The sequence below is a fragment of the Opisthocomus hoazin genome, chromosome 26, assembly GCF_030867145.1.
Source record: "Opisthocomus hoazin isolate bOpiHoa1 chromosome 26, bOpiHoa1.hap1, whole genome shotgun sequence".
In the NCBI taxonomy this organism is placed as follows: Eukaryota; Metazoa; Chordata; class Aves; order Opisthocomiformes; family Opisthocomidae; genus Opisthocomus; species Opisthocomus hoazin.
The window spans coordinates 4,896,977-5,171,855 of NC_134439.1; the positions used below are offsets into that span (position 1 = coordinate 4,896,977).

The window sequence follows — 274,879 nt, forward strand, 5'->3', positions numbered from 1 at the left end:
ACGGCCCCTGTGTGCGTGGTGTCTGCAGCTCTGCCCCCCCCAGCACCCAGCCCAGCTCCTGCCCCCTCAGCTCCATCAACTCAATGACTCTGTTTGGGGTTTATTTTTTTTTTTTTAAATGAACTGTTTCCCAGTGGGTTACAGCAGGTTTGGTGGCTCTTTTGCTGGGGAGTCGGCTGCCCGTACAGAGCCAAGGAAGAAAATCTTACGTTGCAAACGTCTGGTGCTCTGGAAATCAGGTGAGAGCTTTATAAAGGTCAGATAAATGAAGATCAATTGGAGAAGGGTAATCTGATTGGGATGAGCAGCGCTGTCTCCGCGGGGAAGCAGGCCTTTCAGACCTGCTGGAATTCTCTAAGTAAGTAAACAATGCCAAGGACAAGGAGGAAATTGGTAAAGGCAATTTTATTCTGGCTTCTAGAAGGGTTTTAATGAGGTCCACAACATGACAGGGATACAGAAATGCAGCTGGTGTTTGCAACAGCGGGCCGGGCAAGGGGGGGGGGGGGGGGGCAGAAAATCCACCTGGGAGAAGCAATACGTGTTTTGGGGTGAGCATCTCCTGGGCTTGCTTGGTGGATGTGGTGAGGCCAAGGCAAGCAGCCCTGGGACGCTTCACAAGGGGCCACAGCTCGGGATGCCCTTGGAGGTGGATCCTTCCCACCCCTCAAGCTCTGCACCCAGGTTTGGTGACCTGGAGAGGTCCCGGGCTGCGAGGGGACCTAATAAATGCTTATAAATATCTGAAGGGTGGGGGTCAGGAGGATGGGGCCAGACTCTTTTCAGTGGTGCCCAGTGACAGGACAAGGGGCAATGGGCACAAACTGAAGCAGAGGAAGTTCCAGCTGAACATGAGGAAGAACTTCTTCCCTCTGAGGGTGACGGAGCCCTGGCCCAGGCTGCCCAGGGAGGCTGTGGAGTCTCCTTCTCTGGAGATATTCCAGACCCTCCTGGACGTGGTGCTGTGCAGCCTGCTCTGGGTGACCCTGCTTGGGCAGGGGGTTGGGCTGGGTGATCCCCAGAGGTCCCTTCCAACCCCCAACATGCTTTGATTCGGGGATTCTGTCTTTACAAACCGCAGCTGGTTTGCTCCAAGGTCTCTAAGAGCTGCACAGCCCCATCTTCGCTGCTTCAGAAGAGCAGGAGCGGGATGCCCAGGCTGCGAGGCCGAGCCTTCAGACTCCCCGGGGACGCGCGAGACGTGCTGAAAGCAAACAAACCATTATCCACCGCTCCTGTCGCCAGAAGCCTTCCCCTGCGTCCGTTCAGCCGCGCGCAAACAGCACAACAAACAAGGACGCGTGTGCGGGACAGGAGCGGAGGGCCAGGGCGGCTGCCAGCCCCGCGACTGCCTTGGGTTGGGATTTGGGCTGAATTTCTGCTGGAATGGGCAGAGGCGAGTGCGGGAAAGCTGGGAGGTTTGGAGAAACGCTCTTGGAGCCGGCAGGATGGAGAGGAGGAGGAGGAGGGTGGGATGCTCAGCATGTAGAGCAGGGGGTAAGCTTGGCGGCTGGGTTTTTGGCTGAGGTGTAGGTCGGAGCCGGGGATGAGCATCCCGGTGTGTAAATGTGAAGAATTAAACCAAGCCCCCGTTTCCCTTCTCGCGCTGATCAGAGGGTGGGAAGAGCTGCTCAGGGCGGCTTTTCCTTCACCCACCTCCCTCCTCATCCCCAGAGATGGGAAGGGGCAAGGGACCCATCTGCCACCGCTCTGGGGGTGCTGGTGGCTGGCTGAGCCCTCAGGCCACCTCCTGCCCACCCGCAGCAGGGCTGGGGACCACAAACCCCCTTATTTTGTCCTCTGGGTCCTGCTGGCAGCCCCGGCTGGGGAAGGGATGGACACGGCAGCCCGGGCTGCAACCTGAGCTGCGGCCCCTGGCAGTGACGGATGGGCCGGGGGCTGGCGGCTGCTGCTGCTTTTGAAATTCTCCTTGTTTTAAAAGCATTACGGCTCCCTGGCTAATAAAGCGAGGGATTTGCTGAAGCCGCTTGAGGTCCCATTTTCTCTGGAACCCATTTCCATGGCATGAATCACCGAGTGGAATGAACTCAATTAGTTCAGACAGAGGCAGGAGATAAATCAGGGTCCCATTAGGAAACCCTGAGGTGAATTTACAGCCTCTAGCAGCGCTGGCTGTCTCCCTTCTCTCCCCATATGCAACCTGCTCCAGAGACAGCAGCGAAGCGGGGTGGGATCGCTGTTATCTGCCTCCGTGGTGGAAGATGCACCGGAGTTATTCAACCAGCTCGCAGACCTCCCCTTGACCAGATGACCCAGATCCAGAGATGCGGAGCAGCGTTCCTCGCCGGGAGCCTCATTCACCAGTTTGCTTACTCATCCGTCGTGGGTTTCCTGCAAAGAGATGCTTGGAAGAACGCTGTAGCCTTCCAGGAAATCTGGGCTGGGGCTTCGCTCACAGCAACCTGTGGTCTTGATGCTGGAGGCTTTGACCTCTTAACTCCATGCACAGATGATGAGCTCCTTGGGCCGCATCCTGCTTCCCCTGCTTGCAACCTCAGGGGTGACTGGAGCCCTGTTAGCAGCAGAGGTGCTGCTGGGTGCTCTCCCTGAGCACCCATGGATGGAGACAGAGCTCCGGGAGCAGAGAGATTAATCTGGATTTGGTCTCTCTGACCGATCTTTCAAGGCTTGAAGCTGCGGCGAGGTTGCTGAGTGCTTGGTGTGTGCTCTGGAAGCTGCATCTCTACCCTGGGCATCAGACTGAGACGCTCCTATGAATAATGCAGCTGCTCTGGTCTCCTTCCAGTCAATGGAGAGGGACAGGAATCTTCCGGGGACAATTTATACCTTAGATGGGCTGAATCATTGCCCAGGAAGAAAGAGTCTTGTCCATTCCTTGCAGAGGGATCTTGAGGCAGACAACTGCTCAGGGCAGCTCAGGAGGAGGACTTGTCTTTGTGCACTCACCCAACTTCACTTACATCCCTGAGCCAGGATTTTTCTGGGGCACATAGGATGCCAAAAGCCTGCCCTTTGCTGAAAGGAAAGCCCTTGGAGAAGCCACTGGCAGGCTTGGAGCCCTGGATCCAAACTTCTCCACTAGTGGTTTCTCTGGGGCAAAGGGCTGCCTGGGAGGCTCCTGGGGAAGAGCTGCTCCTTCCACGCTTGTTTTCACTGGGAAGGTGCTTGTGTGTCCTGCTGCAGTATCCCTGGTGATGACGCAGGGCTTTCCTGGCCCTCGGAGGCTGAAGGCTGTGATGGTCCCAGGGGGAACTGCTCTCCAGCTCGGGCCCCAGAGGTGGGAGTTTTGATCTGGAGGTCCCTGGTTGCTCTCACTGAGGTTGAAAAGAAACCACAGAGCACTAATAGTCTACTTCAGACGAGTCCTCCTGGGAGCAGGGTGAGCAGGGTGCCCGCCTGCTTCGTTCACAATGGGCAGAATGAAAAATAAATAGATGGTTCATTTGAAACACCAGCATCCCAGGGATCTAATTGCAGAGTGTCCTGCTCCCTTCTTCCTATCCGCTCTGGTGTGGCCTCGTGTTGCAGCCCTGAAGGTTCTCGGGGAGTGGGAGACCCTGAGCGATGCGGTGTGGGGTGCAGGCTGCTGCTGGTGCCCCGTGGGAAGGAGCAGACCCCATCCTCACATGGGGATGGGTTCCTTCAGGCTCACGGCATCCCTCATCCAAGCCAGGTCCCTGAGGCTGCATGGGTGGAATTGGGAGGAATCCCACTGGAAAACAGCTTTTCCCCATGGCATCCTTTCTCTTTCTAAAAGATTTATTTAAAAACAAAAACCCTTTGCCCTCTACCCAAACCCACAAATTCAGACCTTTCCGTCGGCTTTGGCTGGAGGTCTCTGCTGAGGCTGGGAATGTGATCCACTGTGTCAGGTCCTGCCTCTGCACCTGGAGCACTTGGCTGGGTGACTCCACATAAGCAACTCGCCCAAAACACGGCGGCGGTTCCCTGCTCTGGTTTTCTGCTATCGCCCTCGGTCACTTTTCTGTCTGCTGATGCTCTTTAGCCAGGCAGCTCTTGGAAAGCTTGGAACGATGCTTTCTGCAGGTTACCCTGGGTCAAAGGCAGGTGCTGGGCTGTGGGTTGCTTTCCTGTGTCTTCTGCTCGCAGAAGGTTTCCATGGGACATCCAGGGTGGGGAAAAGGTGCTGAGGCCGAAGGGCGCAGGTGGGGGAGCTGGCAGCATGGCTGTTCGGCTGGCTGCTCCCGGGCTGCTTCGTCTTTGGGGCTCTGCAGCACAGGTCATCGTCCCCCACGGTGCCTGTGCCTGGGCAGCCTCTGCTGCCGCTTCGCCCAGCTCTGCTCGTCCTGGTGGCTGCTGCAAAGGAGCCCCAGCCCCTTGGGAACAAGGACCTGCTCCTGGTTCGGATGGGGAGGCTGCGGCGAGCGGGGTGAGGTGCTGGGGGCGAGAGCCATGCCGTCTGGCTCAGCACCCAGCCTTGCTACACCCTCCTGGAAAGCCTGTTTCCACCACCTCCAAAGGACAGGAAAGTTAAAATGAACCATCCTGCATGCTTTTCACCCCCACAATTGTATTTAATTAAAAAAAAAAAAAAATCCATGCACCACTCCCATCTGTACAGAGCTTTGGTGAAAGCTTTGCTCGCTCTGCATGGAAACCCTCGGCCCCAGAGCACTCTGAGCGGTGAATTGCTCCCGCTCTAACCCAGTCTGTCGGGCAGAAAGCATTGCAGGCACCCTCCCCTCGAGGAAATCCTTCCCCAGGCGGCTCCTCCAGCTGCTGGCCTTGCTGGGGCTCCTCCGAGGACGCAATCGCCCCTTCCCTCCTGCGATGCCATGGGGTGAGCCACCTTCACCCCCTCCCAGATTGGCCAGGTCCCGCTTTCTCCGCAGCCATCAGGGCCTGGGGGGAGAGGCTGGGGGTTTGGAAAACGTTGGGAAAAACCTTATAAAAAGAAACCTTGGGAAAAACTCCCATGAACGTGTGCTGGGGCTGAAAGCGGAGGAACCCAAGAGGGCTCGGCCGTCAGAGCTGGGGTTTGGGCAATCTGCTGCGAGTTCCTGAAGAGCTTAAAGCCTGGGAGGTGGATTTGGGGAAAAGCAGCAGCTTTGCTCCCAGCTCCTCTGGAAAGAGCATCTCTGCCCGTGGCGGGGATGCCTTCCCCGGGAAGAGGGTGTGGGGTCCCCTCTGGGACCAGGCAGGCGTGACAGGTTGGATGAAGCGTGTCCCCCCCAGCATTGGGGTGGGGGGCTGAGCTCGGGGAGCTCTGGTTCATCCTGAGCATCCCCATCCCCTCCGGCTGGTGGCAAGGTGGGTGGGAAAGGAGCTGCTGCCGGCTGTATTCACGTCTCCAAGGTCTGGGGTCACTGTCACAGCAGCAGGAGGGTGGTGGGGAAGGACTGGGGGCTGGGTGAGAGGGAGGAAGGTGACCCCACCCCGACACCCGGGTGAAGGCAGAGCTGGCAGCAGCGAGGAGGGGTTGCATGTATCTACCAAGGCATAAACCTCTGCGACGCTCCGTGGCCAAGTCAGACCCGCAACAAGGCTGGGCGAGACGCTGCCAGCCCCTCGCTGTGAGCAGCCCCAAATCCCCCCCTCCAGCCCCGCTCCCCCCGCGGGGCGCTGGCAAGTGGCGTTTGGAACAGCTACGCTCTCGATATTTATTAGCCCTCGTAAAACCTCCATTCAAAGGCCCCGGGGAGCAAATCTGGTGCAGCGCAGACTTCCGAGACGTCGCCCGGGGAAACAACCCCCCCGGCGGGGAGGTTTGGGCAAAGCCAGGGGGGAAGGGGGAGCCGTTCCTATCAGGGTAAAAATTCCCTCCAGTCTTTTTTGACTTTTATTGTTTATTTAGCAGCTTTTGTTTAAACCTTTTTACTGTCTGTATAAAGAGGCTGGGAGCATCACTCTGCTTTGACGCTGTCGGCGTTCCTGGGCGGATCAGCTCCCGGAGCGGCTGCTCCTGGAGGCGTGAAGGTGGTTTGAGCAGGGAGGGCTCAGCCTTGGTCTGTCGTCACCCAGAACCCCACGCACGGAGGGTGGAGGTCCCGGACCTTTAGCGTTCACAGGACCCCGCTGCTTCCGAGCCGCATCCCTGCGAGCGATGGGCTGGGGAAGGGCAAGGGGGGGTCGAGAAGGGGGGGAGGTTCCCCCTCGGGGGCTGCTTGTGCCTGGGTCAAGTCCATCCGGCTGCAGATCCCAGGTGATGCTGGGACAGTGATAACCCCCTCATGCTGCCCAGCACCTGACCCTCCCGGCAGGATCCAGTCCCTCGGCCCCAGCTTTTTGGGCGTGCAACATCCCCCCAGCCCCTCTCCTGCAGCCCCAGCCTCCTGCCGGACCCGGGAAAACGCTGTAAATGAAGGATCAGCTTTGGGAGAGGGGACAGCAGAGGTCCTCGCGATCCGTCTGTTTAACTGGCAGTGACCATACGGCTTAATTGAATTAAACGATTTAAGGATTTCCCCTTCGCTGCAGGGGAGGTGGGGAAGAGCTGGGGGCTTCATGTGAGCTGCTGGGGAGGGGGGATTTCTGCTCCCCCCACGCTGCAACACCTTCGTGGACCGTTCATCCTTCATCCCAGCAGGAAAAAGAGACTTTCTCTTTTGCTTCCTCCCTGCAAAGCAGCGGCCGGCACCGGGAGCAGCTGCCTGGACCCACGGATTTGGCTGTGCAAGCTGAGGGCTCCGTGCCCCCCGAGCCGCCCCCAGCCCCTCTCGGCAGCTCTGCCACCAGCCAAGAGCTTGGTTGGCAGCAGTTTGAAAATTAAGCTCCGTTCCTAACGCAGAGCCGGAGCAGAGCCCCACAATAACCCCCAGCCAGGACCAGCACCCCCCCCAGCAGGGATCTGGGGAGCTGCCCCTCAAAACGTCTCGGCTGGAGGTTGCACAGCTGGGTCCCAAGCTGGGGTCCCCTCCCTGCCTGGAGCACCCACCCGGTCCCGGTGCTGCGGGGACCCCTCCTTGGCAGTGACGGGGCGGGGGGAGCCCTGTGTCACCTCTCTGGTGGGGAAGGTCTCCTCCAGGACACGGCTGGGTCCCCAGCGTGACCCCACTGTCACGACCTCCCCGTGCCGCGGTGGCAAGGGCTGATCCCGGCAGGGATGTGACGTCCAGCCGGTGTCTGCAGAGGAGCGGGTGAATCCAGGCTTTCCCTGGGACTGAGCCCCCCCCGCTCCCTCCCTGGGACCCGCACAGTCCCCGAAGGTCTGGCTCCAATAAACTTCAAAGCCTCCTCCGTGGGCAGCCATTACCTGAAGTGTTTTTTCATCTCCGTTTCGTGGTCGGATTCATTATTTCTCCTTGCTGCTGCCGAGGCTTCCCCAGCTCGCATGGGGCAGGGATGCCGGCGGGGGGGGGTCTGGGGGCACCCCCCACCTCGCCTGGGGCAGCTTCACAGCTCTGCTCATCGCAAAGCAAAGCTGGGGACTTGCACGGCCAGATTTGGGGACAGCAAGGAGTTATTCCATGGACGAGAGCATCCCGGGGCAGGATCAGGCCATGTCTTTGCCCTCCCAGGATCTGGGGACAGCAAGGAGTTATTCCATGGACGAGAGCATCCCGGGGCAGGATCAGGCCATGTCTTTGCCCTCCCAGGATCTGGGGACAGCAAGGAGTTATCCCATGGACGAGAGCATCCCGGGGCAGGATCAGGCCATGCCTTGGCCCTCCCGGCTTTGGGGATGTTTCCGTAGCCGCTGTGGGTCGAGATGAACTTTGCTGCTGGGTCTGGGAGCCCAGCTGCAGGGCTGAGCCCCGGGGGTTACCCCAGCAGACCCCCCCCTCCGCCCCAGCCAGCCTCCAGCACCCAGCCCACAAAGAAACGTCTTTCTCAGCATCTTTTCCCCGCCGATGCTCTGAGATTTGTCTGAGCGCAGCTGAGTTAAGGACGGATTCGTACAACCCCCCCGGGGCTGCCTCCTTCCCAGTATCCGCGAATTAAACATTATGTGTGTCAGCGGGGAATTTAGGGAATCAATTGGCAGACAATTAAAGTGCATTGAAATTTGGGTGTATGGAGAAATAGGCAGCGAAAAGGTTTAATCTCGAAGAGCTCCTTGTTGTTAACGGTGCCAGGGAATGAAAACGCTGGGAGGGAGCCATGGGGGAAGTAATACCTGGGGAGCGATGGAGATGCATTTGGCAGAGAAAGCCCCCGGCTTTTTAGAAGCCAGAGGAGTTAAGGGCTGGAGGCGACGGGGCACTCGGATTGGGGGGGGCAGCTGCCAGACCCCCCACCCCTGGGCTGACAAAGCCAGCAGCGGGGCAGGTTGTGCCGGAGGGCACAGAGCAGGGGCTGGGTAAACCCCCCCCCCCCCGCTCCGATGCCTACGAACCCCCCCAGCGCCTACGAGCCCCCCGCCTGCCCCTCGCTGCCAGCGCTGGGGATTCCTGCCCTGACTCACAGCGAAGGGGCTCTGCGGTTTGTGTGTCCCCCCCCCCAGGGCTCTGCCTGCGGGACAAAAGACAGCCCAGGGCTGCTTGACCTCGCCGGCGTTTCGGGGTGGTTTCTTTTCGCAGCAGCTTCCACAAAGCGCCGGATTGTTTCCCCCCCGGCAGCCGCCAGCTCCGGCAGCGTTCCTGCCCCTCGGAGACGGGGGGAGCGGGGGGAGGCTTTTTTTTGTTCCAGGGAGCTGCTCCAGAGATGGCTCCTGCACCCAGCATCGCCCGTCCGGCTGCTGGCTGACCACGTCGACACGGCACGGCACAGCTCCGGGTGCTCAGCACAGTTTTGGCTGCAGTGAGGATGCTCAGGCTGGTACCGCTTCTCTGGGGGGGGGCTGCACTCACTGGGTTCACACCCTTGGGGGCTGCAGCGCAGTATCCCCCCATCCCATCCCTCCTGCACAGGTGCAGGGGGATGCCAGGGGTGAGCTGACCTTGGCAGGGACGGGGGGACCGTGCCAAGGACAAGGTCATGGGCGAGGGGCGCGCACACGCATCACCACAGCCTGGCTCAGCGGTGAGAGAGGATTCGGCAACCTTCACCGGGGGCCGATCGATCCGGCAGCTCGGAATAGCCAGGCCAGGCTGGAGAGGCATCCGCCGGGGTCACACAGACAAGATCAAGCACCTGGGACTAATTGCACTAAATAAATGAGTGATTGAGGACATTACAGTAAGACTAAAACATCCCAGACCTCCCTCTGACCCCCTCGTAGTTCCCCTGGAAACAGCTGCTCGGCAGGTCTGGGATGCTCGGCCGGTGTTCCCGGTGGGATGGGGGGCATCGCAGCCCCCTGGGGCTGGAAGGGCGGCAGGGCCCATTCCCGGCGGGATGGGGGGCATCGCAGCCCGGCCGTGCGGGCAGCTGCTGGCGGTGAGGCCAGACTGAAGTGTCATTGTCCCAGGGCTGGGAGAGAGCAGGATTTGTCCCGGCGCGGGATGCAGCGTGCACCGAGCCCAGCCTGTCCCTCAGGACAGTTTCGGCTCAGGGGTGGGGAGCCCCGAGTCGGGGACTTCAGTGGGGCTGGTGGGGTGGTCTCGGTCTGGGACCACTGGGAATCACCAGCCGCCTCTCCCGAGACTTGAGCCCCTCCTTGCTCTGAGCGTTTTCCTCCCTGTGGGCACCCTGGCAGCAGAGACCTCCACAAAATCCCGGCCGCATCACCTCCAAACTGTCCATTTTACTCTTTTATTTCCTGCAAATGAGCCGGGGACAGTTCCTGCCTCTCCAGCAGACCGGGCAGCGGCACAGAAACACCGTGTCCCCCCCCCAGCAAAGCAGCTCCCACGGCCCTCACGGGGATCCCAGGGCTCCCCAGGTCCCCCATCTCTGCCAGCCTGGGGTGAATGCCAGACGACCATGCCAGAAAGGGGAGGGGGAAAACAGGAGACAGAGCCTCGGGTGGTTTGGTGTTATTCTGGTGTCTGCGGGACCCCCTGCCCCCCGCAAAAGATCGTGAGAGGAGGCTCCTGTGGCTTGGGATACGAGCAGCCATGCGCTTCGCTGGATAGGCACAGCTGGATGTGGGGAGGGGAAAGTCCATCCTGGAGCTGCTCCCCATCACATGAGTGTGGTTACTAATTAGTCATTAACAAGTGGTTAATGAGGAGGAGAGTCCAGTCCCCCTCCCCATTACCCTTCCTGGCTGCTCTGAGGGGCTGTGAGGTGGGTGGAGGGTGTTGGGGATGCTGCAGCAGCATGCAAACCTCCTTCGGGTGTTTGTACAGCTCCTAGGACCCCCTAAGATCTTAATTTAATTTAAGTCTTAATTTAATTTAAGTCTTAATTTTCTGCAGCACTGCAAATCCTCGTCATCAGGGGAAAGGAGCATGGTCCGACTGCGTGGCTTCTTGGTGTGCTGGGGCTCGGGCTTCAGGTCAGTGCTGGTGTGGGATGGGGGGCAGGGGGGCTCACCCCCTCCAGGCTGGGCTTTACCTGCCCCCCGCCCTCCTGAGCCCCACTCGCTCCCTGTCCAACACGCTTAACAAGCCGCCAGTTTGCTGGGAAGGAAATAAAAATGTATGCAATTAAAAAGCTGGTAGCCACAACCAGAGAGGGTCAGTGGTTCACGCGCTAATGCAAGCAGATTTTGCTATGATTCATTAAGTCATTAACCCTCTTTTAATTTCAGCTCCTTTATGGAGGATGCCATTTTACCTCTGCAGAGAAAATGGGAGTTGGGAGTGAAGGGAGGACGGGTGAGACCCCCTCGCAGCATGCAAGGTACCCCCACATGCCAGGGGAGCCCCCAGATCCCCCTGGGGTCGTGGTTTGGGGCAGGAGACCAGAGCACCCCATTTACTTTGCAGATGTATTGGAAGCCAGGGGAAGGGGATGGGGACCAGTTGAAGGATGCAGAGAAGATAAAAGAGCTGTGGATTTTGGGAGGCCAAGGTCTCCCTGGCCCAGCCCCAGCCTCCTCGGAGCTGCTGGTCGGCAATTACCGGCCATTACAGCCTTCCCGGCCGCGGCGCAGGGCTTAATGCAGCCGGTTTCAGCTGGCTGCTCGCTTCCACTGAGAAGGAAACTTTGTTAAGTGGTGATAGCCATCGAGGAGAGCCAAGAAACCCTGGTCCCGGCGCCCGTGGCACTGCTCGGACCCCGGGCGGCAGAGAGCTGGGATGCTCTGGCTCCGGCTCACCGGGCGTTGCGGAGCGCAGCGCGGGTGGCTGCAGCTCGCTGCTGCACCAAACTCAACCCCAGATTATTCCTTGATGGAGTTAGGGATAATAGCAGTTCTCTCTAAATCATCCAGGATTTTCCATTCTTAAAGCCATGGCTGAGCCCCACGCCTGCCCAGGGGCCCCAGCCCAGCCCGGCCGCCCACCCGGGGGGAGGTTTCTTCCCCAGGGTGAGTCAGGTGAAGTTGCCCGAATGAAAGACAGGCTCAATTTTAAAATAGATTAATTAAACTGCATTATGGGCCTGTGTGGACAGAGTTCAGAATGAAAACAGCCTTAATTCGATTTCTCTGACTTGCAAATCGCGGCAGGGAAGTCTGCTGAAATCACATTAAGGCCGTTTCCACTCTGAACCGTGTCCTCGCAGGGGTTTAATGCAGTTTAACTAATTTGATTTAAATGTTTATTGAGACTAACTGGGTTACGAGCTAGGCGCGGGGCTGGAACCGCCAGGGCTCAGGCTGGGACCCCCAGGCGGGTGGGAACAGGGCGGCAGCATCGGCCCCGTCCCACCATGGATGAACCAAACCAATGGTTTGGGTTGGAAAAACCTCATTTCTGCCAAAACCCTTTCTCCTCTCGGGTGGCTCTGCCACCACACCCCTGCAGATCAACGCCTGCCTTCATGGCCCTGTGTCCCCGGGGTCACCAAGCGCTCGGATTCTCCACAGTTTGCAAACTCATGCCATAAATTTTTTGGGGGCACCGCCAGCCAGGGACGCCCGGTTGCGGAGGGCTGGAGAAGAGGAGGCTTTTTGTTCCCGTGCCACGGTGGCCGGAGCTGGGCCAGGCCGCCAGGCCCCGGCTGCGCTGCCCGAGGACAATGAGCCGCTTCTTGAAGCCGCCGCCGTTCCTTTGCCCTGTGGAGGAATGTCCCCCTGAAACGTGGCAGATGGCAGCAGCCTCATTAAAAGACTCAAGCGAGGGGGGCAGCTTATTGCCATCGCCCAACAGCGGGGTCTCAGCCCGGCGCTGCTTCGGGGTGCACCTCCACGGCTGCCTTCACCTCCTTCCCCAGGGCACGAGGTGCTCCTGGCTGCTTTGGGGCTGCTCAGCGCCTCGCCTGCACCCTGAACCCTGTGAGCCACCGGCCGCTGAGGGTTTGTGCCACATCCCCCAGCCCACGAAGCTGGGGATGGTGTTGGCAGGTGACTGGGGGACACGTTAGGTCCCCACGTGCCACCGAGCAGCATGTCAGCCTGTCCTGCTGGCGTCAGCCCCGGCTGAATCACCCACCAGATATTCCCCACACAAAGGACCCATTTTCCTCTGGTTTCGCCGTGCGGTTGTCACCGGCTCCGAGCCGGCGGCTCCTGGGGCTCCCACCCTAAAACCTGGGCCCTGGACCAAGAATCCCCGTTGCCACAAGCCTTCTTCCCAGGAATGGGGAACGTTCATTTTGCACGGTGAGGAAAAGGGAAGGGGGCTGCAGAAACCCAGCAGCGAACGCACCCACGACGGCTGCTGCGAAACGCAAAGCGCAGGGCGATGCCGGGCAGGGGGGGTTCAACGCCCCGGCCCCTGGCTCCATAAATCCCGAGTTTAACGATTGAAAGATGCCCTGTGTGAATCTCACGTCTAAAGGGAATAAATCTCTCGGTGTTTATAGCGGTGGCTTTGTCACCAATTAGGATGTTGTTATTGGATTAGATGCAAGTAGATAGAAGCCTCCCGGGGCAAAGTCATCCTCGGGGGGAAAGCCCAGCGGGCGGTGGGGGCTGGTGCTGCTGGCTGGGCTGGAGGCGCGGGCGGATGATCCCGGAGTTTACCTCTGGAGGGATGGACATCGCTGAGGGCGGGCGCAGGAGCACCCAAAATTCAGCTTTACGCTTCCCCGCTTGCTGCATGGGGGGGGTTGCCAGGATCTGGCCCCCAAATCAGTTCATGGTGCTTTGGGGTGTTGGGAACAGGCACAGCAAAGAGGGCCAGGTCCCGCTCAGGGAATCTTTTAGGGCTCGGCAGTGGCTCCCTGGGGCACCCCCATTTCAGCTGGACTTCTCAGGGGGTCCCCGGCAGGTCCAGCTGCCGCTGAACACCTTCACCTCATCCTGCTCCTCTTCGGTGTCTGCTCCCCACGGCTGCCGAGGCACAAAAGAGCTTTTGTGGCCTCAGAAGGAGCACAGGATGGGGCTTCTACAGCACATCCGCCTGCACAGCTGTGCCGGGGAGCCGGGGGACCCCGGGGATGTCACAGGGGACCTGGGAGGGGGTGACCTTCCCGGCCTGGAGCTGCACGCAGGAGAGCTGGGGATGGGGGACATCGGCTGGGAGCTGCCCTCGCTTTTCGGGCCCTCACCCGTCCCCCCACTCCAAGGGCAGGGCAGGCAGTCTGGGTGCTGAGCAGCTCCGTGCCTCAGTTTCCCCAGCTGGAGCAGGGCGGTGGGCGGTGGGGAAGGGGACCCTCCTCCGACCGTGGAGGGGATGCAGTGCTCCCTGCTGGCTCCTGGGATCTGCCGGGCCCCAGAGCAGGAGGCTCAGCACCGGTTTCATCCCGAGATGCTGCCGGGAAGGACGAGGCCTTGGGCGGGGAGGGGGGGGGGGGGTGCGGGTGGCGAAGTCCCCTCTGCCCAGCGGTGCCACACCAGAGGGAAAACCCAGCGGGGAGGCTGCGCGGAGGGGACCGGACGGGGCTGGCCTGGGCCAGGCGGCTCCTCCGGGGTCTCCCGGGACGGAGGGGCTTGGGGGGTTTTCCCTCCCCTCTCTTTTTTCCCTTTCAGTCGGGATTCCCGGGGCGGACAGGAGAGCGCTGCTTCCCTCTAGCGGCACCGGCCCCGGCCCTCCGGCCCGCGGGGCTGCTGGGCCGAGGGGACCCTCACGGCCAGGGGACGAGGGGCCTTGGCCCGCCGCGGGCCGGGGGCTGCGCCGGGGGGCTGGCCGCTTTCCCCCGGCCCCGCTGCCCCTCTACCCTGGCGGTGCTGGGAAAGGCCCGGTCCAGGCCCGCTTTCTCCCGTGGCGGGGGAGGAGCGGGTACACGCTGACCCAACCCTCCCCGGGTGTCCGGGCCCCGCAACCCCCTGCACCGGCCCAGGGACCCCTCCCCGTGCAGCCCACGCGTGTCTTCCCCCCGCCAGGACTACAGCTCCCAAGAGGCCCTGCGGGCAGCGGGAAGCCGCAGCCAATGGAGAGTGGCCTTGCTCAGCGACGGGGGCCGCCCGCCGCGGAGCTCGCCGGGAGTTGTATGCCACCCGGCAGCGGGAGGTGACAAATAGAACTACAAGTCCCAGAATGCCGCGGAGAGGCGCGGGGCCAATGAGAAGCGGGCGTCTTGGCGCGGCGCGCAGGCGCGCTGGGGGCGGTGGCCCGGGATTCATGTGGAGGTCAGGGGCGCTGCGGGAACGGAGGGGAGCGGGGCGGGAGGGCGCGGTACGTGCCGGGGCCGGGGCCGGGGCCGGGGCCGGGGCCGGGGCCGGGGCCGGGGCCGGGGCCGGGGCCGGGGCCTTGCGGGCGGGAGCGGGGCCTTGGCCCACGGGGCGCCCGTCCCTGGGGCGAGAGGCCTGGGAGGGAGCGGGGAGAGGGAGGCCTGGCTGGGGGGGGGGATCCGGGCTGCGGGAGGCGGCTGGGGCGGGCTCGGGGTGCGGAGGGGCCTGGAGCGGGGAGCTGGAGCTGGCGTGAGCTGGGGTGGGTGTCCGCACAGGCGGGGTGCTGTGGGGCCTCAGGCTCCGCGCCCAGGGCGGACACGCGTGAGGTGTGCGGGTGGAGGGGGCCCGCGGGGGGGGGCACGCCGCCGCTGCAGGCCGGGCTCCCCGCAGGGGGGTCAGTCGGCGGCTGCCCGGGCGCCTGCCCACGGGACCCCTGCCCTTCCTGCTGTTAGCAGGTTTTAACAGGCTCACAGGTTTTTGCAGGAGGGATTTTTGTAACGGGGCTGGAACTGGACGTGCGAAATGGCGGCGAAGGTGTTTGAAAGCCTTGGGAAGCTTGGCCTGGGCTTGGCTGTCGCAGGTGGAGTTGTCAATTCTGCTCTTTACAACGGTGAGTGCGAGAAACTGAGCGATTCCACTTCACTTTACCTCTTTTTTTTTTTTTTTGTGTCCATATCTTGCCTGTTCTGTGCTTTTATTGCTGGTGGCGTCGGGGGTCGGGGGGGATGGGAAATAGACGTGAAGCCTCGCGGGGCTGTTTTATACCTTGTGCATTGTGCAAGCAAGAGAATTGCACCGTTGATTAGCTGCTGCTCTTGTGAGCAGCCCGGGGGACCAGGAGTCACAGCTGCATCTTCGTTTTGCCTTGTTGCTCCAAACGATCGAATTAATTTCACCAGTCTGTAGGAAAAGGTCTTAGCTCCCCGCCAGCAGACTGTTTCAGGGAGGAGGTGGTGGTGGTGCGCAGGTACGAGGGATGGCAGCAGCGAAACCGCGCTTGACGTGCTGTGTTCTTCTCTAGTTGATGCGGGCCACCGAGCTGTCATCTTTGACCGATTCCGCGGGGTCCAGGACACGGTGGTAGGAGAAGGTACCCACTTCCTCATCCCCTGGGTGCAGAAACCCATCATTTTTGACTGCCGCTCTCGCCCTCGTAACATTCCTGTGATCACTGGCAGCAAAGGTGAGTGTTTGGACCCGGCAGCTGTAAGGCAGCCAGATGCTCTGATCATTTTTATTTTTTATTTTTTCCTTCTGGACGTGGAGATCCCCTGTGTCCCGAGTCCAGCTTGGCACAGAGTCAGGAATGGTTTGATCTGTCTTTTTAGTTACAGAACAGATTAAGGGGGACGCTTCCTTCAGTCCTGTAAGTCGTCCCTTGAACCATAAAATCCCTGTCTTTACAGTAGGGCAAGTAATTCCCTGCGCTGCAAACAAGCTGAAGCTTAAATCTTATCTGTGAGGAGGATTTGGATCCCAAGGTGAAATAACCCTTCTGTGCGGGCAAAAAGAAGTCCGAATGTGTATTCTTTCTCGTTTAGTTGCCCTGGAGAGGACAGCTTCAGGATGTCGCCTGTCCCTGTTTTTTGCCACTAAACTGGTGACTCTCTTCCTACAGATCTACAGAACGTGAACATCACGTTGCGTATCCTGTTTAGACCAGTAACTGCCCAGTTACCACGGATTTTCACCAGTATTGGAGAGGACTACGATGAGCGTGTCCTGCCCTCTATCACAACCGAAATCCTCAAGTCTGTTGTGGTAAGGACAGCATGAGAGCTGCTGGGCTCTGCTGCTCATCTTTCTTTCCTCTTCTCAGCAGTGAGAGACCCACTGGAGTGTGGTATATGTTGTGCTCCAGAATAAGGCTTCTTTTTCCAGGCCCAGGGTCTCACAGGCCATCCAGAAAAGCTAATTGTAGCTATGCTAATTGTTTGTGTCTCAGTCATTCTGACTGCTTGGCCTGACCTGATGCACGGTGGATGGTCTCTGGGTGGACAGAGGTTTCTTCGTTACCTGCTCTCAGCTGTTAGCTCTGCTCTTCAGGCTGGGAGTCACGGTCAGGAGACTGGGAGTTTGACTTCTCACGTCATCTTAGATTTCAGCTTGCTGAAGACCTCTGGGTTTGGAAGCGTCCCCAAGCGACTGCCAGATAACCACTAACCAACTTTAGTCCAGCTTTTACGCTAAATGCTCAGCTGGACAACCTCTCCTCCAGCTTACACCTAAATTCTCGGTCACTCAGTCTTTCTCTTACTTCGCATGTCTGGGCAGCTCAGTGTTCGTTAGCTTTGGGAGAAGAACTGGATTAACTCTGGGGCTCGTGGGTGCAAAGACAGGCAGGGCATGGAGAATCTATCACTTCTGGGAGCTCTTTTTTCACTGTTGTCCATCCCGATTTCAGGCTCGCTTTGATGCTGGGGAATTGATCACTCAGAGAGAGCTGGTCTCAAGGCAAGTGAGTGAAGACCTGACAGAGAGAGCAGCAACCTTTGGGCTCATTCTGGATGATGTGTCCTTGGTAAGAGTCCTCCCTTTTTGGTTTTTCTCTTTGGAGCGTGCTCAGATAAGAGCAGTGGAGAAGAGACTCGGTGTGAGAAGGCCAGACAAGGGTGGGCTGGAAGTCTGGACGCGTAGACTACATTTGTCTGTCTGCAGTTGCGTGTTGTGTAGTGGTTACAGCTCAAGTCGGTACCTCTGGTTTTGTCGCTGGCCTGTGACCTTGAGCAAGGCCTTGCAGGCTCCGCTGCACTTGGCTTATCGACAGACTTCACTGTCGCAGGGCTTCTGTAGTTAAACGAAGAGCAAAAGCTTCTGTGGCTGATGGGTCAGGCTGCACGTTGCTGTAGAGAAGGTAGCAGTTCCACAAGCACCCTGAGACGCAGGGAGGGTGTGCAAATACCCACTTTTGATAGCATCCTGTTTTCTACAAAGCATTAGGTGTTCTCCTGGCTGTGTCTTCTAAAACTGTTCAGGGAGGGAGCTCTCCCTCCTATCTCCCTGTAAGCTTTGTAAATTAAATCTGTTGTAATCGGGCTTGTACACGCACCTCTCCGTCTCTCTTCTGGGACTTCCCTCAAAAGGCTGCTTAGAGGAAAGGGAAACGAGCTCTTCCATTTGGCTTTGAACATATAGGAAGTCTTTGCAGGAAGGTGACTTTGTTTCTGTAGAACATGAGGTTTTGACTCTTTGTTTCTGGTGCTTTCCACTGAGCACACTACCAAAGGAAATCCACCTTTCCCCTGTCGCAGCCCAGGAGCCTGCAGCTGTCCAAACAGCCCGGGCTGAGCACACCAGGGCATAACGGAGCATGGAAGGTGTAGGATGGCTTGGCAGGCGGCGGGCATGCCCGCCTTGAGAGGGGAGCGCTGGGCGAGCGGGCTGCCTCTGCCGGGTGCTCGAGCAAGCGGTGGTGGCAGGAGAGTGTGGTGTGTCTCTCAGGGTACTGTTGTTCCTGGTCTGCTGGACTGGACCCGCGCTTGTGGCATCTGCTGTGAGACTTCACAACTGGACAGGCCCGCTTGTCCCAGTTTCTGTTCTTTTAGGGGATACTGGCTTTCCATCTCCATTCCAGTTTGACTGATAGAGGCAGGCTGCCTCCCCCTGGGAGCTGCGTGGGTCGCAGCAGTGCTGCTGTAAACTGTCAGCGGTGTGGACTTTGTTTGATTTCTGCCCTGCAGACCCATCTGACCTTCGGCAAGGAGTTCACGGAGGCGGTCGAAATGAAGCAAGTGGCCCAGCAAGAAGCAGAGAGAGCCAGATTCATTGTGGAAAAGGTACCTTGTCCTTCTGAGAAACTTGGAAAATGGTTCCTGACATCTCCTTCCCACTCTAGCTTGTAGCGAACATCTCACTTGCCTGTCCGGGAGACCGGGCACGTTGAGTGATGAAGTCACCTAGGGTCATCACGTTGACATGGTTCTCAGCTCTGGCATATGATTGTTGGATAGATAAAGCCCAAGGTTGGTTTCTTGGGTCTTTTTGTGCTTTTAATACTGTGTCACAGTCCTACTGGAGTGCTGAACAGAAATGTGTGCATGGCGGAGGAGGGAAAAAGCGACACTCGGAAGGAAGTATCAGTGAGAATGGGGTTCGAGGTTGAGATTTGCAACCCAAGTGATCCTGCTGCTTGTGGAATTTAAGAGGGCGGCCGAAGCTGTGCATGGTGTTTGATATGGGCACGGGGGCCTGCGTCCTAGGAACGCTACTGACTGCGTGCAAGACCACATAATCTCGGATCAACCGAGGGTCTCCGTGAGAATCCACAGAAACAATTTGGTGTTAAAGCACCCCGGCACAGCTGAGAACACGTGCCTGTTGAGGTTGCAAGAACCTGCAACTACACCCAAAAGTAATCCAGAGGATGCAGTAAGATGCATGTAGTCAGCCAGGATGATTAAACAGTGCAAGTGTTTATCTGACCTGGTTTTAGCTCCACTGAAGTTCTCAAATCTTTCATAGACAATTTTCCACCAGGAGTGCCCTTAGGTGGGTTAATGTTTCATGAGGTTAAGACTGATAAGGCAATTTCAAGATGATTTTTCAACCTTTTTTTCACAGCTGGCAGAAAAACAGTCTAACAGAATGCTGCTTTAAAGCAGAATCAGCTTCTACCTTTGCTCGCTACTGGAGAAAAGAGCAGTAGGGTGGTCAAGTGGGAATTTGTTTTAGATGTGACAACTTCCTTCTCTTTTGCTCTTGTTTTCCCTGTTGGTTATTCTCCTTCTCATCTGATTACTTTCAGGCTGAACAGCAGAAGAAAGCAGCTGTCATATCTGCTGAAGGAGACTCGAAAGCAGCTGAGCTGATTGCCAACTCACTGGCCACTGCAGGCGATGGCTTGATTGAGCTGCGCAAGCTGGAGGCAGCTGAAGACATCGCTTACCAGCTCTCACGGTCCCGCAACATCACCTATCTGCCCTCTGGACAGTCTGTGCTCCTCCAGCTGCCGCAGTGAACCTGGCTCTGCAGCCATAGCTAACCTGGTCACCTCTACCTACCAGATCAGCCCTTTCCAAAAGAATCTTTGCAATTTTCTCACTGGTAAAAGCAGAGGAAATTAAAATTCAACCCATTTTGAATTCTTAATCAAATAAAACTGAACGCTCTTGACAACAAACCTGCATTCCTCCCATATACGGTCAGAGGTTTGAGGATTGCCCCTTTCCAGGCAGTTTGAGCAACAGGAGCAGTTTTCATCTGTTCACTCCTGGGATGACCAAGTAGCCCAGGTGACTCCCTGACCACAAGAGTGCTGTATCAATCCGGTTTCGCAGCGATGCTTCAGTGCCTTTAAGCTGGCTGAGCCAGGGTCGTTACAGACTTGCAGGTCCTGGACTGTGGAACAGGGATGCTCAGGGCTTGCTCATCAGTCAAGCCAGTCTTTTTTCAGGTGCCAGCTGAGAGAAAGAGGACATCTCAGCTGTTAGGACAGTGGCTCTGCTGTGCCCGTGTGAGCCGTAGCACTGATAGCTGGAGGCACAGATCGAGTGGATTGCGGCTGGGGGTGAGAATAGCAGAGATTCGCTTTATGCAGTAGATGGATTTCAGGCACAGCGGAGAAGATACTTCCTCTGCAGGAAATACTTCTCATGTACATGCTGGAAATGGGAGATCTCTGCTTCTCCCCCTGCCGCCACACACTGATCTGTTTGCTGGTGCTTGCCCTGTGTGCAGTGTTGGTTCTTTCACCAAGGTCAGTAAAGGTGGCAGCTGGCCTATTGCAAACGGCCCCTGGGACAAAGGGGATGACTCGGTGCTCTGTGGCTCAGGCAGTCGGAGGTGGGCAGAATTCTCTGTTACATCAATGCTCTTTTTATTTAGGGAACCTGAATTGTGAGGAGGATGTGATGGGTGAGATTGTATAACCGGCCTTCAATAAATGTCGCAGTCCCAAGTGTAGTAGTGTGGGGTTGGTTTTTTTTCTTGGTATCTTAGAAGAATGAAGGTTGGGTCAGTGGGGCCCAACACCTCACGCTTGTGCTACATTGTCTGGATAACAGTCACTTAGGCAAATGGGTCTTGCTTGTGACAACTTAAAGCTTGAAACATGGTTCTTAGGCTGAATTCCTGCAACAAGGTAAGACTGAGACTATCTTGAGGTTATTCTGAGGGCTTTTAATTGCTTTCCTTGCACAGTTCAGGTTGTCGTTTACTGCATATGCGTACCTTTTCCAGGGTGCTCTTTTGATGCAACACTATGCTGTTGGAAAGAAAACGGGGGTGTATTGTACCAGGTGCAGCCTACAGCAAACTTCAGACCTGTCAGCAGCTGTCAGAAGGCACGGTGCTAGCCTGGCACGCCACTACCCCCATCCTGCAAACAGGGTGCTCATGCCATGTCTGTTACCCTTGAGCAACACAGTCTTAGGTGCATCATCACTCCCCTGAGGATGCTGAGCCCTCGGGAAGGCTGCTGTGAAGGGTGGGCTCACTTTGTTATTGTACAGCCCCTTTGGGTTGTTGCCCTCGCCTCTGATGAAATGGAAAGACTTGCCTGCTTTTTCTGCTGGGCAGGGTACACTCTTGCGGTGATGAGGTGCCTGAGCTTGCAAAATATTTTAAGCAGCTGAGCAGTCGGGTCTATAACTCCCAAATAACTTCCAGACCTCTTCCCCCTCCAGTGCTCTTGTTCTTTATTCTTCTGGTTTACCATTTCAGACACTTCTAAGGAAGCTTCCACTTTTCTCCTGAGGCTCTTTCTTTAAAGCCCTCTTAGCATTTCCTGCATTTCTCTCCGTTGGTTTCATGCACCAGGTGTTGGGCTCAAAACAGTGGGTCTGAAATCCCCTCTCTTCTGTGAGAGAGCTTCTGTGGCTCTGCATTACATCTCCCTCCAGTTCTGGATTTCCAGTGGAGTGTGGAGCGTTTCCTGCTGCTTTTGCTGTTAGCCTCGCTGGAGGAGGTGTCTGAGGCTCTAACGGTGGGCCCTGGGTCTGATTAATCACCATTTCCTTTGCTTTTGGGTGTAATTCTTTTTGCAAATGTTCCCTGGCTGTTAACTGCTCCTTCACCCTCGCTCTGCCTGACTTAATGCCTAAAGCTGCCATGAACTCATCAGACTTCAAAGCTGCTCTTGAACCTGTAGCTGCCTCGGTGTGTGCTAGCTGAACCCCTTGTTTTTATTGTGTTTATAGCTGCTCGTCAGCCTTGCAGACCACGTGGAGCGTTGAGGTGTCTGGCTCCAGATGGGAGAGGTGACCCTAAAATCAGGAGGTGGTGGTGTGTGGGCTGCACAGGGATGCTCGGTGAGGGATAGGTCTTCTGCTTGCTGGGTGGGTGCTGCTCCGAGAGCTGCGCAGCAGTGAGCGAGCGCTGCCTGGCATCCTCTGCCGAACTTCTCGGGTGCTGGCAGACTTCTTGGTACAAAACCAAACCAAAAAGTTGAGATAGCGTAGTCGAGGACTGGCATTCCTGGCCAAGGCTGGACTCTGCTTCCCAGGATGCCGGCCCTTTCCTCGCAGCGTTTGGGAGGTGTTAGCAGGGTGTGAGCACTCGCTCTCAGTGCTCTACTTGTCCGGGCAATAGAAAGAACTTCGGGCTTGGGTAACATGAAGGCAGGCCGCCCTCGCTGCTCGAACAAACAAGGTGTCCCCACCCTCTCTGTTTGGCATTTCTAACCTTGTTGCTCTTAATGACCAGTAACAAAAACTTGCTCATGAAAGTGGAGCGCAACCCGGGTGGAGAAGCGAGAGGGTCAAGGCATGTGGCTTTGTACTGAGAGCAGAGAGGAGTTTTGTTGTGCAGGTCCTGGTCTGCCCTCCCAGAGACCCTGTGTAAAGCAGTTGATGGGCCTGGTGTCCTGCGACTGTCACCTGGAGGGCTGGCTCTCGATGCAGGGCTATTGCAAAGGCTGCCTGCTCTCAGCAATCCCCATGCGCACGAAGGTGCTGGAGATGCTCCAGAAACAGCCAATCTTCCCCTTTCACCTCATCCTTAGAGAGTGCAAGGAGAAGGGCTGTCTTGTGGCCGTGCCTGGAGCAGCAGCCACTGGCTGTGACATAGTCCTCCATGACCACCATGTGCCAAGTCTTTTGGGTAGGACACTTCAGCCCACGCTAAGCCGTGGTCATGGGTGGGAGGCAGCTACATGGTGCTAAACCAGTTCTCTGTTGTGTGGGCTTTCTGCTGCTGCTGAGCGATTGCAGCCATGCTAAGACTTTTGCACTGGGGAGGGGAATGCTTTCTGTGCTCAGTGTTTCTTCATTTTTGCCACCCATTTGCACAAAACACTTTGAATTCAGTATATTCAACAACTTTTAATCACGCCATTGAAACTGGTTTTTTTTTCGGAGAAAGGACAGCATGATTGCATGAAGCCAGTGCTTCCCCAGAAAGGTTGGATGTGTTTCAGGGCTGGAGAAAGCAAAACTTCTTTAAGCAACCCAGCTAAAATGACCCAAAAATTTACTCGGGGAAAGGCTTTTCCCCAGACCTCTGCCTGGGTATTTGCTAGTCAGAAATAAATGCCCTCCCCAGAGCTGACTCACACCAGGTACTCCTAGATTTTTCCATTTTCCAACAAATTGTTACATTTAGCACTGGGGCAGAGGTGTTTTGTGGGTGGGTCATGGAGGCTGTGGCTTTGCTGCTAACTGTGACAGGAAGGATGCGTGCGAAGAGGTCCCCTTTTTCAGAGGGCCAGCTGAGGAGCAGCAGCAGGCCAGCAGCCAGGCTGCTGTCCCACCAGATGGCAGCAGCAATTCTGCTCCCCGCAGGGGGAAGGGTAGCAGGGCCCAACGGGTGTCCCTCGGCCTCCCTCGGGAACAGGGCAGCAGAGAGGTCACCCTGCCCCGGGCACAGGACGGAGGGATTGGATGTGGACAAGGGCAAACACAATAGCACAGTCTCCAGGCGAGGAAGACAAGGCACAAGCTGAGACAGAGCTGTCTGACGGGCAGCACAACTTGGGCAGGCAGGTACAGTGGTTTTCGTCCCTGTGCCCGGCTGTCCTGGTAAACCTCCAATGCCCATTTGGCGCTGCTGAGCAGCTCCAGCTTTTAACCCCGCTCGCCTAAGGTCACACACTGGAAGGTGCAAATGCCTGTCTCTCTTCCTAACCCTGCTCCCAGGGCGGCTTGGCTTTGCAGCCTGTCTCCTTGCAGCCCTTTGAGCTTTCCTCCTACCCCTTTCCCACCTGCCAAAGGCCGTCCCTGGTTTATTACTAATTCAGGGTGGACAGGAACAACAGAAATGTCTGGGCCTGACTTCAGAGGTGCAACCTGTTTTAGCTTGACATTAGAAAACAGCACTGAGTCTTCAGGTCCAGAATGTCAGTGATGAATGCATACTGGAGGGACCGGTGTTGGTAAAAGCTTGGCAGTTTTTAATCTGAAGCCCCACAGATTTGTGGCCCCAGAGCAATTAGAGTAATGGCAGCACAGACTCATAACTTGTATTTCTCTGAATACAGCTCAAAAACTAAGCTACAGGGACCAGGTTTTGGGCAAAGTCTGCTGGTAGTGGGCAACATCAGACCTGCTGGGGTGACTAAAGGGCCCTGTATGAGGGAGACTGCAGCCCTCTGCTGCCAGAACGTGTCTCCCACTTGAGACCAAAGAGCAGCAGTTGGTTGGCACCATCAGAGCCCTACAAGCCAAGGTGAAATCTCCCTGCCCACTACTCTGGTTTGGTTTTGTTGGTTTTGTTTTTTTTCCTGCAAGACTGCCTTATTCCTTCTTTTCATATTAGTGGAAGAGCTCAGCTCTGCACCACCCGGAGCAGCTCGGCCAGCCTGCTAGCAACACTCAGACCAGCCAAACAAGCTTTTGTTCATGATAAACAAACAGGAAACAGCCTGATTTCCTCTGTGTGTTCACCCTCTCTCTCACGCGCTTGCTCTCTCGCTATTTAATAGATAACCAGCCTACCTGACTTGCGAAGAGGAGACCGAAAGCAACCACATGGACAGGCACTCTGGAGCAGCTGTAATTTGCAGCGTGGCTGTTGGATTGAAATGGGCATCTGCTCCCTGACAGTCACCAATGCACCAGAGCCGAAGCCTCTCCAGGTAAGGGAGCTCCCTGAGGTTGAGATAATTTGTACCCTGCAGCAAGCTGGCAGCATGTCTGAAGTGGTTAGAGCAAGGGATAGGGAGGAGTTTCCTTATTGCTTCCTTTGTGCTGTTTATATCCAAGTGGATCTAGCAGAAAATGCCTCCGTCCTGAAACACAGAGGATGTGGTGGGGGATGTGGGGGCAGAAAGCACTTGTGGAAGTGGGTAGGAAATAATGTTCTAAGCCAGGCTGGAGCACAGCTCAGCTGGGAGATGGGGAGCAATTCTTAGGGCCAAATTTGGTTTAATTATTCCTTGCCTGGCACTAGTCAACACTGGAGGCTGAGATGTTCCTCATAGGCCTGTTTTCCATCAGCAGAACTGAGCTGACTTCAGTCCAGCAAGTCCTGACTTACACTAGCGTGACTCTCAGAGGTAGGTCAGGTTTACTTAGGGATGACTCGACTTTTTGTGCTTTGGTTTTCTACTCGGTGAAGCAGCAGACGACTGTCACAGGTAGAGAGGTATCAGGGTAAGTGATGGGGGACATAAAGTGTGCTCTAGCTAGTGGGTGCAGAACAAACTTCTAGAGAAAGTGAAGCATCTGATGTCTTTAGAAAAATATGGTGGATACTTATTTTAGCCACATGCTTACCCACAGCCTTGCTGGATTCACTTTCCGCACCCACAGAAAGCAATAAAAAACGAGATCTATGGGGAAAGGATCTGATGGAGCAGGGATCCCGTTCTTGCTGAGCACATCCCCAGAAAGGAAAGGAACTAGAGAGGCTGGGAAGCTCCCATGGGAGGCTGAGCTCAACTGCTCCTATAAAAACATCACTTTGGGTTCCCCAAGCTGGATCTGCCCATGATGCGGATGTGGACTGAGTCAGAAACCTGCAGTGAGTTATGCTTGATCTCTGACAAGCCAAAGCTGTGCATGAGTATGGGAAATTGTGTCCCAAACTGAGCTGCAGCAGGACAATGCAGAAGGTGGAGTCAGTGGAAGATGCCAGTTGCAAGACATGTTTGCGTCCCCCATGCTGGTAGGGGCAGGAAGAGCAGGAGGAGGCTAGGAAAGAGTGCATGCAGGATGCCTCTGAAGTGGTAGGTTAAAAATATTCAAGAGGGGCAAGAACAGGAAGGAAGCAGGGGTTAAGCCTGAACAAGGTAAGTCTATCCCAGAGACATTAATTCAAACATGACTTTCATGGGTGTAAGTCTTGCAGTGCCCCTTCTGCACAGCTGGTACACAGCTCTGTTGAGGCTTTGTTTCTGTCACTTACAGCATCTTCCTCCCAAGCACAGCTTTTCACAGGTGCTTTTCAAATCCAGAGGGAAGCTTCTACACAAAAAACTAGGCTGGAAGATTTGGTGTGAACTGACAGGACTCTAGTTAAATCAGTTTGCTCCTCACCAGCCAAGGTACACGGACCCTATTTGCACTGCTTTGGTAGGGGCTGATCTGAGCAGGGATGCTCTTAACACAGGAACAGAAATGTCTCCCACAGCCTGCTACGGTGACATTTCCATTTAAGAATTACTTCAGCACAGAACTTCCCTTATGCAGGCAGCCTGCTAGGGAGATCACCATGTTATGTTACAGCATAACACCAAAGCTGATTAAACAGGCAACAACAAAGAGTAAAAGCCCAGTTCTGTGAGTTTCCCCTCACTCCCATCCTTCTCTTGTCCAACTACCATATCCCAGAATCTGTATTTTACTTTATTAAGAAAAGGCACAAAACCAAGGCTCGTCAGAGAACTTTTTAATTTTATTTTTTTTTGTGGCATGATTTTTATGCAGAGGCTGATGGCCCTGATAATAGTCATGTTGCAACCCTGCACCCAGTACCCCAAAGAAAGTTTATAACCCGCACATGGATCTGCCAGGCTTTTCTGTATTACACAAGGCTGTTGCTGCTGGCCTGCCCAGGCTGAGTACAAGCCCTTAATGCACAAGGCCCTGTAAAACCATGCTGAAACCAGCTGTCTGTGCTGGGTCCCTGAAGAGCTGCCTCTCTGCACCCAGGTGCTTGCAGCATTAAACTACTTCTTCTCAGGAAGGGCTGAGTGTGTCTTCTCAGCAGGGCAGAGTTAGAGCTACTGGTACCACCAGTGGGTACCTCAGTCTGCAGTTGTGCTTCTCAGGTGTTTATTGCATGTCAGCTCTGCCTGTACCCTGCTGCTCCGAAGGTCTAATCTTGGGCACAGGGAGATGCCGGTGGGTGTTAGCTCTGTGATACTGTTTGGAGGCAGTTAATCTTCAGTTGTGGCCCTACACTGAACTAGTATAGGAGAAGGGAGAATGGGAACAGGAATTTCCTCTACTGAACTTCTACTTTGCTCTGTATAGTCTCAAAGCCTAGTGCCTCTGCACACAGTGGTGGTGGTTCCCTCAGACAGTGCAGGGCTTCCTGTGACAAGAGCTAGCAGGAAAACCCCTTTGTTTTCCTTTTGCTTCCTTTCCCATTGCTTGAGAGGATCCTGGATCCTGCAGGACGTAGCAGGATACCTAAAAGATAAAGTATTAATCTGGGAATCAACCAGTTGGGTTGCAGACCAGGTCAGCAAGATGTCAGCACCCTATCCGTGTCCTGGTTTCTCACCCTTGGCTTGTTTTCTTAGTGGCACAGGGCCTGTTCTTTGCAGGGTCCTTGAGCAGCACCTAGCTCCAAGGGCCCTTCTCCCTTGGGGAAGAAGAAAGTCCCAATTGCAACTGCACTCTCACAGGGTCTTCAGTGTCAAGCCATGCTCAGTTCAGGCTGTTCCCAAAACAGAACTGTTATGCAAAGGCCTCAGCAAAACACGAAGCATGAAGAGAAGGGCTAGTGCTGTTCCACCTGGCCCTGCTTAGTGCCAGCCCTGCCACCAGCATCAACAAGCCAACAGTCACCATGGGAGGAGGCAGGTAGGACAGCAGGAAAGGAGCCCATCTCCCTGCTCGCTGGGGGAAGAAAGAGGGCTAGAAGGGCTGGTTCGCTGGCTGCTGAGTTTCCAAGAAATCATCACAGCAAGAGTCTGGATGAAGCAGAGGGCCATCGCTGCCTGGGTAAAGCCAAGAACTGTTGTAAACTGGGCCCTGTCTCACAGCAGCACAGCTCATGTGGGTCTGCAGGCCCCACACTGGGCAGATATCTCCCTTACCAGAGGATTCCAGCCCTGGTTTGCTGCCTGAAAGCCATACGAAGTAACCAGAGCAGATGGCTCAGGGATTGCGCAGGAACACCCAGCTCTGCAAACCCAAGAAGCCTGCCCACACCACAGGAAAAGTAATCACTGATAAAAGTAGGAGTTCACCTCTGTGTGGTTTTCCCCCCACATGCTATTCTGCAGCTGCTGCTGGTGGTTATCCCCACCACAGCTAGCTGCATCTCAACAATGCTCTTATTCGTTAAGTTTGCTTTCTCAGCAAGTCTAGAACATCTAGTCCTCTAGAAAAAACAGAGGTGGCTAACGCTGTGTTCTGCTGTGTCTGCGGCCCCTGGTCCAGCAAATTCTCGTATTTTTATTGTACTTTTTACCCTGAAAGGTCCTAAGCTGTGTAACAGAAAAAAAGATTTGGTCTCCAAGGAGGGACAGTATCACCTACTGCTGTACTGCTCCTACTTCTGGAGAGGGCTGCAAACAGCTGCTTGCTGAAACACTACAGCAGTTTAGGGAGGAAATGAAGATCTGTTATCACCTGTCCCTGGCACCACATGCAATGAGGAGGACACGTGGGGGCATTTCCCACACTGGTTATACTCGAGAGACAGGAAGTGCCAAAGAGAGGGGGCAAGGGAGCCACAGCATCTTAGTGAGCAGAAAGTTGCCTCTAGAAGTTGTACACCAGTGTGAAGGGAAAGCAGAGATGACAGCAAGGAAATCAGAGGACTGATACGGATCTGTGGCTGTGAGGCAGGTGTGCGCTAGGGAGCGGATCGTGTGCAAGCAGAGATGCAGGGCTGTTGCTGCATTTTCTGTTTCCCTTTACCTGGCTGACATGTCTTTTCATGTCACAAGCTAGATCAAAGAGAGGGATGTAAATAGCTGAAGCAGGCTTCCTTGTGGGAACAGGGCTGAGTGCCACAGCCAGCCTCTCAGCTGGATCCTCCCTGGGAGCAGCAAGAGGAGCTGTCACCCTCCATTAGCCAAACAGCCAGGGAAGAAAGTGTGTGACTGCAGGGTGCCCTGGGCATTCAGGAGCCAAACCACGCAGCAAGACTAGGAAGTGTCACTCTCGTCTGCAACCATCTCTTCCCTAGACCACTGCTGATGGGACACAGCAGGGCCATGAGGACAAGTGCTTCGGTTTCATCACGTCAAAAGCCCCTCATAGTCCAAGGATATTCGCACTTGGTCCTCGATTTATTTCTTTTTTTAAAACTCCCCTTCTGCAGAGTCATGGTGTCCACTGAGAAAGAGGGACTTACCACTTCCTTTTAATCTCTACACAGCTCTTGTTTGGGGGCAGTGAAATCACTCTTACTGACATCATGTGAAGCTGACGATGCAGAGCACCTTTGTCAGCAAAGGCCCCTGCAGTCCTCCAGTAGCCATTTCAACACAAGGGGACCTCATGCTGCAAGCTCAGGGTACGGAAGCCAGGTTAGAAAACCATAGACTGCATCACAGAAGAGGGAACAGCAAAACAGCCTGGGAGACCAAATGCTCTCCTCGCACAGTGGAGAGAGATAGATCATCAAGGACACGGCCTACTCTTGTCCCATGGATGGACACCAGCAGGGGCTTTGCCTTTGTAGGTGTTGAAATAATTGATGGCTTTACTTGTCATCTGTGTCCCTCTGGACAAGAGCGCCCACTGTTTTCCAACGTCCCTCTGCTGAAACCCCATATTTGGAAAAGGGGCTCTGTCACTGCTGCCTGTTCATCCACCTTCCAAGAAAAAGGTTCCCAGCATTTTTCCTCCTGTCCTTTTCAAGGCAGGAAATTCTAATACATGGCATCCTTCACATGCACACAGTTAACCAAGAGCAGCACCACATCCCCTGACATCCTCTCTATTTCTCTCAATAAGCTGCATTGCATGAGGATGTCGAGCTAGGATGGAGCAGTGCCCATGCCCTCAAAGGCCTGAGTTTCCCCTGCCTATTCTCCCTCACCCTCCAGTCCCAGCAGAGATTAGAACAGCCTGCTCTGAATCAGGCCAGCTAGTAATAGCTCCCGTGGGGCTGGGTCAGAGCAAAGCACCACGTGCTCTGCTCCTTTCCCATGCCCCCACAGCAGGGGTTGCTGAGGCAAGGAAGAAAACTGGCAACCTTGTCCTGACCCCACCATGGGGCTTCTGAAAGTCCCAAACCCTGCTCTGCAGGGGGAACTCAAATCTGGGCTGTACATTCAAGAATCAAGAGCAGGTCAAATACACTGACACATCACACTACAATTCAGGGGGGTGAAGGTGTATAGATGTTTTGCAGAACCTCAAATCAGGTGCCCTGTGCTGTTGGGGGGGAGGAGGGCATTTGCAGCAAACAAAGCAGATGAGGAAACAAACCACTGGTAGAGAAGGGACTGCAGACTAAAGGATTTTTAAAAAGGGGACTACAGCAGGAACATGAGTCTGAGAAGGGGCAAGAGGAAGCCAAAGCCACATGGCACAAGAGATTCCTGAAATCCCTGGGAAGCAGCTCACACTACTAAAAGGGCTGGTGCCCTTCCCCCTTTTCCTGTTTCTGCTACTCTCGCCAATTCTTTTACTGCCGCCAACCCCAAACCACAGCAGTGCTCTCCCCTCCTACACAGTGCTCAGCAGTGGTTTTCAGGGCTATGGAGCAGGCTTCGCAGCTTCCCAAGAGAGGTGGTACCACTGCGAAACACTGTGCCAGCCTAGAAAGCAGCAGCCCCGACCCTCCCCACGTCCTTCTGTGAGCTCCACACCTGCCACCAGCAGGGAGCTCAACCAGCAAAAAATATTTTTACTTGTTGGTCACATCTCCCTCATACATCAGGCCTGGGCCCTGCAGGTGGGTGTCATCCAGAAACCACAGGCCAGAGTTAAGTAGTTATTAGTGTTTTAAGGGGAGAGGAAGGTTTGAACAAGCGGGACCTGGGGTTTGGCACAGCAACAGAAGCGACCGACTCCTCTTGCTACCGTAAATCAGACAGGGCCTCACTGACGAGACCTCTTTTAAGGCCTTACCTGGCTCCTGAGGGGCAGCTCTGCCACCCTACACGACACAGGGCCCTTTCAAGGCGCCTCCCATCCCGCAGCCGCTGTGTGAAGGAAGCATTACTCCATTTATCCGTGAGGAGCGGGGACTCGAGGCCTGACGCCGACCCGGCTCCCATTACGGCCCTCATTCTGCCGGCGGCAGGGCTGCGAGCAGGGGACTTCACCGGAGCGACGGAGGTGCCCGCGGAGGCAGGGCGTGGGCCGGGGGTTAGCCGCAGCGCGGCGGAGCGCTCGCCGCAGCTTGCCCGGCTCAGCTGACTGCAATTAGGGCGGCCTCTCTAATTACCTCAGCGGAGTAACGGTCGGCCCCACTGAGGGGGAGCCGGCGCCCTCTCTCGCCTTCCCGCCCCGCGCGCGCGCCACCTCACCTGAGCGCCCCCTCCCCCCGCGCATGCGCGGCCCCCGCCCCGCGCCTCACCTGCGCGCCGCGCTCCCCTCCGGCCCCGCCGCAGCCCGAGGTGAACAGCGAAGGGAGGGGAGCGAGGGGGGAAAGGGAGGCAACCACCGACGGCGCATGCGCCCCCGGGCGCCGCTCCCCTCAGCCTATGGGTGTCCCGTCCCCCCCCCCACTCCCGCCCCGCGCGCGCTCCCCCGCTCGCGCGCGCACACGCACCCCCCCCCCTACCGCGCGTGGCAACCACCTCCTCGGCGCGCGCGTCCGCGCGCGTGCGCGCGGCGGAGTCGCGAGACTGGCTGCGGCGGCCACGTAGCGCTGCGGCGGCTGAGGCGAGCGGGAGCCGCGTCCGCCGGCGGGGCCTGGGCCTCAGCCCCAGCCCCGGCCCCAGGCAGCGGCTACTCGAGCGCCGCGGCGGCGGCGGCTGAGGGGGCCGAGCGGAGGGAGAGAGGGAGGGCCCCGGCCGCCCTGCCCTCCGCCCTCCCGCCTCGCCTCCTCCACCCGCCCTCCGCCGCCTCGCCTGTGCCCCCCTCCCCTCGCCGCCCGGCATGGAAGGCGGCGGGGGCGGCCCTGAGGGGATCGGCCTGGGTGAGTGCGGGCCGCCCGCTCGGCTGGGGATCCCCTTCCCCCTTCTCCTCGGGCCTGGCGGCAGCCGCCGAGCAGCGCTAGGCCCAGCCCGGGGGTGGGTGACGGAGGGAGCGGGGTAGAGCCGCCTCCCGGCCTGGGAGGGAGCGGGGCTGGGGAGGGGAGCGCCGTACCCGGCCCGCAGCCCCCCTCGGGGGGAGCAGGGTGCGGGCAGGGCACCCCCGGGGCGGAGGGGGGGAGCGGGCGGGGGAGGAACGCGGCCGAAGGGCCGGGGGCTCGGGCCCGGGTGCTGCACCGCGCTGGGAGGGGGCTGTGCCACCTGCCTGGGGGGAGGGAAGGTGGGCTGCGGGCGGGGGGGGAATCTTGCGGTGCTGGGCTGCCTTTCCACACGTCTCTTCGCTTTCTGCCTTTGCCTTCCAGCCCCCTCCCACGGAGCGGTGGCGTGGAGGTGTGGGGGCCATTGGCAGCCCCCCCCACACACACATCCTCCTTGTCACTTGGTAATTGTGCAGCCGCGACGGTGCACGGGTCCGCGGTTGTTGGGAGGGAACGCGGTCCTTAAACGCACCCGCTTCTGGGACTGGGGTTGTCACTGGGAAGGTGAGACCTGCTCCGATCGCTGGGTCTGGGTCTAGGTGTGTGAGGGGAAAAAAATCCCGTATTTTCTCTTTTCCTCAGCCTTTTCCTTATAAAACGTCCCCTTCTCTGTGCTCGCGGGACAGATGTTGTGGTATGTGCGCCCTAGGGTTTTGTTTTGGTTTTTAACTGCCTTCTGTGCAACTTTCGGTGCTGTGAATGTCTCGGTACAGGTATTGTTAGAATGAAAAGATACGCTTTGAGATAGTCTATCTCTTTGGTCTTAATAGCGTTATGTAAGTAGCTTTAATCACAACTGAGTTTTGGCATCTTGTACAGTAGAAGTGATTTAAGTCAAAGCGAGGGAAGTGCTGTAGACATAAAGGATGCGAGGAATGTGCTTTTTTATCTTTTCAGGGGATGACCTGAGCTGTATTGTTCTGGGAATGGCAACTGGCACATGCTTTGTTGACAGTGGTGTATGCGCGGTGAATCAAGAGAATGATGGTGGGGTATCCGTGCGCGCGCTGGAGAGAGGAGATGTAATGTGTGAGCATTGATTTGTGAAGGATGGGCTGGTGCACCTTGATTTGCCACCGTGCCGACTGACTGCAGCTTGATTGTTCGCATGTGGAAGTTGGGTGCTCTTTTCTCTGGAGGTGTCTGGTGTGTGTTAACAAAATTCATTTTACAGATACAGGACTGTGGACACTGGTGTTGTTAAAAGGGCTGTGGAGTTGCAAAATATAATTTTAAAAGGATCTAGTCTTTTGTGGTAACAGATCATTTACATCCTTTACATGGGTGTAGTGTTCTCATCCGTACCTGTTTGAAACCCCTTTATCTGTCTATACCTGCACGTAAGATGCGGGGTTTTTTCTGCTTTATAGAGATTATTCAAGCATTTGAAATATTGTTGTTGTGCTGAAAGGATGAAGAATCCCATCCCTGCCTCAGGCAGCCAACACTTAAATTTAGATGTTGATAATAAAGTTGAGATACAGAGTAAGCTCACAGTGTAAATGTGTATTTGAGGGATAGGTATTTTGAAAGCTTGTTCAGACAGTATTTGTTTTAAAGAGAAGTGCGAAATGATGAAGGCTTTTTATTTTTCTAACCTAAGTGATTGCATGTAATAAGATGTCAAGAGACCTAAGATTTTATTTATAATTTTATCTAGTACTCAGCGACTAGTATTTCTAGCTGCTTCAGCATTTATTTGCAGTAATTGCGATCAGTTGTATTTGGAAAGATCAGTTCAGTAAATGTTTGGTGGCTTAGAATTTGTAATATTTGTAAAAAAAACCTTTCAAATGTTTACATGATCCAGAGAGACTTGGCATTGTAGACTACTGTTCATTTGTTTTAAAGGACTTAATTGATTATATTATTATTTCACGTCATCTAATACTGATACAGGAAGCCTTTGACTGACGTTTTCTGGAGAGTAAATTTTTCAGCATTTTTGTACAAATGGTTAGGTATCTATAAGAGCTAAATCATAAAAGCAGTTTGTCAGGTTCTGTTGCAAGTGCAAGATGTTGGGATGTTCTGGTTTTATTCTCATTGCCAGAATGTGGAAATTTCAGACTGGGAGGTGCAATTTCATCTAAAGATGAAAAGTCTTTGTATGTACAAGAAATTGCTTATAGAGTGAGCATAGTTTGTCTGGTGTCATACCACCTAGAGTGTGAGATGTCCATGTAAGAGCAACTTGGGGAGCATCCTTTGAGTTCATACAACTGCATTAACTAGATGTTTTCAGTAAACAAGATCATATCTCCCAGTCTGGATATCACGTGCTGTATCAGTGCCTGATGGAAGTGGTGTACCAACAGCATATTTGAGATAGGCATAGGTATATTTAAGGTGATTGCGAAACTACATGTCGTCAGTGACCTATTTCTCTGTGGCACACTGTAATATGCCTTATCAAAGAATAAATTTCTTGCTAACCTCACAAAAAAGAGAGACATAATTGGAAGGAAGCATCAACCAATTGAGAAGACTGATATATTTGTTAACAACCTGATTCTGTGGATTATTAGTTTATTAGAATAGTTTATAAGCATTCTCTTGGTTAAATTCCTACAGCACAGAACAGCAGATCTCTGAATGTGTTCTGCTGTGAAACAGCTCTCTCCCTACAAGGTCGAGATCTTGGCTTCTAAATGGAAGAGGAAGTAAATTTTAAAGAACATAGATTTATTCTTTTAAAACAATATTAGTTTACATTTTACTAAATGTGTGCTGTTTGTCTTTTCAGAATCTTATTATATCAAAGTTTGGGGGTTTTCCCCCACAATAGTTAGAAAAATGTGGATTTTATGTGGAGGTCATTTGATTATCATGAAGTTACACACTTTAAATATTAATGCAGTCAATGAGCAGATACTGTCTACAGTTGACATCACCCTATAATGTCTGGAGCTTCCTCAAGCTGAGGAAGCATGGTTGAATTATTTCAGGCAGTGTTTTCCAATAAGAATGTGTAGCTTTTAACCTGTTTTTTCTGTGGATCTAAATGCTTAACTTCCAGCTGTTTCCACTGTAAATAATAGGCTTACATAATTTAAAAACTTTGCAAAACTCCTTTCTTGTATTAAAAGTCTAAATAACTGATCTCTGTTAGCATGAAGGATGTTATTATGCCTTAAAAGGCATACATATTGTGCCTATAAGAACATTTTAATAAAAATATGATTTGTCCTTGAAGTTGCAAACTCTGTTTAAACACATACCCTTGTAAGTGAGTAAGTGTGAGTAAAATTATATACCATCTTGGGTCTTTGCAGGATCTTCATTTTCAATATTTGGAAAGGGGTGGGTGGGGTTTGCTTATAGCTTTTTAGTAGAATTCACGTAGCGCTCATAGTTAGGGAAAGTGTAACAGACAGACTTTTCTGCTTCAGTTGAAACATTCATTATAACCTAAACCTCTAGTATCTAATTTTCAAATTACCTTCGCAAATGCTTAATTTTCCAAGTGATCATAAATTGGTGATTTTTAGGTTGCTCCTCCCTTCTGGAAAACAATTGCATAGGGAGTGGAACTCCCGCGGTAGCTCTGATGCCAGCAGCTTAAACTCATTAACACAAGCAGCTTGCATTAGTTTCCTTGACACTTTCAGACACCCTTCCCTGAGGAGGTTTCAGACTAGTAGTTTTCACTCAAGAGAAACATTTAGCTATGCTAAGCAACTACCAGCACGTTATGCCATATTGCTCTCTTTTTTGTGTATTTTTTGAAACTCGATTCTTTCAGTGGAAAAGTGATTTTAGGAATGTAATATGAAAGGCGAGTGGGCCTGCTTGAAAATAGGTTACTGGAATTAGGATTGATATTCATATTTGAGACAAAAAATATTAAGCCAATTTCATTCTGTCCCAGGTACTAAATACAAGTGAACAGAAAGTTTTTCACCTGGGATTTTGGAGGAATATTTGTGGTACTGCTGTGAAGACAGATGGCCTGGTAGGATAAGGTAGTAGAGCTTTTCATTTTTTTATACAGCAGAAAGTTTGATAGTTGAAAATTTACAGACAGTAATCTGTTGATCCACATACCTTCTTTTATGGGAATGTTCTACACAAAAAGTTGCAAATATTTGAGTTGGAGCATAGCTGAATCTTGCAGGTGCAGAAAGCTTGCTAGAATTTTGCTTTTCCTGTGGCTGACTAGTCTCATGGAAGATTGTAAAAATCTGTTCTGAACTCCACGGTTGCTTGCAGGTCATGCTTATTTATGCCGTTTTAGTGCTTATGTGATGAAAAGGGAATTATGGAATGTGTCTTAATAGTGCTGTCTGAAGACAAATTACATATGGTGACAACTGTGAATTTTAATGATAGGAGGCAGATATTTCTGACAAAAAGCCTGATTGCTGTTAGTGTCCAGTATCCTAACATGTAGCAAGTACTGTCAACCAGCTGTGTCACTAATATTTTTGGACATTTGCTGAACAGGAGTACGTATGTTTTCTGATTGATGCAGAAATTTTTGGTACATATGTTTTAAAGAAGAAACTCTCCTTCCTGGTCATACTTCTGTAGGTTTTCTGGTTCTGTCCTGTCTAACAAATTGCGCTGTTTCATACAGGGATGGGAGCTCTGTCCGTAATTCCAGTAACTTTCCCTGGTTTTCTTTTCAGGCTAGCAAATTTGAGGTGTTTGTCACATAAGCCATGGGGTCAGATGCATTGCTGTTTCTCAGTATATTTTGTATACTTTCTCACTGTAGTAAGCTCTCCAAGTTACCTGCTAAGTGACATGGACTGTGCTTAGATTTCCCATGTTTTAACTGCATGCCATTTTATGAGGGATTTATATTGGGATAGGTGTTTAAAGCACTGTGACACCAGTAGGCTTGACATTATGAAAATATGAGTTGTGGTATAGAGCTGTGACTTCGGAAGTCTTTAGCAGGGACAGAAACATGCCCTAATAAATCTCCATTGTCTATGTCATGTAATAGTAAAAATGGCTGCTGAGAATCTCTAGTTTGCTTTATTGTAATGTGCATGTCTTGAATCATTCATTTCACACTTATTAGCTGCAGGACAAAATCTGTTAGTCAAAGTGAAATGCCATGCTGACTGCAGCTTAAAGGTCTGAGAAAAATTATGTCCTGAATTTAATTGTAACTTTTTGCCAGGCAGGTTTGTTTTAGCACATACCTTGTTGGACTTTTCTTCTTCCAGTTGTACCTTTCTAAACTCATTCCAATTCTTGTGTTTTCCTGTTTGAGTTCCCCTCACTTTACTTTTTCTTTATTACACTGTTTTCTACTGCCTTTTTTTAAACTTGTTTCCTAAACAAGTCTTTTTTATTTTCCCTTTTTTAGAGTCTGATAGCTTTTCCTCTAACCTGCAGATTTCTTGATGAAGAATCCCACCTTCTACTTGTCTGTGATAAATTACCTAGCCCACTTATGGTGCTATAAAATCATTTAACATAATCTCTCCTGTGCACAACCGACTTCTATTATCCCACACTCCAAGCACTTTAAATTCAGACAATAAGATGAAGTTAATTATCCCTGCTGTCAGTGGACACTCTTCTTCCCTTCTCACCCTTCCTTCACACAAATAACCCCAATCTTACTGAGATTCTTACTGAGATGCTATTCCCTGTTTTGCTTAGGAAGCGAAGTAGCTGTTGTTCCTTTTTGCCAAGAGGGAAAAGAAGTTTTGAGTTTTTTCAAGTGTTCTCTCTCTCACCCTGAAGCTTGCTGGCTGCTGTAGACAGTATCTTGTTGCTGAGATTTGGAATTTGTGCGCAACTGAGTAGGTCCTGAGGTGGTTTCTGTAATGGTTCGTTCAGACTTTTGACAAGATGTGGGTTTGACTTGAAGCCTATAACTGATGCTACTGTTCTTAGAGATATATCTGTGGGTTTAGATTATAATATGTCAGTAAGGAGACAGAACTCATATCTAAGAATATTTTCATAATCATCGGGAACTTACTTTTAAATGAAAGCGTGAGCTATGCAAAGGCTGAAATCATTTGAGAAAAGTTCCTGTTTGCTACAGGTTCTTGAAAATACATTATTTTTTCAGCCTCAGTTCTTGAGCATAATCCTCAGATGCTTTCCACAAGTTCGTTACTGTGTTTTTGCTTCCCTTACCTTGCTATTGTATGGAAGGTGAAAGCCAGATTGCACCTGTAGAACAAATTGATTATTTAAGGAAGGAAGACCTTGTAGTGGATGGTAGTATTCAGGAAGTTGCACAGTGAGTTGGTTCGGAGAACTGATCCAGCTGAATATTTATCCCAAGGAATGGTTATTTTCCAGACAGACTGATTTCCCCAAGGCATCTTGTCTTGCAACCATAAGAATGCCAGCATTGGCATATAAATAGGGAAAGAGTGTACTGCGTCCTTTGGCGGCCACACAGACTTAGATCAGATTAAAATGAACAAGTAACTTTGGCCTTAGCTGATAATCGTCCTCACTTTGCTCAGAAGAAAATGTAAATACAAAGCAGAGATAAGATGTCCATAGCTGCATAATAAATTAGAGGAAAATCTGGGAATAAAATTCTGGGAAGAGCACTTATGCTTGAGAACTGCACCTGTAAAGCATGTGAAGGTTGAGCTGCTGTGGTACACTGTCTGTTTTGATCATTTGGAGATTTGCTGAGCAGCTTTTTATCTCCATGTCTAACTCTGGTAACTGCAAGGAGGGCGCTGAATGTAGCTTCCACTTGCCAAGGCAGGATATGTGCAAATAGGAGTTCTGCTGAAGTATTGTTAGTTGGTTAGCATTTCTTGGAAGCTGATAAATCTGTGTGTTGTTAAATGTGCTTTGTTAAATTCTGTAAATGTTATAAAAGCAAGATGGTCTGTTTTTCCAGAAGTTTACATTTTGCATCTAAAACAAACTCAGTGTGTAATGTCTCAGAGGATTCAGTAGCTCAAAACAAGACAGTAAGTGGTAGTGGGAGATAACCATACCGAATGGTTATTCAGGGTTTACAGGAGCATTGTGACATTGTGCAAGGAGAAACACTTACAATAGTATAGTTTTGGTGTTGGCACATTTAGACTTCGTCAACACCAGATTACTTAAACTTCACAACAGTCATTCCAGGACAGCAGTTCTGCTGGTGATTTGTGCTTGCGTGAACACACATACCACCTTGTCTTAACCACAAGGCTAGCTGGGCTTGATCCGAGTAGTTTGGCAATTCAGTAGTTAAAATGGTGCTAGGAGTTATAAAAGCAAAACTCTGCAGGCAAACACAGGTGTGTTTTTGTGGGCAGTTTGAAAGGAGGAGATGTTAAGAGAAGCCCAGGCAAGGAGAAGGGAAAGCTGCTTGTGCTGATTCTCCATCAGCACAGCATTTACCAGCATGAGCGAGTGGCCAGTCGTGCCCCTGTCCAGTGCAGCTGCTGCAAGCTTTTTTGTTGCTGTGGAGGTTTTTACAAACTTGTTGCTGGTTTCAAAGTCAAAATTACCCACTGTGTAAAGAGCTCTAAATGAAAAATGGAGAGGATTTTAAACCTATCCCTAAGCACATGCCAATGATTTGAGAAGAGCAAACTTCATTCTAGAGAGATCAAATTCACACTTCCACGAAGACAAAGATTTTGCTAGTTGAACTTCTTTTTTCTATCACATACCACTCTCAGCAAAGTTCCAAAATTTTAATCTGTTTTTGTTAAGGTAAACTGGTAGACTGGAAATGAATAAAAATGTTTTATAAAACTATTTTACATTGTGAGTGAGAGACCCTGTAAAGTGTGTGTGTGTATGTAACATCACACTCTCACCTCAGATGAGGTTGTTTTAAATGTTTCATTGTTACAGTGTAAAAGATAAATGATACAGGAGCACGCTGGGTGCTGTGATGTGTGGTACAGGCTGGTCAACCAAAACCTGTAAGCAAATAACTGAACCTGTCTGTGAGTTTTCTTAAACTGAACCTTTCTGTAAAATATATAAAACTTTTACCTCCATTCTACGTATTGCAAAGGTCTCCTTTAGGGTATGCTAGGAGGAGAGGTCAGTCCATCCTAGATATGAAAGTTTATTATTTCTTACCAAGTTCGTGCTGCTAGCTTAAACCAAGGAAAAACACTTTTCCTCCAGAGTAAGTGTCCGGGTGGAAGTTATACCTGTCAGCTTTACTTTGTGGACAGACCATTTGCATTTTTTTTGAGCTCTCTCAACTGATCTGCATCTACATATTCAAAGACACAGATACACATCTAGTGCCTCTTTCTCCACTTCTCCTCTCTGGGTGGCAGAATGCTAACTTTGGGAAACGGAAGTACAGATAGTGGTGATAGATTTCCTTTTTGTTTTCATATGGCTTTGTGTGTAGCCTGTATTGTTAGTGCAACCATTTGCAATCTTAGAATAAGTTAGTGATGTTTTGTAAGTGTCATCACTAGCATCTATGAAAATAAACGGACAGTTTAAAATCTTAGTGCAGTTTTTACTAGTCTTCAAGATATGTGAGCAGATAATGATGAAAGCAGGAGTTTTTAAAGCAAAAAGGAATCTTGCCACTGAATGAGACAAAGACTAGGCAATAAAAAGTGATTTGGAACAAGGAGTAGGCTAATGGCTGAAACAATTGCGTTTCAGTATGATAGGAGTGGGTAGTTTTGAACTTCTGGCATGTATTTTGATGAGTGTACAAATTTGAAGGGACAGATAATTTGTTGATGTGGTCATATAAAGCTTTTTGCTTCATATATGTGTCTTCGAGTTATCAAACAATTACAGAAAAGTAATAAATGTGAAAGGTAGGTGTATGCATGTGAATGACTGCTGTTAAGTGGCAACTACCTGGTTTTAATCTTGCTTTCTGTTTTTTTGCATTGAAAGATATAGATGAGACACAACAATAGATTTGAATACAAGGAAGTTCCTAATTCAGTTACCGATGCTTTTTTTTTTAATATATTTAAGGTAGTAGGAAGGGCTTTGGCTTTTAATTTGAGTGTATGTCACGGTGTACCAGAACTTCTTTCAACATGGCTTTGCCTAATAAAATAAAAATGTTGAGGTTTGTGGCTGTCATATCTACAGCTAGTACATAGCCAGTAGGAACCCTTCAGCTTATTGCAAAAGCTGAGGGATTATAATGCTGCTGAATTCTGAAATGGCAACCTCTTAAACTATTTTCTGCGGAGATAATGCTTGAAAAAATTCCAGATTCACAGTTCTGGAAATCTCTGGTTTGAAAGCCTTTGTCCCTCAAACCGGATTTCTAGATACAGCCAAATAATTCATCTGAAGAAATAGAAAAAGCCTGAAGGTTTTTTATCATAGTTTTTATGGTTTAGCTGCAGGATATTATATAAGGCATTTTTCTGGAATTGGAAATACGGTCTGCTTCATTTTCCATTAGACTGTTAAATACTTACAGGCAAATAGCCAGCCCCATACAGTGAAAATATGTTGCCTGCTGAGTTAGCAAGATACCTATCATAGATTATTTTAGAAATGGTCGAAAAAAATAACTGGAAGATGGGACAGTCTAGATGCTGTACTGCGTCTACAGGCTTGCATATACCACCCCATACAACATATTTCTGCCCAGACCTTTCCTTCAAGAATTGGACAGTATTTATTCGCTCTCCAGTCCTTTGTTTCCTTGCCAAGACTCCCTGCAATACTTTCAGTTGCTGCCAGCGTTGTTGGTTTTTTATGATGTGCATGTCTGTTTGCTTAGTTGTACCAAGACTAATCCATTTGAGACAGAGATGCCCAAATATGTGGCATAGCTTTAATTTCACCAAAATACAAGCCACAGTGCCACACACCATTTTATGTCTGATCTTTTATGTGAGTTGATGGGAAAATCAGTTTCAAGTGAATTTTGAGTTTGCAGTGAAAAACAGATAGTTATGATTTTTCTGTTTTTCTCAGAACCGTCCCAGGAATTGTCCTGAGTGCTGTTTCCGAATATGCTGTTGCCATGTTACACCATATTCTCGAAGTCTGTGTCAGCTGCATAGGATTGTCCTTCTGGTACAGTAGATAGGATTACTCTTCCCTCCTTTCCTTTGTAGCTCTACCAAGTGTGAACCTATTACAGATACAATCTCTTGGGTGGGTGTTACAAGCTGTCCTTTAACGGCTAGCAGATGACAGAATAGATCGTTAGCAGCAGTCAGTCTTTTTATTTTGCATTTGCATGGGCAAAGGCAGGCTTGAGTACTTACCCATAGAAATGCAAAAACTGTGAGGATGTGCTGACTGTGGCTCTGTCTTGAGATAAAACTTACCACTTAAGAACATATTTTCAGAATTTTGCATATAAAGCAGCTGAGATGCACAAGAAAGGAGTGATTGTACGATGATATAAATAATTCCCTCTTGTGTTATAGTGCTGATTGCTATCCGCTGACATGATGTAACTTGTACCAGATGTGTTTTCCCACTAACTGGGAATTGCCGTGCCTGTGCACTATTCTGTTTCATGCACCTGTTCTTCAAACTGTGCAAGTATATTGAAACTTTTTATTTTCATGTGCTCTGATATATTGTTAATGTATTGAGCTGTAGGTGACTGGACCATTTAAATCAAACACTTTGTATTTTCTCGTTGCAGTCTCTAGTCATTTCTTGCTAATATGCTATTCAGAATTCCCATCATCTAAGGATTTCATAGAGCAGAGTTGAAGTGAGAAGGCATTAATGTTTTGTTATTTTTAGGAAATACACTGCATAACATTGTGCTGGGCACTATACTTCAAGCTAAATTATATCTGGGCAATGAATATTGTATTTTTCTGATGCATTTTCTTGTGTTTCTGTCCTGTCTGCTGACTTGAAATTGATTAATGGAGAACACTGATTGATTTTAACAGAAGCCAAGTGAAAAATCACACTCTTATTTACCTCTACATTTATACTTGCCAGAATGATGCATTCGCTTACCAGCCTTTCAAAATAAATACATGTGCCAGTTGATCTTAGTTCTAGTACTTCTCTCTCCAAATAACGTGACCCATAATTGTGAAAGTGTTTCACTTGTAACGATGCTGCTCTTTTGAAAGGGTTGAGCTACACTGTTGCGTTCTGAATTCACATAGGGTTTAGCTGTACTAGAAATTTCTACCTCATGAGTTAACTTTGACCCAGCTTCAGGAAGCAGGGAAGCTGGCGCTCCAGTTTTGCTTAGAAATTTGAGTGTGGTGTCCAGACTGTAACATGTCCCAGATTTCCCATACTGTTAGAGCTGTATTTGATCAATCCCCCCACCCTGCAGCCACTGCCTTACTCCTGTCCTGAGTGTAGTTTATTCAGCAACTGCTTGACTGGTTTGAAGTCGGTGCATTATCTTAAATAATGCAATGCATATGGTTGTTTCACTGCTTATAAACTGTGCAAATCTGGTTGCCCCAGGACTTAATGGAGCTGCTGGATTGTAGCTTCCAACCAAAAGGCGTTCAGGATCCTTCACAAATTCGGATTGTTAATGACATGCAAAATGACATTGCCTTTAATTATAACACAGTTGTTTTTTGTTGTGTTTTTTTTTCTCAACTTTTAGTTTCTGTGACTGTAGTTTGAGAGAAGTCTTCTTTTACAGAAAAGAAAATTTCAAATTTCAAGATACTCAAACTTTCTTATTGAACTTGATTTTATATATAGTGGTCTATACACATATATGGCAGAGTGGAAAACCTATTCGTGCCCCACAATGCCTCTTGATGGTATCCCATCAAAAAGCTGCTGTTGAACTGAGATCTGTCTGCTCTTAAACTAAAGAGAGGAAGAAAAAGAAGTTTTGGGGGTTGTCTCGTGTGAAGTTGTAAGTCTTGTGTTGTAAAGGAAGCGTGCAAATTAGTTATGATGCTTGTATAAGGTGTGTGGTATTTTGGTGCTGCAGTGTTAGCTGTGACTCAGATTCCCCCACGTGTTAGGTGCTGTATACTTTTGGAGAAATAATTTTGTCTTGGTGTCTTGTGAGCTATATTAAGGTTGTGAGCACTGCTTACTCTACCAAGCGGCTTGTAAACAGAAAAAAAAAAATATCTTGTGTGCCTGTCTTGAAAAGCTGTGTTATAACAAAAGAAAGAAAATAATGGGTGGCTAATAAATTAATGCGGTTTTTAATGTTGGATGTTGACTATTGCAATGTCTTTTTTCATAGTATTCACTTCTTGTGCAAGAAGGAGGTGAGCTGCAGGAAAGCCCCAAGCTCTTACCCTTCCTCTTCTTTTTCCTTATGGTATGTGTAAAACTTACACAAACAAATGCTACTGATTTGTGAAATGAGGCATGTTCTGGTCCTCATGGCTATCTGGGACAAGTGGGGGGAACCTCCAGATGTTAACTAAGTAATAAATTGATACAGTGCTGTCTTTGTGTCTGTAGACAAATCACCCTTGTGCCTGCAGTGCTTCTAGACTCGCCAACCTACAGCAAAGTGAATTAGACCAGCATCTGTAAATTTTCAGAGCTGATATTGATAACTTTTCCATGGGCAGCAACTAAACTGGTTAATAAATAAATAAATAAATAAATAAATCGGCCACTGTCATGTTGACCAGGAGGGGCAGGGTCATCGCTGGTTGTGGAGTGCCCCAAAGTGCCGCTTCTGTCCTTTTCTGGGAGCCACCAGAAACATCCAGGCAGAAAGAATGAGCAGTGGAGCTGGCAGCCTGGCTGCGATAGCAGGCAAACAGCTGTAGGCCGTGCAGGGGTCAGGAGCTCGCAGGGAGCCTTCATCTGCAGAAATGACTGTGCAACCACTTCACTCGCTACGAAAGCTGGAAGAAGCAGTGTTTTTCTTTACATCGGTGGCTGCTTCTGGTGGATGCTTGCCGAAAGTCAAATCGTACGTCCTTGGCACAGGTTAGATGAAAATATGAGATAGCCAGACTGTCAAGCTGGTCCCTCTTTGAGGGCAAACTAAGGACACATAATTTAAAGTCATTAACCTCCGAGTATATTGCATTTGGTCTGTGCTGATTTCAAGGCATCTATTGAGCCAAAGTTGGGACAAGTAATTGTGCTAGCGCGCTCTGCTAGAAATCGTTCTATTTTTAGTACAAATAATGTGAAGAAATGCGGTTTTTCTTTAGAAGTAGCGAAAGCATTGCATGAAGAGTTGCTCCCACATACACATGCTTCCTCCACCTACACAAGTCTGCAAGTTGTTTGTACTTTTTTCTGGGTTTGAGCCTTTCGTATTCGTAGGTTTGCAAACCCTTCTTGTATGATATTTGATTACTAAGTGTTGCATGTACCTTGTGTGTTTATTCTGTGCTTGTAATACAGTTATTCCTCAGGTTTTTGCCTCGATCAGCTTCTTCAAAAATTGCTTTGAAACTGTGTATCTTTTTTACATTTTAATCAGAAGCTGTATTGCTCCCTTTTGTGGTACGGCTGAAATTCATTTTGTGAACCCCAGCTGTTAAGCAGCTTTGGAAAAAAATGTATTCACTTTTTAAAAAAAGGGGCAAAAATAAAAACACCCAAATGCAGCTTTCTTATGTTTGGGATTAGAAACTTAAGGAAACAAATCTTCTATTAAAAATATTTTGGGCAGTATTTAAACTGTTGCCTCTCAGACCTGTCAGTAGTCTAGCAGTGCGTTGTTTGTATTAAATGTAGAAGTAGGGCTTTGCTTTATACCAGCTGTTTGACTGTTAAATAATGTTGTTCGAAAGTTGTGGGTCCCTTGAGGGTAGCAGGCGGTGTATTCAAAGTGAAAGTAGGTTACTGATTCTGCAGAGTGAAGTGGTTTTAAGACCAAATAGCTTTGATAACTCGGAATAAGCCCCTTTGTTGTTTTTTATTTGAAGTGGTACTGCTTTCATACAAAGTGGTTTATTATACAAAATATTCCTTAAATGAGCAGAGGTGAAATGATGGCAGGATATAGGTAAAGAGAATATTTTGACATTCGGTAAATGGAGGGTGGAGGTAAAGCTTCCTTTTCATGACAAGTTTTTTTGCTTTTTCTGGCTATCTAGCAGCAGCATTCTGATAGCCTTCCTGATTTACTCATGCAACTTGCGAGAGATGGTTAATATGCTGAGGGAATAATCGGGTATCATTTTCTACATGACACAGTGATTTTTCTGAGCTTCTGAATAATTCATTAAATGTTGTCAAAGAAAAAGCTAAACTGGATTTCATCATGCCCACTGCTTTCTAAGGGCCCTCCTGGATATAGGGTTGTTAATTTTGGCTTGCAATCCTGACCAGTTTCTTTTATTATTTACTCGTTTTTCCATCTGAATATTACTTGTGATCACAAGCCAATGTCAACAGCCCATTTCCACGTATTTCCTGGACCAGCTGGGTCTTGCCACTCATCTTCCTGCCTCACCTCTGGAGCTGGGAAGCTGGGACCCGAGGCCCTGCTGAGGATGGAGCGAGTGTGCAGCGGCGGGAATAGACCCCACTGTTGCGGTGCTGTGAGTCTGTCTGCAGGTCACTCTGTCAGGCACCTTCAGGGTGCTTTTTTGAGTGCATTTGGAAATGTTGGAGAACTGTTCAAGAACCTGTTCAATTAACTTTAAGCTGGTAATCAGACAACTGGTTATTGGTCCGTCACTTTCCCGAGCGTATCGCTTCACAATGATTGCAGGGCACAGTTCAGTCTTCTCTATTATTCAAACCACCGAGAGCTTTGGTAGATTCATCTCGTGTTCAATTAAATTCACTTCAAAGGGGGAAATTTCTGGTGGAGGAGTAAAATAGTAACTATAATATATAAATTGTATCAAACCGTGTTTGGGTGGAGGTTACTGCATTTGTAGTGTGGAGAGTATTTTAACTCAGTAAAATGTGGAAGGAAATTTGTCGTAAAAATCCATGTCTGTAATACTGCTTTAGGTTGGTTGCTTCTTATTGTTGCTCCAAGAATACTACTAATAAAAATATCCATATGATTCTGCAAAATCCAAGCGTTTTATACCTGTCTGCTGGACTTAGCCCAAGCTTATAGCCTCAAGGAAGTTTTCAGACTCCAGTAGTGGGGATCCGTTTTCTGCGCACTGAGCTGCTCAGTCCATCCATTTTCTGCTAGGGCCCTTCTCTGTCCTCTACTCAGGGAACATCTCTTAGGCTCTATCCTTATTTCTCTTCTTCTGCACCCTCTAGTTGCAGGTTTAGTTCCGAGTATACTGTTTGGTCAGGAGTTCTAATGTGTTTCTGACTTGATCTGCCTAGCCAAAAAGCTTGGCTTGATGTTGCAATACTGCACCACCAAAATGCAGTTGTCCTGGTGAAAAACAGATGCGAGAGCTTGATTACTTTTATTCATTAGGGATCACGTGGCATTTTTTGCAAGAGGAAGTAACAGTGTCCTGGTCAAATTCCAACTAGGATAACTGCAAGTGAAATTTAGATGGGCAAATGTAATAGTTGTTTGGATACTGCATTGAGGAACAAGTAGATGGGGGAAGGGAGAATGAGACAAAAGAGTAAGTGCCTTAAATCAAGAGGCTGTATGAGGGATCTCTGAGGTGGAAACAAGCAGGGGACACGGTGTTCTTAATCTGATTTAGTGCTGCAAGTTAAAAATGCCTCCATTGAAATTCTTCATGCATGTCTACATTAATGAAATGTTGTTTGGTATAATATGTCCTCTTTCTGGGTAAGCATGAACTCCCTTTGGGAGACAGAAGGAGAAGAGGTATTTCTGTGTAGATATGCACCTTGTTTGATGGAGAAATGTATATGGAGAGTCTTGGGGCCATCAGTGCTCCTGAGAGTCCAGCAGAAACACAGGTCAGCATCTCGGCCTAGCGTTGAGGCAGGTGGCAGTGATCTTTGGCGGGTGGAGAACATACATTTTGAAATGGATAGCATGCCTCGATTTTCATATCTCAGGAGTCTAGTACCAGTTGTGGTCCCCACAAAAGGTTGCACGTATTTGTACCTAACTGCCAGTTTTGCTTGAGACAGTGCTGTAGGACAGTCCACCCCCAGCAGATATGGCTCATAGATAATATACCCTGTGCTTTACCCAGTTGTACAAACTCAAAACAAAATAATTTGCTGAAAAAATAGTAATTTTTTTTTAATTGACTTTGTTTTCTCTGTTGTCTTTTATAGATGAAATGTTCAACAGTTCGTTGGCAGCATTCTTCAGAAGAATGATTACTACTGCTCTGCTCTTGCCATAATACCAGAAATCTGTGACCTGCACATCAGTGCTAAGCACCAGCAGAGAATCATATTTTGTTCATTCTGTGTAGATGGAACAGGCATCGGTCTTGAGAGTCCATCCTGCTTTAAAGCTGCTTACTTGGTTTTCTGGGATTAAAGGTGCTCAATGAATCAGGGCCCCCCAAATGAGTCAAACAGCCAATTCTTGCCAACAGTTGGTTGAAAACTGTGCCGCGCATGTAGCAGGGATGGCGCAAGAGGACAGTCGCCGTGGTCAAGTGCCACCCACCTTTTATCATGGTGCCAGCCAGGAACTTGATCTGTCCACCAAAGTATACAAGAGAGAGTCAGGAAGTCCTTACTCTGTGTTGGTGGACAGCAAAATGAGTAAACCACATCTCCATGAAAGAGAGGAGCAGCCATATTTCAGGGAGAACAGATCGGTAGGAGAGGTCCGGGCTGTGAAAGAAGATAGAGAAAACACTGACGACTCTGAGGAGGAAGAAGAGGAGGAAGATGAAGTGACTTACAAAAGGGAGCAGATTATAGTAGAGGTAAACCTTAACAACCAAACATTAAATGTATCAAAAGGGGAGAAGGGTGTCCCCTCCCAGTCCAAAGAGACTGCTGTTCTTAAGACCAGCAGTGAGGAAGAGGAGGGTGACAGTGGGGAAGAGGCCACTGAAGACAGTAATGATTATGAGGAAAATGAGAGGCAGAAGAAAAAAGAGAAAAGAGTGGAAAAAGTTAGTGTTGCACAAAGGAGAACAAGGAGAGCTGCATCTGCTGCAGCAGCCACAACTTCTCCATCACCCAGAACTACAAGGGGTCGTAGAAAGAGTGTGGAGCCCCCCAAGCGTAAGAAGAAAGCTGCAAAGGAGCCCAAGGCACCTGTGCAGAAATCAAAGTGTGAAGAGAAGGAGACTTTAACCTGTGAGAAGTGCCCCAGGGTGTTTAACACACGCTGGTACCTGGAGAAGCACATGAACGTCACTCACAGGCGCATGCAGATCTGCGACAAATGTGGGAAGAAATTTGTTCTAGAAAGTGAGCTGTCCCTTCACCAGCAAACAGACTGTGAAAAAAATATCCAGGTAGGTTTGCTCACCTGCTTGCCAGATTTCCATACCTTCTGTCGTGCCCTGGATACAGCTAGCGGACACTTCAGAGGGGGAAATCTTTTGCGCAGACCAGGTTCTGACCGAGACCTTGTCTCTACGTATCAACGCTTTGGTGTCTTCCAAAAGAAGTAAATTGCAGGGAACAGAGTGTACAACTGACATCTGCTTTAGCAGAGTTGCTCTAGTATTTAACTACGAGTTGGGGAAAACACAAAGCTACTTTAACAAATATCAGACTCAAGAGTAACTGGCCTGAAAACAAGTGCATTTGCAGTGAAGTACTTTGACAGGATAAACCCTCCTTCGTCAGGTGCTGAGCGCCTGCAGCTGTCGCTAGCTTTAAGGTTCAAAGTGTTTCAGTGTCCTGAAACTCAGTCACAGAGTATGTCCAGGTAAGGTTTCGGGGAGAACGGAATTATGGCACTTTGCTGGTATTAGAATCAGATGTAAAATACTGGAGAGGCAAGCAGGTGAGAAAGAAACTAGTGAAGTCAGGATTTGAAGTTGTGTTAAAATGTAACTTTTTAAAATCCTACTGAGATAATTGTGTACAAGTAATGGACAGTAGTGTTCATGTATGCATATGGGAGCAGATTAATTCAGCAAGTAGATCTGTTCATGAGCATGTTCTTTTCCCAGTGCAAAAAGCTCAGTAAATCTCACTGATAATATAATGATCTCTGGTCTTTCTCACCAGAAGATTTCCAGCTTTTAATTTTATACAACAATGGAAGCCTGTGTTGTAATAGAACCATTTTAAAGTTGAAGTTGTGGAAAGAGTTTCAGAGTTTCTGATTCATCTGTGGTTTGTACTTTGTTCATAGGCATCTATGTTCTCATGTAACTGGGGGCACTGTTGTTTTATCTGTCGACTTGAACGTGCTTTTCTGCCTTATTAAACTAGGCACAGTGTTGCCACCTACTTCTGAAATAATCCCACTGCCAGCATGAAGTATCTTGAGTTCAGTTTCTGCGGAGCTGAAATGTTGAGAGTTTGCAGGGCGACAAGTTTTTTGTCTGTCCAGTGAGTTTTACCAGAAAGATTTAAGACTTTTTTGTTTGTTTGTTTGCTTAAATGCTAAACTGAATTGGTATTCAATTCCCACTGTGTGGGAGACAGTTGAAATATTTATTGCAATTTCTCTTTGCTGTAAAACTCAAATGCAGCTCTATATAACGCTATGCTATTTTTCCTTATGTTTCAGCTCATAGGAGGAAGACTGAAGGAAGGAGTATAATATAAGATAATGAGCCTTGAGCATAGTTAGTAAAATGCATAAACGTTTCAGTATGTCCTTGCAGTTTTTGAAATAAATACTCCAGAAAATTTAGTGTAGCAGAGGACATTTAAATGTAAATTTAAGGAATGCCCTGTCATCCAGGTGGCTTATTCACAGCATAAAATGTTTTGACTTTAAACAGGAATTCATTAATAGTTTGTGTGTGGTGTAGAATGGAGAAGCACCTTGGAATCCATACACCCATATGCTTCCCAGAGGTTACATTCCTTTGTCCAAAAGTGATAGGAAGAGAAGAAATTGTAGAAATTTTATATCCAGTGACAGAAGAATGATGTCCCAAATATTTCTAGTGCCAGAAGCACTGCTAGGCATCTTCCACTTCTCAGTATAAGTATATATTCAGCAATTATTTTTGTCTGTCCTGACATTTGGAATGTGTTTCGCAGCTGCCTGCTAATTTGTTTTTATTACCCTTGGCAAAAGGAGTAAGGGGATATGAAAGTTTTACATTAATGTAGGGTTTAGGATGTCAAGAGGGATATGGAGCTTTGTCTAGGAAAAAAAATGGTTTCATTATGCAAGTGGCAATAAGTGGTAATTGAACTAATAAACAAGGCTGGCTCCTCTCTATATTTTTCAACTAAGTGATGGAATATATCTGGTTTTCCAGGTAATGTCTGGTTTTCATCCTTTCAAAGTTAGCACTTTCACAGAACTTCTGTTGTCATCCTAGAGTCTCTGTGTAGTAGCTCTCAGTGATCTAAATTACTGCTGATTGTCAATTAAATTGTAGACTGCTTCAAGAGCTTGCTTAACCTTAAATCAAAGGATTTTTGATAGTTTCTTAGATTGCTTTATTCTTTAAGGTGTCCCCCCCAAAGACTACAGTTTGTTCCTGACATGCCTCCAAATAGATACATCTGGAGGCAGAGGCTCTCCTCGGAGTCAGCATGGTGAGCGGCGTACCAGAGTTTCCAGGCCTGTAGAGATGTGAGCACTGTGGAAGCAACATAACTTGTCTATGCAGAGAAGAAACAGCTCAAGTTGACAGAAGGCATAGTATTTGCTAGTTCTGCAGGGAACAGCATACAGCCCTTCTTACTTTGAGGCAAGGAGGTTAAATGATGGGCAGAAAAGTGGAGATGTGCCAAAAACTCCAAACACCCCAACAACTAACAAAAAATAACAAGCCACAATTCCTTCCTCTTCACTTCAAAGATGAAAATTATTTGATATCCTCACATATGTGTCTGCTATCAAGTTTCACAACTAAGATTATTTTGGAATTTTCAAAATTGTACAAAGTTTTTTTTTTTTATCAAGTCTTTAGCAAGAACTAACTCTATTGGGGAAAAAGAGATGTATGAAAGCCTTTGGATCCTGCTCACCACTGACACTCTGGACATTTCACAGTAGTTGTGGGAAGAGATTAAAACATTGTTTGCATGTGGTCATTTTAGACCTAAAATGCTACTGATTCGTGTAAATGAAGAGTGAGAACACGAAAGATGGAGGTGGCAATTTGCTTTGCTATATGAACTGTGTACCAGACTCTCCGCGTGGTCAAGAGCTGCAAGATTGAAGCTGTCTTCTGTGTAGAGCTAAAATATGAGAGAGCTTTGACTGGTTCACAGGCTGTTAGACCTGGAGTTTGAGAGGTCCTGTGAAGGACAGGGCTGGACGTGCAGATGGCCTTAAGGCAACTTGGTGGTGGTGGCCTCCTCCACCTCTGTTGGCTTCTTCCCACAGCAGCAGCATCAGTGCCCGTGAAGTTGTCTTCTCTGTGTTAGCTGGATGCAGCTCAAGGAGCTATCTATGCTGTTGTGTTTTGGAAAGAAGTTACTGCGGTGGCTGTGGTGCTCTTCAGGTGGCACCAAAATGCAGTGTGTTAACATCCTCTCTAGTCCTGCTTGATCTGGCTTTTCTTAGTGTAATTGTTTCAAGCGTGAAACAGTAAATGTAAGCTGAGGTAAAGTCTGAGACAGTATACAGCATTTTGACTTGTTTTGGGCTGCTTTTTGTTATGCAAGAGGAAGATACGTGGCTTAGCTCCACAACGAATCCCTGAATCTGTCTAATTTAAAATACCTTTTATTTATCCCATTCATTCAGTGCGTTTCCTGTAATAAATCATTCAAGAAGCTCTGGTCCCTTCATGAACATATCAAGATTGTCCATGGATATGCAGAAAAGAAATTCTCTTGTGAGATTTGCGAAAAAAAGTTTTACACCATGGCCCACGTGCGGAAGCATATGGTTGGTGAGTTATTGATCAGCGCTTATGTTGGTTCTGCCTCATAATGTGGCTTTATGGTTCTTCACTCGTAACTGCTGTTTTGAGGAGAAGAATAGTAAGGCAAAGTCAGTTGTCTGAGCTTTATCCTGAGCAAAATGTTCAAGACTGGGCAGCAAGCAAAATATGTATGTGTGTACATATGTGTGTATACTTCTAAGCTGTTCAGCTGTAATCATTGGAGGAAAAAATCGGTTAAGGAACTGTTTGTATTAGAATGACCCTCTCTAACGTACTGTTGTGTTGCAGCACACACAAAGGACATGCCATTTACATGTGAAACCTGTGGAAAATCATTCAAACGCAGTATGTCTCTCAAAGTACATTCCCTACAGCATTCTGGAGAGAAGCCTTTCAGATGTGAGGTGAGGCAACTGTTAATATGTTTAGATACCATAGCATCGGGTATGAAATTAGTAACACTGTCAATAGGGAATGTAGGTGGAAACTGAAATGACTGACTGGTAAATGAGGTGCAGTTTCATAAAATTTGGGGAAAATTCTTCTTCTTGTGGAGAGCCCAGCAGGAGTGCAACTAGCAGCAGTTCAAACTGAGATGTATTTGGTTTGCTGTCACTGCTGGCTGTCACGTTCTTCTCAGTGAATACGCATTACAGCAGGATTTGAATCCTAGTTTTGCCCCAGTGTTCATGGCAAAGCTTAATGCAAATTGTGTCCATCCTCCCTGTCTTGCCCGGTAACTTGAAACACATACAAGTGGCGACAGTGGAAATAAACAAATTACTGGTTGATTTTCACGTGTGGGAACAACTGTTGTCCTCGCTGCAAACTATGACCTCCTCGAGATTGAAGGCAGTGCTCTGAATTTGCATTTCTTAAACCGAGTGTGTGTGTGTGTGAGAGTATCGCACTGATGCATTCCTTTGGGTTTGTGATTGTGATTTTAAGCGTGCCGTACGGGACAGACTTACCCGGTCATATGTCTGGGGCAGATAATGCCGCGGTCATCTGATGGGGATGCTTGTGGGTATCACATGGTGGGTGCAGGGCCCTTCCTGTTCCCAGGGCAGGTCTGGTGGCTCACCCTGTCCACACAGTGTGGGGCACAGCTCTGGCCAGACGAGTACTGGTAATGGCGGTAGTGCAGCCAGACTAGTCTTGGGGATAAGACTCATAGGGAAAGAAATTACCTCATACCAATAAATAATAGCTGGAAAACAGACTGGCTTGCTGAAAAACAAGCCTGCCATAGGGCTGCTGTTGGTTTTGCTGTGTGAGCAGAGTCCTCTAGTGGAGGCATGCCGTAGTCCAGCAGAGAGCGCTGGCAAAGCTGCAAAGCCTCCAAATGATACCTTAAGCCAACAGAAGCACTTTTCTGTTGGCAGAACCGTGTTTCTGCCAGGCTTTTGCCAACAGCTGTGTCAACTAAAGGTTGTGACTGTTCCACGCTCCTTGCCAAGGCTCTTGTGCCAGCAGATCTTTTAGACCAAATTCTACTTGCGAAACAATTTAAATTTTGCATTTGTGTGAGGGTCTCTGTGTGTACTAGTTCAGGTATTTTTTACTTCCTCACATAGTACATTTGAGTGCTGTCCCATGACTGCCTTGCTTCCTGATGTGTGATGCCTGAATATCACAAGCTGCTGTTTTTCTGTTGCAGAACTGTGATGAGAGGTTTCAGTACAAGTACCAGCTGCGTTCCCACATGAGCATCCACATTGGGCACAAACAGTTCATGTGCCAGTGGTGTGGCAAAGACTTCAACATGAAACAGTACTTTGATGAGCACATGAAAACACACACTGGTAAGAACTTACCAAAGAAAAGCACAAGTACCTCCAGGACAAAAACCTTCCTATACTTCCAGCTGTATTCCCTTCCTTGGAATTTGGGATCAAAACTGTTATCCTGCCTAGAAATTCAGATAGGAAAGGTTAATACATTAGCTTACTGTTAAATCTGACTGTCTGTAGTCCTGTGATTCACTGTGGGGGAAAAGGAGATGTTAGGCTTGCTTCCTTGTTATTTTGGTCTGAAGGAACCCCTTGCCAAAGCCTTGGAAATGATTGCCTCGTCCACCAAAATCCAAAGGTGAGAGAGGATTTCATAATGACCCAGGACTTCTGCGAAACAGCTGTCTCTTTATTTGCTGAAGGTAGCAGTCGCAGTAGCTTTTGTAGGATGCAGTTTGTTTGCGTGAGTATGCTAAAGTATTAGCAGATACTGTGCCTCGCTGATTGCCGTATCTGTGTTTGGCAGGAGAGAAGCCCTTTATCTGTGAAATCTGTGGGAAGAGCTTCACCAGCCGCCCAAACATGAAGAGACATCGCAGAACTCACACAGGGGAGAAGCCCTACCCATGTGATGTGTGTGGCCAGCGATTTCGCTTCTCCAACATGCTCAAGGCACACAAGGAGAAGTGCTTCCGTGTTACCAGCCCCGTCAATGTGTCAACTGCTGTCCAGATCCCGCTGTCCACGACTTCTCCTGCCACCACAGTCCCTGCTGTAGTGAATGCACCCACTGCCCCAACTCCACCGATCAACCTGAACCCAATGAACACACTTCCTCCACGCCCCTTTCCCCACCCATATTCACACCTTCACCTACATCCTCATCCTCACCATCCACATCATCTCCCGGTCCCCCCGGTTCCTCATTTACCCCCTCCTCCAGCTCTTTTTAAGAGTGAGCCTTTAAATCACAGAGGCCAGAGTGAGGACAACTTTATGCGACACCTGGCAGAAAAAAACAGTTCAGCACAGCACCACTAACATCTTTGCTTCCTACCAGCTGTTTTCCTATTTTATGCACATGGAAACATGCCCTCATGGAAGTACAGAGGGTTAGTTGGTGAAGATCTTTGTCTTTCTCTTAGCCCCAGCAGGTGGTCCTAATTTTGCCCTTGAATCAGTTAACAAACAAGGAAATCCTGTTTCGGATCAGCAGTGCTCATTTGAAGCTGGGAACCAACAGGACTTAAACCCAATTTGCTTGCGTTTTACTGATGACTTTTATAAATTTCAGATACTGAGACTTGTGGAATTTTATAATTTCGTATCAGCTGATGAGGTATGCTTGCTTTTATATCCTGGACTTCTCCTCAAAGAGGAGATAGGCCTGGTTTTCTTTGTACTAATCGGAAAGGCTGTGAGATTAATACAGAGCATTAATTGTATCACTGTGTATTGTAATGGATTCTTTGCAGCTTTTGGAGCCGGCTATGGAGTGAGCCAGCCACGTATCACAGTATATTTGAGCATTATAAAGAAAGACAAAAAAATTTCTTGTTTGTGTAGCTCTCCTAACACACTCTTTATTTTACTACAGAAATTATTTTAGAGTTTTTTTGTATAGACCTATTTAGTAGTCTGTTTCTAAAATGAAATGTATTTCAATAAGCGGTGTAATTTTTTCAGTGTAGCTGGACCTATGTTGTATAATAGATAAATTTTTATAATCATCAAAATGTGATTCTTAAAAGATGCATATAGCTTCTATAGTTAAAGTTATTCTTACAACCATACAACTTAAAAGGTGCTTCAGAGAAGAAAGGAACCCAAGAGGTCTCTGGAAAGGTTGCCTCAAAAGCAATGTTGATTTCAGAACTTTACGTAATTTATTTTAGTAGGGCTTTTTTTTTTTAACCTTATGTTTCCCTTTTCACAGTTTCTCTTAAGCTTTTTGGACAAGGACGGTGGGATACCGTATTCCTGCTCCACAGGTTTTCTTTAGTTCAGTTGGAGTGAGGTATGAGATGGGTTAGAAAGGGAGCCCCTTACACGTAGGGACCCGCGAGTTTGGGAGCAGAGAGTCACAAGAGCATGAGAGATCTGACAGCAGAGAGGAAATCAAGTATCTTGAGTCAGCCAAGCATCTTTTCTCTTTATGTAGGAGAAACGGTTTTAATGGCTTTTCATGGTATGATTTTAAGTTGGGGATCGTATCAAATGCTGCTCTTCAGATTGCTTTTTGGAATTCATGGAGTTGTTAGGAGAGGGGAATGAAGTGAGATCATCGGTGGTGTTTCTGACTGGTTGATTGCAAGAGTGAGAAGAGAAGTTTGAATGAGACAAAGGTGTTTCAGTTGCATTGTTAAGAAAATGCTGATAGCACTGTATGTACCATGTGAAGCTCTGTCCCATAAATGTAATGTGCATAAAATTATGGGATGATTTCTAGGGGTCGTAGTCATACTTTTGGCAAACCTAAGTTTTACAGTTGTAGGATAGGAGACTTTGAATTGTAGGCATGTCACTGTTTCATAATCCTGCGAGGCAATGAGGGGGAAATGACAAGTTAGTGCAGGGATGGTGGGCTGGAATGCCAAATGTATCTGTTTTAACCAGTGAGTAGCTGTTATTTTTTCAGGTTTGTATTTCTGTTCAACTAAAACTAAATATAGCAGCATTATGCAATCTAGGAACTTGTTGCCACCTTCAATGAAGACAGATGTCCAAGGCAATGTACTGTAAGTCCTCTTTTCCTTAAAATTCCTACTCTTCTGTGCTGCTTTTTAAGTTAAATCCCACCAGACTATACCTCCAGAGATCCTCATAGGCAGATAGCAAACTTGCCATTCTGTTTGGTAATGAACTGGGGTTTTGTGGCTAATGGGATTAACTTTTTTTCGAGATGGCAGAAATCATGGAAATTCTTCCTAGCATTACTTCCTCAAGGTTGATGCTGTCAAGCACTGTGTTTTGAAACACCATGTCCTCTGTCTGTTGAGAATTAGCTCCTTAGTTGATGTTTTTCGCCATGTTTTACCACCTAATCATTAATGTTGTTTTTTTTCATAACAAGCATAGGAAACTTTAGAAACCAGAAAGGGCAGTTTTGGCCCAACAAACCTACTCATTTTTAACTGAGCTGAAACCCCTTCCAGCATTTCTGAAAAATTAAACAATGTTTTTTTAAATGTTTTTCTCTATAATATTTATATACACCCTCTTACCTTCTAGAAGAAAAAAACAATTATGAAAGTGAATTTACACTCATGATTATGACTGTTGTATTTACTGTGGCTGGTCCGCCCCGGAGGTTCTATGCATTCCACGTCACATTTGCAACCTACATTTCTGTTGTGCCACTATTTTATGGTCAGGCCTGTTATTAAATGATTTTTAAATGCTAAAAAATTATTGGTAAATCAATTGTATTCCAGTTTTGCAAAATGATTTTCTTCTCAATAAATTTACAGTATTAGGCTGCTATTCAGAATTCTAAAATCTGGGACAGTTTTTTTCTATTATTTAGTTCGTAGCAATGATACATCTTGTATTTTTTCCTTCCAAGACTTGTGAACTTCCTTTCTGTGGAAGAATATTAAACTATCTAACCCGCTTAACAGTCTGTCATAATGTGACATGATGTCAACAGATTCTCCTCATTATTTGCGACAAACATCTCTAAAGCTGACATACTGGTCTAAAAGTGTTGCAGTGTGATATCTTACAAAGTATTTCAGCAAGGAAAGGAAAATGGATGGTACAAAAGGCAGGAAATTCAAGGTTGAGATTTGCTGTAGCTTCTCACTTCTGCTTAAATTTGCATTGGCGTGCACACCTACAGAGTTTGCGCAACACAAAGGGATGTATTCATGGGTGTTTACTGCTTTCTGCTTATGTTGACAAACTAAGCGTAATGTTTTGTATCAACTTTACTGTATTTAGTAAGTAAGGGGTTGGTTTGTGTTGCTGAAGTGTCTCCTTCAAGAACAGCAAAGACCAGTTCTACCAACTTTGGGTTTGGTTTGAATGTTTCTGGAAAGTCGGACTAAATTCTCCTTTCTCCCCTCCTCCCATCCTACAGCCTAAGGCAAAGTTTTACTGAATTTGTAAGGGGGGAAATCCAGCAGAATTAACACACAGTTGGGAGGTCGGCATTCTAAGGCGAGCAGTTTAAAGGACAGCATCTTTTCTGGAGAAGTTTAAACTGCCAGTCCACCGGACAGTGCCTTATCCTTACGAAAGGCATGAGCTGTGTGAGCTTGTTTGTTCAGTGTATTATCTCAGACTCACTTATCTTTCTGGATAAAGGGGTGGTGATTAATCTTTCTGGATAAAGGGGTGGTGATTATTTGTTCTGTATTGTCATGCCTGCCTGAATTATTGACTCCTCTATTTACACAGCTCAGATACTTCTTAGACGGCCTAATTCGTATTGCTGCACACATCGAAAGTTAGTGTTACCCACCTTGTATTCCCAACCAAATCTTAAATTTTGGACTTTTGAAAGAGTGGTTTAAGCTGAATTTAGGCTTTTAGCACTGGGAAATCAGTTCATATCTCAACAGTACGGTCCGTCTGGATGTTTTTGTCTTTGCCCTGTTGTGTCTCTTGAGCATGGAATAGCTGTTTTCAGTTTATTGAAGAGAGGAGGAGGTAGAGCTCAGGGCATATAAAAAATAGTGCTTCCCTTTGACAGTTTTCGTCTGGTTTAGCCAAGTAAATGACAGACCAAGTTTACCTCTGAGCTGAAAAGATTAGTATTTTTGTAATATATTTAATTTGTTGGTTATTTCTTTGCGTTATAATGACCAATGGTGTGACTGTCAGTGGGGTCAGCTACCATTTTTTTAGGAGTTTGAGCGATCCACTGTTGTAAAGGGCTGTTTCTGTTTGTGCAAAGATAGTGTTGTCGACACTTTTTGGTTTGATTACTACTTGCAGAGTATATAGGTAATGTGCCTTTGAGACTATGATAAAACAATATGCAAATTGGAGTGAGGCACTCACAAACACTAATAACATCAGACTTTTTCACTAGTGGGACTTGAGCTCAGGGTCATAAAATGGTTAAATGGTTATTTTATGGTTTCATATTTCTATTGACTATTTAAAAAAACAAACATAATCTATAGCTCAACAAGACTTTTTTTTAACCACTGGTAAGGTACATTTCACTTGTAAATAGAAGATGGATCAAGTTTCTGGTTTTAGTGTTGGTTTTGGTCTTTAAGCCTGGGAGACATGGCTACCTGAGAGATGATGGAGGTGAATTAAATAAATGCTTTCCCATTTGCATGACAAAATGAACTGACAGTTTTTCCAGCCTGTTATGTACTACACTACGATTAATATATGAGTGATTCTTAATGGCAAACGTGACTTTATTCTTATATCTTACCTGCTTCTGAACTTTGAGCTCTACTGTTTTTCAGGAGTGACTATAAAAGTTCTTCAGATCTCTGTCCTTACAGTCTGATTATGTTATTTTTTTAATGGGCATTATTATTATTATTATTATTATTATTATTATTATTATTATTATATGGGGGCATAGTATGCACTGCTGAGCAGAAAACTCATGTAGATTCAGGCGTGGACGCGATCTTCTGCATCCTGGTTAGAAAAGCATAGAGTGGAGGTATGTGTGCTTGTTAGAACCAATAGCCACGTGTCTTTGAAGGATATTATTTTTATATTAAAGACAGTGAGTCTGACACTATGTGTTCTCCTGAATAATTATAGATAACTTCATCATGCACTGCTTTTAACAATTTGGAATTGTACATTTGACTTTTCAGAAATCAACATCATTATAAACTCTGCAGTTCGGAACTGATAAGCACCATACCTCTCTAGACTGTATCATAAATCTTCAAGTACTTGAAAAGTAGAAGAAAGGTACATTGAAAATGAATGACTATAAAATGTTTTCACTCTTTTACAGTTTACATTTGAAAGCAGAAATGTCACTCTGCAAGTTTTGACATGGGCATTAAGCTTTAAACAGCCTATGATAGCACATCATTTGCCAGCTTCCATCAAATGAATTTGCCTTGTACCAGAACGATTATTTTACTCGTATCTTGAAAACATGTCTGTGCAGTATCACTATTTGATTTCTTTTGTAGAATGCTCTTAACCTATCAATTCATAGCGAGTGTTCTCTTCAAAGGGTGCAGGTGGGGAAGAATGAATGAAACTTGGTGGTTTTGTGTGGAAGTTTAAGGGTGTTCAAAACTGGAATTAAATTCAAATTAGTAACTTTTACTCTTTTAGCAGAGAGAAGGCAGTTTTTGAAGTAATCTGGCACTAGTAAGTAGTATTGTCTTACTGGCCTTGGGAGGTATAAATTAATTAATTCTTATATTTTGATTTTAGCACATTGATTATGCTAAAAATAAATAATATTTTATAAATATATTGGAGACATGGCAGAAGAATTAAAATCCTCCCTTAAGGAGAGAGAAGTTAAAAAGAAAGGTACATATTTGCATTTCCTATAGGCACTAGGAAGAAAGCCTACCTTCGGATTCACAGATGTCCTTAATAAAGATTTTTACCCTGGCAGCAACGAAATAATTTTTGTTGTTTAATTAACAAATAAACAGTTTTTAAGCTTCTAATATGATTATGAATAAGAAATGAGAATTACATTAATTTCATTACTGATTTTTGACCCACCAAGAAAATTTCTGCCTGAGCTGACCTGTTTGAATTTATGCTGGAGCCTAAGTAAAAGTTTATTGTGGATCGCAGGGGGCACCCTCTGCTCTCAGAAATAATCAGTGCTTTTTTGGGACGATGCCACATTCTTCTGTCTCGTTAGCTGTGCCTTTTCAAATGAGGATAAAGATTTGAGAGGGGTTTAGGGGTTTGTGTTTTGTTGTTTGGGTTTGTTGTGGGGTTTTGTTTCTCTTCATTTTTAAAACTGTCCTGTCCCTGTGTTTTTCGGATATAAATCCTCTAGCTTTCTTCATCTGTTGCTGCTTTTACAGGTTGGAATTAGTAAATATCTTCTGATGAAATTTCTTTGGGTATTGGGACTAGCCGCCTTTGGACTGAGTCATGGCCTACATACACCTACAGAGTGGATACATTGTGCAATGTGGGCCACCTCTGTGTGTGCTGAGAACTGACGTACACAAGCGTGGCAGTCAAATGAGGCTGCCCCAGTACAGCAGTTGGTCAGATGTTTTTAGTCTGACCTTTTATTTCATCGTATTGCTAAATATTTCTTTCACCCATGTCTTACCGATCCCTCTAATTTAACATGCAAATGGGCGTATGTGATAGGTGCTTGCATTTCTAATTCTTATGCTGTTTTCCATGGTCTTTACCGTGTACTGAAGCGTAAGAGCCTTGTAATGCACAGTTTAAACACATTTAAAAGTGAGAAATTATATAAAATTTTCCACCAAAAGGAAACACAGCTTTTGTTTTAATTCCTGTTCCTGAAAAATCTGCCAAACGCCTGGGCAGAATGTGGAAGCAGACCGAAAGTCCCCTGTTGAAGTGATCTATTAATTATTATCCTTCACTTGAAGAACTCTGAACAGGGTCATTACTGTTTACTTTAATCAACCTGTACAGCATTAGCATAGTACCCTTAGATATTTTTAATCTTGTTTCTGCACAAAGGTGAAATTTGTAATAACACTGGTGCTGATCAGTTGAGGATGTCTTTTCAAGAGTACATCTGATTTTTCCTGAACTGGGTGTCTGGTTTCCCAAAGGGTCATTGAAGCCTTTTAAGCTGAATTGACCAGTTACAGAGTCTTGGCTCAAAGGTTAGTAGGGAAATGCCCCTGCCCTTTCAGGGACAGTAGGACTGATGGATTTTTCTGATATGCTGCTGAATTAACGTGCTTTCTTGGGATAAGAAGAGGCATTGAGGGCAAGAATGAATATCTAATCAGCAGGTTAAATATATGCCTGCACGTAGTCTGTTCAGAGTTAATGCTGTTAAAAATGATTACCCCTAGAGAAAGCCAGTTATTGATGCTGGACAGGTATACCAAGTTCGTTAGAAGTACAGGAAGAAATCATGGTATGTCATGGAGTAATACAGAAGGTTGCTACTTTGGGGGGATTTTTCTTGCTGCTAATGTTGAGGTTACAGCCCTCATGCAGAGAGGGATTTGGTGATGTTGCACCTTTCATTCTTCAGCCTGTCATTCCAAAATCAGTTGTGGAAAGATTTTGGAGATTTGTTGTGTGTTTTTTGTTTGGTCTTTTTTGTTTGGGGTTTTTTTTTAATGCAGCAATAACTAATTAGTAAAATTTCTTGAGTAGCGTGGGAAGGTTACGAAAGCGAATTGTTGCTCCATTCGAAAGTCATAACTTAGCATGCTTCTCAGAAATGCATTGTAATGATTTTTCCCTATATGAAAAGTTGCATAACATTAAAAGAAGGGGAAGGACGGGCATGTAGGGAGCTAAAATTTTCAGACTTTCCCCTTTCTCCTGAACCCCCGCTGCAGTTAATGCATTTAGATTTCTAATGAGAGCTGGTACTAGAAAGATGTAAAAGGAGTCAACAAAGTGAATTGAGGAGCAAGCTGCAGCACAGACCTCAAGCAGCCAAACTGCTGACAGCCCCCCACCACCACCAGCACCGACCTGAAAAAAATAGTGTGGCTCTCTGATTGTAGCTTGTATCGGACTCCGTGCTTATTTGACGTGAACGAAACCGAGTGTGTTATGGCTAAGTGCTGTTTCTGTTTACAGTCTTAATTTTGCAATTTCATCTTCAGATTGCCTCAACTCTGTTTTGCCTATAGTCTGAGAATAATAATCAAGGGGCAACTGATAGTGGAATGTAACTTTGTCCTCCCCAGTCTTTCATGTGTGCTGCTACCATGTGCTGCACGTTCAAGGGGGATAGGCGAGTTAAAACTGTGGGATGTTAGGTTTGTGTCTGTGAATTGTGAGCTGCAAAATAATGCTGCAACCGTGCATTGGCACGTCTGTTAGCTTGCAAAATGAAAGACTGAGAGTATTACAAAATAGTTTCCAGTTTTGCTTTTGAAACAGGAATTCAGCCTTCTTCCCTGAGTAACTCGATGCAGGGCAATGAATTGAAGTGTTGTTTGTGTACCTTCCCTATAAATTATTGGTGTGCTCTCATCTACATGCTTATAAGTCTCAGCCTCCCTCCTGCACCCTGTGAGAATTACTTAATACCTTTACCAGGAAGACAACTTTCTCAGTAAGCTGTGATAAAACTAGGAGGTTTATTAGAAAAGAACTGTTGTAAAAGAGAACTTGCTTATTTAAAGGATTCCAGTTGTGGTTATTTATCTGTCTACGTGAGCAGTCCATGTGATTAAATTTAGTGTATTCCTGTCAGATGAGCAAATATCCCTGTTCTGCAGATGTGGAACTGAGAGACCTGCCTGACATTACGTGAGCGAGTGACAGCTGGGGTCAGAGCTCTGTGTTATTTCTGATCCAGACTGCTGCCCTAACCACAGGATCACCATTTCCCTTTTCAGTTCGTTTTAGATTTTCTACATAATTTCCTCTCTAAGGTTTTTCAGACAGTGGATAGCCTATGTTATAATAAAGGAGATAAGAATCTGTCGCCTCTTACTTTGTGGTTATATTGAAGCTACTACAATACAGGCGAAAAGCCGTGAACGTGAAAAATAGCAATTGGGAAATCTTGCTTATCTCATGATGTGTTTCTGAGGAAGCGACAGGGAGCAAAACGTAGCCAGTGTTTCAGCTGGAGATGTCTCAGAATAATGATACATAAAATTAGTTCAGACTGAAAAGTGATTCCTTCCAAGACAGGCCAAGCATGAAGGTATCGGCTTTCTGTTAAGCCTTAAATATCGTTAATAGTCCAAAGGTCTCACGACACTTCAAGTTAATGCCCGCGTCCTGTTCAGACTCTGGTTTGGTAACTGTGCTCCGATTCTTACGTAACCCCTGTGATTTCAGCAGTTTAAGGTATCCTCCCGTTTGCAGAACAGTGTCTGGAGGGTGCTAAAAGAAAATGCATCGCATGTCAACGGGGGGGTCGAATTTGATATTGGCTGCACAACGACCTAGTTCCCAGGGGCCAAAAGGAAAATCAGCGCTTTGAGAAGCGAGAGCGGCAAGGAAGCATGTTATCTAACTGCCCGTTCTCGTTGCAGGTTTGTAATGGAAAATGATTCATCAGGCATCACCAAGGAAACCAGGGAGTGTGTCAGAATATACTACTTCATCTAGAGTTAGTGTCCCTTTCTTTTAGAAATCATATATTTAGTAATTTAGGGTTGTTAATTCATAGGAAAATTCCTACTTGGCCTGAAATGTTGTCTCATGTTCTGTGAAAATTTAAGTTTTTCATTATTACCAGAAGACAACTGGATTTTATTATGCAGTGTCTCATGGATTTTAATTTACTCAGGCATATATTTTCATTGATTACAGTAATCCAGCCACTTTGCCTACTGTTTAAAAAAAATACAGAAATAATGTTAGATTGTCACAGAAGATAACATTAGTGGTTTAAATTAATTTAAGCTAATGTAGCTTGTGCTGCGTGATGTTGCGGTCATAGCTCTTGGCTTTTCCCGTCCCACAGAGAAATGGTTCCCCAGGGGGCTGCAATTTAATCTGTGTCCTTGCTGATGAGGAGGAGTGAGATCCGCAGGAGGAGCGGCCGGTGGCGGCTTAGCCAGGAGATGGCAGTGGAGCGGATTGCTGCCTGCTTCTCGAAAAAGCAAGTGCAGTGGATGAAGGAAGGCAGCTTGCTCCTCAGGCGGTGGCGATGTTGGAGTCTGTGTGTGAAGTAACTTACTGAATTAGAAAACGTTTCCAATTTGCAGCTTGTTTCTAATTAATTGCTAATGTTCCTGATCCCTTGCTTAAGTTGTATTTCCTCCACTAGAGCTTGTAAGTCAGTGTGGAGTTGCAGTGACTCTTCGTTGTGGCTCTTGACAGCAGAATTGTCTGAGCTCGTTTGTGAATTGCACTGAGACAGAGCCTGGAGAGTTTTGTTCTCGAGTATTTTCTAAATACGCTCAGCAACTTGAGGCTGCAGTGAGCGATTTGTCGCCTCTGTCAATCTCTTCAGAAACCGTTGTGATGCTTGGTGTCCCGTGTTATATTGGATGACTGGCAAGGAGTAGGAGGATTTTTAGGCTTCATTTATGATGAAGCAGATAGAGGTTAAAATTACTTCCATGTGAAAGAGTAGGAATGAGTGCAGTGTGTTTCACAAAGTGGGCTGCAGTTGCCGAGAGCATCACGTTGCTCTGCTCGCCAGCACAGTGGTGTGAGCAGCCGACACCGCTGACCTGCAGCGTGTGGAGATCGTCGTCATTATCTGTGCATCCCTTGTGCCACTTCAGCAGAAGCTTATCCCACCTGATAAAAAGCCCTGTCTTGTTGCCGGTGTTTCCTGATTTCTTCATGTTATATAGAACAGAACATATAAAATACTTGGCCTCACAAAGAGTGGTGACCTAACCACACTCCTCTAGCGCGTCCTCCTTTCTTCCTGACTGACTTTCAGCTTTAAATACATAACTGAACCCATGCTGACAGAAGAAACTTCGGAAGGCCTCAGCTCAGACGACTGTAGCCCGCACTGAGCAAAGTTGGCCGCTTTCTTTCTGAAGTGTCCCGACTGCTGCCCAGGGGGGAATCGCCGAAAGAGATGTGTGGGAAGGTCACCCCACATGGTGAGGTGGAATGAAGGGAGTTTGCTGTCTTGTTGCTTGTTAGTTCTTGAGGTTTTTTGTGCTATTGACCATATAAATATTATTCAGCCACCAAAAATTTATTGCTGTAAAAGAAAATCCTGTGTTGAGGAGGTGGCACGAGGTGACGAGCTGTAATTGAAGCTTGCTCATCCATGTGCCCTGAAGACAGAGCTGTAGGGATTCGCTCCCCTTGTGAGTAAAGCAAAGCTTCAGTTTTACTCTGAGCTTCCCCAAAATACGCATCGGAGACCACGGGCGCCGGTGCAAGGAGGTCTGACAGAGGCGGCAGGATTGATTTCATGGGGGCTACTGAAACTAGGCTTGACCTGACTTCTTTTGTGTGCTGCAGGGTGGAAAATGAAGCAAGGCGGGGACGGGACAGACAGACAGACAGCCGCGTGGTCATTGTTGGCTTAGGGTTGCTTATGTGCTGATGTAACCCACTTAAAAAAACAAAGAGGACGGAGGGAAGCGTGCGTCCGTGTGTTTCTTGTAGCGCAGGGATGTTACACCCATTGTGGGGAACCCGTGTGTTCATAAGAGGGTTGCCAGGAGCCAGGTCAGCCCGACGCAGAAAGCGCTGTCCTCACTTGCTCTCCGGGGTTCCGAACAGTGGAAAATCACTGGGATACAGGAGCGCCCTTGCCAAACTCCTCCGTCTGTGATGTTTCTGGAATGATCTTTGCCCCGCTGCCTTTCAGTGGGAAGGAGACAGAAGGCAGCGGAGAATTTGCCCTTTTGAGTTTCCCACTTGCCTTACGCCCGGTGACAAATCGCTTGAACGCGCTCTCCTGCGCTAATGGGAGCTGGTGCGAGGAGAACAGCGAAACCCACGCTGTGCAGGGGAAACGGGGTGTGCTCTGCATCGAAAAGCCAGAATGGCTCAGACCAAATAGACGATAAAACATTTCCTTGATAACCAGGGGTGTTCCTGAGGAGAGGCCGGTGACTGCAGGCAGCGATCGGTATGTGAAGGTCGGTGTCCTTTAACAACGGGGAGCGAGGGCTGTGAGGAAAGGTCTGGGAATAGCAACAGCGCGGCTGCAGAAACGCTCTCAGCTCTGCCCTCGCCTGCAGCTGGAACGGAGTTTGCCAAAATGGGGAAATTTTAGAGCCCTGGGGGCTATGGCAGGAGTGCTCCGGCGACGTGGTGTCCCCAGAGCCGCGGGTTTTCCAGACCTTTTTTGAATTTTGTTTGCGCCCTTCCATTCTTAGACATTTTTAATTAAAAAGCAAGACAAACCCCAGCCTCTGGTGGTCTCCCAACTACATGTTTGTAAGGCCACGCTGCTGCGTCCCCTCCCTGCCCCACCCTCTGCCTCCCGCCTTTGAACAAGCTGGCCTTATATGTATTTTTTTTCTTTTTTTGTTTAATCACAGGCAACTCCAGCACAAATTAGACGTCCTGCAAAACCAAAGATACCGCTTGAGCACCGCCCCGGAGCCGAGGAGAGTATTTTGGGGTGTGGGCATGCTTGCGGGGGGAGCCCTGCCTGTGGGCCTGGCGGGGGACCCTGCAATTCCTGGCCTCGGTCCCCCGCTTCCCCCGACCAGGGCCCCGTGCCCGGGATAGCGGGGGGTACCGACCCCCCCCGGGCTGTGTTTTGGGGAGCATTTGTGCGTTTTCCTTGGCCGGAGCCTCCGTGTGCCCCCCACCCTCGCTCCTTGTGTGGGGGGCGAAACTCCCCTCGGAATGGCTAACTGACAGCACTGCTCCATGGGCCGTTTCTGGGGTGCGAGGGAAGGACAGCGAGGTTTGTTCCTTCGTGCCCGTTTCCCAGCTTTGGGGAGCGCCGCCTGCGCTGGCGCGGTGTCAGCGCGGCGGGCGGGGGGACCGGCGCGCTCCCCGGCGCCCCCTCCCCGCGGGGTGAGGGCGTGGCTCGGGCGGGCACCGCCCCCTTTGTTGCGTGCCGGCGGCGCTGCCATTGGCCGGGCGGGCGGTGACGCGCGGGGACTGCGGTTGTTCCGCGGAGCGGCGCCGCGGCTGCCTTCGCGACGCCTTAAAGGGGCCGCGCTCGCTGCAGCCCCGGCAGCGGCGCCGGCCCCACCGGACTGCACTGCCGAGCCGCCGGTGCCCGGCCCCGCTCACGGCCGAGCCGCCGGGCTCCCTGCGCACCCACCGGCACCGGGGCCGCTCCCGGGAGGCTCCCACCCGGTAAGGAGGCTCCGGCGGCTGATGAGCGTGAGTCTGCACCGGGGCGGCCGGTACCGGGAGGTGCCGACACGGCGGGACCCGCGGAGGACCGGGGCACCGGGAGATGCCGATCCGATGCGGCTGGCGGCAGTACCGGGAGGTGCCCACCCGGTGGGGGTCTCTGCTGGCCTGGGCGGCCGGTACCGGGAGGTGCTGATCCGGTAGGACCCTGCGGGGACCGGGGTGGCTGGTGCCGCTACCGGGGCGTCCCCACTCGGTTGGGCTCTCGGAGAACCGGCGCGGCTGGTGCCGCTACCGGGAGGTGCTGACCAGGCATGAGTCAGCCCCGCTGCGGCTGTCACCCGTACCGGGAGCACCTGGGGAGCAGCCGGGCGTGAGTCGGTACCGGAGCCACAGCCACTGTGGGTCCCGGCAGCACCGGGAGCCGACACCGGGCTGGCACCGGCCCTGGAGGGCGAGAGGCCGCGGGGTGCCGGTGCCCCACGGCAGGTCCAACACCGGCACCGCCATGGGAATCCGGGATCTGATTCTGGACTCCCACAAACCAGCCTCCGATCCGGCACCCACCGCCTGCCAGCCACAGCCTTTTGGGGCCAAAACCACCTGTTTCGGGGTTTGGGGTGTTTTTGCTATTGCAGAGCCGAGAGCTCCAGCGGCCGCAGCGGGAGCCCTTTGGCTGCGGTAACGCTGCAGCTTCCTGGCGGGCAGCAGGAAAAATAAACACCAGTAAAAAAATGGAACATCCCCATGACCCGAGATGACCGGCCACGGCGTCGTGGGTGTGGAGGGTGTTCCCGCTCACCCCTTCCTGGGGCATTTGGGGTGAAGCGGGAGCCGTGGGGCGGAAGAATCAGAGAGTTATGAAGGTTGGGAAAGAGCTCAAAGATCATCGAGTCCAACCGTCAGGGGCTGAGGGGGTTTGAAGAAGGGGCGAGGGGACACGTCGATGCGTGGAGGGGCCTGGGGCTGGCTGAGCCACCCCTCCGAGCTCTGCTGCCCGGTGGTTTGTTAGTAACTGGCTCGTTAGCTTCTGCTTTGGGAGCTGTGCAGGCAGCCGGGGTGGGAGCGGGCCGGGTTTGATTCCAGGAGCGGTGAAATTGTCTCATGATCCCGATGGTGCCGGGGAGGGAGGTTTTCGCCTCCTTTGCTTCTGGGGCAGCGGGACTCTGTCCTCTTGTTTTGCCCTCAGTGCTGTCGTAAGCAGTGGGCAAACACGTTTGCCGAAGGTCAGTGACTGGGGTTTGAGTTAAAATTAAAAAAAAAAACCCCGAACGTGTTATACACACCAGAAACACGAAGTGGTTTGTTAGGGTTAAAAATGTCAAAAGCAGGCAAGAGCAGAGTACGCCGGGGGATGAACAGCAGCCTGGGGATGGTGCCTGCAGCTGGGAAATACCCCGTGCCCCTCGCTTTCGAGGCTCAGCGGTTCCCGGCTCCGAAATCAGGCGCTGATCCCCCTCCACGCTTGCTTGGGTGCGATGGGGGCTCGTGGAGGGCCTGATCCTGCAGCGTGGGGTGGGTGCCCAGCCTGCTCTGCTCCTCCCCGCGCAGCTCGCCCTGCGCTGAACCCGCGCGGGATTAATCCCGAAGTCGCACGGGGCTGCAGAGGTCACGCAGCCGGAGCTGAGCTGTGGAGAGCAGGAGGGCAGCGGATATTGCTGAGCTCCAGCCTTTGCTCGCTCGGCCTCCTTAGGGCAGAAGGATCCCCAGGATGGCTGGAGGCACTGCCGGGGGGGCAGAAAACACCGATGTTTGGGGGATAAATCACCCCGGGAAATCATTCTCGCAGTGAGCCCGCTTTTACCGGGCACGTTTCCCATCCCAAATCCATTTCCCCTCATCCCAAATCCAGTTTGTTGAAGCCTTTATGTTTGATGCAACTAATGAGCAAATACCTCTTCTATTTTCTGTTTCGACATTCAGGCTTTGCATAATGTTAGGAAGCGCGGCCGCTTTTCTTTGTTTCGGAGGGAGTCCCTTTTTTGGCGGAAGGTGGACGGACGCGCTCCCGGGAAGCAGCCGCCGGGTGAGTCATCTCCGCGCAGAAATAGCTCTGCGGGGAGCGGTGACACCGTCCCGCGGGGATTTCGTTTCTCCCGACCCTGCACGGAGCCGGCTGCTCCATCCCACACCGCCAGCGGTGTGCCCACGGGCACCGCCGGCTCCCGGCTGGATCTGACGGGGTGATTTAGGGCTGGGAGATTCGCTAAGCCTGATTTCCTCCTCCCTGCTCCCCTCCTGCGCGGGGCAGAGCCGGGGTTTGAGGTGGCTGCAGCTCGTCTCTAGCTCAGCCTGCTTGTCTCTAGCTGGAGAGGGTGAGCGCTGGGTGATGGAGTCGCTCCCAACGCTGGTATCTCCCTTTTCTGTATCGTAAGGGGCAAACAGGACATGGGGGAAGGATGTAATTTGCCCAACAGCCCCCGGCAGTGAGAAGTCCCATCCCAGACCTTTATTCACTAAATAACGCTGACACAGATTTTCATTTCTCCTTTGCATAAAAGCGATGCACGTTTTGGTACAATTAACAGCCGTGTCGGCGACGGCTGAGCGCAGAAGCAGGGCAGGGATGCTCCGATCTCCCGCCGGTAGATGGGGCAGCAATTGTCCGAGCGGACGTCATGGATTAGGATTTTCCTGAGAAGTCCTTCTGGAAAATGGTCTGGTGGCCTCTCTGCTCCCCCGTGACCCGCCAAGGAGAAGCTGCTGTCTCGGGGGGCTCTGTGCAGCCGCGGTGGCAGTGCCGGGGACACCACGGCCAGGAGCCTGGCAGAGCAACTGGTTTTGTTTTCCAGCTCTTGGGAGCGCTGATTTATCCCTGCTGGGGCCGTTGGTGCTTCAGGCAGAGCAAAGTGATGCCAGGGAGGTGAGGAGGGGAGGCAGGAGCTCACAGGGAGCTCTGCTGAGGACGAGTTAAGGTGAGATCAAGGTGGCTGAGGCTGCTTCCAACCTCCTGCTGGCCAGCTCACAAAGGAAGCAGAGCTAAATTAAGCCCAAAGAGACCAAACTGGCTTTTCCCCAGCTCCTTGGTCAGTTTTTTACATACGTAACAGAACATTAATTCAGGAGAGGTGGTTAGACGGGCGGTGTTGGGGGAACCTCAGCTCTGAAGGGACTGGAGGTTGCATGGCGGTGGTTCTTCAAGGTCTGTGTTTGACCTGAGCTGCCCCAAACCCAAGATGAGTGCTGTTAGCCTTTCCTGGCTTGCAAGATGCAAAAATCTTGGGCCCAGAAGAGCTTTTTCGGGGCGGGTTAGCTCCCCGTGCCCACACCGTCCCTTACAGCTGCCCATAATGGTGTCCACGGGGACAACCAGCCCTTCCAGGGCTCTTGCCCTGTGCCGCTATGTCAGTACCGCAGCGTCTCCTCAAGGCCTAGACCCAAATTATTTTCTCACTGTTGGCATCTCTTCAGGATATAATGACAAAAATTATAATTCCTCTTTCACGTTTTGTCTCTTTAACTCTTTCTGTTGGTTTGGACTTGAAAATCATGCCAGCTAATCCCGCTCCCAGGCTGGCTGCAGCATCATTTGGCTTCAGATGATGTCTGTAAATACACATCAGCTTCTGATGGATGCTTCTGCGCAGAAATAACCAGTGTTTGGTTTGAAGGTTTCGCAAAAAGTCGCTTTTAGAGGATTTTTCAACCCTGGGTTCTATTTGGAGTGCCCGCTGCCTGGTGCGGCGTGCCCCACCTTGGAGCTGCCGTTGTGGTCTGTTATTTTCACAGAGTCATGAATCGCGTTTGTGCCCAAAATAGTTTGATGCTGGGCTTCAGACTGGACAAATCCCCTGCAAATCACCCTCAGCTGGAAAACTCTTCCTGCTGTCGCGCTGATGACAAAAAAAATTCATTGAAATCCTCCCAGCCCCAGCTAAGCCGAGCTACTGGTGCCCAGTTAGAATTTCCGGTGTCCCAGTGCGTTATTCCTCCTGCTGACCATCTGCCCGAGTTTCCAGCCAGGTTTGGCGGCGAGGTTGGTTTCTGGAGGTTTCCCATCGCTCTGCTTTGATCACTGCGGACCACGAGAGGTCGGCAAAAATCAGGAGATGGAAGCGGGGCTCTGCCTGCGCTGCGGGGCAGCAGGCTGGCACGTCCTCGCCGGAGCTGCCCGGGCACCCGGTTTCATTCCAGGATAATTACTCCATTAAAAGAAACACCCCACACTAATTACACTGGAAGAAAATCAGGGCAATTTTGGAACAGGGCATGTGTTGCCGGGGTTTATTGCCGAGCTGTTCTGCTGGCTGCTTTCACGTGCGGCAAAGCCCGGGCGCTCGGGGGGAGTTAAGAGGGATCAGAAGCATTAAACGGACTCTGTCCGCTCACCCCGCTCTCCAGAGGCTCCTTTAATTCCTCCGTTCTTGGTACAAAAGGTCCCGAGGTTAGGAGTTCGCTGCGGGACGTAAAGCCCGGCCGTGCCGTGCCGGCTGGCGGCAGCCAGGGAGGACCCCGGCCATTAACCAAACTCCCCCTGCTTTGTGGTTTGCAGGTGGGAGAGCAGCGGGGCGAGCCCTGAGCGCTGCCTTCAGCGACGCGCTGCCCGCCGAGTGATGCCCTTAAAATGAAAAGGTGCTGTGAGGGCGTTGGGCTGCCATGCCTGTTTAAGGTCAGTGCCATTCTCGCCCGTCTTCTCCTCCCTGGACGGGGCTGTCCCCTCTCTTCTCCGGGTCAGGGAGCAGGAATCGGGTCCCCATCCTGCAAATCTCTGTCTGCAGCCGGGAGGTGAGCGGGTGCTGCTGGGGCCATCGTGGCTTTAGCTGAGGGGAGCGGGTGGGCACCAGGAGGCTGGGCTGGGGCTCACCGGCTCAGCACCACGTCGGCAAAGTGGGTTTGCTTTGGGTTTAGAGCAGCGCAGGAGGCAGCTCCGAGTTATCCCGGGCTTCTTGGGAGCCGGCGGTGCCTGCAGAGCCCAGCCCGGGGGGAAACGCACCCAGGTGATGGAGCGTAAATCACCCCGCAAAATGTTTTGCTCTGTCGGGAAGAGCCAGACTTGTCCTGGCAGCAAGAGGGGTCTGCAGGGACACAGACCCCTTTTCTGAGGTGGGACGGGAGCCGGTTGGGGAGCAAACCCCCCCTGCTCAAAGCACCCCGAGGCGCAGCCTGTCCCCGCGTCCCTCGGGAGGACGCCTGCGGCGGTCGCTCGGCACAGTGACCGCTCTGACTGCAGGAACGGGATTAGCGGTGACAAAGTGATCTCTTTATCGGCAGGATAAACGCCTTAGGGCTGGGGCTGGGGTATGTCAGCAGGCGATTAGCCCCCACCCAAGCCCAGCTGGGCTAATAAGCTGCCGGGGTAAGGTAGCCAAGGAGCATCGCTCTGTGGGGCTGGCAACCTCTTGCTGCTGAGGTTGCCACCATCGTTGTGCCAGAGCCGAAGCAAAATGCCTTGAACTAACGGCTGGGCGTTATCCTTCCGCCTCGCAGGGTGTTGGTATGGCCAGCCCCCGGCCTCCCAAATACCTCCTGGTCTTCGATTTCGACGAGACCATCATCAATGAGAACAGCGACGACTCCATCGTCCGGGCGGCGCCGGGGCAGGTGCTCCCGGAGCACATCCGGCAGACCTTCCGCGAGGGCTCCTACAACGAGTACATGCAGCGCGTCCTGGCCTACATGGGGGACCAGGGGGTCAAGATGGGGGACTTCAAGACTGTCTATGAGAACATCCCCCTGTCCCCCGGCATGCCGGACCTCTTCCAGTTCCTCTCCAAGAACCATGAGCTCTTCGAGATCATCCTCATCTCCGATGCCAACATGTTTGGCATCGAATGCAAGCTGAGGGCGGCTGGTTTCTACTCCCTGTTCCGCAAGATCTTCAGCAACCCATCCAGCTTTGACAAGAGGGGGTACTTCACCTTGGGGCCCTACCACAGCCACAAGTGCCTTGACTGCCCGGGCAACATGTGCAAACGCAAAATCCTCACGGAGTACCTGGCGGAGAGAGCCCAGGAGGAGGTGGAGTTCGAGAGGGTCTTCTACGTGGGAGATGGTGCCAATGACTTCTGCCCTTCCGTGACTTTGACTTCAGCTGATGTGGCTTTCCCGCGGAAGGGCTACCCCATGCACCGGATGACCCAAGAGATGGAGAAGCAGCAGCCTGGAGCCTTCCAGGCCACTGTCGTCCCATGGGAGTCAGCTGCAGAAGTCGCCCGCTATCTCCAGGAGCACCTCAAGAAGAAGTGTTGAGGATGGCTCAGAAGAGACTTGCTGACCATAAGCGGCTGGGAAAGGAGAAGCCTGGGGGGGGGGTCACCTCCCGTACCCCACACTCATCGGCACTGCTCGCTCAGCCTCCGCTCCTGCGTTGCTTTCCTGCCTTTCCTCCCCGAGCTCCTTTCTCCCCGGTGATTAAAGCACTTTCTCACGGCCCCCTCTCCTTCCCCTGCCGTGTCGCAACGCAGCCTTCTCTATGCACCTCGGACATCTACTCCAGCGTGGGTGTTTGCCAACACTAATGGCGATTGGTTTTTTTTCTTCGCTGGGGTTTTTTTTTGTTCCCCTTCTTTCCCTTTTGATTTCACAGGAGCAATTCCTAAAAGACCAGAAGCCGGCTGCCGGCGGGCTGGGCCCTGCACACGCTTCCTCCTGCCTTCATCTTCCTCACCTGCCCGAGCTCCGCCGGCCACGCCAGGAGCTGCGAGCTGTTGCCTTGAACCTGATGCTCGTGGGCTCCTCGCCTCTGTGGGAGGCCACTGGACATTTCATCTGGGCATTGCGTGCTGCCCGGGCTCCCCGGCTTGCCCTCCACCCGGCGCCTGGGCAGGGCAGCCCCTGCCTCAGCTGCTGAGTTACTGTCCCGTGAGACGTTGTTCTCTGAAAAAACATCATGTGAGAGACAGGAAAACTTTTGGAAAGGTGGCACCTTGGAGGGGGGAAAAAAAAACAACACCTCCTTTAGTGCCCATCCCTACCCACTTGCCCAGGGTCTGGCGACCGCATCCCTGTGCGGGGAGGAGGACCTGCCCTTGCCTTCCACCTCCTTCCTCTGCTTCTGCTTCCAGGGCAAAGTGTCCTCCTCGCCCCAAGCCTTTACCGGTTGTCTCCTCGCTGGATCGTATCGACTCCCTCTTACCCTGGGGGTCGATTTCCCTCCCACCCTGGCCGAGAGGTGCGGAACCTCCCCGCGGGAGGTCTGGTGCTGTAGCACTTCTCCTGGCATCGGGTCCTCGGAGGCCAACTCCCCCCACCCCACCCCACGTCCCCTTGCCCCGCTGCAGTATTAATCACCCCTTCTAATTGCACTCTGCAGGGGGGACCTACAGTATTCGCTGCTCTCTGGTGTTGGCTTCTCCTGGATTTATCCATAGCCTTACCGGCCCCTGAGGGTGGCTCGTAACTCCTCCAAAGCCTCAAAACCCTGACAGCAAACCTGAGCAGTACGGAAATAACCAAAGCAGCCCCGAGTTGTTCCTCCTCTATTTCATTTCCCCTCCTCTTTGTTCTTCCTTCTCTGGAGCCTGTTCAACTGTGTGGAACTTAAAGCCATGGAATTTAAAAAATACATATATATGTATATAGATAGATATCTATATATTGCAGATACAGAGGTGGTTTGTATCCAGGACATAAACCTGGGTGTGAAACGGCTTTCGGTTGCACGGATGTGTTGTTTCTCTTCCTTGGGCTGGTGGAAGGAGCGGGGGACAGCCTTGGAGGGGGAGCAGCAGAGCAGGGCCAGGCTACAGGCGATGCCCTGCAGGGGACCCTTTGGTGCAGGATCAGGCCCTGGCTCATCCCTCTCTCCCTCTCAAGCTGGTGGGGAGGGTGGGCAGGTTCCCCAGGGCTGGGTGCTGCTCCTCTCCTTGTCCCTGCGGGTGTTCGGCCCCGTCACCCAGATCCGCACTTCGGTCCTGCGCTGCCCGGGCTGCTGCCGTGGGGCTGGGAGCATCACTGGGGCAGACGTCTGCCTTGCCATCGGCTGCAGTGCCCCGGGGTACCAGCAGCAGCCAGTGCTGGCAAAATTAATAAAAAATAAAGAAAAGGATGGGAGAGGGGCCGGGCAGGGGGATGCTTTGGGTCCTGGAGGCTGCAGCAGCCAGTCTGACCACCCGTGCAAGGGCTGAGCTGTGCGAAACCCCAGCGGTGCGAAGCCAGAATTGAAGGGCGAAGCGCAGCCGAGCCCGAGCGGGAGCAGGATGCGGCCGATGCGGGGCAGGGGGTGCGGGGGGCTGCCTGCCCTCGGCGCTCAGAAGGGCTCCACGTAATTCCCGGGGAAGAAACCCGCTTCCTCGCCCACGACGCCCTCGCACCAGCCGTCCGAGTACCGCCGCGTGACGAAGAGGAGGGTGCCGGGCTGGAAGGAGAGCTCGTTGTCCTTCTGCTGGGTGTAGGGGTAGAGGGCCACCACTGCGAGAGGAGGGAGAGAGGGGCCGTGGAGCCCACCGCAGGGGACAGGCCACCGCCGGGAAGGGGGACGGGGGCATCCCACGGCATCGCTCACCGCGCTGCTCGATGCCGGGGCAGAGCTGGGCCCCCAGTGCCATGGTTGTGGGCAGGGGCTCAGCCGAAAGCGCCACGGCAAAGCGATGGGGGGGGAGCTGGGGATGCGCCGTACCTTTCTCCAGGTAGCTCTCCGGGGCCCAGGGGGGGTCCTCTGCGGCGGGCGGCGGTGGCGGGGCCAAATCCTCGAAGTCGAGCAAAGCTGGTGGTGGCGGCGGCGGCTCGAGGTCATCGGAGGCTGCAAAACCCCCGCGAAAAACCAGTGGGGGCTGAAAAGGGCTCCATGGGGAGCAGAGGCCACATGCAGCCCCCACATCCCTGCTAACCCCCCCCCGTGCTGAGCATCCCTGGACCACCAAGCACTCACCCGGGGGCACGGGGTCCGGGGGGGGCATGGCCAGGTCCCCCGGCGGTGGCAGGGCCGGGTCCCCGGGGAGAGGAGGGGGTGGTGGGATGGCAGCCGCAGGTGGTGGCGATGGCCCCGACAGGGACGGCAGCGGCGGTGGCGGTGGCACGGGGATGGCTTCACTGGGGGCTCCGCTCGAGCTGGGGGTGGAGGAGCAGTGGTGTCAGGGTTGGGGGCCAGGCTGGGGGGTGGCTCTGCCCCCCCACTCTCTGAATACAGACACTTGCCCCATGCCAGGACGGGGTGCCACTCGCTGCGGTCACCGGGTGGGCAGGATACCCCAGCATCTGTGTGTATAGCCCACCCAAGCCCTTTCCCCGCTCTGTGCCTCAGTTTCCCCATCGGAGACCATCTCTGTAATGGGATTTTGCCCAGAGCAGCGAACCTCCCACTCCCACAACCCACATTTTTCACCAAACCCCCTTTGCAGCGGAACCTCCCCGGAGCAGCGGGGTGACAGTGGCTGCCCGGGGCTCTCCGGAACCCCCTGGCCCTCCCAGCCCCCCTGAGCAGCGCCGGTACCTGACGGCCATCAGCGAGGAGGTGGAGGAGGCTGTGGAGAGCTTGCCCTCGGGAACCACGGGCGGCTGGATGGGCTCGGGGACGCGGGTGCTTCTCCTGCGGGCAGAGCGGCGCTGAGCCCCCGGCACGGGGATGGGACCCTGACGGCAGCAGCATCGGGGCAGCCCACGGCGCGCCTCAGGGCTCTGTCCCTGCCCTCGTCACCCGCTCGGTGACACAGGAAGGCAAAAGCCCCCGACCTCGCACCCATGCCCACTGCAGCCTCACCCCAGGGTGCCCGCAGCCTGCGCCGCCGCCTTGATCCCCTTCCGAGCCAGGGTGCCCGTGCGGGACAGCTGGGTGCTGTGGTCCTGCGGGCACAGGGAGACACGGAGACGCGATGGGTGAAGGCAGAGACCCCCACAAACTCACTGCACCCCAGAGGGCTGTGACCTTCCCACCCCCCCACCCCCCCCCCCAGGCCGCAGCACCCCACGTTCTCTGCTGGGCCCCCCGTGATGGGACCGCGGAGGCGGCCGAGAGGCGCCCGCCAGCGTGGGAACCGCGGCCCCAGCGCAGACACTTCCCCCCCTACCCCAGCTGCCGAACCCCCCCCCACCGTGGGCGCCTTCCTGCACGGGCGGTTTCAATGCTGGGGAAAGCACCGCGGCGGTGACAGCGTTGCTGAGCGTTGCGTGCCTCAGTTTCCCTTTGATGTATCAGACTGTTTCCAGCCCCCCCGCAAGCTGGGACCATCAACCCCAGTGGGGTGGGCTGCAAGGCGTGGACAGACCCCGCTTCTCCATCAAGGAGGGGTTTGAGCCCACCGGTGCAGCCATCAGTGCAACCCTGGGGACATCAGGGACTGAGACAGCCCCCACCACCCCCATGGGACACCCTCCTAGCCCTGGGCTGACCTTTATGCCGTGGCCGATGTCATCCAGGACGCTGAAGTTGAGGGGCTTCCTGTAGTAGGGCTCCAGGCAGGGCAGGCTGGGGGGGGCCATGATCTTCTGGTAGGACAGGAATCTCTTGCTGACGGTCAATGAGCCGATCTCCCGGCGAGACACCTTCTCCTTGTGCATGTCAACCCTCTGCGGAGAGGACGCTGTCCCCACCATCCCATCCCGGGGTTCTCCTCACCTCCTGCTGCCACCTCCCAGTCCCACCACCCTTCCCAGCCCCATCTCCCTGCCTACAAGGGAAGGGGTCGCAGAGCAGGGTCAGGATCAGGCCTGAACCCCCCCTGAGTGGCCAAGGTCACAGGGGCCGGTCCTGCTCTGCTCCATCGCAGCGGGGCAAGTGATGCCCTTGATGCCACCACAGTGGATCTGGCCCTTCCTAAAGCAAAGGACATGGGGACAGGGCCGTGGCGGGGGGATTCGTGAGCTTCAACCACCCGTAAATTGTTTTCCTGCTGCTCTCAGTGTGACCACAGGGTCCCATCTCCTCCCGTGGCTGGAAAGGCTCCAGGTGGCTTCCGAGTGCCAGGAAGAGGTGGGTGGCCATGGAACTCCGCAGCAGTGTCCCTAAGCTCCCCAGTAAGGGGAGAGCGTTGCAGCCATGCCAACACTCCGAGCCCCATCACTCCACTTTGGCTCCTCTGAGGTTTCTGGACCAGTTCCCATGGTCCCCTCCACTGGGATTTACAAGTGTCCAAACTGGGAGAACCCCCCAGAGACCAGCTTCCCAGCCCCAGGTGGACCCATCCCTCCATGACACGTTGGGTGACCCTGCCGCCACCACCCAAGGCGATGGTCTTGCATTTCTACTGCAAGGTGATGCTATGGGGGGGGGCACTGAGAGGCTCTTGAAGCTGCAGGGAAGGGGGGTCTTCAGCCCCTGGAGCTGCCCAAGGCCCCTTTCCCAGAGCCCACCCCCTTCCCAGGACCTGAACCCCAACAGGCGCCGGCAGCGGTCCGAGGACGGTCCCACCTGGGCCACGCAGCTGACGTCAGCCTCCACCTTCCGCAGCTCGGCCGCCTGCAGGTCCAGCAGCCGGAGGAAGGCGGTGGCCAGGCTGCTGACCTGGTACGTCACGCTGGCCAGGGACTGCGTGCTCATCGCCATCGTCTCCTCCAGCGCCTTCCGCTTGTCGCTCGCCTGGAGGGGGAAACGCAGCCGGTGGGACGAGCCCACCCCGCGCCCTCCGTCTTCACGCTGGGGTCACACGGTAGCGAAGATGCTTCCTTCTGCTTTCCGAATGCATCAAACTTCCTCCGGCTCCGCCGGCGGGACGCGCGGACACCCGTCAGGCGCCCGGCTGTGCCGGCGCTGGGGATTCACCCTGAGTCCTCCTCGGGATGCTGCCGATTCGGCAGGTGCCGGAGCTGAGTGCCCAGCTCAGCCTCCCGCCAGCCTTGGGGACAGCCAGATGTGCCACCAGCTGCGCTGGGGACAGCGTCTCAGCTCCGCTGCGGCGCGTCCAAGCCCTTGGGAGCAGCCGTGGGGTCTGGCTCGAGCCAGCGAGGCCACAGACACAAAGCACCCAGGGACCCCTCCGGCCAAGACACACACGGGGCCAGAAAAAGCCTTTTCCCTCCTATTTCACCCCAAAAGCTCCCACTCCCCCCTTCCCTCAGGGGGTCCAGGCAGCGAGGAGGAGAAGGAGGAGGGGAGCTGACAGCAGCAGAGCTTCACGCTCGCTCTGCGTGTGCAGGCACCCAGCTCGCTTCTGCCCTGCCGGGAGGCACCTCCAGAGCCTGGGGACAGCCTGGGGACAGCCCAGGCGGGGCTGGTGTCCCTGGTCCCCTCCCAGGTCTTCTCTGGAGGCACCGAACCCCCGGAGGGCTCTTCCTTCATCCCAAACCCCACACTGAGAGCTGAGACGGAAAAGGGAAACTGAGGCACGAGGGGAGAAGAAAAGCCCAGCAGCGTGCAACGCTGGGTAGGAAGCGAAGAGGGATGCTGAGGCTCCCGTCTCCACGGGCAGAGCCTTCGCCGTCACCCACCAGCCACCTCCCTGGACCAGCATCCCACCGGGGCTCCTGGCTGTCCCCCAGCATCACGCCCACCCCGCGCTGTCCCCAGCCGTACCCATCCCCCGCACCTGCAGGTAGTTGCTCTCGCAGTAGTCGGCGACCCGGTGGAGGTTGCAGTGGTGGTCGCGCAGGACCTGCCGGCCCGCCGGGATGTCGCGCCGCTGCAGCTGCTCCAGCTCCGACATGGTGCCGGGCTCGGCTCCCACTTCCTCCCTGGCCGCCTCGGCGCCGGGTTTTGAAGCTGGCGGCGGTGCTGACGCAGGGCCTGCGGGCGCCGCGGTGTCCTCGTCCCCCCGAGGGACACCCTGCCGGCATGGAGCCCACCCCGGCCACCTTCACATCGTGACCCTCGACGGCGAGGAACGGGGAGGAAGCCAGCGTGGCCACAGCCCCATGGGGGGACGCGTTGGGGGGCAGCCCCTGGCCGCGGCCGGTGGTCACCCCACACCGGGGCTGGGGGTGAGAGCGATGAAGGATGTGAGTCACGGAGGAAGCAGCAGTGAAGGGTGGGGGTGAGCGACCGGAAAGGATCCCGACCCCCATCTCTGCCTCCCTGGGCCTCCCGGGGGGTCTGGGGCCGGCATCCAGGGAGAGCCGTTCCCTTCCCTTCGCCTTTATCAGCCAGGGAAGAGGCACAGCCAAGGCTGCCAGGTCCTTCCCCCGCGAAAAGCCCCGCGCGCCCCGCACGGCATCGCTGCGGTCACCCGGACCTCGCTCAGCTCGGGGCACAGAGCGGTGTGACAAGTGACCCCACCACGGCGCCCAGCCTCCCCTCGCCTTCTCCGTGCTTTGCTGACCACGTTGCACATCCCACGGGTGAGGCTGTGTCGAGGGCAGGAAATTCCCACTTCCCCAATGTTTAGAAATCCCCCACCACCCTCTCCTCCTCCTCCTCCTCCTCCAGGCGCTTCCTCAGGGCCTCCCGGGCTCCATCCTCAGCCCCAGCACCGCCCAGACAGGAGCAAAACCCACGTTAGGGCTTGGTCCTTCCTGAGCCCGCGGCCCCACCAGCGCAAAGACGAGGGAAATGATGAATTTCCTCGAGCACCGGCCCAGCTCCTCACACCCTGAAGGACCAGGAGCTGCCCGAGCTGCTCCCGGCCCCCGACGTGGCTGCGCCAGCCCCCGCGGCCCCCTCGCCCCGGCTCCCCTCCTCTCCATCCCCCCTCAGCTCCATGGAAGCTGCTCTCATTCTCACAAGGGACAGTCCCTCCATCCCAGCCAGGGCAAGACCCATACCAGAGGCTTCCCAGTTGCCCCAGTCACCCACCCTGCCCTTCCTCCCCATCCTCACCCTCCCCACAGCCCCACCACCGATTACCCCGGGGCTTTGAGGCTAATGCCCAACACCTGACCAGCTTATTCGCTTGAGTCTCTTATCAGCTTAAGGACCAAAGACATCTGCTCCCCGCTGCCCTCCCGGAGAGCCGAAGGAGTCTTCAAGCCCGGAGCCAGAGAGCGAGGGCTCAGTCGACGGCGTCTCCTCTCGGATGGGTCTCTGACCGTCTCTGCCGCTGAGAGGGGCAGCCCCTCGTCCCCGCAGGTAAGTGGCTTGGCTCCCTCAGGGTACAAATGGCATCGTGGGGTCCACATGGTTTGGGAGCCAACGTCTCAGCTGCGCCACGGCTTTCGGCTCCTCACACTCTGCCACGAGCGTCTCCCGGGGCCGGCTGTGCCCCAACGGCATCGATGGGGGGACGAGCACTGGGCAGTCACACCACGAGAGCCGCTGCAGAAAACCAGAGGGGTCTGGGATGCGCAAGCCTGAGACCTTCCAAACCAGGGCCAAGGCATGTTTCAGTTTAATCACAGTTACTTCTTTATTTTAAAAAGCTGTGGCCAGGGTTTCAAACCCAAACACAGGAACAGATCTCAGCAGCGCAGGCCAACTGTGTGGGAATCTCACATAACCGTTGGAGGGGTTTTTGTGAAAAAAAAAGAGCTGGGCTTTTCCAACGCACACGGCCCCAAAATCCTCCTGTCGCCGCAACGCCTCTGCATGCAAACAGGCGAATTCACAGCAATGAAGGGGCCTCGGTCCACGTTAGCGCTTACCTGGGGGGTGGGCATAAGGAGGGGAGAGGAGGGAAAAAAAAAAAGGCAATAAAAGGGTCTTTAGTTCCTTAGAAAACCTGCAAAGATGCTCCGGCCCAGGCACAGGACACAGAGCAGGAAGGTGTAGTTTGCAGACCTGGGCATCCAGGTTCTGCTGCGAGGCTTCTGCTCCGAGGCAGCGGCTTTTCTCCGGCCGTACTGGCCACCTCACGTCTTGGGGAAACAGCCTCTGCGGCAGCAAAAACCCCTTCAAAAACCAGGCTTGCTCCTCCTCCACTGCCCTCACACTGCATCGGCCGCTCGATGTGCCTGCTGAGAACACGCAAACGAAAATCTGGTTACAGCAGATGTCACACAAAGAGTTTTGAAAGGTGCCTCCCGCCTCAGGTTTCTTTTTTGTTTCCCACATCTCACTAAGGGGGTAGCTGAGAACTTAGCAGCATTTGCAACACTGTTGAGCCGAAGCGATAGTCCTAACGTGCCTTAGGAGAAGCCCATCTATACACTAATGATGTGGTTACAGGGCAAAATGGCTCAGGACATGACAGAGAAGGAGCTGCTGAAGATGGAGCTGGATCAGCTGAAGAAGGAGGTGAAGAACGAGCGGCAAATGGTGAGTTTTTCACCCAAAACGCGAAGGGGCTGTTCTCCGGGGTAACTTCCTGACCTGATCATGCTGCAGAGGAGGAAAACAACCCCACAGCCCCTGAAATTAAACCTCAAATACAGGCACAAGCACGTGCATTCACCCCTCTCCCCTTGAGGCTAATGTGCCCCTTGGGCGTAGCCCCACGTCCCAGAGCCCGGGAGCTGCCCCAGCGAGGTGCCCGTAGCACCCCGGGATGCTCTCGGGGACACCCCACGCTGAGTGGGCTGCTCATGGCCACGGTTCCCCTCTCACAAATGGGTTTGTAGGGAGCCGACGAGCGGGAGCGCAGCTCTGCAGCAAGGATTCGATCCCATAACCCACAAGGAGCGTCTCCTTCCTCGGCAGGTCTCCAAGACCGGCAAAGAGATCAAGGAGTATATCGAGTCCATGGCGGGCGAGGACCCGCTGCTGAAAGGAGTCCCCGAGGACAAGAACCCCTTCAAGGAGAAGGGCGGCTGCACAATCAGCTGACCCCCGCTGCTGTCACCGCCGGGCACAGGGATGTTCCCGTGCGCAAGCCAAGACTGTCAGAAACCTGCTTTCCCTGTAGTCTGACCTCCGCACTGGGGAGTCCAGAACCAAAGCATAGCGCAACTAAAGGACAGCAAAAGGAAAAAGAAAAAAAAAAGAGAAAAAAAAAACAGAAGAAAAAAAAAAAAAGAGAAAAAAGAAGGAAAAAAAAAAAAGAAGACAAAACCAAATTACCCCACGGTCAGCGGAGATGAGGTTCAGCAGCCAGCGCTTTTGTGCTCTCACGCCTGATTTACATTTGGTTTCCTGCAAGCAAAACTTCTGCATTTTTTTTAGCAGCCAGCAGCAAACTGGGCTTTAATGAAACCACAGAGCTGTGTCTGGTCTCAGGCATCTCCAAGCAGTCCAGCCCCGGAGCCGAGCCCCCACTTGCTGCAGAAGAGCCTCCCAGCAGGACCTTGCTCAAGTCAACAGCTCTCAGTGCCTCAGTTTCCCCATCTGGCACGGGAGGGCAATACCCACCCTGCTGCTTCAAGGCTTCCAGGGGTCTGAAGCTTTATTTTCTTTATTCCTACACATCCTCCCAGCCGGTGACACAGCTCGCAGCCTCCAGGCACCTTGCCTCAAGAGCCAGGGGATGGCAAGAGCAGGGCTGGTGGCCTTCATGCAGGGCACGGGAAGGAGCGAGGCCCCAGGCAGCTTGTTCAAACCCTCACCCCGCCTCTCGGTCTCGCTTCCTCCCCTGGAAACCCCCTGGCAGCCGTGGGAAAGCCAGCCCAGGGTTTCACCGTCAGCTCTGCTGCCGCAATCCGGCCCTGCACAGGCAGAGCGGCCATAAAGTCTTGTCCCACCGTGTCCCATCAGTGGGAGGGATGACTTGGAGCAGGCAATTTGGGGGGGCAGCAGCTCCTTGGAGGAAGATAGGACTCGCCAAGCCCTAAGCTAGCAGTGCCAGGGCATGATCCTCCTGCTCCCAAGGGCAGCGATTTTCTAGGACAAATTTCATCCTGTTTGATAGAAAAAAGCACAGCTGGAGAACAGTTCATTAGGAGGATACTTTGGGGAAGATTTGTAGGATTTGTTGTTTGGGATTTCTTTTTTTTTGGGTGGGGGGGGATGATTGGTTTAGTCCATTCCATCTACATACTATTTTTCAGCAAACTCCCCGAAACATCCCCAGATGATCATCCCCAACCAGGAGCAGCAGCTCTTTTCACTTCTCACAGTCCCCCAGGTCCCGTCCCTGCCACCAGCCGTCCCCACCCCGCTCCTGCTTCGTGCCAGCCCACCTCCAACACCCTCGCGCCCATGGCGAAATGCTCCCTCTTCTCCTCTGAGGTCACCCACGTCCCACAGCGGACTTGGACGCGGCGAAGACAACAACTGCAAGCTCAGGGCAGGAACGATGCTCTTCCACGCCGTGGGACGGGGCTCTTGGGAAGAGGCGATGGCGCAGCAGGTCCCTGCTGCCCGCTGGGAAGGGTCTTCTGGGTCTGCTGGTGGCTGCTGGGGCTCCAGAAGCACGCGGAGACAGGCCTGGGAGGAGTTTAAATGCTGTGCTTGCAGTGAAATTTGCTTTCAGCCCCTTGTGGAGCTACGTTTTCCTGCGATCTGAGCCATCGCTTGGTCTGATCAACGCACTGGCCCAATCGGCACTGTGTCTGCGGGGTGCAGGGGGTTCCCCCAAATCCCAGCCCCACGGACACCCTGCACGGGGGGTCCCTGGCCGAGGGCAGAGGCCTCTCCTGGGGCTGGGGGGTCCCTGCAGCCAGCACGGCCGCCCCGCGCACCTCCCTCGCCAGAAAAAGGCACAAATAAAGGTGGTTTTGCCGTTTCTCGCAGACTCCTGATAAACCCCTCAGCTCGACCCGCCACAGGGGCCCGGCGGCCCTGAGGGGAGCGGCCCAGCCCTGGCTGCCCCTAATCCGGGGCCAGAACATGGCTTCCCGCGCTCGGGGGATTGACCCGTTAATCGCCGTTAAACGGCTGCAACCGGCGTCAGAGCCGGCTGAGCGGATTCGGGACGCTTCTGGCCCAACGGCGGCTTAAGGCAGGGCCGGGCCCTAGAGGCCGCTTCCCCCCCAGCACGTGCCCCCTCACACCCCGCGTTCGCGAACCCGCCACTACCAGGCCGCGGAGCGCGGGGGTGTCGCTAAGGCGATGGGAGGCGGGGCGGAGCGCGCTCCCAGCCAATAGCAGCGCGGGGAGGGGAGAGCGTCAGCCCGCGCGCCCAATCAACGCCGGCAGTTGGGAGCGCGCCCGCCGTCCTCTGCTCTGCCCCTGCTCCCGCGCATGCGCAGTGAAATGTCGGCGCCCACGCACAAAATGGAGCCCGGCGGGGGCCGGGAGGGGCGGAGGGAATACCGGCTGCTACCCCCCCCTCAGGGATTCCAGTTTGCCGCCGCCTCCCGCCGCGTTACCGGAGGGGGGAGGGGGAAGGATGTCAAAAAAACGTGACACGAGGTCCCACCGAGATTTGAACTCGGATCGCTGGATTCAAAGTCCAGAGTGCTAACCATTACACCATGGGACCGCTGCTTTGGCTGTCCGATGCTGGATCCTCAGTCTGCCCCGTCGTCGCCCACGCGTGAAACCCCCGCGCCCGGTCCGTTCTCCCCCCGAACCCCCACCCAGTGGCTGCGGGGTTCGGCTTCCCACCTCCCTCTCCGGTACCGCCCATGTCCTCCGTGTACCCCCGGGGATGGCCCCCGTTCAGCTCCGTGCGCGGCCGTGGGGACCGGTCCGTGGACCCCCCACCGTGGGCAGCCCCCGGAGCGTCCCGGAGCCGGGGGGGAGGGGCTCAAGGGCACCGAGAGCGACCGGGTCAGTCGCTCTCGGTGCCCTTGAGCCCCCCCCCCGCCCTGGGAAGGTCCGGGGGCTGCAGCGCTGTTGGGGTGCAGCAGGGCCAGCCCACAGCTGCATCCCCGGGGGGGGTTTGCAGAGGATCCATCCCCCTCTGCCAGCATCCCCGGGCGAGAAAACTGTACTAATTAGTCCTACAAAGCTCATTAAACCACGGCACCGGCCCCGTTTGGGTGCTACCGGCACCGAGGACGGGCCGGAGCATCCTCCGGGATGTCCCCGAGCTGCTCCGCTGCCACCCTCACCCGTCGTCCCCAACCCCCAGCACACGTTTCTCCCCTTTATTTCTCTCTTTTTCCTCTATTTCCACCTTTATTTCCTCTCTTTTTCATCTATTTGCCCGTTTTATTTCTGTTTTTTGCGCCATTCCCCCCTTTATTTCTCCGGTTTCCTCTATTTCCCCTTTTTATTTCTGTTTTCCCTCTATTCCCCTCTTTATTTGTCTCTTTTCCCTCTCTTTCCCCTTTTTATTTCTGTTTTTTCCTCTATCCCCCGCTTTATTTCTCTGGTTTCCTCTGTTTCCCCCTTTATTTCTCTCTTTCCCCTCTACTTTCTCTTATTATTTGTCTGCTTTTTCCTCCATTCCTCCCTTTATTTCTCTGGTTTCTTCTATTCCCCCTGTTTATTTCAGTTTTTCCTCTATTCTCCATCTTTATTTCCGATTTTCTCTATTCCCCATCTTTATTTCTATTTTTCCTCTATTCCCCTCTTTATTTGTTTTTCCTCTATTCTCCCTTTTAGTTGTTTTTTTTCTCTATTCCTCTCTTTATTTCTGTTTTCCTCTATTCCGCCCTTGATTTCTCCTTTTTCATTTCGCCCTTTATTTGTTTTCCACCTCTAGTTCCCCCCTTTCTTTTTCCTCCATTTCCCCCCTTTCTTTTTCCTCCTCTGTTTGCCCTTTCTCTTTTTTCTCCTTTATTCCCTTTCTCTCTTTTTCCTCCTCCATTTCCCCACTCTATTTCCTCCCTTTATTTCTCCATTTCCCCATTTTATTTCTCTATTTTTTCCCCTATTTCCCCCCCTTATTTCTCTATTCCCCCCCCAACTCCATAAAACCACACAAAACCAGATGGGTTTTTTTGCTTGTTTGTTTTATTTTTCTCTTTATTTTTAAAAATGAAACAGTGGAGTAAAGCGGTTTGTGGCAAAAAAAAAAAAAAAAAGAAAAGAAAAACAAAAACAAAAACCCGACCTCGCTGGAAGAGAAATGGAGCCCACGTCCATCCGTAATCCCAACTCCACATCCAAGCCAACAAACTGCCTCACGTGAGGGGACAAGGGAAGAACACGGATTAGAAGAGGCGAGGAGAGGGGGGGGGGGAAAAGGTGAAAAGAAACAAATCAGCTGAAAAAACGAACAACAATATAATCACAGGAAAGTACATTTTATTTTTTTTCTGAGTAGCCTGAAATTGTATTGAGGCGGCTGCTGGAAGAAGCAGCACCCTTGGGTGCACCCATCCTGTGGACAAGGAGGTGCTGGGTGTTCCTGGCGTCGGGGTGCAGTGGTGCGGCACCCCAAATCCAGCTCAGCCACCCCCCTCGTGATGCCCGCTGCCGCCGTCCTACCCCAACAAAGCTGCTGGAAGAAAAAAAAAAAAAAAAAACACAAAAGCCCCATCGACTGCGATTCCCCCAGCAAAAAACAGGGTGCAGCCCCGCCGGGCTGGGGAAGCGAGGAGGATGGAGGTGTACTGCTAATGGAAGAAGAAAAATCAAGGTTCAATAGGCCAAAAAAAAAAAACCAACAAATGGAAGTATAAGCATTAAAAAAAAAATCAGTCATAACCAAACATTTCGGACTGCTGAGGTCTGGAGCTTTTACAACTAATGACCACTTTAAAGTGAAAAGAAAGCCCATAAATTCTATTTTTAAAGAACATTTTTCTTTGGAAAAAGAGAGTATTTTTTATTTTTCCCCTAAACTACAGCATGTGGAGTTGCCACTACCTAGTTTTTAATCTATTGTCGCTAAGAGGTAGATAAACAAAAATGAATTGGTTATACATAAGGTGGTGCCCCCGGGTCTGGCGCGCAGTGAAGCTGGGCAACTCCACGGGCACCAGCCCCTTGCGGCTCTCGGGGAAATCCTGGGCTTCACGGGGGGGTTTTGCCGCCTCTGGAGCCACCCAGAAATCTGCCGGGTTTCAATCTGGGCACCGGAGCCAACGGAGGTGGCAGTGGCACAGGGTGGGGTCGCGATTTAGGGCCAGATTTCCTCCTGAAGTCAAGGAATTTGATCCCGAGACGAATCCGGCTGCGCTTCCACTGAACCGACGCCATTAACTGCTGGGTAACGAACGCTCGCACCAATTACGGCCATTTTGAGGATTACTTTCTGCCCTGATTCTGGTCAATCCCATCCATTTCCCAGGATGATCCGCCAACAGCGATGGGAGCGCCCGGCGAGCCCAGCGCCGTTCCCTGCCTCCCGTCCCTGCCGGGGCCGTGCTCCGGACCAGCCCTTCCCCACCCCGAATCATCGGCAAACTCCTTCCCACTGGACTTAGTGTTGCTTCGCAGAGACCATTTCCCAAACTGGTCCAAAAGAAAAAAAAAAAAAAAAAAAAAATTTTACTTCAGTTCTGTCGTACTTCCCAACTCCTGGGGCTTAAATTATTCATTTTTAAATTTTTTTTTAGGCAAAAAATCCCTTTTGCTGTTAGGTCGTGCTGATCCGCAGCACCCAAATGCTTTCCACAGTTCATAACCCACCGCTGTGCCGTGCCGGTGGGGAAGGGCTGCTGCCAGGGTTCGGCAGAGCATCCCACCACGATCCGGCAGAGCATCCCACCGCCACGATCCGGCAGAGCATCCCACTGCTGTGCTCTGGCAGAGCATCCCGCCAGGATCCAGCAGAGCATCCCACCATGATCCAGCAGAGCATCCCGCCAGGATCCAGCAGAGCATCCCGCCAGGATCCAGCAGAGCATCCCACCGCCATGCTCTGGCACAGCATCCCACCGCCATGATCCGGCACAGCATCCCGCCACGATCCGGCACAGCATCCCGCCACGATCCGGCACAGCATCCTGCCGCCGCCGCGCCCCGCTGCCGCTCAGAGAGGTATTCATCTTCAATAAAAAAAACCTAAATAATTCTGGAACGTACAGTAAAGCAGCAGGGATTGAACGCGCACCCGAGTCAGCCCGGGGCTGACTCCTCAAGGGGTCAGATCGGAGCGCGGGGTGCCGGAGGCCGGGCCCCGTGGCGGGGGTGGCAGGGACCCCCCCCCCCCCAGCCGTCCCTCGGGGGTCCCTGTCAGCGCTGAGGTAGTTTGCACGTGTACGTTTCCAGCTCGCAGGACCTCCACGGTCTTCAGTAAAAAAAAAAATTCATGATTTAAGAGCCTCTGGCTGGTTTCGCTCTGCTCTGGATCTCATCCACAATCACAAATGAATTTAAAAAAAAAAAAAAAGACATAAAATTAAAAGTAAGAAGAAAGGCTGATTCAACCAAACGGGGACACGTCTGTCCCCTGCTGATGCGGAGCCGCTGTCGGGCATCCCAAAATTATTCCAGCCTTGAACAATTCTTGCCAAGCATCCGCTCCGACGCCGCTTCCCCAGCCCAAGGCCGCCCACCTCCAAGCAGCAGACCGAAGCCTCCTGAGCCCCATCACCGCTCCCAGCTCCCAAAGCAAATCCGAAGCCAAATCCTGCACACTCCGGCCGGGAGAGCCCTCGGCCGGACTGGGCATGGCCCAGCCCGAGCAGTCGCCGGGAGCCAGAGCGTCGTGAGGATGCGTAAATATTTCCGTGCCCTCTCGGGAGAATACGTGTTTCACAGGATCGCACCGATTTCATCCAAACAAAACAAAAAGCTACAACGGCAAAAAGAAATTAGAAATGACTGGGGAAGAAAAAAAAAAAAAAAATCAGAACCCCCCCCCAAAAAACCCCCTCGGTTACTAAATTCTCCGAAAATAAGAAAGTTCCGAAAATACCAGAAGCCTACGTTGTGTGGACCAGCAGGGGACAGGGAGGGAAGACCTACACCAATAAAAAGAAATTAAATTAAAGAAATGTCTTCAACTGTCTTATAGCAAGTCTGCGTTCCTGATCTTTTTTTTTCCAGAGTCTAGAAAACACTCAAAAGAGTATGAGCTAGAAATTAAAAAAGATTTTTTTTTTGACACTGATTAACTATCTAACTTTTACTGCTTTTTTCTTTTTCTTTTTATGCGCTAAAAAAATAAAAACAAACCCAAAACCTAATGCCCAGGAAACATAAAATGTAGCTCAGAGGCAGTTTCGTTTCAATATTTACAATGGATTTTCCTCTCGTTTGACTCCGTAAAGCCCTTCCCCGCTCGCCAGCCGGCTCGGGCTGCAGGGCGGGAGCACGGCCCCGGCGTCGCTGCGAGCCCACGGACGCGCTCAGTGGCTGAGCAAGCGTTCAGAGCTCGGAAGAAAGATTAGCTGGGATTTGGGGATTTTTTTTTTTCCTTTTTCTCTCTTTTCTCCAGCTGAACGGCAAAAGAAGATTCCGATAGAATTAAAGCGAGGCGAACCCCCAAGTCCAAGCCTCCCCGTAGCGCGGCGGCTCATTCCGGTGACGCATTGCACAGAACACAGCACCGAGAAGCGCCGAGTGCTTCCGAGACGTGAGCTCGTTCATCCTCACGCCAGCCCTGTGAGGTAGGAGAGCAGCATCACCCCGCTGGGGGGGAAACTGAGGCACGGAGCAGCGCTTCGCTCGCTCACCTTCCCGCTTGCCCCATGGCAGGAGAGGCAGCCAGCGGCACAAGCTCTGCCTGCAACTCCTTTCCGGCACAACCCAGCGACCAGAAAACCATTTTGCCCCGTTCCTCAACCCTGTCCAGAGGCTGCCTACATCCCCCCCGTCCCAACTTAAAAACTCCGCATCCCTCCTCACCCCACAGATATTTTTTTGACAGCAGCCAAGCCCCTGCGCACCCCAGGACAGAGCAGGGCTGGGGCTGCTCCTTGCTCAGGGGGAGAAAAAAACAAATTCAAATTTTAAAAAAATCCCAAATTATTTCTTCTAGGATAAAAACAAGGCCGAGAGGAGCCAACGGCGTCGCTCACCCCTCCATGCCGGGGTTTCCCCTAAATTACCTTTTATTCTGGTGCAAACAGAGCGGCTACAGGAGCTACCACGGGGCCGGGGATCCTTCTTGCTTGCTTTCGGGGTTCGTTAGAGCTTTTTTTTTTTTCTCCTGCTTGCTCATTCCAGGCCTGATCCGGGGCTCGCTCCTGTCTCCTGCCACCCATCTCCCCGGCCAGCCATGCCGGGGATCCCACTTTATCCCGCTTTCACTCTTCCCAGCTCAGCTTGGCTCCAGAGAAAGACGGGAGATGCTCAGAGGCGTCTTCCTTACTGCAAATCACTTTATAGAAATCATTTCCCTCAGGAAAATGAAGAGATTCCCCCCCAAAAAAGCACTGCTCGCTCCTACGGCAGTGGGACCGACTGGGGAGGAGGGGAAAAAGCATCAAAAGGTTTCCCTGAATCATCAGATTTGAAGTCAAGATCTTCTCACTGCAACAACCAGATCAACAGGACCGGGGGTGCTCAGGGTGGGATTTGGGGTTGGTTTGTTTTTTTCTTTATCCCTCATTGATACAGTTTGAACCAGTTATCAAAAATGCTTGCTGCTGGAAAAGACAATTCTGATCACCGATGTCTGAATACACTGTTCTGTGCAAGGCTGGGGGGGGGGGGGGGGGGGGGGGGGGGGGGAAGTAGAGAGCCAGAGATTTCAAGTAATAAGAAACCATTTTTCCCAGGGACAAATACCAGTCTGCCTTTAAAAAAAAAAAAAAAATTAAAAAACAATGAGGAAAACCCATCAGAAGCCCCTCTCCCACCGCCCCGAGGGCAGGAGATGCCGGGCGCTGCCAGCCCGAATTTTGCTCCTTTGACCCCAAATTTATGGGGGGAAAAAAAAAAGGGTCAGTGCTTCCCTACCACCAGCGAGGGGTGGGATCCCGCGCTCCTCACCCACCCCAAATCTTTCGGGCAGAGGGAGGGGGACGGCAGCGCCCGCCGCTCCCAAACTCACTTCACCGCCACTGCTGGTGATGGGTTGAGGGTCGGACTTGGTGAGCTTAGAGGTCTTTCCCAACCTTCATGATTCTGCGATTCTATGCATTTTTCACATTTTTTTAACGAACTTTCAAAAAAGGGTCTTTTTCCTGCAGGTACAGCGAAAAATAGCAAGATGGGAATTAAACACCCCCCCCCCCCCCCTCCAACCTTTTAGAGCGAGCAGAGAGGTTCAGGCCCATCGGTCCTCAGGGATGGATTCATCCTCTCTCTCTCCTCGGTGTGCGTTTGTATAAAAAAAAATTGGCTCCCATTAATTTCTCTCTCTCTCCTTCTCACCTTTTTTTTTTTTTTTTAAAAATCGCTTAACCTCGGTAAAACGGAGGCAAATCTCTGTAAAATATTTAACAGCATCATAGTGGAGAAGATGGTTCGACGCTGCCTCCGTGGCAACACAGGAGGCCGGTTCGTTTGGGTTCTGGGATATATATAAATATATTTATCTATATATATATATATATATGGCTTCCAAGTGTTTGAAAAAAAATCGCCTGAGCTGGTGCGGTTTAAATACCAGCAAACCCCGTGCACCCCACTTTGCATAGTCAACGCTGCCTAGGAGTCCGTCCTCGCATCCCCGGGAGCGAAAGATTTCTGATCCCAAAGCTCTTTAATAATTTGATTTCTCGATGGAGTTGGGTTGAGAAAGGCCTTTCAGCCAGTGGCAGGTTTTGGTTGGGTTTTTTGGAAATTTAATTAAAAAAAAAAAAGAAAGAAAAAAAGAAAGAAATTAAGTTTTTCCCAATTGAAAAAGTTAGTGGGCTCCAATTTGTCCAAGGTCTCGAAGAGTCGCGACATCTGACAGCTCTTGTGTTGTGGTGAAATTCATTAACTGGCTTGAAAAGGCCAAAAAATATGAAGCTGCTGCCATCTTTTCCACTATGTCTGAAATTCCTGTCGTTCTCCATAGAGAGCTCATAACACTTGGTTACCTGCACATAACTCCTGGCTCATAAGAAATTATGAAACTTAACTTCTCTTTTCATTAAAAAAATAAAATATTCAAGACTATCAGCTTTTATATAAAATATCAGCAAGCCCAAAAAAAAAAAAAAAAAAATCAATTGCTGAGGTAACTTCATACCTTGAGGTAGCTTTTTTTTTTCCTTTTCTCTTCTTTTTTTTTTTCTTTTTTTTTTTTTTTCTTTCCTTTTTTTTGTCTCTTGTTGCTCAAACACACAGCAATACCTGGCCTTCCCCCACATCTCCCTGTTGTTGCGATGGCTTCAAGGACAGTAACTGCTGCCGCGTCCCCTCGCCAACGAACCGCCCGCCATCCTGCCGCTGCGCCAGCTGGAGTTCGGAGCCGGGCTGGGCTTTGGAGGATGCACCCAGGAAAACGCCTGCTCGAGCGGGAGGGCTGGTCTCCACTTCGGAAAATCAACGGGTAAAAGCATCAGTGCGAGGTTTGTCCCAAATTCCCTCCTTTTAGCCCCAAATTGGCTCACCCGGGGGGTTGCTCCCGGGTCTCCTCCCGCCTCGTGGGTGCAGGATCCGGCATCATCTCTCTCCCCCAAAATGAAATCCCAATTTTGCTTTTCCACCCTCCAGCTCCTATTTGCAGGAAAATCAGCATAAATTCATATTTTTGGCTGGATTTGTAACAAAAAAAACCGGGGGGTGGGGACTTGGCCGGGGGCTGCCCCAGCCCTGCTGTGGAGGCAAGCCCTTGCCCTGCCTGGAAGAGGCGATGGCAGCAGTTACTGTCCCTCCAAATATTCAATCTTAAAAACAGATCATTAAAATATATCTAAAATATAAAATCCACATAAGAGTGACGGGAATCAGTAACCATATTACATTCGTTTGACACATATATTTGGTATCGTCTCATGAGAACAATTCTTCTTACCGCAGAAAGGAGGGTGGTGGTTGGTTGCTTTTTTGTTTTTAAATAATGAAAAAAATATCTTCACAAGCTAATAAAAATGTGCCAAATCTCTAGAATATTTTTTCCCCCACCTAGAGAGATTTGGAGGGTGGGGGTAATAAGACACAAACAGCCCCAGGGGAGTTCATGTGAGCTGCCACCTCCCCCGTCTGCGAATAAAAATATTCCATAGCCCCCCACGTCTGAGTTCCCGGAGGCTCCGACGGGATTTTGGGGCACAAACCTCCCGCTCCAGGGGGGGAAGCTGAGGCTGGGGGCAGCTGGCAGAAGACGTGGTGAAGGAATTGGGAACAAAACCGGCCCCGGCTGAGCGGCAAAGCCGAGTCCCCTGCGGCTGCGCGTCTCTCCACGGCACCCCTCAATCCCTCCTGCTCCTTCCCGACCCCCCAATCCATTCTGCACGTGTTTAGTTCCCATAATCTGATTGCTAAAGAGATGAAGATTAATTCAGTATTTCCTACCAAGCAGGGGTTTCTTTTCTTTTTGTTTTTTTTTTTTTTTGTTTTGGTGGTGGTTTATTGCTGTTGCTTGAAGGGAGGAGGGAAAAGCAAAAGCCCTTCCCTCACCCCTTCCCTTCCCCGGACAGTTTGCCGCGTCTCTAGGACGGGTCGTCACCTCCGCAGCGGAGATCACTGAGAAAAAATGGTTGCGCATCCCACTTCTGCCGTTATCTCATAGGCTTCAAAAAAAAAAAAAAAAAAAAATCATCCTTTCTTTAACCTAAAATGAAAAGAAATATTCAAACAACTGAAATAGGAGAAAAAAAAAATCATTGTGGAAAACAGAGGTGCTCTCCTGGCTTCTAAGGCTTTACAAGGCACTGCGCTGCAGGCAGCACGGGCAGGAGGAACCCTGCCGGCTCTGAGAGTGGAGCGGTGCAGAGCTCCCAAGGGACCCAAACCCATTTAGCGCTAAGGTGGGGGGTTTATCTCTTTCTTTTTTTTTTTCCGCCCACAATGGATCTCGTTACCCACAGGGGTTGGTAAAAATCCACTGGCATTGCTCTTGGGAAAAAAAAAAACTCGGGGAAGAAAAAAATAATAAAAAAAAAAAAATCAAAATTAACTGCTCCAAAAGTCTTCACTTCGCTCTGGGCACATCCACCAGCCGCAGGGAGGGAGGGAGCGAGGGGTCGGGGAGACCCGGGCTGGGATGGGACCTCCAGAGGCTACTTAAATGAGAGGGCAAATGCTGCACCGGCGAGGGGCACCCAGCGCCGCGGCGGCCACAGCTTCGCTGCACCCGGCTGGCCCGGCGCGTTGCAGCACCTCTCGCTTCATTTAAGTAGCTGTCCCGGCACGTCGAGCTGAAAACTGATCCAACTTTTCTTTTTTTTCTTTTTTCTTTTTACCCTAGCCATCTACCTCGGAAGCCAATCAAACTGCCTTTTTATCTCGATCGGTTAATGAAAAAATTCGCATCTGTCTACGGTAACTGATTCCCAGCCACTCTTAAGCCCGGCATTGGCTTGTTCTGCTTTTCACGTTGGTGTCGGTGCTGCTCTTATTTCCTCCGTGCTTGCGTCTGGCCGCTCTGTCCCTTCTGGTGCTGCTGCTTCACCTGGGCCAGGATGTCCCGGATCTTGCGCTGAGCCATCTGCGGGTGAGAAGAGCAAAGGGGGGAGCTGGGGAGGACCCCGGGGCTGGCGAGACCCCAGGGGTGAGAGAAACGGCTTTGCATGTTGTGAAAGATGCGACAGCGTCCAGCAGGGCTGGGTGAAGTGGCTCCTGGGAATCCCTTCCTGCCCTATTTTGAGCATGGGTTGGGTTTGGAGGTCACACTCTACGTGACCCACACCTCTCTCTGCTTCTCCTACCACCACTCATGGCAAAGAGTGCTCACCGTCTCCCACTTCTGCAAACACCACCAGCCAGGCGTGGAAAAAACTTCCCCAGGAGGATACACACATGGACACAACCCCATACGAGCCATCAGAGAACCCACCACTGCAAGCGCAGAAGCTGCTGGGGATGTACCTGGCTGGCGTAGAAGTGCCCGATGATCTTCACGATGACCTGCTCGTTCTCGTCGGGGGTCTGGTCCCGCGGCACCACCACCTCCGCCGCCGTCAGGTTCTGCAGCTCGTTGACCTGCGGGGCAGGGGCAGAGACCACCCCGTCGCGCCTTGCGGGAAGGCTGAGCCCCTCCGGGAAACCCAAGCCAGCCCACCAGGAAACCGGTCCCTGGGATGTCCCCAGGCACCAGCGTGAAGCAGCCACCCTCCCAGCGACGTCGTCACCCCCAGGGTGCTCCCAGCCCCATCCAAGCATCGCTTCTCCTTACGGTTTTGCCCCCTTTGCCGATGACCCTGCCCGCAGCCGAGGCGGGGACCCGGATGTGCGTCTCCAGCTTCACTTCTTCCTTCGGTCCAAAGAAGTTCTCCTCCTTCAGCTTCCCGTAAATCCTGCCTTGCGCCTGCGGAGGGGATAGAGCAGGGAGTCAGGCATCACTCAAGATGTCCTGCCCCCTGTGTCCCTACCGGCTCCGTAGGTCTCCATCCCCAGGACCCGGGATGGGCCAGCATCCCATGAAATCCCAGTTACTTGGGGTTCCAAACCAGCTCAGCCCCTGGGAGAGCTGACGCTGGGTTTACCCAGCTGCAGACTGGGCTCAAAATGGGGGTCACCACCCCGCTCCATCTCTCCCAGCTCCATAGGGTGGTGGAGAGGGGCACCCCGAATCCCCCACGGTGATGGCAGCGCAGGGGGAACCTTGAACTGAGCTTCTGGAGGGCCCGTGATGACGACCATGCGCACTTTGGAGTCCGGCGTCTCTGGAGGGGCAATCTGGAGGGGGCAGAGAGATGGTGGCTGCGGCGGGGAGCACCTCGGGCAGGGAGGCAGCCGTGCCCTCCCACCCTGCGCCACAGGATTGGGCCCCTAGCCCAACCACCTGGGCTTTTCGGGTGGTGTTCCCAGCCAGAAAGGACCCTGCTCGAGGACTTGCTGGCAAAGGGGGGGTCCCCACCAGAGCAACCCTACCTTGATGGAGGCACTTGCGAACCGGGAGAGCTGCTTGATGTGCTGGCCCTTCTTGCCGATGATGGCACCCACCGCCTGCGCGGGGATGAAGACGTGCACCGTCTCCTGCTCCGGAGGCTGCAGGCACAGCGTCACCAGCTCAGGGCTCAGTGCCACCATGGGGATCAAGGCTCCAACCCCCCTCCCAAGTGATGTCCACCCCTCTCCCAAGGGTGCAGGGCTGAGCCACCACCAGACCCTGCACCTTCTGAGGTGGGCAGGGGGTCTGAGCACCTTCTCCACCACGTCTGCAATAGTTTTGAAGGCCAGATCCTGCACCCACGCTGGAACTGACCTGTCTGCTGACCGCAGGGGATACTGAAGGCATAACCCTGACCACCGCAAGGGTCTTCTCCATGCAGGGGAGATCCCCGAGCTGGAAGCAGGAGCAGTTTGAGCTGCCTGGTGTTCACCTACCATGAAGGAGCTGTACGGCGCGGCCCCAGAGACGCTGCTCGGTGGAGGAGGTACTGCGTTGGAGGAGGCAGGGAAGAGGCCAACCGCAGCCAGGTTAAGGCCAGGGATGAGGTGAGATTGCAACTGAGGACAAGAGGAGAGAAATGCTCGTTGCTTTTATCAAGGCAACCTCCTAGAGAGCTCCCGTCAGCTGAGATGCAGGGCAGGACTGAACCCCACTCACGCTCATGGCAGCCACGTCATTCTCATAGGCTTCCCTCACTTTCTTCATGATCTCCTGCTCTGCTTTGCAGCAGTTCTCGATGGAACCCTTCACCGTGATGGTCCTTTCAGGGTTGTACAGAGTCAGGTCCTGCAAGCTGATGGGAAAGCCAGCGTCAGTGCTGAGACCCTGCCCTGCCCGACCAGCGCTACACCACGTCCTCTGGTCCTTCCCATGGGTGCTGTTGGGGTGCTGGGGACATGGGATGCCACTGCCACCATGTGCTGGGACTGCCTGCTCCCAGTCAGAGCAGGAACCAGCATCACAGTTTGTACTGGGAGATCCACCCTGCCTTCACCCCAAAAACACAGCTTAAAACTCCAGTTCTGGCCATCAAACCAGATGGTCCTGAGCTCTGCAGCCCTGAAAGGACAGCGAGGAGACACCAAAGGGATGAGGAGGGGAATACAGAAAATATAAACCAAGATTTTTCAAGAGAGCTTTGGGCAGTAAAGCACCCACGCCACAGGCTGCCTTCCCAGCTGACACACAGGTATCTCTGCCTGCTCTCAACATGTCACTCGTCTCCTCCTCATCCTCCCAGGTATCTCTGCCTGCTCTCAACACGTCACGCTTCTCCTCCTCATCCTCCCCATCCACCCCAGGCCAAGGAAGGTCTGCCCTGGTTTCCCCAAAGGGAGTGAGGAGTCTTACGATGAGATGGTGATCTTTGTCTCCGTGTCCTGCTCCACTTTCTTCAAGTTTCGCCCTTCTTTGCCGATCAGGCGCCCCACAAAGTTGTTATGGGCCAAGATTTTCAGAGGCACTTCATCAGCTCTTGAGAGAAGAATGGAGAAAGAAAACAACGTGAAGGATTACTGCAGCCAGAAGAGGAGGTATTTGGTACAGAGAGATGGGGGAACCTCAAGTCCCCTCACTCAAGAGTCCCCTGGTCTCCCAAGCCAAAGCTCCTGCACACGTGGGGGCATCACCCAGCTCCTTGGGACGGTGCCAGAGCCCGGCAAAGAGCCACAGATGGGACACCTGCGCACAGCAAGGCAGAAGGAAACCTTACGTCTTGGTATCCTTCGCCTCCTTCTGCATGATCTCCAAAATCATCTTGCAGGCGGCGGAGCAGCCCTCGGGGGTGGAGTGGATGCTGATGGCTTTTTCTGCAGCTCCCGCGTTTTCTTTCCGGTGCACGTCGATCCTGCAAGCACGGGATGGGCGCTGGGGCCGGGGAGCGGCTCTGCAGCTTCCCCACTGCCCCGTTCCCCCCACGTCCCCACGGACCGCCTGGAGCTCACGCTCGAGCGTAAGGTTATATGCACCCAGGGAGAGGGACGGGAGTTAATTCTGGGCTCAATACTCCACGTGGACACGGCGGCTAGCGGCTCAAATCACAGAAATCCAAATAAGGCATCAGCATCTATTTATTTTAAGCCACAGGAATGATGAAGTGATGGAACAAGCACGTGCCTGGGGGATGGGCTGGGCTGTCCATCACTTCACGTCTTCGATAAAGCCTTCCTTGGGGGACAAGAGCTGTAGCCAACACAAGCTCAGGGGCCAAATGCAAGAGCAGGCGGGTGAAGCTCCACAGGCTCGGGCTAAACGAGACCGGCTGAAGCAGCCAGGGCAGCCCCGGCCAAGGGAGACACGTGGGGAAGTGCAGCCAGGAAAGCCTGGCTGGGGCAGGTCATGGGAAGGTTGCTCTTGGACACATGACCCTGCACAGCAGGAGAGCTGGAGGGGCCTCAAAAATCCCCTTCTCCAAAAAATAAATCCAGCCTCGTGTGTCACTGCAGATCCCTTGATTCACAGAATCACAGAATCACAGAATAGTAGGGGTTGGAAGGGACCTCTGTGGGTCATCCAGTCCAACCCTCCTGCTGAAGCAGGGTCACCCAGAGCAGGCTGCACAGGACCTTGTCCAGGCGGGTCTTGAATATCTCTAGAGAAGGAGACTCCTCAACCTCCCTGGGCAGCCTGTTCCAGTGCTCCGTCACCCTCAGAGGGAAGAAGTTCTTCCTCATGTTCAGACGGAACTTCCTGTGCCTCAGTTTGTGCCCATTGCCTCTTGTCCTGTCGCTGGGCACCACTGAAAAGAGCTTGGCCCCATCCTCCTGACACCCACCCTGCAGATATTTAGAGGCATTTCTAAGGTCCCCTCTCAGCCTTCTCTTCTCCAGGCTGAACAAGCCCAGCTCCCTCAGCCTCTCCTCGTAGGGGAGATGTTCCAGTCCCCTCATCATCCTTGTAGCCCTGCGCTGGACTCTCTCCAGTAGCTCTTCATCTTTCTTGAACTGGGGAGCCCAGAACTGGACACGGTACTCCAGCAAGGTGCAAACCAGCGCGTGGGAGCACGGACTCACTTGGACTGCGTCTGCTTGGTGATGTTCCTGATGGTGGCCCCTTCCTTGCCGATGATGGCACCCACGTACTGGGTGGGCACCAGGAGGCGGAGGGGGATGTCCACTGGCTGCTGCTTGACCGGTGCCCCCGCCGCGACAGGGGAGCCCTGCCTGGGGGCACCGCGTGCCCCGAAGCCACCCCGCCGCCCATTCTCCGGCCCTTGCACGGACTGCTCATCGGGGATGTAGGAGACCTTCAGCGCATGGTTCTCCAGCTGGTGCCCGTTCAGCTTCATGATGGCTCTGGAAGGGGAGAAGGGATGGGGTGGGGGTCCCTCCTGGCACAGTCCCACACCCAGTGGAAGTGCATCAGCTCGAGCCAAAAGGGGCCAAGCCCTCCCTGGCGTAACGCCCAGCAAGTAAGCACCAGGAGCGGGGAAAGGAGACGTCACAGATGCCGTGGGGACCTGACAGGACTTTCCGCCCAGCCTGGATGAGCCAAAGTACTTCAAGGGGAACCCCTCCGAGCACCCAGGGGAGGGGATGGGAGCGATGGGTGCAGGACAGGATTGTGCAGGGAGCGATTCCCACGTCTCCCTCCACCTTATGATTTTTGGCTGGTAACTCCAAACCCCTTTCCCGGCGGGACGTCAGGGACTGCAAGAGCTGAAAGCTGTCGATAGATGGGGCTGGCAGCAAGGGCAAAGCCACCGCTTTGGCCACCGCTCTCCGCCGCTCTTTCCAACCTCCCCAGCTTTATACAGAGAAAACCAAAACTGCAGCTCTCCAGAAAGTGGTCAGTGACTCAACTTTTGCAAAAAAACCCCAAATAAAAAACCCCTAAAACTGGCTGAACAGAGACTTTTCCTGCTAGCAGCCTCGTCCCTGCAGGACGCAAAGCAACCAAGGGAAAGATGCTCAACAAAGCACAACGCTTCCCCGGAGGAGGAAAAAGCACGGGAGAAGGGCTCTAGATCCAAGAGCAAAACTACTTGCATCAAACTCTTTCGCTGGGTGCTTCCCAGTGAAAGAAACCCAAAATATTTCGCCTTATGGAGTGCAAGGAGCAGGGCTGGTAGGGTTGGACAAGTGATAGGAGAACAAACCAGGAGCGTTCCCCTTGCTGGGCTCCACAGCCGGACCCTGCCCCATGTTATCATGGAAAGTAAAACAAGACCGCGGTTCCCCCGTGAAGGTTTGCTGCGGCGACGTGTGCAACCACAGCAAACCTGGGTTTGACAGCTGAAGTATCGGCCAGGCAGGAATGTGGAAGCTGGTGCTTTGGCCGGTGACCACAAGCAGTGTCCCTGGGGACAGCAGCCTGGCCACCGTGGCCACATTTGAGACGTTCCCGCCTCGGTGACAGAAACCTTCCCGGGTGAAAATCAATCCCCGCACTCCTCCAGGCTGCCCTCCAAGGAAAGTGCTGATCCCATCCCTTTTCCAGCATTCCAGAGCCTTTCACCAGGGCAAAAGGAAAGCGAAAAAACAGCAGTGAAAACCCAATTAATATTCCCTTTGCATTTAATGCAAAGCCTGATCTTCCCTGGGTAGGGTGGGGAAAGGAGCTGCAAGTCTGCCAGTGACACGGCCATCAGCCAGAGAGGACATGTGTTGCCTGACGCCTACCAGCTCCTACGATATTTGGTCTCCTTATTACTTTTTCTGGAAACATAACTCCTGAAATCATGTCAGGATAAGAAAATCTCTACTTTTCCTTGGGCAAAAAGTTATGGTTTTGTTCTCCGAACTGCAGAGAAAATCCCAAAACCATGGATGTCCTCTAAAGGGCTTTCACCTGAAAGCAAAGAAATCAGAGTTCTGGGTGGTTTCCTCAAAGATTTGCTGCATTCTTAGCCAAAATTTAGGAATTCAGGGATAATCGGACTCCCAGCACTGGAAATGCTGTTTTCTGGAAGCGGGGAAGGGCAGGGAGGGCAGCCGGAGCTCCCGGGGGACGCAGAGCACTCACTGCCTGGTCTGTTCCCGGTTGGCGTAGGTGACGTTGACAACGGCAGTCTCGCTGTCCGTGTTCACTGTGAGCAAAAGAGGCAGAAATTAGAGAGGCAACGCAAACGCCAAAGCCCCCCAAAAAGCGGAGAATCCCCTTTCGGATGAGTCCCCCCTTGGACGGGGCCCTGCTGGGGCTCCCTAGGGATTTGCCAACATTTTTCTCCTGCAAGGGAGAAGAGGGTCCCCACGCTGGGACTCATCCTGGGCAGCTCAGACCCTCCCACCTTATTTAAAGGGTCCCGATATGCCACTGAGCTCTGCAGCAAAGCCACCAAAGCCCATTCCATCCTGCCATCCCTCGCCAGAGCCCAGGGATGATCCCAGGAGCTCCTCCGAGCCTTCCTTCCCATTTCTAGGAGGGTTATGGTAACTCTACTCTCATTAAACATCCCGGGGGCAATATTAAACCTCAACTGATGGCCATTAGAGGCTGAGATAAAATCTGCCGAGTGGAGACAGATAGTCCCCGGCCGGCCTCGGGAGAGCATCCCGCACCTTCCCCCGAGGCAGCTGCTGGTGGGTACCCACGGGTGCGGGGGGAACGATGCTGACCCGGCACCCGACGCAGGGACAGCCACATGCGCTGCCCAAAGCCACTGCACGGGACTCGTCTTTCAGCAACAGGGAACAAAAACAAAGCCCCAGCAACCAGGCTGAGACCTCTTGACATCTTTAGCTGTGGCTTCTGCTGACAAAGGAAAACCGCATGTCCCTCCTCACCCTCCTTCCCCCCCAAAATAGCTGGGGCAGAAAATATCTTAAATACAGCTTCTTTTTTCAGTCCTACCTTGCTCGCAGTTTTCTACGGTGCCGTATTGGGCTAGCAAACCATCCAGAACCTGGAAAAGGGAGGAAAAAAAAAAAAACAAACACTTTACACTGGGACTGTCGGGACAGACCAGGGAAATACAATCAATCAAGGCAGCTTTCCAGTCATTAAGATTTCACAAGCAATTAGACGGATGAAGCTCCTGCCTGCCCCAGGACGCTGGACCAAGGGGCCTCGGAGCCAGCTGAGACAGGGGCAAAAAGAAAAAAGGAATCGGGGAGAAGTCCCAGCAGCCAGCGGGAGGAGAGGATCCATTTTGTTCCTTATACAACAAATAAATCCTATAACCCCGTTATTAATGGGGACTTTTGTTGGTTTAGCTTACGTTGCTTCTACCAGTTGAATTTACTCTTGTAATGGAAGAGGAATACGCTACGTAGACACAAGGAGCTTGTATAATTAGATCCAATTAATTACAAAGAAAAGGATAAATCAACTTTAATCCCAAATACAGAAACCTGGGGGGGGGGAATTAATCCTTAATCTGATCTCCACCTCTCCACTTGCTCCTCTTACCTCCCATCGCAGCTGGGGTGGGATGTTTCGGATTTGAATTTTCCGGCTCCTGAAATAAATGAAAAGCAATTAAAACATACATTTGGTGTCCGAAACACGGCCATCTCACTTTGAACTGGGGCACACTGGTGTATCTAATCAAGCTTTGCACTTCCACATGCTACTAGGGTTTCTGATGGCTTTTGGCTAATTACACCCAGCCCAGTTCGTGCTGGATTTACATCGGGAGCTTCACCGAGAACAAGACGCCAAAACTCCCCGACCCTTCAGCACGGGTTGGAGCCCAAACGTGGGCACAGCTGGAAAGGTAGAGACTTTTGCCAGATTGAACAGAAGGATTAGCAAGCAAAAGGGAGCCATGCGTTCACGTAACGTGCCCTCCTGCACTGGAGGCACGAAGGGACGACCCTCGGGATGCCACCAGCCACTGGAGCATCACCACCACATCGAAAAAACCCGGCTGAATTTTAACCGGAGAGATCAAGGCACGGGCATCCCAGCTCCACCCCCCCGAGATGGTCTCAGGCTGCTTCTCCACTCACGCTTTTGGCTCTTCATAACCTCACTTTTCCCAAAATAGAAACTCCTTTTTTAATTCTGATGCCAAATTTACCCCGGGGGTGCTGTGCCCCCCCGGCCCAGCAGCTGCCGCAGACAGCTGAGAGCAGCCGAGGGCTCGTCCGGCGGCTCCGGCACCGGCACGCAGCCACGCCGCCGCGGCTGCCAGCACCCCGACGTGCTGCTAGATACCCCAGGAGCCCCCACCCAAAGGCAACGACATCTTTAGGTGCCCAAGGCTTCGAAGGACGCAGCTTGGTGGGTGCGACCCATATGCAAACAGTACCAAGCCCCCACAGATGGCTGGTACCCTCCCCCCCGTTGGCCTCTGTTTCTCAGGAATAGCCAAAAACACTGAATTTTAAGATGCCTAAATGAAGATAAATGCCACGACTGGCAGGCAGCTCGGCGCTCACAGTGCTATATTGAGCAAATACCTTCAGACCTGCTCATCACAGACCCAGGCTTCAATTCCAAAGTCTTTACAAATGCGTGAAATAATTTAAAAAAAAAAAAAAAAAAAATCGACAAAATGAGATTCCAGATCCTTATCTTCTAATTACACAACTTCAGAAGGTGGCTCAGCTCATTTGTCAATGAGAAGAAATCATCTCAGCATGAAATGGCCCAAAGCCATCAGTATTCTTTAGCCACACAGGTAAGGATTCCTCCTCAGCCCCTTCATCCTGCGAGGTAAAAGTGTCCCCTCCAGCATCCCCTCTGATCCAAGCTCCCGATGCAAACCCACACACATCCAAATCCCCGGAAGGGCTGGCTGGATGACTTGGCTTCAAACAAAACCAGGACTGATCTTTCCCAAAGTTACCAAAGATGTCCCAAAGATTCAGACCAGAGCGATGGGATGGACAGATTTGGGGCTGCCCTCCCCTCTAAAAGTCAAAATGAAGCATAAAAAAACCCAACATTTTCAGTGCTCCCATCAGCTCAGCACCAGGAAGGCTTTGAAACACCAAATTTTGTCTCTACCACAGATGCAAACCAGGTGGGTAAGGAAAAAGGAACCAATCCAACCCTTAAAATTGCAGTTTTGGGGGGCGGTTGCAGGAAGCCAAGGGGGGAGCATGCTCTGAACCCAGACCTCTCCTTTACTAATCCGCATCCCCAAACAAATTGGAGAGAGATTAAGAAATTCAGAATACAAAGAATGTCACAGTCCAGGGAGGGTCAAAAGGATTTGAAGCGATAGAGAAAACCCTGCAGGTCTCCCACCACCCACCCCTGCCACGGAAACTTCTCCAGATAGCTCCAAGCATCCGCACGGGCAGAGCATGTGTTCTGCACATACGTGACCAGAATCCAATGTGCTACGGAGAGAAAAGAGCCATTTATGTCCTCACACCCTAATTCTGCTGGTGGCATCTAATTTTCTCTCCCTAAAAAAAATAAAATAAAAAAGAATCGGCTCTCCTTTGCTGAGCTCGCTGGAACGCCTGCCCGGGCAGAGCATCGCCCGCATCCACGCTGGCCGGGCAAGGCGAAGGGGCTGCTCTGCGCCTCACCAGGGCCGCTGTGCTTTTATTAATATGTTAATTAACCGGTAATTCCTCCCATCGCGGCCACGCCACTGGGATTATTTGCCGCTCCTCGCGGCCTCCATCGCTGACGGATATTAAATCCCCATGAGGCTACACTGGGAGGGAGACACGGATCTTTTATCAGCCCAGGCGGGTTAGCTGCACAAAGCAGAGCGGGATCCCACAAAATCTTGGGATGAACCCCCCAGAAACTGGTGGCCCGTCTCCATCGGTGCCCATCCCGCCCGTGGGGGAGGATGGAATCGGGGCCGCATCCATCACCCCTTCGGCGAGGTCTGGCTCAACACGGAGTTGCCCCACGGCGGATGGAAACCTCCCCCTCCGAAAAGCAGCCCCTGCTCAAATCCGGCTCCATCCGAGTGCTCCTCGGCAGCGGCTGTGGTTAGAATTACAGAGGAACTCATGAATAAATAAACCCCGCTATTTGCTTTGCTAGAAGCAGGTCCCGCCGTATCTAAATCCTCGTCGCAAAGTGCCACTCTTCATACCACCGAACGCAACAGCCCAGTTCTGCTCCCACCTCCGCGCCGAGCAGAGCTTTACTCCAAATAAATAACTCCGCCAGACAGCGATTCCCCGGCTTTTTATTCATGGTGTGCCAAAGGCGGGAGCTCCTCCCTCCCACGTCGCTCAAGGGCTCTCACAACCTCCGCTCGCCCGACCTCGGCTGCCAGCCGCCACTGGTGCTCGTGCCCCTCGGGCGGGCAGGAGCCACGGACCAGCCCCAGCATCTCCAGCCCACGCGAGAAGCCAACAGCTCTCACGGATGCTGCTCGTCTTGTGCCGAAGGCAGGAGCCTTACAGACCCTTGGGGTGAGCTGGAGCAGACTGATGGACCTGGTAAAAAAACTGTCTATTTGCAAATCTGGATGGTTTCTGCCCACTTGCTGGTGGCTTTTTTGATTTAAAAAGAAAAAAAAAAAGAATTAGAGGTGGAGAGCGAAGGTTGAACAGCTGCAGGGCTGTAAGGGGAGAGGAACTGCGGGTCCCGGGGATGGAGCCCGGCGTTGCCCTCCTCCTGCTCCACACCAGTGATGCTATTTTTGATAATGGGATTTTAGCATCCCACTACGTCCGGCCTTCAGCCCTCAAAAACCTGCCAAGGTGCCCGGCAGCCCCCTGCAGATCTGCAGGCTCTCCTGCAGAACCGGGAGGCAAAGCGAGACCTTTGCGATCTCTTGATGCTCTCAGCAAATCCTCCCCAGCCGTGGGCTGGGCTCATCGAATAAACCCCACACACACCCTGAAGCACCCGGGCTGTAACAGGAGGCTGCGGTGGGACCTACATCACGGAGCCACGGCACAGACGAGCATCTTGGATCATGCCTCATTAGCGGTGGAAACACCAAGATCTGCTCCATCAAAGGCTTTCCTGGGGTTTTCCTTCAGCCAAGCTCCTCACAGAGCTCAACACAGGTTAAACCTCACGGGAGGGAAAAGCAGAGAGACAGAGCAAAGCACCACGGAGGATCCCGCAATATCCAGGTACCGGGGAGATTTCCCACCCTCTCGCGCTGTGCTGATCAACACCACATGGGTCAAACCCAAAGGGCAGCAGGAGGAACCCCTTCTCCAGAAGGGAGAAACACTAAGGTGAAGCGGGAAAGAGCGGCAGCAAAGGAAAGCGCCGTTCATTCAGAAATCACCTGGCTGCCGGTCTCCGACAGCCCTGGAGCCAGCTGGAAACCCCGCTGTGTCCCCAAGGCACCCGGAGCCCTCCCACCCACACGGCATCGCCGGCTCTCGGTGCCACGCTGGTGGCTGCGTCCTCAGAACCGTGCAACCTCAGGTGCCCACGGCACATCGGCACGAACGGGTTGGTACCCGCAGCAACCTCCGCAGAAAACCCCGATCCCCCAGGCAGGCAGAATCATCAAGAATCTAAAATTAGGTTTTGGGGCTGGGTTTGGTTTTTTTTTTTTTGGTTTTTAATTTTTAAATCTCCCTGGGCAACACCCCAGTGCAGATTCAGCCATCAGGATCCCTCTTCTCTTACCCCTGGATGCATCCCCAGAGATCTCCTTCGACAGAGCGGCCAGAGCCTCCCACTTAATTAAGAATCTGCTGGTAATTCCCTGGAGTGGACTGGCACGGCAGCGGCGGTGGCAGGGACCCAAGAAAGGGGCACTAGCTAGTTAGGAGCAGGCAGCCTGGCCGGGGGCCAGCGGGAGGCTGGGGCTGGCCACTGCGAGCCGGAGCCGATGGCAAAGCAGCACCAGCACAGCCTGGCCTCGCTCGAGGGTCCCTCTCCCTTTCGCACGAGCCCCGCGGGGTGCTTTCGAGGGGATGCTTTGGGGGGGCAGAGCAGATCCTCGCTGCATCACCAGCATGGCGCATCCCTGCCTCCAGCAAGGAGCCTCCAAGGGACTTGGCTGCCACCTCCTCCCAGTAAAGTTATTTCAGCCACCAGCCAAGAGCTGCTCTTGTCAGAAAAATCGGGAGAGGTGTCCGGAGAGGAGCATCACTGCACCCACAGCCACCGAGCAGAGCTTGGGATAAAACCCACGTCTCCCCATCGCACCCCACGGACGCGTCTCCTTCCCCTACCCCGCGGAGCCTCGCAGCGCAGGCAGGGGCTCACCGAAGGACTGGGGCTGTTTCGCCAAGGGGGTTTTGACCCCCAGCATCACCAGCACCGGCAGCACAGAGGCAGCTGGAGGGATGGGCGCAGCGGGTGCAGGGAGGAGAGGAGGACGGAGGGTGCAAGGTGCTCAGGTCACCCTGACTATTGCCTTCTCAGGAACAACGTTCCCTGTGACCCGCAGGGAGCGGACACTCACAACCGCCTGCGTTACCGGAGCACGATGCTCTATACCAGGCTCATCTTTAGGGAGCAACGACAACCCCCCGCGCAGGGGTTACCCCCACGAGCGAAACGGCCCCACAGCGTGGCCACCTCCAGCACAGCCAGCCCCGCGCACTTCCTTCTTCCCTCCTGGTCCAGGTTTTGTCCTGACTACTTGATTTTTTCTTTAGCCCCAAAGCAAGGGGTCCGTTTAGCCAACGCCTGCTAGAGAAAGGACGGACCCCGAGCACCGTGGCAGGAGCTGCTGGTCCTCCGCCCCGCAACGCCCTGCGTTAGGGTGTCAGCAACAGCTCTGCAGTCATCCCGGAGCCGCACACCCACCGGACACGCTTTCTGTGGGACGCTGGCTACAGCATCTCCCTTATATTCAACACCTCCTGGACCTTCTCCGCCCCCCACCACGCATTTCTCAAAGCAGAGGTGACTAAGGGCACCAAGACGCTGAGGCAGCGAGCGCTGATGGCAGAGTACGGCCAAGCTCTGGGCTCTCCCCGACCGCAAGCACCGATCCTGTCCTGGCCATCTCCTCCCAAAACCATTTATGCAGCTCCTCGGGGCAGGAGGAGGACGGCCAAAGCCAGAGACATGGGGGGGACCTAGTAGAACTGAACAACATCAATGATGGCTTTTCAATCAAATGCAAATGTTATGCAAATTTGGGGGCTGAAAACACAGTGCATCCCTGATTCAATTAACAGCATTTCATTTATCTAGTTAGGCTTTGATTCAGGAAAGCACTTAATCCTGTGCTTAATGTGTTGTTGTTGTTGTTTTTTAATGTTTTAAACATTTTTAAATAGGAAAATGCGGTTGCTAAGACACAAACGTTGCCAGGGGGACTCGGAGAAAAGTTGTAGCTGAAATTACTTGCTTTTCCCTTATAAATTGATAGGTTTTCAATTTGCCAGCATCTCTGCAAAGCAGGAATATTATCGCTATACTCCCTTCACTGACAAGGGAACAAAAGCACAAACAAGCAGACACCTGCTAGAAACCCACAGCAGATCCCCACCACACCTCCGAGCACAACCCAGCGCCAGCCGCCCGCTCGGATGGGCTCTGCCTCCAGGCTTCAGCCGCTTCACCTGTGATTTATGACCTTTTGCTTCGCCAGCCAAGCCAACACACCTCTCCACTTCCCCACGTGCCGGTCGGTTGTTGTACCATTAAACCCACCAACACGTGGACCTCCCAGCAGGACCAGGCACATGAGATCCTCGCTGGAACTGCTCGTGCATTGGCAAGGCAGGAAAAAACCACATACCAAATTCAGCAGATGATGCTTGAGCACAACCAGTGATCCCAATTCCTTCCTCAAACGCGGAATTACTAAGGTTTGAGTCATACTTCATCAGAGACAGATATTTGAATTTTTTTCCAAATCCAGACCTCCTGACCCAGCACCTCACGGAGGTGCCGGAGGTCCAGGTTGAACTTTCGGAGCCTTCGTGGTTTGGAAGAAAAACCTCAATGTGGGAATGGGGAGGAACCATGGAAAAGTCTTCCCCTGAGTTCACAAAGAGCTTCAAACCAGAGGTCTAAGAATTGGAGGCATCGCTTTGGTTTTGAGCATTAATGCTCAAAACATCAAGACTATTCAGTTTGAGCATATAAGTTAAAAAATGCAGATCTGGGCTAGCATTTCCTAAAGGTTGGGGGGGAGCCCTACATTTAGGGCATTTTTTACAGCATTGAATTTTTCTGCCAGAGTTCAGGTCATCACCGCTCTCTCCTGGCCATGTCGCTACCCATCACCAGTCCCCCCACTCCAGTGCTGCCCCCCAGGGTCCCTTTACCCCCTGCTTGGCCCCTTGCTTCAGGGCCTGGCTTCACCACTGAGGTGGCAGATTGAGGTAGATTTAGACTACAGCCCCTAGGCTGTGGTATGGGGCAGGTCAGGCACAGTCCCACAGAGCAAGAAATAAAGTGGCAGAACCCCATCAAAAAGCCCCCGAATGCGCTGCAGTTGAGCAGGATCCGTGAGGGATGGAACGGGAAAGAAGAGCATCCCTTTTCTTGTCCTGAAAAGGGACCCAGCTTGCAGCCTGCTCAGGAATGACCGATTTAAACGATGACTTTTACGTATCTCGCAGAAAGAAAAAGCAAAGGTCTTCCAAAGAACCACTCCACTGCCCCCAAAACACCTTCTCCCACCAGACCTCAGCTTAATGCCATCAGTGCAACAAACTCTCTAACACCCTTTCTTCTAACAGCATCTGGTGTTATTTCGGGCTGCTATCCTCCTTCCTTCCAACCCCAGTGACCTGCTCGCCCTCCCATCCTAAATCTTCAGGAAGAAACAACTTTTCTACAAACCACACACCAGCAAACGGCCTCCCTGGCCACAGAGGTTGTGTTCACGGGGGACCTGGCTAAGGCAAGAGAGGAGAGCCCCAGCTGCGCCTGTGCAAGAGCAAAGCCAGAGCTGCAGGGTGGCTGACGGGAAAGAGCTTTGGGGGTGGAATAAAAGGAAGAGGAGGTTGAGAAAGAAATATGCAAATATGTATAATGACAAGATTAAAGCGGCAGTGGCAGAAAGAAAAGCAGAGAGAAAACCGGGCTCATCCCTTGAAGAGAAACAATCCAGGAGGCCCCTCCTGAGGAGACTGGACAAAGCCAACAAAGACATTTGGCTTCTTGCAGTTGGAGGGGTGCAGAAGTGAACCAGCTACAGGATTTCGGAGAAACACATCATCCACGCAAGAGTCTCACACAGACCCACTCGCCTTGGCTAGCAGTTATCTCTGGCAAGCAAGCACGACATGATTAATCCTTTCCATCAATCATCTCAGCAACCAGAATTTGATCTTGGGCTAATAAATCTGTCTAATTGGTTTCTCCCCATTAGCTCCTTTTCAGAACAGCTTTGTACATGGAGAATCACGCCTAACAACTGATGAGTTTTTTTCCAGGATGCTGATGAGACTGAGTTGTCCACAAGCATCCCTTCGAAATCCTCGGAGAACTCATTCCCATTTTTAGAAGAACTGCTACAATTCAGAAACAGAGGGAAGGGACTGGTTGATGCCCAGAGCTGGGAAAAACGCTCTGTCTTATATTCCCTTCTCTATCAAACTGCGGTGCTACCTTTCCACTCCACATTTCCCCGCCCTGATCCTGGGCTGGTGACGCTGGCATGGAGCACACATCACACCCACTCAGATGAGTGCCAGCCTCTGAGTGGAGTCAAAACCTTGGTGCTTCAAAAGATGCAAGAAATCTCAAAGAAATCTCAAAACCCCTTGTCCTCAACTTGCCCAGAGGAAGACTCTAATCATCCCCCAGACTTCTGCGGTTAGTCCTTGCCAAAGTCAATACATCAAGCATCTGCGGACAGGACAAGTTTAACAGTAAGTAATCGAGAGGAAAGATGGATGAGTTCTATACAATGCATCCATTTTGCATTATCTTTCCATTCTAATTTGCTGGCGGGTTGCCACATATTGAAAGGCTCTTTCTGATGCTCTGAACATGCCCCAAAGCCAAGCCCAGCTAAACTCGGTGGGTTCCCACCACCGGCAACCCAAGCCCAAACCTCAGCGGGGCACCCCACCTCTGACAGATGGGCAGCAGATAACAGACCAGCTTCCTCCCAGTCACCTCCAGCTGTGGGCACCTCAGTCCCACGGCAACCCAGCGGCCAGTGAGATGCATGGGTGGAATTTTCATCCCTTAAGAAATACATAAAATTTAAATTCTCAAACTGACATTAATCACACCTGATCCCCGAGCTGGCACTGGCTGGACAATGAACACGCCAACAAATATGATGTTTAAAGGCAAATTTTCTTGCAGGGCATTACACGTGGAGTGGATGCAGAAGTGGGACTTGTTCCTCGCCCCATCTTCTATCCATGGGCCTCAAAGCACTTCCCAGACCATCACTCCAGAGCACAGCACAACGCAACGAGCTCTAAGGCAGCCTGGCAAGGGAGCACGCAGCGTCATCTGCGTGTCCTCCGAGCATCGAGGGGAGCACTGCCAACCCCGCATGGCTGTTGGCTTCCCTCCATCCCTGATGCCGATATAAAAAACCTGAATAAAGCACACAGGAGATCAAGTATATTCTGCGTTTCGGTGCCTTCTGCATGTTTCAGAGCATCTCCCTTCACCCACCGGCACCAACTTTGAGCAGAAAAGGTCCTACGCGTGGATTGTCACTCAGCCACCTGCCTCGAGGAGCTGTGACATCAGCCACTGACACAGAAGATGCCCCAGCCCACCAGGTCTCCTGCCACCCTCCCCCGAATCCAACAATGCATAAAGCAACCCCTCGGATGGTGCGAAACCCACGGCACGGCCACGCCAACTCCCACCCTTCCCTCCTGCCTTCCTTAGGGTGCTGCGGACGGGGTCTCAGCACACAGCTGGGTGCCACCCGTGAACATCTTGCCCACTTCTCCTTGTCACGAGAGGGCACCTCTGCCCTCCTCCAGCGCCCAGGACACGTTTCTAACTGGTTTCCAGTGGCTCTGATGGTGCTGTGAGCTCGGAGGTGCTTTGAGATGAGTTCAAGGCACTGCAAAGCAGCCAAGCGAAGCTTCGGGCAGCTCCCATGCAGCTGGCGTCAACAGGAACCCCAAACCCCATCAGCACATGCTCTCGGGTGGGTCTTAGACCACTCCAATTCCTCAGTAATTAAGCATCATTACCAGGGTGATTGACTGGTGTCGCTCAGATAGGTTTCATACGATATTGCCTACAGAAAGTGCCCAGGGCCATCTTTATTCTGTATTTCCAGCCCTCCCAGGCTCAGGGTATTGGGCTCTGTCTGGAGATCCTACAAACTCCGTTGGCTCGGGGTGCTTCGAGCAGGGGAATAAGGAGGGATTTGTTAAAGCCAAGGGGAGCTGCAAGGATTCAGGCCCCCAACGACTTCAGATGCGCGAGCACATGCCAGCGCGAGAAAGGAAGAGGAAACAAAACAGCTTGCGACTTCTGAGGGTTTTTCTGATCGAGGGCTGTGTCGGGAGGAGGAGGAGGAGGCGGCAGCAGCGCAGGGACTGGTGGCTTTGAGGGCTGCTCGGCTGCGATGCTGCAGTGCCGGAGAGCGGCGCGGTACCGCAGACCCTCACGCCTGGCAGGTACAGATTTGTCAGATAAGACTGGATCAAAAATCGATAGAAGGGAGTCTCGGTGCAGGGCTCTGCGCCAGCAGCACCAAGCCTGTTTCAAGCCAAATCAGGTTGAACCAGTGCAGCAATGGCAGGCAGACAAGCCCTCCGAGATCAAAGCGGACTCGTAAAGGGAGAATCCAGAAGTTACAACACGGATTACACTATCTTATGAACTTAATTCAAGGGTGGAGACCCTTTTTGCCAAAACTCAAGTTAAAACCCGTGATGTCGTACTCAGACCTGCCAGTCCTCCCAGTTTGGGTGGGAAAGTGGCGGGGGGGGATGGTGTTCAGACCTCCAGCAGCCCGGGCTGCGAGCAACACCCTTGTCCCATCATGTCAGGCACAAATCCCAGCCCAGATCCTGGAGAGAAGCTCCCAAAGCCCCTTCCAGCCCTGGCACCAGCACTGGTGGGTCCAGGAAAGGACCACGCAAAGTTCTGCGGCAGGTTTGGTGTCGCAGCCAGGGCTGCGGCTGAGCCCCAGCTGGGGTAAAGCTACGATGTTTTTTCCACTGAAAACTGCAGGTGAAATCAAACTGCTTCCATTCTTCTAAGGGAAGGTAAAGAGAAGCAACTGAGATGAAAAAGTACAAGTGAGGCTTTTTTCTTCTTCATTTCCAGCATAAATTTTACATAGAAGAACTGAGTTCTTCACCAAATCTGGTTGAAGCCAGACTCGCTTTCTCTCGCATTTCCTCTTCCGAAAGAAGAGGGGGGGGGGGGGCAAAGCAAAACTCTTCTAAGAAAACGCAATCTAGCGTTTTCATTGAAAAATGAGAAATTGAAGTTTCTCATGCAGAGCCCACAAAAATCACCCTTCAGGGGCAGGGGGAAAGATGCCAACGAATCCAGCTTGGACAGCCCGACCAAGGAAGCCAGCAGTGCCCACGTGGATGCGGCCGTGCTCCTCCTTGGGCATTGGCACCGGTTTGGGAGAGGGTTAAACCCCTCAGCCGCTTCCTTCCTCCCACCGGAGCTGGAGGAGCAGCAGAGGAGATGTAAAGTTTGCGGATGGGGGAAGACAGCCTACATTTGTTAGTTTGGGGTTGAGTTTTTTAGCAAGGGGGTTATGAATAAAAGAAGAAAAGGAAAAGGCTGAGGCTCGGGTAGGACAGGGCAGGAGCTGGAAAAAAGCAAAGATGGGGCTATTCTACTCCACTGCCGCTCAGCTCATTACGGAGTAAATAGCGGTGCCGAAGCAAAGCCATGTAAAGCCCACCCCTACCTTGGCACAGGCAACATGCAAAGCCAACCCTATGAACATACACCAAATAAATTCAATGCACCATTAGGGAAATCCAGCACAAAGCTGTCTGACTATCTGATCTGGACTTTTTCCCTAAGTGAATTCCCCTCAGACATGTTCGTGCCCTCTCTCCTGTCTGCCTTCCATAAACATTCACAACGCCAAGTTTTACTGGCGCAAACAGCGGCAGAAAGCAGCTTTCAAAGTTGCATTGAAGAAGTATTTGGGGGAAACTAAATATAAAATTTGCGCTGTGCAAATATCCATGCCAGGCATGCAGGGGTGTGCAGCCAGCCAGGCACAGGAACGATAGCACGGGGCGGATAAAGGCTCACCCGGGGAAGCTCTTCATTCAAGCCATAGCTTTTAATAAGTCACAAATATTCTCTCCCCCCAATACATATCCCATATAAAAGTCACAGCCACTTTGCATCTCTGCCATAAGCAAGAAGAGGCTACAGATGTCAGAGAAATTTGTTGCGTTATTAGTTCAGCTGTAACCCAACGCTAAACAATGACTATATAAAGTTCATATAAAGTTGTGTATTTAGGCTCATATTCAGCACATGCCTCATTTTACCATCGAAGCAGCCCCATTAACTTCAAAAGGATGGCTCCTCTATTTAAAAGCACATCCTTAGGAGCCTTGTGAATCGGAGCCTAAAAGCACAACATTTATACGAGGTTCTTGGCTTCTCATGAAATTACACCCCAACAAACAATGCCGTAAAAGCCTACGGCAGCCGCAAGCTCTTCTTCCTGAGAGAGATCACCATTTTCTTTTAGTCTTTGCTCATTTGATCAATTTGTTTGTAAATACTTCTCTGCCAGAGGCTTGAACCACAGGAGATCACAAAACACATGTGGATGTGTTCATAGCAAAGAAAACATATAGTGTATGTATATATATACACATACATATGTGTGTATATACACACACACAACTACCCGCTCGGGTGATCCAGTCTCTTGGACGTGACCACTCTTAACCAAGGAATAATCTGGCTGAGATGGACAGCCCTGGTTAGAAGGCAGAACCACGGAGCTCACCCCAGCCCGGTCATGTTGCCGTTGAGGCTGCAGCGTTCCCCGACCCCTCGCAGGTAAGCGCTGCTATCGCTTGCAATGCCTTCGTACAGATATCGTTTAATTGCGGGTGATTCTCTGCGGGCGACGCAACCGGGAGGGCTGATCCCACAGCCCAGGGTCGCGCAGGGCTTGAGGCGCAGCCGGAGCTTCGCAGGCGATACGCGCCAGAGCAAACGGAGAGCTAGCAGGGAGAGCGGAGCATCTCGCGCATCGCTGCATCTCACCTCGCCGGGCAGCAGCTCCGTGCCCTTTATGCTGCGCCTCCTCCGCAGCTCCCGATCCCTTGTCCGTGCTTACTCCGAGAATTCCCAAATAGTTTGACAAACCTTTCAGTACGAGCACTAAACACAGCGGCTCTCCACGCAGCTAAAAGCTAAAAAGCAGGGGAACAAAGTGACTCCTCTGGACCTGCCAGCTTGTGCCCCCCACATCCAGCCCCTCCTTCAGGGCTTAGCAGCATCGGGGGGCGAAGGGACAGGACCCTGGGGGCAACCGGTAACTGCTGGAACCTCCCGGGTGTCAGCTGGCAGATCCAAATCTCAAGAAATCAGAAGGAATCCCGACAGTCAGATTTTTCAAGAGCGCTCAGCACATCGGGCGCTAATCGCTTCTGAAAACGGAGCTTTTATTTAGACACTTAAATGCAAGTTGGAAAAATCTGGCTCCAATTGTGGGTGAAAATCTGGCCCCGAGAGCCTTTTTTTTTTTTTTTGTATAAATTCTCTTCCCTTTTATTTGGCTCTAGATCACAATTCTCCCGTCTCTCTCACACTCCAATCCGGGAGACTGCTTCCCCAAGATCTCCGCTTTCCACTTGGTAAAAAAAAGAAAACTACAGCGGAACCTTCGTCAGAGTCCAAACTTTCTCCTCTTTGTGCAAACCAATTGCCCTGTAATCTCGCGTGCTGTTTGCACATCGCAACACCCCCAGACCGTGCCGGGTTCGCATCTCGCCGCGCGCTGCGTGGAGCCCCGCCAGCTCCCAGCGGTTCCTGGGGCACGGGGCTGCCGCTGCTTTTATTCCAGGTGGACTCTGTCCGTCGCATCTTAAACTTAACCTGGTGGATCACTCGGAAAAATGAAGCGTGGCTCTAGCTCTGCCAGGGATGCCCGTGAATTAGGGGGCTGTTTTCTCAAACCGGTTTGCTCCATACGGACCAGACCATTACGGTAGCCAGAAAAGTGTGAAATTTCAGCTCTGACCATGCCAGGGCTCCCAAGTGTCGGTTACAATAAAATAAATGACCCATTTCCTGATGGATCGCGAGGGCTCCTCCGAGATGGACGGACAGATTTTTTTTATGTTTGTTTATTTTCGCTTTTTTTTTTTTCATTTTTCTTTCCCCTGCTCTTTCACGTCAGGAGGCGGGAGCGGAGTAGGGATGCTCTCGCCTGTGTGCCACTACCCTGGTAGTGCCCTCCCGGCTGCTCCCATCCCATCCCCGGCACCATCCCCACCGACGCCCCTGCTCCCTCCCGCCGAGCTCCGCCAGCTCCTGGCCCCCCGCCTCTGGTCAGAATCTCAATAAACTGTCCCCTCGCTCCTCGGGTTTTATTAGCCTCCTCGGGGAAGCTCCCATGGAGGGGCTGTAAAGGCAGCCAGAGCAGGTTCAACCTGAGGCAACAGCATGGAGACGATGAATGGTTTCCCAAAAGCTCTTCCCAACGCACACAGCCCACCTGGGTCCCCCGAAGCCTCCCCTCTGAGTAGGCATCTGCACCCCAAAGCCGCAGCGATACTGAAAAGCAGACGGCTTCACTTCAGATGCTCCTAAAATGAAGCCAGACCCCAGGGCAGGGGACAGGAGCCGGGCAGTGTCCCCTACGGGAAGGGCTGGCAGGAGCCAGGAAGGGGCTGCAGGACCCCAACCCTCGCGAGACCCCTTCCACAAAGCCCCGTCCATCGCTAACTCTGTCCAGAGGAGAAAGCCGAGCAGGTTTCAATTAAAGCATGATTTTTTTTCCCTTATATACTTAAAACCACGAAGATGGCACAAGCATCTTCAAGAGCAGGCTACAGACGCTGAACATCAACCCATGGGGAACTGGTTTCCACTCCCCTTCAGCGGGTTGTTCCATCAGAAGCAGAAAATGCACACTGGTTTTAAGAAAACCAGCTTAAAACAACACCTTACTTTAACTTTCCCACAGCTTCCCAGAGGCACCACCAAGGCACGAGGGGTGTGAAACCTCCAGCCTGCTTCGGTCCGAGATATCAGCCCTCGGCTCAGGGCAGGACTCAGGTGGGGAGGGACCTCCCAAGGTCACCTTGGCCAGCCCCGACGTTCCCCCAGCTCATCCCCTCTGCAGGGACACGGATCTCGATGCCGCCTGGGCAGAACATCTCACGGTTCACCAGAAAACAGGCGAGGATGAGGACAGACAGACAGACACATACAACCCTCCAGCACCTCCTGCAGAAACCAGGAACACCTTCCAGCCAAGACCCCTGCAATCCCCCCGGCTCCACCATCTCCAGGATAAACTTCCAATTTTCAGGTAAAACCCCAGCAAAGATTTCTGAGCCAAATTCCCCCACAGGCTTCGCACATAAAAATTGCGAATTTATGCCGACCTGGGAAGGCAGCCGGGATCAAACACCACACGTCTCTGGAGTGGACCACCACCCCCGTGGGTCTGGGCTTCTCATTTCATACAAAATAGGTTAAGAAAAACTTTCCTGGGGAGCAACCGTCCCATAGCCGCCTCCGCAACGCTCCTCGTGCCTCTCCCTGCAGCAGCTAAAAGCCACCCCAAGCGGACATGGGACGACGCAGGACATCGGCCCCGTTGCTGACGCATTTTTCTTCTCTTCTGCTTGTTTTCTTAAATTTTTCAAAGTTCACTGGGCAAATACAATTCTACCCCCTCGGGTACCCAGTCCAGGACCCTCCCGGATCATTTCCACGCTTCATACTGGGCAGAATAAGAATTTAAAGCTCCACAAAGGCTCAAACCCATCGGTCTTCAAGAAGCCTGGTAGTGAGGGACGGGCAGACCTCGCAGACAGATTCTTCTGCCAGTTCCTCCCCACTGTCCCCCAGTTCATCGGCGTCCAGCCAGCTGGGAACCCCCTCACCCACAAACCCCGAGGCAGCCGGCAGTGCTGCTCAGAAGCGGGCAATTTAGGAGCGCACGTCCTCGCCGAAGCTTTTAAATGCCTCCAGTCACAGTGAAAATGAGAGTTTTCACCTAAAACTTTGGAATAGCTCCTCTCCGGTGGAAAACAAAACAAAACAGAAAAACCTCTGTGACCTCTTGAAAAGGCTTTTTTCCAGAAGCCGCCTGCAACCTTCAGCTTTCAGGCTCCCCAATTCTTCAGTGTTCTCCTACTCCCCGCCTTAATTCTTGGAGCAGAGGAAGACACCAGCATCCCCCCCCCAGCCCCAGGGGCTTCCCTACGCATCTGCTTCAGGCTCCCACTTCTCCCCATCCAAACTGTTTCATAAAACCAGTGGCATCATTAAAGCAGCAGAACAAGACCCCCACACCTTCCACCAGCATCGCTGGAGGCCCCTTCCCTTCCATTCCCAAAACCAGCGAATCCAGCAGGCAGCGGGAAGGTGCTGGAGCCGGCAACCCAGGCAGGGAAAAGGGGCTGGAGATGTTTCCTCCTGCTCCAACCTGGAGCTGCAACCCCCTGGGCCAACCTTGGGCCATCCCAAGCAGCCTGAACTCTCCCCAAAGCCTCCCAGTAACTCTGGAAAACATTAACGTCGCTGGGGGCTTGGGGGTAGAAATCTCCACTTATTTATTTATTTATTTTAATTCTCTCGATTTTCAAAGCGAGTACTTTAACCCCGACCTCCCTTCGCCATATCTTTGTTTGCTTGGTTTTTAACCTAAAAGGCAAAGACAGAAACAAATTAAACTGGAGAAGTCAGTCCTGGCAATTGCCACCGAGGTTCTCCAGGGAATTGAATTTATTTTTTTCTTCAGAACTTCAGAATCATCAGACTCCTAACGAAGGGCACCTACACGGGATGGGCTCCATCTTCTATGGGTTCAGATCTTGAGGCTATGAAGTTTACGGCTAAATGGCGATTTCTTGGATATATTTGCCAGTTCTGACTCCTACGTGGAAAGGGGGAAAATCAAGGCACTTCTCTCCACTTCGGGCTGTAAATTGGTAAATATATTCTTTCTCCCAGGTACGTTAAGATTGATTAAATTATCTCAGTTTTAAACCTCACGGATGAAATTTACTGACAAATTATTAATGACTGATTTAATGACAAATTCTTTCTAGCTTTTCTAGCTGGAAATCACCACAACGTACTAATTTCCAAACGACCACGGTTCCCAGAGGTGTAAAACCAACAGCAGAGAGCTCTCAGCTCCAAGTTGGGGGCTCACAGAAAGAAAGCAAAGAAGAACTCCAGATTCTGACCCTTTGTGGCAACTGAAAAAGGAGTGTAACCACCCAACCCCACTCCTCCTGCCTTCCCATTCCCAAGCACTCCTGTAAACAAGGGTGTTGCTAATTTTTTTTAATGATACTATAACTTGTAAAGCAGGCCTGTTATAAAGGGAAGGGAACGATCTCCAGACTGGATTAAAAGCATATTGTGCCTCAGCATTCAAGACAGTGTCTTCATTTTAATGGCAAAGAACGAGCAAACTTTTTTTTCAGTTCCATTTTCAGACAATCCCAAACATCAGGAGGGAGAAAGGCAAATTTTTTGATTAATACGGACAAAGACAGAAATCTCACTCGCTGTTATCAAAAATTTTCAAATATTTCGTTACGAACAATTAATCGCGCGATTACGCACAGGCAAAGAGAACATTTCTCCGGTGTGAAAACATTAACTTGAAACAAAGACTGGGGGAAAAAAAACCAAAAAGAGCCAATTTTAAGGTTTCTCCATCCATTTCCATGCACTACATGAAATCCTTAGGTCATTAACAACATTTACTAATTCCCACCTCTGCTGGGGAGCACACGGAGCCTCGAAACCTCCGCGTCGCTTGTGAACAACCTCGACTGAAAAACCCCTTTTTAGCTTGAAGTCTGTGGGCTGTTATCAACCCAACTCCCTCTCCCCCCCCAACTGCTTGGTTTCATTCTCTCTGGTCGACTCACTTCCACATTCCTCATATTTGGAATGTCTGCTTGATGGATTCACTTTTTTCCCCCCTCACCCCTCCTCCTCTCTTCATTCATTCATTCTTTCGACCCCACCGACTTCGGGCTTTTCAGCTTCCCCATTCCACCCCCCCAAGACCAACCCTGAATATTAAGAGGGAAAATTGATTTTTTTTTTTCTTAAAGAATCTTTTTAAACCTTCTGAAGAATAAAGCATGCAATAATTTTTAAGATTTTTTTTTTTAACGCTCTTAAGTTTCTCCACGTTTTTCGATCAGCAAAATCAAAGAAAAAATAACTCCCAAACAGCAAGGAGATACTTTAAACAAATCTAAACGAAACGTTAAAACTCCAGGGTTTTTTTTAATGAAACAACATATTTATCAGCACCAACTTTTCTTTACAGTTGGATACTTCGAAAGTGTTTCGTTAAAATGGTTCCCCATGGTCATTAGCATAATTTGCAGCTTTAAGTGCTATTTGAAGAATCCCTGTAATTAAACATCTCTAAATCAGTTGATCCTTCTTGGGTGTTTGGGTGCAGCAGCTTCGCACACACCGATCACTCCTGTGCCACATTAACCCACTCAGCAATTTTTAATTAATTTCTGCGATGGGCTTAGGGACAGGAGAGATTTTAAAGAAGGAAATAACACCAGCAGGAAAGATTTCTTTACAACACGGGATTTCACTGGATGCATTCGTTTCTACAAACACCCAAATCACTTTTCCTGAGCATTCCCCCTCCTGCTTTCAACCAGAAGAAAACACAACCTAAAATCCAGCTTTTTTATTTTATAAACTAGCTGGGAAGTGCACCAGCGCTCATGACTTGTTTTCCCACATTTCTAAAGGGGAGGAAAAAAAAAATTACTATCAGGTTTAGGGGGGAGGGGGAGGTTGGGTGGTTTAGATCCCACCAAACCCATCTGATTTTGTCCTCCCTGCTCACACTTAATTAACCGTTTCCTGCTCTCCGTGCCTTGAAACTGGAAAATCCAGTCTCAAAACCAAGCAGAAAGGAAAGAAGGAGGAGGGGGCAGAGGAAAAAAAAAGAAGTCGCCTTGGAGGTACCCCCCCCCCCATCATGTCAGCCCTTTTCCAGGGTGGGGGGAGAAAAGCAAAAGCCACCGAATCACCCCAAAAAACTCCTCCGGGCCGAGCAACCTGCCGAGCTCCCAGCCAGCTGCCAAAAAAGTTGCCTTTTTTCCCGACCCAGAAACACAACCAACTTCCCCACAGTGAGACAAAATAACCAGGGCGGCTGCTGGGGGCGGCGGGGACCCCCCCGAACCTCCCCCCCCCCCCCCCCCCCGCATCCAGCGGCGGCGCCGGCGGCTCCGGTCGCTTCAAACGCAGCACCCGGGGGGGGGGGGGGGGGCTCATTTTAACCCCCCAGCCCCCCCAAAAAAGGGGGTTAACACCCAAACGCAAGGCAAGCTCGTTTCGGGAGATGCAGGAGAAACTCAGCCCGACCCTTCCTCCACCCACCGCAAAGCCCCCCCCCTCCCCAGCATCGCTTTGAATTACGAAGAAATATTCCCATTTTCAGCGAATTTCTCCCCGCGCACACTTGGGGGGTGAGATCTGCTCCCCCCAAACCTACGGATCATCCAGAAAAAAAAGGAGAAACAGGGGACTTTGGGGAGCGTTATGGTGTCCCCCTCCGCAGGGCCGTCACCCCGCCAGCAACACCCCTCCGCTCATCGATAATTAAGCCGCAAGTCACCCCGCGCCGTAACGAGCGCTATCGATCGCCCGGCCACGAGGTGCTAGAAAATAAATAATAATAATCATACAATCTTGGCTAGGAAATTATTAAACGGATTTTTTTTCTTCTCCCTGCCTTTGGGATCCAGGCTTTTTCACCGGGGAAACCCCCCCGTCCGCCATCACCGCAGCCGCAAAGTTTGCCACCCCCCTTCCGAGGGGGTGACCCCAAAACCAGGCTCCCGCCGCCCAGCCGAGGAGGGGGGATTCGTCACGAGACGAAGGAACTGGGAGAGTTTTGAGGGAGGAAGAGTTGGCTTCGCCTCCTCCCTCCGCGCCCGGGCGTTGAAGTAACCGCCTCGTCACGTGGCCGACGCGGGTTTCGGGCTGCGCGATCCAACGTGGACTATTTGGGCTTGGGGACTGACTCGCCCTCAGCCCGCCCGGCCTCTCCTTGAGCTGGGGAGGGGGGGTTTCTCTGAAAAAAAAAAAAACCAAAACCCACCCAAAATAGTCTTTATCTTCCATAGCTAACCGCCGGCGGGGCTGGGAGCGCGGTGGCCGGGGCTGCTCCGGCGTCCTGCACGCCAGCCCCGCGCGCAACAACAAAGGGCCAAGAAGATGGAGAGGGCCGGGCTGGGCAAGGCCGGTGGCGGGAGGCGAAGTCGCTTGGCTGGAAACCGCCAAGAAACGCAGCTCTTGCCCCAAAATAAAAGTTGTCGGCGGGCAGGAGCTAGGCCAGCGCCCAGCGCTCGCTGGGTTTTAAATCCCTCCCCGGCGTGGCACGTTGAGGCCAGCCCCATGGGGGTTTGGTTGTATTCTTTTTTTTTTTTTACTCTTTTCTTTCAACCCTCACCATCAAATCCCAGCAAAACTCACTTTAAAAAAAAAAAAAAAGAAGAAATTTATGGGTGGTTTTTTTTTCATTTTACAGATCTTTTGGAAAACAAAAGATTTTGCCCATTTCGCAGCAGCGGAGCCGAGCGAGGCTGGGAAATTCTTCCAGTGCCACAAGTTTGCAAATCCCAACCCAAAACGCCTCGGCCAGCCACCACCTTGGGAGAGCTGCTGGAGAATTGTTTGACCATTTCTTTTTAAAAAAAAAACAACCAAAAAAAACAACAACAAAAAAACAAAAAAAGCAACAAACTTGCTAGCAGAAGTGGATTTCTTTTTAAAAACAAACAACCAACCAAACAGAAATTCAATGTTGACCCCGAGTGCTGCCCCTCACCTGGCTGGGGACCCATCTAACGCCAAATCACCAAACCTCTCATTTCATGTCCACGTATTTGGGTAGAATTTTTTCGCCTCCTTTATCTTACATTATTCTTCCCCCCCCCCCAATTAGAAATTTAAAAAATAATTTAAAAAAAAAGAAAACACTGTATTACCTTTGCTTTTTAGGCACTGAATGCTCGATCTCTAGCTGTTTTCCATGAAGCTCCACTTTCCCTAAAAACAAAACGTGTCTGTTTTTTAAAACCTGGGTGGAGGGGTCAGAAAGCTTCGGAGAACCCCACGCTACCACGTGAAACCTCGCAATTTAATTCGAATTACGACCAGCTACACACAAATACATTTTCCAATTCCTTTACCAGCGCATTTTATTAAATATGAGAGTGGCTTCGAATGGGAAGCAGTGGGAGGGAGTGGCGAGTTTGCTGCCTGGACAATGTTCCTTAGGAATATTTAATTCCTTCGTTCATCCTGCTTTGAGCGAAAGAAAACGAGGAATCAGATTTTGAGACCAATTCTTCGCCTTTATTTAATTCTGCCTTGTTTCATCCCTGCAAGAAGTCCTTCGGGCAGCTTTCTTCCCCCCCATTAAAAGGCTCAAAAATTGTAACTCCATGGCAGAAATGGATTTCTCTTTGAAAATGGAGTGGGCTTCTTCGCTGTTGGGTTATTCTGGTGGGTTTTTTTTCTTTTTTTTTTTTTTTTTTTTTCTTTTTTTTGAGGGGGGAGCAGAGGGGAAGAGCCAGGCGGGAGGGAGCCTGGGCCAGGAGGGAAAGGGAGGGGGAAATTAAAAAAAAAAAATTCAAATATTTTAAAAATTCTCCGCTTCCCGGCGAGCTTTTTCTCTCCCTGCGAGCAGCATGGCGACCTTCGCGCTACTCCACGCATCACATGCCCCAGGAAACCCAGTTTCAAATCAAAATGGCCAAAGTCCCAGCCCACCCGCCCGTGCCGCGACGGGACCCCCGCACCGAGCCCCGCCATGGGGGTTGAGGAGGGGGGGGGAGGGCGCGGTCCACGCGGGGCGGGGGGCTGCGTGGGGTGGGGGGGCCCCGCTCTTTCCCCCCCACACGCTGTTTTTGGGGTTTCTTTTTTTTTTTGGGGGGGGGAAGGGAAAGCGGGCTCCCACCCCACCGCCCGCCGCTGCAAACCCCGACGGGGCGCAAGGGAGGACCCCACGTTTTTGAGGTGGTGGGGGGGGACCGCTGAGCCCCAAAGGGTGGGAGGGGGGGTTTCCACAGCTCTGCGGGGAAAGGGAGAGGAGGAAGCGGGCGGGGAGGGAAGGCGAGATAACGCCGCTTACCCGAAAAAGTTTCGATGGCTTTCATGGCCCACTGCTCGTCGGGGCAGTCCACAAAGGCATAGCCGGCCTTGACCAGGAACTGCCCGCTGAAGGAGATCTGGTGGTCGTTGAAGACTTTCTCCAAGTCGGCCGGAGTCACGTTCTCGTTTAGGTTCCCGATGTACAGCTTGTTCATGGTGGCGGCGGCTGGAAAGGGGGGGGGGGTATGGGGAAAGGGGAGGGGGGGGCCCGGCGCGGCTCCCGGGGAGGGGGGGAGGGGGGGGGGCTCCGCCGTCTGCCCGCGCCGTCGGGCTCCGGCCGCGCTCAGCCGCCCCGCAGCCGGGCCGGGGGCTCGCCTGCTCCTTCTCCCCCCCCCCGCCCCCCCCCACCCCCTTCGCTTTGCTGCTTTTTTTGTTGGTTTTTCCCTTTTTTCCCTCCCCCCCGATGGCTTTTTTGGTTTGGTTTTTTTTTTTCCTCCTTGCCTTCGGGGAGGGGGGCGGCGGCTGCTGGAGGAGGAAGGGGGTGTGGGGCTGGGGAGGGGGGGTTCCTAGGGGAGGGGGCGGCGGCTGCGGGGGCCCCCGGGCCGGCGGAGCGGGACCGGAGCGTCACCGGACGCCTCTCGGCAGCCGGGCACCGCCTCTAAATAAAACCCGACCTGGAAAATGAGTGAAAATGTTTGCGGGAGGAAGCCACGTGGTGATGCGGGAGGGTCCGGCCCCCGGGGGGAGGGGCCGGGTTGGGGGGGTGGGGTGGGGGGGGAGGGGAGGGGGCGGCGGCCACTTATTTATTTATTTTCATTTAAATACTACGTTATTTACCTCCGCGCGCGCACCTCCCTTCCCAGCGGGGGGGGGTGGGGGGTTGGGTCATGCCCCCCCTGTCCCGTGTGGGTGTCCATAACCCCCCCCGCCCCCCAAGCCCCGCTCCTCCGCCCAGCCCCGTCCCGTCGGAGGCACTTTCCCATCTGCTGCAGCCCCCCCGCCCCTCCCCCCGCCGCGCACCTCCCCCACCCCTTTCCCCCCGGTGCCTCAATGGGATTTTTCTGGGTGTAAAAAACTTCGGCATCAAAGGGACCGGGAGGTCCCCTGGCGCCAGGGGATTGGGGACGGGGGGGGGGGGAATGGCCCGCCCGCCCCCCTGGGGCTGGCCCGGCCCGGTGGGGCGGCTGGGGGAGCCCCCCGAGGGGGTGGTTATTGTCCCCGGCATTGTTTTAAGTCCTTCATGTGCAGCCCCGCGGAAGCCCTCGGGGAAGGGGACCGGGGGTGGGGGCTCCTCCCGGGACAAAAGGGACCCACGGTGGCAGGGCCCTTCTCCGACGGGTCCGGGGATGGGCTGGGAAGGGGGGGGGCCGCCCCGTCGGCAAAACGGCGTGTGCAGAGCAGCCCCCCCTTCCCCTCCCCGCCTGCCTTTTCTGGAGACTTTTATTTTTAGGCTCATGATGGCTTGAAAATAGCAAGGAGCCCCCCCCTCCCCGCCCCCAATCATTCCCCCCCCCCCCTTCCTGCCTCCTCGACGGGGCGGGCGGGGGAGCGCCGGGGGCTCAGCCCGGGATGCTGTCGGGCGGGGGGGGGGGCGGGGAGGGGCGGGGGCGGCCGCCGTCCCCTCCCCACCCCCTCAGCGCTGCAAGTAGAGGCACGGTCCGGCCCCCCCTCCCAACTACAATGAGCTGCAGCCCTCCCCCCCCCTCCCGCCGGGCCGGGGGCTCCTCTCGGCGCCCGCCTCCCCCGGGGGGGGAAAAAAAACCCCAAAAAATATTCCCCCCCCTAAAATTGAAAAACTTCCCGAGCAGAGGCTTTTCGCCCACGGAGGGGGAGGCTCGGCTGAGGGCTCCGCGGGCGCGGCTCTCCCGGGCAGCTCCGCGCTCCCTGCGCGGCCGCGCAGCCGGTTCCGCGCCCCCCCACCCCCCCTTCCCGTTACGGGGTGGCCGGGCCCGGGGGCTGGGGGGGCGGCAGGGCCCCCCAACACGGCCGCCAGCTTTGGTTGTTCCCTCGGTGCTACGCAGAGGTGACGAAAGTGGCAAAAGATTGGGGTTTTTTTTGGTTATCGGCTAAATATTTTATTATTATAGTTGGTTTTTTTTTTCTGCCAGCTGAGGAAGAGCGAGGCGGAGAATTTGTTCATAAAGAAATTTGTTCATAAATAAATCTGATCGTGAATAAATGTGATATCATTCCAGAATCAGGAGTTGTGTAAACCTTCAGAAAGCGACGCACGTGCCCGGGGACGCTGGGACGCGCCCCGCGCTGCAGCCTCCTGGGAAACTCATTAAAAGGAATCATAAAAAGCCTGGGAAATGGTCATTCACAGCAAAAAGCCTTCGCCTTGCCCTCCTGCATCCGACGCGTTCTGCTATCCCGGGATCTTTGCCTTCGAAACGCGTGGATGCTGCTCGCCGGGGGAAGTTCGGTTCCCGTCCTCCCAGCCGCGTTACTGGGCTCTGCTGGGAGCACCCAGCCAAACTGGCCGGAGGAGCCCGGGCGGGAGCACTGCTGCGCCCGGGCGCCTGTTCCGGAGGTTTCCCGGGCGTAATCCAAGCTCAGAACTCACAGGTGAAAAGAAAAGAGCGATGGAAATTGGGAAAGAGATTTCCTGCGGCTTGGAAAGGGCACTTTGAGGCTTCCCTGGGTGGAAACTCGGAGCGCGCCTCCTCCCGCTGGTGCGTGTCCCCCCCAAACCCCGCTGAAATCGATGACCCGCGCTCTGCTGCGGATCTGTCGCTCAGCTTGCCCAGAATACTTCTGCTGGTGCTTTTATTGGTTTACTCAGTGCCCTTCCCCACGTAACACAACCCTTTGCCATAAAGAAATGAAGGAAACCAACGTTAAAAAAAAAAAAAAAAAGGAAAAAAAAAAAAAGAAAAATATTCCAAACAAAGAGGGAAGTCTTCAATTTAGATCTGAAACAAGACAGGCTATCAGTCAAGCTCCTTCCCCTCGCTGCAGCATTCCAGATGCAAGGTATTCAGGGAATGCGAGCAGCAGAGACGAAATCATTGATCTGCTGGGGGGTAACAGAGCTGCGCCCACCCCTGCGCAAGAGCTGGGGGGAGAGGGCTGCCCCCCAACCCCAACCCAGGGCAAAACCAGCTCGGCAAGATCCCCCCCCCCCCAAAGGGAAACAGCTCTCCCTGCCCTGATTTCAATGTTACCAGCAACTGCAACAAAAATCCAGGGGGATTTCTAGAGCCAGGGAAGGGCTGAGCAGCAGTTTGCACCGGGGCACTGGCCCTGTGGAAACCCTCCGTGGCCTTTTTCCTCCCCCAGGATTTCCTGAAATTGGGCTGTAGTTTTTAAAAAAATCCCTCCGAGAAGTTGATTTTTTTTTTTTATGTGAGTTTACAAACGTTTTCAAATTTTACTGCCCCACTCTCACGTCAACCTAAAGCTGCTGCTGATTTAATCCGTAAAAAGAGTTTTGGGCAAAAATTGGGGTTTTTTTTGAAGATTTAAATCTTTGAATCAGGCAGAAATTTTCCTAATGAGTTTTTACAATTTCTTTACAAGTTCAAAGAGTTGTTGTTGCCACTTAGGAGTTTGGGGACATTTCTTAAGGGAAAAGGTTGAAGCTGGTTGGTAAATAATGCAGCTGAGATTTCACTGAAATGGGGTTTTCATACAAAAGGGTGTAACTACTGCAGCCTGCTGAAGCGTTGTTGTTGATCTGAGGCAGAAAATACCTAAAATAGAAATAATCTTTGTGACAGATTAGCAGTAAACAAGAACAGAATATATTCTGTTATTTTTCTGCTGAGTATCGTTTGAATCTTTCTTTAATTTGATTTTGGTGTTTGTTTTTTTTTAATCTCTGGTGATATCACTAGTATTTAATTTGGACAGCATTAAAGATGCACTCAGAAACCCCAAAAACTTTAAAAAAATCTTCATTTTCAAAAGTTTGAAAATATGTTATATTTTTAAATATATATTTTATATATTATAAAAGTTTGAAAATAAGTAATATTACTACCTAATAAATATGGGCTGCAAGTTTTCAGTAAAATACACAGGTCACAAGGGGAAAAAAAAAAGAATTTTGTTTTCATAGAATCTGTTTCGATCAAATCTCAACTACCAGAAATAATCTGAACCTGGAGCCAGACTGCCCTTAAAACATAGGTGAGAATCCAACAGAATAAGAAGAGGGAGGGCTCCAGTTGGGAAATATTTCCTTTTACTTAAGTGGAATCCCAGTTTAAAACACCTTTTGTTCAGTTTTTATTATGTGGAAAATATTCACGACTGGAAAAAGCAGCTTGTATCTAAGAAGATCCAGCTGATTAAAGCTCGTGTCAATAAATTTAAGAATCAAACTTGATAGGAAATTAATAGTTTGCTTTAAAACAAAATTTAGGTTTGAAGTAGATTTATCAGTAAGCCCCTGGTTGTCTCTGTGTTTGAAACACCCTCTTGGCATTTAAATGCCATTTTGTTGGAGCCCAGGAGCAGAGGAGCATTCCCAGCCCCCAGGAAGGGGCTGAGCGATGGGAGATGCCCCCTCTGATCCCTGCAGGGTGGGAGGCTCTGGGGCAGGTGGAAATGGTTAATGCTCGAGGACCTGCCTATTCCCCAAACATTTCAGGGCTTCAGCTCAAAACAAAGCAAATGCTGCAGTAAACTTTGGCTTCAAAATCAGCTTCCATTCTGAAAAATCCTTTAGTTCTGGTACTAAAAAGCTGGAGTCTCTTTAAATCAAACCCAACAGATAAACCACAACCAAGCACCAGTTTGCTTCTCCTCCACATCTGCTGCTGCGCAGCTCCTGGGCGCTCAGCAGGGCAGGGTGCTCAGCTCCGCTCAGGTCCCCGGGAACAACCACCTAAACCCTCCGGTGGGGTCTGCAGACGCACAGAGATCTGTTCAGATTCCCACCCAACAAAGCCGCTTTGTGTGGATTTGGGTTTTTCCCCTCACGATGGAAAGGGTTCAGCTTGGGGGTTTCTGTCCCTTTCTTCAGGCGAGTGGTAAATCCAACTGCGAGCGAAGGCAAACCCTTATCAGAACACGCCCTGAAATGTCATTGTTCAGTTAGTCCCCTTAATTTTCACTTTTTCCCCAAAACGAATATGCCACAGCTTCTTTAGAGCAGACCTTTCGAACCCGTCAATTTAGTTTTTCTCCCTCAAACATCACCGTGAGCAGACGGACAGAGCTGGAGCAGCCATTGCTCCTACGCCGGAGCGATGGGGGAAAGCTTTGGTCTTGGTACAGTGATAAACTAAACTAACGGAGTAGGGAGAGCATCGTGGGGGATGAATCCTGCCATTGCTGAACTCCCCCTGACCTTATTTCAAGCAGGGGCTGGTCTTTTGAACCCCCCTCCAAACATTTGCAGCACTTATAAAAAACAGATTAAAAGTTTTCCTCTTAACAACTGTGTGTGTTTGTATCAGATTTCCTCCAGTCTGAAATAAATGCATTTAATTCAGATTTATGCTCCGCGAGTACAAATTTGGGGGCCCTATAATATCGAGTCACCGCTGAAGTCCCCCGAAGAACAGCGGGTTCTCCAGCACTCACCGCTTCTCATCCCACCAGGTTTTAACCTCCCTGTAGCGGGAGGCAATGAAAGGCTCCGCCACTTCACTGCGTTGATGCCTGATTCTTTATACCCAAAACAAGTGTGTCCCGGGAGGTGGGAAGCTCCGCGGCGATGCTTTCTGTTGTGGGTCGCTTTAAAAAATATAGGTCATTTCACAATCGAAACCTTGACCCGTACCCCGCCGCCTGTGCCGGGGCACCCGCACGGCTGGGCTGCCGGAAAGGCGATGCTAGGAGAGCAGCAAGGGCACAAGATGGAAATAATTCCACGTTACTGACCCAGCCACTTGGGCAGGCACCTTGCCGTGGACCGGGTTGTCGAGTTTCTCGTCCTGCTGGTACATACTTGGGATTTAGCGGGACTGATTATTTCCTCTCCTTTCCCGCAGCTCCGCGGCTCTAATCTCCCCAGCTGGTTAGTTCTGGCTCGATCTTTGCTGGAAGGGGGAATAAAGGATGATTTTCGAGTGGAGATAACTGCCGCAAGGTGAAGTGCGAACAGAGTAAAGCACAGGTAGTGTTAACACTGGAGCAAGCCCAGATCATCTCTCCAGCCTCTTGCAGCGGCGACCGTGCTTGCCACGCAGAGCTATAACTTGCAGTTGTGAGATTTATTTTTTCTACATAGCTCAATGAGCCAAATAAATCTTCCCCGCACAGACGCTACAGGTGCTGTCGTGGGCTTTCTGTTACGGCAGTTACTGTCCCGCAGGTCCCTGCTCCCGGGGGGTACAACAAGCTTTTAAGAAAAAAAGACACAAGCAGAGCATGCAGCAAGGAGAAGTCCATATTCCCCGTGTTTTGTGGTTCCCATCTTTAGCTGTTGCGGGGGTTTTTTTCCCCCCAAAGAACTGGCAATCAGGAAGGCTCTGAGACAGCCATCCCAGTGAGCTGAATCCCTCAAGAACAACCGCTGGAGCCTGAAAAGGCCCTAGGGTTTGTTTGCAGTTAAAAGGGAGTATCGGCATTTAAAGCCATATCTGGTATTTTGCCATTGTGAAAAAACCTGTTCCATTCCCACAAGCACTGGAGGGGGAGGCAGGTCTGAACCCAGCAGAGAGGACGAAGCTGTGCTCGTCACTCCGAAGACGCCCCGTAAACCCACCCAGCCCGTCCTTCGTGTCCCCGGCGTGGCTCGACGCGGGCGCGGGGCAGGGCTGAGCACAAGGGACGGGATGAGGAGCCAGGCAAACCCTCGCTGCCTTCAGCTGGAGCCGAAGCTGCGTTTGCCACCTTTTGGTAAGGCTGAGCCTCCTGGCAGAGTCCGGGCACCGGGCATCGGGTGTGCGGTTTCCCCTCCCGACAGCACCAGCCTTTGCTGCGCGAGACAGAGAAGATGCTGCACGGTAGCCGAGGGCAGCCCCGGGAAGGGAGGGGAAAGCTGGACACGGGCTGTGGGGTCAAGGCTTGGGGGAAAGAAGCTCATATTTGGGACTCTGCAAAGCTGTGACGGGACGCCTGAGAAGAAAGCATCCAAGAGTTACCTCCTCTGCAAGGCGTTGCTGGTACTTCAAGGAGAGAAATGAGCTCCCAAAAAAAGCTTTGAGCCTCCGTGCCTCTGCCAGCAGCAAAGCTGAGTTAAGAACAGAATTGGTACTGAATCAGGACCAGAGTCTGAATGATGCTCCAACGCTTGAGATTTCAGGGAGAGGGTGGGGGTGAAGAACTTAAGCATCCCTCCTTCCTCTCTCCCTGTGATCCGAGGAGCAGAGCAAATGCGAATGCCGATCGATCGCAGCCGGATACAGTTGGGAATCTCAGATCAGCCTGATGCTTGCACACAGAGTGGAGCAGAAAGCGTGATTTCCACCTGGGATGCGCAACACTCGAAAGCCTTCTCCTGCAGAGCAGAGGTGCCCTGAGCGGTGCCCCGCAGAACGGCAACCGAAGAGCCCCGCTCCCCAGGGAAAGGGAAAATCTGATCCACCACAGCCCCTGGGAACAGGGCAGAGGTGCAAACCGTGCCGCTGAAGGTGCGATGCTAGAGCTAAACACCAAGAAATTTCTCAGGAAGTTTGCAGTGTTTTCGTTTCTGAAAACTTTTGGGAACGGATCAGACTCGTCCATTCTGAGGGACTTCAGTGGAGCTGAGGCTGTCTGGAAGCAGGGGAGGGAATGGATGACCTCTTAAGGTCACTTCAAGCCCTATTTTCCATGATTACAGGGACATCTCATACTTGAAATGCTTTGTAATCAAAGGTGCCCTTGAGACGTTTCGGTGTCTCAAAGCAGAGCAGCAGGACCATTTCAGCAACGCAGCTGCGATCTTCCCAACGCGTTCCCGAATTCCTGAAACACCAACTCCTCCAGCCAGGTCTGCTGCGGAGAAGAGCAGGGCTCACTCACCAAGCACTGCGTGGCTGAAGCAGGGCAGCCCCAGCTCTGCTGTTGAATTTGCAGGGAAACCAACGCCGCGGCTGGGTGAAACCTAAGCTGAAGTGTCCCCTGTCCCAAGCCGGCACCCAGCTGAAGCTTGTGAAACGACTTGTGGCTGTCAGAGAAGGCAGCAGACCACAGATGAGGCTACGAGGGTAGGGCAGAGCGAGGTCTGTGTCGTTAACCAGACCCTCTGCGCCCTGGAAGCGGCAGACGTGGGCACGGTGGCCCCTCTCCAGGTCAGCACCTCACTCGTCACCCCTGCGCTTCCCAGACCCGAGCCGGCACGCAGAGGCTCAGCGTTTCCGGCACCGATCAGTGGGCATCGCACAGACGGAACGAAACACGGACAGTGCCCACCTGTCTTTGGAAAGAGCTCCTGCGTAGCTGGGGGTTTCTTGTTTGAAAGCTTGTGAGAAATTTTAGGGCGATGCTGCTGTCCGAGCTGCACCGGCAGTAGACAACCTGAAACAACCCTAGCTGTGAACCCTGGGTCAACATTGAATGTTGCTGGATATTTATTTCACTCTATTAACTTTATATCCTACAGAGGCACTTAATGAGAGGAAAACAAATAGGTAGCGCGTTGGAGAAACAAGATATCTGAGTTGGCTGGGAGTGAAGTGCCCAGAATACATATCATAAAGACACCGGGATAAACTATTCCATTTTATTGATTAGCAGCTGTGCTAGGAGTGTAAATTGGTTATTTGTAACTATTATAGTGCAGCATTTATTACAGCAGGCACCACGCTCCTGCGCGGGTGAAAAGCTTTTGGGGACCCTGGCACACCTGTGTGCTGCTAGCTAAAGGACTAAGCCATGTATTAAGTAGTTCCTGTGAAAGCAGTAATTACTCCCTAATAGCACTGAACTCTTAATCTACACTAATGATGTCCTTCTGAGCCTTTATTTTAATGCAATATAGCTGCAACACTTGTTCCTGGAGAGGCTGCTTGTGCCAGGGAGTTGTGGAACTACAGAGCAGCAAGAGCTCATCACTGCAGCCCCGGGGCAGTGGGATGAGGGGCATTCTGCAGTCTCCTGGTGCAGGAAGACAGGCAGGGGTTGAAACCAGGGTGAGTCTGACACTCTGTCCCAGCAGCACTTCTCAGAGGAGCAGAAAAAACACTTCTGAGGTGGGAACTGCAGAATGGATGGCCTCTACATGGAGACACATACCTCATCGCGCTGGATTTCTACCCCTGTTTGGGATGGGATGCGCTGGGGGCACTGTGCCAGCACAGTGAAACCCTCTCCCACACCGAAACCACCGATCTTGCCATTATTACTCCAATTCCACCGAGGGCTGCTTCTTGCTCAGCCCCATCAACCAGAAACCCTACCTTCTTCCCACACAAATCTGTGACGTAGCTGAGAAAGCACAAACCGGAGAGGAGGCAGGCACACACATCCCTCCTACATCAGGTGTGCGGGGTTACTGCTCCCAGCAACTCACCTGAACTCCACAGGGAGAAACAAAAAGGCTGGCAGACCCGAGGGGAAGGTTGTAACTTGGATAACCTCCTGCAAAAGTTCAGGCTGTTCAGGGGAACCAAGCTGCGGATGGGACTGTGCTCTGCAAACCGGCACGGTCAGCCACGGGCGCTGCTTCGCTGCGGTAACGGTGTGAGCAGAGCTCGGCTCAGGGGTTCGGCTGGCACAAACGTACTCCTGCTCTGCTCCTTCAACAGATCGAATCTAGGTGTGGTGAGGATCCCAGAGCAGCAGGTACACACCTGGTAGCAGCCCCTAGGCAGGCTTTACATGTTCAAAGGTAATGGGTCAGGTTCTCCCAGAGAGCCCCAGGGGAAGCGGGGCAGGTCAGGCGCCGGGGAGAACATCTTACCGGACACGCAGCCCCAGCCGAGCTGGCGGGAAGCGGATTTACCCCTTGTGTTCTGACGGCACCGTCAACATCTGCAGAACATCTGCTCTCCTGGATCCAGCTGTGCAAGGGCAGGGTGAGGTGGTGGCCCCACTGACCCACGTCCCCAGCAGCTGCAGAGCCACAGGGAACCACTCCATCACCCGCTCAGGACAGCAAAACCCCAAATGGGTGCTCAGGTGCAGCTGCCATCCCTCACCCCACACAGGCGGCTGCCGTGCCACCACCCTCCACCTCGTTAACCAGTGCTGCCTCACCAGTCCTTACTAGTTTCCTCTCTTCCACTCTCTACCCCAGATTTTCTCCTCTTAGAGAGCCCATTTTGGGGGGATAAACACTATTTTCAGTACTTGGGGTTTGCACAAGGGGTCCAGACTACAGTTGGGATGCCCAGACTTGATGGTGACAAAAATAATGATAGGAACTATTGATTTTAGCCAAATTATTCCTGTAAGAAAGGGAAGGAGCAGAGTAAATCTCTCTAAGATGCCACTTGCACTTGGAAAATAAAAGATGGAAATTAAGAAAGTTTTTACCATGGAAGGTGGTGCTACACGGAATTAAGGCTTAGACCAATGCCATCTGTATTAAGCCCAGAGTGCATGCTCATTCTTCATTTTGTGATACCGTAATGTTTAATTGCCATTAATGTAAACATATTTTACAAGGTTATTTTCCTGCTCTGTCGGTCAATGGACCTAATGAAGCAGCTCTAAGTGGGTTTGAATTGCTTCGATTAGGTGTTTGATTTCCTGTTTACCTCATGGAATTGGGCTTGGTCCTGCACAGCGAACAGCTATAAAAGCTCTGCAGGGTCCCCTCTGAGCACCAGAACGGCTGCAGTCCTCAGGGCAGCTTCAGAGAAGCAGAAAGGTAAGAAGCTCCATGTCAGTCTCTCTTTTTAACATTCTTTTTACCCTTCTTTTTTTTTTTTTCCCTGCGATAACAGCGGGAGTGCAAAGCGTTTGGCAGCGTCAGGCAGCAGCCGTAGCAGGGCAGGGACAGCCCTTCCCTTCGGCTGAGCTTCCCCCAAAGCGGTGCGAGGCTGGGCAGAAAGACCCGCAGCACTGGTCGTGTCGGGCTGGGGAGGGAAAGGCCGTTATCTCGGAGGAGGATTCAGCACACGGCAAATCATCCGGTTGGGATCTGCACCTTTGAACGGGGACTACACAGGAAAACGAGGAGAAATTGGTTCTTGGTTGCTTTTTGGGACCTACCAGCTATGGGTAAAACAGGGGTAACGCTTCTCCCAGAGCAGAGAGTATTGGGCAGGGGACTGGAAGACCTTCGTGTCTCAAAGCTCCCACCAGTTGCTCCTCCTTTGATGAAGGACGAGCTGTTGGATCAACGCAGCGCAGGTGTTGCAGCAAACTGAGGCAGAGCTAGCAGAGCTGGACTGGTCCAGTTGGGCATCACGCAGGCAAAGGGGTCTCGTCTTAACTCAGAAATGGTTTTGCAAGAGTCTCTGAAAATGTGGACTGCTTTTCCTCCCTGTCTGGGTAAATTCTGCAGAGAAGGAGTGCTGCCTTTTATTAAAACTAAGGCTGCAATGCGCTTCCTCTCTTAGTTCATAAATAATTACCCTAAGCAGAATTATATTCTTGCACAACTTCACTATTTTCAGATCCATCATCGTGCCCACCGTTGTATCACCAATATACGAAATGAAAAGCAAGTAAGAGGGAAACCTCAGTTATTTAATCATGGCTTTTTTTTCCATTCTCATTTAAAATACTCCTCAGCTTTTTGTGTAACGGAATTTACTCCTGCTGTTCACACACTCTGTGACTATTTGTCTTTTATTGCTTTAGCTCTAAATATTTTAGGGATTTTGCCAGCGTTCAGCGTATTACACCTTTGCTTTTCAGAGCATTCCTCAGAACTTGATGTAGCTGAGATAACACATTTAGTATTTTTCTCACTGAATAGGAAGGGCTGAAAACATTTGTAAAAGATGTCACAGTTTTCCAGAAATAAAAAATGCCTCAATTACAAACAACATCCGAACTTGCAAATTCTTGCTCTCTCCAAAACAATAATTGGGCTGCTGTGAGAGTACAAATAACTACTTAGAGGAGTAGAGTTCTGTCAACGTATGAATACATTTTTGAAGGGTGGGATACTCGAGTCCTGATCTAGACCTGTTGTTTTTGTTACTGTATCGTTCCTGTTCACAGCAGCTCTCCATTGCCACGCACTTTCCAGAAACAGCTACAACAAAGAGTGAGGTGAGGGACACAACATGTATGTGAGCCACGATCAAAACCATTTTTGTACGGACTTTGCAGAGCTGGAATAGTAATTAAAAGGGCTCAGATGTCCAAGGACTATGGAGCTGAGCTGTGGACGTGAGGACTAGGAACAGCTTGAAACTAATAAATCTTGCAATCTGATCCTGTCACTGTCCATGGGGTATTTTTCATAACTGATATTCACTGCCCCTGGCTCCAGTCCCTACATAAGGCATTATCCATCCCAACAGAAAGCCTCCCAGAAATTAGATCAGGCTCCTAAATCCTGCAGAACTGCAGTGTGGGATAAGCAGGATGCCATTGCTGCTGAATCGCCCGATCCGACGTACGTCCCCGTTCACATACTCCAGATTGAATCGACCCTTCAAGCACAATGAGGTACCCACAGGGTCAGCTTGTAAACACGGGGGAAGACAAAGCCCTTCCCTCGGGGAACGCGCAACCCACAATGAATTTGATGGTTACAATAAAAGTACAGGGAACCAACATTACAAGACACCACAGTGGGAAAGAGCCTTGGCATTGAAAAAGTAATTTAGCTGGGAACGGCAGAGGAGGGCTTTGTAGGATGGAGAAGGCTGCTCCAAGCACTAGGACTGAAGAAACGCGTTTACAAGCACAGGCACGTGCCCAGCCACCGCACATCCCCCTGGGTTTGCTGTCCTGTCACTTTTGTGTCCCATCTGTTATAGGGGTGGACATCTGCATCATCTGCTGCTTTTGAGCTGAGAAACCAGCCAAGAAAATGATGTCTTTCAAAGTTCTCTCTCTGCTCCTCGCTTCTCTGGGCTTTGTTTTGATGGAAGAGAATGTCTCGGGGTAAGTGTCTTGGAAAGCTCACAGTGTATTTTGAGCCTTTTCCAGCTCCCCACTGGAGGCAAATGGACTCTTTCCCCTGGCATCTTGGTAAGTAGGTGAGAGCATGATTCCTGAGGTAGATCTCAGATAACAGAGACAGCCAAGCCTACAGAGATGAGCAAATGATAAGAGAGATATCAAACTAAAGCCCTGAGCCATTGAACCAGACCTGGGAACTCCCAAGTTTTCCCTACAAACTTCATGGCTCTGGGTTAGGAGGAACAAGCTGGAAGTCAATCAGGAAGAGAAGAAGGTTGGCTGAGAACTAGAAACAAGATGTAATCATCTTACATGAATGAGGCTAGGGGGCATCCGGTATTGCGAAGCTTCTGAAAATATGACCATTTACATAAAGCAGGTATATAATAAAGACTTTCCCTCTCTTTCTCTGACTCCTGCTACAAAATTTCCAACTATCACCCAAGAATCTCCAAAAGAATCCTCATTAGAGCAGTAGGAGCTGCTGCAATCCCAGATAACAGTACTAAAAAAGGATCAGCCTGGAAATCCTTTGCTAACTTAAGTAGTCACTGATGATGTCTATGCTGTCAGCTCAGCACTGGTCTAAGGTCAGCTCTTGTCTCCTGCCATCCATCCCCGAGCCTCTCGAGGACGTGGGAGAAGGTTTCCTTGCCCCAAGGTGGGCAGCTCACTGGAGGAGTGAGCCTGCACACACGTGGCACCTTAGCTCGGACCCAAAGTCCATGTGAATCGGGCCACGGCAGGGAAAACCACACTGACTCCAGCAAATATCCTGGGCTCATCTCCTCCCAGGTTTTCACATCTGAGCTGCACTTGTGTTAGCAGCCAGTGAAACGGATGAGGAGCGTGCTAGCCCCTTCTCCGGCCACCTCCTCGGGTCACAACGCAGGAATGGTCACCTGTACCAAGAGAGATTAAAAGTGACCACAAACCCTTGCTGACGGCAGGGACCACACAGGCCACCACGTGTAACCCAAGCAAAACCGCACGGCACGTGCTCCCGGTCCGCACCGGACTCACGCTGTGTCTCTGCTCTCACCCCAGTGTAAGTATAAGGACTCCCAGTGCCAGACCAGTGCAAAGACGCTACTCTGAAGCCACCCTGGCAAGCGATTACAGCCGCGCGATGGATAACATGCTGAAGAGGAACTTTGTGGAGTGGTTGCTAGCCAGACGGGAGAAGAAAAGCGAGTAAGTGTGCAGACTTCCAATGCTTGCTACGATCCAAACTCACAGCTGTCATCAGCCAACTGATGGCTACAGAAGAATGCAGAGCCGAGGATATTTTTCTTGGACTGCAGCAGTGATTCTCTAGGGAGCTGGTTTTCTTTTTTTCTTTTATTTTTCTAAGTCCTAGAAATGTTTCTGGTCTGTCGGCACACAGCACAACCATCCCTCTCCCTGTCCAAGACCCCTTTCTTCGCTGGCTGCTGGAGTGGGAGGGAGCTGGGTTTTGTGGAAAAGCAGCATTTTGGCACCCTCTTCTGGCACCTCGGGCTGAAATCTTCCCTTTTCGCCTCTCCAGCAACACCATCGAGCATTACAAGAGGGAAGCTGAGCCCCAAGTCGCAGTTGCGAATGGCCAGAGATTGGACCTGGGCACCCAGGAAGCCAAAGACTTCTCTGCCTGGCTTCTGAAAGCCAAGAAAAACCAGAGGTGAGCCGGGGGAACAGCAAGAGAAAACCTGGTCGCAGGGAGGGAGGAGGTCCCCGAGAGTTTTAACTTTTGAAGGAGTGTTTTTTGGGCAGGAATCTGTGGTAACGGCTTTACACAGGAAAACAAGAAGATTTTAATTTCGAAAGGAAATTTCACATTTTGCAATTCTGTTTTATGAGTGAGGAAAAGAGCAAAGACAACAAAAAGCCTGTCTGATTTTGAGATTTCTCACAAAATACAAATTTCAGAAATATAGGCAACTGGGGTCATCTTTGGTTTTACAAACATCAGTGCAGCCTCCTCGAAGCCCAGCGCATTGATAAGGTCACAGCACGGACTTTTGACAGGGCTGCTCCTCTGCACCCCAACATCACCGTAAGGGAGCAGCCAAAATGAAGTGCTGCGACCTAATCAAAACAAAGCCTTCCCAAAAGCAAGTGAAAATGAGATGAAATCGATACATTTCTGTGAAACATTTTGGTTTGATCAAATCAACCCATGGGGAGGGGGGGAACACCCCTTGTCCACGCTCTCAGCGTGTTGACCAGCTCATTTTTAGAAAAACAAAACATTTTTTTCTTCATGTCACTGCTACAAGGTCTTCTGGTGAAAAGCCTGTCACCTACACGTGAAACCACGCAGGAGAGGCGCCTGCCTGACCCGGGAGGAATTTCCCAGTTTGTTTCTGATCTGTGCGCTTTACTGGGGACGCTCAGACAGATTTTTTTACACGTATATATTTTTTTAAGATTGTAATTTTGTTAAAATCATCACGGTAATGATGGTGATACGAGCTGGCTCGGAACAGGTACCTCTGGGCAAGGTAACGGTGTCCATATGGAGCACGCTGTTGCTGCAGCTCGTGCCTTCATTTCCCGAGCCATCTGGCTGCGAGCACGCTTGTGCATCTCAGCGCTGCACGGCTTTGTGCTGTGTCAGCATATCCACAGCCTGTCAATAGCCTGTTTCACCTCCCCCAGTCTTAGCTTGTGTCACAAATGTTCAAAAAGCAAATTAGACATGTGAGTCCGAAGGAAAATCTGTTCTCAGGCACTTTCTATATTTAAAAAAACCACAACACACCAGCAGATGAATGAGGGATACATTTCCTTTCTTTAAGATGAAGGGGATTTTACAAAACCTAACAGGTTGCTGCTGCCTAGTCCTAAAATGGTGGCAAGAAGGAGAAAAAAAAAAAAAAAAGCACTTACCACACACAGCCCACATCCTTCAGGCACAATCCTAGTGTCTTCTAGCAAAAAAAAAGGAATTTCTAACTATGGGGAGTCACGGGACAGTCACCCAGCACAAGAATCTGGGGGCATTTGTTGTCTTTTACAGCCTTTGCATGAAAACTGCTTTAGAAACCAGGGTGCGGGGGATGACCCGGGGTGGGGGAAATGAGCACAGTTCTGGTTCACAGAGGTGTCTCAGGCCAAGCACTCAGCAAATCAGACACTGAGAATTGCTAGTCATACGGAAAACACAAAAATCAAAGAAAGGAGGGCTTTGAGGGATCTGAAGAGGTCATTTAGTCTGACCTCTGCTCCAAGGCAGGATCAACGCGCCCTAAACTGTTCCTGACAGATGTTTGTCTAACCTGTTCAGAGGGGGGGAGGGAAACCTTTGATGCTACAGATTAATCAGCTTGATTAGCTTCATTTAAAAAAAGAATTGTTTTCTAGTGTCTCCCTTAATCTCCTTAATTGCAAATAAAAAATGCGACTTGCAGGGGAAAGTCCACGCTGGAAACAAAGACTTTCCTTTGTGAGTTTGGAGCGTAGATGCTGCTTCACCCACGCTCTGCCTTTGTTTTGATGCCTGCTGGGTCTGAGGGGAGGTGGGGTGCAAGGGGGTCACCGGACCGTTCCGCCCCATCCCCCGAGCCTCACAGATATCTTCACGTGCCAAGATCAAGGCACTGCTGCGTGCGAGTTCACCATGTCAAAAACAGGTTAAAAGCTTTTTGCGGGTTTATGCGAGTCAAAGATATCGGAGGACAAGGAAATAAAATATCCCTGTGAACTTGAGGGCACTGCGATACGAGGCTGTTACACACCGCGTCTGGATTGTTGCCTCTCCGCTGTCTTTACGGTGTAGCACATTTCTTGCAGTTTTACTTCTCTGGAAGGTTCAGAAGGTTTGAAGGATGTTTTGAACCAGGAATTTCTGACATGGCTGATGTCGACCGATCTCTGCAGACCAGCGTGAGTGGCTGTTCTACCTCTTCCTGTCGTTACAAGCGACCCTACAGATCCTCTCCCAGCCCTTGTCCCCAAAGGCACTGGCTGCAGGGCTCAATCAATGAATTTCGGATTTATTTCAATAACCACTGAGGGCTTACACAGCACAGCTCAGCTGGATTTGACTGGAGAGTTAAGAGCTCCAGTCAGAGCTGAGCTCTGCAAAAGCATCTTCAGACGGTAGATAGAACAACGATAGGGGAAGACTAATTTTTAAAAATTCCTGTCTAGACAAGGGAGGTTGGTAAATCCTTTTCCCCTTTTTAATGAGAAAAGGCGGTGTTCATCAGACCACTCACAGTAAATGCTTTTTCTATGCATTGTACCCTGCTATGAATGGCATTCGGAGAGAAACACAAGAAACCGGGATGCAAAAGGTGCAGGGGAGGGTCCCGAGGAGGCTCAAGGCAACGGCAAGCTCATCCTATGCTTCGTTGAGGAAAATGAAGGCTGAGAGAGACAAAGTCACCATCTATAAAAAAACAGAGCGAGAAAAGAGCTGTTTATGCTAATGGCAAAAGTTGGCACAAGAACAAAAAGGGATGAACTGGCCCTGAATAAATGCAGGTTGGAAATGAGAGGCAGCTCTGTGCTGCGGACAATTCCATGCAGCTTGGTCAGACAATGCGAGGCGAGTGGCCAGAGAAAGCAAATCACTGCTGAGCTCGGGCCGCAGCCTGTCCTGCGGAGAGACGCTGATTTGCGTCTCTCTCCTCTAACCAGGTGCTGACTTCTCTCAAAACTGGTGGGTACTTACTATTAGCTGCTAACTTTGATACACGTCTTGCTATCAAAATGGATTTGCAAGGTGTTGGAGGGAGCTGGAGGGCAGAAAGGCAGTAACTTGTGCCTCGTCTCCTATAGGAACTAAGTGAAAATGGGTTAAGTGATACAGTAATGCAGGAATTGATGTTTTCTCACCAGCTTTTGCCTTGTTAGGGCTGTGTAACTCCAGGACCTTCCCGAGGAGCTCCCTGTTCTTCCCATCCAGACACATGAGAAGGAGGAAGACGTCTGCTTTTCACTCTGTTCTGTGCACATCGTCTATTTTGCTAACGCAAGCAATAAAGAGCTTAGTTTGAAGCTGAAGTAAGGTTCAGATATGACTGGATTTGGGGATGGGCTATAAAATATCACTAAATTGCTACAAGTACCCAAGTGTCCTTCCAAAGGAGGGTCAGGAGGTCCCAGGGCAGCTCATGAGGGGCAGGGAATCGGCCTTTGGCTGAGCCGGCTGCGACACGGCACAAGCCTAAACGCAGATTTTGGGGGGTTTCGGGCCTGCTGCCGGGCGACGGCTGAAAAACGGGCACTGGGATGGGCGACGGGTGGTGGGGAGCAGCTCGGGCTGCAGCAGAACCAGCACTGGCCCAGCCGGCCCGCCCGAGGGACCCCTGAGGACAGGACCCCCACCGGTCCCCCTCCCGACCGGGGCACCCCCGCACCCCATGGAGGGGACCCCACGAACAGGGACTTCCCCCCACCCGTGGGGCTCCCCCCACCCCGGGGGAGAGCGAAGCCCCCGCCAGTGGGGGTCAACCCCACCCAGGGAGGGGCACCCCCCCCCACAGGGGACTCAGCCCCCCCCAGACAGGGCCTCTCCCTCCCCTCCAGCGGGGTAACACACACCAACCCCCCGCCGCACAGGAACCCCCCGCGGGACCCCAGGCCCTCAGTGCCCCCCCCAGCCCCTCAGGGGGTGACCTGGGGGGGGGGGGGGGTGGGCGTGGAACCGTGGGCGCCCGGCACAGGCGGCCCCACCTCCCCCCCCCACACCGTGCGTCAGCACCGCCCGTCGCGCCCCGCCTGACGTCATCTCCCCGCGACGGGCGGCGGCGCCGGGATGCACCGGCGGGGGGTGGGCGCGGGCGCCATCGCCAAGAAGAAACTCGCCGAGGTGGGGGGCAGCGGGATCTCGGGGGAGACGGCGGGGGGGCTCCGGGCCCGGGACGGGGGGTGCCAGGCCCGTGGGCGGCGGGGCCGGCCCGTGGGAAGATGCTGGACCCAGTGCGGGGGGCGTCGGGACCCGGGGAGGGGGGGGACCAAGCCCCAGTGGCCCCGGGGGCGGGGGGGGAACCAGGCCTCCGTGGCCCCGGGCTCGGGAGGGGAGGAGCAGGTCCCAATGGCCCCAGGGGAGATTGCCAGGCCGCGGAGGAGTGCCGGACCCCACCGGTCTCGGGTGGGGAGCTGCCAAGCTCAATCGGTACCGTGCCGGGGTGGGGGGGGGAGCACTCGGTGTGGGGCCAGCCCTGCTCCGAGCCCGGGGTGCCCCGAGCTTGTCCAGGGCACCAGTCCGCCGGTCCTCCTGGTTCCTCCACCTTTACGGCGTGTCCCTCTCATCCAGTCCTGGTTGCTGGTTCACCTGTCCCTCAGCATCGTCTCCATCTTCCCGTTTTCCTCCCACAGGCGAAGTACAAGGAGCGAGGGACGGTCTTGGCCGAAGACCAGCTGGCCCAGGTGGGATGTCCACCCCCCGCCCTGGCAGCAGGAATAACTGTGGCTGTGAGCCCAGCCACAAACCGGGGCTTCATTTCCTCTTCTGCTTCAGTAGCTGGAGTGTTACCCGGGAGCAGTGCGGGGAGCGGTGGCACCCGTTAGGCTGCCTTGCCGTCAGAGAGCTGTGGTGTTTGCTGCAGGTCTCACTCTGCCTCCCTGCTCAGCATCTCGGCAACGTCTTGTTTCTGTAGAGCTGTTTCTGCCCCGTGTCCATAGCAGAGAAACTGCTACCCCCCCTTCTGAGCCCCTCTCTTGGTTCAGAACAGCCCTTTGCCTTGCCTTATCTCCACGGATGCTGCTTTGCATTCAGTGTTAAAAATATCCCTGTGGAGAATTCTGATCCCATCGAGCAATTTTATCTTGTTTCCTTCCTTTAAGGCCAGTGGGGCCACCAGCACTGGGTAGGCAGCACGTCAGGGACCTGAGGGTTTCCCGAGGACTCTGCTCGCTTAGTGCCTGTTGGGGGCCGTGTTTCTGCAAAAAACGCATTAAATAAGCGTTAAGACAGAAACACTTCTCTGCAATTCTCTTTCAGATGTCTAAGCAGCTGGACATGTTTAAGACCAACTTAGAAGAGTTTGCCAGCAAACACAAGCAAGAGATCCGTAAAAACCCTGAGTTCCGGGTCCAGTTCCAGGACATGTGTGCCACAATTGGAGTGGATCCTTTGGCATGTGAGGAACAGGCACTGGGGCTAATGACCAAGGATTCCTCCCGCTGTTCTCATGCGGTGAACAGCTCGCAGCGAAGCTGAAGCTGCCTCGAGGAAAGCTGTTGCTGGTTTGCTGCTTGGGGTTTGTGAATCGGTGGCACTTTTGGGTGCTGTTTACTTAAAAGGGTGGGGGAAAATAGGTAGAGATAACCAAAATGGTGACTCTTCATTGACAGGTCTGAAAGTCCTCACGGCGAGGTTTGCGAGCGTTCTGCTTCGCACCAGTAACTGTTAAGGAAGGAAGGGTATTTTTCCCAGTGGTCCAACTGCTTTCCCCTGTCTCACTTCACAGCCGGTAAAGGATTCTGGTCAGAGATGCTGGGAGTCGGAGACTTCTACTATGAACTGGGCGTGCAGATCATCGAAGTTTGCCTGGCTCTGAAACACAGGAACGGAGGTGAGGATCCCACTGTGCCTGGTTTCTAGGAGATGCAGCGAGTGAGAGGACACCTTTTCCTTGTGGAAAACGAGTCGCATCGCTCAGTGCAGTGTTCTTTACCAGATTTCGTAAATTACCGAGATGGCAGTTTTGTCTTCCTTGTCCCAAAAAAGCCTTGTTTTGTTTCTGCAGCAGGTTACAGCTACACCAGGTAGTCACCCAGCTTTATTGATTCCTACAGGAATCAACCAACTCTGCCCTGTTCAGGTGACAGGCGTGTAACTCGCAGTATCACGGGGAAGGAGCAGGGCTCACTGACAGTCTTGAAGGAGTACGAAACTGCTAAGGTACTGCTTTGAGCCTGGCAGTAAGCTTTGTCTCTGAAGGATCACAGCAATATCCCGAAGAGCTGGAATACCAGTGATAAGTGCCTAAGGAACAGACAGACATTCTTCACTCCAAAAGGGCAATCTGAGACCAGGAGCGGGCTACAGCAAAGCCAGCTGAAACCCGAGTCCGATACGTTTGTGGGAGAAGGCAACAGCTGACTGCTGCGCGTTAGTGCTGGGAAGGGAAGTGACTCGATGCGTGTCTCACCCAGGGCTCGGTGCGGGGAGCAGCGAACAGCCGCTTGTAGAATGCAAGGCAGGGGCGAGCCCACGGCAGAGGCGCAAAGGACCCTCGACTGCTCTTGCTGGAGCAATTTTGTTGCTGTGCAGTAACGCTTTCCTGTCCCCTTTCGTTGACTCCTAGGTCTGATAACGCTGGAAGAACTTCATCAGCAGGTGCTGAAGGGAAGGGGGAAGTTTGCTCAGGATGTCAGCCAGTGAGTGTCTGCATACGACAGGAAAGGGGAGTCGAGGGAGAAGAGGGGGTGACTGATCTCAGCAGTGCTTGAAGGTGCTGCTGTTAATTGGACTCCAAATCTGACTTCCGGAAGCGGAGCCACTTGCATGTGATCCACAATTAATGACTTAACCTTCAGAAAGCAGCAGCTTGCTTTCTCTGGGAGCCCTAAGGCGTAAAGGACTGTGACTTGAGCTGGAGACAATTAGTCCCCTGCAAATCCAGCGCTCTCACTGCCACAGCCTGCTGAAGCTGCTGTGGCCTGAGCTGTAAGGAAGGGACCGGTACGTGTCATAGGGGACAACTCGCTAGGATCACTAATTGGGGCTGAATCTTAGAGTTTAGCACTTGCAGCTCTGATGCTGCTAATGCAAGTCTGCACTTCTGAAGGGGGGCACAGATATGCAAACTACTTCTAAATTGCTTCATAAAATTTTTTTCAGCTGTTAATTACCTGGAAGAGCAGCAAGCCCCAAGGAGCTGTTATTGCTCATAGCTTCTGCATGTCAAGTCTTCCTCATCTAAAGGACGTAGTGTGCAGTTTGAGAGGGGCTCTTGCATTAAAGCCGTGCCTTGACCTCTGCTTCTCAGGGATGATCTCCTTCGTGCAATCAAGAAACTGAAGGTCTTGGGGAGCGGCTTTGGGATTATCCCTGTCAGTGGAACCTATCTGATCCAGTCAGTACCAGCTGAACTGAACATGGACCACACTGTCGTCTTGCAGCTGGCAGAGGTACTGAGCCAGGAGACTTTCAGAATAGAACCACCTTTTAAGAACCTTATTGCTTCCATGTCAGGGAGCTGTGATTAGATCAGGCCTGCAGGCAAAACTTCCCATGCTCTTCTAAACTGTGGACTTAAGTCTTGACTATAAGCACACAGCATCTTTCCTCTCATTTCAGAAAAAGGGCTATGTTACAGTCAGTGAGATCAGGTCCAGTCTGAAGTGGGAGACGGAACGTGCAAAGCAAGTGCTGGTACGTATGAAGGTCTCGTGTGCACCGTGGGGTTCAGTGACAGTGTAGGGTGACTGCTCTGGCAACCCTGCAGCCGGCGCTGCGCTGGGGATGCGTTATCACAGCACGCACTGGGGATCCTAAGCTAGGATGGACCAAAGGCAGAGCACACACTGCGTAAACTCAGACCGAGGACAACAGAATCTCAGAAGCTGCAGCTATTGCTGTGGCTTCACTATAATCTCCATTAAAACTTGAATCTTGTCAGCTCAGGTCCTACATAAACGTGCATGGCTGAATGTCTAAACTGTGTTTCTCGTGGTCAAGTTGAGTAAAAATTGTTGTAGCCCAAGTTCTATACCCTCCCTTATGCCACAATAAACACGGGGTCAGGCCTCTACTGTGAATGGCTTCTCAGCCATTTAGTGAAGTTTCACTCCCAGTTTCCGCTCTGTTTGTACAGGAACACTTGCTGAAGGAAGGAATGGCCTGGCTGGATACGCAGGCAGCAGGAGAACCTCAGTACTGGCTGCCTGCTCTCTTTACAGAGCTGTACTCTCAGGAAATCACGCCAGAGGAAGCCAAGGAGGCAATACCTTGACGGCGATATGTTCTGTGCCTGTGTACAGCTCTTCTTGTGACGTTATCTGCATATCACCTGAAACACAGGGACAGTGGACTTGAAATAAAAGTTTTGTAAAAAGTGTCTAGCTTGAAGTTTAATAGGACTAATTCATACTTGCTTACCTCTGAATTTTCTCCTCTGTGTGGGTGGAAATGCCACTTACCATTACAGACAAGTAATTACCTTGTCACAGCAAGAGGAAAACTATCTAAGCTGCTCTTGCAACTGCAGTCTCGGAGGACGCAAATGTGACTCCGGCTAAAGAATCTTGGAGCCAGCAGTGGCAGTGAGAAACTGCTCTGGAGTCCTCCCTGCTCTGTGAATGAGTCGTTGTTCCACTAAGGAGTACCACAGTCTAGATTCTGCCAAAACAAACTTTATTGCACAAAAAAAAAAAAAATCTTATGTACAATAGTATATAAACAAGGTATCTTAGAGTGACTCTTGTGCATATATTTTCAACTCAATTAGGTCTAAAAATCTGTTGCTAAAACATCTCTGCCTAGAGCAGTCATTTGAGGATTGTCACTTTGAAATGGAAACATTCAGAAATGGTAGGACAGACAACATTAGAGCTATAAAACTAATACTTCTCTTTTACAGCCACATGCTAGTTATGTGAATAGTGTCCACAATAAGGCATTTTCTTGTTTCGTTGTATCGGTGGATGGTAACGCCACATGCATCACAAACAGATTTCAGAACCAGCTCTGCCTTGGGAAGGCAGCAGAGTCACAGCTCTACCCACAATGCTACTGAATGGTGAAAAACAACGCGACATTTACAATGGGATTAAAGAGGCGGTAAAGCAGCACACAGCTCATGACTCCTCAGGAGACCCCGCTGCCTCCCCGAGACCTCATTTCCAGGTGAACACCGCTTTATTTGCTCTCATCTGGTGTGCGTGTTGAGTGAGTCCTAGGCAAGTTCAGCTTTCCCTCGAGGGAAGATGGGGTTTAAGTCTAAATCAAGCCAACGACAGACCCAGGGCAGTTTGCTTGCTAAAGGGAAAAAAGGTTCCCAAGTTGTTCAATGGCACCTTAACAATTCAGAAATGTTTCCACCTTTCAGCTCTTCAGAGCTGCTTAAGCAGCAGCGTGCAGGCTTCTGAGTTCTGCAAGAGTTGATAGAAATCACAGAGACTGAAAATAATTCAGTGACGCATGGGGCATTGCCTTTCTGTACAGCGCACGGCAGGGGTCTTTTGGCCCCTCTTTCTCTGCTTTTTTTTTAGAACAAAGATGACTGCATTGGAAGTTCTCCCACCACCCCCAGGAGCCTGAAACGGGGCTGAGCTGGTGGGAAGGTGTTTAACAAAACTGGGAGAGGGTCCAGGACAATGTGCAACTTTGTGCTTAGCTTTCTATCAAAGCCTCCGTCAAAATAATAATAATAAAAAAAGTAGATTAAACTCTCTCAACAAAACCAATCAATCATCACCAGGCTCATTTACCTAGAGAAACTGGGTATTTCACCTCCACCCAAGTTACACTGAATACATCTTCAGTGTAACGGCACTCGCAGCCAGCAGACCCCTCTCCACGAGCCTTCACTCACAGGAAAAAGCTGCTGTGTAAAACGTCCAAAGCACTGAAGTGTTAAACTTTACGACACTCAGCTAGTTTGCGCTCCGCCAAGTTTGGCAAAGGAATTTGTCAGTAACAAGGCGTACACCTCTGAAGAACTCCACCCTGAAACAGTGGCTTCCTTCGCTAGAATTGCCCCTTTTTCTAGCATTTCACTCTGATGGGTCAAGGTAGCAACGGGGAGTGAGGCGGCAGGAGGAAGAAGGGAGGAAAATAAAATATTACACTGACTAGAGAGGTGGAAAGCAAACAGTACTTCAGTTAAGGAAACAGAACAGCTCCGTTCAGAGCAGCCAGAATAAAGTCTTCCTAGAATCCTAAATTCAAATCAGCTTGTTAAAAAAAAAATACACAAACTAGACTTAATTTTTAAGTGCTCCCTCGTCTCTGACCAATGATTTTCTCACGCTCCCTTCCCCAAAACGCCATGATGAGCACACCTGCACTCGGTTTATGGATTCTTGCAGTTTCCACTTCTCATCCGCCCCTTTGCGCCTGAAGTCTCAGTGGACAAAGTCACCCAGGGCTTGAGTAAAGCTTTCAGAAAGGAGCCCAGATTCCACCACTGCTCTTCATCTTTGGTCTGTCTAGAACAGTGTCTAGAAGAAAGACATCAGGTAGATGGGCTCCCCAGAGCAGAGAGGCTCCATCTCTCCCAACCCGCACAGCAAGGTTTCGCCTGGGCACACGGTGCATGGGCCCTGCCATACCCTGGCCTCAAAGCACTCCCCCAGCTACAGCTTCACGTTCAGCACGGCCCCAGGGAAGGGCTCACTGTCTAGGAACAGAAAAGCTGTAAAGAGGATTCGCAGTCTAGATCTCATTCTTTAATCAAATGGAGAAGGAAAAAAAAAAAAAAAAAGAAAAAGAAAAAACAACCAGTGTAGGTGTTTCCAAAAAATAACCTGATGCCACATGCTCTGGCTTTCTAGCATAGTAAGTACCTTTTAAGAGTAGCCTGTCACAAGCTTGGCTTTGTCTAGCATGAAGTCTTCTCGTTCAGCGTCATCCACCAGAGCAGTAAAAGGAGACGGCAGTTATCCCGCAGTTTTCTCCGCTCTGGCATTGGTTTGGTTGTCGAGTCTGTCAGGGGTACTCTCGAGTGTGAAGACAGAACATCCCCATGGCTTGGCCTCTCCACTGTTAACGCAGCTCTAAGCTTTAGAGCAACCTTGAGTGTCTGTCTCTGTCTCGGAGGAGCTGCTCTCAGAGTCTATTTCTGTATTCTCCTGCTGGTGTTTCTCTTGCACCTTCTGCCGAATTCCTTGCAAACGCACTAATAGGGACTGATAGTCAAAGTGGCCTCGTTTTTCACCAAAAGGATCCTGGAAGAAAACCATAGATAAGCCTATTAACAAAGACCATTATCCTTCTGGCAAGAGGCAGAAAGAAAAAAGCTGCGTAGTAATCGGGCAACAAACGGTCAAAGACTTAAGGGTTAAATCCCATCTTATGACGGAGAGGCCCCTCAACTTTCCACTGTTGTGGCAGAGGTTGAAGACTGAAGCTAATTTCTGTTTGGAGTCTCTTTTGGGAAACCTTACAAACCCAAGCAAACTTCAAAAACAGATGAAAGGCCAGGCAGACATGAGCTGGATTTCTACGAACAGCTCTGAGGAAGCAAACTATTTCAAAGGTTTGGTCTCAGGCCCGCTTCAAGGAAGCAGGGAAAAGAGCAGAAATGAAAGCCCCTAAAACCCAGAGGCCAAAGACTCGACCACACTCTCCATTAGCGCTACAGACCATTTCCAAATGAAAGCATCACTATTCTCATTTTAAATCAAGGCCCCCAGCTGAGTTGTAGCCAAGTCAGAGGCAGAAAATCTTTGGAGGTTATTCAACATTTGCTGCTTTTGTCCCCGTCCCAGGTCAAAGACACGTTGCCAGGGCTATATAAGGTGGTGGTGGTGTTTACGTTGCCCGATCTGATGGGAATCTTCGTACATGCCAACATGTGGCCCCAGAGTTAACAGGACAGCACATCTAGCAAGCACTCAACTGATACCAAGCCTGGAGTGACTTCGTTTTAAATACAGGGTAATGAAGACAACAATGCCACCTCTGCAACACGTTGTGTTCATGCTTCCTGCACTCCTGTTTACAACTGAGTAGAAAAAAGGCCACAGCAGTCACTGCCTCTGGGAACCGAACACAACAGAGTGATCTTCATAAACCCTGGAGAAAGCAACTGAGCCCCGGCTCCTCGAAGAAGCAGCAACGGTGGGCCACACCCAGCAGTCCTCGAATGTCACCAAATTTCTCTACACAGCCTTCAGTTCAGCACTCTCTGCAGCTGTTGTCAGGCACAGACCTTCCTTGGGGGAATTTGTCACTCCAAACATGAACTCTCCTGCTTTGGGAGTGCTTTCAATTTACAAACTACAGAGTCAGTGATAGCACTGACAGGAAAAAAAGGCTGAGACACAAGATCATGAAATCAACCACCTCCATCTTTTCTTAGCAGTGGAATTTCTCAATGAGTCAGACAAGAGGTGGCTGATGAGGGAGGAAGACACATCTGTTCACACGCAAACAGCTTGATAATCTATTCTTTAAAGTCTACTTTCCTGCAGAAACAAGCTCCTATACTCAACCTGTCTAGATGTGTCTGCCGTATTGTCAGTCTTCCCCACCTTCCTCCCCCACTAACTTTTGACTCAGTCAGCCACTTTCAAACTCATCTGACCCAACCAGGAGTGTCAGAGAAAAATTCCTATCTGCTGTACAAGCAAAGCAACCTCAGAAAAAGAGGAAGTCTACCAGTCACCCAACAGGAAAATACTGCAGTGGAGTTCAGTTGCCATCAGCACTGGATAACCTGCATGTGCCCTCCCTACTTAACAACAAAGCCACACGAAAGCAAACCGTACCAGTTCCACTGCTGAACGAAGTACCTGCTTACCTGGAGAGTGGCTCAGGTCCAGCACTCTGGAGAAGTCTAAAAGCCTTGAAAACACTGTGTGCATACTCTTGGGGAAGGTAGTGTTTTATCCACAGGAACGTCTCAGGTCTCAGTTTCACGGCTGATTCAAAGTTGGAATATACATTTCATAGGAAAGATCCAGATCCACGCCATGTACCTCTAGGTGCTGCACGTTGTTCAGTTTGTCACTGACCACACCCCCTTATCTAAGGCAGTGTGTTATCAACAAGAAAATTGTCTGCCACCCACCTGCATTGTCTGTCCTTGGAGATACAGTCTCTCTTTACACACCCCTTCATAGAAGTCGTAGTATTCCATGAAGGATTTCTCCATTACGCCCCTGAATGCAACAAGAGAGCAAACAGTCAACACGAGTGTGTTACAACAGCCACATCATCCAGGGTCACCCCATCCCACTGAAATCCAGTTTGTGTCATCAGCGTGGACACCCGTACAGGGTGCCCCAAACACCTAACAGGGTACAGTGAGGTGGGCCAGCGAGCAAAACCAACTGCAGCATCACTGCAGCTGAAGAGATTCTGCACGTGCTTCCACAACAGCTGTGCTCCCCTCCCGCCCAGATCTCCTCCCCCCCCATAAAACAAGGCACGTTTATATTCAAACCCAAGTCAGAAGATGCAGCCATTGTGCACATTAACGCAGCCTTTGTCGATGCACAGCTCCTGGGCACCAGCCAGATGCAGCCATCCACATCAGGGCAAGCAAATCGGCTCTTCGCTGGACCAGGGAGTTAAAGACTTGCTCTCCCCTGGAGCAACTCTCAGGATTTCAGGAAGGGCAGCCAGAGAAATTTATTCTGCTTCCCCACACCCACATTCTTATGCTCCCTCTGTGCCTCCTTTCCATACCGTAATGGCTCAGGACAGGGACACTTTCCTTCCAGCATGTCGCACACTGCTACCCGGATGGTCTCATGCCGAATGCACTCGTTATAGTTCTTGCTGTCCCCAGGGTGCCTCTCCTGGAAATAGAATGTGGGCCAGTGAGTCCACACCACTGCAATGGCTCTTGTCTCTCCCTCCTGGGCCCGATGAATTTCACTGGTGCACGAAGCCACTACAGCCACGTCTGTTCTGTGTATGCCGAGCTAATTTATACTGCAAATGAAAAGCTGGCAAGATTTTACATGTCTCCAGAGCCTCGGACTCACACAGCTTTGGAGACAGGTCAACTGATAAAGTGAGCACAGAAACCTGCCTCGCTCCGAGACGCTGGAGACCGTGAAAACCCAAGCAGTTCAGTTCCTGCATGACAATATGTCCCAAGGAAGCCACTTCAGGAGCGGAGAAATGAAGAGCCATCCCATCTCCCTGGCAACTTCTCGAATGCCTCTTGTTCTTCTGTTACCTTACATGTACGTGAGCTAAGCAGCCTCCGTTTCAGAGCTGGCTTGCAACTCCCCCACAAGCTCTGACTAGACTAGAGGCAGAGCAAGCTGGAAAAGAGCCAAGCACCATAACCTACTTTTGTCCCCATTTCCAGAAGAGGATTTGCCACCAGGAGCAAGGTGTGGAGGGAAAAGACAAAATAGCTGCAGAACCAGAGATGATCTGCCTCAAACTCTCACCTGCTCAAAGCCGGGTTCATTGTGATAGGGGTTCTCAGTCATCAGAGACTGGATGGAGATGAGGACTGAAGAGATACTCTGTGCTGGGCTCCACGCAGGCCCGGTCCAAGTGCTGAGGCATTAAAACAGAAAAGCATCAATTAACAATACAGGACTGGCCCAGTGAGCACCATCCCTCCAACTACCAAAGATCAGAAAGCTTGGGAAACCACACCTACACCTTATAGAAACGCGTCAGGGAAAGAAACAGCTGCTACAGATATAGGAAGCACTGGACACTGAGAAAGTTTTCAAGGTCAAAGCAGTTTATTCTCTCAACCAAATGAATACTTTAGCTTAAGCAAGACAAGACAGGCTGGTAAACTTCACGCCACTGCTAACACACACAGGGCATCACACATGAGCGGAGGAAAAGTAACATTTCCAAGCACTTCAAAGGGCACTTTAAAGCTACGGCTATCATCTCGCATGGCAGCCTGGAGCAACACAAGCTACCAACGCTACCATAAGTCAAAACCAACAATTCCTAAGAATTGAAACCTGATTTTCAAGACTCAAACAAGACCATCACTTGTGCAGTGTGTAATGCAGACACTCAGCACAAGGACTGCCATCTAAAGCACTAACGGATGCTCTGCTACAGGAATAAGGTGCCCATTTCATACACACAGGGTAGCAAAAGCCTTTGCACAGAACAGCATAAGCTGAAAAAGCTGTTCCGCTGCTTGCCCTTAATATCCTAGTTCCAGATACAGACCTGTCTCCCCATGAGCCGAACACGGATGTGCTGACCCACATATGCTCCTCCTAAATGCTTTGATTCGCAGCTCCCTCTGCACTTCCCACTCCTGCTAAGGCCGAGGCTCTTTGTTCACTCTTCAATAATTTAGCTTCCCTGCCAGGCTACAATTGCATGAGCAACAAGGCAGCTTGCGTGGGAGCTGCTGGGCATTCAGACCCTGGAGATACGGACGTGCCCTATGCATCTCAGTGCTTTGCAGGCGTCGGCACCCAGCTCACTGGATCAGGAAGGCTCCTGTGCTGAGGAAGGTGTTTCAAAGCACAGTCCGTCTCTCACCCAGCCCTGAGGCCAGTATCTATCTGCTGATGGGTATCAGCTACTCGGACCAGAGCTGGTGTAAGTGGCACATGCACAGCACTGCTGAAACATCCCAGCAAGGGCAGTCTTCTGACCCCACCAGCACTCAGACCCTTGCTGGCTGATCAAATCCCTACGGCAATCCAAGCCATCACTGCTCCTTCCTCATCTGGCTGCCGTTACCACCTCTCTGCAGCAGAAGCAACCAGGTACTAACACCCCAGCTGCATCAGTCCAGAGTCTCAGCAAAAGCCTTTCTTTACTGGCAGTTGAAATGGTCACAGCTGGGGTTGGGAATATCACACCCCGGCCAGGGTTCCTCTGGCAGAGCCCTAAGAGCCATTCAATCAACCAGGACTTTCACAGGTTTAAAAATCAAGCAGGTGAGTAAGAAGCATTTGCAGCAGTGGAGCCTGTTTGAACAGGCAGCATGGGAGCTGCGCTTGTAAATCATTACACCCACCGCTCAGCCCCACATACTATGTGTAGGTGGAAGCCCAGAGCAGTCAAATGGCTCTCAAGGAAGTTCTTAGTGGCTTTTAATTTTATTTATTTATTTTTAAACCCACACAGAGAGAGGAAATTAAAACCACAAAAACCTACATTCAAACAAGATTAAGGATCAGGCTGCAAAGCGCAAAAGCGGAAGAAACGCAGCGCTCGGGCCGAGACTGAGCAAGGGGAAGCAGGGCAAAAGCGGCAGCGTCCAACTGAACTTCATGCTTCCCCTGTTCCGTTCTCAGGTGCTTTTAAAGACAAGTCAGACTCCTATTTCAGCAGAGGAGTTTGTGCTGCTTTACGACTCTGATTCTGTACGCGACTTCACAGAAGCATAAAGGTGCATCCAAGCACATGTCCAGGGCAAGACCAGGGCACAACGTGCCCAGAAGGGTGCGTGAGGCAGAATACAGCCTGCAGCCACCTCCTGATTTCCCATCAAAACAGCCAAAGTCTCCTCTTACCCTAGAATACTCAGGCAGACTTTCCCGTTGCGGTAGAAGTTGGGGTTAAACCTCACTGTGTTATTTCCCGTTGTCATCAGTTTGACCCTTGGTGGGTGGATGGGATAATCTGGAGGACAGCGAAACAGGAACAAGAAGAAACCCCCTTCATAAGGCGTGTCAAATGGGCCTGTGATCAATGCATGAATCTGGAAAACAAAAGCCCGTCTTGCGCACCACTTCAAAATTGTGCAGCACCGTCAAACCCTCAACAAAGCCAACCGAAGGCAAGAAACCTCCACCCAGGCAGCAGCACGGAGGCAGCGTCTTCCACAAGCAGACGCCATGTGCAGGCCATACGTAACCCTCCCTCCTTCCCTCGTCAGCCAGAGCCGCTGCTGCGCGCTTCTCTCCCCTCTGCCACACTCAATGTGCAAAGCAGGTTTCCAACGCGAAGGCTGGCCAGAGTCCACAACAGCTGCCTCCCATACATCCCTACACAGTCCAGCCCAGACTGAATCACAGTTCAGCTGGTAAGCTCTGCTGAATAAAAAAATAAAAGATTTCAAATACAAAAAAAAAATAAAAATCTAATTTTAGAAATAAAAAAATTCAGAATTTCTGCCAAAACTAGAGCATTCCTCAATTTTATGGTCTCGTGCTGATTTGGTCTTATTAAAACCAATCACTCAATTTCCTCTGCCAGGATCTGAAATTAAGACCCTATTCTCTCCATGCTAATTACCCTCAAAGATCCCAATTGTATACCAGGAAATCTACTCCCTTTGGGCTATTAAGGAAGCTTACTCCCCAGGTGATCCAAGCAGTCTCCTTTAATGATCCTCTTACCTCCCCAGGATTTCAGTTAAAAGCCCCAAGGCTGGTGCTCCACAAACCCGCATTTCCCTTGCAGGGCATTTTGGCACTTCCAGTTGCAAGGCGGAGGGAAGCCAGAGCCGCAGCGAAGTGCTCCGGGTGGGAGCTGGCTGCGCAGAGACACTCCCTCCGCGCTGCCTCCAAAAACCCAGGGGCCCTAAGCCAGGCAGGCGCTTACATGAGGGGAATTTGGGGGAATCTGGGGGACGCCACGCTTGTCAGGGGGGTGGGAGAAGTGTGCAGCAGAGACAACCCCAAGGCAACCCCACACGCAAGCACACACAGCTCTCAGAAACCAGCATGGCCAGACCAGGTGACACTGGCTGGAGAAAGGGCAGCACCAGCCAAGAAACACACTGGGTCAAGAACCACCTCTGCCTCCCAGCTCGCTGCATTCTCTCTGACATAATCGGAAATTCCCAGTCCTGGAAAACCCCAAAAGCCAGGAGGGGAAGAACCGGGGCAGGAGAGGCCATGGCCATGCCCGTGTCCCTAGGGAGCAGGTCTGCCGGAGACGATGCGGTGACAGCGGCTGCGTGGGTCAGGCCTGCACACGACCCTGGTACCTGCGAGACCCCAGTGGGCAGCTCGGCAGCGGGACAGGGCCCAGGTGCAGGGACACATCTCTCTACCAGCTCACCACCATTAAACATCTCCAGGTTCCACAGGCAGGTTACAGACACTCCAGCACTGCTTGGGGCTGACAGACGTTTCTCATTTCCAGCCTCTCTGAGAAGCCCCCCGCGGCCAACAGCTTTCCATGGAGCGCTCTCTTCTCCGAGCTGCTCCATCGACTGTTTCCAAGCATTGGTAGGATGAAGCGGGCTGGATCAGAACCCCACTGGTTCACAGGGCCACTAAAGCAGGGCTGGCTTTAGCTGTGGAAGCTCCTCAGCTCCCTGTAACGGCATCTTGCCACAGAGCCAGTTTCCTTGAGAGCCTCCCCCCATTTTCAATGCAGCCCATCTCAACGTCACCAAGAAAACTGGCGCCTCGTTACGCTCTTGCAAGACTCACCCTGACTGCTCTCAAAACATTCAGGGAATACTCCGTTTGGGCAAACCCTTCAAGCAGCCACCAACAGCAACATACAGAGAAGCAGAAAGCTGAACCAACTCCAAATCTTCTCTTACCTTGGTCATGTCATGGGGATCAGGCACAACAAACATTCCCGGGGGTGGTTCCTTGTAAATGGACATGATATCCCTGAACAAAGGAAACAGGAATTAGTCAAGATATCCCTTGGCGTTCATCAGCCCCTGAAGCACAGAATGTTCTAGGTGACAAATCTGTGCACTGATGCAAAGGGACAGACTTTTTAAGATGGAAACCTGCAACTCGTGAAGAGCTAGACCTTTTTTCTTTTGCCTCTGACTGTTTTCTGGCTGAACTCTTTCAACCTATCCCCAAAAATAGCCAAGGCGTTTCAAGAGCACAAGCAGCACCCAAGGAACCAATACGCGAGGCATCAGACCAAGCGCACCTTGACTCCCCGCTGCCTCGTATTTTACCATGGATTGGCTCCAGTGCATAAAACTTCAACCACAAGCTTCCCCTAAGGCAGTCGTTTAAAAGTTCTCTCGGGGGAATGTTGTTGCTTAAAGGATGACTTTCCCACCCTGTGTTTTCCTTTTCCACGCTCACGCTGTTTACAGGATCACTTCCGTCTACCCAGTCATTTGTTTTCCCCAAACACACCATGACTCAGCTGGCCTTGAGCACCTTACTGCTCTGGGAAATGTGGGTTTAATCAGACAGCGGGTTCAAGAGCAGTCAGAACGCGCACACACACACACAACTTGATCACAGCAGCCCTGTTTCTTCAGGAATGCAGACTAAATGAACTGAAAAGAAACACGTCGCCTACAACTCTGTGCAGTTTATAGATAAACCGAAAGGCACCCATGACCTTTTATTGCCAAAAAACCTCCCTTCCATAATCCGAGCTGCTCCAGGACCAGCTCCCACTTGGGAAGCCACTGGAGTTCAGAGAGGTTTCAGGGCGAGAAGAAGTGCGAGAGCACCAGGAGAGCCTCGCCTTCCTGCCCACCGTTATGAAGTCAGCGCTTTCAGCGTTTGGACTGGAAAGTGCCCAAGTATCTGGTGCCATCTTTGGAAGACATTATACCAGCTCTAGAACAAGGATGAGCAAGAGCCTGGCAGACAGCGATCCTCGCTCTGAAGGAAGAGGAAGAACTTGCTGAAACAGTGCCAGCGCGTCTTACAATACAAGACCGTATTGCTCGTTACATCAAAGGCCATCGACACGCCAGGTTTAACCAGACGACCCTTTAACGAGTCAGAGCGGCCAAACGGGTGGGCACTGGCGGGAAGGAGGATCGCTACGGGCAGGTTGAGGAAAACACCTGAACTCGATCGTTGGTGGGGACCGAGAAGCCCACTGCCCTCGCCGTTTAACAGCGGCTCCGAGGAGCAGCCAGCGATCCCGAGGGCAGGATTAGAGCCAAGCAGCTCTGCTGCCAAATGCCCCAGCAACAGCAGACGGAGGAAGAGACCCCAGATGGCGGCACCGGGGTCCACGGCTCCAGGGCAGGCGAGGCATGAGGCTTCATCCTCCCCCAAGCACGGAGAGTCCCAGGCCACGGTGGGGACGGGGGTCTGTCCCCAGGAAAGCCCCGGGACACAGGGAGGGCCCGGGGCCTGTCCCCAGGTCTCCAGGCCCGCTGGGGAGGGCCCGGCACTGCCTCGAGGGGACCGAGGACGAGCCGGGCGCCTCTGCCGCGTTACAGCCCTCGGCTCAGCGCCCGCCCCTCGCCCCCCAGCAGCCGCCGGGGCAGGGCTGGGGCTAGGCCCGGGGGAGCCCCGCGGGGCAGGCCGAGGCCGAGGGCCGGTTCTCACCGTTTGATCCGGAGGAGGCAGGCCGGGCTGGGCCGCTCGCTGTCCCAGTCGCCGCTGACCGTGGGGTCCCAGAAGGCGGAGTGCGTGAGGAGCGCTGCCCCCGCCGCCGCCGCCGCGATGGGGGCCCCGCCGCTCCCCGGGGCGACGCCGGTACCGGGCGTCGCAGCGCCGAAGCCCGCTGCCGCCCACAGCTCGGCGGGGATGAAGACGCCGGGGCTCCCCGCGCCGCCGCCGCCGGGGCCAGCCGAGCCGCCGCCGCCCGCCGCCGCCGCCAGCACCGCGGCCGGGGCCGCTTCCTCGGCGGCCGGACTCTCCGCCATTCCGCGCCCGGCCTCGGGGAACGCCGCTTCCGGGACTCCGCACCAGCGAGTTCGCCGGCCAGAGCGGCCCCCGCCCCTCGCCTCCACCACCGATCGCCGGCCAGAGCGGCGCCTCCCTCGCTCCCCCTCCTCCCAGTGCCGGCGCAAACTCCCCCCAGACACCATAGAGTATCCCCCCCGCGCCAGAGCGCCTCTTCCAACAGAGACGCCGCATCTCAAGCTAGAGTGTACCGCTTGTAGCAGCGCGCCCCCTGCTGCGACGGAGGTCTCCCGGGCCGGAGGCAGCAGAAATACCGGTTTGGGGTTTTTTGGGTGGAAAAAGCTCTGTTGGGAAGCGGCTCCTGGCAGGGCCTCGCTGTCCGCACGCCTCAGCCTGCGGAGGCACGGCAGGGCAGCGTCTCAGCCCGGACCGAGGGGCGGCTGCGCCCTCAGCCAGCAGCCAAAGCCCCCCGGGACACACACCGTCACCCCCCAACCCCGGGAAGCCATCGGGGAGCACAGTGGAGCCTGTAGCCACACGAGGGGCGAGCGGCTGCCCGCCACACACCATCTCACCCCTCCGACCCCTGCCAGAGCTGCCCAGCAGCACCCGGTCACTCGCAGCAAGCGAGTGGTTTGAGTTCCAAGGTCACTTGTGTTTTACCAGGGCTACAACAACAACAGCTATTTACGCGGTTTCGTATGTGTCAGGGGGAATAAATGTAACTAGCTTGGGTGCAGGGAACAGTGTTGTTTTCCTGGGACAGTAAGGGCCAAGCACCAGACACGGTGACAGCTCCAACCCACCATGGCCACCCAGAGATTACTCCCCAGGCACCGCACCAGTGCAGCAGGGCTCTGTGCACGCTCCCAGGAGCCAGACTGGCCGCAGAATTTCTCCTCTAGTTTGGCCAGCGAGCCTCCCTTGAGTTCTTTGGGGTTTCAGAGCCATGTTTCTCCAAGAAGTCTCCGGTTTTTTTTCAGAGTTCCATTCTTCCTCCCCTCCCCTGGCAGGGCATAAGCAGCTGTAACAAACCAACAGAGCAGCTCCTGCTCCACGCTTGTATCCCCGGGGAGGAGGGCACAGCTTCAGCGGCTTTAAGCAGACAGAGCAGCTGCATTAATTCAATTACCTAAAGCAGATAACCAGACAGGCTCCCCTAGCGCTCACCTTCCTACCTTCCCTAAAGGCAGAGCTGTCTCGCCACAAGGTCCAGGAGTCAGGTTAGATTTTAGAATTGCTCCTCTCTAGTACGCTCCGACCTCTACAACACCTTAAGTATGTAACTGTTGGGGAGGAAAAAAATAAAAAGTAACTCAGATGGGGTCCTTTGTGTAAAGTGATGCTTTGAGGAGGCACATGAACAGTGTGACCTTGAAACCAGCTCTTTGTGAAAGAAGCAGCTTCAGACAACACGGCAGTGCACACCCTTGGGTGCTTACCAGCCCTTGAGTTGTGCAAACACCATTAACACTCTCCCAAGCACACTCAGTTGTGCAAACACCATTAACACTCTCCCAAGCACACTCACCTGTACCCACCACTTTTTCTACAGCCTGTCTTGCAGATGAAAAAAAAGGCAGCACAGCCTTTTCAACAACAGCATGTGGCACAAGCAATGCTTCGCCAGCTCATCTAGAAGCACTGGCTTTGCTGGGGCAACACTTGCTGGGATTTTTGCATAGCTGTGAGCTGTTCAAGGACATCCCCTCTTATCTAGCTGACTTCACAGCAGTTTTCCCCCCCTCCCACTACCATTTCGTATTCCCCTTCCTCATCAGCGGGTATCTCCATACCCAGGACGTTGCTCTCTTCAACCAACACATCGATTTCCCCAAGCACTTCCCCACCACTGGACCAGAACATAAGAATAAAAATAAAGAAATAAAGAAAAAAAAATAAAGCCAACAGCTTATTTAGAGAAATCTTTTCTTTAATTGTCAGTCTGGATCGCTCCGATGGAAGCGGACTCAAACCGCAGAGGACACAGTGACAGAAGCCGCAGCCAGGCCCAGAAGTCGTCACATAGCGAAGAGGATAAGGAATGCCACCATCAAACAGAAGAGACCCATGGCCTCGGAGAGGGCAAAGCCCAGAATGGCATAGGAGAAGAGCTGCTGCTTCAGAGATGGATTCCTGCATGTCGTACGAGAGGGGGAACAAACCAGAGGGAGAAAGGGGGGGGGGAGGATCCACAGTGAGAAAAAAAACCCCAAACCAGAGCCCGTCTCACAGAAAACCAGGATTGTGTCACACAGGCAACGGATTTTGGAGCACAAACCAGTGTGATGGCAGGCAGCCACCAGCTGGGATGAGCAAGCCGTGATTTTGCTCTAGCTTTAGTGACGTAGACCTGTTGAACCCTGCAGGCTAGCTTCACCTGCCCTGGCGGCACCAAGCAACAGTTCCTGCCAACATCTTCAGCTTCACCCCTTCCAGCGGCAGGCAGAGCTCCACAGAGCAGCCGCATCGCTCGCAAGTCAGCACAGGGTGAATTCAAACAATTCAGGCACTTTCTTATTTGTTTTAATAGAATACTGGATTATAAACAACCTTTTTATATCCCAAGGACTGCTTCAGTTAAACACAGTATCTCCTTCTACACACTACACATGTAGAGCTGGACATGTATTCCAGAGAAAGCCCTATTAATCTACTAAATTTAGTGGTGGACGAAGGGAACAGATTGAAGCCAGCCTGGCACCTTGCTTACCTGGCATAGCCAATGATCAAGCTGCCAAAGACCGTCCCGATACCGGCTCCTGAACCAGCCACCCCGACCGTGGCAGCGCCGGCACCAATGAACTTAGCAGCAGTGTCGATGTCCCTGGACACAGCACTGGTTTGGAACTCGCGGCGGGTCAGCTGCCCATGGGAAACACCAGCTGGCTGCAGGACACAGGAGAAGAAATATGCTAATGCCACCTTGAAACATAAATATAGTTTAATAAAACACAATCACCATTTGTCTTCTACTCAAGGAAAAGCAAGATCAGCCAAGCTTACTAAGCCATCACCGATCTGGGCTAGAACCTATGCCCCCATAGCAGCCATCCTCTCGATGGATAAACTCACTCCTCCTATCTCAGCAGGAACCATCAAGCATCACAGGCAGCGAGCACAGAAATACCTGGCCCGATTTACCACGCAAGAGCCTCACCTGTACAGTCTGAACCTCAGGCCTGCTGAAAACAGACACTGCAACTGGTCTGGCCAGAGCCCTGGAACTGCACCGGAACTGAAATGAAACACAGACAATCAGCTCCCACAGTTAGACGCATCCGCACTGACCCTCAGAAAAGAGCAGTGAGTTTAGAAAGAACAGACTTAGAGATTCTTAACACCTCTCAAGAATGAAACAAAACTAAAAAGCAAAGGCAGGGGCGAACGCAGGATACTTCTGTTTTAGCCAGCTGGATTGACTCTGTGAGTAACACTACCACAGCGCACGCACCACAACACGAGAGTCGTATCTGCCACGGCAGCTCGGTCATTATTACAACTACACACACTTTCTTCCTAACTCATACCTTGAAAGAAAGGGCTGATCAGGTACCCCTGCGACAATCAGTTGGCTTATCCCTGGAGAAGCCCTTGGGCCTGCAGCTCCCTGCACATCTAAGACGGCAGGCATCACCCTCCGGTCACCAGAGGTCACCTTGCTTCCTCTCCTCGTTAAACAAACCCGCACGATCCCACCTCAGCTGAGGGCGCCCAGGACAGCGTTTGGAACCCAGCACCACAGAGAAAGGCTTCACAACCACACATCCCCACTGAGGATTCTGATCCTCCTCCGCTGAAGAGCAGCTTACCAGGGCTGGGGAGCTGAGGAGAGCCACGGGAGCCTGCATTTTGCTTCACCTAATGCAAACAGAGGGAAACAGAAACGGAATGTGGGAGCCCGGCGCTATAGCCCCCTCGGGGCTGACACACACCGCCTCTGCCAGCGCCCGCGCTCCCGGGCCTCACCCGAGGCTTCTCCCCCCGGCTTCGTGTCACCCCGCCGCCCCCCTTCCCCGTTAACCCCCGCTCCGTGTCCCCCCGCCGCCCCCCTCCCCCATTAGCCCCCGCTCGGGCCCTGCCCAGGGCAGACTCAGCGCTGCGCGGCCTCCCCTGCCCCGACCCGGCCAAGGCCCCCGCCAAGGGCCCACTGCGCCCGCCCCAGCCCCGGGGGATGGGGGGTGCGCGGGGACACCGGAGGCGCCGCCGCTTCTCGCTCCCGCCGCCGCCTCCCAGCGAAGGGCACGGCCCGGGCGGGCTCCGGGCCCAGCGCTGCCCCACGGCCTGCGGAGTCCCACCGTGAGGCCCGGAGGGAGCGGCGGGGCCGGGAACGGGACCGACCTGCGCGGGCTCCGCTCAGGGCTACGGCGGCTGTGAGAGGAGCGCGGCCTCCCCCCGCCCCGCTCACCTTGCCGTGTCCCCCCCGCGTCCTCCGCGCTCATTGGCTGCCGCCGCGCCCGGCGCGCGGCATCCTGGGACAACATCCGCTCTTCCCATTGGCTGAGGTTGAGCCAGCACCTCCCACCAGCATCCGGGCCAGCGCAACGGTACGGGAAAGGCGGTGTCGCTACGCGGGTTGTCATTGGTTGGTTATTTTCTCTACCTGCTTGCTGATTGGCTGGCGACCTGGAGGTCTTCCAGAGGACCATGAGGCCCGCGGGGCGGCGCCTTGCACCATAGAGGTTACCATCGAGGCGGGGTGGTGATGGCGGCGGGCCCGCCCTCTCCGGTGCTCCGGCGGCTGCTGCGCCCGCCCCGCTTCCGATTCTTTCCTAAAAACATCATTTTGAGCGTTTAAACATTTTCCCATAGTTTATTAAAGTGCCCGGTTCAGCCCCGGGGAGGGGATCGCCGCCCGGCCACGCTGCGGGGCCAAGGCCCGGCTCCCTGCCCCGTTACCGGCGCCCTCGAGCGCCGCGGGGTGAGCCGGGCCCGCCCGAGGCCGCCGGTGCCCGCCCAGCGGCGCGGCCCCGGGGGCGGGGAGCGGTGGGAGCGGCCTCCCCAGCGCCGGAGCTCGTTACCGGGACTTTGGGCTCCTGCTTCGCCGAGCTCCGAGCCTCGGTGTCTCCCCCCTCGCCCTCTGCCGCCTGCACGGACGGGGCCGTTACCGCGGGGGGGCCCTCCCGCACCGAGCCGCAGGGGCGCAGCAGCGCGGCCGGGGCCGCCCAGGGGCGGGGACGGCGGGGAGAGGCGGGGGGGGGCTCCGCCTTTTCCTGGTTCTCCGCCGCCTGCCGCCAGCCCCGGAGGTTTCCAGCGGTGCTGCTCGGTGAGTGAGGCAGGGGAGGGGGTCGGGGGTCCCGGTCCCGTGTACCCCCTCCCGGTGTCTGATACTCCCCTCCGGGGGCCGTGCGGGGGGGGGGGGGGGGGGCGTGCCCCGCTGCGAAGCGGCGACCCCACTTTCACTTTCGTTTCCCGGGGATGCCCGGCCCAGGGGGGGTGGGCACAGCCCGGTGTGCTGCCCGCCCTCCGCCGGGACCCCACGCGCGGGGACCCTAACGGGGACCGGAACCGCCCCCTGGCACCCGGGGAACCCGGCCCCCGGTGTCCAACCGCGGCTGAAAACCGGTTTCACTCGCTTGGGACGGGGGAATCCCTGTTTTTCTACACCTTCGGGGCGGCAACAGCGAAAGAAAAGGGAAACAACCAAACCCAGAAAGTCCCCGGGGAGAGGCTGGGCCGCGAACGCCGGAGGGAGCGTGGTTTGTGCCGCGGTAACGGTACCTCCGTGGCCCGGCCCCAGCGGTCGCTCGTAGCCGGCGGCAGCAGCCCCGCGGGGCCCCCGGGACAAAAATCGGGAGCGGTAAGAAGATGTCCCCTCCCCGCTGCTGCGCTGGGGGGGCTTTTCCTGGAGCTGACCTGCAGACCCTGCCGTCGGGGCGGGTTGTTTGCCTTCAATATCGCCGTGATTTTCACCAAACCCGCCGTCTTTTTTTTTTTTTTTGGTAGCAGAATACATTGGTTTGCTGCATCCAGGCACTGACTTTTCATTTTCTTTGCAAGTCGGTTTTAACCCCTGTGGCAGCAAGGGCTCACGTCCTGCCCCGAAGCGATGCAGTAACATGATTAAGCTGCTGGCCTTAGGCTCCTTAGGTTTATTTTCTTTTTTTCCCCTTCTGTCTGGTGGCTGTCAAGAGGTGACTGCAAATCATAAAGGTGTTTGGAACCGCACATCATAAAGGCGCATCAGGGTAGGAAAGACTGACATCAGCCAGATAAAGACTGAGGCTTAGATGAATCGCACGCCACTTCCCACGCTTTACTGAGATAACTGAAAGTGAAGCTGCGGCGCTGGATGTCCTGGAGGATTGTGCCACATCCATTTCTACGGTCTGCCCTGCTTTCTGCTCCCGGCAGGAGGAATCCTCCGTCTTCCCAAGGCAGCCTGTGTCCGTGCAGTGATCGCTGCTCTTTCCAGCCCTGGATACCTTTTCCTTTCCAAGCACAGCCCCACGATCCCCATCTGAACTTCTGCCTGATTTTCAGGCTGTTCTTTGGCCCAGAAAACAGGTGGTCTCCTGCTTGGTGATGCCGAAAGAAAAGCAGGGTTCCAGGGAGTCGATTTCCACGTGAAACTTCTGGGTTGGAGATGACCTGAAATGCTCCAGTGGGGTGGTTGTTCACGGTGAACTTTCCCTCCATTCTGAGGTTAATCCTTGCTCGCTGCTGCTGTCACTGAGATCAGCTGAGAAGATTCTGCTTTGGATTCCTGGAATTGAATCGCCCGGGATTGGCAGCAGGGTTTTCTCAGCAGTCAGCTGCCCCTTGACAGATTGCCAGGGCTGAAGCCTGGCCGCCAGCGTGGCGGAGTGGCAGAGAGGGTGACTGAGTGTTCCCTTCCCAGTCCTGCCCAGGCTCCTGGCGCTCGGGCTGCTGTTTTGATCGATGCACCCACTGCTGATTTATGTTGTGTGATTTGTAGTGTCACAACACACTGCAAAGTCTTCTGTGTAGATAACTCATGTAGAAGCTTTAGCGCTCTGTGTTGACCCTGCTGTCATGCAAGATAGTAATTTTGATACTGAGAATCATCTTGCAGCTTCAGCATGGCAGTCACGAGTATCAAGGCTATAATAGCCTCATGACGCAGGCCTGCGAGACAGGACTACGACCACCTGGCTAACCAGGATCTCCTCCATTTGTGCTCTTCCATGGGAGCTGAGCTTAGCAAGGTACTTCTCTTCCCTTGGAGCCGGGAAGCTGAAGATGAAAGATGCTGTATTTGGAGGTCAAGTTATCCCGTTGGATTTCAATGCAGAAAGCAAGGAGGCTGTTGAGTTTGCGTGTCACCAGCATGGGTGTGTCGTGTGTCTCACCGCTGTCAGCTCGGGAAGGTGGAGAGTGATAGGGCTGGGACCGCACGAGTCGTGGAGCTCCTAGCAGGATAGATTGTAAGCTGATATTTTTGTCCAGTACTACTGTCGGAGCATTTCACTGATGCAGCGAAACCTCTGTTCTTCTCAGGCAATGTGCTAGTCTCCAGATTTCGGAAGAGCTGACGCACCCCGCCATTGACTACGTACGGCGGGGATGTGCCTGGAGTGTCAAATCACATTAAAAACGTGACGTGAGGCTGCATGTGGGCACAGCCAGCGTTCCAGCAGGGTCTTCAAGCATGGGATCCCACCAGCAGGCACGCACGCTCCTGCTGCTGCGAGGCACCACCGCCTCTCCCATGTAGCAGCTCCGTAGGGTGGCCAGCGGGTCCGGTTCAGGGGTCCCAGGCAGGAGGGAGGCTCCTGTCCCACGCTGGCAGCACTGTGGCCGGGAAGCAGCGGTCAGATGAGAGAATCTCACACGTGTCTGCTAAAGAGGATCTGCAAGCTGCCGTGGGTGTCAAGAGCAGCTTGGCCGCAGCAGCAGGGACACCAGGGAGCTCGTGTGCCTCGCTGAGAAACCTTGGTGTGTGCGCAGGGGGGTTGGGACCTCGCAGCTATGTCATTTCCAAGCCATACCTCTTCATACCCTTCACGGACACAACCATGTTGGCAGCATCTGACGATGAGATAATCCGCTTATTCTTTCCTCTTGTAGACTTCCACGATGGATGAGACCTCAGACGAGCCTCCCACTTCTGCTGTCCTCTTAGACAACTGCCACTTCTCCCAGGTTGTCTTTAATGATGTGGAGAAGTTTTATGTTCCCGGAATAGACATAACCTGTTATTACACCCTCACGCAGAACATCGTTCCTCGCAGGAAGGACTGGGTGGGCATCTTCCGGGTAAGTGAACGCTGTGAAACCAGATGTGCCAAGTACGAGAAGGCAGCAGCAGGCAGAAACAAATAGCATGGGCTTTGGTAGAACAGGGTTGGGGAATTTTTTTCTGTAATAATCTTGTGTGATGGAACACCTTTATTGTGCCTAGGGACAAAGTGTCAGACCTATGGCGACCTGAACAACTTCAAGGTTAATCAGACACTCTGATTAGTCTTTCATGCATAGACCACAACTCCTAGAAGTCAGGATATCAATGCAAAAGTCCTCCCAGTAACTGATCTGTGTGGAAATACAGTCCCATTACCACAGGATAAACGTGAACTGTGTGACGCCATATAACAGTTTTGCTCTTGCAGGTGGGCTGGAAAACAACCCGGGAATATTACACGTTCACGTGGGCTCCTCTGCCCAGTGACGTCCACAGTGATAGGGCTGTGCAGCAACAGATCCAGTTCAAAGGTGAGTGGGGAGCTGGGGTCACTCGGGGAATGCGTGTGCCCAGGCACGCACACACAGACGAGTCAGCTGCCACTAACAGCACGACATTCAGAATTACAGAAGATCTGTAGGACCATGCTTTGGGAGACTTATTTCAAATCCTGTAATAAATCACAAAATTTTGAATCTGTTAAATTCTGCCATCCTGACTGAGTGATATTGTTGGCGTTCCTACCACTGGCTCAAGGGATTACCAGCGGTGGGGGAACAGTACTGAACTAGGATGTGTCAGTTTTCTGAGGTTCTCGCTTTCTGTGCTATGTTGTGAAGAGACTTGAATAGTTAGAAGCTGCATGTGACGGGGCTGTTGTGTTTGTTTGAAGCTTACTACCTACCGAAAGATGATGAATACTACCAGTTCTGCTACGTCGACCAGGATGGTGTGGTCCGTGGAGCCAGTATCCCTTTCCAGTTCAGGGCAGAGACTGAGGATGATATCCTGGTGGTTACCACGCAGGTACGTGTCCTCTCTTCCCCTGCTTTTTCCTGCCTCTGCTTTTTTTGGCCTGTGCTGACTGCTGACTTGGAGTGATCCAGTAAATCGGATGCCAGACTGGAACTCGGCAGACTTGGATTCTATTCTTGGCTTTGCTACTGATCTGTCACACAGATTTGGGCAGCCTTTGTTTCTCTGCCTGCCATTTATCACTTAGATTGTGAGCTCTTTGTAACGGGGAGTGACTTAACACATAGTGTTTCAGGGCATTTTGAATGTTTTTAAATGAAAATGTCATTTTCATGGAAACAGCCTGCCATTAGCTGGGAGTGAGAGCATGCACATGGACAATAATTGAGGTGCGGTGAAGCCAAGCACTCTGATTTTGCAGTGTCTTGTGTGCAGCCCTTTTGGTAATGACTGCACTGCGCACACGGTCCCAATCTAACAAGCTGCAGAAAGCCCCAGACCTCTGCCTCTGCTGACTGCTGTGGGCACAGGCGGCTTTGAGCACCTCCAAAGATCAGGGGTGGCATGTGCTCAGTGTTCCAGAACTGGGTTGGTGGTCGGTTTTGGACAGCCTGAGCAGAGTGAAGCAGCAGTCTGGTCTGCACTAGTAGTGAAAGCTCGGGGAGGTACACGGTGTTCTCTTTTGCTCATCTTTGCTCTTCGTGCTGTGCTATTTGGAACAGAGCTTTTCAGTGCTTCTGTTAATGACCAAAGAACTTTGTTGCTTGCCAGGGAGAAGTAGAAGAGATTGAACTACAAAACAAAAATTTGCGTGAAGAAAATGAGGAGCTGAAAGCGAGCTGTGCAAGTCTCCAGAAACAAAACATCGCTCTGCAGGAAGAGCTCAGCAAGGCACAGGTAAACAAAAAAGTTAATATATTAAGTCAGAAACTTTTAGTCTGAAAGATGAAGAGGAACTGAGTCAGATTGTATGCTTCACTGTATGCTTCCAGGAGAAAATTAAAGAGGTTTCTCTTCACATTATCTGTTTAATTCTTTACCAAATCGTACAACACCTCTACTGTGATAAGAACAATAATGACGAACAAGAGACATCTTCAGACACAGGAGTCAGGAACAGGTGGGGAAGGGAGTGTTCAAAAAAGTTTTGTAGGCTGTCCTGAAATCACATTATCATTATCATTTCTTCCTTCAGTTTTGTTCAGGGCTTAATAAAAATGAAACAGGGTCTTAAAGAGTAGTCAGGATGCAAACAAGAGATTTTGCTTCTTCAGCTGGACTGCCTGGAAGTGTTGCGTTTGAGGGATTTTGCAGTTCCAGTGCAGAGCAGGGCTATTGCTTGGGTCCCGTTTACCTCCTGTCGACCTTGCTGTGGGTTTAGGAGCTGCAGAAGAGTTTAGAGTCTCTGAGGAGCAACACAGATAAACTAGAGCTGGAGCTGAATTCCCTGAAAAAGGAAAATAAACATCTAAAGGAGCTGGGTGACTGCAGAGTGGCAGAACTGCACCAGTAAGTGTATTTACAGCATATCTCAAAATGGGATTTCACGTAAGCGCTTTGCCTTTGTGGATTAAATTTCCATCCGTGAAAGTATGGTGTGTTTTGATTTGTTCTGAGTAGACTGAAAGAGCAAATTCAGAGTGTGACCTCTGACAAGGAACACCTGGAAACCAGACTGAAAACAGCCCTGGATCACATGGACCAGCTGCAGGTAGCAAACATAGAGCTGCCCTCCTTGCTTTGCTTTGCCTCTGACAGAACTGAGCGGTCTTGAGCAGTTATGTGGTGTATGAGTTGCTTTTTTGATTATGTGAGTATTTTGGGATAATGGTTTTGATATGATTTGACCTCAAGGAAACCTCAGGAAAGTTGTATTCTGGAAGGGAGGATAGAGGGGGATGTGCTAAGAGAAACTAAAAGGATTTTATTCCCTAAAAACACCCCCTTTGCATGCTCATTAAGTTGGACAAAATCAGACTGTTCACCTCCTGCTAGCTAAGGATCCAGGCCGAAAACACTTCTGTTTTGAAAAATATTCTAAAATTGTCTTCGATACTTGGGTGAAAACAAAGACTGCTAGCTGGGAGTATGTGAAGGGAGAAGGCAGACTGAAAATAGCTTGGTTGTTAGGGCTGGGACATGGAAGACCCAGAACGATGGGCTCACCATCTGGCTACAGAGTCTCTGTTATTCTCTTTGTTCTCTGACTTCCCAGACCAGAAGTGTCATGTTGAAACTTAGAAAGCTCTTCAGAGAACCTGTGAGTCAACACTGTTCTGATGAACGCATCAGCTCCAGTGTATCCCCGCGTAACTATTCTCAGTTAAAAAACCTCTACAAAGGTTTTAATGGAAAAATGTTTGCAGAAAAAAAGATTTAAGCAGCTGTGGGTTCTGGAGATTTGGTTTGTGCAGCAAAAGGTGCCTGTGCTCCTCACTCAGAGCTGTTCAATTTTCACTTTCTGCCCACCGTTCTTTCTCTCTAGTCTCAAGTGTTGAGTTATGAGAAAGAAGTGGAAAATCTGTCTCGTTTGGACCGTGACAAGACAGAGCAGCTTGAAAGTTTGAAGGAAGAGAATCGCCAGTTACGCATGGCAACAGCTCAGCAGGTAAAGCCTTCCCTGAGTGTCACGGTGCTTGGTGGAGCCAGGGCAGAGAGGCTGAGGCATCCTTGGCAGTGAGCAAGTACAAATATTGCTCAATCTTACGAGAATCTGGGGGATTCCACAACAGAAAGAAATGTCCGGTGGTGGTGTGGGTGTCCACATAGGCAGTTCTGTGAACACACCATCTGACAGATTCTTAGGGTATACATATATTCTTAAAGTATATATATATTCTGGTAGTATACACGTATGTTTCAGTTTGGGGAGAAATGCCTGTATAACTAGACATTGTAATTCTGGTTCTCTGTAGCATGAAAATTCAGTCTCTCTCTTGAGCTCTTCTGAGTCATCTCAAGGGATAAAGGAAATCAGTGGAAATTCAGGATTGGTGTTTGGCTGATTGCAAATCATTGCACCTAAGCAAAATTGTTTCAAGACTGGGACTTAGGAGTAAATCTAAGTCTAAATCTGCCCAGACTACATGCTGTTAATTTTACCTCCAACAGGAAGCTGACTAGTAATTGGTGTGAGGCAGTGACATTGCTGGTCTTCTCTCTGTTGGTGTTTTTGTCTCTTTCTCAACTTTAATACCTCAAAATTACCATTTAATGATCAATAAAATAGATGCAATATGCTCAGAATGCACCAAAATAAGCTGTAAACAATACAAAGTTTCTGTTCTGTAGTTTGGTGCTCTGCCCCACGTTCTGCTCCGACACCTCTTCGCAACTCTGCTGGTGAAAACCTGGGATTTCTGTGCAGAAAGAGGAAAATAAGGAGCTTGAATGTTGCATGGAAAACTTGAAGAGGTCGAAGGCCAAACTCCCGCTTTGTCTGCGCCACTGCCTGCAGAATAAGCAGGTGCCCAGCATTTCTGGGAGTGCAGCTGGGGAGATGGTCCCAAAAGCACTGAGCGCCGGGCTCTGCTGTGTTGTGTGGAACCTGCTGGTAGCTGTGCGGGGGAGCTGAGACTCACTGGCAGCGCGGTTTTCCACCTGCTTTCAATTTACAGAACTATCACAGCTTCCCTGTGAATGTTGCAGATGACTGTATGTAGAACAAATTTAAGTTTATGGACAAAAGGCTTGCTTTTCTTGGGTAACTTCTGTAGAGCTTTTAGAAGTAATCCACAAACCTCAGCATGGGAAATCACTCTCTGAAGGAGTGCAAAGGATAGAAAAGGGCAGCATGCTGTGGCATTTCTTTATACTGAAGAAACCATCATTGGCAAGGACTGAGGCCATCACATCATCTTTAGCCTGTTGTCCTGAGTGACCTTCTAAAAGTCCTTCTCTCTCTGTGTGTGCTACGCAGGAAGCTTTTGGAATCTCTGCTCTGACGATGGCATTGGCAATTAGATGCCTAAAATAGATGATGTGATTACCTCCGCTGTGATACCAAATGTTCAGGATTCTTTGTGATACTTTGAGAATGACTGCAGAATCCCTAAGTACTGCAGCTTATCTAATTTACTAATTTAATTTAAGAGTCAGCTACAAGATTAATTCCTAAGGATGTACTGGCTATCCACCGTCAATGCAGGTCTCACAGCACCAGGAACCTGGCAGACGTGGATAGCTCTCGCCTGCCAGGGTGGATTTTTCAGCTGTATGAGTTCCTTTTCTTCAGCCTCCCTCTTTGTCTGACCTGTCATACATACGCCCGCTTTGGAGGTCATGTGTCATCTTGGATGTTGTAATGAAAACACAGTGCGTGAGTGGTGACATGGAGATATCCTAGGTGACCAACTATGAAATGAGAGACTCCCACTGAAAGTGAAGTGTTATTTGTTGGCAATAAGTGCAGCACGAGGCAGCTAGCATATGACAGCTCCATTGCTTCGAGCTGCCATCATTTTGTTTGCCAGTTTAGCATGTTTTACCAAATAACACTCTTCCTTCATAGCAACAAAACTGTGACTTAATGAAAGAACTTGAGGAGCAGAAGCGTTTGTTTCAGATCCTGCAGGCAGAGAAGAACAAAGCTGATGAGGAAAATCAGGTGGGAACTTGGCACGACTCCCTTGCCTTTCTCCAGTATTGAATGTGACACTAATCTCTCAGTCTAGTGTTCCGTCCCATTAATCCTTCTGCCAAACGGATCGCTAATTGTGCTTGCACGTGGACCACCACCTGAAGTCAGGCTGCCAGCCTGTCTGCGAGCACGTACGAATGACCGTGTGCATACACAGTACATTGTTGCTGCCACATCTATAGAGCCTAAGAGAAAGGCTCCAAAAACTTGCAGCTTTTTCCCCCACCACATAATAGACTGATTTACCTGTAATAGCGTGGGGATTTTCAAAACCTCCTAATGTTAGCTTAATTCTGACACCACTGAAATGAATGGACTTACTCGTTTAAATGGACTTAGCCTTTTTTGTCCAGTCTAAACAATGACTGCTCAGTTTTGTTCCTTACTCGGCATGACTTCAGGATAGTCTTCTGTCTTTTAAAATGCATTAGTCTATTGTGATCATCTTGTCTGCCTTTCTGAGCAGGCCTCAGAATAGATCCTTGCCTTTCCTTACCTCACTTTCCCATTCTGTCAAGTAGGACTAACACTGAGCTACCTAAAAGAAGTTCAGAGCAATTTTGGTTCTGATATAAGAGGATCTGTGTCAGTGCAAAGCATCACTTTTTTCTGAAAGGGTCTCCTGACCTTCTGGAAATTCATTCTGCCCTTCTGTCCCTTTGCAGAAACTAAGGGAAGAGAATGACGGGCTCCTGAGGCATCTCTCGCAGGCTAGAGCGGTTTCTTCCTTCTCTGTTGTTTCACAAGCTCAAGCTCCAATTCCAGCTCCTGAAGTAGGAGGCCTTCTGTTTGGAAATCCATATTGTGGTGAGATTACTTGGCATTCTGTCTGAAACCGCAAATACATGGCAGTTAGAGCCTCAGCAAATTATCCTCCCTGTCGAATTGAATGCCCTAGAAGAGACATTATTAGCAGCACCTCTGTGCAGCTCTGCATGTGTGCAGATGACTTGGCAGCTGCAAAATGCTGCCAGGTGTTAAGAGTTGACTTAAGTGATCAGCTGTCTGTTCATCTTCTGCCAAGAGAGACAACTATTAGCTAGTTTATTCAGCTGTGAGACAGCTAGTTCTGTGGCTTATGTCCAGTTTCCATAGTCCTAAATATAGAGATTTAGATCCAAAGCCACAGCCTCATGTTTCAAGAATTACTAGTTATCAGCACATTACATTGTTAATCATTTTGTTGTGGCTAAATTGACTTCCTTCTTTCTCCAGCTGCAGGAGCAAACCTGGGGGCAGGAGCTGCAGACTTAGTAAGTAAAGTGGACACAACTGGACATGAATTTGTGGTTTATGAATACGAATTAGTGGTTTGCAATAAAAAAACTCCAAGTTCAGCTCTGTAACCAATTGTCTGCATACTGTTTTAGTCCTGGTAAGATTGTGGACAATGAAATGGAGCCACGTATGTTTAGCATGTAGAATGAATAAGTGTTATATGTGTTAAGGAAGAGAAAGGAAACTCTGTTGACCTTAATCTTTAAGGACCAGCTCTTGGCAGCGTGTAATGGCAGAATGAGCAGCATGCAGCTGCTAAATACCTTATTTCATACTGGAGACATGGACATGCACTATCTAGGATGGAAAGTTAAGAGTACCGCTCAGAAGCTCTTGACTTTTAAGTGCTATTTAGAGAAGCCTGGAGACATTTGAAAACTTGAGAGTATTAGAAGTCAGAAGGACTTGTCCAAAACTGCTAATATCTGGCTACTAAACTCTGTGTTTTTTCTCTTTGAGTACAATTTTTAAACTGACTTTATTTGCATTTGCTTTGTGCTTCAGGCTTCTATAAGGAAATGCCCCATGTGCGATGAAGTGTTTCCTGAAGATGTTGAAACAAGTCAGTATGAGGCCCATGTGCAGAGCCATCTTCTGGAGTGCCCCCTCTGCAGTGAGACCTTTGAAAAGTCCAATAAGCAGGTGTTTGATGACCATATGTTTTGTCATGACCTGGAGTAGTGCTGAATTTGTATAGAATAGACCAAAATTGCTGTATAGGCTTGATTCATGCTAATAAGCTCACCCAGACAAGACTGACTATGCCACGAGTACTGTAATGCTGAGCTTTCTGTTCCATGCAGCACATGACCAACATGTCAATCAGGTCAGACGTCCAGATGCTGAAACTGAATCACCATCATCAAACTGAAGTCCTCTGCCTTGGATCACGTATATATACTTGTTAAAGGAGTTACAAACCCTATCATTAGTAATTTAGTTGAATGGGGTGCCAGTTCTTTAGAACAGGGTCGGCCATGTAACCGTTCATCCAGGTAGGGATCCAGGTGATGGGATGTAGTGCAGCAGTGTTCTGTACTTGGCTGATACATCTCTATTATAGTGGTGTTACTCTTTAATATGGCGCTGTGTTAACCAAAGACCAGAAACATTGTATAATCTTTTAGGATCACACCTTCAGTCCTGCTCAGTTTCTGGAATGCAGAATTAGTTATTAATAAGTACAAAAGTCTAAATAAAAATGCATCTCTTCTTTCACCGTCAGTCGTCAAGCAAGTGGAAGAGACGTATTTATAAAGAGACCGAATAGCTGTTTGCAGATCCAAAGGTCTAGGGCCCTCCTTCCAGCGAAGTCGGCAGCACAGCTTATCCTAGGGTCAGGCACATGCGCTGTTTTCAAAATAATAACAGGGAAGGGCGGTACAGCGTGGAGCCCATAGAAAAGCAGTAGCTGAGTTGTCTTGGCACCAGAGAGGATAAATGGTCTCCCAGTGAGAAAGTGGGCATCCTCACTTAAAGGAAATTATGAATTTAGATTATTTTTCTTCTATGTTTCTAAGTCTTCTTGATTTACCAAGAAGAGCCTGTTCTCTAACCAAAACATTGTGGTTCAGAACTAAGTGCCTTGGGATACTGCAATGCTTTGTGCACAGATTATCCAGTTACTATTTTTATTTCTGCGTCGGGATTTTCAGTTTATGATGAACAGCTCTTTTTTTTCCATGCAAACACAAATGGGGAAAGGTTTATTATCCAGCTGTATTAGACTGTGTTTCCTGCTGAATATCTGAAGCAATAGAAAATCCTAAGGAGTTTACATAGAGTTTTAAGAGTATTTAGAGTCACAAAGACTTCAAAATGTTTTACTGTTTTGATTCTACACCAACTTTTTATCAATATAAATTTAAATAGAGTATTTCTGTTTTGAGATGTACTGTACTGGTAAGCATTATTTGAAAAACCTGTAAAAGAAAATAACGGCAAACAAAAATAAAAGCTATATGGAGAAATCCTTTGAAAAAGATGTTTCTGTCCATTCTTAAAGAAATAAATTGGAGGAATTGGTGGGGTCTTAGGGAGCTATTTCCAGGCTCTCAGTTACTTGCTGAAGCTTCTGCCTAACGAAGCACTTCAGCATGTCTCTGAAGAACTTCTAGTATGTAACATGGTATTCTGACGGGTAGTGAGACTGTTCCTGTTGAACAGAAAGCACGTATTTAACTGGCTGATCCCTCAGTGGCTCCTCACAGCATGGGATTATATTGCAAAGGCCAAAGGATAGTATGGAATAATGAGAACGAATCAGGAAAGTCAAACGAGCTGTATGGGATCTATTTCTTTAGATGCCTTCCCAGTAGTTCTGATCTAAAAACCTAAAGCTGGCTGAATTTCTTCTGTATCATAGGAACGTCCAGCGTACCAAAACCTTTTTTCCCTAGGCTAGGAGAAAAAGCTGAAAACCTTCTCACTCGGGATGATATTATGTAAAAAATACTTGGTAGTGATTGCTGTAGTGTATCTCAACATTCCTGGCATAGCTGTATCCCAACTTTGACAATCGAACGTGCCATCAAAATGAGACTCATTTTTAACTGAACACTTGTTTCCTCAGGAAAAGTCCCATTATTTTTCAGGAAAATGCTTCCCCCCATACCTTTTCCCATATATCCTCATTCTAAATTACATTTTTCTTCTTTTAGTGCTTTGCATCTTGACAAGCAAAGACAGAAAAGCAATTTTTGTTAAAACCCTGGTAGTTCACGCAAATGCCAGTTACCAGACCTCTTTCCTTTCTACACTGTTGCTAATACTGGCTCTAGTGGCTTGTATCTGAAATCCAAACCCAGTCACCTGGGACTGGAGTTACGTCACGATGCTATCTATGTCCTTGAGCTACCGGTGCCAAGTGACGGTGCCCCTGGGTTGCCTCTCCATCCCTTTTACACTGGTACCTATCATTTTCCACTTCCCTGCTCCCAGCATGTCTACAGATCTCCTGTGTTCTGTCTGTGTTGAGGTGCCGGCCCTGGGACGCAGGCAGCAAGCGGGTGACCGGCAGAGGGGGTCAGACTGCAATAAATCTCATCAGGATGCTGGCTTTTTGAAGTATTTTGAGGTATGTCATTTGTTTTCTCTAATAATGACACAGATTCAGACCCCCAGCCACACACTTCAGCCTGATGCGGGTCATACCTTCCCTATCCTGGGCAGCCAGGGACCAATTTACCCCTAAGCACAAATTACATCATATATTTTCTGACCAAGTTTTCATTTTGCTTGTAATTTACAGCATTATTTATGTTACTGCCGCATTTAGCCTTTGGAATCATAAGAGGTTTCAATCCTATCTCAATTTTATGGTTTAATACAGAAGTAGCTCAAATGGCTGATAATTAGATACAGTTATACTTTGGATGAGATCCAATATTACATTGATGTGTATTGGATAAGGACCTTGAAATAAATTTTCAAAAGGGACCATAGGGGTTTGGCACAATCTATACCCAAACTCATGTAGCATCTGAATGGGCATTCATTAGAAATGTACCTAAAAGGAAGAAGTCATCATCTGCAGGCCAAATCTCTGCGAATATATACCTTTTAAAACCTTAACAGGGTTTATCAGTTTGGTCCAGCTTAGGGACTGGCCCAGTTTGCTTTCCATCAGCGATCGCTGCTCCGATGCAGCGTAGCATTTTCAGCTCCCTTGTCCAGGCAAACCCACTCAGCCACAGAGAGCTCTTCTCCCTTTGCTTGGTCCTTCTGCTTCTCCCCTGTTTTTGTCAGACCCTCTGCCTCCCTTTTCCAGGAAGTTGTCTCTTCCCTTGGGCTCTCTCCCACTCACGGAGTATATTTTGAATATATCTGTCCCTGTCTACGGCACATCATCTTCCATTTAACAAGTATGTTTCTGTATATGCAAAATGCAAATGGATGCTAACATCTCTCAGCTGCAAAGACACGCTGCTAACTACGGTCACAGAGAGCATCACGTACCAACCGATGTCAGTTCGTTTCACAGGAAAGAACACTGTTTTGCCTGGGAAAAGTGCTTTTTGGTGCAGAAAAAAGACTGGCACAAGGGAGACAGTTACAGATTCCAAATTCTCTAACTCTTTCAATGCTGCAAGTCAGAGTATCTGAAAGGCTGCTGAAATAACAGGCTGGCGGCTCAGCTTCTTTCAGAAAGCGATTCCAAATCATACAGCCATGGTCCCATTCGCCACTTGGACAGCCTCTTCCCTCCACCCATTCTCCTCCTGGTTCCTCTTCACCTATCCATGTCTTCTTTCCCCATGCTGCAGAACAATTTGGACCTTCAGTGTCATCAGTCTCCTCCAGAAACACAGCGCTGAGGTTCGGGGTGCGGTTGCAGGGCAGGCAGAGGCATGGAGCACAGTCCATCTGGCAGAGCCTTCACCCCGCAGAACACAGTCTGGCAGCACTGCTGCTGCTGCTCTTCACCTTAATGAGGCTCCCGTGGAGAGCAGAGGAAGCTGAAAGGAAATAAAAAGATTCCTGACAAAAGGAATGTAAATAGACAAGATGCAGGTGAACAAAGGAGGAAGAGGAAAGCCACGTACAAGCCAGCAATTGAGTGGTTACACTCAGTAATCAATTTGTCAGTTTGATTTTAAGACACAGCAGAAGAGATCGATAATTCTTTACAGCAGCATAATGCACATCCAGGGTTTACAGCATTTTGATCACCGCAGTCCTGATTTCAGGGATCAGTTCTGTGCTTAGTAAGTGGAGGTGCATGTCAATGGTGGAAGGCGAAAAGAGCAGAGCAGGGAATGGTGGAAAAAAAGGTTTTAAAATGACACTTGGACAGGCTGCCACGCTGGTGTAGGTGGGGCAGCTCAGAAAAATCTGGGGAAGAAAATGCTCCCAGGCCCCTATGAGACAGAAAAATGAAGATACTACACTTATGCAGAGGAAGTTTTTCTGTTGCTTGTATTATTTTGTAAGGACACATTGTTTATCTTTGTTCTGCTGTGGAGATCCAGACTGACCTATTCCTGCTCGCACAGGAGTCAATGAGTCCCTTCATCTCTAGTGCACTGGTACAAACAGAGAGTGCTTAGTGGGTACATAACGGCACGAAATCCAAACGCTGCCGTTTATCACCCTCTTTGTACTGAATTAAATCACTACGTGAAACGCACTGAAGAATCAAACCTTTATTTTTTGTTGGTGAAAGGATTGGGTCCCAGAATTACATCAGTTGTTTTCTCTAAACAGCTATTAGCCTCCTCCATTATACTAACAGAACTGGTTTCCATCCTCTGGCTCATTTATTCCAAACCAGCATTATTGAAGTGAATGGGGTCTAGGCCCTGGATATTAGAAGAGCTGTTGGTCTACTCATAAATAACAAGTTGTCAAGGATTTTAATGGAAACCCTTAGAGTGCTGTAAATCTGTGCAGTTCTGCCTGCATCCCCTCCCTCATTTCCATCACAATATCGCTCCGGTGGGACCGCAGCTTGCAGCATGTGCCAGGCTGCCGAGATTGGTAGGACACGGGGGAAGGGGGGGGGGAAGCTGGAGACGGGATGGGGGATTCGGAACAGTTGGTACTGCGGAAGCATCTGCTGGGTGGCCAGTTTTGGAGTCACCTGGCCTATTCAGCGTGGTGAGGGGAAAGGGCTATTCATCCAGGGGGACTGGAGAGGGGAATAACAGAACCAGGGATGCTTATGGAATAAAGACGGATGTATTGCAGTTTACATTTCGCTCCGTTGGTCTGTGAAGCAGTAAATCTCGGCAAGTAGAGGGTTTTGTTAGGTTTTGATCACAATTTAAGTGGTAGAGCTAGTGCAGTGGCACTGCGTAGAATGTCTCTTGCTGTTAGTCAAAGAGGACTTTCCTTTTCAAGATTATTTTTTTTTTAACCTTCCTAGCCAGTCTAAACTACCTTCAGTGAAAATCTAACACCATGTCCTGGACCTGGCCAGAAACTGGGTTACTATGAAGTATGCCCCCTGACCTGCACTTAGTCATCCCCCAAGTATCTGTAGCTCAGCTGCCTGCTCAGATCATAAAACCCTGCTGCACACAACACTAAAGCCTTCAAGGAAGGAACTTGAGCTCAGTTGTCCGTTGTCTGTTGGCTATATGATATTACAGAATATATTACGACTGGCACAGCCATGCTTGTGCCCATCCGACTCACAAAGCAGACAAGACTGCACAGGGCCCTATTTAAGAGATTGCGTGGACTGTCTGCCCTCTGAGGCACCAGAGCTCATTAAAATTTGTATGCAAAGTCAGTTTAGGCTTAAATGTAGGCTTGCGCCCTGGCTTACCATGTAATATAAATAAAAAATGACATTGGTGACAAAGCTTCCACTAGCTTCAGAGTGCTCAGGTCTTATCATCTTATATAACTACTCGTCTGGCACCAAGAGTCTAAAACACAGCAAAGCGATCAGCAACACAGATCCTAAATTAATTACTTTAAATATAGCTCCTTTCACAATACAGCCTTGCATGATGAGCACTGAAGAAGCAGGCCTTACGAGACTTATCCTCTACATAACATAATTAAATACTACCCCTACGTTACAGACAGGGAAACAGGGAAACCGTTATGCAGACATGAAGGAATTTGGCCAAAGTCACTCATAAAATTTGTGGCATAATCCCCCTTTCCCTCGCCAGATTTAACATTCATTTTGAGAAAGGCTGAACAGGAGAAGTGAGCCAGGATGGAGAAAAAATGGATGGCTGCCAAAAGGGATTGATGCCCTTCAGACTCCAGGGAGTTTTTAACCCTTCCCAATGGTTTTCGCAGCCTGAAAAACCTGGTGGGGTTCATCAGGCTGTACTTCTCCTCTACTGATCCATAAGAGATTTGCCAGTGGGAGCAGCTGCTTCGAGAGTGAGTTGATAACCCAAGCCCTGAGGCACTTACATCTGTACGTCTCGTCCCCTGCCTGCTTCCCTTCCCCAGTAACAGGATGAGACTAGAATATTGCATGGGCTTTTATAATGCGTATTCCTGTGGGGCCTTGGTCATGATTATGGCATCTAAATGCAACCAGAAACAAATAGCGACAATGAAAAAGACAAAAAAGATGGTCAGCCTGAAGATTCTGAACATTTTTTACACTAAATTTATTTCTATTTAATAGTAAATTGCAGTTTCGTAAGCCATGCAGTGTAGTAAATTCCATTTTTAATAACAGTTATAGTATTTTTGAGAGCAGCTGCTGCACACGTTATGTAGTACAGCTGAGAGAGCCATATGGATTTTTAATTCCTAAGAGTTATTACTTGGTTGTAGCAGTATATATGATCCCACGCTTGCCTTAATGGAGTCATTAGACTTGACAATCCTTCCTTAAAGAGGGCTATTGTTAGGACAGATCTGATCCAAATTGTAGGAAAGGTTTGGAAGAGGGGCTCTTCATTATACGGAACAGAGAACATCAGGGGTTTTTTTTGCAGCTCGGTGGTTTTTTACACCTTCAGGAATTTCCTTCTCTGTTAGTAAAAGATTTGATGTGAATGAAGAATTATAATGACCAGTATTCTGTTTTTTTCAGAACTATACCTACAAAAGTGTGCCTTGAGATGTTATCGTTGCTTTACACTGGTGTTTTTTTTAACAACTCAGGCAAAATGGGGACACTCAAACTTTCTTGCAAGCTATCTACTAAAAGGCCCCTCTGTGCTTGAAGGAAGAAATCTTATAAGAATACCTGGAGTTACAACCCTACTGCATATTTTGGAAGAGACATTAACTTCAAAAGAGATATTAAATCATATTTCTCAGTGATAAGACAATCCCTAAACATGAGATTTTTGCACTTTATCCTAAAACATGCTGCCCAGCGAGAGACAGAGACCAACTAGATGCATCACTGCAGGACCCTGAATGAAAATTTCTTTAGTCTCAGTAAAGGCTCCAATCCTTGTGTTTACAAGCAGCAGAAGACAAAAAAAAATACACCACTTTAATGCAGAAGCTATATATACCTATATATCACTTCGATGCATCGTATTGAGTATGCTACAGATTGCTCAAATAAATCTAAGGAGCTCACTGGGTCTTTAATTCTATAGAAAATGTTGGCAAACTCTTAACCTTATGACACATATCAGGACTGTAAAATTTAAAATGAATTCTAGTAAACCTGCTGCTGGCTACCATGGAAATGGAGGAGGTTAGTTTAAAGGAATCAGTATCAAAAATAGAAAAGAAAAAAAGAAAATGGAAGCCAGGCTTTTTTGTGTGTGTCGAACAATTAGCTTAGAACAACCTGCTCCATTTTTAGCCATCTCGGTCTGTTTCCATGGCAGCAGGACCTGAATTCGTCCAACTGTTGCAGATTCTGGACGGAAACGGCGCTGCCCGTTGTGTCAGCAGCACCAACAGACCTAGGAGTCTCATCTCAGTTTCCCAAAGCTGGTAATTTTGGTTTGTTATTATTTATTTAGGATGATTTTCATGCTGTTTTAATGATTTAAGACAAGGCTGCCCTAGGATCTGTGCGCTGCCGCTAGCTCAGCGTTCAGGTAGCACAGACAGCTCCGGCGCAGACCAACCCGCAAACTTCTGGCTGTTTCAAACCGAGCCCTGAAACCCCATCCAGCCACCCACCTGCGCAGGGTCTCACGTCGAGGTTTGCTGCCTCAAAAACAACCTCTTGGTGGGGGGATCCCACGTGCCCATTGCTGCTTAGGGATCGCCATTTGGCTCTGGCAAGGGCTTCGCCATGTTGGGTCACCTGAAGCTGTTCGCAGGCCTCACACCCGCTCGCCTCCCTCCTTCTGCCCCTCGACCCCCCGGATCATTAAGGCACAGCGGCCCAAAGGCAGAGCCCTCGGCTGCCAGCCCTCACACGGAGCCTGCCCGCAGAGGGGGAGCAGGGCTCTGAGGCAGAGACCGGCTTGGTACCACACGATCCCGCCCGGCCATGACGAGCGAGAACGAAGCCCCTCAGGCATCTTCCCTCCCCGCCTCCCCTCAGACAACACCTCCCAGAACCCCCCGCGCAGCCTCGCCGCCCCTCCTCAATATTCAAATCAACCCGGTCCTCACAGCTGTGATTGGCCGTGGGCGTTCAAATCAAGCCCCGCCCCTTTGACGAGGCGGGGCCATTAGTCGGCCGTTGGTTTGGGGGCGGGAAAGGAGGCCTGGAGTGCCGCAATGCGCATGTGCAATTCCTGCGCACGCCCGTGACGCCAGCGCGTCCGCTTGTTGCCGTAGCAACACCTCCCCCGCCCCTTTCTGTTTTTATCCAGTCAGAAACCCTCCTGGCCTCTTGGTCCAATGGAGCCGCAATATGTTAATAAAGGGGCGCGGCGGAAGGGGAGGGGCTACTCAGGCCGTTTTGCCCAATCAGAAGGCGGGAAAGGGTAGGGGCGTGCTCCCCTTAGCTCTTCGGCTGCTGTGGGTGTTGCCCTGGCGTTTTACCTCAGCGGCTCCCTGGGGTGGGATGGCGGCCGCGCTGCCCTCCTGATGCTTCCGTGTAGGCCGGGGGAGGGGGGACGCGCCCCGGTGCCTCCGGGCCTGCTGAGGGCGGTGGGGGAGGACGCGGCGGTCTCTGTCAGGGCGCTCCCGACAGTCGGTCCCTGCCTGGGGAGTCTCCCGCTGGCGTGGGGTCAGTGCCAAGCCCTGTGCCGCAAGTGCAGGGGTGAAACCTTGGAGAAAATAAAGCGCCCCGGCGGTGGCTCCGTACGCATAGGTGGGTCTGCTGGGTTGTGGAGCCCGCTCCTGGCGCGAGGGTGGGGCGCTGGGAGGTCGTTTCTGCTGTCGCTCGGACGGCAAAGCCAAAATAATCGTGGTGTAGTCAATTCCTAAAGGACTAGTAAATTTGTGTTTGTCAGGGGTCACGGAGTTATTTTGACAAAGCACTTGAATGGTTAGAAATCAAAAGCTTGAGTGTCCGTGCGCCTTCCTTTGCACAGAGTTTGGCAGCCTGTCTGCGGATTCCCCCGCTGATGCAGCTGACTTCAGAGGTGGGCTACCAGTCCTTAGAGCATTTCCTTATTGGCCCCAGACTGTCCCCTGTTGTTGTAACACTTGCTCTTTGCGAGTACGTGCTATCCCTAGTGTTTACTCTTTCTAAAGTACTAGCCTGTGATCATAATACATATTTCTCTCATAATGACTGAAGTTAGGCAAGAAGTCAAAACTTAATATGTCTGTGAGCTCTTGCCAGTAGTTTCTGGATTCGTGCCTTGAGAGAAGAACATGAAGAAGCACTGTAAATGGCTCCGTTCCCAATTCAAATAAAGCATTATTCAGAGTTGTATTCCAGGAATCTTTGTTTTTCAACACTGGTCAGAAATATCAATGGAACTGTTTGTTCTAGCAGTTGTTGCTGGCTAGTATGAAGCTTCTGAAACAGTGTTGGTTTGTTTGGTAGTCGTTTGTGACTAATTATAATCTGAAGCAGGCAATTTGTGAATGATACACCCACAGTGAGCAAAAGCATTCTACCTGGGAGGATTGCTGAGGTCTCACTGGATGCTGATTCTACACCTCCCTCGGAGAGCAAACAGAGAGTTGGAAATAGCAAATCTTCATTGTCTTGAAACTGCTTCTGCTCTGCGATGCAGTGCGTGGAGCTGCTGGCGGGGATGGCTTTTGGGGAGCAAGAGAGAGCGAGGAGTGAACAGCATGCTGGACAGAATATACCGCCTCAACGGATCGGTTAAGGGCAGTGAAAACTAAACAAGTGCTTATGAGTGTGAGTTCGTTAGGCTGTATGCATATGATGATCCCTTTATTGGTTTTTTTTCAGTCAGAAAGGTAAAGATCAAAATATGTGCTTATGGCTTTTTTTTTCTCCTGGACTTCTTTCCCCAGAGAATTAGCCACTTCCCTGCAAGGAGTGAGATCTGTAAGAAATATTTGCTGGCTGGGAACATGAGCAGGGTGCTAAAGCTCTTCCCAAAGAACTCAACTTATTTCTCAGGGTCTTCCTGCAGAGTAAACCCTTCATAAAGCCTGACTTTCTTCTTGGCAGAATTATTTTTTGGCTATCGATTTAACTTCTATTATTTTTGTGCCAGAGGGGGCCAACTTCCAGCATATTAGAAGCCTCTCCTGAATACTAGGCGAGGATTAATATGCTGGGCTAGAGGAAAGGAAGTAGTTTTCTCTGATTGAAATTAGTGCTGGAAAAGGAATCAAGAAAAGTAAGCAATTGTCACTTAAACCTTTTTTAAGTGCAGGGGATGGAAGGAAAGTTGTTGCGATTCTTTAATCTTACAATATTCTTACAAACCTATTTGCTGTTACAGTTAAAGTTATACTTTTGCAAAATTCTTGCAATAGTTTGAAAACCAGGCCTAGAGAATCTGCAGCAGAAAGCAGCTTTCATGCAATTATTTCATAGCTTTTGTAGTGTCCCTCTGTTCCGTTTCCCTCATAATTATGAGGATTTGTAGCCCGATAACTGATTGAGGAAACTCAAGACTCCTATCTGGGAACTGGACTCTGGCTGTCAGGGCAGAAGCATCTTTGTCACCAAGTCTGAGAAGGCCGCAAAACCTAGACGGGATATGATCTGCCAGCTCTGCATCTCAAGGGTAATCCCTCCATTCCATGTTTCAAGATTGCTGCTTTGTCACCAAGCTGGTGTTTTAATAGTTTAGCCTTGCCTCGATGTGGTCAGTCAGCCGTAAATAGCATTCACTGGTCATTTTCTTCAGATTCATCGCTGTCAAAAGAATTCATCGCTGTCAAAAGAAAAATGTCTACTTTACGTGTTATTCTGTAAACTCTTGTTCAGAAATGACTTCTAATATTTTGAGACAGAATCACCTTGACAAGAATTCAGGGTATTCATGATAGATTAATTGACGAAGGACACTTTATCCCTCATCAGTGAATGAGCACTTAAAAGACAATCTTTCACATTAAGAGTGACAAAAAAGGTTGAAAAGACACTTTTTCACGAGTCCCATTAAGCCCTATTGTCCTATTCCAAACAAGTGTCTCACCAAAGCATTTTTGATTGACACTTTTAAGTCACATCCCTAATGAAGTCAAATATAAAAACTTCAGTAAGCTTCTAGAAGTTTGTACTTCCAATAATTTGAGGAGCAAAACATTAATTTACTTCAGTTTATTGTTGACCTTTGAACACACTTTATTTTATGGGCTAAATTTGACTTTGCATTGACCTCATTGTTATTTTTTAGGGAATGTTCCAAGGAAAGAATGAAAGTCTGTGAGCATCTGGAAAAAATAAGAAGAGATCGAAGGGAGGATACATGGAGCCCCTGGCTTGGAGAAAACGAAAGCAGGAAATCAGATCCTCTTGAGCAGGAGCTAGGGTGGACTGAGCACAGGCTCCTTCTCTGCTGTTAGTGTTTCATTCCTTCAAACATTCATGCTTGAAGTGAACTTCAAACACTTGCTGAGTTGTACGAAGACCAGCTACAGCTTTAAATTAAGTGGAGAACATGTGAACGCTTGCTGTAGTGCAGACCCAAGCTCTAGTTTGGTCAGTGCTGGGAACATAAATACCAGTAAGAGATTTTTCCAGTATCTTTCCCAGCTCAGCACCAGGCTAGGCTATGGTAGAAGCACAACTGGCATAGAAAAGAGTTCAGTAGGGATATCATCCAGGCTTATCACCTTTGCTGTAGTGATTATAGTGATTACCAGTAGCGCTCACGTGTTTCAAGCAAGTTTAGAAGCAAATCAGCTTCATGTTCTGCTTCCCAGCCTTTTATTATTGGTAGATTTCAGTTTGATCTGAGGATTTCTGTGCTGGTGATATCCTGCGGCCCTCCGAGGATATCTGTCTATAATGAGGGCCTTACACATTTTGCTGCTTCAGCATCCTCTGACCTTTTGCACAATAACTTGGTAAGTAAACAAGCCTATTAGCAGAAGTTAATGACAGTTCAATACATAGCAGCCAGAGATACAGAGAAATCATAACGGTTCGACTGTCCGAAGCATCTTTCTCTTGAGAATCCCTAAGCACTTCATAAATACTGGTAATGCATCTTTGTAGTATCTGAGTGCCATAAATAAAATTAGACATGAAATATTTGAGCCGGTTCAGTAGTAGAATACAGCATGTGGTATATTATCCAGGTCAGTGCTGCATACAAGTTTTGGCACAGTTAGTATGTCTATAAATGCATACCTAATTAACTTTCTGTATTGTTCTGGTACTATTTTTCATGAAGCTTTATTGGAAAGAAAAGATTGTTGTAAGAATAAGAAATCTTGGAAGGAAAAAAAAATGCTAAGATATTTCGTTTTACTTCTTTATGAAAAGAAGTTGTGGCTTAGCTGATGGCTGGAAAAGGTTCTGGTGTGCAGTTCTGGATCATTCCAACACAGAATTAGCTCTACTAATAACTGGTTGCAGAATGGGACCTGACTGAGAAAGAGGGCTATCTTCCATTGAAACTGCTGATTTCTCAGAAGTGATGGAATTGGAATGCTGATGAGATTGCAGTGAAGTGAAATTGAAACTGTTGAGCCTCATTTATTGGGTTCTTTAGAGTAATGGGATCAGTATAGGGCTGATCATATTTAGTGCCATTAAATTTTCTGTGCTTAATTAAGATGCTTTGTACATTATGCAGTGTGACCAGGATCATGTAGAGAAGAAGGGAGGAGGCTAATACCTTTCTAACCCTGCATCGTGTTCATTCATTTACAGGATAATGTATGCATGCATCGGACAAATTATTCCATTAACAAGAACAGAGTTAATTCTGCCAGAGAAAACCACAGCGGTAGTAAGAGGTAAAAAGGAGAGAACATTTCTAAGCTACTCCTGGCGGGGGTAGTGTTTACCTGTTCTCGTACATCTTCGTATGCTTGATGTAAGTCTTCAAAGCATCTCTTTGTGTTTCCCCAATGCACTGTATGTTTCGCTATTGAATAAATCATGTGAAGAAACTCAGATGAGTAGCAGAATTGGACACCAAGTTTGGAAAGAAAACTCCACAGAGGGGACTCCAGCTTGACAGCATACATAGTATTTGTTTCAGTTTTTGTCTTGAGATTAAATGCTTGCCTGCTTTTCCTAGGTACACTGATGAGTCTAATAAGATGTTACCACTCCTTCCAAACTCTGCTTGTGATCTTAGATCATCATGCTATAACAATTCCATGTCTTCACTGTACTGATCTCTGTCAGCAGTGATATGTTAGTTTTCCAAGACAGAATATTTTCTCCTATTGCAAGCATTTCTCTTGCAATGTTCTTTCTTTGCAAATAAATCAGCTGCGGTGCTGTGATTATGCAAGGCACAGCTCTTATAAGGTGACCCAGGAATATACGTTTCTTCTTTACGTTTTGCTTCCTAAAGCCTGTCCTATACTAGGAAATGGGGTTGCTCTATAACTCAGTAATCGTTTGAGCAATAGAAGTTTCTAGGCATTAATACACTTATAATGATAGGAAGAAGCGGTACAGAGGTCAAGTTATTGCAATATTGGGGTAGAAATACACTGGTTCTGCTACATTTGTGTTTCTTACCAAAAGTTTCCAGTATTCTGCCCTTTCTAGGAAGCTGCCCGCTTTTCCTAGCTGTGTGCAGAAATATGGCTGCGATACCAGCCAGATGTGGCCGCACGCAGCAGATGTGACTATTAAAACGCGGATAACAGCACACGCTCTTATGAAGCACAGCTATCACATCTGCTCCCCCAGTTACACCGGGGTCGTGCTTGCTCGGAAATACATGGATTTGATGTTATCCTGAAACGCAAACCCAAGCCCCAGCTGCTCGGACCCTGAGCAAAGCCTCCCCCTGATCCCGCAACACGTTCCTGTGTTAACTGGGGAGGGGTTCAGGGTTCAGCCTCTTGGTTGCTCTCACCACCCTCCTTCTCACCAGCAGCTCCCGGTCGTTTCGGCTCCCGCCGTGGTGGGTGGCCGGCAGAGGGGGACAGACTACACCGAATCGGTGGAAAATCCGTGCGGGAGCTCCCGAGAGGTGCGGGGAGCGCTGCCCGCCTGCCGGAACCCTCTCCCTGAGACCCGCTTCGCTCCGGTTCTCTGCGCACAGCAGGGTTTGAGTTACCCGCTGCCCTCGGTGGGGTTTACCTGGGAATGGAAGGGACAGGCTGGGGATCTCAGAGCACAGCAAGGTAACACCAGTTCCTCCTCTCCTACTCCCAGCACACAGTAGACTGGTGTCAACTCTGCATTCAACGTGAAGCTAGAATTTCGAACCGAGCATGTTACTTATATGTTACCCTCTTTGCAACATATATAAAAACCAGCTAGCATCGCTCTACCACGAACAGGCAAAATAAGAAGGTGTTTTTTCTAGCTGAAGTGACTTGTTCACAAATCCTTGTTGAAACCAGCAGCCAAACTCCAGATTTCCTGTGTCACCTCCGACCACCGATGCTGGAATCAAGCATAGTGCATCCCCTGACCTGGCTCCACACGCCTCTGTCCCCTGTATGACATATTTAACTTCCCAATACACCACACGTTCTGTGTTCTAGATAGCCATCAACTTGCACAGGAATTCAGTTTATGTGCAGTTTGAGACAGGACGTGAGGGATCTTTTAGGAAGGGCTTTCACATCATTGTTGTATCTTGTCAGGCCTTGTGATGAAGGCAGCGGGGCCAGACACAGAGCCCAGTTTGTGGCCTCTGCTTTCTGCAGAAAGTTCCATGCAAAGGGATAGACGGGCTCGCAGTTTCTCTTTTAGCATTTCCTGGAGCCACACAACACACACACAGTTCAGCTCTGCACATGTGCGAGTGCTGGAGATTACACCTAGGATGTGGTATAGACCCATTCCTTCAGCCCATCCGGGAGCTCAGACACATTGAACGATATTGTCTCTGTTGCTCCAGACTGGGTATGATTTTAGCAAATGTCGAGTAAGGTTTGGAGCTGCCAGATGGCTGCAACTGCAATCCAGACCCAAGAGATGGTGCAGCATGTGGTCATCACCCTGCAATAGATCAGAGAGTCAGATCAGCAAGTAAAAAGCACTCAGAGGACTACATTCCAAGTATTTTTGCTGTTGTTCTCGTTCCAGTCCTCTAAAACTTTAATCTCCTTATGAAAATGTTAAAAGGCTTGTGGCAGCAGCATACGAGCTGTCTGACACAAAGACTGTCCTAGCGTGTCCTCAGTCATGAACAGTGGAAGCTACAAATAAATTTGAGGACAAAGGAAGAGAAGGAGAAAGTAGGTGGCAATGTCTATCTGGCCGAGAGCTATCACCTGCCAGAAGTATTCTGCAAACAGTGGGTGCTAGCCAGCCAGGAGTGAAGAGCGTTTGGTGACAAAGGGTGCATTGCACTGGGCCCCATCGCTGCTAGGTTTGCCTTCACATTGGAGTAAGGAGAGATGTGAGTTACTCAGCGGGTGATTTTTCTTCCTCTGACTCAGCATACTATTTATAGGTGTTAAGGAAAAGCATCGAAAGAGCAAAGGATTCCTAATTTTAATTTTAAAGTGATTTAGGAAGGAAGGATTGAACACTGCTAAGAGGGGAACTGATGTGCATTGTGTGCTAGGTAATTAATCAGCAATATTCAGCGTATGACAGCTGTCTCAGAAATTATGTACTGACTTGGTGGAAGCTATAGTTAGAAGGGGAAAACCTTGAAAGTGCTAGCTTCTGCTGCCTTCGCTTTGACCAGCATGTCACTGTCGTTATTGGAGACAATACAGGACAAATACACTGCCAGGAAGAGGACTTTCGGGATCTGTTTTGCAAGTTCTTCAGCAGTCCCAAGCCCGGGTTTAATCAAGTCTGTGGGAGGAGTGTCACAAGCTGGTGGGGAAGGGTGTGATTTCAGTCCGTTTCCAGAGCACGTACATGTTTTGCACTCTCGGAGTGGTAGTGTGGAGTAGCTGGTCTCAAACTGATGAGCAATGCCACACAGGTTGCTGAAAATGATAAGCCAGTACCACCAAAATAATGAAATGCTTCTCTGCATGCAGGTTTGTAGCATGGAGGGGCAAGCTAGTTTGAGAACCCCCTTGTGAAGCAACGTCTGAGCTATGTTTAATTTACTTCACTGAGAATTCACAATGCCCGTGCAGCTCTGCCTTAGCTGTACCACCTCCAGAATCTGAGCAAGGTTAAAGCTTCAGCCTATAGAGTGGACATACCATTAATCTGCTAATTATTGTATTTCCTTCTTTATGAGGCTGGAGCAAACCTCTGCTCCCCAAATTTTTGTCTCCCCACGTCAGAAAGATCCCCTCTTCTGCAGACGATGTTGTGCATCAGGAACTGACAAAACCATTTTGTTGTTTCTGTTTTTCAAATATGTTCTTTGGCAATTGCTTCCATTTTTACAGCTTCACTAGCATGTAACATCCATCAACACATGACTGGTGAAATTTGCCTTTAAATAAGATATATCAGGAGTTTGTGGGTGTTCTGACATGAAACTGTTGTGCTGGAACTTGATGTATATATGTGCTTGCTATGATGGCATCTGATTGCTGCCAGCTCCTGTTTTGCTCAGTGAAAAATCCTTCACTAAGAATGCCGGTGTGGCGTATGATCTACTTAGGGGAATATAGCGAGTGAGGAAAAAAGATCTCTGTGCCGAACTGCAGCCGAGCAGCTGAGTGCTTGCACCACATCTTCAAAATTTTCTCTTCACAAGGCAAGATATGTTTAAAACAAACCTGTACATTTATGACTTTTCATAAGACTGTAAAGAGTATAAAAATAAATACATTAATGTGGTATAGCGGAGTCTCACTTCTCAGGCTCAGGAAGAGTAAAGGGTGGAAGAGGCCGAAATGAGGAACACCAACCGTGAGCTTGTCAGTCTGGGGGTTTGGCAGGCCGTGTTGTTTATAGTGCTCCATCGAGAGTCATTCATTTTGCACTTAACCCTGTTAAGAGAGCACTCAGCTGCTCACAGATATGCCCTTCCTTGGCCTAGTTTTCATCTGATTAGAGGCAAAAAGACCTCATGTGTCTGACAAATGGCTTCACTGGATAAGGTGATTTCTTTTTCAAGCTCCATTTCAGAAAACTTGCGTTTATTTCGCACATATTAACAAAAGTGTAGATAAGGAGGCACTGACCCTGTCCAAAGCACTCACAACATCTGCCTGGATAAAAGCAGAATTGGAGGCTATTCCTGCATGTTTCCTCTACCAGCAACAGAACAAAAGTAATCCAGTGCCTCATTCTGCCTGAGCTGCATCCTCGCGCGCGGAGCCTGCTGCTGTTAGTTGTGCAGTCTGGTGTTTGGCACTCATACTTTGAACTTCACCTGTGGAATTACGTTAGAAAAATGCTGTTGTTTAGTTGCAATTTTTAACGAAAGCACTTTCCAGATCTGCTGCAGAGGTAGCTACGAGCGCTGTTCAATTGTTTTCTGTCCGATTGTTTTAGTTCAAAGTGGGCAGTCACGGAGGGAAGGTGGGCAGCGAGCAGCTGACTGAACAAGGGATGAAAACCTCCGCCCCAGCAGAACAGCAACATGAAACAAAAATACAAGGTAACCAGTGTCTCATCCTCACATTTTTAGTTCATTTTTTAACAGTAGCCAGTTTTGTAACACAGACTGAGCTGATGCTCTCCATTTCCCTGACCTCAGCAATGTTGCACCAAGAATGGATTTAGTCCGTACCATCAATCTGATTTTGAATCAGCTCCTGATACAAGCTATTTAGCCTTGTGAGACAGATGTGTCTGCGTTAAGGAAGATAATTCCAACACAGGACATCAATAAAATGTTAATGTTAATGTTTTCATATATTTTAATAGAAGCTTTGGTAGAAATTAAGCTACCCACTCCAAGACTGTTCCTATGTAAAAATACAGTACAATGTAAGTCGCTGGAAACTACCACATATTTGACATGCAGTTAATTAGGTCACTGTGGGGATTATGTGAGCCTGGAAAGTGGCCATGAATGGCCTCCTTGCTCTTTTTCTAGTAGCTGGATTATCAGCGCAGTGATTCACTACCGTGCGAGTACCCACACGGTGGCATACAGAGGGATTTAAGAGCTGAAAGGAGATCTGCCTGCAGGTGGAGGGAGACATTTCAGGGGTTTTTTTAGAGACCTAAATACCTGAAGAATATTTGAGTATAAAGGAGAAGGGAGAAGCACTCCTTCAGTGTAATAACTAAAGGTTGAGGGGCAGCAATGAAGGCAATTAGTACCTCTTTCTTTTATCCTTCATTCTTCAGTTCTGGAACCAAACGTACACAAAGAAATGAAGCATGGCATGCTAGAAACACTGTCTGTACAAAGCATCACTGATGGATTGGGAAAATATGGTTAGGACAACTATAGTATTGTGCATAGGGAAACTGAGGCACTGAGCTTGTTGCTAGTTGGCAGAGATGATCATCTGTGTCACTGGACCTCTCTGGAACTTTCTCTGTGACCCACAGAATGAGGAGCAAAACCAAGTCTCATGGTCTCCAACATGGAGTAGATCATTTTGATAACTTCAGCCTGGTTTGGGTTCCTGCTCCAGCTGTTACTGGCACAGGCTTGGAACCGATAGCAAAGACACCCGTAGGGGCTTTCGCTCTTGCTGACTCTCGGACAAAGCGTGAAATCTGGTAACATTCACTTCTACAGCCTTTTTCTGACCATCTCAGGGTTGATATTGAACCTTCATGGTGCCATCGGGTATGTTCAGGCCGTCGGTCACCTGTTACCTTTTAATTCTGGTAAAGTGAGTTTCATTGAGCTATTGTTTTTCTAAGTCATCTATTTCAATAGCAGAATCTCAATAAAAAAGGATCTCTGTCTACAAAAGGAAGTTTCTGAGCTGTACAGTTCTTCATTGTCTTGTGTCACTGTGGAAGAAGAAGAAGGATATAGAACAAGTTCTTTCTTTTCTTGGTTTAATAGTGACACCAGTTTAGGTATTAAAATGGCCAGATTTGTAAATGTAGTCAGGAAACAGCAAATCAAACAGCTAGTTTGAGAAGAACTGGATTTTTGAAAGTTCTTCAATGTGCTGTGTGCGGCCCTGACCAGTGAGTGAGGACAGGATGGGATGTCCTTGGGAGCAACTACATGAGAATGCACTTCTTGTTTAACAGTTTAAATGGAAGCTGGCCATTTCTGGCTTCTGCATAACTGCTAAATACTTAAAAATCTGTCCCAAGCTGTTATGAAAATTTAGTCCTTTGAAAGCCCCTAACACATAATCCCACAGATTGTTAATACTTCTGAAAAAAACAGATTAATCCAGTTAAGTGCCCAAATGAGAGTTAGACACCTTTAAAAATCTGATCAAAAGAGACGATATCAACTGCACCTTTTTATTGAAGTTGAGGAAAACCAGCCAAGCTCATACGACAAAAAAAATAAGCCACTGTCCGCTTGGTCTGGCTGCAAAGCCCATTTTCGATAAGTTTATGCTCTAACAAGCTGCATCAGTTTCATCTCAGTAGATCTGATGGTTATTGAACAGTGTTCAATGTTCTGGAGGGTGCCAGGCACGTAATTGTTTCTACAACACTGTAAAATGAATCAGATTGAAATTAGTGTCACTCGGCAGAATCACTTTCCGTCCCTTTAAATTACTTAATCTGGGGGTTAATCAAAAAGAAAATGGAGTTTTGACACTGCCCTTCAGCTAAGGGCAAGTACAGGTTCAGTTGTCTTCCCTTCGTTTGGCTAGGAAGGTTTGTTTTACAATAACTGCGCTCGCATATGTGCACTTCCCTGCGGCTCATCCCGGGGGTGGAGCGGGACGGTGCAGACTTTGCAGCGCTTCCCACTTAAAAGCCAAACTGGCAGAAGGAAGCTGATGCCAGTTTTTCATCTGAACTCCTATGAAATGGGGGCTAATAAAGAGGAGTTAGAGAAAAGGGTATTTCTGTGGGGAAGGTCCTCGCAAGAACAGACTGGCAGCTTCGTCTGTTACAACGCACAGAGACGTTCTCACCCCTCCTTCGGTGCCAGCTGAGCTCAGGAGCTGCGGACGTGCAAAGAGCTAACACAGCGAAGATCTGCCGTTGTGTGCAAATATCAAATACCATCTCCTTTATTTCTCTGGTATAAATTGGCGCCTTGCTGAGATAAACCCAACCTCCTTTGTTCTGCCCGCTTTGAATTGTGTATTTTGGAAGCAATTGGAGTAAATGTCTCTGCCTTGAAGGCTTTCAGGTCTCACTGTATGTGACTATTGCTTTCTTCTGATCATTCACTGTAGCAGGTTTATTATTTTTTCACTCCATCATATTTTGTATGCATGCAGGTTTCAGTGGCGTTTATTAGTAGCATGTTTTTAGAACAACGTCTGGCTGATGAGTTATACCAATAACAGCTGGGCAAAGTAAGATGATCATGAGCTATAATTATTATATACAGCAATACTGTCAACTAAAGGCTCCAAGAAATTATCTAGGCTAGAGGATATCTGTAGTTTCAATAGTGCATAATCCCTTTGCAACAATACAATTATGCAAAATGAGATTAAAGGGTTTATCTGCATGTGAAAATTGCATCAGTTTCCATTGGAATTGCTTTTCAGCCGGTGTAGATAATATTCGTCCTCTGATAGACTCATTTCGAGAGCTAATGGCACAACCAACCTTAGCTTCCATTTTTTCTGCTCCCCCAAAAGAAAAGGTACATCGGGGGCATTTTTGTCCTCTCAGGTTGGTTTCAGAGAGCCCCTTCCTGGACGGCTGCTCTGCCAAGGCTGAGCTGCTGACGCTCAGCCCTCCTCCGTCCTACAAATGACCACCAGTGAATACAATTTTAGTACAGTCCTATTGTAGCCATAAGCTGTTGTTTCTACAACACTGTCCAGCACAAGCAGCGTGGATAACCTGCCGCAGGATTAGGGCAGGGGTCTCAAGATGTATACCCATGGAACAAGTGGAAATGGGAGTGTAGCACAGATTTACCCACCATACCCCCCCCCCCAGCTTTGGTACGGGTAACAACAGGAGCAAAACCAGAACAACAGAGGCTTAACACGGGTCAGGAGCCAAAAAGGTTTGCTCAGCATCTTTCAGGGGCCTGTAATTCCAGCTACCAGCCTGTGTAGGGAAGTGCAAGCCTCTGCTTGTGTGCGTGGAGCTGTGCAGCTCCCAAGGCACAGCCCCTCTGTTGGGAACATGTGATTAGGATTTAATTAGTTCCAGTGCATATGGGGACAGCTTCTTTCACTACAACATATATCTGAAGATTTATATTCTAGCAGAGAAGGGGAGGGATGTAGCTTGTGGAGTGCTCTGACTCCTTTCTGCTGAAACTATTCTAGATTTCCTTCCCCACGGCATAGCCAGAAGAGGAATTGTGTCTGAAATCCCTGGGTTATTAAACTGAAGAAGTGTAGGGATCAGTGGGAGCCAACACAGATTTTTTTTAAATATCTGAGGTAAAACCCCTCTACCTTTAGAAAGGATACCAGCCGTTATGGTCTGAGGAAAATGTCTTCTCTACGAGCAGTGAAAAAGGGGGAGCTCAAGAGAAAAGACGATTACAATAAGCCAGCTGTGAGGAAACAATATTTACTTCTTAATCTCTTTTCTTAAGCAACAACCGATAGTGCTTCTGGCACGTGTTCAGTCATAAATGGAAAATAAGAAGCCACTGATGGCGATGTCACACACCCTGCTTTTAACAGTTGGGGCCTGGGCGCAGAAAGACGTGGTTACATGAGGTCACACGGGTGGTAACATTGCTCACCACCACCGCGGACCAGCGAGCAGCATTTATTGGTCCCGGCATTCATCAAATGATCCGGCGCTGCCTGATGTCTTGCGGTACGTGACTAGTCAGCAGGAGAGGTTGTACATAACGACAGCGGAAAGGCGACATGAATTGTGAACCATCTGTCAGACGGGTGCTTTGGAAGCGCTCTGATGTGGTGTACACACTGCGCAAGGAGGGAGAGCCCAGATCTGCCTCTCCTGCTTGTGAATGTAAAACGATGTGGGCACTGGTATTAAAAAGTCTAGATTACACTGGCAGTGGGAGGAGAATGACTAGGCAGACACAGTCTTCTGCTGTGTGGGTGTGCGAGTGCGTGCACATGATCTGCCTCTTTCGCTAAACTGGTCTGGACAATGCTGGAAGGACATTTGTCAAAGGGAATGTCTGAAAATGTTTTTTGAAGGATTTTCTAGGGCGGCAGTGAATAACTCTGGCATTGTGGATCTTTTTTTCCCTATATCACACTTTGCAAATCAGAGTTATTCCCCGACTGCACCGATCAGCAGCAAGGATTGGACTAAAATGAGAAGGAAGAACATAATCTGAGACCACTGAAACGTTCAAGACAGGTCCTCCAGGGAGGCTGTGGGATGTCACTGCGGGGAGGTGGGGAGCAGCTCGGGCATGTGGCTGTGTGCCTGGAGCTGAGCGCGTCAAACCCACAGCTCCTCTGGAAACACTGGCGCAGGGCGTTTCCGTATATAGACTTTTAAAAAAGCTTAAAAAAATCAGATTTCTGAAAATGGGGAAATTTTGAGTGAAACTTATGATGTATAGACAACTCCAAACAGTGCATAAACACCTGGCCCGAAGACACAGAACTGTCCCTGCGTGAGAGCAGTGTCCCAGTCAGCGGGAACAAGGGGAAATAACTTGGTGCAGACAGAAATAAAGGATGGAAAAAATGCGAAGTTTGCATATAGCCTTCTGAACAGCACGCACGTGTGGTTTATTTTTTTTTATTTATGATTCTGCTGTAATCTTTTTTACACCCTGATTGTTTGATAATTAAGCAATAAATTCGATTCTCCTTCCTGGAGGACAAGAAGCCATAGAAAATGCCTGGAAATCAAGAGCTGAAGAGGTACAAATCCGCCTGGGAAAGGTTGCGGCAAGGTGTGTTATCCATTTCCATTAGGGTTTCACGAGGACAGAAATGATTCCACAGGGAAAGTTTCGAGTTTTCCCAGCCAGACCCGAAAGTCTGTCCCCTATTCACGCCCGGGATCTCAAGGACCCCCGAAACCCAAAGGATAAATTTGCCGGGAAGAAGGAAAAGGGCAGAAAATGAAACCGAAATAAAACACCATTTAGCCGTGGAGGTGGTCCCCGCCGAGCCGTTCACCAACAAACCTCTCCTTAAATGAATGGCTACATTGGCACCTTTTGGGGCACCTCGGGGGCACCTTCAGTTTTGGCTCATTTTTAATAATCTGGATAATTAACCTAAAACAAAGCAGCTACCTTCGCAGGTGGGAGCTCGATGCCTGTGCCAGCCCAGGAGGGAGGAAAGGAGCCGGTGTCAGCGGGCACCGGCAGCTCGGTCCCTGCCCCCGAGCACACCTTCCCGCCCGGGGGAGGGTTTCTGGGGGGCCCAGTGCATCCCCCAAAGCCCAGCGGGGGTTCCCGGGCGCCCGGGGGAGCCGCAAAGTCAGCGGCACCGAGATGGGCGAGGAAAAACTACCCGTTTTCCCAAAGACAGCTAAAATTCAGGTAACGCTGGAATATTACAAAGAGAGAGGAAGGGAAAACCTCCTGGCTTATGTACTTGGGGTGATTCGGGCAACACAGGCACTAAGGGAAAAATAAGTTTTAAAAAACCTGAACCGATTTTGTAATTGTTTCTTGTTTTGCGGTGCTGTCTCGGTACTTTGTTGTTACGGTTTTGGAGTGGGGTTTTTTTTCGTTGGGTGGTTGTTTAGGTGTTTTGCGCTTTGTTAAGTACTAATAGACTAAGGGAAGGATCAGAAAGAAACTTTTCCTGTCCACCTCGTTAACTGCAACAGAGAAAATGTTTATTTGTGACTTTGACAACGCGGCGCTTTCAGCGCTGCGCTGCCCTGGCTGTGTCTTTCCCCGCTTTCCTTGCTATATGCTCATATGTGGGTACAGGTATTAAAGAAAAAGATTGTAGGGATGATAATTTGTTAATAATACTTATTAAAATACATATAATACATTGATATTGTAATATGTATCGATGTCGTTATCACCGTATCTATAGTAATATTAACTTAATGATTGATGTTAATCTATGTTCGTCTACTTATTAATGCAATATATTGATAAATACTCTTCAGTGACTTAAATCTTTCAGAGAAGCTCTCAAAGGGTTTTCAGCATAATTATCGGCTCTTAATTACCACGTCTGCACCCGCCAGAGGGGAAGGCAGGGGGCTCCCCCCGTGCTCCGCTCCCTCTCCCGAGCACCAGGAAACCCAGCGAGTGCAGGGAGAGGGGTCCGGGGGGGGAACAGGCTGGGGGGGGTCTCTGGGCCGATGGGAGGCGGGTCAAAAAAAGGTATTGGGTCAAAAAAATACAAAGTTCCATGGAGATCTGGTAACAGTTCCGGCTGGTTTGCAGCTCAGCTCGCCCGAGGAGTTCTTCTGCACTGCAGAGGCGGAGGGAAAATACGAGGAATTTCCCGGCTCTTTTAGGAAAAACGAGTAAAAAAGGCTCGGGGCACCGACGCTCATGGTGACACGAGGTACGAGCCGCAGAACGTCCTGGCTGCTCTGCCGCAGTCCTGCTTCATCAGGAGGACGTGAAGAGCAGCGAACATTGAAAGCTTTACCCTGCCCGGGGCTGCGGGTTCCTCTGCCTCGGCCGGCTCCGGATCGGTGCCTGGGTGCGTGTAGACGGGGGCAGCCGCCTTTTGCGTTAACTGCGACTGCGGCAAAGTCAAGGCGCGATTTCTGCAGTCCTCCAGTAGCGATTTCTGCATCGAGAAGATTTTCTTCTTCTACAACCCCGACCCGAGCTCCTGGTGCAGCTCCCCACGAGGCGTGCGGAGACCTGCGGGGTTCGGAGCCGTGTCCGAGCGCAAACGGGGTGAACCACCCCAGGAACCCCCCCCAGAGCTGGGGAGAGGACCCCCAACCCCCCCTCGAAGGGTGGAAAAAAACGGGAGGAAGAGCGATGGCAAACGTCGGACTCTGATAGTGCGGTCTCCCTGTGTTCTGCCCGTTGGAAAAGGATGGAAAGAAGTTTCTGCGGAGCAGAGTACAAAGCACCCGACCCCGTCCCTCTCGTAAACCAACAATCCCGCCGCTGGATTCACGCGTGGGATTTAATGGAGTCTGGCGCTGCTTGTAAATAAAGAATTCACTCACCCAGCGACTAATACCTGGAGTTATTTTCTCCACCGTTTTGGCAAGTAACGTTTGAGCGTTTTAAGTGATTCACAGCAGTGCTTTTATTCCCCAAACCAGACCAGTTCGCCGTCAGCTGCCTGGTTCTAACGGCCGGGAAAGCGTCGCGGGGGAGCTGTGAACGCAGCGCTGAAAATGCCAGGAAATACCTGGATTTGGATTTCGGTTTCCATTTAAAGCTAAAAAACACTTTAGGTCCCCGGAGCCCCGGCTGCAGCCCGGGAGGAGGGCGGGACGGGGCTGCGTGTCTCCCCCCACCGCCTCCTTCCCTCCCCACCTTCCTCCCCACCCTCCTCCTCCCCGCAGCACCGGGCGGCCCCGGCCGCCGCCCCTGCAATAAGGAAGGGGGTGGAGGGGGGGGGGGAAAGGCGACCTTTGAACCCCCCCCCTTCCCTCTACCCCCCCACTCCACGGGCACCCGCCCACGCCCAGCGGGGACCCAGGCGTCCTGCGGGCCCCGCGCCCAGGGCCACCCCGGGGCGTGCAGAGTCAGGGGCACCCACCAGGCTCCCCGCCCTCCCCGCCCCCCTCCATGGGCTCTGCGGAGGGGTACAGGGTGCAAGCGGTGGAGAGCGCTGGGAACTGGAGGCCAGGGCTTAGCTGCCTGCCCTGTCTGATTTACCGCGGGGGGAGGAGGGGGAAACCAGGGCAGCAGCAGCGAGGAAGAGGAGCTCTGCGGGCCCAGTTCAGCCTCAGAGCATTTGCAGCAATGCACAGGTCGTGTAGTGCTCTCAGTCCTTCCCTGTCGCTATTCTTGCCCCAGACTAGGATCTCAAACTGGACTCCAGGGCTGAGCTGGGGGTGGGGGGGAGAGACCCTGATCTCAACCCACGAACTACGGAATAAGTGGAAATGTATGAAAACACATTAAAACCCACCAGGATTGTGATATCTCTCCCTGATCCTCAGGATGCTGCAGCCCAGGGGTCCAGGCATGATGCTCAGTGCCTTTCCACGGTGCATCCATCTCTCCTTGCTGGGAATCACTGGGACCTCCCCAGGCCCAGCCTGGCGGTGGCACTGGCGATGGCAGCAGGGAGGGCAGCGCAAGCCCATCTCCCAGTGGGTGCAGTAAGCTCTTGGTGATCCGTTAATCGCAAAGTCTTGCAGCACACTTGCCGTGGTCTCTGCTCTGCCTGGGCAATGCTGAGCTCAGCCCTGTGCCTGTAGCAACCCCTTTCAACCACCACTGATCCACCACCAGGCTCCAGAAGGCAGAAGAAGCCTGAACCTGGTCGCTTTGCAGATATACACGGATCTCTCCCTGCTGTACAGGTGAGAACAATGCAAGATTTGTCTGGAAAAGCAGGAATGCTGCACCCCAGACACCTCCGTGGGGCTTTTCCACAGTGCGGCTGCCCCGAGGAGGTTCAGATCCCCAATATTTCACCTGCTTGAAGACCTTAGCCCCAAAGGCCTGGGGAGGTTTTGCCACAAACAGTAGGAAGCATGATTCCTATCGCAGCAGTCACTGCAGGTCTGGGGACCTCTGTCACCTCCCTGTGCCCAGACTGGGGCTGGAGCAGCCATCGCTCCTCTCGCCGTGCTCTAGGATCCGTCCTACCGAGCCCAGCTAGACTGCCCTGAGTGCAGGGCACCAAGCACACCAGGCACGTGAGTCAGGGCCTGGCCCTCAGTGGAGATCACCATGTTGATGGCTCTGACCGAAAGACAAAAGTCTCGTATTGAATTTCTGCCCTAGGGAGAAATCTCTGATCTACCAGAGAGAGCAGAAAAAAGAGCAGTGACCCATCCAGTGCGGTGGAGCTGCACTGGAGCAGAGCCAGGGTCCAGCCCACAGGCTTGCTTTCAGGTTTATGATATGGGGCGAAGGGAATTCCTCTGGTTCCCACCTCCGGGCTGCCCCCAGGCCGGGGTACCCAGCAGTGCCATGCTTGGTACACAAGAGCTGCTCCTGCCTTTGCTGGGTACCACCAGCTTCACCTCCTGCAGGGCATGTTTTTGAGAACAGATCTCAAAATCTTCCTGATTCCACCGAAAATGTGGCTCAGCTCCAGCCCCTCCATGCATGCAGTCAAGCTATGCCCCCTCACAGCCCACCTGCGAGACCCCCACCCAGCCGCAGGCTCCCACCAGCAGTGGAGAGAGCAGCAGGAGTATGCAGCGGATCCCAACGGCTCCTACCAAATTAAACATCAGAAGCGGGGCTTAAAAGCCCAGCACAAAGCAACTCCCCTTTTCTCCCACAACAGCTGAAATAAATTGCTTTAGCTGAGGAGGAACTTGGGGGAACAGGGGGCTAGTCCCTGGTGCGTGCAGCGATGGGCGCACACTGCCGGGCTCGGTGCCGACAGGGAGACGTGCTCGGGCGGACAGAGTGCTCTGCTGGGCGGGATGGGTGGGATGCGCAGCCACGGCGCACGATGCACGCATACGCACGTCTAGCAGGGGGCGGAGGGGGTGTGCAGAGATGCACATTTTGCCGCATTTAAAGAAAGGGCGTTTGAAGAGCTGGGTTGTACGTTGAGCCAACATAAGCAGGGACACCCAACTGCATTTATGTGGCTGCTTCGAGGTCGAGGATGCGCAAACGACTCTATCTGCAGTAGACAGAGAGATAAAGCACAAACATATTGAATAATACATTTGTATTTTGTCTCTCTGCTCCAGATCAGGAGCATTTGCTTCATAAGCTGCACCCAGACCTCATCCCCTCCACTTCCCCCAGGTTTCTGCTCTGTGGCTGAAGCCACTGCAGACTCCCACCACGCTTCATCCCCTCCCAGAGGCAGGAGCAGGGTCAGGGTTGGTCCCCTCCGAGGTTTCGGACTCCCTGGCTGAGGAGCTCAGGCTGGGGACGATGCAGGAGGTGGGAAGGGGTCTCATGGTGGGGCATTTGCCTAGGGAGCGGTGGGGTTTGGGGCTGGGAGGGGGGGCAGCTGCGGCCTTCAGGAAGCCACCATGGTATTTCGTTTTCCATTTTGGTGAACGGGAGGGAGAGACCCAAACTGGAGGTTCCAGGCTGGACGGCCCGGGAGCAACACACCAGCTCCACCTCAGCCCTCCCAGTTTCTCAAAGGGAAACTAAAAGGCAAAGAAGGAGCCTCCAGTCAAGCTCAGAGAGGGCAAAGGAAACCTGGGAGGTGCAGGGATGGCAAGAACCAGGTTAAACAAAGCACCCCTAGTTTGAAATCACCCCATATTTCACTTCATTAAGGGGGGGGGTGTGTAGAAATGCGCTGCAGTGATTGTGGCGCCGGGGCTCCAGCTCGGAATGGGGATAAAAAGAGCAAAGAGAAGTCAGGCCAGGCTCTCTGTTCCCATGCCAGCTGATTTGTTCAAAGGATCCACAAGAAATGTGCTATAAAGTACAGATTCTGGCCCTCCAGGCATCAGGGACAGAAATATTCGCACCTACATCTCCCCGGCTTCCGGGGATGCCTGTGGGGTGGGAAAGGAGGGGCCGGCAGTGAAGGGAGAAAAAAGAAATAAAAGATCAAAATGTTTGCCTTTATTTGATTTTCTCTTCCCAGAAATATTGCCAAAATCAGAAACCAAAGAGCTGGGCTCCTTTCCAGACCCAGAATTCAATTTTCCAACAAATGATTATTTCCAAACGTCAAGTATTTAAGTAGTTCCATTTCCCCCCCCCCCCCTCAAACTGCTTTGGGGTTTGGGTTGGTTTTGAGGTTTTTCCCTTGTATTTTGTAACGATTGCACCAAATTCAATTGCTAAAAAAAATATAACATTGTTAAACAGTAATTTCCCAACTTTTTCGGATTTCAGATCTTATAATTATTAAATGGATCCTATGGAGAATACAATAAAAGGATAATTGTAAACTAATAAGCTCATTTGATAATTTAAAGTCCAAACATAGAGAGGAGAGGAATTAGCAAAAGAAATACTTTTTTTTTTTAAATGACCCCGTTCCTCTGGCTTTACTGTGACTCACATTTTCTATGTATTACAATATCACACTGAAATTTTCTCTGTAAAACTGTCAAAGAACGGAGGAACCAGCTCGGAAGCCGCATTTTAAACGATTTCCACGGCAAAGCCTGCTCGGAAATTTCCGAACACGTTACGAAGAAGACCAACTGAAGCGAAGCGAGGTCTTAAAAGCAGGAGTCACGCTGCAATTTCGGCAACCGGCAAAGCCCCGAAATAAACCGGCCGAAATACGGGGGGGTGGTTGGGGTGAAAAAGATGAATTCCCCCCCGTCGGTGCTCTCGGAGGAGCAGCCGGCTGCGAGGGCTTGGGAATCGGGATAAAAATCGCATTTCCAGGAATCGGAGGTTCCGTACCCTCGTTTACCGGGGTGTCTGGGCGCGCTGGGCTGGCCGAGCGCTGCTGCCCCTGGGTCCCACGTCTCTTTTATTATTTTTTCCTCTCTTGGATTAAAAAATATAAAGAAAAGGAAATAAAGTGATGATAACTACCAGGAAAAGCTGCAGCAAGGCGCTCAGTCCGCGGATCCCACTCCAGCCTCAAGCCAGGACAGCTCGGGAGCTTCTCCCCGCACAGCCTCCGCGGGGCCCGAGCCCCCCCCCCGCCACAGTGGGGGCTTCGTGGGGGCTGCGCGGGGGCTCCGTGGGGCGCCGGGGCCGGGCCAGCCCCGACGGGCCGCCTCCACGGCGAAGCCCCGAAGCCAACAGGTTTTTAACTTTCAACTTGGCCTTGACCTCCGAGCTCAAGCCCGACCTTTCCGCGGAGGGAGCGGGGTGAGACGCGGGGGGAGCCGCGGCCCCGTCGGCAAACACCGGGCCGCCCGTTGCGGCCGCCCTGCGGGCTCCGGGAAAGCGACCGGGGAGAGGGCAGGAGCGGGGGAGAGCGAAAAGGGCATCAAAGAGGGAGCGCAAGTCGTTAAACTACGGAAAGGGAAGAAAGAAGCTTGGAAATCGGGAAGGTGAAGGCTAAAAACTCTGGGATTTTGGTTTTTAAATTTTATTTTATTTTTCTTTCTTTAAATTAAAAAAAAAGGGGGGGGTTAAATTTAAATTTTTTTAATTTTTTTTTTTTCTTGACGGAGCACTGGAACAGGCTGCCCAGGGGGGCTGTGGAGTCTCCTTCTCTGGAGATATTCAAGACCCGCCTGGACGCGGTGCTGTGCAGCCTGGTCTGAGTGACCCTGCTTGGGCAGGGGGTTGGGCTGGGTGACCCACAGAGGTCCCTGCCAACCCCCACCATGCTGGGATTCTGGAATTCTGTGATTCTCCAGAAAAAGAAAATCATCCTCCTCGGTGAAACGCCGGGATTTTTAGGGGACGAGGAGGACAGAGGAGCGAAGACGCAGCTCGACGATGCGGTTTCTTTCCCTGGGAGAGAGGACAGGGTGCGGGAGCGGAGCTCGCCGAGCCAGCCCGGGCAAAGCCGTGGAAGGAGTTCCTGGAAGCGGTTTTTGGGGGGGTTTTCTCTGCTACCCCCCCTGCAGAAAAACGGGACTTCTCCCCGCCGGGGCGAGGTTTGCAACCATCACTTTAAACCCCTCTTTTCTGCTGGGATTTCTGTCCCTACGTGTCAGAACGCGTCGCGGATCCTCTGGGCAGACGGCTCGTTGCTTTGGTGGCCCAAAGATGTAGCAGAATGAGAAAATTTTTTATTGCGATTTGATAGTCAGGAAACAGAAATCTCTCGATTTCTTCACCCGAAGGAAACAAGGCGTGAGCTCAAGCCGCCTTTGGGGGAGTTTCGGCAAAGCTTTCCCTCAGACGAGGCCTTTGGGGGAAAATCAGAGAGAAAAAGGAGAGAAAAACGCGACCGTGTGCGGTTTCTACCATGCGTACATACCATTAAAAACGCGAGCACCTGAATAATTTATTAGCACGCACATAACAGCAGGCCTCAGTGTATTCACCCCAAACTTTTCCATACCGATGTACTCCTTCATCACCTCGTCCGTCCGTCTGCCTGTCCCCCTCCCTCCTGTCTCTCCACCTGCCTACTGCTCCTGGACCCCAAAGGGGCTGTCTGGATGATTTTCCCACCCCTCTTTCCAATCTCCTTCCCTCCGGGATGCTTCTTATTCCTGCTCCAAGCTGACCTGCAGCCTCTGCCCAGGGCCACGCCAGTGCCATGCGTGGCAACAGCCGTGTATAAGTAGAGTGGGTTTTCCTCCCTTTTACAGTTATTATTTCGGGGTGTCAGGGACCCCCTTTCCCCTCTCTCCTTGCTCATAGGGCTGTGCCCTGTCCCCGCCCCCAAGGATAAATGTTTCAGCCTTTTGCAGCTGGAAGTGGGGGTGCGCGGGGTAAACCCCCGAGCAGGAACAGAGAGCGAGGGGGTGTGGGGCAGGGACCGTCCCCGCGGGTCCATCGGTGCCCCACGGCTGCTCCATCACCCCCGGGGTCCCCGGGTCTCCTCGGGATGGGCCGGGCTTTTTCCCAGGGCAGAAGCCCCGGGACCTGCGTGGGAAGAAGGGGCCACACCGACAAAAAAAAAAAAAAAAAAAAAGGTGGTTTTAATCTGAGCCCGGATTTTTCCTCCGCGCCGTTCGTGATCCTCCCTCTCCTCCTCCCTCCTCTCGTCCCCCCTATTCCCCCCCATCTCAGCCCCTTTTTTTTTTTTTTTTTTTGGCAAGATGCAGCGCATGAGGCGCCTCCCGTGTACCCGCCCGTCACGTGCAGGGTGGGGGGTGTCCCCCTCCTCCTCCCCTTGCAATAAAAGTATTTTCGCAATTTCTGCAGCCGGGGTTTATTGGAGCTGGAGGTTGGGGGGGTTTTTTGTGGGGGGTTGGGGTTTTTTTTCCTCCTTCTCCGTCCTTTTCCCCCCGAGCCGCAGCCAATGAGGCAGCCCCCGGCCGTTGCGTCAGGGCAGCCCGGCGGGGAAAGGCAGCTCTCGGCAGCTTGCAGCCTTTTAAAAAGATCCGGGGACCCCCCTCGGGCAGTGCCCGGGTGCTGCCGAACAGCTTCTCCCCATGCCCCAGCCCCCCCGCCGCCCCTCATGCAGCCCCCGGAGCCCCGCGGCCCCCCGGGCCTCGAGGGGCTCCTGGCAGCCGGCGGCTTCGCAGGCGGCCAGGGCAGGGGGCTGCTGCCTCCTCCCCCCCCACCCCCGGCCCTCGGAGGGCCTTCGCCTCCCCCCGGGCTGAACCCCGGTTACCCGGCGGAGGGGTCGGCCGAGCCCCCCAAGCCGTGCCCCGCCGCCCCGCCGCCGCCCCCGGCCGCCCCGCCGGGTCCCGCCGCCTCCGCCCCGCTGCCCTACGGATACTTCGGCGGCGGGTACTACTCCTGCCGCGTCTCCCGCACCTCCCTGAAAGCCGGCCCAGCCCAGGGTCCCTTCCCCGCCGAGAAATACCTGGACCCCCCCGCCGGCAGCGAGGACTTCCAGAGCCGCCCCGCCGAGTTCGCTTTCTACCCCGGCTACGGGGCCCCTTACCAGCCCGTCGCCGGTTACCTGGACGTGTCGGTGGTCCCGGGGTTGGGGGGCCCGGGAGAGGCGCGGCATGAGACTCTGCTGCCCGTGGACGGTTACCATCAGCCGTGGGCTCTGGGCGGCGGCTGGAGCAGCCAGATGTGCTGCCCCAAAGAGCAGGGGCAGGCCGGCTACCTCCTGAAATCCCCCTTCGCAGGTAAAGTCCCTGTGCTGGGGCTGGGAGCGGGCGGGGGGCTGCGGGGAGGTCCATTGGGCGGAGGGGGGGCTTAAAATAATCCACTGGGGAACTGCTCTTACTGTCCGGTAACGCTTGCCCGCGAGTTAGCCCCAATTAGCCGGTAGATAGGCTTTAAAAAAAAATAGTAAATTAGATTAACACTGCCTAATCTAATAATTTAGATTAACGCATCGCCCTCCGCGCAGAGGGGCAGGCGGTGATACTATCTGGGTTCGGACGCGGTCCAGCCGCAGCCCGCCAGCAGCATTCGGAATCGGGATGCGTTAAGGGGTTTGGGGGGGGGGTGTGCGTGACCCCCACCGTGCAGGGCCGTTAATGGAGGGGGGGCAAGCCTTCCTACGCACCCCCGCCCACGCCACGCCGGTGGGGTTGGACTCGCCCCCGGCCCTGCTCGGCCGCGCACCCACCCGCGGAGGGAGTGCGCGGGTATCAGCGCGGGTCCCCCTCCCGTCGGTATTTTACCAATACGAAAAAAAAAATATATATATAAATAAATTTGAGGAAGAAAAACGATCTTTCAGTATCAATAGTGAGGATATATAACTTAAATACCTTTAAATATCCTCGTGGTCAGGAGGATGGAGGGGAGCAGTAGGGTGGCAGGGAGAGGGGGTGCTGCTTGCAGGGTGGGTGCAGGGTGCGTGGGGACCCCCCCGGCCCCGCTCAGCCCCGTTTCTCCCCACGCCCAGACTCCGTCGGGCAGCTTCCCCCCGACGGCTGCTCCTTCCGCCGGGGCCGCAAGAAAAGAGTCCCCTACAGCAAGGGGCAGCTGAAGGAGCTGGAGAAGGAGTACGCCAGCAGCAAGTTCATCACCCGCGACAAGAGGAGGAAGATCTCGGCCGTCACCAATCTCACGGAGCGACAGATCACCATCTGGTTCCAGAACAGGCGGGTGAAGGAGAAAAAAGTCGTCGCCAAAATCAAAAGCAGCAGCAGCAGCACCCCGTGAGGACACGGCCACCGCAAGCCCCGAAGGGGTCCCCGTCTGCCCCCCACCCCCCTCCCCGTCCCGGGGGTGGGGGGGCTTCGGTACCGTCCGCGGAGGGAGCGAGCGGCCCCCGGGGCGGGCTGAGCCGTCCCCGCAGCCCGGGACAGCGCCGGGCACCGCTCCCCTCGGCGAGAGACCCTCCCGCAAAGTGGGGGGGGGGGCGAGCCGGGAAGGTGCCCCCCTCCCTGTACAGTTTGTTTTCGCCTTACAACGCCGCTGCCACGTCGTGCTCCCTCCGTCTCCCACCGCTCCGGTCCGAGCCGCACCCTCAGAGCGCTTCAAGAAAGAAAAAAAAAAGAAAAAGAAAGAAAAAAGTGACTTAATTGCATTAATTAACCCCGATTCGCAACGGTCGGCTCGCCGGAGTGCGGCCGGAGCGGAGCGTGGGGGGGGTGTCGCGGGGAATTTGGTCTTCAGAAACGAAAAGCCGTGCTTACAGCAGGAAAAAAAAAAAAAAAAAAAAAGGAAAGAAAAAATCTCCGTAATTCGGGAAGAAGTATAAAAACGCGTGTCTGAGGGGAACAAACACAGTCCGGGTGTGTTCTGTAGGAACGCCAGCGTATGGTGTGTGCGCAGGACAGGTCTGTACCCGCGGGCGCGCAGTTCCGCAGGCGCGCATCACGCTTTTGCGCGGTTATATATAAAATATCCATCCAGGTACGCACATGCACGGATGGAGCAATACGCGTTATTTTACCTTTTCTCATATCCAATATTTGTGTTCGTGTGTTTATCTCTACCCAGCTACCCAGACGTGTGCACGTCTACACGCGATATACTACGGGGTGTGCGGATATAAATACTTACTCCGATAAAGGTGTATATACACGTCGTTGTACACGTACGTATAGACATGCTTCTATGTGTGTTCATGCCTATATTTTGATACAGGTAAATGCGGTTCGTATAATTCCATATGCGCTTTCGTTTGTGCTATAATACGTGTATTTGTACACACATTTTCCTTCTACTAACTCCGAATTATAGCGATACGTTTCGTAGCGTGTGCTGAGATAACCTCTGTATGATATTAAATGATCTCGGTTCATATTAAGAAGCGCCGTCATCCTTTTCAACGGAATAAATGGGGTGAAAGGAAATGTACGCTTTTCTCTGCTCTTTCGGGGTTTTTTACAGCTTCGGAGAAGCTCGAACCCCGCGGACACAATTTCTTTGTTCCACCTTTCGGGGTCTCAGGGCAGCCAAGGGTCGGCTCGGGGGTCCCCGCAGCGACTTCGCCTTCGGACCTGCCTGGAACCCCCCGAAAGAGCCTCGCGAATAAAGCGCGAACAGACCCGAAACCCCACCACCGCGACAAACACTTCGCCTTTTCTTTCTTTCATAAATTCGGAGAAGCGAACTACAGCGTGCCCTAAATAATGACGGTGCTGAACAGTGATTTTGTCCTTATTAACGACATATTTATGAAATATTTTAAGCTTGGGCCGGCTCTGGCGTCCCGCAGGTTCCCGGCGGGGAGCAGAGCAGAGCCAGGCGCCCTTTCCTCGTTTTTTTTTCCCCCCGTTTTCCCCAGATATTTTCGCCCCGGCACCCCGGGGTGCAGCCTGTCCCCGCCTGGGCGGGCGTCACCACCACCCTCCCCGTGACGTCACGCGTGACGCCAGCAGCTCCGGGAGCGGGACAGCCAATGGCTCTCCGGGCTGAGCGTTCCGAGCGGTGAAGTAAGCGGGGGCGGTGGGACAGACGTAATAAATCCCGCCCCGCACGGGGGGAGCCGTCGGGGCTGCAGGGGGGCTCCGCTCCCGGCCAGAAAATTAAAAAAAAAAAACAAAAAGAGTAGGAAAAGGGGCGAGGCGGGGAGCGTGCGCGCAGGGGCTCGTAGGAAACCGCGCGGCTCCGCGGGTGCGGGCTCCAGGCTCCTGTGCTCGGCTGTGACGTTCGCCTGGGGGTCCCCGTGCTGGCCCATAAGGCTCCTCTGGCCCCTGGCAGCCGGGGGGGGGGGCGTGTCTCGGGCAGCCGTCGTGCCGGGCCGGTGACACTTTGCTTTACCCCATCCTGTTCTGAATGACTCGGATTTGAACAAATTCGGGGTTATTTCCGTAATTTCTGGCCCCGTGGGAGGGGGGTGTCCTTAATTTCTGGCCCCGGAGGGAGGGTCCCGGCCCTGAGTCCCGGTGGCACCGGCCGGACCCACCGTTCCTCCCGCTCGAGAAAGCGGCTGGGAAGCTTCTTCTGGCTTTCCTCGACGGGTGGCTGGATGGAAAGCTCAAAATCCGGTTTTCTTTCCCCTTGTCACAGATACCGAAGCTTCTCGCCCTGATTTCTGTAGAGGCCGCAAAGCAGAAGCGGCTCTACCCGACAGGAGGAAGCCCCTCTGAAAAGGGAAGCCCCTCTTCCCCCAAAGAAAAGCAAATAATCCATTAAAATAAAAGAAAACCTGTTGTGGTCTCCCACGGCCCGTATCCGAGCGCGACTTCGAGATAAACCCGGTCTGTTCGCGGGTTTGGCGAGGGGTGCTCCTCCTCGAGCTCCCCTCTGGCACCTTAAGGGTTAAACCTGTTAGTGGAATGTTTCTTTTTCCCACCTACCACCCCCGCCTTCAGCTGGGAATCTTTCCCCGATGTCCACAAACCCGCTCTGGAACGGCTGGAAACCCCCAGCTACCTCCAGCCCAGTGAAGACCCTCCCAGTGGGAAACTGGGCTGAAACTGGGAGACGTACCCCCTCCCGTCCCCCAATCTCTGTCCTCAGGTCCAGCCCCGAATCCGAGGTGGAAAATGCAGATGGGAAGGGGAGGAGGAGAGTCTCGGGGAGAGCTATAAAACCTTTCCGCGGCGGCCCCAGCAAAGGGCGAGAAGGGCCCGACATCCTCGTAAAAAGCCGGGAAGGAGCCGCTGCGGGGGGGCGCCGGGCCAGGTGACGGCTCCCGCCCCCTCCCTTTGCCGTTGAACTTGAAACTCGGAAAACCCGGGGCAGAGCAGCCCCAAAACGCGGGGCAGAGCAGCCCAAAACCCGGGGCAGAGCAGCCCTGGGAGGTCCCGAGGAGGCGGATGGGGCGCTCTGGTATGGTTTTAGTAAGAAAGTTGAGTTTAAAACAGAGTCACTGGAGAGACACCTTCATCTGTCCACATTGGCGTCGCTTTTCTCTCCTCTCCTCTCCTCTCCTCTCCTCTCCTCTCCTCTCCTCTCCTCTCCTCTCCTCTCCTCTCCTCTCCTCTCCTCTCCTCTCCTCTCCTCTCCTCTCCTCTCCTCTCCTCTCCTCTCCTCTCCTCTCCTCTCCTCTCCTCTCCTCTCCTCTCCTCTCCTCTCCTCTCCCTCCTCCTCCTCTTCCTCCTTCTCCTCGTCCTCCTCTCATTTCCTCTCCTTTGTTTTTCCCCTAAATCAACTTAAAATGTACCAAAGATCCACCTAGGAGCAGGCAGAGTCAGGCACAGTGGGATCACCTCTCCGAACCCTTCCTTCACGCCTCCCCCCCTTCCCCAGCCTTTGACTCCTTTCTTTTGTTCAAGTTCATGCCCACTGCACAAAGTGTCTGGGCTGCTTTTTTTTTTCCTCTCTCCCCCTTTCCCCTTCAAAGGATTTTGTCATTGAACTTGAGCCCACGTTGTAAACATTCTTGGGCCTTACAAGCAGCCTGACGGGATGTCATTAACAGGGACCCCAGGCTGCTCCCTGCCTTGCCCTGCTTCTCCTCCAGCAGAATCAAAGGTACATTTTTTCACATCCCCACTCCATTTGTTCCCTAATCCAAGTCCGAAAATAAAATACAATATAAAAGGGAGCTAGCTCTGCTGCTCTCCCTTTCTACCTTTTTTTTTTTGTTATTTTTTTCAAACCTAGGACGACGTGATGTCCTGGTGTGTGAGCTGCTGTACATCCCCATGTAGTTTTAGACCTGCAAACAAACCAGGAAAACTCCTTATTGCACTTACAATCAATAAATTTAAAATTAAATTCGTTACTCTAAAGCACTGCCAGGGAATTGCCTTTTCGATATGTTATAGTATCAAACTCCGTATAAGGGCAAAATATAATTAATTTTCCACCGGCATCAATGTTATCTTTCTCTGCTAGGTGACTTAATTGCTTTCTATAAAATTTTTTAAACATGTAAAAAATATGAACCCGGTTTATTGCTTGGAAGCAGCCTCGCCGCTGCCGGGTCCCAGCCGCTGCGGAAGCGCCGCTGGGATGAAACCTTCCCTAAACAGCAGCTAAAGCGCTCTGTTCATTGGGGTTTTTGCTCGGATCTACAGGGGTAAGCGTCCAAGCGAGAAACGTTTCAATTTTCCGAGCTGAGATTTAATGCAGCCGTGGTTTTCTAACGGGTTTTTGTTCGTTCCCACTCCGACCCGTTTCATCCCCGCCGCAGAGCCCCGTGCGCTGAATGCTAATGTCCGCGCCAAGGCTGCCCAGTACCCGCATTATCCGTGCGCGATTTTCTGTTGCAACCAAAAGATGGACAAAAAGGGACTCTTTACAATTCCTTTCCAGCACCGTTTTGTCTTTATTCTGATGGTTAAACACTTCTTTTTTTTTTTTTTTTTTTTGAAATGACGATGAACGAGCGCAACCAGAAACCCGAGGCTGCCCGTTTGCCACCGCGGAGTCCCGCAGCCTCCATCACCTCTCCGGCATCAATTTGCGCGCAAGAAAGCGCACAGAAGAGGCGGTTCCTGCCGCTCTCGGCCGGGCAGGAGGAGAAACCAGAGCCCAGCGGAGAAATGAGGGGAAAAAGCCCGATTTGTTCGGTCCCGCCAATGTTTGCTCCGTCCGAGGCTTCGCCCCTCCGGGGACGCCAGACCCGACCAGCCGGGAGCGGCTGCGGCCCCGAGGACGGGCTACGGGAGGAGGGAAAAATCACTTTTAAGGCACAATTTTACCTAGAAAGAGAGAAGCCCTGGCTGCACCCGAGCTCACCGTGCAAGTGTCTCTTGACCCCTTCAATAATCCGCAGCCCGGTATAATTTTTACAGCACCTGTGGGGTGGTTTTTCCCCTAAAGACCCACGGCTAAAAGAGATTTTTTTTATTTTTTGAGGATACACTCGCTTGCTTTTATTTTTATAAGCAAGTAAGAAAGCCTCTCTGTATGATCACAGGAAGAGTACTACCTAATGAAGAAAAATATCGTGAGACTACAGGGGCTTTTACACAGAGAAGGGAAAGAAAATCCCAGTGGTGATCATGTCCAGTTACATAAAGCAATAAAAGCAATCGAATTAAAGGATCTGCTGCTTTTTTGTGCCATTGATTCCCGACTGATACGTAGGCACAAGGATAGTGAAGGGGCTTGGGGCACTGAGGGACAGGACAGTTGGCGTGTTCAGTGGCCAGAAGAAACCCAGGTCCCACCTGGGTCTCCTTCCAGAGACCATTTGTCAGACTATTGAAGGGATTTGATTTACCAAAACTCACCTCCAACCCCAGTTAACCCTCGCACAGCCCTGAAACGATCAGGTGCCCATCCAGGGTCTGCAAACCAGAAACCATTCAAGAATATCAAAAGCAAAGGGGAACGAAGTGTGGAAATGTCAGGGGCAGACCCAAGCCCGTGTAAAGGGAGCTGATACTGAGCTTACGGCAACACTACGCCACCGAAAATGGAAACCGAGTGTGTGGGCTTTCATATCTGCTTCCCACTGAAATGCACTGAAATGCTGGAGAGGGAAGGGAATAGGAGGGATGGAACCAGAAGCAGGTCTGTGCTTGCATGCGCATGTTGCAGCAGCACTCAACAATTTATTAATAAAAAAGTAACCTGGACTCACGGCTTCATTCCCTCATTAAAGGCTCAGTTTAGCAGGATACTTCAGTGACTGCTTAAAGTGGGTGAATGAGACACAGGAGCTTCATCTGGCTTAAACCCTGGCAGTTTTCAAGCACCTTGTGGGACGTGGGGCTTCTAACGTTGTCCTCCACCCCCCCACGAAGCCGGAAAGATCGCGGTAGCCATGGGTGTGAATAACTGAGGTTGCCAGCATGGTCGTTGCTCACCTGAAAGGCAGTTAGTGGACGAGGGAAAGGAGGATAACATTTCTGGTTTGGAAAAGGCTCGTTGGAAGAAATAGCTTCCTGAAAAAAATTGTCTTTAATCTATTAAAATAGCTATATGCCTTCATCCTGCTTCCCCCTGCCCCAAATTAATGAAGTGATATAAAAGAAATTTCCTTTTCTTTACCAGTCCCTGGCTTAGGTACCTGCACACACATTCACAACCGCCTACAAAGCCAAATCCACATTTTTTATAAAGTTTACCAGAAGCATAAGTATTGCATTGGCTTTTCAGGAAAAAAAAAAACCTATTTTTTTTCTCACATATTTTGTTTTTTAGCAGTTCACCACATGAAGCAGGAGAGGCAGGAAGTGGAATGCAACTAAGTTATGTTAAACGCCATTTTTCCTGCACTGTGTTATGCTTGAAAGCACTGGGGCTCAGTCAGCATTGGGAGCTCTGGGAGCAACAGCTTCCAGCTTTTGTCCGGGGCAGAAGATCAAAACATGCTCCGAAAAGCCGGGAGCTGCATCGAGGTGCAGCGTTTTCAGCCTTGCTGGGCACACACGGCCTGGAGGATGAGGACGAGATTTCTGCAGGGGTGCCTGAGTGCGGCACCTCTCCCCGTCGCTCTCTTCAGCTCCTGGGCTCATGTTGATATAAATCAACAGAAGTTCTCCGAAGGTGCACCAGCAAAATTCTGCAGTGCCTCGCGTTCATTGAAGTTCAAAGCCATCTCCTCAAGTTTAGCGCGGAGGAGGCTGGGACCGTTGTTTCGTGCACATTTGCGAGGAATGAAGCAGAGCCTTTCTACAGCACGAGCCATTACTTTGTGCCACCTTATTATGGCTTCTCCCACTTGTCCCTCCACAACATCCCTCGATCGATGCCACTGAAACGCCAACCCGGTGCTGCAGACCCACTGGGGATGGAGCTGTTGCTTCCTCCCACGGCAGTTGAGATTCCTTCTCCCACAGCGGATTTCTCCGTCTCTTCTCTCCATCTGTCCTGTGCAAGCAGTGGCCTGTTAAGTCAATGTCTTTCAGATGGACAAGAGGTTTGTGGCTCGCTATAGCTGCAGTAGCGTGTGTTCTTGTGTTCTCTTATGTGCTCCCAGAAATGGTCCCCGTGGGCCTGTGAAGACCAGGCTGAGCCAGACAGTTGAGAAAGCAGCAGGAATTCACGGCTTCCCAACTTGTTCTCTTTATCCACCAAGAAATTTTGCCTTGATGGAAAAAGAGGAATTTGGTCATGGGTTTTGAGTGTCCAGAAATACAGAACAAAGGAAAGTAGGAAGCGATTAACTCCATGGAGGTCAGTGAGTCCGATGTATTTGGGACTACGCAGGAGCCGGCTGTCTGCAGAGTACGCAGGCAGTGAGCCCAGCACCCTCAGGCGTGCTGCGTGGTCTGTGACCTCCTCTTTGTGCCGGCGATGTCCAAGCTGTGACTCCTTCCTTCCTCTCCTCCCTTCACCACTAACTTCCTCCCATTTCTTCAGATGCTTGCTTTTTGACCCAGAAGAACATTTGTTAGCATAAAATATTTCCTCACCTCTGGATTTGAAATGCATCCTGGCAAACGCGTTGCAGTCTGCCGTGTGCTGGTCCTCCAGCAGCACAACGGGTTGAGCTGGGCTGCCCATGGGGACCATTTGCTGGGCTAATGCTTCTACCAGTGTCACATGGACACAGAGCGTGGAGCGGTCGTTAAGTCAAATGCCTTTACCGTCTCATCATTTCTCGCCTATGATATTCCTCAAGAATCTGTGTGAACTCCTGGGTGCTGGTGCTGAGAACAAACAAGCTCCTGGTTCAGGGCACAGGATGCAAACAGCCCGCGTGGTTTAGGCTCGTTGATATTTTCTTTGTATTTTTAATACGTCTGAGTACCTTCACCTATACACAAAAAAATAGCCATAGAGAGTTTAACCATTAGAAACAATATGTAAACTGATGTGCTTGATTAAATTTAACAGTGTCTGTAAAGCCATAAAGGCCGGTGCTGAGCTGGAAGAGACAGGCAGGTGCTTCTTGTTAAAATTCCTCTGCTGAATTACATCACAGGTTGGGGTGAGTTTCCTGTCATTTGAAGGCTCACCCTTTTTGCACCAACCATCTATCTCCCCTAAGATTATAAAACAGCGCTTAACATCTCTGTATTTGTTGAACATACTTTTGAATAATGACCTTTTTCTTCTTTTTAAATATATCAGCCTACCCCAGATCTCAGATTGTTTTCCTGAAAAGATCTGATCCCTGTATAGATGTCCCTAAGCCACTATTTTGTTCCTATTTCTCCCTCCAAGATATCAGGCACAGGCATCAAGTGCTGAGATAGCTTCAGTGTATTTTTCCAGAACCAACAGCAGCAATTTTCCCATTTCCAGCCCTTCACGGCAGTGCATTTGACCGGCCCCGGGACCTTCCTTGCCCAGCCCTGGGACCTTTCTCCCCATCGAAGTTAAAAGAGAAAGTGCTTTTGTGTAAACGGGGAAACCAGCACCACGGCGTTGCAGCTCCTCAGACATAAGGTTTTCACAAGCAGAGGAAGGTCAGTGGTGTTTTTATGGGAATCCCTGGTTTATGTATGTTACTGTCTGTGATAAAGACTCTTGTCTTTCTATTCCCATTTTTGTGAACTCCCTCGCTCCTTAGTCCCAAGTGCCCTGTAGCTTAGGAGGGCTTTCAAAGAAACACGAAGGTTTGTACATGGCAGCCGTTGCGCCCCAGGTATGGAGTCTGCTGAGCAGACCAAAGAACCAGCATCTAAATAAATGTTTACATAAAAATCACACACCTTAACTTTTATGGTACCTTGTGGCTCTGCCTGCAGTCGGGGCAGGCAGTGTGAGGCGGGGGGTGTTTACTTGCCCCCTGCACAGCCCTCTGCAGCCCGTGGCACTGCCAGAGAACGCGTAAGAGACCCAGGCACTTGTCTTGCTGTCCAGATGGGCAGGGCATGGTGGGATCCAAGCAGGCTGCTGCCCTCAGCTCCACTGGCAGGCAGGGAGCGGGTGGATGAGGCCCCCACGGCTGGAAATCTCAGCTGGGACTTTCAGAGGAACCTCAGGGAAGTGAGTGTGTGTGTTTTTTATTGGCAACCAGAGAGATTCTGGTCTCAGCCTTATCGCTTTGTTCTCATTAGCAAATGGGCTTTTCCTCTGCAATGACTCAGCTCAGTGCAAATGAAAAAAGGGACAAAGCTCACTCCTACAGCCGTGTGCAGTCCCAGTTCTGAGAGGAAAGGGAGAGTCAGGCGTAACAAGCCCTGCGCCGTGCCCTGTTCGTCCCTGAGTCTGGATAGCTGATGGTGAAGTGAGAGAGCACTTTTCCTTACCCTGATGCTTGTCCTGCTTTACTGCTTCAGTCTGAATCTGGCTGCTTTGTGGACCACTGGCACCTGGCAATCACAGTTCTCCAGACACCTCTGCAAGGTGCTTTCCATGCCCTGGGCCAAGCCCCCATCGCTGCAGATCCGTGGAGACAGCATTTTTCAACACAAACCATAGAACCACCCTCATTTTTTTTTTACTTCTGATTTACCACTTGCTCTTTTTTGTTGGTAAATCCGATGCTGAGCCCATGTCTGAGCTGTTGGGACACCAGCCACCCGTTTTCCTGCCCCTCTCCCAGGTTCCCCACCATCATCGGTCTGTAGAGGATGTGAAATCTGGAGTGAGATTCCAGGGCTCATAGCCTCCATTCCTGCTGATGCAGCTCTATTTACTGCCAGTCCCATGTCCTTTCTTGGAGTGTTTTTGGCAGTCTTTTCCTACATCTGTGCTCAACCATCACTCAGGCACATTCCACTAAACCTAGGGTTACACAAACGGATGAAACAATGAGATACGTATGGAGCAGAGCTGGAAACACACTGAAGGCTTTTGGTATCTGGCACATCCCACCGCTGCCACCACGTTCGTCTGTGCTCCACATCTTGAAATTCCACAAAGAGGTAACATCATTGAATTAGGACATCTCCTTAATAAAGTAATTGGAGATTTTGAACTTGACTGTACCCATTGTTTGCCAAAATACTTTGCAGAATCAAGCCGGTTCTTCCCCTTCCCCACCCAAGTTTTAGAAGAAAAAAGGAACATTCAGGACCAGGATTTCTGAAAGACAAAAATAAATGCTGGCTTGTCTCTGTGCTCAGCACAAATTCAAAGCCCAGGACTGAGTGCTTTAAATAAAATCCCCACATTCGGGTAGCATTTAGTTTACAGCTTCTGCTGTAAAGGAATTAATGTATTTCAGAAGACCCACAAGCCCAGTGATTCAGGTACTGCCCTGGGACTGGAGAGGTTTGAGTTGTACTTCTGGCTTTACCATCATCCTTAATTTTATTTCCACCTCTATAGCCATTGTAAACTAAGTGGAGATCTCTGTGGAACCTTGCTGTATAAGGGCTGCTGTTATTTATAGTCTAAGTTGCAAAGAAATCCTCCCAAATCTGCCTAGTATCTAGCTGGTCTGCTGGCAGTGGGCCAGAAGCACGGTGAAATAAGGCAAACTTGTGGGGTCCTCCAGCTTGGCCAACAGAAAAGATGCTGTGTGGACAGGAGGCATCTCAGTCACGCGGGCTGGAGCCCAGGGAGTGTCCATGCAAAGGACCAGGCCACTGAGAGCCTCGAGGATTGCCCACCTCGAAGGGCTCCTCTCTCCCAAAATGTAAATCTCTTTAAAATATTACCTGTAACCAGTCTCCAAAATCCAGCTTTCTCAAAGCCTCTTCTCGCAGACTGCAAGAGGAGAAGGCTGGTTTGACAGCAGCTCTTCTTGGCTCACCAGGCTGGCGTGGGGCAAGGTCATGGATGTCTGAGCAGCAAACATAGACCTCAGAAAAATCCCACAGAACAGGGCTGACCTAAGAAGTGGAATTTCTAGACATGGCTTCTGTGAGAAAAGTGCTTCATTCCCACCTCTGCTGCAGGAGTTCGGGCAGGAGTGTCTCCAACTTCACTCCCTGCAGCCCTTGCCCTGAGCAGAGCTGCATCGCTGGTGCTGAGCAGCTCAGAGGCAGTGGGTGCGGGTCTGACAGCCCCAACCTCCAGCTCCTTGGGGGCTTCACTTCTCCACTCGTGTGTCTGGCCACCTCCAAGAACAGCCCTGCATGGAAGGAAGGAGAAACTAACCAGGGATTAGTGATCTCTGCTTGGCACTATCTGTTTTTTTCTGCTCTTGACTCTCCCTGTTTGGTCTTAGAATTTAGAAGAACACACCACAGTCAGTGGGAATTATCCCTTTTCCTCCTTTTTTTCCTTTTTTTGACTTTTTCTTTTGCTGCAAATGTCAAATGCAAGTGGAACAAGAAGTGCGATACTGAAATTCTTTGAGGGAATTTGTGGGCACCGATTTCTCTGTTCTCTCCCACCATGCTCCTGCGAATCTATGCCATGCCAAAGCATTTCTCACCTTCGTTGCTCACTTCACCATCAGACCCTCTGCTGAGAGGAGAAGGCCCTGGGCTCCTCCACGCGATGCAACCCCAGGATGATGCATGGGACCAAATCCTCCTAAACCCACCCCAAAGGCCTGTGCCTCCTCCCAGGCTCTACCCGGGCGTGATGGTGTGTGTCTGGCCCATTTCGCCTCTAGGGAAGCGTAATTCAATCCAATAACGCGATGGATACAAATCAGGATCCCTCCCCCATCAGAGAGCCCGTGTGAGCAGCAACTGACAAAACCGGGGGGTTCACATCACCGGGCCAAACCTATTGCCGGGGTGGAGATCTTGGGGGGGGGAAGGGTATCTGGACCTGACCCACGGGGATAAAGCTGCTGAGAACTCAGGGGCAGCAGCAGCGAGCCCTTCCCGGGAGCCTCCCCCCTCTCCCCCCGGCCGCGGTTCAATTTGCGCAGTGCCAGAGGCGGAATTTATCCCCGCCCGAACAAGAGCACGGTTTTTTGGCCACAAACTCTGCTAAGTGACATTCTCAGACTTCCTCGCCTCAAGTCCCCTCCGGGAAAGGCCGCCACGACGTTTTACTGTAAATCCCCGCGCTTCGGTTTCCAAAGGACCGTAAATCCAGCCCTATCCCCCCCCCCCCCTCCCCCCCCCAGCCCTGCGGCTCCGCAAACGCGAAGGGAAGATGCGGGAAGGAAAAACCGGGGAGATCTTGTCCGGGAAAGGAGTCAGGCGGGGAAAAGGGGTGGGGGGTGATCAGTTAACAAATGAAATAATGCCACCCTCTTGCCCCCGAGCGCCGTGGGCGCAGCCCGGCTTGCCGCTGGGTGCCCCGGTCCCCCCCGAGGAGCTCAGGGCCGGGATTTGCCGGGATTACCCGGGACATCAACCCGATGTCCCGGGTAATCCCGGCAAATCCCGGCCCCGAGTCTCGTCCCCCGGCCGAGAGAGTCCGACAGCAACGCCACGTCCCCGCACCGACGGGCAGGGGGGCAGCGGGGACCCCCTCGGGGCTCCGGAACCGCGGTGTGCGGGGAAAGCGACCTGAAAAAAAAGCTTCGGGGATGCGGCTGAGGGGCTCACCCGGCCAGAAAGGGCCGGGAAAGGGGTTTGGGAGCAGCCCCGGGGGGTCCGGAGCCGGAGCGGGGCGAAGGGCAGTTTATCCTGCCGGGGGGAGAAGAGTTCGGTGTGGATGTCGCAGGGTGCGGGTGGGGGTCACCCAGCAGACGCGGGGTGCGACCAAGCATTCTCCCACTGCCGAAACGACCCGGGGAGCTGTTGTTGTGGACGTTCAGAAGCACAGAAATTACCCAATTTAATTTACTTTTCGAAGAAAAGAAATTCATAAAGGCACAGAAATAAAAAGACACAAAACCCACTGTAATTTATTATAACAGCGAAACTCTCATATTAAGCCGATTTTAATTTATTTTGGGCAACGGCAGCTCTGCAGTATATAACCCCCATCCAAAAAAAACCCACATAAGCCAAAGCCCCACCTGCCATTTTTATGGCAAACCCTCAAAATCTGCGTCCCAGAGCTGTCTGCAGGCTGAAGCCGGACTCCGCAGCGTGGTTCCTCGTCTCTGCTGGTCGTGCCGCGACCACAAGTTTGCAAAAGCTCTGTAAAAGCCTCTCGGTTTTTGTCGTTTTAATTTTCCTTGGGTATTTTTTATGTGCACACAGAGCAAATAATAAGGACGTAATTTTAAAATAATATCGGAGTTATATCAATCTCTCAGGGGCAAAGATTTTAGCAAATGCAAGTTTCAGCCTTGCAACTATTTCCTTAAAAACAATCGTGCTCATATTAACCATTTGAATTGTAGAAAATTTTGCGCTAATTCATACTCACAGCCACTGTTATTCTTCAGAAACCAGAAACGAACCTTTCCGTCGATCTACAGCCCGAGTTTTTAGGCTACAAACGATTTTTTGTCTCTGTCCGCTGTTGCACTTCCCGCAGGGTCAATGAAATCCCCCGCACCGGTGGTGTCTCTGCGTGTGCGAGGTTTTTCTTTGCTGACTGCCTGGCTGCAGAAGAGGAAAGCGAGTCGGATACACGCAGTTAAATAACAATAGAAAGTTCTCTCTGAAGATACAAAGGGTCCTGCAGCCCCAAGTTTCTCCAGGAAAAGAGAAGAGAAAATCACTTTCGCCGCTGGTGAGTGAAAGGTAAAGAAAATCTGAATTCTCCTTATGCTGTAATATCTTGTGCTGCCACTTTGCATCATCCTCACTTTCTGTTTTGCAAAAAGTTATGATTATAGCTGGGGAAAAAAAAAAAAATCAACCAAGACCCGCCTTTTCTTCCCAGCACAAAACCACTGCTTATTTGGTAATTTTCCTTACACATCTGTTTGGCTCACAAACAAAGACGCTTGCAACCTCTCAGATCTTGGCTGCAAGAAAATGTATTTTAAATACAGCACAGGGAAGTGGAGCCGCTTGTGCCACACACACGGGGTCTTCCCGGGCAACAGTTCCTCGTCCTGCGTGTTTGAGCCACATCTGATCCGTCTGGAGAAAGCACAAATACATCAGAGCACTCTGTTACCTTTATTTTACTGATTATCGCCCAGATTTTCCCCCCTCTGTGGGAAGAAGTTATTCTTTCTATCCCTCTGTGTTAAATCTTGCTTAAGGCGAGTGAATCTTTTTCTTGCTATTATTATTTGGTTTATTTTACTTTTGTAATTCGAGCTGGCGGTGTTGTTTTACTCTTGCAATTTAAGGTGGCCGTGCTTCTCTCTTGTTGTGTGGTGACTTCGTGCAGCGACATGCACAAGTGCATATAAACAAATGCAGGGAAGAAAAGCAAAGTACCAGCCCCGGTAACTGGGCTTGCTTAACGTCTGTGTTGCTTCAGGAGAGCGTGGCTGTACCCAGAGCAGCAAGGACCTTTCCCAGTTCCGCACTGGTGAGGACTCACAACCAGTACAGCTCTTGCTGATCATACCCATCGTTAGCTCTCGCTGCCTGTCACAGGCAGGAGGGTCAGACCCTCACTGCAGGCTCATTTTGGAGGATTGGTTTGGAAATAAGAAGCCCCAAACCCCCTGGGAAAGGCAGAACCCAAGCCGTACTTGATGGGCCAGGCTTTGCTGCGAGCCAGCGCGGCCCCGTCCAAGTCTTTGCTCAGAAAACCCGCGGACGCTGTGCCCAGGCGGGGTGACACTTCCGTATGGTCCATAGGTGCATATATGTCTGTGCATGTATATAGAGATAGATAGATAGATAGATACATACATACATACATACATAGATACATATAGATAAATAGATAGATAGATAGATACATAGAGAGATAGATACATAGATACATAGATGATAGATACATAGAGATAGATATATATAGACAGATACATACATACATACATACATCATACATACGTACATACATACATAGAGGTAGGTAGATAGATAGATAGATAGATAGATAGATAGATAGATAGATAGATAGATAGATAGATAGATAGAAGTGCAGAGGTTGCCCGCTGGCCGGGGGCGCGGCCCGCCCCGTCGGGGGGGGGGGCCCGGAGCTCTCCGCGGTGCTACCAGCCCCGGGTTCAAGTGCGGCCCCTAACAGCTCGGGGGGGGGGGGGGGGGGGGGCTGCGAAACTGAGCCCGGTGGTGGGTCGGGAGGGGTCCCCAGCCCTGCTGACACCCGGGGTTGGGGGCTTTGCTTCGTGCCTGCCGAGCAGGGCAGTGGTTTCCAATCCGCATCTGGGCAGGGCGGTTGCTGCAGGGCGGCTCATAAACACCGACGGCTTCTGATCGTTGCTCAGTGGTTCCATGTCCCGGTTTCAGCCCATGTATTGTCTGAGCCTTTTCTGAGTAATTAAGTAAAAAGTAACATTTATTGTATATGTTCTGTCACTGTGGGTATGGAGTTGGACATGATTTGTTTATCATTTTCTCTGTGATCTTTCTCATCAAAGGAACAAGACCCATCTGTCAGGCAGAGCAAAGCTGCTCGACTTTAATCCATAAACGTTACCATTTAAGGGGTGCAACCTTTGACAGAACATAGTACAAGGCTTTGAACAGCACTGTTGTGCAACTGGCATTAAATAGCCTAATTGAATCTTTCACTAGCCACACACGCTTGCTATGGGCAAAGGTTTTCTCTGTGCAAATATGATCTTGTCCATTTGCTGCAAAATTTATTACCTTTCTGATCATGTGAGTTCCAGACTATCTGTAGACTTAAAAGCTTAAACATCATGGATTCATCTTCTGCGTGTCCACGTGTTTCATTAAGGTGCCTCATAAATTCATTCTGACTTTCATTAGTTTGCCTTCACTTCTGTGTTACACTTGTTTCTGTCCTTTCAAAACATCTCGGTTTGATTGCCCCTTTAAGCTCTGCCGCTCTGACTCGGAGACATGATATTTGTTCCGGTGTGTGTTAAACTGGAGACATTTCTCCTGACCGAGCCCCTGCCATTCGAGAGGAGCACCCGAAATCTCTTGAAAGTGTTGGCCACATGCTTTCTTCTTTCTCCTAAAATGTCTCTGAACACCAGTGATCCAAACAGGACTGACTTACTAGAAACTATCCAGCCAACATTTCATGATCTACACCCTGCTCCTTGTCTTTTTGCCTGATTTCAGTGGATGAGCCAAAGCTGTGCATGGAGGGCAGGACTTGCACAGCCAGGTCTTGCCTCCCGCTCCATCCAGGCAGGTTTCATCCCGCACATTTGGAGAACAGGGTCAGGATCCAAAGCCCAGAAGCAGAAGGGGACAGGATGGGGCTGGTCTGCAATCTATTAATCAGCTGCTCCTGGCTTATGGCATCAGAGGCCAATAAAGGCACTCTGCGAGGAAAGCAGGAGATGAGAGCTGTAGGAATGAGTGTCGTAGGCTCTGCGTAAGGCTGGAGTGCCAGTCTCAGCTTGCCAGATGATCTCAGACAGTTTTGCCTTGTTATCTCTGTGACACATATCCACCCAGTGTCAGAGATCCACCATCACCTTCAGACTCCAAATCCATCCCTTCTGTTCCTTGAAAATACAAAACCTTTGAAAATGTGTAATATAAATCTTCTTAGCTGAGATTTAAACCACTTGTTTCTTGTCCTGTCCACCACAAAAGCGAAGAACTTTCACGTACTATTTAGGCAATGCTCTGAAATTTATCTTTAGATTTACTGCTTTAGACTAGTAAGTATTCAAATACCTGCAAGCACTCATTTCGTTTATACGGAAGAGGAGAATTTGCTGTGTAACTTGCAGGTATTCACCACTCAGTGTTTGCAAAGGGTCTGAATAGAGAAAAAAACTAAAAGCCATTAGAATTTCTTGTTTTCCTACTTTGCAATCAGGCTGCGAGTCTCCAGTAGGGTTTGGCCTCACACAGCTACTGCAGTGCAATATTTTTTATTAATAATGATGATAAAATTCGGTGCATATGGATTATATTGTTATAATACATCTGGATTCTGTTGTTATTATTCTCTTTTATTTTTGAAAGGATCATTATAAATGGCTACGAAAGGGGAGTCTAAATTAAAGAGCTGCTCTGGACATTGGATTTATTGCATTGCATAAAACACTCGTCAACCTGCTCGATCTGCCTTTTTCCTCTTTATAGCTTTCTGGGTGATGGCTAGGATGGGACTTTGCCCAGACTCTGCACCTCACAGCAAGAAAGTCACTCCTGATAGTTATCACTGTTTCGTAGACTTTAAGGAGTTAACTCCAGACCTTGCTCTGCCTCCATTTCTGGTGAGTTGATTTTATGGGCTCCTTTTAACTCCCAGCACAGATTTGACACTCTGGCCTTTCGTAATAACCCTCTCACTCATGTTGTTTCTTCTGGAAACTTCTCCTGCTCAGCTTGTGCCAAAAAGCTCCACATTCCTGTTCTCCCAGGCTTGAGTGTTTCTTTCTCATTCCTGCTTTCTTTCTGTAGTTAACAGTTAGCAGGAAACAGGATGGTCCAAGGACTATTTTAACATGGTTTTGTTCATTTATTTTCCAGATATTCTTTCTCTGAGCCACACACCCTCACCAGGATGAAGTGGTCCAGTGGGATGCCCACTTCCCATCCAATACTTGTACATTAGGTTTTCCAAACCTTTTCCCTAGAAGTAGTTGGGAAATCACTGAGGTGTTGAGCAGCTCTCCTCGAGCGGGTGGTTTCTTCACTCAGAAGTATTTTGACTCCCTTTCCTCTTCCCACCTTCCCCTCCCACCAGCTCCCGGACATCTTCAAGTGCAAAATTAAGGCCATCCTCAAAAGTAGCTTCACTGAAACGCACAGGACACCTCTCACATGCATAATAAAACACATTTGAAATACTGGCTTGGATCTTCACCACCCTCTTAGGAAAGAGGACTTCTGAAGAAAATTAAGTTTAATTCATGGCTCTGCAATGTGGTATCTTGCAAAATGTTGCAGTTTCATGATCCTTGTTTTGCAGATGGGGACACTGAGATAGAGAAGAGGCTGAGCTATTTGATCTGTGTCACACAAAGACATAAAATAGAATTTGGAATAAACTTTTGCCAGGGTCTTGCCCACCAGCCTGTCTCTGCAGGGCAGGTCATGAACACATCTGCTAGCGTGAGAGTGTATTGCATGAATAAAACAGTGCGTGAGGAGGAAATCAAGTATTTGGAGGAGGTTGAGAGAGGGGCTACATAAGGACCTGCTTGTTTTACACAACATAGACCTGCAGCTTCTCTCCGGGTCTTTAAAAAGGAAGAAAATTAAAGAAGAATTAAACACAATCCGAATGAAAATAAATGGTGAGATATGCTTATGAGTGAATCACCCAGCATAAAATTCTGACTGATTCAGAAGAAATTCCAGTTTATTTTTCTATGATGTATTATTCTATGATTCTATGATTTTTAACTCCACTTTTTCCTTTTTGTGTGCAGAGCCAGTTTATATTAATGAATGCCACTGTGTAAAGAAACACAGGCTACCCCGAACCCCTGCTCCTCGTAAGTTCCCCCATCTGTGTTTTCCATTTTACAGCCTTCCTCCATCACAGTAATTTGAGCTTTTGCTTGGAAGGAGCAGCGAAAGAGGAAAATCTTCCCAAGCATCTCTTGTTAACAAGTGTTACTCAGTTCAGTTCCAGCCAGGGATTGCCCTCTCCTGGAGGACAGGAGAAAGTCACATCTCACGACCTTGCAATCCTTCCTTTTGGGCTCTAATCCCTGCACCTGACAAACCCCAGGGACAATCTGGCTCTGCTGGGGCAGACTGCCCGTAACAAAATATTTTCCCCAGCAAAACTTGGGGTAACCACACCATCTATTGCTGTCTAAGCTGCCAGGAACACAGGGGTGGTTGAGATGGAGGATGACAGAGGTCTGTCCCACCCTGAAAAGTGAAGGGAGGGGGTCCAGGAGAATATTTATTCTCTGGTTCAGAGCATGGACTGGTTGTTTCTCGCAAAATGCACACTTATACAATGTAACTCGCTGCTACTGAAGGCTGTGGAAGCCAAAATTGTAAATAAGAGTCAAAAAGGGATCCAACAGATTACTGAGGGATGCATCCAACTTTGTCAATCATGACTGTCCAAGCAGAGCCACCAGGTCAGAACGTATCTTGGCCTGCTGCTTGCCAGAGGCTGGGACATTATCCTCAGCAAAGGTGTACTCTGCGCGTGCCCTTTTTCTCCTGTACGTCTGCTTCCGGGCCCCGCTGGAGTTGGGGCTGGACACCGCTCTGGGCTGATGCGTGTGAAAAACCTTGGTCCACCCAACAGCACCGATGCTTCTGGATCTTTCAGCTTTTGTAACACTACCTTCTTGCTAATGGCCAGCCACTTTCCCACCAGTGCAAGAGAACGCCATGGCTTTTGCTCACCCCCATCACCCACTTGTAGGATGCAGACAGACATATAGACATGACCATGGTCTACCACAAAACATGTGGGTCTTCCTAGCACCTTGCTTTCCACCCTTCCTCAGTGTCCTGCTGTAAATAAACCCACCCCAGCAGCATGTGACCATGTAGCCAGCCCATGTTACGTGGAATCTTTTCTTTTGCTGGCTGTGTCTCCGACTCTTTCTCTGCCCCTCTTTCCAGCAGCTGCTTGGTGTGAGGCAGGAGGTTTCCGAGGTGCTTGGAGACCTCCACGGGGCGGTGATACAGAAATGCAAAGCATAAATCCTTTACATATTTAAGCCTCATAAAAACGAAGCCCACGTCTCCTTCAGCTGCTTGCCGGAGCCCCAGAGACTTGGCCTGATATGAAACAGATTTTTTTTCGGTAACGTTGCTATTTGGATAAGGGCACCAGCAGGAGAGAAGGTCCATTTCTCTGCCTAATGGGGCTTCAAACACTCTTTCGAAGTTGAATTAACACCACTAAAGGGAAAGATTAGAAGTCACTTTAAAGTGGCTCTGGGGGAAGTTTTCAACCCAATCTATTTGCACCCATGACACTGTATAAAGATAGAGCTAATGGGAGTGCAGTGAAGTCAGGCAGTCTTGGTTTTAAATTAACAGAAGCATTATTTACACCTAGGATATGGGATACAGTAAACCCTGTACATAATTTCTGCTACTTTCTAGTTTCCCCCTCCTACATACTTAGGCAATCTGAGAGTAGTTAATTAAAAAGGCAATATAAAACTTCAGAAGGGCTTGATTCCCCTTGTTTTCTTTATCGAGTGATTCATTTTTATTAAGGTTGGTTGGTTTCTGTCAAGACAAATACACAATATCAGTGTTTTATTCTCCAAAGAGCCACTGAATGGAATGCTAATAAGATTAAAATGATAATAAATAAGCCAAACAGCAGCTTTTATGACCTCGTTTCTGCTGAGCTCCCTTTTGGTTCAGTTTTGCTCGTACTCAAGCCTGAGCTCATCCACCACATAGCTCCAGCCAATCCACTACACCATGGAGATGTGTTTCAGGGTTGCCTGCCCCCTTCCCTACCTGCAGAAGCTCTGCTAAAGTCTGCTACAACCACTGAAACCACCTGATTGCCTTCAGGAGTCTTTGGACCTTCAACAGAGCTCTGCACCACACAGGACAGGCTGAAGAGGGAGGAAGGTAAGGGGGAAACTGAGTCTGGGGCTCAGGGTGGGTCTGCAGACCCTTCTGCGTGCAGGCAGCACTCGACAAGCATCGCAAAAACCAGTGGACCTTGCTGCAGTGGCTCAGCTCTGGCCTCCCTGGGCGTGAGCTTATGGCTGGGCCAGGCTGGAAAGCACTGAACTCCTTAACAATTATTCCTCACATTTCTCCTTCCTCCAGAGGCACTTCAAAAATCAATACCGGCATTAAAAAAGGCATTTTGGAGACAGATTGATGGCTCCTGCTTTCCCTCAAATGCTTCAAAGTGAAGAATAAATACCTAGGCAGAGGGGAAAGCGGGTCTGACAGCCGTTTAAATCAATTAGAGCCCAAATTGCCCTGAATCAGATCACAAACGCACAAAGCCGCTTCCTTTCCTGCATTTCGGGCTAGGGGTTAGTGCCATCTCGCTGCTACGCATGTAAGGGTTTTTTTCTATCAGGAACAGCATAAACGCAGCTTGAAATGCCAGTAATAGCACAGGTAAATTAATTCTCACTTTCTCCCCCAGCTCCACTGTTTTTCTCATCCCCCTAATTCTCGCTGGTTAATTAATTGAGCCCCGGGCTCCCTCTAGCGTCGCTCGGGGCTGCTCCCGGGGCAGGGGGCTGCTGGCTCCGACCCCTCTCCCTTCCCTTCCTGACCAATGGGACCGAAATTGGGAAGGAAAAGGCCATAAGGATGGGCGTAAGCATCACAGCAAGACCTGGCCTGTGGAGCTTCACTGCAGATCCTTCCGTGCGTGGTTTGCACAGGTGATACAATGAGTCCCTCATCGCTCACTTCAAAAAATGTTGAAATAGAGTCAGGGCTTTTCATCCCTGAGGTTGTTTAGACCACACTGACATCAGCTGAGGATCTGGAGATGAGTCTGTTCAAATGTTGGGGCTTCAGGGAGGAGGGCTCAGGTTGTGTTGAACATCCTGGGTCTTCGAGCTCTTTCCTGTGTTCTTCGTTCCTCTTCACCCAGGGGACTGACCTGCATATATTTGAATACGGACTTTAATGCTGTGTTAAATAGCCAAAAGGATCTGCTGCCAGCAGTGCATGGTGCTGGCTGGTGTTGGTGGGATGCGCCAGCCTTCAGCAGGGGACATCAGCAGGATCGTGTCGTGATTCTGCTCACACCACCCACGTAACCTCGTTCCCTAGACAGAGCAGGGGCACATCGCCTGCACAGGCACCCAAAAGAAGACATGCACAAACCTCCGTCTGTGGGGTCCATGGGAAGAAGCCTCTAGAGCACTAAATATGTTACTTGCTTTGTTTGAATGGAGATCCCAGCAGAGAAATCAGATCTCTGTGGTCGATTCTACCATTGCTGCCCCGAAACAAGTCCTGAAGCGCTCTTTGCTTGTCTGATTGATTTTCCTGGGGGAAAACTGGGGCACACAGCTGTGACCAACTCCCCAGAGCTCCACAGGACCTCATAAAGACTTTTGTATTTGTTGCGTTGGACACAAATTCAAGATTCAATCTCCTGCTATTCCTCTGTGTTACTTCCCTGCCCTTGGAGGAATCTCTTCCTTTCTTTCCTTTCTGCTAAGATGCTGTTAGGCTGCCTCCTTGCTCCCTGTCCTCCACCTCAAGGCTCCCCCAATGGCGGGATGCCCTTCCTATCATCAGGGCCTCTGGGCCTGCTCAGAATGCAAATAGTAATAAATAATGAGGCCTTCTGGCTCCAGCCATTGTGCTCCTCCTTTCTCCCCTCCTTTCTCCCCTCCCTCAGCCACAGTGCATCCTTTGGGTCTGCAGGTATGCAACCATCCGGAAGGAGCCCATAATTCTTGAGGAAGTCGTCCTTTCTCACCCTGACCAAGGCATTCCTCTTTGTTTGGAAGACTTTTCCCTGTGATCTCCAGCAGACACACCTCAAGTTTCAATCCCAGCCTCACACTCCTGCTCCTTATTCAAGACCGTGACCTGCGACCTTCAAGGTCAGACATCTCTAATCCCAAGAACAACATCTCGCTAGTCAACAGGGGGATCTCTCTCTCTCTCTCTCTCTCCAAATTCCTCAGATCTGGCTACACAAATCCCTCCTCCTCCAAGAAAGGCAAAAAAAAAAAAAAATCCCACTGCATTAGTAAAAATAATATACGAGGGGTAGTGGCTCTGGGGGTGGGGTAGAGAGAAGAGACCTTAAAAGGCCCCCATCTCCCATGGATGCGAGCTAAATAGTTTCAGGATGGTGCCACAGCTTGCCTTTGCTCTGTCGGAGGGGAGAGATGCCGAGCCCTGATGCAGGGATCTCCGGTCTCACTTTGCTCTTGTGACTCACCTCTTGACTTTGGGGCCTTTTCGTTTTATTTTATTTCTTTATCTAAAGAAAAACCATCGGACTAGTGGGCAGACCTCCACCAGCTCCCAGGCATCGGGACAATCAGAGCTGGTGAAGTGTTTCTTTTTGGCTCTGTTTGGAATCCAAATCTTCAGAGGGACTGGAGAAAGGAAGGCTGTGTCATCAAGGGCGTGAAGTGCTGACACTACACAGAGGAGAACCATAAACCCAAGAGGCGAAGGTCCCCGGACAAGGGCCGGGGGGGTGAGGGGGAGAGGAGGACTCACATCCGTCCACTTTCAAGGGGACTTAAGCAATGGGTTTGCTTTTGTGCTGTTTCTCTGTGTTGCTTTCCTCCTCTTTCACCTCCTTCTCTCCCCACCAAGCTCCTGCTTCAAACTCCAAAATGCACAAGTGATTAGAAGGAAAACCAGCAAGAACAGCAAAACAACACATCTGAGGAGCTTCTCCAGCTGCTTCAGGCTGGGATTGGTTTGGGATTTTCCTGTGCAGATGACTGGGCCTACATGGGAGCAGAGTGGCCCTTGGGATGTCCCGGGGCCAGGAAACCCTCGGGACAAACCAGCCTCATCACCTTCCTGCAAAGACCGGAGTGGCTCTTCCCACCGTTGTGGGGATCCCAAGGACTTTTAAAAAGCCAAAAATACCCCCGGCTGGAATCAGGCTTCAACTCCAGATGGTCAGAAAATCCTGCGGTTTAAGGCCAGGTCGTGAATCAGCTCTCATTGCAAGGTTTGAGTGTTTAAATTCATGCTAAACCCGGAGGGGTTGCTTGCTGGGAAAGGCAGCCGGGAGAGAGAGGGATGGAGAGTTAAGGGATGAAATGAAACCATGTCCTGGGAGTCGGGTCGTAAAAAGTTGTTACCTGGTAATTTTCAGGCTCAGGAGATGTAAAGTGATTTTTACAAGGAAGGTTTCTTTATGAATAAGTGGCACAAGGGCTGTCACCAGTGGTGCCCCATGCTCTGCCAGACCAGACTGGGACCAGGGTGCTCAGCCCGGGCCCAGTCACCTCCAGCAGCGGCAGCGAAGCACATTAATGCCTGCTAGTAGCAAACTTGGGGAGATGGCGATTTGGGGTTGTTTCCCTTGTGATTTGTGTCATGTGGCAAAATTCACTGCATGTCCCTCGCCCTCGGCACCTGCCGCCCCGAGGCACCACACGATCGTAGCCGTGGGGCTTCAGCGTGAAAACCCAAAAGCGAAGTAAATTTAGTAAAGCCGGTCAGAGTAGGGAGGAGACGGAATCCCCAGCTGAAATCAAGTCAAGGAGCAATTATCAGGATTTGGCCCGGAGCAAAAGGGAGCAAAGCCCCCACCCCCCTCACCTTAACAGTGTGTATTTAATCCGGGCCCTGCAGCAGCTTCCCCAGGCCGATGATAACGCCCTGAGCCCTCTCCAGCTCTCCCTGCGGGCATCTCTTTGTCGTCCTTCAAGTACTTACACAAAAAAAACTCTCCAGCGGGCCGAGGGTCCTTTTCCAAGGGCTGATCGCAGCCCCTGCCCCGGTCCCATCTTTCCAGTGGTGCCTTTTCCTTAGCGCTTTTCCAACAAACAGATTTTTGCTAAAAAACAGAAAAGGAAAAAACCCCAGATTTTCACTCCTTTTAGCCGAGACACCCTAAAACCTCAGTCCTGGACTTTTACTTTAAAAGACCTGCTCCCTTTTATCCTTCCCGTTCCCCCCCTCCCCAGTTCCCCGACGGCTCCCGGTGATGGGGGGGGGCGGTACCGACCAGGGAGCAAGTGCAGGGTGCGGGGCCAGGGCTGCAGCGGGTCCGACGGTCGGAGGGGCCGATCACGGCCGGTCCCCCCACGGCACACGCTGCTTTTGTCCACCGGCTCGCTGGAAGCACCCACGGGTGACCGTTTGTACAGCAGGATCGATGTGCGAAGCGGGTCTGGACTTCGGTCCCTGTGGAGGGAAGAGGAGGAGAGGCTGAAGTCCCCCCCGGAGGGACTGCAGTGCTGAATCAGACCCTGGAGGGTAAAGATATTTTTTAATTAAGGACTCTGTGCAAAGGTCCGTTGCGGGAGAAAATGGGGAACCGGCTGGAATAGATGGGAGGCAGAAAGGAGATGAAATGGGGGAAACCACCCCAATTTCCCAGCTCCCAGCTGCGGCGTGGAGAGGTGTGGGGCACGGGTCGGGCCCGGCTGGGGAAGCGGCGGGGCTAGAGCCGGCGGGAGGGGGGCAAATACACCCCCCCCCCCCCCTCTTTCCTCGGTGGTTTCATAGGAAAGATGTGGTTTGGTTTGATTTGGGGTCTTTTTTTTTTCCTATATGAAGTTTTGGTTTATACTTCATGATTTCCAAAATCTGTAAAATCCCAGTTCTCCTTTTTTTTTCCTCCTCCCCGCCCGCTGTTGCCTATTATTAGCTATTTAAATCGGTGAATTTTTCTGGTTTTGAGAATGCGTCGCAAATATAGAACCAGATGCAACTGCAAAATATCTCCTATCGGCGTAAGCTTTAATAGGTTTCCAATACCACCCCGTCCCCGCGGGCTCAATTCCAGAAGGGAAGCTGTACAACAAGTTAAGAAATTGGATAAACAGATTCTGCCGAAAAACCAAATTTCCCCTTTTCTCCACGCTCTCAGTCCGAGCCGTTTTGGAAGCGACGCATCCAGCCATCGAAAACCCGCCGGGGCTGCTGGGGTTTGGTTGCTTTTCTGCTTTGCAGTGACAGCCCTGCAGAGGATTGTGCCACAAACCATCATTTTTCTTAAAGACAGAGTCAGAATTAATGCAGGCTGGTTATTAAATTCTCCTATGCGGCCGGGCGTTTAATCCTGCGCATAAATCCTTTCTGCAGAGAGAGCGAGCGGGCTGGGCGCCTTCCTCCTGGGAAACCCGGCCATGCCCCAAGCACCCCCCACATTGGGGAGACCCCCCCCAGCCCTAGCTTTGCCGGCCCCGGGGGAGGGTCCCCATCCCACCACCGGCCACGAACTTGAATTCCTGCGGAGGGGGTAGGAAAAATAAATTGGCTGAGTTGGAAAATGGGGGGCACACTCGGGGGGGTCGGAGGCTGGTCTGCCTGCTGCCCCACACACACCCAGTGCAGCTCGACTAGACCCACGCGTGTGCGGGATCGCAGCCCGCGGGGCGCGGGGTTTCCGCGGGAGCGGCCCGACCGTACGACCCCGGGAAGGGCGAGGCGGGGGCGGGGGGGACACATCCCGGGGTTCCCCGGCCTTTGGGGTGCTCCGTGTCACCTCCCGGCTCGTCCTCTCGTGGGTCCTGGCCCTACAGCAAGAAACCCCAGCCCAGAGGCCAGGTCATCTTCCCTTCCCTAAACATACCACGGCCTTCTTGCATTTAATATTCAATGAATAGTATTAATATTTGCATAATTGTACAGTATTTAATATATGCACATAGGTGTGTGCAGCCTGCAGGGAAGGTGCCCTGCGAGGAGCTTGGGGGGGGGGGCTGGACACCAGCTCTCCGCGGGACTCCTTCTCCTCGCTATTTTTGATTCTCGGGGATGAGCTCCCGTGCCTCGGCACAGCCGCAGGCTCCCGCTTCGCCCCCGCAACGGGTTTTCCACAAATAACCCCCACCCCAAAAATGGGGGGGGGGGGGGGGGGCTGCAAATAGAGACATGAGGCAGCTGCTCGGGAGCCGAGCGAGCGGGGAGGGGTGAGGGAAAAGCCGGCGATAGCTGCAGGTCTTCGTATTAAAAAATTCACACACACACACCCCCCCGCTCTGCAAAGCGGTGAAGTTTCCCATTAAAACTGACACCGGGGGATGGTCTCAGCAGCCTCGCCCGCCCCGGATTGGTGAGCTCGCCTGCAGACGCGTTTTCTAACAGATAAGTCAATCATCAGAGACCTCCCCCCCCTTACTCCAAAATAGCCTTTTTTGCCAAGCCCCAGCCCGCTCCTTCCCCTGCCAGCGGCGGGGCAGTGCCCGGCTCTCCCCAGCCTCCTCGCCTCCCTCCAGCCCTGCTCAACCCATTGGGGGGGGGGGGGGGGGGGGAGAGGGGATCATCCCCCCCCGCACCTCCTTTGGGGATGGAGAACTCCCAGCAGCAGCCAAGGCTGCGGGTCCTGCCGCTTCCCCCCCGCCCCGTCTGGGGTGCTTGTCCCCCCCACTCCGGGGCAGCTCAGGAGAGCCCTGCCCCCCCCCCGCCCCGCGGGCACAGATGGGGAGCCCTGCTTGGGAAGGGAGGCTGGAAACCCCCTGCCCCCTCCACCGGCTCGGGGGGGGGGGCATGCCCGCGAGCGGCTCCCCGCTTTACCCACAGACCCCCCAGATTCTCGGGTGCCTCTCGAGTACTCCCCCGTCCCCCCCTGCGGCCGCCTCTCCCCGGGAAGGGGGGTCCGCACCGGCGCGGGCAGGCGCTGCCGAGGGGGGTTTTGGGGTGCCCGCTGTGCTGGAGTCGGCTGGACCGGGGCAAGTAAAAGAGAAGATAAAATCCTTTCTTTTTTTTTTCCTGCGACAGGAAGCTCCATCTTTAGACAGGTCTAAAGATGCTAAAACAGCACCAGAAGCCGAAGGTGGGTAAAAAGAATCAATAAAAATGAAATTCCCCTTCCCTGCTCTGTAGCAGAAGGAGGCAAACCAGCCGGCACTGGCGAGGAGCGGAAAGGCCGGGTAAATTGGGGAAAGCCTGCAGTTTGCCGTCAAAACAAGAAGATTTTGTCTAGACAGAGGGAGGGAAGGTGGGTTGTTGGGTTGTTTTTTTTCCCTTTGCTAACACAATGGCCCTTTAGTTAAAAATTAATTTACAACACCCTCGCCAGACTAAGGTTCAACCAAAAGGAGTCCATAGAATTAAAAAAAAAAAATTAAAAAAAAATCAAAAAATAGGAATAAACTCAGCCGGAGCAGGTTTGCTCGGCTGTAACAAGTGGTGGAAGGATGGCTCTGCCAAGGAGGGGGGCTGCCGTTATTTATTTAATGATTTCCCTGGTATATTTAAGGGGGAGGGGAAGAGTTTGCTTTAAAAAGAAAAAAAACAGGTAAGTACGGGCTGGCTTCGGCCTCGCCGGGAAGCTGGAGGGAGGCGGTTGCCGTAACGCGTTGGTCTGTCGCGATTCCGCACATGTAGCTGCCCGAGAACTCTTCATCCTCCTCATCCGCTGAGGGCGGCCGGCTGGCGAGCCGGCTCCCTGGACGGGCGAGCGGACCTGCTTATCTTCCATTTTTATTTTTTTCTTGATAATTTCATGCTCCGTCTTCTGAAAGCAAGCCCTCGGGCTCTGTTTTAAAACCGAGATCGGAGGCAAAGCCGCGTTGCTCATGTCCCCCTTCTCCACCCGCCTGTTCCTCTGCCGGGAGTTCTGACGATTTCTATTTCTAATCATTGATCCGACTCTCTATCGTTAGCATCATTTATTTATTGATCCCTTTGGCTAAACCCACTGACCTGCTCCGCGGACCCGGGCACTGGAGGCGGCCACGTCGCAGCTCCAGCTCACCGCAGAGAAACCCCGCTTGGCTCCAAGGCTGGGAAAGCTTCTGGAATAAATCTCCCCTCCTCAGTCCAGCCTCTCCCAGCGCAGACCTAGTTTTTTAAAAAATATAATAATGATAATAATAATCCAGCCCACGCTTGCGACTTTCGTGGCTCGACCGTTTGCTCGATTTTCCTTTCTCCCTCCTTTTTTGATTCCTTTTTTTTTTTAATTCCCCCTTTTTTCGCTGGCTCTGGGAGCCCGCCGGCGGGATGGGGAGGAAGGCTGCTTGCTGGGCTCGGAACTAAAAGGTGATTTCGCCAGGACTACCAAGCCCACTCGCGGAAGGGGGCTCAGCCCCGCCAGGCCGCCGTGGGTTTCTCTCTCCGGCTCCACAAACTCCCCTGCGCCCGCAGCGACGCAGAGCTCGGAAAGCGGTTGTGTCTTAAAGAGGTACCTTTAAATTTAATTTCCTGTCCCTCCCCGGCTTTATGGATTTCTAATAACAATGTTGAAAACCAGAGAAGAAACCTATTAAAGTCTCCGGGCTTATGTAAATAACCGAAGGTAGCCAGGCTTAATTGAATTTCCCAACAAATGGATGGAATAGCAACAAATGGAGTATTTTGTTTCGGGGACCGCCCGGTGTTGGATATATTTCTGTTGCTCATTTCTGAGGAATTTTTATCAATATTGTTCCTTTTTTCTTTTTTTTTTTTTTCTCCTCCCGACGGAGAACTCTTGCAAAGATTTAAGTGTAATTCAAAATACTCCGAAATACAGCAACTGAAAGGATTCCTAAAAAGAAACAAAATCTCTCCGGAAAATTATTGAAACGAAGATTTTAGAAATATTTGGCTGGCATGAGACTATACTGGGTAAAACAAATTCTCGCACGAGTTGTTGGACCTGTAACGGCCTTGGCAAAGCGGGAAGTTTAATCGAGGACAGTTAAAGGCGCTTGACCGACCGATTCCTTGTCTAACCGTCGGCTTGTCCGAAATATTTGCTATTTTATTTTATTTAATGACAGCCAAGGTAACTTCTCTGACTCTTTTTGTACCTGTAAAAATTACTTTTTAAGGCTTAGCTCCCCCACCCCGCCGCCCAAAGCCTCTGTTGCTAATTAAAGCCTCGTTTAACTCACTCGGAAACTTCGCCGCATGTCTGGAGACTAATTGATTTTTTTTCAGAGCAAAGTAACTCTCCCCTGTCCCCCGGTGTTGGCGGGTGCCGGACCCCGCGGCGGGGCCAGGCTGGGAGCCCGCAAAGGCACCTCGGGCACCCCCGGACACTCCAAATTAAATTCGGCTGCGGGAGGGGGAAGATGCTTCAGTGCTTGCCCGCAGCTGAGATGCGTTTTCGTTTGGCTTCTCCACACCTTTCAGCTTTCCAGTTCATTCCCTTCGCCTTCTCCTTCCTTTTAATTGGAGTTTTCTAATTAATTGGAGCAGCGTAGGGAACGTTTTTGGTTTTGTTTTGTTTTTGCCTGGATTCTTGCTTTTAAGCTGGGGGCTTTGCAGAGTTCGCTTTCCCTGAATTCCTCGGGAGGTGGGTGCGGAGGGGAAGGAGTGCTGCGCGGACACGCGTGGGCCGTTGCTTGGGTTTCCCTGCCCGGGATTAATGACTCCGCCTAATTGCGGGTTCAGTCCATAAAATCAGGGGCTCCGGCTCCCCCCGAAAGCAGAAGGAGCTTGGGTGGCCGCGCAAAGTGATTTCAGGGGACGGAAAAAAAACCCACGAAGATGGAAAAGCAAATCATTCAGCCCAGCCCCGACGGGGAGGGCAGGAGGCCGGGCCGAGGGGCTCCGACGGGCTCCCGTGTCACCCAACTCGTGTCTCCCTTGCTCCAGAAGAAAACTTTCCTACTATTCCGCAGCAACAAGTAGCTGGGGGGGGGGGGGGGGGGGGGGGGGGAAGGACCTGCCCTCGGGGTTTTGCCTCTCCCCGCCGAGCCCGCAGAATCCGGGGAGGGGAACCGCGGGCGGAGCTGCGCTGGCAGGGGTTTGGCCGGAGTTTGGGCACCCGCGGTGCGGTCTTTGCCCCTCACTTTGGGGCAGGAGAATCTCCCCCAGGGGTCCTCCTGCCCCTCGATACCCCGGGGACGGGGCAGGGCCCTCCTCTGTGCCTGCCCATCGCCGTCGGGACCCACCGGCCACCCCCGCTCGGGGTCGTGACACCCCGCGTGCATCGCACCCCTCCACGCACCCGGAGTTATTACTGGCCTAGCAAAGCTCTTTGCGTGGGTCGTAAGGGCCCTGCGGGGCTTCACAGAAATGTGTTTTCGACTTGGGGTTGTTTTTTTTTTTTTTGTATTTTAATGCGGCTTTTCGTAAGGCGGGAAGTTTAATTTTATGTTTATTCCAAAGATCTTTTCTCGCTTTGCTTAAAAAAAAAAAAAAAAAAAAAAAAAAAAAAAAGAAGGAAAAAAAAAAGGGGGGGGGGGGAAGCAGAAGGAAAAGGAAAAAAAAAAAAGGCAAGAAAACCCGGGGAAAATGCTTGTCTTCTCCTTGGCAGAGGAACAAAAGCTGCACCTCGGGCTGGCAGCCGGCTCTGCCGAGCGCGGCGGGCCTGCGGGGCCCGGTCGAGCCCGGCCAGCGAGCGCCGCCCCGAGGCCACCGGCCCCGTCACCGGGAACCGGGCGACCCCCCCACCCCCCCGCTCCTGCCGGGGACCGGCGGGTGAACACAGCCCCGGCCAGCGCCGGTGGAAAGTACTCGTCCCTCTTTTGAAAAATTATGATTATTACCGGAGCTGTAATGATTCCAGCAGTCACTTGAAATTTTAATTTAATTTAATTTTTAAAATTATTTTATTTTATTTTATTATTTTGTGACGGATGGTTAACAAATCTCCCAGCGCAATTCTGTGTGCGTGGTTGTTCTGTCCTCCGGCCTGAGGGACAGCTGGAAGAAGCAGAGCAGGGGCCCACGCCGAGCGGCTTCCCACTTGCATCCTGGCACAGCCATGTGGAGGGGGAGGGAAGGAGGAGGGTTGAAGGCCAACTTTTTAATCTTTTTTTTTTTTCCCCCTATAAATGCGACAAGCACCTCCCGTTTGTAACGCGTTCTGCTGGGGAATGTCCACATGATTCCTGAGGAGCGGATACCAAATACTCCCAGAGGCTAATGCTGATGAATGGGAACCGTGAAAACCAGCTGCTATAATCATATTTTAATAAAAACACGGCTTTGTGAAGATCTGAGTAAGCCACAAAGCAACCCATAATGAGATCTGGAGATTCAGTGCCATTTCCCTCGGATGATCTGTAATAGATTCTTCTATTAGGCAAGTGCGTGTGTGTAATGGAGATGCACACATATATACGTTTACTGATATATGCTCACGCAAACACTTGAAATCCCTCCCATCCCAGCCTGTTAATTATTTTAGCACTTATTCCCCTGACAAGTAGAAGTTATCTTACAGCTAAGACATCCATTTACTGTCTAAGAGCTCTAACTTGTCTTTGACGTCTGAATTTAAAATGTCTTTTAAAACTTTAGAAACAGCCAGAAGGGGGGGTGGAAAAAAAAGATCCATTACCTTAAAATGTTATTCCAGCCCAAGAATTAAACCTAATATATCACCTACGTAGATTTGGGGTTCTTTTTCTTTTTTTTTCCTCTCTCTTTTTCCCCCCTTACTGTTATTTATTTTAAACCTAATCGTGACACTAAATGGCACATGCGGTTTTGTTTTTCACGCGTATCTTGAGTGCTTTTCTTTATTTATGTTTCCAATCTGCAGTTTACGGGCTGGGGGGATGCTTCATTTCCAAGTTGCAGTAGTGAAAACTCCTTTAAAATATATTCTTCCTGTCTGTTTTGCCTGAAAGAAAGAGCTTTTAGCAGAACGAGTTCAAGTGTGACCACGACTTTTGTTTTACAAATTGCATTGGAATAAAAAGTAAAGCAGTGGGTCTAGGGAGGGTTTTTTTAAAATCCTCTGTGTAGGAAATAGAAAATATTTGACAAATTAGAAAATTATTATAGGTGTGGTACTCGTGAGTACAGCAGATTGTATATATGCATGTCTGCAAGCACATATCGCTTGGATATGGAGCTATGTGTCCCTCATGTGTCAACATAATTGAAGTTTTACAGTAAAGTAAAAGTTCTTTCCCTCCGCAGATTTGATTTAAACTTGAACCTGTCTATATTTGTGTATCAAAGGGGAGAGAAAGAGAGAAACGATGAATTGCGATATAACAACAAAATCTATATTAATTTCGAATTAGAGCCTCTATCAAAGAAGTGGAGTCAGACCATGTTTCCTCCCGCCGTGCAATTAGAGAGCTCTAACCTCGCACCAAATAAAAACACAAACAGACCCCTAGGCTGTCAATATTCCTCAAAAAAAATTCTCCCCCCCCCCCCCCCGCCATTGCCTCTCAAATGGGTGTTTGGCTTGGGGGGGGAGCTGGTCTTTGCGGGTTTGTTTGTTTGTTTTCGGATTCCGCCCCGTCTCCCCGCCCGACCTGGTGTAAACTGTTTGAAGTTCAACAACATGGCTAAGTTTTATTGTATTTCCGGTACAATGGAGTTATATACCGTCCCGTCCAGGCTTTTAAAGGCTTTGGAAATGAAATGAAGCTAAGTTATAGTCAAGTTTCTGGGTCCTCCGTGCATGTCTTCAACTCGGAGGATTTGTTTCTCCAATGAACTTTTAAACTCCCCTAAACTTGCCCTTTCGGATCGGGGCTATCTGTGTCTATTGTCTTTCCAGCCTTTACTACTTCTTTTGCTCTCCCCGTTTAGTTATTTAATCCACTTGAGGACAAAACCCGCAGTTTACGAGGTAAGGCATTGACTTTATATTTTTTATATATATACATATATATACATAGAAACATGTTTTGCGACCTAACTCGACGGGCTGGACATGTATGATCCTTTTCCCCCCTCCCAAACGGGAATTTTGGCCCTTTTTTTTTTTTTCCCCCAGCCAAACTTCCCCCGCGGAAGTTGCTCGGAGCTCAGCGAAGCCTCCGGGGCCCGGCCGGCCCCCGGCCCCGCTCCTCGGCCTGAATTCTGCCTTTTAACACCCCCCGCTCGTTATCTTATAACTTGCTTTTCCAGCGCGGGGTGCGGGTCGGAGGGAGGAAAGGGCACAAGAAGTTTCTCTGTGTTGCTATTTACACCTATAAATTAGTCACAATGACGCTTTTTTTCCTCTTGCTTTAATTGATTTATATGTTCTCGGCTTTTTTTTTTTCCTTTTTTTTTTTTCTTTCTCTTTACATGAATCACGTTATACTTGCTTTCAGGAGAGGAGAATATGGATTAATTGCTTTCTTCCCCGCACCCCACTGATTTGACTCTGCGGAAAGTTATCCAAACGCTGGCGGGTTTGGGTACAAAACAAAAAAATCTGGTAATAGTGTTTTAATACGAAGTCTTGATAAATCAGCTTTCATATCGGAAACGATCCTTTAAATTCGCTTTCCAGAGGAGGTGGGGGGACAACTTTAGGAATTTTTGCGCTTTTTTATAGCTGCGATAATCGCTTGTTTCTCAAAGTCAATAGCATTTTACTGTTTCCTCTGGTCTATTTGTAAACTATTTGTAAAGTCCTGCAGGAGGGATCCGCTCCAGACACTGTACATAGGAAATCATTTGAATAGTTATTTCGTGCAATCGGAGGGGTTTTATTCCGTCTCTGAAAAGCTCCTTTTGTTGCTTTTGTTTCCTAGCAACTGTTTTCTATTATAAAAGTTCAGATTGCAGATGATGTCAAACAAAATGGCCGCCCAGGCGCCTTTCTTGGGAATTTTAGCCTTTGACCCAAGGCTGAACTAGAACTGCTCTGTGAATTAGGTAGTTTCATGTTGTTGGGCTTTTAATTTTAAACACAAGAACATCAAACTACCTGATTTACTCCAGTTACCCTCCTCGGTCTGGTTTGCTGAGGGCAGTTGCCCCGGGCAGGGTGGGGTAGCATCCCCGGATCCCCCTTCTTCCCCCTCCTCCATCCCCTGGACCTCACCGGCACAGGGCACGGAGCCGACGAGTCCGCGCCCCCCCACGCCCCCTTCACCCCCCCCCGAGCCCGGCTCAGCCCTCGTCGCCGCCGAGCCCCAGCACCGGGCACCGCCGGGGCCAGGGGTGATGGTTTCTTTGTTTAAATCCCCGTTTCAGGGACCTTTTGCGAGACAGCGCAGTCACGCCCCGAATCATCAAGAGCTTATTAAAGGTCTAATTAGGCTGCGGCGCCTCTTAGAGGCTGAAGCCCCCCTCCCCAGCCACAGGCAGCCCACCGTTAGCAAATCCCTCTGAAGGCGCAATAAAGTTGATATCTCTCATAAAAATATGTACCTATAAATACACACACAGCTATAAAGAAACGTAAGGGTGGCTTATTTTAGCAGCTTTAACGTACACCTCTGTGTAAAGGGTAAAATGGGAGTTCAGGGGACACAAAAGAAGTGCGTCCAGCTCATGAGTTTGATTGTCCCCGCTGACAAAATAAGTTTATTAAAGGCCAGGCTGCACACCCCCGCAGCGCTCCACGCGTGTCCTTTGACTGGCGGTGTTTCTAGGGACCGGGTCTCTGTGGCTTTTCCTATGGAGGTCAAAACTCCCGACTTAGCCAAAAAGGCTGGATACGAATATTTATTCACCGAGGAGCTCCTGCGTCTCGTAGCAAACAAGCCCAAGCCTTTAGAGACTGAGAAATGCCGAGCCGCGGAGTGTACGCGGCGCGTAGATGCGCGGCTGATGCTATTTGCTGAGCGTTGATCTGTAAGTTCATCAAATATAACAACTTCGGACAGACCTGGGCGAGTCCCACGGCTGCGGGGTTCACGCAGGGTTTAGGTGGTGGCAGAAATGCCCGCAGTCGTTTCGCCGCATCCTTCCTCCACGCCTTAACGCGCTGCCCGTGGGAACACGCTGATCTAAAAAGAAATTAAAAAAGAAAAAAGAATACCCAAAACTATAAAAATCCGCGTGGGAAAGGGGGAGTTCGGAGAGCTCTGCGTGTCGGAGTGTGTGCTTGGCTGAGGTCCACCCGTTCCACTTTCCGCAAACTGGAATCCCGTGGAGTTGTGCGTGTGAGTGAGCCATCAGCTCACGGAAGCGATTTTCCCTGCACTGGTGTTTCAAATACGCATAAAACCAAGTTTCCCATGGTCCAGGCCATGGCTAAATCAGCTTGGGACTGGATCTCCCTTCGAAGTTCGAAAAATTAAACTTTGATACCATAGCCAGGATCTAAACCACCATCTGCTGCTCGCTGTGGCCGAGGGGATTACTCGGATTTCAGTTTTTTTTCTCCACTAGGAGTGTTAAAAAGAAAATGAAAACAACCAGAAAACTTGTACGGGTTTTAAACCGCGGCGCTTATATATTTCTTCCCGAAACGGGTGGTTCTCGCAGGCGCAGCGCCTATCTCGCCTGTAAAACCAACAGCCGCTCGAGGGGAGGAGAGGGAAAGTCAAACAGCGTAAAATAGCTCCGAGTTTTCTACCTAACTCACCAGCCCTGTCACTCCTTCCTTAGAAACAACGTGCTACTTGTGCCCTGACTCAAAGCTCTGAAACGGAAAAGGACAATCTGGGAAAGTTAATCATAAACTATTCGGTAATAATGTCCCCATAGGCAACCACTAACCTGCCTTGTAAATGTCTGGGCTGCTGATTTTGATCTCCCTCCTACCCACGTAAATACAGGAAACAAGGGCCAGGGAGGGGAATGGGGGGACAGAGCTGGGAAAGATCAGAATCAGGCCCGGGGGGTCTGTATTGCTGCCTGAAAACGGGAATTGGGACTCATTTCCCAAGGGCTGTGGGAAGGCAGGAGTGGGGAGAGAAGGGGGCGGTGGGCAGTGGGTCCCGCCTGTCCCGCCGGAGCGGTTCCTTTCTCTTCTTTTTCAAGTTAGAAAGATGAGAGCGACCTTACCTGGAGGAGAAGCCGTGTGGGGATGGCTACAAAAATAATCCTCCGTGTAGTAACCGCCCGCTTTGCGCCGTGCTTGCAGGCAAAGAGCAACCGCGGGTAACGCAACAAATTCCCCCCAAGTTGCTCCCCTGCCAAGGTCCAGCCCGCCTGGTACCCCCCGACCCGGGAGGAGTCTTAATTACGGGCAAAAGTGTCATGAAAAGAGCTTGTCTGAAAGAAACTCTCCCCCCCCTTTTTTTTTTTATTTTCCAGGGGCTCATGCTACGGGTTTTATGGAAACGTTTCTATCGCGACTTTATTCTTGTACCTGCGCTTGTATTTCCCCCCCCCTCCCTTCCCCTGCCTAGAGTGGGAGCGACAGATTTCTCACCACCACGGGCTGTTACTTCCCTTTCTCGATTTGGACGGATTTTTTTTCTTTTTTTTTTTTTTGGTGGGGTAGGGGAGCCACGACGCCGGTTATATCGCGGTGACCCCGGAGCAGAGCGGGGGAAACCCGCAGCGGTCGCACCCGCAGCTCCCGGGTGTAAAACCCGCGGTGGGCGCCCAGATATTTCACGGGAGCTGAATATTATTTCAAGGAAAGAGGGAGGGGGAATCACTCTAGTAGCCAGAATGTGGGCTCCCGAACAACAAACCAAACTTTATTTTAACTTTCTCTCCTTCCAGCTTCCCTTTTCAAATGCACATACGCTTTTACTTTGCAGGGGATCTAAATGCTTTATTAACTGCTGAGATTACAAACCTCATTTAGAATCGGGGGTTTTCAGCCAGAGTATACTTTCGGTCCTTGGAAAGTTGCCCACATGTGTAACTTGTTTTTGCTTCTCTTCAGACAAGGAATTCTCCCCCCACCACCACCACTTAGGGGTTTTTAACAGACGGCAGCATTCAAACTGCGAGCACAGGAAATGGCAAAGGTAGATCCGTCGGCTTTCAGCCTGCAGAAACTTATTTCACTTTGTTTTTTTTTAAAAAAAAAAGGTTTTACTCTTCAGGAGGGATTTTTTTTCTTGCGCTTTCGTGCTTTTGGAAGGCTCCGTGACTGAAGTTTCTTTCATAGCCTCTTCGACCCGCCTAAATGCATCATTCATAAATTATGTTTGCTTTATGCGCAGATTTTATTTCTGTTTCCTGGCTCTTAGGAAAAAAAAAAAAAAAAAAGAAGATATTCGCTGGTTGTTGTTGTGATTATCACCATTATTGTTATTATTATTATTATTATAATTTCGGAATGTTTTATATAGCCGAAAATAAACGCTCAGCCTTTTGAAGGCTGGGTTATCTCAGAATCTGGTCTCCAGACACTCCGTAGCCATGAAGTTCACTCTCAGCTTTTATCCTCTCTTAGTTCACCCTTATCGGCTCCCAAACCTCAGCCGAAGCAGTAAACACGCCTAAAGCAGTGCAGGTTACCCCCGACGCCGTGTCGGCCTCTCGGTGCAAAGACCCCGGTGAAACCCCCCGGTCCCAGTGCAGCAGGACGGGGGGGAGAGCTCCGCACCCCCAGCTCTCCCCACCTCCCCAGTGTCAGCGATAGAGAGGCAAAACCTGCTGGAAGAAGGTGCCAATTCTCATAAATGATAACAAGCGTCTTGAAAAAGCGGTTAAATATGTTTCCGGTAAGAAATGGCTCTTCCTCTCTTTTTCTTTCTTATGCCAAAGCTGATAAATCAGTAGAAGGTGGCAATTGCCCAGGCTTCAAATCTGCATATTTAGAAAATATTTTCTCTTTGGTTGTTTTCAGCTTAGAACTGCCAACCCGAAGAGCTGTTTGTTAAGGATGGATTTTGGCAGTTGTGTACTGCAGAGAGCTATTTGGAAATTATTCCTGCTCTCCACATACAATAAAGATTATTTATAAACAGCATCTGAGTTCAGAAGCCTCTGGCTTTCCATTGCAAGCTGACAATACTCCAAGTTTTTCCTCACAGACAAATACACTTGGCGCTGATTCTGAAAGCAGAAAAAAGTTTCCACTTCGGACTTTTTTTTTTTTTTTTTAATAACTATTTCCAGTTCCACTTCCCTTTTTCAGCTCACAATAATCCCATATCTAAAATTAATCTAGTTTGCGAACCGAGCGACACTCGCACATCCTGCCTCCTCTCCCCCAAAGATTCCTCCTTTTGGACTTTCAGACTCTGCTCGGAGGTCGCTTTCTCCTTGACACTTCCTTCTCCAAGATCTTGTTGCGAACAGAGGAGCTTTTCATGTAATTTCTGATGGGCTCTATTTGGGGCTTGAGAATCCAAACCTCCGCACAGCGTCACCAGAAGCAGGCAGCCCCGCACGACGGGGTCTGTCCAGGCGGGCAGACCTGGGATGAAGCTGTCTTTTGCCTTAAGCCCCTCAGAAAAGTCTACAAAGAGATGAGCTATGGGGATATGTATCAAAAAATAAACTACTGAGCAAACGGAAACCTCCAGAGGAGCAAAAGCAAATGGATTTTGCAGATCTTCTTGTGAGGTTTCCATTCACTGGGGATCTGAAAACCCTCGGTTTCTGCCTCACAGCCACGCTCCTAAGAGTCTTCTTGGTTTAAATTTATATACTACAGAAAATTATATACTCACATGCTGACATAGTTCATCGTTATTTATAGGAGGCGAACCAGGATTTTTTCCAAGAACATATTTATTACAGGTAAGACACGGCCAATCTATCTCGCAAACAGAGAACAGGTGTTTTGCTTCAATTAACGTTCAATAATTTCATCTATACTTATTCAACACCCTGCTACCAACACGGCTGTTTATCCATCAGTTGTATAAACACATTTCCATGCGCCAAGCGGGTTTAATCTCCACAACACACTTAAATCAGCCCTTTCCTGTCCCAAGCTCTCATAACATTTGCGGAGTCCCTTTGAATCTCTGGCGAAATAGTTTGATTTTTTAAAAATCATTTCTGAAAGGCCATAAAGCCGAGAAATATGACAACGTGAGCGACCAGCTCGTATTTCACGTCTGATGACACAGGGTCTTTTCATATCAAAACCTCCCCAACTCTTAAGGAAGTTAAAAGAAGAGGGGGGAAGGAGATAGAAATGTGAAAAGTTGGAAAAGCAGGAATTTCCCCCCCTTGTTTAGCACAACCCCTGTTCGTGTGAGATGCACTGGAGACAGCAGCCACCCTGCCCCACACTGCTGCTCACTGGTAGGGGATTTCTCTGCCTTCCCCGGTTTAAACGCGAAGGGGGTGAAGTGGAGTTACTTTGGATTAACCCCCCTGGAAAGGAGAGGAGAGTTTGCAGGTCAGTGGGGAGTACTCACCTGGTGACATCTACCCACGGCTGGCTTGGCAAGCTCTTAGCCCAGAGGCTGGAGAGGGCTCCCCAGCCACTCTTCAGACCTCACCTTGGCTGGAGCCCGCAGACTGGATCTGCTTTTCCAGCACAGGGAGGACTGAGCTGGTTGAAGGGTTCTTGCTACCCTGATAGATGCAAAATCTGAAAATAAATCTGACCTCCGGCATTGAGCCCTGGCTTTCCTTGCCCATCATCCCGACCGTCTCGATTTTTTAATTTTTTTTTTAAAGTGAAAATGCAGAGCTTCCTAACAGCGGATGATTTCGAGGAGCTCTGGTCCAGGGCATGGGGAAGCGTGTCTCTCCATCAGGCTGCAGGGCAGATGCCCTTGGAAAAGCACCGCTTATAGGAATAGGGGAAAACCTAAGGCTTTGGGTGTAGGTTTTTAAGCGCCTTCACAATCTTCCAGTATCAAACACCTCTGATAGCCATTTCCCACATCCTTTTTGTGTAGGCACGGACATATGGACACACAGGCGCGCGCACTCTCATCCAGAGAGAGAGAGAAAAGCGAAATCTATTTTTCCTTCATTTCAGGCTGCTATTAACACCCCTCCGTGTTATTATTAGTCTGTTAATATAGACCTCCATCTCTATACACTTCAGGAAGGACTCGTGACGATTTATCATTCCTAGAAATCTCTTTGCCCTTCAATTGAAATATCCTCCAGTGTTGGGGTGAGAGGGAAAAGGGCGGAGGGCTGATAGATTAAAGGAGGCAAATTGATCCAGACTGTTACAGCTGAAGTCCAGAGGAAGGCTTCTGCCGGAATCACAGAGCACACCTTTCCCTTCACCAGCATTTACGACGCCGTCGGACCATCTCGCAATAAACGGATTTATCGTCTTCACCGGGTAAACCCGACCCCGTTACCCCTCACCACCGGGGCCGGGAGCCGCACCGAGCTCGAACCCGGTGTCAATCACTCACTTCGGTACCAGGGAAAGAAAAACTACCTCGAAATCGGGTTTTCGAAAACACACGGAAAATACAGGCGGGGGTGGGGGTGAGGGTGGTGTGGTCGGACCCGCACACACACCGTGGGCACAGACATGGGGGGGGGCATGGCGACTGAAAACGAGAGGGATTCCGCTTTTTTTGCCCCCTTTCTTTTCCACAGGCAATAAATTCAAGGCTATAAAAATCAAAGAAAGCTAATGTAAGTTTTATTAAACTATTTAACCGTCACAAGTTGAAGGCATTCTGTAACAAAGCCGGATCAGTGGCGCGCTCTGTTTTACTAGCCTTGTAAAGTGAAATGAAGGCTTCTGATTTCAGCAATGTGGGAAAGTATTTTAGCCCCAGCAAAGCAACCCCGAGATCATACCGCGAGACATGCGAGCATATGTTCATATGCAGAGATATTTTTAAGATTTTATATATATGTGTATGTATATATGAGCGTGAAGCTGAAGGCAGGCTTTGGATGCGCGCAGGGGCTGCGACTCGGCAGTTCCCTGGTCAAAGTTGCCACGCCACGTCCGTGCCAGCGACATTTTAAATTTCATATTTACCCACGTTATTTCACCATGTTAACAATCCGTTCTCCCATCCCAGCTGGTTAATTATTTATAACACTCTCCCCACGACTCTCGCTATCCAGATCCAGCTTTTTCTTTACAAAAACGCCTATACGCACGCATTAATGTATCTACGCCTGCAATGCACGCACACGCGTGTGTGTATGAAATCACGGCGGGGGGGGCGGGTTGATTTGTACTTATTCTCTGCTTCTTTTGCTATCGTACTCTGGAGCCCGAGTGGCAAAGAATAGCTTTTATCTCTATTCCCCCATGATGGTTATTAAAGGCAAAGCGAGCACATCAGCATCTTTCTTCAAAAAAAAAACCCAACAAAAAACCCCACCCCCCCACCGGACACCCCCCCCCAATATTTCAGGAGCAAATCTAGGCAGGGATATTATCCCCAGCTCTGCCCGTTTGGTGGCTTTTCGAAACTCCTGGCGTTTTGCAACATTGCATAAACATAAAACAATCCATCCTTGATATGGAATGCAAGGGCGGATGACAGCGCAGCGCAGCCCCCTCGGCTGCGATTGATTTACGCCGAGGCTGACGCTTTATCAGGCACACGAAAAAAGTTTGACCAATCATTTTGCTGGGAGCTCACAACACAGCAGCCCAACTGTACTTTGTTGGCTGGGAAGTTGGAGAAGGGGGTAGAGTACAAATCTAGATCTGTCCTATATATTTTTTTCCCTTCATTGAACCGTGCTTTGTATGATGTCTGAGAATGTCCATTTCTGGGACTCTTAGCAATTATTATGTCGACTCTATTATAAGTCATGAAAGTGAAGACTCGCCTTCAGCTAAATTTTCATCTGGGCAATATACGAGTTCCAGGCAAGCTGGGCACAATGAGCATCTAGAATTCCCCTCCTGTAGTTTTCAGCCAAAACCTCCAGTTTTCAGCGCCTCCTGGACTCCTTTGAATCCACATTCTTCTGGTACCCTTCCTGCCGTCTACCATCCATATATTCAACATCAAAGCGTCCCATCTGAGAGCAGGTATCTACGGAGCTGGCTGGATCCAGTACCCAGAGCAGAGAACCTCCCCGGGCAGGGATCCGTTAAGGCAGAGCCGCTGCTGGGCCGTCCCGGGGATGTCCATAAACAGGGAACACAGGAGTACAATTTAGAAACTTCTGCTGCAAGGGAAGGGATCGTTTCCACTCAAAGGCCCAGCTTCGAGGACAATAAAGTTTGTGAAGGAAGCGAAGACAAAGACAGGACAGATCAAAGTAAGTTATAAAAGTGAGGAAGTAAACAGTATAAAAGCTGGAGGAGGTGCAATAAAAGGGGACAATGCTGCGTAAAGTTTAAAATCAGGGCTTAAAGAAAAGTCTGAGCTTGCTGATGCCAACCTAAGGGGAGAGGTGGGGAGGGGAGGGGGGTGGCATTGTCTCTGCCGGTAAATAAAAATCAAAATCAAAATCAGCGCCGTCCCTGGGCTTAAACAGAGTCCAGAGAGGACAAAAGCCGGAGCGAGTCATCCTCTCTCCTACAGAGCGCTGGCTCCGGCAGCAGAGACCACTTTAGTAAGCAGGAGTAAATCTGCGCGGGTGCGGGCGGTGGGGACGGGAAGGGACGGGGGGGAGCCGGGAAATGTCGGGGAGCAGAGGCAGGGGAAGGGGAGCGGAGGGCGGCGGTGGGGGGGTGAGGGAGAGGAAGGGGGGAAAAGAGGAGAAATCGCGGAGGAAAAGTTCACGTGGGGGGAAGTCGAGAGCAGCGGGGGCTTCTCCGCGCCCGCGGCTCCGGCGCAGCCCGGCAGCCGCGGGGACGGGCTCGCTCCCCTCCTCCCCTCCGCCTGGGTTTTGGGTGACTTTGTCTTTTTTTTAAATTATTATTCCTCGTGTTTTGTTGTTTATTTGTGGTGGGGTTTTATTGTTTGTTTATTAAATGAAACGGTTCGGGGTATGAATATTTCAAAGGCAAGCTCCTTCCTAGTGAAAAAAAGAAAGAGGAGGGGATGTGCTCCCAGATTAATTAGCTTTTATTTGTAATGTAGCCAGATTGGGGAACTGTTAAACTTCAGCATGTGCTTTATCCACGAGCTGGCTTGTCTGTTTCCCCTGAAAAATAGACAAAACTCCCCCACAACAACCTGGAAAAGGTTAATAATAATAATAATAATATTAATATTACTATTATTAATCATAATGATAATAATGTTTATAATAATGATAATAATATTAATGGTATGGCTTTTGAGTGAGAAAGAATTGATGTTTGCACCTCGTGCCGGTCCGCCTGGTACCTGGTTTCCATCTGAAAGGTAAACCGGAGCCAAAGCCCGAGCAGGAGGCAAAGGGAAAAACTTGGCTTCACCCCCACGGTAAATATTTTTCAGTGAAAGCCGAAGTTTTCCAAGCTGGCAGAGGAGCAGCCCCCGCCGAGGGTAGAACCCCTCGGAGCCCGTGCGGGACGCACTGACACACTCATTCTTTTTCTCCTTGAATTAACTTCTATTTCCCCCCCCCCCCGTACGTGGAGCAGCAACAGAGATTGCCATTGCAGCCATACGATTAAAAAATACAGTATATTCTCGCCCCTCACCGTTTCTTCCCCTCCTTGTGCAGGATGTTATGGTGACTTCCCCCCCCCCCCCCCCATTTAACTCCAGAAACACAGGCGCACACACACACACAAAAAGAAAGTCCCATTCTATTGTACTGGGCAGAGATCCAGAACAAACTGCAACCGTGAGGAGAATGACTGGAGAGAATTAAACATCCAGGTTCTGTGCTCAGTGTCCCTGAAATTGAATATATAAAAATCTTGTCCAAGAAAACGTTATGAAGTTATAAGTGCAGGGACCCGCGCTAGGAGGATGCTGTGTGGTTTCTATGGCGTGTGGTTACGAGGCGTATTTTGTTTTAAATAATAGTTTAATTTGGGCTGATGTTGAGAGCCTGCCAGGGCTGGAAGACGGAGCTGTTTTGCAGAAAGTACTCCCAACCAATTTCCCTGACTCTTTCAATTTTTGAAAGTATTTCGCAATAATGAATCTCTGCCCTGTGTATGGCACGGGGGTCTGTTAATTTATTTGCTGGGTTTTAAAGCAAAGATGTGCCAGAACCTCTTCCCATTTGCTTTCCTGTTTAGGGATTCGTGTACGGTGAACAGATACAGCAACATTCGCGTTTAAATTATCTTATATTATAACGATCCAAGATATTACCAAAAAAATAAAACCAAATAAAATAAAAATCTTTATGAAGCAGAGCCCTCCATTGCCATTAAAGGATGGGTAGTAGGATTAACAGTATCAATTATTAACAGCTTTCTTCCTCTTTAATATTTAATTTTGCATATTAGATCAAGTCAATTACATTAAGGAAATAGCCGTGCAAATTTGTAAGAGACAGTACTTACAGTGGAAGATTAACCGGATTATTTTTTAAAAATATTCAATATATTTCATTTTACGTAGAGGAAACGTTCTGATGGCGCGCGCGTGTGTGTATGTATATATGTATAATGGTCCATTTAATTGGCGTAAAGGTTTATGGCTTCAGTCATAATTTCAGGGGAGGCAAAGGAAATAAAATAGAAATACGTGGTCTGTCTATAACCCTGCGTTTTACTCTTTCCCGCCTCCCAGTCACCCAACGGTCAGCTAATATTTGCGTGTGATCAGTAAACGCTGTGTTATTTACCCTAAACCCACTTCACCTTTGGGTGCGACCCTCACCACCCTCTGTGGGGCTGGTTTCTGCTCCCATAAAGTGATTTTCTCCCCCCTTGGACAGGCTAATCCCTGCCATGTCCTTTTCGCAAAGGATTCCCACGGAACTTCTCCCGCGCGCGAGGCTGTTCTTTATTTTCGGCCGCATCTGCAGCCCCGCAGACGCCCGTCCCTCCGGGTGACACTGTCCAGACCTCCGGCCGCAGAGCCCTGCCGGGCCGCCGAGGGGAGGCTGATTGTGTCGAGCCCGGTCCTTGCCACACAGCAAAAAAAAAAGAAAAGAAAAAAAAAAAAAAAGGCAGGATTTATAGGATTTATGGAAGGTTTCTCCAGATCCCCTCTCTCTGCTGTTTTCCTGCGGGACGTGTCTGTGGGAGTCAAGCCTTAGACACGTGGGAAAGCACGTTTGGAAAGAAAAAATAATAATATATATATTTTTCTTTTTTTGCGGTTTTTTTTTTTTTTTTTTTTTTTTGTACACAGCGTGCGTACCGCGCAGATGGGCGTTGTGAAAATCTAAAATGAGTGTGGGGGGTTCACCTGGGGTGGGGGGTGGGGGGGAGCTCTGCCATTGACACGCGTGTGCGCCCGGACACGCGTGTGCACAGCCACGGGGGTGCGCGGAAACACGTGCGCGCCCTGAGGGGGGGGTGCCCGCAGACACGCAGGGGTGCGCGCAGCCAGAGCACTGCGGGTGCGGACCCCGCGTGTCTGCGGCTCCCGAGCCCCCCCACTCGCGAGGGACGGGGTGGGTGCGTGGAGGGATTTGGGGATCGGGCCCCCCCCCTTTCCCCCCATCCGCGCAGCCTGACCACCGCGTGTGATTTTCATACGGCCTTGGCCGCAGCTCCTCTGCCAGGCAGCGCTTTTTGCGTGGGCGCGCAGCCGCGGAGGTATAATCTGAATATTTTGCTGGCGTGATTAAATCTGAATATTTTGCTGGCTTGATGAAAACCTTCTGAGCAACGCTCCAGCTGCACCGCATTGATCTCGCTGCTTCTCTTTCAGCCAACCCAGCTGCCAGCTGGCTCCACGCCCGCTCCTCCCGGAAAAAACGATGCCCTTACACCAAATACCAGACCCTGGAACTAGAGAAGGAGTTTTTATTCAATATGTACCTGACGAGGGACCGCAGGCACGAGGTGGCCAGACTCCTCAACCTGAGTGAGAGACAAGTCAAAATCTGGTTTCAGAACCGAAGGATGAAAATGAAGAAAATGAACAAGGAACAGGGCAAAGAATGAAAAAGCAGAAAAAGCAGCATTCTCTCCCACCCCCTCTCTTCCCCCCCCCCCCCTCCCAGCTCCCAGCCTCCGCGGCCGCGCACCCCCACTGCAGCGCTGCCAACCCCCCCTGAACACGAGGAGAACACCCCCCCCCCCGTTTCCCATCTCCACCTTTGCATGCGAGATGTTGCTTATGACTCTTATTTTTATTTTTTAATCTGCTTAGCTTTGCCAAGCAGGAGGCGACTTAGCCAAAACTGCAGCTCCTTTTTGGGGACACACGCTGGCTTTTGTTTCTGTTCCCTTATTTTCTTTCTCTATGTTTTTTTTCCCCCCTTTCTCTTGTCTTCTCCCTGCAGTGTAACACAGACACGGGCTCCTGTCTGAGCAGCAGCTCTCCCTGCTCCCATTTTCCCTATGGAAAACAAGACGGCAAACACACCCGGCCACGAACAGCCCTGGCCCAAGCCCCCACCCAGCCTCGCTGTCTTTCTTTCTCCACCTAAGGACAATGATTCTCTACAGCACCCACAACGCCCCGGCGCACGCATTCACCCTCACACTCACACGTGGAGGTGGCCAAGGAATCAGACGATTTAATTAAAACTACTGCAAGACAGACACATTCGTAGGACTTGCGTTTAATTGCACCCAACAAATCATTTTCAATTCGCCGACTTTATACCGGGGTAGTCGGTTAATGACAGCCCAACTCCCAAAAGCGCTGGGTTTCTCCCCCCCCCCCTTTTTTTTTCTTAAATGTGTTTTTATTATGCGGGATTTTTATTTGAATCGCGCCGTGGCAGATATGTGACTTTGACCTGAAAGTTTCGTAGGATCTTTGCAGGCAAACCTCCTCATCTGGTAGTTTTATACTGGGTCACTCGGAAGAGGAGAAAAGACGAGGAGGGAGGCGAGAGAGTGTGCGGGGGGCACTCTCAGAGCCGCGTTGTAAATTATTTAGGAGAAAAAGGGGCGGAAGGACCCCCGTCAACTTATTCCTAACTTTTAGAGGAGAGGAAGAATGGGATTTTCTAGTTAAAAAACTACCTTAGTAGAGCTATAAGGGAGGGGAAGGTTGTGTTCTTAGTGCTAGCATATTTATAATTTATTGTGAATTGACTTTTCCTGAAGCAGTAGGCTGTTGCAGAGATAAAGTGCCAACCCCAGCCTGTGCGTTATTTCTTCCCCCTCCTGTTTGCCGAGATGCTTTTAATACTTGAATGTCGGAAGGGTTTTGTTGGGGTGGGGTTTTTTTGTTTATTGTTTGTTGTTTGGTTTGGGCTTGGTTTTATTTTTTCCCCCGCCTGAAGCCAGCTCCCGGCACGTTTTCCCATCGCCATCCCGCTTCCCTCCGCGGCCCGGGGCCGCCTCCCCAGGGAAGGAGCCTCGGCTCCTCGCTCCCCCCCCCCCCCCCCCCCCCCCCCCATCCTCACCCCGAAGAATCCTTTAGAGTAACAAATCCAGACCTTGCTGGTCTCATGCCATGCCGGCCGGAGCTGATTTCTCATCTGACAGATCCGCTGGAAGCTTTCTCCAACCCGCCCGTGCGGGACTGGTTTCCCTTTATCTCTGTAAGACTTCACTTTGTTTTGGGAAAGGGGGGGTGGGAATGGGAGGGGGGTGCCGGGGGGGGGGTTTAGTACCAGTTGATTATATGGTGGGTATTGTAAACTGTGTTTGTGGCTGTGTTTCTGTGAATGTTGAAGCTCGTTTTCTGTTTCTACTGTGGCTTTTTGAGTATGCGAAGAGTTCTGCAGTCGATAGTGGATGGAAAATATCGAAATAAACCTGTCTCCTTTTCTTCGTGTGCAGATTTGTATATTTAGCTGCCAGAAGGCTTTCTAGGAACAAGGCGAGTGTAAGGTGGCTTGTTTGGATAGGGAGGGGGGGAGAAAAAAAATAGAGAAAAGCAATTTATTTCTGCTGCATGTCTGAACGAACCATCGCAAATCTGATTTGAGAAGGGACGAACTCGTGTGTCCTCAGTGTCAGGTTTTGTGAGACCACTGCTGTCTGCTGAACAGGGATATTTTGCAGAGATGTTTAATTGCTCTGGGAAGAGGCGAGAGGCACATTTGCGTTTTGGGGAAATGTTCCTGCTCCCCCCTCCCCCCCCCCCCCCCCCGATCCAGAGATAAGAATCAAGTAGCTGCGCCTCGGTGCGCTGAAATTTCCACCGCTTCAATTCCCCTTGAAAGGGGTAAAAAAAAAATATCTTCCACATCTTCCACTCGATCAGAAACCAGACTTTCAGTGTTTAAGATCATTCCTCAGAAAGATTTTTTTTGTCGTTTTTTGATTTTTATTTTTTTTTTAATGCCTAGACTTTCTCTCGTAAAACTTTCCATCATGAAGTAGCTCCTCGGAGGCTTCGAAATTTAACCGTTCTGCTGCCGGAGGGAGCGAAGTGGAACCAAACTTCACCCTGTGTCAAAGCCCCTGATCTCCCTCCTCGGAACTCAGTTAAGAAAAGCAGTTTCGGAGACATTTTGAGCTGTGGGGGGGGAAAGTCGGTGGCAGCAGGATGATTTCTCTAAACCTGGTTTTAGGAATCATAATTTAAAAAAAATGGTAGAGGGATGAAAATACTTATTTAGCTGTGTTTAGGCTGGGCAGTCGAAATTTTCAGCTTAGTTTGATTCTTCTCAAGGATGGACGAATTTCAAATCTGCTTCGTGCTGAGTTGATATGTTCCTCGTATGTCGAACTGAGTTTGGACTTGCCTAAATCCTCATCACTATATTTTTCAGAAGCGTATCCGTGACTTAACTGATGTTTGCAGCCCATCGGCCAGTAGGATTTAGAAACGTTTTTCACTTTCCTTAGAATTGTGGTAAAGAGCAGCTATTTTTAAGACGACGATATAAGGTTCTTTTTAAATAGAATTTAAAATGTTAGTTCATTTTATTAGAAAATATGCTTACTTAAAAAATGTTGGAAAAACTGTCTTCTGTAGCATCAGCCCGGATGTATTTTGCAGAGATGTTTAATGCTCCAGAATAAAAATCGATTTTAGAACAACAGCACCGATATGTCATTGTGTTATACTGCTTCATCTAAAACTTCGGAAATATTCTCGTTGCGTTTCCCTCCGTTCTTTAGTGGCTCGTTAAGCGTATTACAAGAGTCAATTTTTGCTTAGGTTAAAAAAAAAATGTCCAAAGACAAATGGAAATAATTCCTCTCCGGTGTAGCGAGCGCTTACTCGGTCCCACGCAAACTTGCTGCGTTTCTAAATATTTTTTTGTTTCTTATTCTAAAATTGGAGGTCCTTAATCTCTGTTTACTTTTACCGGTGGTTGCTTGTTCGATTGCTTGTTTGCTCGTTAATTTGTTTGATTCCGAGAGTTTCATCTTTGCGTTCACGCATCAGTCTTGGGGAACCAGAAGCGAAGAAGCAGAGCGGACTGGATTTATCTGACCTTCCTGGGTTTATTCCCCGACCGCCCAAGGAAAACTTCGCTAAAGCAAAATTAGAAACCCAAAACAAACAGTGGGAAACCTCACCCCGCTTTCCCTGCTTGGCATCACCTCGGATTTGACACGCGGTTCCTTTTTCCGAGAGCTCAATGAGCGGTTCCTATAATTCGGGCTCTAAATTCGTTTGACGTTTTATTGCTCGTGAAGAAATACAAGCGCTTGGAAAGTGTTTCTATCTCTATATTTAAAAAACAAACAAACCCTAAGACCTGCTCAGCCCTGCAGGAAGCAGGTAGCGAGAAATATAACCAAGAATCTCTTTCCACTAATTTTTAACATAATGGGGGCTCTAAAGGGCAATATTTCACTTCTTAAAAAAATCCTTTCTTTGGGGCAGCTCTGAAAAGAAAACAAAAGAAGGAAGATATTTGGAGCTTACTGGGGGAAGAGAGAGAAAGGGAAGTAACTTGTCATAAAAAAAAAAGGAAAATTCAGTGCAGTGTGCTGCAATAAAAGAATATGACCGCTATAAAACTTTATAGGGTATAAATTTCTGAAGGTTAAGGAACTAAACGGCTGTAAAGCAAACAGTGCAAGAAAACTTTCAGGAACTCCTAAATTACTACAACGACTTGGGAATGTGGAGAAACCCAACGTGTAAATGTTCTTATTTCTGCTTCAGTCACATACAAAGTTCTTCTCTCCTATCCTCACCCCCCCTCCTCCATGGGAAGGGGTAGTTAAAAAATAAGGGGGGGAGAGAAGGAGAGAAAAGGTGGGGAGGGACCTTTGGCTAATTTATTCTTCTCTTGCAGATGCCGTGAAAATCCAGCGCTCTGGATGATTCCCTTTGTTCTTTCTTTTTTCTTTTCTTTTTATTTTTTTTCCTTTTTCCTTTAAAGCAATTCCAGGCTGCCAGAATGCGGAGCCGTGCCCACAACAACAACAACACCACACACACACACACACACACACACACACACAGGGGCACCCCAGCGCTCACACACTCGAAGCTCTGGCGAGACGTCTGGGCTCGGGAAGCTCTTTATCGCTTTACAGCTCCGGCCTTCCCCCTCCAAGAGCAGAATGACCGATTGTTTAGTCTCGGAATTTGAAACAATAGCGGTTTTCAAAAGCAAACCCGGTTTATTGCCCGGGGGGAGAGCGGCTGGATGGCGGAGCTTCCCGCGCCTCAAACTTCAGCGCTGCGGGGCAGGGAGGAACAACGCCATTTTCCCTTTGCTCCCCCTTTTTCCCCCCTCGCTTTCCCCTGTTTTATTCCCCCAGGTCCAAGAGGGAGACCCCCTTTTTCTGCCCCCCTCAAACCCAAAGGAAACCTCCCCCCCGACCCCAGCCGGAGGCTGCGTCTCCCCCCTGCGCCGCGAGGTGGCGCCGTTGCTCCACGCTAGACGCGCGCCCCGCGCGCGCAGCCCCGCCTCACACCTCGGCTCCCTCCGCGGGGTCCGCGCCCGAGGCCTAAAATATGGGGCTAATTAGAGCCGTTTCGGGCCGATTTTACGGGTTGCGTCTCTTTTTTTTTTTTTCCCCTGCGAGGGAAATGGCGTGAGGCTGGGGGGCGAGGGCGGGGGGTAACCCGGAGGTTCGGTGCCGGGGTGCGGTGAGCGGCGGGACGCGCGCGTCTGTTCTTCAACGTGCAAAAAGAAAAAGCAAAAAAAGAAAAAAAAAAAGCACCATGTTTTGTCTTGTGCCGCTTCGTGGGGAGGGGGGAGGGCGGAGGAATTCCCTCCAAACCCACGCGCGGCCTTTGCGGGAGTGAGAAAGGGCGCCGCTCCAAGATTTGGGGGAGAAAAGCGCGTTTTCCCTGGCCCTGAGCCGCGGCCGTCGGGGGGGCTGCTCCGCGCCTCCCCCCCGCTTCACTTTGTGCCTTTTAGACTCGCAGCCACCGCCGGGAAATAAAAAACCCGAGCGGTATCTGCTTTTTAGAAGTGGAACCGGGCATTTTCGGTCCAGCTGCCCCGTCTTTGGGTAACGCAGCTGCTCCTTGCCCGGGGTCTTCACTTCGTACCTTAGGAAAGATTTTTAAAAGCGACAAAAAAGGAAATTCATCCAAAATGTTACTAATTTACCACGTTTAAATACGTATAAATACTCCTCTGACGCAGTGGCAGTTAAAACGTAAAGTTTTCACTCCATTAGTTCACTTTTATTTTGGCCTTTGTTTCTTCAAAATTACCAGGCAACAATTACTCAGAGGCTCCAACCCCTCAGCCACAAATTCAGCTACAAATAAAGTAGAAAGGAACGGTGGTAATAATTCCAATAGAGGTTTTCTTTCAAATTCTTGTAAACAGGTCTTTTCTGAATAAATTGTTTTTCCGAACTTCCACGAGAAAATGCCCCCGTTCCTCGGTAAACAGCTTTCTGGGAGAGAACGCAACAAATTAAACCAAGGCACACGGCAGAGGAGGATGCGACGCCTTGTTTCAAGAGGCAAAGTTTAAGCATCTGAAGACTCTGTTTAATTGCTATGAAAAGAAATACAAATGTAGACAGAAATAGGAGGAGAAATTACAGAAAAAACCTGCCCTTGCGCATCCCGTAGAACGCAGAGCGGTGGAAACTTCAGGTTTACCCAGGTTTGGGGTTCTCTTTTTTTTTTTTTTTTTTCCTTATGAATTCCTAATAAATCTTTCCTCCACTGGGTATTTATAAATTATCTTCTCTCTCACAGGCACACGCCCGCGCGCACACACATCCCCGCTTGTTTTTTCTTATAATAGAAACATTTTCCTTTCATCAGGAATCGGAGTACAGTCCAGGAATGATTTAAGATCAGCCATTGATTTCTGGTGCGTTGGTGAGTTACCAGCACATCATGACCATAAAACTCTACTGCACTGGATAAAAATGTTAACTTCCAAGAACAACTTTGCTCCCGCTTTCTTGGGGTCCACCTATGAACGGGAATGCCTGCTATTTTCTACTTTACATCTCGAATAGATGGGAGTATGCCTCTAAATGCACGTAGAATAAGATAGCTTCTTTTTTAAAAATACGTTCGTAGATTCAGGTTTGTTTTTGTTTTTTTCTCTTTCTTGAAAATTCTAGCATCGAACATCCCCACGCTTGGCTGCAAAGCTCTACTTCTGTGCACCATTTCTGGGGTTTTATGTCCAAAGATGAAACCAAAATCTGCTCTGTGGACAATAAAAGTGTTGAGAAAAATAAAATGTTAACTTGTCTTTTAGGGGGGGAAAAGCCTTAATTATACCACTGCAAGTACTCCAACAACAATAATTACTTGAAAAGGCTCTTAGACTCGACTGAAATTATCCCTACACAAAATAAAGGAAACATATTTACTTAAATTATTTCTCTAAGGATGGTTTTAAAGTTTTATTCCGTTTCTATCTTTGTTTTCTTTCTTTCTCTCTCTCTCTGTCTTTTTTCCTGTCTCTGCATTCCCTGCCTGTTCCCACTGCCAATTTTAATGTCAGTATTTTTTTTTTAACCAAAGCCCTGGCAAGACGGACGAACCGAAGCATATCAACTTTTTCGTCTTTTCCATGTTGTGGAGGTTGAAAATTGTCCCTCAGATCAAGGCAGGCAGGAGTGAAATCGTTTTTAATTCACCTTTCTCGCCTCAAAAACCGCGCGGACGGATGCAATGGGAAACAGCAGAAATCTACCCAGGGCAAAGAAAAAAAAAAAAAAAAAAAAGAGGTTTAAAAGAGTGTCTAGCTCCTATTGAAGGTTGAAGGATTGGGAAATATAGCTGGCATTGGAGGGGCTTGGAGGGGCGTCGCGGGTCTCAGGCAGGCTGGGGCAGCGCTGGGGCTGGGGGGGTTTGCTGTCGTTATTAGCTGAAATACGCCTCGGTAATATTTGCTGACTGCGATAAATGAATTTCAAAATCTACCCCCTGTGTGTTTAGACGGTGGAAAATTGCAGCGTTGGCATCTTAGGGGTAAGTTTGCTCCGTTGTTACCGAATGCCAATAAAATAGAAAGCCTCTCTCATCTTTCCCTTACCCCCCCCCCCTTCTCCCCAGTTTTCATTAGAAGTATCATGCAAAAAAAAAAAAAAAGAAGTTATTGAGGAGGGGGTGAGGTAGGGAACAGCCATCAGTTACTGACCATAAAGGTTCTGCTCGGGATGTGATAAGCCAGACAATACTTTTAGTTCGCAATCATCCCCGGCCACGTCTTGAGCAAGTCCTCGGCGGGGGGAGGAGGCGGGGAGGGGGCTGCGGGAGAGACACAAAAAGTCAATGTTATATATGAAAAACTATAATCATTTTAATTCAATATTGACACCTCAACGTCTCCCTGTAATGCGGACGGGTCCAATCGAAACCGCTGCTTTATAGCAGTGGAGGAACGAACTCGTAAAATCCTAACGGCTTTTATGTAGTGCGGTATAAACAACAACAACATCCCCGGCTTTATGGCGTTTTATAGTTTGTTAAACAGTTTACTGCCTTTTTTGGGGCTATTACAAATGCAATTCCCCTCATGCGATAGTTAAACCTTTATCAATAATAAGGAAATTGATCATTAAAATGTTAAATATGACTACCTCGTTTGTTTTAAAATATGTTTAGGGTAAGAAGCTGTATGATTTGATAACTTGTATTAAAATACCAATTACATTTATAGGACCTTTTAAAACTGGTAGCAATTAAATCGTGTTCTTTTACAGTTTTCCAAAGCGACCCTGACATTTAAAAAGGCTAAAACTGCCTCGTTAAAATTTTGAAATTAACGACTGCGAGCGCTTCTCTTTAATTTTCCAACACTCCCCAAAAATCAATCTTTTGGGTGGTCTAGGTATGTGATTTGTTGTGAGGCGAGCGATATCTCATTAATGTAGGTAGTTAAACATATTTAATCCGTATATTCACCCCACCTCCTTCTCCCTTCCCCTCTCGCTCCCTCTCTCTCTCTCTCCTCTCTCTCTCTCTCTCTCTCTCTCGCTCCCTCTCCCTCTCTCGCTCCCCCTCGCTTGCTTTTCCTTCTTTATTCTCTCACACTCTTCCTTTCACAATCATGCGGTGCAGAGTCCGTGTGGAGTAAGGAGAAGCCAATAGGATGAGGTTTTGGTAATAGATGCAAATGATCATGAAAAGACACTGCAAAATATGAAACAACTCATTTGCGCCGAAGTAAATCACTGAAAACTGTTTATGAACTGGCATCTCTTCTTGGAAATGTAAAGCGAGAACTCTTTAAGTGGCGATTTTTTTTTTTTTTTTTAGGGGTGGGGGGGAGGAAAGAATTCAATATCATGCAGGCTTAGAGTTTTGATTATATCCTCCTTTTATATTCCTGGAAATCACAAACAGTCGTTGCTTAGCATCTTAGCGCTTTCTTTTTTTGCTAATAGATTCCCGTGGTCTGGTTCGGTTGGCTTTTTTTTTTTTTTTCCTCCCCTTTTCTTCCTCCTCCAAACAAATATTCTTATTTAAATTAAAATGAGCTCTTATTTTGTCAACTCACTCTTCTCCAAATACAAAACCGGGGACTCCTTGCGTCCCAATTACTATGACTGTGGGTTCGCGCAGGATCTTGGGGGCAGACCCACGGTGGTGTACGGACCCAGCACGGGGGGCACCTTCCAGCACCCGACCCAAATCCAGGAGTTCTACCACGGAGCATCCTCACTCTCCAGCTCCCCTTACCAACAGAATCCCTGCGCCGTGGCGTGCCATGGGGACCCCAGCAACTTCTATGGCTACGACCCCTTGCAAAGGCAAAGCCTCTTCAGCGCCCAGGAGTCGGACTTGGTGCAGTACACGGACTGCAAGCTTGCTGCCAGCGGCCTTGGAGAGGAGGCGGAGAGCTCGGAGCAGAGCCCTTCTCCGACCCAGCTTTTCCCCTGGATGCGACCGCAAGGTGAGGCGAGATGGAGAGGACAGCGAGGAGGCATTTCCCGAGCCCAGAAAGTAGCCCTCTTGCTTTCTTTCTGCCCCTCTTGCTTGCTTTCTTCCTTTCGCTCCCTTTTTCTTCCCCGGTGACTGTATTTTACTGCTTTATGGGGGTAAACTTTTGCACTTGTAAATTGCTTTATAGTTTAATTACCCTGAAGGAGACCTTTTCTTCTGGGGGCTGAGCGAGTCGGGCTTTCTGTGGAAGGAAGCGTCCTTAAAGTTTATGGCACTTTTATAGCCTTAAAAAGCCCCTTCATTTTTGTTTTGCGTTTGATTTGGGATTTCGGCGGTGCTGCTTGGTCTCCCCGGGCTGCCGCTCTTTATTTTTCTTATTTTTTTTTTAATTTTCCGGGATCCCAAAGAGCCGGAGTCTGTTGTTGTTGTGGTGGTGGTGGTTGGGGTAATAATAAGTGTGCAAGTGCAGGCTTTAGTTGGGCTGCTCGGAGTGGGCTGGTGGGTGACCCCCTCCCCTCCCTGCCACCATCACCCCTTTTCCTTTACAATCATCTTCCCTTTTCTAATATCCTAGAGGAGCCTTTCCCTCTCCCTGTTTGCTTCCTGCCTGGGCTTCTGCGAGTCCTTTCTTCCCCCCCCCACCCCCCCCCACCCCCCCCCCCCCCCGTGTGTGAGTGTGTGCGAGCGGGTGGGAGCCTGTGTGTGCCTCTGCCCGAGCCTGGTTTATGTATCTTTCAACCTCCTTCTCTTCTTCCCCTCTTCCACACAACCTTTGCAATTCCCCAGCAGCCGCTGGACGGAGGAGGGGGAGGCAAACCTACAGCCGCTACCAGACGCTGGAACTGGAGAAGGAATTTCTATTTAATCCCTACCTGACCCGCAAACGGAGGATCGAGGTCTCGCATGCCCTGGGATTGACAGAAAGGCAGGTCAAAATCTGGTTCCAGAACAGGAGGATGAAATGGAAAAAGGAAAACAACAAAGACAAGTTTCCCAGCAGCAAATGCGAGCAGGAAGAACTGGAAAAACAGAAAATGGAAAGAGCCCAGGAGGTGGATGAGGAAGGGGAAGCACAGAAGGCGGACAAGAAATAAAAGGATTTTGGAGGACTGAAAGGCAAGCGCTGCTGGGGTGCAAAAGAACCCCTGAGCCCCACGTTAATGGCAGTTAATGTAAGGGAGGGGTGGGAAAAAAACCAACAATGCATAGAAAAGAGAAAGGGGGAAAAAAAAAAAAGCCTTTTATTGCTGTAAAACAATATAGCTGTAAGCACCACTTTCCTGATTATCCTTTGATACAATGAACAGTACGCAGAAGTGCTCGGGAGGTCTCTCCTGCCTTTTGCCAGTTATTAACTAGTGGTAGTGTAACGCAATAGCTTATGTAAAACATGACTGTGAAATCTTCTCTCTCTCTCTGTCTTTCTCTCTGTCTTTCTCTTCTTTCCGGGGGGGTGGGTTGGTTAACATAGCTTTCAACGCTATAGGAGTTACGTGAAATTACATTCGTGCACTTTTTTTTTATTATTATTATTTTTCCACCTTTTTTGTTGTGGTTTATCTGTATGTACTGGAGGTAGCTATTGAAACAAACATCCCAACAACATGAAACTGCCTATTTATGCTATAGTTATCTCTCTCTTTCTCTCTCTTTCTCTCTTTACATTCCTTATTTCTGTTCTTTTCTTCGGTTCGGGATTTTCTTTGCTTTTTTTTTTGTTTTGTTTACAATTATGAATGTCTCTTCAAAAAAAAAGGGAAAAAACAGAAAAAAAAAGACAAGAAAAAAAGCGTTTTTCTCTCCTTTAGTTAGCATGCGCACAGTGAAGCAAGTTGTAAAGTGATCTTTAGGTTAACTGTGAAAAAGAATGTATACTGTATACGTGAATTACTTTATTGGGGGAACTAATGATATATTTTGTTGTTCTTTCATCACTTTGTTCTATTGTCTAAACCTGGAAGCGGCGGAAGAAAGTTACAATAAAGTTTACAAGCGAGAATTCCGTGACATCATTCTTTTAGCCTGCTCCATTTCCTCCAGGACCACTTTGATAGAAAGGAAATAAAAGTCAATTGTGTCGGAGCCGCAGCCCTGACCATCAAAGACTGCTTTGCCTGGAGAGATGCTGGCGGGCTGGGTGGCTGCTGGGACGGGCTGGGGCCGGGGAGCTGCTGCCTGGGAGCCGTGGGGAAGGGGAGGGGGCCGGGACGACTGCCATGGCTTCTGCTCTTGTCGTTGTTTCTAGCAGTTCCTGGGTGGTGACAGGTTGGGAGGCTGTGTGGAAACCCTGCCTGAAGGTAACGTGTATTGTTGTCGTGGTGTTTTTGTTTTTCTTTTCCCTTTCTCTTTCCTCCTTTCTCCCTCTCCCCTCGCCCGCCCCGCTGTCCGCGCAAGACAGAGCCCAGCTCCGCGTCCCCCTCCCTTTCCTCCCCCTCCTCTCCCTGCAAAAAAAAGAAAAAAAACCCAGATATTGTCAGTCGCGCAGCTGAGCTGCTTTCTGCTCCTTCGCCTGCCGAGCTGCCCTGCCATGGCAATTGTGGAGTGCGGGGCCGCACACCCATCCCCTCGCACCATAACCTTGGGAAAGGAGACGCAGCCCAAGCCCTGGACCACCATTGTCTGGGCTGCTTTTCCTGCCTGGAAGACTTTCTTTCTTTCTACCACCCCCCCCCCCCCCCATCCCTAAGAAAAATTGAGGCAAATCACAATCTGGAAGGTCTCTCTGCTTCTCCAGCAGAAAGCGAACCAGCCAGCTGGTAAGGTTTTACTTCTGCCTGTGATTGAGCCCCGCAGAACCGCTGACACGCGAAACAAGGGATCTGTACACTCTTTATTTTTCGCAACAAGGAAAGCAAATGCCAGCTCAATGCGAAGCTCAAAGCCTGTGGCACCGGAATAAATTAGATATAGAGCTGAATGGCATTTGGGGGAAAAAAAAACCCCTGAAACTATTAGGTATCAATGAGACATTTGTCTTTTTTTTTTTTTTTTTTTGGGGGGGGGGGTCGCCGGGGAGGGGGAGGGGGTCAAGGGGGGGAGGGGAAGGAATCATGTACAGTCTTGTGAAAAAGTACTTCGGAGCCGGGGAAATGGTGCGAAGGAGGGAATTTTAGACGGGATCAATAGGGATAAATAGAGCTCCCTTCCTTTTCCTCCAGCAGAGAGAGACCGAGAGGGAGTCGCTGGTTTATCAACAACGTGCTTTTACCCCCCCCCACCCCCCCCTTTTCCTCTTTCTCCCTCGGTCCGAGCTGAAAACTGATTACAGGTTGCTTATCGACTCCAGCACAATTTCGCCCCTTCCAGCATAGATCTTGGAGGGTTTTATATCGCATCAATTATTTATCATATTTTATAAATCCGGCAGCACCACAATTTTTTGCCCCCGAGGAGGGAGCGGGCGGCGATTGGCGCCGCCGGAGCCACGTGCCCGCGCGTCACATGGGCCGGGAGGAAAAAGGGTTCCTTTTTGGTGTAAATCTGGACTCTAATTCCGTAATATATCACGGTACCTCGTAAAACCGACACTAAAACGTCCCGACCTACAAATCACCCGGCCAAATTATGAGTTCATTGTATTATGCGAATGCTTTATTTTCTAAATATCAAGCCGCAAGTTCGGTTTTCCCATCCGGAGTCTTTCCCGAGCAAACTTCTTGCGCTTTCGCCTCCAACACGCAGCGAGCGGGCTATGGGGCCGGATCCACGCCTCCCTTCGCCGCCTCCATGCCCGGGCTCTACTCCAGCGGCAGCGCCGTGCACCCCCAGCCCCCCGGCATGTATTCCTCCGGTTACGGCCTGGAGCCCGGCTCCTTCAACATGCACTGTTCCCCTTTCGAGCAAAACCTCTCCATGATGTGCCCGGGAGATGCTTCCAAGCAGAACTGCGGCAAAACGGACCAGAGGGACTCAGATTTGCAAAGCGACAGTAATTTCCGTATCTACCCCTGGATGAGGAGCACAGGTAAGCCCCAACCCCCCCCCCCCCCCCCCGAAGAAAGGAGCCCAGAGTGGCGGGGGGAGCGGGGGGGAGCGTAAATTATTCTCAGGCGTGCGCGGGGGGTGGCGGAGGGGGAGGGGGGTGGGGGGGGATTGTCCCCAACTCCTTTCATGACGTTTCACCGAAAACGCATCTTCAAAAGCGAGAGGGAGAGAGCGAACATCCCCCCCCCACGCACACCCCCCCGCCCCGCCATAAAGCCATCCTTTTAGCTTTAAATATTTATTGGTGTTGCTGGGGCTGTGTATGAGCCGTGCGAAAGGCAGTTTGTCTTTGAGGGGACAGACACAGCCGCAGAAATAATGGCCAGCTCCTTCTTCTCCTATATTTACAGGATGGAGATGGTGCTAGCCCCGTGTAGATATAGATTCTGAAAGAAACTCTTTATGGGAGGTGCTTGCGAGCTCAGTTTGTTTTCTGTAAGACTGCAAAACCCGCGTTTGCCAGCCCCTCGCCACGATGTCCCAGACACTGCAATTAAGCGTAGCGTGTTGCCATCAGGAGCAGCAACACATCATTCCCGGCGCGATTAAACGCCCCGCTCTCAAAACGGTGACACTCCGGCCGGAATCCGGATGGATGGATGGATAGATGGATGGATGGACGGATGGACAGATGACGGGTGGATGGGTATAGCGGGGGGAGCCCGTTTCTCTGTGTGACTTCCCTAAAATCACCACCGCGTAGGGGTGCGGTGCGCTCCGTACCCCGGGGAAGGTTCTTTGGGGACCAAGGGGTGCTCGGCGTCGTCTGCTGGGGGTCTGGGGGTCCCCGGGACGCTGCCGCGCAGTGTTGCCCTCGAGGGGAGCGGTGAGGAGGGACCACCCCCGCCCCCCCACGCCGGGACACGCAGCCCCCGCACATGTCTCAAACCCAAACCCGCTGAACGCCGGGCGGCCGCGCTGCCTCCAGTCACCAGCTCGCTCCGTCCCAGGGTATTAACGTCAATTAACATTTAATAAATATCCATTTCCCTCGGGCCCGGGGCGTCCCGGCTCCCCACGGGCCCGGCGGCACGGAGCGCACCGGGGCCGGGCTGGGCGCTCCAGGCTGGGCCCCCCCACATCTCGGAACAGCCCGGCCTATGTCCGTGTGCACGCGTGGTGGTGTTTACACTCGTGTGATCTTGAGAAGGGGGGAGAAAGGCGCTGCTATCCCGGCCGCGAGCGGAGGGGAAGGGGTGAGCTCGTTTTGCAGCCGCCCCGGCTTCGCCTGCGCCCGTGCCAGATTTGCAGCTGGAGAGCATCCCTGCGAGCGAGCGTCCCTCCGCCGCCAAATATCCGGCAAGGGTCTTGTTAGCAAACCTCGGGGGCGAGGGGAGAGCGGGCCAACCTCCCTGCAAAGCAGAGGAAAAAGAAAACAGCGAAGCAGCCCAATGTGTAGCGGCTTATAAAGGCAGGAGTTGCCCTCACACTTATTTGGTGGTCAGTCCTTTCCATTACCTGCTCCATAATTCATTCACTTTTACAGTTGATTTATCAAAGACCAAATATTTCTAGTCGTAAACACTTCATCTCTGCTTTTATCTGACTTTAGATTTAAGAAGACCCACACACACACTCAACCCCCTTTCAGCCTGTGACGCTGAGAGGTTCAGCGTTAGAGAGGGTTTGGAAACCGAGTAAACTCTCGGGGTCCTGCGCTCAGCAAAACCCTGGGTGCTCTGGGATCTGCTGAGCCAAAACCCAGAGAAACTCGACCTGGGTCGTAAAAGTGGGGTGCCCCCCCTCCCCCCCCCCCCCATGCCCACTGTGCGATTGCTCTTGTGGAATTTCATCAGCGAGCAGAGATAGAGTTGTCATCCCTATTCAGCAGCGGTTTATGGCTCTTCCCTCAGCGGATTTTACAACCCACATTCCACGACCTGCACATTTTTACTTTACAGCTAGCCTGGCTATTTTGCCCTTCCCCCCCCCCCCCCCCCTTTTTTTTTTTTTCTCTCCTTTTAATGACTGGATCTTTTCTTCTTTTAAAAAGAAAGAGGGGTGGGGGAAAAAAAAAAGGAGAAGAAGAAGAGGAGTCTGGTGGAATGTGCGGAGGAGAGGCCGAGGGCTGCTATTCACCATCTCCACTGCTCTGGGAAAGAAGACATTATACTATAGATATACATAGCATTTACACAGAAAATAGAGTCAGGATCACAAGCACCATATTGTAGAATGATTTCCAATCAGACTCCAGGAAATGTCGGGTGGAGGGGAGGATTAGGAGCTGGGCCCTTTCCAGACCCTGGAAAGCAGCTGGGCTGCTGGGGAGCCTGGGCTAAGGGTTGAGGCGCTTCTCATCCGCCCCCCCCCCCCCCCCCCGCAAGAGCAGCCCGGGGGCTGCAGCCCCTCTGTCAGCCTCAGAAGCTCCCCTCTGTCAGCCTCAGAAGCCGCTTCTGTGCCCAAAACGTCCCCTGAAATTATGAAGACCGCACACACCTTCCAAGCAGGCACCCTGATGACAGCTTTAAAAGAGGGCAAACAGCCGGATTTGTGTAGGGAGCAGATGCCTCTCTCCCTCTGGCTCGACTGTATTTCTGTATTTGCTCCCCAACCATCCCAAATTTCTGGTCTCTAAATAAAAATTCAAGCAGGAGCTCTGAGTCTGAGCGGTGCTCCGAGGGCAGGAAACTTTGTGAAGTCTGGGGACATGCACAGGAGCACAGGAGCACACAAAAAAGCACTGCAGGCTTTTCCTAGATGCAGGGAAATTCAAGCTGCGGTGGTTTGGGGGGCTGAGGACAGGGAGGGTGAGCTGGGAAAAGCCTCGAGCAGAAGGATTTCCTCTTTCAGATAAAGAGAAAAGCTGTCAGGAGTTGCAAGGTTCCTCCGAGGGTTTTGTCCCCCGCGGGACTGCAGTGGATGGGTGCTTGCTAGGTAGCCAAGAGAAAAGCAAGCGAGCAAACCAACCCAGCAGCCGCCAAAACACCTCCCCTAAGCCCCCCAGATGATCTAAATCCGCATTTCTTTCCCAGGCACCGACAGAAAACGCGGCCGCCAGACCTACACCAGGTACCAGACCCTGGAGCTGGAGAAGGAGTTCCACTACAACCGCTACCTGACGCGGAGGAGACGCATCGAGATCGCCCACGCCCTGTGTCTCACGGAGAGACAGATCAAAATCTGGTTCCAGAACAGGCGCATGAAGTGGAAAAAAGAAAATAAAACTGCCTGCTGCGGCTCCAACAGCCAGGAAAAACCAGACGCGGAGGACGACGAGGAGGAATGAAAGGGGAGAGAGGTGGATTCAGGAAACGTGGAAACCCACGCGAGAAGAAAAAGGGGGGGAACACACACAGGAAAAGACTGTATATTAAAATAGATAAATGATAAGTGCATAAATAATTAAAAGCCCTAGGAATGATACATTGTGTTTCCTGACACTGAAAAAAATACTACCTATATTAAAGTCTTTTTTTTTTGTACAATAGAATGACTATCTACCTATCCCATGTGGCTTTAGAGTCAGAATAGACAGATTTTTCTATGTGAGTCTACCTAGAGTACAAGTAATTTGCAATTCTCCGTTTGTATTTCGCGGTGTACCTTTCGGTATGAAGTAACGTGGTCGTGTTTAGCACCTTTAATTTAGATAAAGTGACCCGAAAGTCTGAATGCAAATTATACTTAGCGTCTATAGTTCTGTACATAACACGAATGATTATTGCGCCTTCTCTCTGTACCCTCTGTGGTTCTTTTCTCCTTGCTGTGCTCTTTTGTCAGTGTATTTTTTTACCCGGATTTCTTCCATGTTCAAGTCTCTATGAAAAAAAAAAGAAAATAAAATTAATTAATATTGTGCTACGTAAAATGTTGTATATCAAAGTAGCAAATTATTTAATGGCGACGCGTTGCTTTGTTTTTTTTTTCCCCTTGTCTGTGATTATTATTCTTCGAAATAAAAGGAAATCTCCAATAATCTATCATCGCGTTGGGTTCGTTCCTCTTTTTCTTATTAAAAATAACACACGGGCTTTTGGAATTGCCTTTTCCCAGAGAAGATAAATATACTAAAAGTTCCTGTTAGATTAATGCATACTTCGATCTATCGTCCCAAACCTCTCTCTCTTTTTTTTTTTTTTTCAGAAGAGCCAATCCCTTCAAAACTTAGTACCTTTTCAATAGATTTGGCGAATATGTTAAGATATAATGAATATTCGGGGCTCTCGCGGTGCGGACTCGTCTCCTTTCTCTCTCCCCGTCCGCGATTGCGCTGGGGCTACTATTGAGGTAGGTAAAAGCGTAAAGGAGGAAAGCAAAGGGGCCAGAAACAGCCCAAATAGTCTTTCCTCCCCGTGTTTTAATTGTCTTCTGCTTGTAACTAATTTGCAGAAAACCCATCTATTTTGCTATGCCTTTAGTATACACATATATTTTTTTTTAAGATTCTCCCTCCGCCCTTCGATTACTTTACTGCGGACTGGAACTCTTTCATTAGCGCCAAATAACGTTTAGCATCAAAGCACGCATAAAATAAATTAAAGCAATTAAACGCAGGGAAAAACCAACAATGCAAAACAAAAGGCGAGTAAATTTAAGCACTTGCGCGGGGGAGCATCCTCCGCCGCCCTCTCCCCCTCCCTCCCCTGCCTGTTTATTTACACTGCCAGGCTGCGCAGTGAAGACGCGGATTCCTCCCGCGGAGGCTCCACGTAATTTACTTCACAAACGCGTTGCGCAAGAAGCACAGAGAAAATAAATAAATAAAAAGAAAGAAAGCAGCCGGCTTCGGGAGGACTTGGCGAGGGCAGCTTCCCACCTTCTCCCCTCCCTTCCCTCTCCGCTCCTTCCCCACCGGAGCTGACTCCGTGCCCCCAGCGTGGGCGCGCAGCGCATCCTTCAGCAGGTTTTAGCGAAAATATGGTGCGCGCCCGCATCTAGAATATAAATTTGCAGTATATGCCGCAGATACTAATTGCGGGAAGCCCGTCATTAAAGGCAGCATCTATTACGGCTTTTCCATGCCGAAATTCCCACTCGAAGGGAAGGGATAAGAGAAGGAAATCTTGGTGAAATCGCTCGGTGCAACCCCTTTGCAGAAGTGCTCTGTGCATAGCGGGGATGGGGAGGGGGCGGGGGGGGGGTGGAAAAGGGCAGCGATTCCAGAAATTTCCCCCTGGAAAATGCTCCTGGCCCGCAGCGGCCCGGCTGCCTGCCCCGCTGGCCCGGACCTCGGCGGGCGAGCAGGAATTGAGGAGAAATCCGTGAAAAAAAGGCAAAGCAAGGCACACCGACGCTGGAGCGTGTTAAAGGCAGGGCAGCGGTTTACCGGCGGGGAGACCCACCTTGCCGGAGCATCGCCCCCCCCGCGCTATAGCGGGGGCCGCGGGTGGGGTCCCGGGGGGGGGGGTTTGGCCGCGCGGAGCCCCGCAGACACGAACCCCGCAGGCTCGGCTCTGCCCAGGGCACGGGCACCCCGGCCCCGCTTTTATTGCCTTTATTTGACTCTTTTTTATTTTTTTGCCCCCCACCCCTCCACCCCCCCCTTAAATCTGCTAATTGCTCTTTTCAGCAGAAAGGATCCAAATCGCGTAAAAATAAGACATCAAAAATACCCCCCGAACCCCACTGTTTTACTGTGCCTTTCCCTATATAAAAGCCAACCCCAACCCTGAGCTCTTTATTCTGGGGGGGCTGTTATTGTCCATATCCTAACGGGTGAGGCTTTATTCGATTATTTCTCTCCAACACCCCCACTGCCCCCCCCATGTAACCAAGGAGGGGGTGGAAAAAAATCCCTGAACCCCCTTTCATATCCTTTTATTTTTGTTTAAAAAAAAGATGGCGGCTAAGAAAAAGACTGCTGTTAAACCGGTCATGAAGAAATGCAATAAATTCCTTGTTGTTTTATGAAAATTTACAACTTTGTGATAGAACTTTATGAGTGGCTGGGTTCTGGGATTGGCCAGAGCGGTCATGTGGACTGCTAACCGTGAACATGAACTTTTTATTATTTCCCATGTGGTTATATTGC

At 50.7% G+C, this 274,879-nt stretch overlaps 15 protein-coding genes, 3 long non-coding RNA genes and 1 other non-coding gene across 33 annotated transcripts; 12 read left to right on the forward strand and 7 right to left on the reverse strand.

The window, feature by feature from the left end:
• The first annotated feature begins 14,307 nt into the window (after positions 1 to 14,307).
• On the forward strand, positions 14,308 to 20,329 carry PHB1 (prohibitin 1). Of its 2 annotated transcripts, none has more exons than XM_075443651.1 (7): positions 14,308 to 14,386; positions 14,902 to 15,038; positions 15,450 to 15,611; positions 16,047 to 16,189; positions 16,833 to 16,949; positions 18,109 to 18,204; positions 19,173 to 20,329. In XM_075443651.1, exons 2-7 carry the CDS (start codon positions 14,951 to 14,953, stop codon positions 19,383 to 19,385), a joined length of 819 nt encoding a protein of 272 aa, XP_075299766.1. In that variant the 5' UTR covers positions 14,308 to 14,386; positions 14,902 to 14,950; the 3' UTR covers positions 19,386 to 20,329. The 2 variants fall into 2 exon arrangements, with proteins under 2 accessions (XP_075299766.1, XP_075299767.1); XM_075443652.1 differs by having other exon boundaries at positions 14,343 to 14,386; positions 14,912 to 15,038.
• Positions 20,330 to 31,307: 10,978 nt separating this feature from the next.
• On the forward strand, positions 31,308 to 61,006 carry ZNF652 (zinc finger protein 652). 2 transcript variants are annotated; one of them, XM_075443512.1, is made up of 7 exons: positions 31,308 to 31,579; positions 43,773 to 43,850; positions 47,693 to 48,840; positions 52,221 to 52,368; positions 52,651 to 52,766; positions 54,023 to 54,167; positions 54,622 to 61,006. In XM_075443512.1, the coding sequence occupies exons 3-7, from the start codon at positions 47,932 to 47,934 to the stop codon at positions 55,134 to 55,136; spliced, it is 1,833 nt and encodes a 610-aa protein (XP_075299627.1). In that variant the 5' UTR covers positions 31,308 to 31,579; positions 43,773 to 43,850; positions 47,693 to 47,931; the 3' UTR covers positions 55,137 to 61,006. The 2 variants fall into 2 exon arrangements, with proteins under 2 accessions (XP_075299627.1, XP_075299626.1); XM_075443511.1 differs by lacking the exon at positions 43,773 to 43,850.
• A 6,769-nt stretch (positions 61,007 to 67,775) lies between these two features.
• Positions 67,776 to 75,540, forward strand: PHOSPHO1 (phosphoethanolamine/phosphocholine phosphatase 1). 2 transcript variants are annotated; one of them, XM_075443344.1, is made up of 4 exons: positions 67,776 to 67,949; positions 69,873 to 69,975; positions 72,442 to 72,558; positions 73,377 to 75,540. In XM_075443344.1, exons 3-4 carry the CDS (start codon positions 72,514 to 72,516, stop codon positions 74,136 to 74,138), a joined length of 807 nt encoding a protein of 268 aa, XP_075299459.1. In that variant the 5' UTR covers positions 67,776 to 67,949; positions 69,873 to 69,975; positions 72,442 to 72,513; the 3' UTR covers positions 74,139 to 75,540. The 2 variants fall into 2 exon arrangements, with proteins under 2 accessions (XP_075299459.1, XP_075299458.1); XM_075443343.1 differs by having other exon boundaries at positions 67,776 to 69,975.
• On the reverse strand, positions 75,522 to 80,692 carry ABI3 (ABI family member 3). Its single transcript, XM_075443342.1, has 8 exons — positions 80,348 to 80,692; positions 79,234 to 79,401; positions 78,216 to 78,392; positions 77,587 to 77,669; positions 77,320 to 77,415; positions 76,759 to 76,937; positions 76,507 to 76,629; positions 75,522 to 76,298 (listed from the first exon to the last, which is right to left on the reverse strand). The coding sequence occupies exons 1-8, from the start codon at positions 80,462 to 80,464 to the stop codon at positions 76,138 to 76,140; spliced, it is 1,104 nt and encodes a 367-aa protein (XP_075299457.1). The 5' UTR covers positions 80,465 to 80,692; the 3' UTR covers positions 75,522 to 76,137.
• Positions 80,693 to 81,782: 1,090 nt separating this feature from the next.
• On the forward strand, positions 81,783 to 83,579 carry GNGT2 (G protein subunit gamma transducin 2). Of its 2 annotated transcripts, XM_075443510.1 has the most exons (3): positions 81,783 to 81,822; positions 82,858 to 82,947; positions 83,329 to 83,579. In XM_075443510.1, exons 2-3 carry the CDS (start codon positions 82,864 to 82,866, stop codon positions 83,452 to 83,454), a joined length of 210 nt encoding a protein of 69 aa, XP_075299625.1. In that variant the 5' UTR covers positions 81,783 to 81,822; positions 82,858 to 82,863; the 3' UTR covers positions 83,455 to 83,579. The 2 variants fall into 2 exon arrangements, with proteins under 2 accessions (XP_075299625.1, XP_075299624.1); XM_075443509.1 differs by lacking the exon at positions 81,783 to 81,822 and having other exon boundaries at positions 82,828 to 82,947.
• On the reverse strand, positions 82,158 to 84,148 carry LOC142364236 (uncharacterized). The gene is made up of 3 exons (XR_012766232.1): positions 83,689 to 84,148; positions 82,471 to 82,646; positions 82,158 to 82,334 (listed from the first exon to the last, which is right to left on the reverse strand). It is a non-coding gene; the product is annotated as an uncharacterized LOC142364236 (long non-coding RNA).
• A 1,767-nt stretch (positions 84,149 to 85,915) lies between these two features.
• Positions 85,916 to 85,987, reverse strand: TRNAQ-UUG (transfer RNA glutamine (anticodon UUG)). Its single transcript has one exon. It is a non-coding gene; the product is annotated as a tRNA-Gln (tRNA).
• Positions 85,988 to 94,189: 8,202 nt separating this feature from the next.
• On the reverse strand, positions 94,190 to 125,520 carry IGF2BP1 (insulin like growth factor 2 mRNA binding protein 1). Of its 3 annotated transcripts, none has more exons than XM_075443686.1 (15): positions 125,346 to 125,520; positions 124,198 to 124,258; positions 103,631 to 103,679; positions 103,073 to 103,124; positions 102,245 to 102,308; positions 100,294 to 100,575; positions 98,994 to 99,128; positions 98,633 to 98,755; positions 97,940 to 98,075; positions 97,717 to 97,839; positions 97,261 to 97,377; positions 96,991 to 97,065; positions 96,563 to 96,694; positions 96,256 to 96,369; positions 94,190 to 95,875 (listed from the first exon to the last, which is right to left on the reverse strand). In XM_075443686.1, the coding sequence occupies exons 1-15, from the start codon at positions 125,518 to 125,520 to the stop codon at positions 95,783 to 95,785; spliced, it is 1,731 nt and encodes a 576-aa protein (XP_075299801.1). In that variant the 3' UTR covers positions 94,190 to 95,782. The 3 variants fall into 3 exon arrangements, with proteins under 3 accessions (XP_075299801.1, XP_075299800.1, XP_009931849.1); XM_075443685.1 differs by having other exon boundaries at positions 97,261 to 97,398; XM_009933547.2 differs by lacking the exons at positions 98,994 to 99,128; positions 100,294 to 100,575 and having other exon boundaries at positions 97,261 to 97,398.
• Positions 125,521 to 138,122: 12,602 nt separating this feature from the next.
• GIP (gastric inhibitory polypeptide) lies at positions 138,123 to 142,085 on the forward strand. The gene is made up of 4 exons (XM_009933566.2): positions 138,123 to 138,196; positions 139,262 to 139,408; positions 139,743 to 139,874; positions 141,989 to 142,085. Exons 1-4 carry the CDS (start codon positions 138,123 to 138,125, stop codon positions 142,083 to 142,085), a joined length of 450 nt encoding a protein of 149 aa, XP_009931868.2.
• Positions 142,086 to 142,171: 86 nt separating this feature from the next.
• On the reverse strand, positions 142,172 to 143,533 carry LOC142364323 (uncharacterized). The gene is made up of 3 exons (XR_012766237.1): positions 143,272 to 143,533; positions 143,039 to 143,169; positions 142,172 to 142,589 (listed from the first exon to the last, which is right to left on the reverse strand). It is a non-coding gene; the product is annotated as an uncharacterized LOC142364323 (long non-coding RNA).
• Positions 143,534 to 143,926: 393 nt separating this feature from the next.
• SNF8 (SNF8 subunit of ESCRT-II) lies at positions 143,927 to 148,233 on the forward strand. Of its 2 annotated transcripts, XM_075443677.1 has the most exons (8): positions 143,927 to 144,014; positions 144,524 to 144,574; positions 145,149 to 145,287; positions 145,618 to 145,722; positions 146,458 to 146,530; positions 147,142 to 147,283; positions 147,453 to 147,527; positions 147,970 to 148,232. In XM_075443677.1, exons 1-8 carry the CDS (start codon positions 143,961 to 143,963, stop codon positions 148,105 to 148,107), a joined length of 777 nt encoding a protein of 258 aa, XP_075299792.1. In that variant the 5' UTR covers positions 143,927 to 143,960; the 3' UTR covers positions 148,108 to 148,232. The 2 variants fall into 2 exon arrangements, with proteins under 2 accessions (XP_075299792.1, XP_075299793.1); XM_075443678.1 differs by lacking the exon at positions 145,149 to 145,287 and having other exon boundaries at positions 143,981 to 144,014; positions 147,970 to 148,233.
• Positions 148,234 to 148,500: 267 nt separating this feature from the next.
• UBE2Z (ubiquitin conjugating enzyme E2 Z) lies at positions 148,501 to 160,338 on the reverse strand. The gene is made up of 7 exons (XM_075443674.1): positions 160,004 to 160,338; positions 158,278 to 158,350; positions 156,290 to 156,477; positions 154,229 to 154,340; positions 153,510 to 153,622; positions 152,890 to 152,980; positions 148,501 to 151,042 (listed from the first exon to the last, which is right to left on the reverse strand). The coding sequence occupies exons 1-7, from the start codon at positions 160,321 to 160,323 to the stop codon at positions 150,872 to 150,874; spliced, it is 1,068 nt and encodes a 355-aa protein (XP_075299789.1). The 5' UTR covers positions 160,324 to 160,338; the 3' UTR covers positions 148,501 to 150,871.
• A 2,737-nt stretch (positions 160,339 to 163,075) lies between these two features.
• LOC104328524 (uncharacterized) lies at positions 163,076 to 166,364 on the reverse strand. The gene is made up of 7 exons (XM_075443558.1): positions 166,025 to 166,364; positions 165,801 to 165,910; positions 165,325 to 165,699; positions 164,907 to 165,075; positions 164,116 to 164,164; positions 163,464 to 163,541; positions 163,076 to 163,192 (listed from the first exon to the last, which is right to left on the reverse strand). The coding sequence occupies exons 1-7, from the start codon at positions 166,362 to 166,364 to the stop codon at positions 163,165 to 163,167; spliced, it is 1,149 nt and encodes a 382-aa protein (XP_075299673.1). The 3' UTR covers positions 163,076 to 163,164.
• CALCOCO2 (calcium binding and coiled-coil domain 2) lies at positions 165,489 to 177,323 on the forward strand. Of its 5 annotated transcripts, none has more exons than XM_075443914.1 (12): positions 165,489 to 165,569; positions 168,335 to 168,523; positions 168,877 to 168,979; positions 169,342 to 169,475; positions 170,196 to 170,321; positions 170,806 to 170,933; positions 171,045 to 171,135; positions 171,910 to 172,032; positions 173,935 to 174,030; positions 174,729 to 174,870; positions 175,279 to 175,316; positions 175,846 to 177,323. In XM_075443914.1, exons 2-12 carry the CDS (start codon positions 168,344 to 168,346, stop codon positions 176,020 to 176,022), a joined length of 1,338 nt encoding a protein of 445 aa, XP_075300029.1. In that variant the 5' UTR covers positions 165,489 to 165,569; positions 168,335 to 168,343; the 3' UTR covers positions 176,023 to 177,323. The 5 variants fall into 5 exon arrangements, with proteins under 5 accessions (XP_075300029.1, XP_075300025.1, XP_075300026.1 ...); XM_075443910.1 differs by lacking the exon at positions 165,489 to 165,569 and adding an exon at positions 166,136 to 167,472; XM_075443911.1 differs by lacking the exon at positions 165,489 to 165,569 and adding an exon at positions 167,475 to 167,528.
• A 7,453-nt stretch (positions 177,324 to 184,776) lies between these two features.
• LOC142364343 (uncharacterized) lies at positions 184,777 to 189,625 on the forward strand. Of its 2 annotated transcripts, XR_012766245.1 has the most exons (4): positions 184,777 to 184,999; positions 185,223 to 186,851; positions 187,467 to 188,139; positions 188,951 to 189,625. It is a non-coding gene; the product is annotated as an uncharacterized LOC142364343 (long non-coding RNA). The 2 variants fall into 2 exon arrangements; XR_012766244.1 differs by lacking the exon at positions 185,223 to 186,851 and having other exon boundaries at positions 184,786 to 184,999.
• An 18,593-nt stretch (positions 189,626 to 208,218) lies between these two features.
• HOXB13 (homeobox B13) lies at positions 208,219 to 209,834 on the forward strand. Its single transcript, XM_075443560.1, has 2 exons — positions 208,219 to 208,843; positions 209,575 to 209,834. Exons 1-2 carry the CDS (start codon positions 208,219 to 208,221, stop codon positions 209,832 to 209,834), a joined length of 885 nt encoding a protein of 294 aa, XP_075299675.1.
• A 41,638-nt stretch (positions 209,835 to 251,472) lies between these two features.
• HOXB9 (homeobox B9) lies at positions 251,473 to 255,671 on the forward strand. Its single transcript, XM_009933552.2, has 2 exons — positions 251,473 to 251,980; positions 255,436 to 255,671. The coding sequence occupies exons 1-2, from the start codon at positions 251,473 to 251,475 to the stop codon at positions 255,669 to 255,671; spliced, it is 744 nt and encodes a 247-aa protein (XP_009931854.2).
• An 8,839-nt stretch (positions 255,672 to 264,510) lies between these two features.
• HOXB8 (homeobox B8) lies at positions 264,511 to 266,015 on the forward strand. Of its 2 annotated transcripts, none has more exons than XM_009933555.2 (2): positions 264,511 to 264,931; positions 265,708 to 266,015. In XM_009933555.2, the coding sequence occupies exons 1-2, from the start codon at positions 264,511 to 264,513 to the stop codon at positions 266,013 to 266,015; spliced, it is 729 nt and encodes a 242-aa protein (XP_009931857.1). The 2 variants fall into 2 exon arrangements, with proteins under 2 accessions (XP_009931857.1, XP_009931858.1); XM_009933556.2 differs by having other exon boundaries at positions 265,711 to 266,015.
• Positions 266,016 to 267,130: 1,115 nt separating this feature from the next.
• HOXB7 (homeobox B7) lies at positions 267,131 to 272,779 on the forward strand. Of its 2 annotated transcripts, XM_075443549.1 has the most exons (3): positions 267,131 to 267,218; positions 268,603 to 268,885; positions 271,881 to 272,779. In XM_075443549.1, the coding sequence occupies exons 1-3, from the start codon at positions 267,138 to 267,140 to the stop codon at positions 272,132 to 272,134; spliced, it is 618 nt and encodes a 205-aa protein (XP_075299664.1). In that variant the 5' UTR covers positions 267,131 to 267,137; the 3' UTR covers positions 272,135 to 272,779. The 2 variants fall into 2 exon arrangements, with proteins under 2 accessions (XP_075299664.1, XP_009931856.2); XM_009933554.2 differs by lacking the exon at positions 267,131 to 267,218 and having other exon boundaries at positions 268,241 to 268,885.
• Positions 272,780 to 274,879: the final 2,100 nt, after the last annotated feature.

Coding starts and splice junctions, on each gene's coding strand:
- PHB1 (XM_075443651.1), top strand. CDS start 14,951: ATGGCGGCGAAGGTGTTTGAAAGCCTTGGGAAGCTTGGCCTGGGCTTG. Junction 15,039..15,449: donor CAATTCTGCTCTTTACAACG/GTGAGTGCGAGA, acceptor GTTCTTCTCTAG/TTGATGCGGGCCACCGAGCT. Junction 18,205..19,172: donor CCAGATTCATTGTGGAAAAG/GTACCTTGTCCT, acceptor GATTACTTTCAG/GCTGAACAGCAGAAGAAAGC.
- ZNF652 (XM_075443512.1), top strand. CDS start 47,932: ATGAGTCAAACAGCCAATTCTTGCCAACAGTTGGTTGAAAACTGTGCC. Junction 48,841..52,220: donor ACTGTGAAAAAAATATCCAG/GTAGGTTTGCTC, acceptor CCATTCATTCAG/TGCGTTTCCTGTAATAAATC. Junction 52,369..52,650: donor CGTGCGGAAGCATATGGTTG/GTGAGTTATTGA, acceptor GTTGTGTTGCAG/CACACACAAAGGACATGCCA.
- PHOSPHO1 (XM_075443343.1), top strand. CDS start 72,514: ATGAAAAGGTGCTGTGAGGGCGTTGGGCTGCCATGCCTGTTTAAG. Junction 72,559..73,376: donor GGCTGCCATGCCTGTTTAAG/GTCAGTGCCATT, acceptor TCCGCCTCGCAG/GGTGTTGGTATGGCCAGCCC.
- ABI3 (XM_075443342.1), bottom strand. CDS start 80,464: ATGTCGGAGCTGGAGCAGCTGCAGCGGCGCGACATCCCGGCGGGCCGG. Junction 77,670..78,215: donor ACATCGGCCACGGCATAAAG/GTCAGCCCAGGG, acceptor CTGTGCCCGCAG/GACCACAGCACCCAGCTGTC. Junction 76,938..77,319: donor TCCTCGCTGATGGCCGTCAG/GTACCGGCGCTG, acceptor CTCCACCCCCAG/CTCGAGCGGAGCCCCCAGTG.
- GNGT2 (XM_075443509.1), top strand. CDS start 82,843: ATGATGTGGTTACAGGGCAAAATGGCTCAGGACATGACAGAGAAGGAG. Junction 82,948..83,328: donor TGAAGAACGAGCGGCAAATG/GTGAGTTTTTCA, acceptor CTTCCTCGGCAG/GTCTCCAAGACCGGCAAAGA.
- IGF2BP1 (XM_075443685.1), bottom strand. CDS start 125,520: ATGAACAAGCTGTACATCGGGAACCTAAACGAGAACGTGACTCCGGCC. Junction 124,259..125,345: donor AGCCATCGAAACTTTTTCGG/GTAAGCGGCGTT, acceptor TTTTGTTTTTAG/GGAAAGTGGAGCTTCATGGA. Junction 103,125..103,630: donor CACCCCAGCTGCGATGGGAG/GTAAGAGGAGCA, acceptor TCCCTTTTCCAG/GTTCTGGATGGTTTGCTAGC.
- GIP (XM_009933566.2), top strand. CDS start 138,123: ATGATGTCTTTCAAAGTTCTCTCTCTGCTCCTCGCTTCTCTGGGCTTT. Junction 138,197..139,261: donor ATGGAAGAGAATGTCTCGGG/GTAAGTGTCTTG, acceptor CTCTCACCCCAG/TGTAAGTATAAGGACTCCCA. Junction 139,875..141,988: donor AAAGCCAAGAAAAACCAGAG/GTGAGCCGGGGG, acceptor CATTTCTTGCAG/TTTTACTTCTCTGGAAGGTT.
- SNF8 (XM_075443677.1), top strand. CDS start 143,961: ATGCACCGGCGGGGGGTGGGCGCGGGCGCCATCGCCAAGAAGAAACTC. Junction 145,723..146,457: donor TCTGAAACACAGGAACGGAG/GTGAGGATCCCA, acceptor GTTGACTCCTAG/GTCTGATAACGCTGGAAGAA. Junction 147,284..147,452: donor TCGTCTTGCAGCTGGCAGAG/GTACTGAGCCAG, acceptor CTCTCATTTCAG/AAAAAGGGCTATGTTACAGT.
- UBE2Z (XM_075443674.1), bottom strand. CDS start 160,323: ATGGCGGAGAGTCCGGCCGCCGAGGAAGCGGCCCCGGCCGCGGTGCTG. Junction 156,478..158,277: donor ATCCCCATGACATGACCAAG/GTAAGAGAAGAT, acceptor TTTGTTTTCCAG/ATTCATGCATTGATCACAGG. Junction 152,981..153,509: donor CCCTGTCCTGAGCCATTACG/GTATGGAAAGGA, acceptor TGTTGCATTCAG/GGGCGTAATGGAGAAATCCT.
- LOC104328524 (XM_075443558.1), bottom strand. CDS start 166,364: ATGTTACTGCATCGCTTCGGGGCAGGACGTGAGCCCTTGCTGCCACAG. Junction 165,700..165,800: donor AGGGGGCGGTTCCGGTCCCC/GTTAGGGTCCCC, acceptor CGAAAGTGAAAG/TGGGGTCGCCGCTTCGCAGC. Junction 164,165..164,906: donor GCCAGCCAATCAGCAAGCAG/GTAGAGAAAATA, acceptor TGTTTGCATTAG/GTGAAGCAAAATGCAGGCTC.
- CALCOCO2 (XM_075443910.1), top strand. CDS start 167,452: ATGGGAGCTGAGCTTAGCAAG. Junction 168,524..168,876: donor ACTGGGTGGGCATCTTCCGG/GTAAGTGAACGC, acceptor TTGCTCTTGCAG/GTGGGCTGGAAAACAACCCG. Junction 172,033..173,934: donor GCATGGCAACAGCTCAGCAG/GTAAAGCCTTCC, acceptor CTTCCTTCATAG/CAACAAAACTGTGACTTAAT.
- HOXB13 (XM_075443560.1), top strand. CDS start 208,219: ATGCAGCCCCCGGAGCCCCGCGGCCCCCCGGGCCTCGAGGGGCTCCTG. Junction 208,844..209,574: donor CCTGAAATCCCCCTTCGCAG/GTAAAGTCCCTG, acceptor CCCCACGCCCAG/ACTCCGTCGGGCAGCTTCCC.
- HOXB9 (XM_009933552.2), top strand. CDS start 251,473: ATGTCCATTTCTGGGACTCTTAGCAATTATTATGTCGACTCTATTATA. Junction 251,981..255,435: donor CAAAGACAGGACAGATCAAA/GTAAGTTATAAA, acceptor CTTCTCTTTCAG/CCAACCCAGCTGCCAGCTGG.
- HOXB8 (XM_009933555.2), top strand. CDS start 264,511: ATGAGCTCTTATTTTGTCAACTCACTCTTCTCCAAATACAAAACCGGG. Junction 264,932..265,707: donor CCCCTGGATGCGACCGCAAG/GTGAGGCGAGAT, acceptor GCAATTCCCCAG/CAGCCGCTGGACGGAGGAGG.
- HOXB7 (XM_009933554.2), top strand. CDS start 268,486: ATGAGTTCATTGTATTATGCGAATGCTTTATTTTCTAAATATCAAGCC. Junction 268,886..271,880: donor CCCCTGGATGAGGAGCACAG/GTAAGCCCCAAC, acceptor TTTCTTTCCCAG/GCACCGACAGAAAACGCGGC.